Source organism: Mauremys mutica, chromosome 5 (assembly GCF_020497125.1).
Source record: "Mauremys mutica isolate MM-2020 ecotype Southern chromosome 5, ASM2049712v1, whole genome shotgun sequence".
Lineage (NCBI taxonomy): Eukaryota > Metazoa > Chordata > Testudines > Geoemydidae > Mauremys > Mauremys mutica.
This window is the reverse complement of record NC_059076.1, coordinates 100,045,987-100,257,432: the sequence shown is the minus strand read 5'-3', so window position 1 is coordinate 100,257,432 and position 211,446 is coordinate 100,045,987. Positions and strand designations below refer to the sequence as shown.

The window sequence follows — 211,446 nt, the reverse complement described above, 5'->3', positions numbered from 1 at the left end:
CTCTATCTGTCAGAGGCTGTTCCTTTCTTTTTGTTATAGTGCCAAAGGTTAAGATAAACATGTGGAGATGAATGGGTTTGGTCTTGTAAATTATTTCAAGATTCTGCACCAAGGGCTTGAGTTACTGTAGTGCCGGATTGGTAAAGTAATATTCTAGGAGTCTAATTCAAGTATTTAATGCAAACAAGCTGGCTATACTGTCATATTTTGGTGTCTGAACAGGGTAGTAAAGCTGGCATGGAAGGGAAGAGTTTTGTTCCTGGTTGAGTGAAATGTCTAATGTTCATATGTTACACATCCACTCACAGAGGTAAATGTTGTACAAGTTGCTGGTATTTAGCCATAGCTCTTGCCATATGTGCTGTAAAGCACACTTCCAGGGTCACTGCTAATGCACGATGCATCTTCTCACTATTGGAGCCGGTTCTGAAATAAGTCATCTTTTATCCACTGGCTGTACCTATAGAGGATGATGGCATCGTTGTGCAGAGAGGTATAAGGATAAGGGGATACCATGACAACTATTCAAGGAGCAAACAGAATCCGTCCCAGCCATGGTGAAGGAAGAACAAGGGTAACATTTTAAAAAGCACCTCAAATACAGGATCTGAAGTACATTTTCAAAAACAACATAGGTACTTGAGTCTGAAAGGCAGTGGGACTTGAACTTTTGAAAAACGTATCCCAAGCCATTCTCATACAGTGACATCTCTCCCCCATCAGTTCAAGCTAGACCAGTGTGGGTAAACTTACTGGCTTGAGGGCCACAGCAGGGTTCTGAAACTGTATGAAGGGCTGGATAGGGAAGGCTGTGCCTCTCCTGACTGCCCCACTCAGAATCCCTGACCCATCCGCGCCCCCCCCCCCCCCACTGCTTGACCCCTGTCCCGGGATGTGGCCTACAACCCCTAGTTTGCCCACCTCTGAGCTAGACCAATAATTTCCATTTAGGACACCATTTCCAAGCCAAGTACTGGTCCAGGCATTATGGAAGGAAGCCCTTTTTGGGTTTAAGCACTCACTTTGACTTACTTCAGTTTGCTGGAGAAAAAAAGGAGAAAGGAGAAGGATATTCTATTATGCAGCATACTGGAAATTGGCTCTGTCAGAGCACACGGATGCCATAGAACAAAAGAATGGCCATACTGAGTCAGGCCAAAGGTCCATCTAGCCCAGTATCCTGTCTTCCAACAGTGGCCAATGTCAGATGTCCCAGAGGGAATGAACATGTAATCATCAAGTGATCCATCCCCTATCCCTCGCTTCTGGCAACACAGGCTTGGGCCACCATCCCTGTCCATATACATATACTGGTTGTTCCTCACAGATCCACAGCAAACTTAGTCAACAACCTGCTATTGTCATTTGCTGCTGATCTGCTCCACCTTGGCTGCTCTTTGGTTCTCAGAAGGTTATGCCCATCCTCAATGAGAATTACAAGAACAAAAGTGTATTTAATTTACTGAAGTAGGCCACAGCTACACCCTCATTGTCCTAGCTACAAAGTCTCTACTTTGTGTGATCATCAGTATGTTCAAAAACTGTGTATCGAGGTTTATATATAAGATCATAAACTATACTTACTGCTTTTGAATGTAAACTGGAAAACGTAGAAATGTTGAACTTTGCACCTATACAATAGTCATGGCAAAATGATGGCTTATTATAAAGTAGAAATGCAGAAAAAATATCAAACACCTACTGGAGGTTAAGCTGTTGATGAATATAGCTAACAATAGAAAGGATAACACCAAATATCATATGGAAACAAATGTCAATTTTTGAAAAGGACCACATCCTATTATAAAATTCAATGCGTCTACTCTATCAAAGTACTTCAAATATACCCAAAGGTTACTAAAGGAAAGTTACTCACAAGTAATTTTGTTTGCCAGAGTCCTCTCTTCTCCCAGCAGTATGGCTTCACCGACCAGAAGCAAAGCAGCAAAAAAACCATTTACCAAGGCTAATCTATAAACACTGATTCTCCCATTCTAATACAGAATGTGACAGACCCAGACCAGTGGGGTTCAGGAGTCTGGTAGAGGGCAAATATACTGGTCACTGGATGAGTAGTTTTCTGTTCCCTGAGTGACCAGAGCAGGGGCTGCACTAGAGTAATCAGGAACCTGCTAGAACCAGTTAAGGTAGACAGGCTGATTAGAACACCTGCAGCCAATCAAGGCACCTGGGTTTAAAAAGGAGCTCACTTCAGTTTGTGGTGTGTGTGAGAGGAGCTGGGAGCAAGAGGTGCAAGGAGCTGAGAGGGTGTGCTGCTGGAGGACTGAGGAGTACAAGCATTATCAGACACCAGGAGGAAGGTCCTATGGTGAGGATAAAGAAGGTGTTTGGAGGAGGTCATGGGGAAGTAGCCCAGGGAGTTGTCATGCAGCTGTTACGGGAGGCACTATAGACAGCTGCAATCCACAGGGCCCTGGGCTGGAACCCGGAGTAGAGGGCGGGTCCGGGTTCCCCCCAAGCCTCCCAACTCCTGATCAGACACAGGAGTTGACCCAGACTGGGGGTTCCAGCAGAGGGGAAGATCACTGAGGTGTGCAAATCTGCCAATAAGCGCAGGACCCACCAAGGTAGAGGAGGAACTTTGTCACAAGAATAATAGATAAGAGAACAAATGTCAAGCCAAAAGTCTGACGTGGAGGATGGATGAGGACTATGAGAGAATCATTACCAGTGAGTAATCGTCTAGTGTGATACATCGCTCTTCATACATCCTCCCCATTAGCAGTAATTACAGGTAGTGAATGGGGCATGAGCCAGACAAGATGGGCTTACCTTACCTTTGCACTGGGATCACTTCCCTGTCAAACAATGTCAACAAATCAGGATGGATCCAACTGGTAATGCCATATTGAAAGTGTGAAAAGATAATGGGGCTATCAAATTAAGTTTGAGTTCTGTGCCCCAAAGTTGGCCTGCCTCAGGAAATGACATCTAGCAATTTTGGAGGTATTTTTTGGGCCTGGTCATAGACTAATGGGGCACTAATCTAAACTTCTGTGGTCATGGTGGTCTTTGTTACACACTCTGAAGCAAACAAACATAACTTTTTTAAAACTCCAAGTGCAAGAGAGAAAATTTCATAACTGAATCCAGGCAGACACAGTTCCTGTGCTGTAATAGAGACTGGAACAAAGAGTGAAAGAAACAACAGGTTAAATAATATGAAACTCCAATTGCATCGCTGGAATAAAATTCAAGGAGGCATCAACTAACCAACTTTGTCTTGAAAAAAAACCAAAACAAATGACAAAACCAAAACTCCCAGAGGTAAGGGGCATTAGCAGTTCCTGCACTCTACAAGCTCTTGTACCTGCTCTTGGAAAAAATCTATGTTAAGATAACTTACTGTCTCTTGCCAAGTGAGGGTACCTAGAGGTGGGTAGGGTGGTTCCCAGATTCTAGACTACATCCCTGGGACAACGCCTTTGCCCCTGACTAAACCCAACCCCCTCCCCCTGCCTAGTGGAGAGGCAGGAGTTAACCCCTGGAATGGATACTGCCATCAACAACAAAGCAACACCTTTATCAGAGCAGGGGCAAGAAGAGGGCTGATTCCAGGAGAGCCCTAATGGCAGTTATACATACCATAGTACAGTGTACCTAGTGTTCAACTTCTAAATATACAGATGAATGCTCCATGACCTGGGAATCCAACCTCCAGTGTCTCGGTCCTGGACAAAGGTACTTTCCATCTCCACCATAGTCTCCGCTGTGAGCTCAGAGTGATGAGTTCTTGTTGCTGGGTTTGTCTCAGCTTCCCAGTTGTGTGCTGTGGCTCCCATCCATACTGTTCTCTGCCTGTTACTTTTTCTCTTGTAGCACAAAGTGAAACTCCACACAGCCCCAATAGCTTTTTCCAGCCATCATCCCTCTGCCAACTGACTGGCCAAAAGCCAAGCAAGTGGTCACGATCCAAGTCTTTGTTTTGGAGTGACATTCCTCCCTTCCAGTGGGAGTCAGCCTACCATGAGTTGCTTGTCTTTGTTCTGGAGTGACAGTCCTCCTCTCCACTGCAGAACATGCAGTCAATACTGGACCCAATAACAGTGGGAGGTGGGCTGGTGCTAGGAACCTAGGGGGAACACGCCCTCCCCACCTCTAGACAATCAGGGCTTTTCAGGAGGCTCTTCACAGATCCTATCTAAGGTAGTTTGTAGTTTCAGGAGGTTCTACTTGCCCTTGGAAACCAAGGATAGCTCCAACTTGACACATCGTTGCTTTGTGTTCTGGTCTCTGCAAAAGAAGGGAACAAAGAATTACTTGGACATTGGTTTCCAGTCCTCTTTCTCTACTTTTGACTCTTAACAATGTAGGGCTGGAAGGGACCTCGACCACTGCATGGAGGCAGGACAAAGTAAACCTAGACCATCCCAGACAGGTGTTTGTCTAATCTATTCTTAAAAACCTCCAGTGACAGGAATGCTACAACCTCCCTTGGAAGCCTATTCTAGAAGTTAACTACCATTATAGTTAGAAAGTTTTTCTAGCATCTGACCTAAATCTCCCTTGCTGCAGATTAAGCCCATTACTTCTTGTCAGACCTTTAGTGGACATGAACAATTGATCACAATCCTCTTTATAACCACCCTTAATATATTTGAAGACCTATCAGGTCCTCCCTAAGTCTTATTTTCTCAACACTAAACATGCCCTTTTTTAAAAAAAACTTTTCCTCATAGGTCAGATTTTCTAAACCTTTTATCATTTTATTGCTTTCCTCTGGACTCTCCCATTTATTCACATCTTTCTTCATGTCTGGTGCACAAAATTAGACAATATTCCAGTATTGTCAGAGCCCAATAAAGCAGGACAATTACCTCCCATATCTTACATGTGACACTCCTGCTAAAACACCCCAGAATTCTACTAGCCTTTTTTTGCAATGGCATCACTCTGATTCACGTTCAATTTGTGATCTGTTATAACTCCCATATCCTTTTAGCAGTACTACCAGCTAGCCAGTTATTCCTCATTTTGTTGTTGTGCAGATTTTTCCTTCCTCCATGCAAAGTACTACACTTATGTTTATTGAGTACCATCTCGTCCCTTTCAGACCAATTCTCTAATTTGTCAAGGTCATTTTGAATTCTAAACCTGTCTCCTCCTAAGTGGTTGCAACCTTTCGACTCCATTATCCAAGACATTAATGAAAATATTGAATAATACTGGACCCGGGCCCACTACATGCATCCACACCAGTTTGACAGCAAACCATTGATTACTCTTTGAGTACAGTCTTTCAACCAGTTTGCACCCATTTTATAGTAATTTAATCTAGACTGCATTTTCCGGACTGTGTCAAAAGCCTTACTAAAAATCAAGATGTATTATGGTTTCTGCTTCCTCCGATCCACTTGGCCAGTAATCCTGTCAAAGAAGTAAATTAGGTTGGTTTGGCATGATTTGTTCTTGACAAGTCCATGCTGGGTATTACTTATTACCTCGTTACCCTGTAGATTCTCACAAATAGATTGTTTAATAATTTATTCCAGTATCTTTCCAGGTGTTGAAAGTAGGCTGACTGGTCTATAATTCCTCAGTCCTCTCCCCCAACAACTTTTAAAGATAGATACTATGTTTGCCCATCTCCAGTCCTCCATGAGTTCCTGAAGATAACTGCTATCAGTTCCAAGACGGCTTCAGCTAGTCCCATAAGTATTCTAAGATAAATTTCATCAGACCCTATCAACTTGATAAACTGGTTTTATCTGAATACTTTTAACCTCTTCTTTCCCTATTTTGGCTTGCATTCCTTCCCGCTTGTTGTTACCATTAGGGCTGTCAATTAATCGCAGTTAACTCATGCAATTAACTAAAAAAATTAATCGTGATTAATTGCACTGTTAAATTTCAATTGGTATTCTATTGTTTATGAAATATTTTTGGATGATGATCTACATTTTCAAATATATTGATTTCAATTACAACACAGAATACAAAGTGTACAATGCTCATTTTATATTTTTATTGCAAATATTTGCACTGTAAAAACGATAAACAAAAGAAATAGCATTTTTCAATTCCCCTCATACAAGCACTGTAGTGCAATCTCTTTATCATGAAAGTGCAACTTACAAATGTAGAATTATGTACAAAAAAACCCTGCATTCAAAAATAAAACAATGTAAAATTTTTAGCGCCTACAAGCCCAATCAGTCTACTTCCTGTTTAGCCAATCGCTCAGACAAACAAGTTTGTTTACATTTGCAGAACATAATTGCTGCCTGCTTCTTGTTTACAATATTACCTGAAAGTGAGAACAGGCGTTCGCATGGCACTGTTGTAGTCAGTGTTGCCAAGATATTTATGTGCCAGATGTGCTAAAGATTCAGATGTCCCTTGATGCTTCAACCACCATTCCAGAGGACATGCGTTCATGCTGATGACGGGTTCTGCTCGATAACAATCCAAAGCAGTGCAGACCGACACATGTTCATTTTTATCATCATGAGTCAGATGCCACCAGCAGAAGGTTGATTTTCTTTTTTTGGTGGTTTGGATTCTATAGTTTCTGCATCAGAGTGTTGCTCTTTTAAAACTTCTGAAAGCATGCTCCACACCTCATCCCTCTCAGATTTTGGAAGGCATGTCAGATTCTTTAATCTTGGGTCGAGTGCTGTAACTATCTTTAGAAATTTCACATTGGTATCTTCTTTGTATTTTGTCAAATTTGCAGTGAAAGTGTTCTTAAAATGAACAACACGTGAGACTGCTATAACATGAAATATATAGCAGAATGCGGGTAAAACTAAGCAGGAGACATACAATTCTCCCCCAAGGAATTCAGTCACAAATTTAATTAATGCATTTTTTTTAAACGAGCATCATCCGCACGGAAACATGAAGAGACATATGAATCTTTAGCGCATCTGGCATGTAAATATTCATATTCTGTGTTGTAATTGAAATCAATATATTTGAAAATGTAGAAACCATCTAAAATGTAAATAAATGGTATTCTATTATTATTTAACAGCGTGATTAATCACGATTCATTTTTGACAGCCCTAGTTACCATTAATTGTGTTGATTCTCTGGTCACGATTAACCTTTTTAGTGATGGCTGAAGCAAATCAAGCATTGAATACCTCAGCCTGCTTGATGATATCCATTTATTAGCTCTCCTTCCCCTTTAAGTAGCAGTCCTTTCCTTTAGCTTTCTCTTGCTCCTAATGTATTTAAAGGACCTCTTGTTATTGCCTATTATGGCCCTTGATAGCTGTAACTCATTTTGTGCCTTAGCCTTTCTGACTTTGTCTGTATATACTTTGGTTATTCTTTTGTACTCCTCTTTAGCAATGCATCCAAGCTTCCACTTTTTGTAGGTTTCCTTTTTCATTTTCAGGGTATTAAAGAGCTCCTGATGGAGACATACTGGCTTCTTACTTTTCTTCCTGGATTTCCTTTTCACTGGGCTTGTTTTCAGTTGTGCCTTTGTCTCCTTGAGAAATGGCAGAGCTGAAGCACAGACCTGGAGAAAATTGACTGAGACACCTTTCTTGAATCAGACAAGAAGAAAAATAAGAAGAAGCCTCAAGAAGCAAGAATGCACATGGGGCCTCTTTGGAATGGCAATGGAAAAAAGTATCTCAAGTATGGGAATAGCAAAAGAAATTGGCTGCATCCTGCTGTGACAGTCAGCAATCATCTTGGAGAAAGCTTTGGTTATGTCCTTGCAGTGTTCAGGTTCCTCTGAGAGGCTGACAGAAATTATTGCAGATTTTGGCCCTCCTGGGGATACAGCAGGCTATGTCGTCTTCATCTTAAGGCAAAGCTGCAAAGGTAATTCACAGAAATGATAAAATAATTTTTTATTTATTTAAAGGTTTCAGAGTAGTAGCCGTGTTAGTCTGTATCCGCAAAAAGAACAGGAGTACTTGTGGCACCCTAGAGACTAACAAATTTATTGTAGCATAAGCTTTTGTGGGCTACAGCTCACTTCATCGGATGCATGTAGTGGAAAATACAGAAGGAAGATATATATATACACACAGGGAACATGAAACAATGGGTGTTATCATAGACGTTATAAGGAGAGTGATTAGTTAAAGTGAGCTGTTATCAGCAGGAGAGAAAAATAATTGTTTGTAGTGGTAATAAAAATGGCCCATTTCCAGCACTTGACGAGGAGATATAAGGAACTGTAGGGTGGGAAAAATAAGCATAGGGAAATCATTTTACTTTGTGTAATGGCCCATCCACTCCCAGTCTTTATTCAAACCTAATTTAATGGTGTCCAATTTGCAAATTAATTCCAATTCAGCAGTCTCTTGTTGGAATCTGTTTTTAAGTTTTTTTGTTGTAATATTGCGACTGTTAGGTCTGTAATCGAGTGGCCAGGGAGGTTGAAGTGTTCTCCAACTGGTTTTTGAATGTTATAATTCTTGACATCTGATTAGTGTCCATTTATTCTTTTACGTAGAGACTGTCCGGTTTGGTCAATGTACATGGCAGAGGGGCATTGCTGGCACATGATGACATATCACATTGGTAGATGTGCAGATGAACGAGCCTCTGATAGTGTGGCTGATGTGATTAGGTATCCCCTGAATAGATGTGGACAGAGTTGGCAACGGGCGTTGTTGCAAGGATAGGTTCCTGGGTTAGTGTTTTTGTTGTGTGGTGTGTGGTTGCTGGTGAGTATTTGCTTCAGGTTGGGGGGCCGTCTGTAAGCAAGGACTGGCCTGTCTCCCATGATCTGTGAGAGTGATGGATCGTCCTTCAGGATAGGTTGTAGATCCTTGATGCGCTGCAGAGGTTTTAGTTGGGGGCTGTAGGTGACAGCTAGTGGCGTTCTGTTACTTTTTTTTGTTGGGTCTGTCCTGTAGTAGGTGACTTCTGGATACTCTTCTGGCTCTGTCAATCTGTTTCTTCACTTCAGCAGGTGGATGTTGTAGTTGTAAGAATGCTTGATAGAGATCTTGTAGGTGTTTGTCTCTGTCTGAGGGCTTGGAGCAAATGCAATTGTATCATAGAGCTTGGCTGTAGACAATGGATCGAGTAGTGTGGTCTGGATGAAATCTGGAGGCATGTAGGTAAGTATAGCGGTCAGTAGGTTTCCGGTATAGAGTGGTGTATTAGTACTGTAGTGTTCAGGAAGCGGATCTCTTGTGTGGACTGGTCCAGGCTGAGGTTGATGGTGGGGTGGAAATTGTTGAAATCATGATGGAATTCCTCATAGGCTTCTTTTCCATGGGTCCAGATGATCATGTCATCAATGTAGCACAAGTAGAGTAGGGGCGTTAGGGGACGAGAGCTGAGGAAGCATTGTTCTAAGTCAGCCATAAAAATGTTGGCATACTGTAAATGTTGGCAAAGTAAATGTTGGTACCCATAGCAGTGCTGCTGATTTGAAGGTATACATTGTCCCCAAATGTGAAATAGTTATGGGTGAGGACAAAGTTACAAAGTTCAGCCACCAGGTTTGCCGTGACATTATCAGGGATACTGTTCCTGATGGCTTGTAATCCATCTTTGTGTGGAATGTTGGTGTAGAGGGCTTCCACATCCGTAGTGGCTAGGATGGTGTTTTCAGGAAGATAACTAATGGATTGTAGTTTCCTCAGGAAATCAGTGGTGTCTCGAAGATAGCTGGGAGTGCTGGTAGCATAGGGCCTGAGGATGGAGTCTACATAGCCAGACAATCCTGCTGTTAGGGTGCCAATGCTTGAGATGATGGGGCATCCAGGATTTCCAGGTTTATGGATCTTGGGTAGCAGAGAGAACACCCCTGCTCGGAGTTCTAGGGGTGTGTCTGTTCGGATTTGCTCTTGTGCTTTTTCAGGGAGTTTTTTGAGTAGATGGTGTAGTTTCTTTTGGTAACCCTCAGTGGGATCAGAGGGTAATGGCTTGTAGAATGTGGTGTTGGAGAGCTGCTTAGCAGCCTCTTGTTCATATTCTGACCTATTCATGACGACAACAGCACCTCCTTTGTCAGCCTTTTTGATTATGATGTCAGAGTTGTTTCTGAGGCTCTGGATGGCACTGTGTTCTGCATGGCAGAGGTTATGGGGCAGGTGATGCTGTTTTTCCACAATTTCAGCCTGTGCACATCGGCGGAAGCACTCTATATGTAGAAGTCCAGTCTGTTGTTTCGACCTTCAAGAGGAGTCCACCCAGAATCCTTCTTTTTGTAATGTTGGTAGGAGGGTTTCTGTGGGTTAGTACATTGTTCAGAGGTGTTTTGGAAATATTCCTTGAGTCGGAGACGTCAAAAATAGGATTCTAGGTCACCACAGAATTGTATTCTGTTCGTGGGGGTGGAGGGGCAGAAGGAGAGGCCCTGAGATAGGACAGATTCTTCTGCTGGGCTAAGGGTATAGCTGGATAGATTAACAATATTGCTGGGTGGGTTAAAGGAACCACTGCTCTGGCCCCTTGTGGCATGTAGTAGTTTAGATAGTTTAGTGCATCCAAATATAGTAAAAGCATCTTATTGGTTAATAATTTAGACTAGTTATTTAAATCACTGTATTTTAATATGTGCTGCAAAGAGCCAGAGGAGACACATTACAGAGCAACCTGTGGTTCTCAAGCCTCAATCTGAGCATCACTTCTTTAGAAGATGCAGCATACATTTGGGAATCTAATCGGGGAAATATTAGAGGTTTTACTAAGGGTATGTCTACACTACAAGACTATTTCGAATCAACTTAATTCGAATTTGTGGAATTGACCTTATGAAGTCGAAGTTATGTATCCGCACTAAATACACTAGTTCGACTGTGAGAGTCCACAGTAACGGGGCCAGTGTCGACTTTGGAAGCGGTGCACTGTGGGAAGCTATCCCACAGTTCCCGCACTCCCCGCTGCCCATTGGAATCCTGGGATTTCCCCCCAATGCATGCTGGGGGGAAAAATGTGTCGAGGGTGGTTTTGGGTAACTGTCATCATTGAACCGTCAATCATGCCCTCCCTCCCTCCCTGAAAGCGCCTGCGGGCAATCTGTTCGTGCACTTTTCTGCTCAGTGACAGCGCGGGCGCCACAGCACTTTGAGCACGGATCCCGCTGCAGTTATGGCCGTTGTCAACTCCTCGCACCTTATCGTCCACCTCTTCCACAGTCAGCTGCTGAGAAATAGGGCTACTTTTCAATGGTGCTGCGAGCACTGGTGGACCATGGGGGACGTTTTACCAACATCAACGTCGGGTGGCCAGGCAAAGTTCATGACGTGCGTGTTTTCAGGAACTCTGGTCTGTTTAGACGCCTGCAGGAAGGTAGTTTCTTCCCGGACCACAAAATAAGTCTTGGGGATGTGCAGATGCCTATAGTGATCGTCGGGGACCCAGCCTACCCGCTAATGCCCTGGCTCGTGACGCCCTATGCAGGCGCCTTGCACAGCGACAAGGAACTCTTCAAGTACCAGCGAGCAGTGAGCAGCGTGACCTGTGACTGTGCAGTTTCTTTACAGAGAAGCTGAAGCTGCCCGTTTTTTACCAAGTGACTGTTGACTAGCATCTGCAGTTACATACCCCGCCCACCCCGCTTCCCCAACTTCCAACACACGTTTAAAAATAAAATACATGTTCCACTGTAACTTTACAAAGGTTTCTTTATTGATGACTTTGCGTTACAGGGTTGAAACTGAGACACGGACTGTGCTGGGTAGGGTGTGCAGTGATGTAAAGACCGCCTGTAAACTCGAGGAATGACAGGCTCCTGCTCCCAGAGCAGTCTGCAGTGCCGGACTGGATGTTTCAACGGAGCCTGCCATCCCTCCTTTTTGGGACTCTGTGTGTGGGGGCTATGTGGCCTTTTGGCGGGGGAGGACGGATACAGATTCCTCTGCTGCGTGGCTCTGTGGTCCAGGACAGGGACCGTTGCATGAGATCTGTAACCCCCCTCCCCCGCTACAAAGTCACGTACCCCCCCCACCCACACAGAACCTGCAAACCACCTCCCATACCGACCACGGTGCGTACTGACTGCAGTGTGTGTGTGACCTGCTGCTGATCCTGCCCCCATGTCTGTACCCTGGTAAAGGTGATTGTCCTGTCAAATTACCAACCCCCTTCCCCCCCTTCAAACACAGTCTCCTCTAAAATAACATGACGGAAACAGTAATTAACAGAAAAGTATTTTTTATTATCAACTAGACAGTTAGGGGATGAAACTGGGATGGGGGCTTGGGTGAGGCGGGAAGGAAAGGACTTCTCAAAAATTAGGCTATGAGAGCTTTTGGGTACTTGAGCACTCTGCTGGGGTGCAGTGACAGTTTACACGGCCTCTGGCGCCCCTCCTTCTGGTTATTTTGGGTGAGGGGGGTATGGGACTTTCTGGCGGGGGAGGGCGGTTGCAGATACACTGCAGGGGGGCTCTGTCCTCCTGCCGGAGGTCCTGCAGAACATGCACAAGGCGCAGGAGCATGTCCGTTTGCTCTCTCATTAGTCCAAGCAGCGTTTGAGTCGCCTGCTTGTCTTCCTCACGCCACCTCTCCTCCCGTTCGCTGTGTGAGCGCTGGTACAGAGAGAGGGTCTCCCTCCACTGGCTCTGCTGGTCCGCGTCGTCTCGGGAGCACCCCATAAGTTCAGCGAACATCTCGTCCCGTGTCTTTTTATTTCGCCGCCTAATCTTTGCCAGCCTCTGTGAGGGGGTTGCTGTGGCGGCTCTGGAGACAGTCCAAGCTGTGTGATGGGAAAAAGGGAGTGAATTCCTTGCAAAGATAAATTTTTGCGAACAATGAACACAGTCTAGCCTGTCTCTGTGAATTCTGGGTTGAGATCCCAGTGCCTGATGGGGCAAAAACCATTTTCGTGGGTGGTTCTGGGTAAATGTCGTCAGTCATCCCTTCCTCCGGGAAAGCTACAGCAGACAATCATTTCAAGCCCGTTTTCCCTGGATTGCCCTGGCAGATGCCACAGCGTGGAAACCATGGAGCCTGTTTTGCCTTTTGTGCCTGTCACCGTATGTGTACTAGATGCCGCTGACAGAGGCGGTCCAGCAGCGCTACACAGCAGCATGCTTTTGCTTTTGCATGACAGCAGAGATGGTTACCAGCCATATTGTACCATCTACCACACCATAAATTGGTAATAAGATGGGCATGGTTACCAGTCCTTTTGCACTGCACCATTTGCTGCTGTCATAAGTACCCCTGGCTGCTCTTAGCCAGGGGCGCAAAAGCCAAAATTGGGAATGACTCCCTGAGTCAATCCCTCCTTTTTGGTATCTAAAAATAGAATCAGTCCTGCCTAGAATATGGGCAAGTGTACTAGAGAACCACTGTATCAGAGAGCACAGCTGCTCTGTGTCAGATCCTGCATAGATTATGAGCTGTATGCTATTCACAGGGGGTGCTCCTGCAACAAACCCACCTGTTCATTCCATTCTTCCCCAGCCTTCCTGGGCTACCATAGCATTGTCCCCCAACTTGTGTGATGAAGTAATAAAGAATGCAGGAATAAGACACAGTGACTTGTTAGTGAGAAATGAGTGGAAGGCAGCCTCCAGTTGCTATGATAGTCCAGATAGGACATTAAGGAGTGTGGAGGAGAGGAGCCCAGCATCCTGCTGCTAGTCCAGGGGCAATTGAATCTTTTCTTTACACATGAAGCTCAGCCCCCTGTTGCTATGATGACGATGGTTATCAGCCATATTGTACCATCTACCAGGAAAAATTAGGGCCAGGCGCCCTTGATTGACCTTACCGATGCTAGTCAGCATGGTTACCAGTCCTTTTGCACTGCCCCATGTGCCAATAGCCTGATGATGAGGACGGGTACCAGTCATTTTGTACCATCAGCCACCCATGGCAGGGGGGAGCAAGGATGTTGGTGTTGAGTGCTGCACCATCGCGTCTATCTGCAGCATTCAGTAAAGATAGGGTGACATGTAAAAGAGTCAAGAGAGGATTGTTTTCCCTTTCACTTCTGGGGGTGGGTGGGGGGCTGTGTAAATTGCCTAGCTATGCCCTGACCCACCGCGGACACTGTTTTTGACCCTAGAAGCATTTGGAGCTCAGCCAAGAATGCAAATGCTTTTCGGAGACAGCAGGAATTGTGGGATACCTTGCGTCCTCAGTCCCCCCTCCCTCCATGAGCGTCCATTTGATTCTTTGGCTTTCCGTTACGCTCGTCATGCAGCAGTGTGCTGAGTCTCTACTATGCCGTCTGTCCGGAGATTTTTTAAAAATACTTTGGACCAGGCGTAACATTACAGTAATTCCCCTAATTAGATGCAGGAGTCTCCGAGCGAGATCACCCTGAGGACGGTCACTGAAGGAGATAGAGAGCGCATGCTGCGTGAAAGCCAGCACAAACCAGGGCCCTATGCAGCCGTGCTCGGGGAGGCAATGCTCCCTGAGTACCTCATGAAAGCCTGGCGCGGAAAAGTGTGCTACCACGGAGCACCCAATAAGGCAGCTCTCCCCAGGAGCCTCCTGCGGAGGCTTTTAGATTACCTCCAGGAGAGCTTCGTGGAGATCTCCCAGGAGGAGTTCTGTTCTATCCCCATATATAGAGAGACCTCCTTTTCACATACTTCAGATTCCTGTTATATTAAGAATAAAAGTTTACATGGTTAAAGCACTTACCGACTGTTCCTTCCCTTGATTCAGGATCCGGGTTAATGGCCGGGGACGGTTGGTAGGGGATCTCCGTGACGGTGATGAAGAGATCCTGGCTGTAGGGGAAACCAGCGTTGTAAGCGCTGTCGCCTGCCTCGTCCTCCACAAACCCTTCCTCATCTTCCCCGTCCGCGAACATCACCGAGGAACTGGCCGTCGACACTGTCCCATCGTCAGAGTCCATGGTCGCTGGTGGGGCAGTGGTGGCAGGCTCCGTAGCGTCCGTTTGCCGCTTTGATTTTTTTGTTGCCTTGTCTGGGGTCCTTGATTTTCACGCGGCCCTGCGTTGCATCCCGGCTGTATCCTCTGTCTCTCATGGCTTTGGAGACCTTCTCGTAGGTCTTTGCATTCCGTTTTTTGGAGCGCAGCTCCAAAAGCACAGACTCCTCGCCCCACACACCGATCAGATCCAAGAGTTCCCGGTCAGTCTATGCTGGGTCCCTCTTTCTATTCAGAGATTACATGAACTCCTCTGCTGGAGAGCTCTGCATCGCTGCCGGTGCTGCTGAGCTCGCCCCGATGTCCAACCACGAAATGAGATTCTAACTGTCCAGACAGGAAAAGGAATTCAAATTTTCCCGGGACTTTTCCTGTGTGGCTGGTCAGAGCATCCAAGCTCGGACTGCTGTCCAGAGCGTCAACAGAGTGGTGCAGTGTGGGATAGTTCCTGGAGCTAGTAAGTTCGATTTGCATCCACACCTAGCCTAATTCGACATAGCCATGTCGAATTTAGCGCTACTCCCCTCGTCGGGGTGGAGTACCGAATTCGAACTAAAGAGCCCTCTAGGTCGAATTAAATGGCTTCCTGGTGTGGATGGATGCATGCACGGTTAATTTGAATTAACGCTGCTAAATTCGAATTAAAGTCCTAGTGTGGACCAGGCCTAAGAATAAGATAATCAAATAGATCTTTCACAGGCAAGAGTCAAATCTACACCTATATACAGACTAAGGCCTCTGAATCCCCACAGAATGAGAGCCCTAAATTCCCACCAACCCCCATCCGCAAGGCTTTTGAAAGGTCAGTTTTCATTGCAGAAGATCTTGAGGGAAGCAGTGGAATGACATTAAAAAGGCTTCTGTATCCCATGGTCTCAAATGTCCCCTCAGATATAAGGAGCTATAGCTTTGTACAAAAGTTACAAAATCTATTATCAGATATGCCTATCATATTGCCCCTTCTAAAGCACAGACATGTTCAGTAGTACCAGGAGGAACTTGTGCTGAATATCCATTCCACACTTGAAAAAAACAACAAACACTGAGTCCATTCCACCAGCGAAAGAGTAGGAAAGGATTTTATTCCATGTATTTCTGACACCAAAGAAAGGAGATTTAAGACCCTGTCTGGGTTTCAGAGATTTCATTCAGTACTTAGCCAACAAAAAGGTCAAAGTGGGAGCAATTCTGCTTCTTTGGAAGGGAGGTGACTGGCCATTTTTTCTTCTGCATTCTTTAAGGTCTAGGTTCCTGATTGGGTAACAGCATTATTTTTTGCTGTGTCCCTTTTTGTCTGTCATCTGTAGTTTAAAAAATGGTTTGTGATATCAACAGAGAATGTGAGTGAACTTGTTCTTCTATCTGGACAGTTGGCAGAGGAAAGAGTACAACTTGGAAAGGAGTGAAGGTTTTGCATAGCTACAAGTTTCATGAAGCTCCATGTGACACTTTATGCAAGTTATTTAAATGACCTACTTTGCATATTTTCCATATTGCCATATACCAATAAACTATCTTTTTTAAAATTGTGTGGATTAATGCTGTTGAAAGGTGTTGGCATGAGAGCTGCAATGAATGAAGCCCTCTGTTTATCCACAGGACAGCAGCAGGGTAAAGAATGATTACTTACCCAAGAGTAACTGTGGTTCTTAAATATTTGTTGTCTACATGAATTCCAATCCAGGTGTGCATGGCCAGCAATGTCTGCTGGGGCAATACCTGCATCCTAGATGTCTTCACAAATCTTCATCTGAGGTCATAAAGGTGGTATCGGCCTAACTGTCCCTCAGTTCCTTCGCAATACAGAATCCCATTGGAGTAGGACTTGTAGCGGGAAGAAGGTCAGGTTGTGGAACCCATGTGGACAATACATCTTGAAGAACCAGTTATTATTAGGTAACCATTCTTTCTTCTGTGAGTGATTGTCCACATGGATTCTGCTCTTCAGGACTAACAAGCATTGTCTGTCTGCGTGGAGGTGGGTACTAGGAGTCCTACTTAAACAATGATTGCAGGACAGCCTTATTTCAGGAATAGAGACATTCTTCAAACAGGCAGCGGAGGCTGCTTGAGCTCTAGTGGAATGAACTTTAATGTGACTACGTGGAACTAACCGGGCAAACTCCTCCTTACACAGCTGTCCATCGCTGTGAGGACATTGCCTGACCTTTAACCCTTTCAGCAAAGGCCACAAACAGTATAGGTGTGTTCCTCCATTTTTGTACCATTAAGGTAATTTAATAATGCTCTGACTTGCATTGAGTGAGTTTAAAATTTAGCTTCCCTCTGGGGGTGAGTGGAGCTTGAGGCAAAAATGGTAGTTGAATGAATTGGTTCATATGGAACTCAAACAATTCTGGGAAGTAACCTGGGATAAGGCTTGTCCATAAGTGTCCTAATGAAACACTGTTTAAGGCGAACCTGCCATGAGGGACTGAATCTCCCCTACCCTTTGAGCTGATGTTAACAATTACTACAAAGGCAGTCTTCATTGATACATGGTATAGGGAACATGTTACATTGTGATCTTCTCCTTGCACTCTCATTCAGGAGGTATTTGCTCCTAGATTCTCTTGGCTTGTTCACATATAATTCTGATGTGAAAGTTCAACATTAACAGATTTTATGTCTGAACAGTGGATTAACTGTAGCATTGCTAGAACAATTGCCCTGAGCTCCAATCTGTTGCTGCTGTAGGGGGATTTTTGTGATGACCATGGGCCCTGTAAAGATGTTCTAAAATCTCTTGATGATGTTAAAAAATGGTGCTTATCAGGTCCACCCAGGACTCCCAGTTCCACCATGGCAGATTTTTTCCAACTTTTCTTGTTAGAGAGCCTGTCTAATGTCTCTAGATTTCTCTGCAGCAGTTCCTATTAAGAGATCAGGAATTTTTGTATAGGCTTGCAGGGGGTATTTGCACAGCAATCACACCCTGTGGGGTACCCATATAATGAATGAATAACCCATCAAGTCCTGACTCTGGTGATCTCTCTCAGGAGAGGAAGCCTGCCTTTGTAAATTATTTTTACTGCTCCCAGGTGTTATGGGGACTAAACAGGTATGAAGCTGCTTATTTTGTGACTTACTATGAAGCTGTGATTTGATAGTGCGCAGACTAGTTCCTCATTGAACTTGCCTTCTCAGGATGTCATTAGGTATTAGAAACAGCCAAGTCTCCCTTGTCTTGTGGCGTGCCATGAGTATCTTGGGTGGATTCTTGTGATGGTTGTGCTTGAGAAGCAGGTGAGACCAGGAGGAATACCGCTCACTTCTGCCATAAAAATGCTCTGGACCTTTATTGGTCATATCTTTGGGAGAAAATTTCCTCTCCTCAGCTATGAAAGTGTCTTTAATACAGGTTGCTGTGGTAGCATCTTCCTTCAACAACCAGACAGACAGCTTTGTTCCTTTGAAAGGTATAAAACTTAACATATTGCCTATTGAGGTGACTGCTTTACAAAGCACTTAAAACCTCAGGACTGTCACCCAAAGACATATGGCAGAGGAAAACAACAGGGTCAAGAATCAAGACCTGATTACGGATGCTACAGACCAACCACCTGGATTTACCATGCCATTAAGATATGGATCACAACGAACTGCATTAGGACCTCACACAGGTGTTGCAATTACAACATAAAAGGAAAGCGAAGGACAGCCAGATATGCGAATGTGGAGAAGATATCCAAACCCTGGAACATCTAGTGAACTGCTGCCCTCTAAGATCATTCTCCAGAGGGACGGCCTTGATTCATTCTATGTCACTGAAAGCCACAGAGTGGACATCAACCTTTAATATTGCCTTTCAAGTTGCCATATGAAAGAAAAGGACAAATGTCACAAGAGGGTGTACTCTTCAATACCTTGGTGGAAGTTGTGGTCAATAAGTACCACTTACAGAGTTTGACCTCTTCACTTCCCATAGGAATTTCTAAAGAACTATGATTCTACATGTGTTCATGGAAAAAAACATTGAGTCTGCTGGGTGGGAAGTCAGACACAGGAATTTTCCAGTCCCCTTAGAAAATGTGACACACACACTGGTAAACTGCCACTTACTACTCCCCTCTCCTAAAAAAGGTGTGTGAGAAAGAATGAGAAGTAGTTTTCCTTTTGTATTTAAGCTTTACAAAGATATCTGAATTTCCCTTTGTGGGAGAGAGAGGTCCCTTCATCCTCCATCTTTGAAGCTTTTGACTTGGATATCTGCTCCCAATTCTCCAAGATTAGCCTCCTGTCGGTGTCATCCATACTGAATGGGGAGGGAGGCTGAGAAGTGCACTTCTTGAAGTGGAGCTGAGGTATGACCTACTGTTGGCCAGGGAGACGGGAAAGAAAAAGACAGGATTCTAGCTTTCTCCTCTAAGGCAGTCACGAACCACTTGAACACGGAAGCAAGAGAAAGTAAGCTTTTTATTCTTTAGAGATAAGGGGGTAAGTCAAAACTCCCCCAATTATGTCATTGTTGTACTCTGAAGTAAAGAGCTGCAGTCTGTTTCTAGCTGTGTCTCTGTGAATGCCAGTGGTTGGAGCCGAAATAGAAAATTAATTCTTTTTGTGGCTCACTTTGCGTAGAAGACTATCATCCTTCACCAGCATGGGGCACAATACTAGGTTTGAAGGAGGAAGCTGTTGCAGCTTCAATGATTTTGCTCTGAAAGTATTTCTGGCTGCAGCAAAGAAGTGGAAAACCAAGTCCCATCACATTTGGTCCCAGAGATAATAACATGGGATTTTTTATGTTTTAAAATAAATTTCTAAAGGCTCTTCAGGAAAAAAAAATTGCTGGTGTATCTCAAGGAAAAAGACACATAACACTGAGGCTCCCCTCAATAAATCCTCGGCTATAACAGTTAAGATGTCTTCAATAAATACTTGACAAAAGTTCAAGATTAGAGAAAATCAGGAACAAAACTGCAATTGCTTGATCAACAATCAAGTAAACTCAGCTTACTGTGTACAACAGTAAACTCAAAGTTAATTTACAAACATGTTCCCTTGACATACTATTCCAGCACACTGAGTTTGCGAGTGGCTGTATACATTTACACTGAGCAAAAAGAACAGAGAAGTTTAATCATCCATTTTCTAAAATCTCTCAACTTTTCAGACTAATCATTTTGAATTACACATTTATAAAATGTACAGAAAGTTCTGATTCCAAATAACTGTAAAAGGGACACTATCAGAGACTGTAATTTATAACCAAAATATAGGTTTTGTAATTTTTTTTTAAAAAGTGTCCAAAACCTACTAGTTATAGAAATGTTTTAAATTGTAAACAAAAGTCACCCTAAAGAGTTTATATGAACTTTAGAATGAGAACCCGGGTAAAACTGACTAACGTGTCAAAAGTAAACAGTATATATGCCGAAGAGTAGAACAGATTTCTAAAATTCTTTCAGTTTTAGACATCTAAAGTCTGTTGATACAGGATAAATAAATGTTTAACTGTTATATGACTTCTAACTTGACAATGTCCCTTTAATATAATATGTTTATAAAACTCCTTTAATGCCGGAGGTTCTCTAGAAGCCCTAAGATGTAGCTATTGCTCTGTGTGAACACAAACAAAATTTTATCCACCAATGAAGCACTGCCACTCTGGGACTAGAAAAAGATACTAGTTTAACAACATACAGCAACACTTCACCAATTTAGGACAGAAAGCATTCCTCAACCAGTGCATCAATAGCAAATAATATATTGTATACCTAGCTCTTATACTGTGTTTTTTCATCAGTAAATCTCAGAACACTTACAAAAGAAGTAACACTATCCTCATTTTACAAATGAGGAAACTGAGGCACAGAGGTGTGATGCGACTTCCTCAAGGTCACCCAGCAGGCCAATGGCAGAACCAGGAATAGAGCCCAGTTCTCCTGAGTTGCAGTCCAGTGCTTATCCTCTAGGCAAGAAAAATTAATTTACAAAAAAACAGATCAAACAGTCTTTTCAGATGCAAATGTACTACCTACTTGCCAGCACACAGCCTATTTGCTCAAATGCAATGTTACTGTGTACAGATACACAACTAGATTTAGGGGGAATGAAAAAAGGACCACCATATGACACCTAGAAGCGTTTATTTTATGCAACAAACTTAAATATGATCACGTGTACATAAAAGTGTACACTGTATCTATGCTGAACGATGCCAGGAAACATAATATTGATGCAACAGTCTTCTAAAATAAACATTAAAAATGAGCCTGGGCAGGAAGACAAAATGCAAAACAGACTTACTTCCAATCAGCACAATGCTTAAAATTGAGAGCAATCCTAAACATTTCCAACTTTCCTTACAAAGCTGCCGAAGTCCAACTATTTTTAAAAATTGACTTTTTTACATCAATAATAAAAATCTGGTGACAAACATTATAAAATCAAATGCTGGACTGTCTTTACTCCTTTAAAATTTCGAATATTCCAACAGAACTGCTGGAGTAAAAACATTTAAAAGTGATATATGTTTTTATAAAACAAACATCAATATGTACATTTATTGCAAATTATATTAAACTAAAATGGAGGAAAAATTAAAAAATGAAATGTCTACTTGCAAATCAATAATAATTTTAAGTGATTATTTTCCCACTCTGATAAAAATCAGAAAGCAACATTTATAAAATTGCCACCACATGACTTTTCATAGCCGGGAACTGAAATCTGTACATCTTATTTTTGCAGAAAAGTAGGCAGGCGGAAAGAATTATACATAAAACAGTCTCCAAAAGTAAAGCAAAGAAGTATTTCTTGTGATTTTCCTCTACTCTTTCTTGTGAAACATGGGAATAACCTGGCTCTAGGATCACAAATTTTTAATGTCAGTAAAAGGACTTCCTTTGACTTTCATTTAAAAAAAATGCAGCATGAAAATTAATGGAGTAAAACACTTTTAAACTCCAGATATGCAGAAACTGGAACCAAGTGTTAAGCAATTTGCTTAATTATTGACTTTTCATAAAAAAAAGTCTCTGGGGAAATAAGATGCTTTTAGCCTCTTTCTCAAGAGTTTCTGCTTTACATTTCCATTGAGAAGGATTAATTTCATGTAAAAGGGAAGCATAGTTTTCCTTCTGTTTTCAGAGCTGAAAGCTGTGTGTTTTGAAGTAATTTCAGTTGCTGTATAGGAAATTTCAGAATCTTAGTTTTTGCAGAAGCTTGGAGCTTGCCTTTGTTTGGCCTTCATTTCCTCCCTTTTCGAGTAAGCTTTCTTTTTACCTTATATGGGACAAAAGAAAAGAAGAGTTAAATATTTGGGTAAAGAAAATTCAATTACTTCTGAACCATAAAAGCCGCCCTCACCAATGCGTACATTTAAGTTTCTACCATATGCTTGACTCTTCACTTGTGCTTTTAATCTTCCAGCATTATATTGTATCTCCTTCTGAACTAGCTCAGCATAGTTCAATAAGTCTGCATTTCCCTACTGGGTATTTTCATATTTTAACCAAAAGTTGTGCTACAGAAACCTGAATGAAGATAGATATATTCTTTCATTTCCATAACTGAATAGCATTTTCTCTTGTTGAATCAGACTGAATTAATGCAGTAGAATGGGGAGAGTAACTTAAAACAAATGCTTTAAGAATTCAAGCCTACAAAAGACTATCACTGAACTCTTATCTAAAAGCAAGTAACTCAGCAAATACTTTTTCTGATATCCACAAATAATTACTTATAGTCTAAAAAGCTAAAATTTTGTAATATGTCTCACACTCAAAGGTGATTTTTATAGCAGGAAAATGGGATTCCTTGCTTCCCTACTGCACAAACTACAATAAAAATATAAAATAGCCCTGTATAAATCCCTGCTGCACCTTAAGGAAGCCTCCCTCTGCTAGCTCTGTATCCTCATTGTCTTCCTGGCTGCTCTCACAGGCTTTAAAATGATCCATATCATTTGATGAATATTCTGGACTTGATTCTATCTCCAACAGTGAATCTCCATCACTTCCCAGCACCTGGCTTCTGAAAAATGTTAACACTGTTTTGACATTCCTTTAGGAATCATTGAGTTTATACATACTGCATGGCTTATTTAAGTATGTAAAAAATTAAATATCACAGAATTTCAAGGAAAAGTGTAAAATACATATTCTTTTTGACTGCTAATATGACCCTTTGTGGGTTTGGGGGCAATTATCTGTCACTTCAAGCAGGTGTCTCAGTCTTGCTGTGAGATGGGAAGGCTGGGGAAGATCTCATTCTGTCACATAGACTGAATTTAGTTGAAAACTAGAAAACGACAGTCTCGGTGGACAATTCCTTCACGTCCTAGGTTGATGCTGTCACAGACATGGATTTTCTCTATTCTGATGACATCTCATATCAATAATGATCACAATCATGGCCATGTGATTTTGACTGCTTTCAAGATGCAGCCTCTTCCTTATTAAAAATTAATTTCTTGCTCTTTTTTCACTTTTAAATTTTTTAATCTATGATCTCTGCAAGCTCTTTAAAAGAGCTTCTTGTGTAAATTACTAACAGACCTACTCAAATACTTATTTCAGGTTAAGTTGAGGGTTTTTTGAACACATTAACTTACTTAGCATGTTTTTGCAATTTAAAGTTTCTCACATTTAAAACATGTTTGGAGATAGGCATCCAAGGTTGTGCTAAGCCAATTCTTCAAATTTTTTTAATGTTTAGTTCTGGTGTATGAAGTTGTGTTTCAAATGTAAAGACCATTCAGTGAATGCATAAATCAAAGCATGTGTACAGAGAATGAAAAACGGCTGTGCCAAAGTCTAATAGCTGCTTGGTGAATGCACAGTTTCAATTTCTGTTATCCATTTGGTTTTTTATATTTTTAGACGAGTGATTGTTTCAAGAAAGGACATGGATTAAACAAGCAGCAAAACCCAAATGTTTTAAAAAAATATTTCATTCATCAAAGATACAGTGCTTTTAACTTTTGTTAGTCAACTGACCAGAGCAGGGTCTTGACTTAGAGGACATGTATATTTGCATTAGTAAATGGAGTGAAAAATCCCAACTCCAACACTCTTAGCTCTTTGACATAGTGATGCTGTTGATGCCAATGGAAGCACCACATACAAGAAATAATATTGTACAAAAAGAGGATATGGTTTCTGGTCTGATATTCCATATTCAGTGATCTGAACCTTGTTCTCATAGCATACAGATAGGTTTAGTCTTGAGATACACCAGGAAAAAATATACACCTCTACCTCGATATAACACTGTCCTTGGGAGCCAAAAAATCTTACCGCGTTATAGGTGAAACCGTGTTATACTGAACTTGCTTTGATCCGCCGCACCCCCCCCCCTCCCCGGAGCACTGCTTTACCGCGTTATGTCCAAATTCGTGTTATATCGTGTGGCATTATATCGAGGTAGCAGTATACTTCACAATGCTATGTGCTGAGCCATGATGCTGGTTATTAGTAAATGTTTTGCTTAGAGTGTTTAACCATTTGTTGAACACATTACTAAAGCTCAGGATATATCTTGGAGGTAGGAAAGATGCTATTTTTACCTTTGTAGATCAATTTGTCTCTGTGCTGGTGCTGCTTTTTTTGCTATGTCTTGCTGTTTTGGTGCTTTGGCATTACCTGCCTCTAAACCCCCTGAACTCTCTTGACTGACTGCTGCCCTTTTCCTTCCCCTGCCAGATGGTTTATTTGTTTCATCATTTTTTACTGTGGTGCCCTGAGATTCAGACTTTGGTGGACGCCCTCTCCTAGGTTTGGGAGGGGCTGGTGGTCCTGATTCATCTGCTTTTTTTTCTTCTGTTTTTTGATGAATGTTTTCTGATCCAGCTGCCACTGCCGTTCTTTTTTTTCCACGTTCAGTGCTAATGTTTCCTTGTGTAGCCTGATCAGAATGAATCTCCTAGAAAAGAAAAATTCCTATTTAACAAAAACAAGATCCCCAAAAGCCAAGCTGTAACTGTTATCTACCTCAGACAAAAGCATAAATTTCTGAAGCAGATATGCAACAAATCATACAAACACCCACCCAATAGGTAGGCTTGGTTCTAGTGAAAAAACATACCAAAATGGAACTTTTTGGCATAGTTTGCTTGCAATAAATTTAATACATGAAACTTATAATGTATGGTACAGTGCACTTTCTTCCAGTCTCAGAGTAACTTCTTTGTATTTTGAAAGTAACTAAGATCATGGTAGGACTACAACACTCTCACTTCTCACCTTGGCCCTACGAGGCATGCTCCTTCACAGGCTCTTTGCCCATCAATAGGAGATCTACTAGAGGGGCAGTAAGCAATGTCTCTGGTGAAAGACTTTAGTGCAGCAAAAAGGGAGTTTACTTTAGTAGATGGATTTCTGAGCCCAACCTCCAGTAAAGCTGTGATAGTAGTAGTAGTAATAAAATAAAATAAATAAAACCCATTCCAGAACCCACGCTATGACAAAAAAAAAACAAGTTTTGGGGAAGTGAGGGAGATGGAAACTGGGGCATGGGGGGAATCTCCCATCCTCACATGTCTTGCCAAGTTCACTAGGAACAGAGAGCAATGCCTGTGTGCATGTGGGGATGGGAGGTGTTTTTTCTCTTACATAGGGCAGGACTGTGCAGTGGATCCATGGGCAAAGGGGACAGGTGGTGAGTGGCCATCTAATCAGTGACCTCTGGAACAGTTGCCAGCACTTCTCCAGCAAATCTCACATGGAGGAGGAGAGAGGGGTATTCAAGGAGCATACCTAAAATTATGACTGTTAACATCATGGCTCTACCATGGCAACAGACCCAGTGAAATTATTTACATTATTTCCTCTGTACCTTGAAAACTTGTAGTTATTCATATGGATAAAATTACAAGTAGAGCTGAATGGTCCCTGTAGCTGGGGCTATTTTTATCAGATGGCTTATGAATAGAACACACAAGTCTAAACTTCAGATTAGCAAAAATATTGTGATGGTTTTGCATCTCTTTATTTGTTCAGTACAAGTACAATTACAGTACAATTCATTACTCAATACCAGAGACAAAAAGAAAAATTACTCAGAAGCCACCAGAACTTAAAATGGCACCTATAAAAGAACTTCATCACCAAGTTCATAATTCTGCCACCATCTCTTTACTTTCCACTAAGTAATACAGATTATATGTTTTTGTGGATCTGTCACATATTAATATAGCATGTTTACAACTTCTGTAGATGAAATAGTGTATACGGCCCTTGGCAAACTCAAAATGCTATCGGTTAAAAAAAAAAAAGGTTGTTCATCAGGAATGTACCTTAGATGCTTGTAAAATAACCATTATTAAAAGGCTGAACTATTGCTGTTTTAGGAAACAGACTTGGTCTATGGTTCAGCCAATCAGAAATCAGCCATTTAATTATTTTTAAATCAGAGCAACCATCTGGCTGTTTGCTGGGCTGACATTGCTTCCATTTGATATTAATTTGGCATCATGAAGTATCTGTTAGTCTTTACTTTGCTATACAGCAGTGCTTTTCAACCTTTTTTCATTTGCAGACCCCCCAAAATTTTTGAATTGAGGTGCAGATCCCTTTGGAAATCTGCAGACCCCAGGTTGAAAACCACTGCTATAGAGTAATAAAACTCATAAACCCATATATTTCCAAGGGTTTTTAAGACACATGAAAACAGTGCTAATTCCCCTGCCTCCTTTTTTAAAAGAATGAAAAATTAAAAGGTTTTTGTTTAGCTATTTAATAAAATTTATATATAGCATTTATCAATGTGGAACCTGATCATCTCATGTAATTTAAAATACATCCATTAAAACCATTCACCATAAGATAGATGCGGTGTCTGAAACTAGGATTTCTCTCTTGTTAGAAGTTAAGATAGATGCGGTGTCTGAAACTAGGATTTCTCTCTTGTTAGAAGTTCCATTACTACTTTAAAAATGGCTAAACAAACTTCACGGTAAGAGTCTTTTCTACTTTTTCCTGTTGTTTTTTTTTAATAGTCTTATATGAGGCATTTTGGTAGTGCCCGGGAAGAATTTTAATTTTCTATATTTTGGTCATAATGGTTATACATAAGTTGTTCTTGAAAGCTCCCTAAAAATTGCTAAGTAACAATAATTATATATAATTTATATTATATAGGGAAATAATTCAGCATGATTACAAATTATTCAAAATGTACTACCAGAAAGAAAGGGTAGAGATTAAACAGATTCTATAAAATGCACGTATGAAAAAAAAATACACATCTCAGGAACTATTTTTCCACTTAGGCAATATTTTATTCTTAGTGACCTTCAAGCTAGTCACTATTTGTGTAATTTTGGGTAATCCTAGTTAGTTTTCCTTAGCAGTCAAGAGCTACACAACTGGAATATTTTAAGGTCAAGCAATGGAGTACTGGGAATGGAATTCAGGTATTCTTGGCTATAAACCTACTCTTCCCTCCTCACACTTGTGTGTGGATACAGGCTTCCTAGTATATGTTTCTGTAAAATACATTCCTTCAGGTTAGGAAGCTAACTTTCAGTTGGTGTAGATCACCTCAATTAAAAAAATAGACATGTGGACATGGGATCACAAACTGTTTTTAATATTGTGTGCAGTTCTGGTCTCCCATGTTTAAGAAGGATGAATTCAAACTGGAACAGGTACAGAAAAGGGCTACTAGGATGATCCAAAGAATGGAAAACCTGTCTTATGAAAGGAGACTCAAGGAGCTTGGCTTGTTTAGCCTAACCAAAAGAAGGCTGAGGGGAGATATGATTGCTCTTTACAAATATATCAGAGGGATAAATATCAGAGAGGGAGAGGAATTATTTAAGCTTAGGACCAATGTGGACACAAGAACAAATGGATATAATCTGGACACTAGGAGTTTAGACTTGAAATTAGACGAAGGTTTCTAACCTTTAGAGGAGTGAAGTTCTGGAACAGCCTCCCAAGGGGAGTAGTGGGGGCAAAAGACACATCTGGTTTCAAGACTAAGCTTGATAAGTTTATGGAGGGGATGGTATGATGGGATAGCCTAATTTTGGCAATTAATTGATCTTTGATTATTAGCAGGTAAATACGCCCAGTGGTCTGTGATGGGATGTTAGATGGGGTGGGATCTGAGTTACTACAGAGAATTCTTTCCTGGGTGCTGGCTGTTGAATCTTGCCCACATGCTCAGGGTTTAACTGATCACCATATTTGGGGTCGGGAAGGAATTTTCCTCCAGGGCAGATTGGCAGAGGCCCTGGAGGTTTTTCGCATTCCTCTCCAGCGTGGGGCACAGGTCACTTGCTGGAGGATTCTCTGCACCGTGAGGTCTTTAAACCACGATTTGAGGACTTCAATAACTCAGACATAGGTTACAGGAGTGGGTGGGTGAGATTCTGTGGCCTGCGTTGTGCAGGAGGTCAGACTAGATGATTATAATGGTCCCTTCTGACCTTAAAGTCTATGAGTCTATCTTAAAGAAACAAGTTCTCACCAGGGCCAACAGCTTAGAATAAACTTGGTGTTCCCTTGAGCAAGACATCTTGGAATCATGATGAAGCAAATGAGTAAGGGTTGAGATTTCCAAATCCAGCTATATAATTTAGCTACACAACTCCCTGTGATATCAATGGGAGCGGTGTACCTAAATACTGTATAACTTTGAAAATCTCAGACATTTTTTCAAAAAATGGGAACATTTACCTTTTTGAACTGTCATGTCTCCCATATGCCTTGTCCAATTTGTCTCAAACTTTACAGAAAAATTCCACCCTGACAAAAACTTATGATTGTGAAATTTCATAAAGATTGTTTTCAGTTTTGGAGAAGATGCGGGTAGGATGTCATAAATGATCTTTCATGACAGTATCTTCAACCTTGTCTACATAAAGATTAGCCTCCTTGCACAATATGCGCTTGAAATGCCTACTTTCATCTTTACCTAAATAATTACTTAAGAGGTTGGATAAATATGTATTGCATCATAAAATTAGCACTATCCATTCCCTTCTCAATGATTACAAAAATGTAGTACTGACCTTAGATTTTTTTAAAAATTGTATTCTATGAGAGAGGTTTTTTCTTCTTCAAAAAAGCTCAAGGAAATAAAATATTAAAAAAAAATCAAAGTTTAAATACTATTTTGGTTGTGGCACAATCCAGCAGATACAAAGAAATGTAATGCTGGGAGGAATACTCTTTATTTAACTCTTGTGCTGTTGTGCATATTCCTTTCTCCCCTCAACAATCACTAATTGGGTGTTCTAGACTAAGCATCTTTACAACACCCATGACACATCATGTCTAGTGATTTTATTAAACTGAGTGCAATCTTTGACCACATATTTACCAGACCAGACAGATCTATCAAATGTAAATAGTCAAACACACTGGATATAACCTTAACTTAAAACATTAAAACCGTGAACAAACAGAAAAAAAGATGTGAAACGTGAAGGTTCCATTGTACTCCCTTCCACTCCCCCATTGGTATTTCATAAAATAGGAAGAACTCTAGTCCATACTGTTTGACAATACATGCCATCTATCCATTTGTCTGAAAAAATCATTAGTTGTTCTGAAAATGAGCTGTCTTTTTATGGTCTGACAAAGAAAATGAGATAATTACACTGAATGAGATGAGGCATCAATTCTATCAGAGACAATCTAGGAAATACTGGTATATACTAAATGAATTTATATGCTAAATTGACAATATAGCGTTCACTTTTAAAAATATGAAATCTACCTTGTTTTTCACAGGTTCTGTCTTTGCTGGCGTGACTGAAATAATCCTCACTGGATTTTCATCATTTTCGCTGACCCCAGTTTCTGATATATCTGAACTCTGTTCCCTGTTAGAGGAATTAAAAACAAATCATGTATGCAACTATTTTTTTCTTCTTAACAATGCAGACAGGCAGGAGCACAGACTAAAGTAGAAAAAAAATCACTTGCCTGTATGGAAAACATTCTGATAAGGGGAATATAAAAGTGAAGGCAAGTATTAACTTTCATTCAAGTGTGATATCACCAGTTTGGAAGATAGGAAAAAAATCTATTAATCCGAACCAGGAACTTGCACACAGCCGTTCCAGGAGGGGAGATTTTTCACAAAACATACTGTAGTAAGAATATTCAGAGCCATTACTGTGTGTACCCCAGGACCACCCAAATTTTGCCCCAGCTGAGGGACACATTCCAAATTGATATAGAAGCAGTACTACACTTCAATTTTATGAAACAACTGAACCTTTGGTTGTACTCGACTTTCTTTCTTTAACCATTTAGCCTATCAAGTTAATCAACTATGAAACAAGCTAAACTCAACCTTAAAATTTCAAAGTGCAAGCTCTCTCTCTCTTGGACAGATTTTTAAAAATCAATGGAAGTTAGGCACCTCAATACCTTTCAAAATCTGGCCCTATATACTTTAGAAAATAAAGCATTTTCCTGTCACATATTATAAGCAACATTTATTCATACCATTTCGTTTTAGCCTTCTATTAAATTACAGATCAACGTAAATGCACTTAATCAGCAAAAAAGACAGTTACTCACCTTTGTAACTGTTGTTCTTCGAGATGTGTTGCTCATATCCATTCCAATTAGGTGTGCGCGCGCTGTGTGCATGTTCGTCGGAAGATTTTTACCCTAGCAACACTCGGTGGGCCAGCTGGGTCGCCCCCTGGAGTGGCGCCGTTATGGCGCCGGATATATACCCTGCCGACCCAACGGCCCTTCAGTTCCTTCTTGCCGGCTACTCCGACAGAGGGGAAGGAGGGCGGGTTTGGAATGGATATGAGCAACACATCTCGAAGAACAACAGGTGAGTAACAACAAAGGTGAGTAACCGTCTTTTCTTCTTCGAGTGCTTGCTCATATCGATTCCAATTAGGTGATTCCCAAGCCTTACCTAGGTGGTGGGGTCGGAGTGAGATGTTGCAGAATGCAAAACTGCTGAGCCAAATGCTGCATCATCTCTGGACTGTTGAACCAATGCGTAATGTGAGGCAAATGTGTGAATCGATGACCAGGTAGCTGCCCGACATATTTCCTGGATGGGAACATGGGCCAGGAAGGCGGCAGATGAAGCTTGAGCCCTAGTAGAATGGGCGGTGAGGTGGCTAGTCGGAACGTGAGCCAAATCATAGCATGTACGGATGCAGGATGTTACCCAAGATGAAATGCGTTGGGATGAGACTGGTAGGCCTTTCATCCGGTCTGCCACAGCTACAAAGAGCTGAAGTGACCTTCGGAAGGGTTTTGTTCTCTCGATATAAAAGGCGAGAGCTCTGCGAACGTCTAGGGTGTGCAGCTGTTGTTCCTGTCGCGATGGGTGCGGCTTCGGGAAAAAGACTGGGAGGAAGATGTCTTGATTGACATGAAAGGCAGACACCACCTTAGGGAGGAAGGAGGGGTGTGGTCGCAGTTGTACCTTGTCCTTATGGAATACCGTATACGGGGGGTCCGCTATCAAAGCCCGAAGCTCAGATACTCGTCTTGCCGAAGTAATAGCGACGAGGAAGGCTGTCTTCCAGGAAAGGTACAGCAGTGAGGTGGCCAGTGGTTCAAAAGAAGCACCCATAAGCTTGGCTAGCACCAGGTTGAGATCCCAGGTAGGGGTCGGGCGTCTGACTTGAGGGTACAAATGTTCCAGTCCCTTGAGGAACCTTGAAACTATGGGGTGAGAGAAGATTGATTGGCCATTTTCCCCTGGATGGAAGGTGGAGATGGCTGCCAGATGCACCTTTATGGAAGAGAACGCTAGGCCCTGTTCTTTCAGGGACCAGAGGTAGTCCAGGACAGTAGGAACAGACACCTGCCTGGCAACTGGGTTATGCTGAGTGCACCAGCAGGAGAAACGCTTCCACTTGGCCAGATATGTCATCCTAGTGGAAGGCTTCCTACTGCCCAAGAGCACCTGTGGGACCGAGGCAGAGCAACGCAACTCAGACTGGCTCAACCACGCAGCAACCATGCTGTGAGATGAAGAGACTGCAAGTCCAGATGGTGAAGCCTGCCGAAGTCCTGTGTTATGAGATCCGGCCAGAGTGGCAGGGGAATCGGGTCTGCCACTGAGAGGTCAAACAACATTGTGTACCAGTGCTGCCTCGGCCACGCTGGAGCAATCAGGATCAGGTGGGCGCTGTCCCTGCGGAGCTTGAGTAGGACTCTGTGGACGAGTGGAAATGGTGGGAAGGCATAGAGTAGGTGCCTCTTCCACGGAATCAGGAATGCGTCTGAGAGGGAGCCCGGGGAGCGTCCCCGGAAGGAGCAGAACACCTGGCATTTCCTGTTCTCTCGGGAGGCAAAGAGGTCTATGTGGAGAAACCCCCACTTCCGGAAAACAGAATGGATGACGTCCGGACAAATCGATCACTCGTGAGACAGGAAGGATCCGCCAGAGTGTTCTGGACTCCTGGGAGAAAAGACGCTATCAAATCAATCGAGTGGGCTATGCAAAAGTCCCAGAGGTGGAAGGCTTCTTGACAAAGGAGGGAGGAGCGTGCTCCGCCCTGCTTGTTTATGTAAAACATGGCCGTTGTGTTGTCCGTGAACACTGACAGACAACAGACTTGGAGATGGTCTCGAAACACCTGGCATGCTAGACGGACCGCTCTCAGCTCCCGCACATTGATGTGTAAGGCCAGCTCTTGAGGCGACCAGAGGCCTTGAGTGCAAAGCCCCTCGAGGGGGGCACCCCAACCCAGAGATGACGCGTCCGTGGTTAGGGCCATCGAGGGTTGCGGTAGGTGGAATGGCATCCCTGCACAGACTAGAGTGGGGTTTAGCCACCAGGTTAGGGAGCCCAGAACCTTCCAGGGAATAGTGAGCACCGAGTCCAGGCTGTCTCTGCGTGGTTGGTATATTGAAGCAAGCCAGGTTTGAAAGGGATGGAGGCATAGCCTTGCGTGCTTGGTCACGAAGGTGCAGGAGGCCATGTGACCTACTAGGCTGAGGCAAGTGTGCACCGACCTTGTCGGGAAGGTTTGAAGACCTCGAATAATTGAAGCCATTGCTTGAAAACGCGACTGCGGGAGGCAGGCTCTGGCCAGATTGGAGTCCAGAACCACTCCGATGAAGTCTATTCTCTGCGTTGGTGTCAGAGTAGACTTCTCTGTGTTGATCATCAGGCCTAGGCTCCCGAAGAGGTCTTTGACGATGCGTGGGTTCTGCGACACTTGTAACTGGGAAGTCCCTCGAATGAGCCAATCATCGAGATATGGGTAGACGTGTACCCGACGCCGCCGGAGGGAGGTGGCGACTACAGCCATGCATTTTGTGAACACACGCGGAGCTGCAGAAAGGCCAAATGGAAGTACAGTGAACTGAGAGTGTTGATGGTTGACCACAAAACGGAGGTACCGTCTGTGTGGTGGGTAAATTGCGATGTGGAAATATGCGTCCTTCATATCGAGGGCGGCATACCAGTCTCCCGGATCCAGGGATGGGATAATGGTCCCCAGGGTTACCATGCGGAACTTCAGCTTTATCATGAATTTGTTGAGTTCTCGCAGGTCTAGGATCGGTCGTAGACCTCCCTTTGCCTTGGGGATTAGGAAGTACCGGGAATAAAACCCCTTGCCCCTCATGTCTTTTGGCACCGCCTCTATGGCTCCCATGGCTAGGAGCGACTGGACCTCTTGTAAGAGGAATTGCTCGTGAGAGGGGTCCCTGAAGAGGGACGGGGAGGGAGGGTGGGAAGGCGGGGTTGAAACAAACTGGAGGTGGTATCCCACTTCCACCGTGCGCAGGACCCAACGATCTGAAGTTAGCTGGGACCAGGCAGGGAGGAATTTGGAGAAGCGGTTGAAAAAGGGAGGAGAAGGATCCGGTAGAGCAACTGGTGGGCCGCCCTCGGGCGTCCCATCAAAAGTTCTGCTTGGGCCCCGCTGGTTTAGGAGGCACCTGATTTTGACCTCCTTGAGGGCCAGACTGCCTCCGACGATTCCCTCTACCACGCCTTCTGCTAAAGTCCTGACACGGCCTAGGCGGGGCGTAAGGGCGGTGTGGCTGGGGCCGGAAGGTCCTACTTTGGGTCACTGGCGTGTGCATACCCAGCGAGCGCATTATAACGCGATTGTCCTTCAGACTTTGCAATCTGGAGTCAGTCTTATCTGAGAACAGGCCCTGGCCTTCGAAGGGCAAATCCTGAATAGTTTGTTGTAATTCAGAGGGAAGGCCTGATACCTGGAGCCAGGAGATACGCCTCATTGTCACTCCTGATGCCAGAGTTCTGGCTGCAGAGTCCGCTGCATCCAGAGAGGCTTGGAGGGAGGATCTTGCTACCTTTTTACCCTCCTCAAGTAGGACCGTAAATTCTTGATGGGACTCCTGGGGAAGAAGCTCCGTAAACTTCCCCAAGGACACCCACGTGTTAAAGTTATATCTACTTAGGAGGGCTTGTTGGTTTGCCACCCTAAGTTGGAGGCCCCCGGCCGAGTATATTTTGCGGCCTAGGAGGTCCATGCGCCTAGCCTACTTTGACTTAGGAGCCAGGGCTTGCTGGCCATGACACTCTGTTTCGTTCACCAATTGCACCACTAAAGAGCAAGGAGATGGGTGAATGTAGAGATATTCATACCCCTTTGAGGGGACCATATATTTTCTCTCTACTCCCCTTGCTGTAGGTGGAATCGAGGCTGGGGATTGCCAAATGGTGTCCGTATTAGCCTCTATGGTGCGGATAAACGGAAGAGCCACTCTAGTAGGTGCATCAGCCGATAGGATGTCCACGACAGGGTCCTCTATTTCAGGGACCTCCTCCACCTGTAAGTTCATATTCTGAGCCACTCATCTCAAAAGGTCTTGATGGGCCCTGAGATCAATTGGTGGAGGGCCTGAGGAGAATGTTCCCGCCACCGCCTCATCAGGTGGTGGCAAGGAGGAGGAGGAGAGGCCCGGGACCAGGGGGTCCTGTGGGGGCTCCTGTACTTGAGGAGCGTCATCTGCGTCAGGTGGAACCTGGGTGTCTGCAGATGGTATCGGAGCCTCATCTGTGCCGGGGGGGGGGGGGGCCTTACTGTCGCCTCTGGTACCCGGTGTTCTGACGGGGCCGACCGTGGAGCCACCGATGGAGCACCTTGGGCTTGGTGGTATGCCCACGGTGTCCAGAAGGACCAATGATGAGGCCCTTGCTCGTGGCTTTGGCTCTCTGGAAATATATGGCTGGGGACGTCAGAGTCACGCTCCTGAGGATAGGATGCGCTACCAGCCTGCGATGACACCGATATCTCTCTCGATGGCGACGGCGGTGCCGATAGACCCTGGGAGGGCGCCACTGTTCTGGATGCTCGATCCCGGGGCGGTACCGGGGAGTGGTACCGGGAACTATAACGGTACCGCGAGCAAGACTGGGACCTTCTACCGTAGCGGTGCCAGGAGGTCGACCGGGATCTCGAGTCCCTTCGTCCGGAGCGACTGCGGGATACATGGTGCCGAGAGCGATGCCGTGAGTCGGATTGGGACCGGGAGTATCTGGCCGGCGAACGAGATGTCGAACGGTGCTGCGAGTGCGACTGGTACTGCAATGGAGAGCGGTGCCGGGACTGCGAGCGGCGCCGGGAGCGGGAACGGCATGATCGAGAGTGAGACCAAAATCTTGAACGACGTCTCTCTGTTGGACCAAAGGAAGATGGCCTTACTAGGGCCGGTTTCCCGATGGATTGTATGACCTGCACCGGCGGTGCCGGGGGTTGAGGCCGTGTCGACTCCATCATGGCGATGAGCTCCCTTGCCGTGGAGAAGGTCTCCGGTGTAGAAGGGAGGGCAAGCTCAACCACAGCCTGAGCCGGGGAGCTGTCAGGCACCGGACTCAATGGCCCTTGTGGGACCGGAATCGACGATGCTGCGCTCGGTGGAGCCGCAATCGGTGGTGACACAGTCGACGGTGCCGCGGCAGATGACAGTGCCAGACGAACCGTCTTCGAAGAACGCTCTTCTGTGGAGCTGAAGCAGCTGGAGCAATATGTTGCTTCCTGGCTCTCGGGGACAGGGAGCGGTGCGAGCAGATGTCGGTGCCGGGGCTCCTTCTCAGTACCGGAGCAGTCCGGGACCGAAGGGGCACTCCTTACAGAAGCAGTCTGTTGGGCGTTCGGTATCAACGCTGCAGGACTAAGTGCCGACTCCATGAGGAGCTGTTTCAATCGAAAGTCCCGCTCCTTCTTCATCCTTGGTTTAAACGACTTGCAGATGCAGCACTTATCGGTAAAGTGAGATTCCCCTAGGCACTTGAGGCAGGAGTCGTGGGGATCCCCTATTGGCATCGGCTTTTGGCACGCCAAGCACGGTTTGAATCCCGGTGCCTTGGGCATGGGCCCGTACCGGGGTGGAGGAAAGGGGCTAATCCCTGCCATAACGGCGCCACTCCAGGGTTGCTAGGGTAAAAATCTTCCGACGAACGTGCACACAGCGCGCACACCTAATTGGAATCGATATGAGCAAGCATTCAAAGAAGAACTCTTTGTTTTAACTGGGACACTACAGTCATTAAAAGGTGAAGAGAAATTATATTTATTGTTTATTAAGCAACATGATTAATCTTAATTCTTTCATATTAGAAACATGTGGGCTGTAGAATCTAATTACACAATAATGTTCTTGTTAAAAGTTTATTAATATATTTCAGATTGAACACTCTAGCGACTTGTTTTTAATATTTTTCTATCACATGACATCAGAATACATTTGAAATCCATCTGGATCTAAATTGCCTTTATTATAGCTAATGCGCACAGTGTACCCAAGAAAGAAAATTCTCTTAATTTAGTGAGGTTGATAAGTGTTGTCTCGAGGTGCTCAGATTCCATGGTCATGTACATGGTACAAGATCAATTATACAGAGATGCATCTGTAGTTTAGTTGATTGAAAACAGGGCAGGGACTTAGCAGAGTTAGATTCTATTCTTGTCTACGCCACTGACTTGCTGTATGATCCTGCACAGTTCACAATCTCTCAATGTGTCAATTATCCTGGCTATTTTAAAAAAAAGGATCACGAGGGTGCCTATAAAGAACCCTGGGTTATAGGAATAAAAAAAATGCAAAGTATCATTTCCTGATTGTTCAAATTCAGCAAAGTACAATGGCATACAAACAAAATACTCATTTCCCAAACACAGGAGTATATAGTGTTAAATGAAGTAAATAGCTACAAACAAACAAACACACACTGTACCTTGATCTGTTTCCTGCAGGAGAGCTCAGCTCTGAGTTTACACTAATATTGCTTCCAGTCTCTGATCCTGTGCTTCTAATATAAGGTCTCCTTCCAGTTGCAGATAATGGTTTGTTTACTGCACCTAATACACCAGTTGGTTTTGGCTAAAACGGACAGATATTTATTCAAGTTTTTATTAAAGGTATACAAACAAGAATTTTAAAAACACACTAACAAATTTTTAAAATATTTTCTATGGTATAGTGAGGATTAACTTCACAACTATTATACTAAATAACCTCTTCCACTTGCAGCCATAATTCCCATCATAACTAGCAACATGCAATAAAAAGCATTTGTGGGAGGTCTTTCCTAATACAACAGCTGTCATCAATTGCTACGTTCTACTCCACTTGATTTTATAAAAAAAATTATTCAGGGAACTTTGCATATCAGGCATGCAAATGGCCATTGACTGGGGGGCCCCAAAAAACCTTATGAAGGTGGCAGCATTCTGCAACAACTACCCAAACAAAGCAGAAGAAACTCGCAATCTGTAGACGACAAGTTGTGTGCAAATAAATACAAATTTTCCCAACAGAAGGGTAGGATTAGGTTCACTGTCCAAGAAAATGGGAAATCTGAACACTCCTAATTCAGTGTAAGGGAATCTAATGTAAAATACCAATTGCTCTATATCATGTCTTTTGGGGACTTCTGGTGCATGGTTGGTATTTTTGGTTTCGATGGGCCTGATGGTAATGTATTTGTTCAGGGTGCCTAAATAGGAAAAGGAGGTGGTACTTTTCTTTGCACCATATACTCTGTGGGAAGCTAGGGCATTTTCTTTATAGCATCGTTGGCATAAAGCTGCTTCTCCAGTGAGTTTTCAGGTTTCCTTCTAGACCACGTTAAATAAAAATATTCTCTCCATACCGCTCTGGAGTTGAGGGTTAATTTTACAGGAAACCAAGCAGGAAAACCATGTCAAAGATGCTGGGCAGCCATCTGATCAGCAGAACTGTAGCCTCTAGTGGCAGGGAGGCAACTAAACTACTACAACCAGGGCAAAACTGAAAGATAGGATGTTTATTTTTATACTGAGTGCATACATGACCGGTGGCTGAGACAATGGCATGATAACATGCTAATGTCCTGCATAAAAATAGCCTGTTACTAAGCACATGGACCGGTAGTTACACTGCCCTGGAACAAACAGCACACTAAGTTTACTTGAAAGTTAGAGTTATATGTTTTATTATAAAAATAATATACCGTTTATGTATTGTCTGAAATTTGAACTGAGAGAAAGTGAAATAAACTTGAACATTAAAATGTTAGGGCACTGAATAAATGTTAATTTTTTCAGATGTTTGGTACAATAGTTATAGTTAAATAACTTAAGCAACAGAAAATAAACCAGGCCTGCTATTGTGTTTATAGCTGCATTAGTGAGGAAAAATATGTCCCCTATTTAGCAAGAGTTGCTAGCTACAATGCTGTTTCCAGAAGATTCAATTAGATGAATGACTACTATCAAAGAATTGAAGGGCTCAGTTTATACAATCAGTGAAAATTTGTTTCAAATATTAACATTTCAGTAATCAAATTTGAAAGCTATTTAAGCTATAAATGTAGGCAGTGTTTCATAACTATCATGTACACAAATACTATAAAACCATTGTTTTTGACTCTAAGCAAAATGTACAGTAAATTATGTAGTACTCTATAGCTGAATGGAAGAGAGTACAAAGTAGCAAATGCAAATGAAGTTTAAATGTGTGAACTATGCTGGTCTCAAGATCTTTGCATTTTACAAGGTTACAAAATCAAGGCCTCCAAATCTAGTAAATGTCAGAATTAAGCATTTTCAAACTTGCTTCTGTACCCTTGTGTGTACAAATTATGAGGCATCTTGTAATTATATGATAAATTACTATTTTTCCTCCCACAGATTTTTCTCAGTGCACAGGATGGACAATGCAAGGATAGCAAGCCCTGTCCCCTGCTCCCCTCTGAAAATAGTGTCAAATTAAAGGCATTTGCTGAGCCTTCTAGTAAAAGCAATTTACAATTCTCACACCTCTGTATAACTATTAATTAAAATTGCAAACAAACTTGGTAATACACTTTTTGAACTGCTATACTGAGTCTTAGTGATTTCTCTAAAAATGAAAAACCAGAATGCCTATTAATCACTATATATCATGTACAATCAAAGTCATTACAATAAATTAACATACAGTACCTTTCCCGTTAAAAGAAGAACCCTTGTCTCTTCTGTAATGTAATTCCTGTCATTACTGAAGTCCTGTGTGAAAAAAGGATAGTAATTAAATCTGCATTTGTCTTCTCTATTTTAATGTTTTATTTTTATGTCAGTGTGAATGATTTATTTTGTCACATAAGCTGCTATCATCGAACAGTCTTGAGGCCTTTCCAATTTTCAGAAACTATACTTAAGATTTTATATAGCTTCCTAGTGACACATTTAATCTAATAAAGCACAAAAAAAATTTTATTCAGAACTGCACAGTTTGTATTCAGTAGTCACGCACTTCAATTCCAGGTTCCCAATTTTTTGTATTAACTTGAAGGTAAGCAAAAGTGATTTCCCTGTTGTATATGTTGTGTCTAGTGTTATTATTTGTTTCGGAAGACCAAAGAGAAGTGGTTTTTATAAACTGAAACTTGTAATCTTATTTCATTTTGATTGTGAATATATAGGTATCAACCTATTCAATCATAATGCAAATCTATCTATGTATCTACATCAGAGGTGGGCAAACTACGGCCCGTGGGACCGTCCTGCCCGACCCCTGAGCTCCTCGCCTGGGAGGCTAGCCCCGGCCCCTCCCCAGCAGCCTCAGGTCGCTCGCTCCGGCACAATCACAGAATCATAGAATATCAGGGTTGGAAGGGACCTCAGGAGGTCATCTAGTCCAACCCCTGCTCAAAGCAGGACCAATCCCCAACTAAATCATCCAATGCTCGGGGCGGCAGGGCTGTGAGCTCCTGGGGCAGCGCAGTTGCAGAGCCTGGACTGACCTGGTCTCCATGCTGCGTGGTGGTGGCGGTGTGGCTGGCTCCAGCCGGGTGGCACAGCAGTAGCACCGCCAGCCACCGGTGCGCCAGGCAGCGCGGAAAGGAGGCACGGAGTGGGGGGAGGGGGATTGGATAGAGGGCAGGGGAGTTTGGGGTGGTGGTCAGGGGGCGGGGGTCTGGGGGTGGTCAAGGGACAGGGAGCAGGGGTGTGGATGGGGCAGGGGTCCCGGGGGGGTGTCAGGGAACGGGGGGGTTGGATGGGGCAGTAGTCCTGGGAGGTGGGGCAGATAGGAGGTGGGGGTCGGGCCACGATCCCCTCCCCTAACCGGCCCTCCATACAATTTACAAAACCCGATGCAGCCCTCAGGCCCAAAAGTTTGCCCACCCCTGATCTACGTGCTCACTTGGCCTGCATCACTATAATATTTGATACCCCATAATGGTGCAAGTAAACTGCCAAGTTACATCATTTAACTTTTGAAATATCAGCCTCTGGAAGGGGTCTCTGTTTATGATACTGGAAATGTATTCTCTTGCATAACCAGAAATTAAAATCTATCCTGTAGAATTCATTTGGCTCTACTTTAGCAATTTCTTGAGTATGATAGTGTGATATGGGGTTCTACTGGTGACAATGAGGTTACCCAAGGAAATCTTACATCCTAAGAGGTAACTATAACAGGACCGCTTGGAAATAGTGACCATAATACAATAGCATTCAACATCCCTGTGGTGGGAAGAACATCTCAACAGCCCAACATTTAATTTCAAAAGGGGGAACTACGCAAAAATGAGGGGGTTAGTTAAACAAAAGTTAAAAGGTACAGTGACTAAAGTGAAATCCCTGCAAGCTGCATGGACACTTTTTAAAGACACCATAATAGAGGCCCAACTTCAATGTATACCCCAAATTAAAAAACACAGTAAAAGAACCGTGGCTTAATCAACATGTAAAAGAAGCAGTGAGAGATAAGAAGACTTCCTTTAAAAAGTGGAAATCAAATCCTAGTGAGGCAAATAGAAAGGAGCATAAACACTGCCAAATTAAGTGCAAGAGTGTAATAAAAAAAAGCCAAAGAGGAGTTTGAAGAACGGCTAGCCAAAAACTCAAACAGGTAATAGCAAAATGTTTTTTAAGTACATCAGAAGCAGAAAGCCTGCTAAACAACCAGTGGGGCCCCTTGATGATCGAGATACAAAAGGAGTGCTTAAAGATGATAAAGTCATTGCAGAGGAACTAAATGGATTCTTTGCTTCAGTCTTCACGGCTGAGGATGTTAGGGAGATTCCCAAACCTGAGCCGGCTTTTGTAGGTGACAAATCTGAGGAACTGTCACAGACTGAAGTTTCACTAGAGGAGGTTTTGGAATTAATTGATAAACTCAACATTAACAAGTCACCGGGACCAGATGGCATTCACCCAAGAGTTCTGAAAGAACTCAAATGTGAAGCTGCGAAACTATTAACTATGGTTTGTAACCTGTCCTTTAAATCAGCTTCGGTACCCAATGACTGGAAGTTAGCTAATGTAACGCCAATATTTAAAAAGGGCTCTAGAGGTGATCCCGGCAATTACAGACCGGTAAGTCTAACGTTCGGTACCAGGCAAATTAGTCAAAACAATAGTTAAGAATAAAATTGTCAGACACATAGAAAAACAAACTGTTGAGCAATAGTCAACATGGTTTCTGTAAAGGGAAATCGTGTCTTACTAATCTATTACAGTTCTTTGAAGGGGTCAACAAACATGTGGACAAGGGGAATCCGGTGGACATACTATACTTAGATTTCCAGAAAGCCTTTGACAAGGTCCCTCACCAAAGGCTCTTACATAAATTAAGCTGTTATGGGATAAAAGGGAAAGTCCTTTCATGGAGAACTGGTTAAAAGACAGGGAACAAAGGGTAGGAATTAATGGTAAATTCTCAGAATGGAGAGGGGTAAATCCTTGGTGTCCCCCAAGGATCAGTCCTAGGAACAATCCTATTCAACTTGTCCATAAATGATCTGGAGAAAGGGGTAAACAGTGAGGTGGCAAAGTTTGCAGATGATACTAAACTGCTCAAGATGGTTAAGACCAAAGCAGACTATGAAGAACTTCAAAAAGATCTCACAAAACTAAGTGATTGGGCAACAAAATGGCAAATGAAATTTAATGTGGATAAATGTAAAGTAATGTACATTGGAAAAAATAACCCCAACTATACATACAATATGATGGGGGCTAATTTAGCTAAAACGAGTCAGGAAAAAGATCTTGGAGTCATCGTGGATAGTTCTCTGAAGATGTCCACGCAGTGTGCTGAGGCAGTCAAAAAAGCAAACAGGATGTTAGGAATCATTAAAAAGGGGATAGAGAATAAGACTGAGAATATATTATTGCCTTTATATAAATCAATGGTACGCCCACATCTCGAATACTGCGTTCAGATGTGGTCTCCTCATCTCAAAAAAAGATATACTGGCACTAGAAAAGGCTCAGAAAAGGGCAACTAAAATGACTAGGGGTTTGGAGAGGGTCCCATATGAGGAAAGATTAAAGAGGCTAGGACTCTTCAGCTTGGAAAAGAGGAGATTAAGGGGGGGGATATGATAGAGGTATATAAAATCATGAGTGATGTTGAGAAAGTGGATAAGGAGAAGTTATTTACTTATTCCCATAATACAAGAACTAGGGGTCACCAAATGACATTAATAGGCAGCAGGTTTAAAAGAAATAAAAGGAAGTTCTTCTTCACATAGCGCACAGTCAACTTGTGGAACTCCTTACCTGAGGAGGTTGTGAAGGCTAGGACTATAACAGTGTTTAAAAGGGAACTGGATAAATTCATGGTGGTTAAGTCCATTAACGGCTATTAGCCAGGATGGGTAAGGAATGGTGTCCCTAGCCTCTGTTTGTAAGAGGATGGAGATGGATGGCAGGAGAGAGATCACTTGATCATTGCCTGTTAGGTTCACTCCCTCTGGGGCACCTGGCATTGGCCACTGTCGGTAGACAGGATACTGGGCTAGATGGACCTTTGGTCTGACCCGGTACGGCCGTTCTTATGTTCTTATGTAAGAGGCTAAAGATTATATTAAAAGGATTTAAAAAAAAAAGTAAATGCACTATGACAAACAATTATCAGAATTAAATATATGTAGGATGTTTTAAAATGTAATCACTGATCTATCAGTTTTCTCTCTATACTTTTTTGCCAGCTTTGCATTCCATTTCTTTCTCTTCGTGTTTTGGCTTTTTCATTTCTCCTTCCTGGCAGGAGCAAAACTCCTTAATACAATGTCCTGTCAATGTCAGTTAAAACATCAGTATTTTAAATAACTATCACCTGGTAACGAACAACTTTAGCTGCATCTACTCAAGATGGACAGATGGCTTAGCATACAATTTGTGCTATATAAGCAGATACTTTTTATAATAAACAACAAGCTTTTCTCCCAACTCTGTATTTTAGATTATGATATAGCCTTGAAAGTTAAGTCACAAAGTATTTGTATTACTCCTCCCAGAAAATGAATTAACAAAATTACCTTTTCAGGTTGCGTAAAAAATTTGGTTGGCAATACGGGGTCCTTTGGTGAATCTGCATTACATAAAGCACTCTTGCTGTTGATTACACACAGTGCTACATCACATACTGTATAGAGTTTCTGAGGGGAAAAAAAAGAGAAAGTGTGTTTTAGATATTATTTATAATTTTCGTAAGAATAGCAAGAATGTACTCTTAAATTGTATAATCAATGAGCAAAAATAATTCTGTATCAGCTATTAAGAACATATTAATTTACACTTAAAGAATTAACAGCATGCTTCGCTCATCACACCTTGCCCCTCTCTGTAGTTCCCAGTTTATTTTCTATAAAATACTTCTGAATGAATAATGAAAAATACCTTAGACATATAAATGCACATCTGATGGCTGTTGCTCATTCAAACACACCAACAAGTTTCTTACTCCAATGGTAGACAGTCATAGTAGTTATACATGTTAAATTATTTCCCCTAAGAGAAGAAACTGTATAACATCTACATGCAACTAAAAGTTCAGGGCTGTAGTGAAACAATTAACACTGAATAGGAGACAATATTTAACAAATGCAATTTATTCAATTTAGCTGACTGCTGTGCACTGCTAAAATCAACAGTTTTTTTCAAAGCTGGAGATATGTAACATATGTACATTGCTTACAACTAAAGTTCTCTCTAGAGGACAACAAACATTTCTGGTTTTATGCTTTCTAACATTTTGTGTGTCTCGTTGTACATCTGATTGTGAAACCTTTCTGCTCTCAATCACCACTCCCCAAGTGAATCATATTTCTTACTTCATTGGCCTTAGGCTCATCAGGAGACTGAGCATCCCGGGTAAGCTTGATGTTTTCTGCCATCTTTTTCATGAAGGCATGGCTGTTGTTCTCATTCTTTGTCATTAAAACTTCAAGCATGAACCACAGGCACCTAATGAAACACAAGTAACTAAATACCATGTTTGATATTGTGATCTCCATGTGTGGAGCAGGAATAGCAACATCTTTAAAAACATTCTATTAGATCTATCAGCTATAACAGCAGAGTCTTAAGAAACTGTGGTTAAACCTTATACATATATATGTGGGGGAGGGGGGGCACAGGGGTATTTCAGTATAGTTTAAAGTAAACTTGACATTTTAAAATCTGTAAATGGCATATATGTTTTAAATTCTGTGTGTGGTTCATGCTTGAATTTACAGGTCTTTTAATACCACCAACCCAGTTTAGAACACACATATATATATATATTTACAGATCTTAAAATGTCAAGTTAACTTGAAACTACACTGAAATACCTGTGCCACAAAATTAACTAACTATTCTGGATTGACTTTAATGGGCTTTGGATCAAGCCCTGAGTGAACTCTAGACTAAACAAGCATGAAAAATTAATTTTATGGTAATTGTGTGGAAAAGACTCAATCAAGGCCTATATAAAAAGTCCAATTCATTCACTTTCTCCTTACTTAGTTCACTTTCATGAGCTAACCTCACAAAATAAAAAAAAATCAGAGTAAATGAAGGGAAGAAAGAAGATGGATTACTGACAATTTCTCCTTGTTGTATATATCCTTTTATTGCTATCATGCAAAAGAAAGGATATTTAACAGAGAGCTGACGTAACAAGCAAACCAGGTGCACTGGAACTACTGGTGCTGGGGGTCTGGCAGCAACCTGGCTTGAAGTAGTAATAGCAAGCAAATACACGTTTCTCATCATATTCAGGGTTTACAGTTCTATTCAATGGTTTTTAGCACTCTGACTCTAAAAATTGTTCCACCACCCTGAAGATGCTCCCAATAATGGAGACAGATACCAAGACAGATGTCTCACATTTTGGTTGAATCCAGCTGCCTGTTCCATTGTACCACAAACATAGGTACTATTCCACAGAGGTGACAGAGAGACACTGTCAGACAAAGTACCCTAGGGAAAAGTGCACTGATCTGATAGCCAAGAAGCCTTTCACAAGCCTTATTATTGAACAATGCTTCTTACTCTTACACTAGAAGGCAGGCAAGCACCAATGCCTCCCTCAGCAATTTAAAAATAAGTTAACCGAGGGGCTGCACAAGGTAACATCCGGAAGGGATGAAAATAGAACCTAGTTTTATAATATGGTAGACCCAAGTCTCAGCTACATTGCCTTTCAGAATAAACAAGCCAAATTAGAGTGCTTGCCTATCCATCTAGTAACCTCTGCATTAGCCCCTATCCAACACTCCTCTCCCACAGTCATGACTAGAACCCAGAATATATATTTTTTAAAAGTTACCATAGGAATAATTACTTCAGACAGGACAGATTAGGCATTTTAGAACTCACTACTCAAAGAATTAAATTTCAGTGTAAGAGAAATAAAAATTATGAAGATGTGCATTGCAGGAAGTACCAAAAAGTACCAACAACAATAATACAAGTATGTGTTGGGAGGTGAGTGTGAAAGAGACAGAGTGTGTGTGAGAGACATATACACGCACATACACAGACTCTCCCTATTCTTCCTAGACCTACTCTTGAACATTGAGCCTATCTTGCATATTGATAGAATGTGAGTATTCTCTAAACAGTGATACAGTGAGAATGGCTGCCACTAACTGGGAAAGACTCCAATCAAGTGAGGCAGAGTTTACACCCTCATAATTTAAGTAGGTCCCAAGGAAGAAAATGTACCTTCAAAGGGAAGGAGATAGCCTGGGTGACTGATGAGGAGGAGAAAAGAAGAGGTTAGGCGTTTCTGGGGGGAAAAACAAGACAACTAAAAAAAACCAAAAAACACCTTGTTGCTAACCTAATTAACTAACTAAAACTAAGAAAGAGTAAGCTAGCTAAAGAACCAGGCAACACTAGACACTCTCTCTCAGGTTGAAGTGGTTGAGAAGGAACTGAGGGTGATTTGTCTGTCTCAGTCCTATATACCCTCGGTACAGGTATATAGCTAGGACGCATGTGCAGATTAAATGGGCACTGGTACCAAAAGTGTCCAATCCAAGGCACGTGGGGCACATTCCCACCTTAAGTGGAGTACCCATAGGTACTCAAAGAAGAATGGATTTTTTCTTTTTTTTGGAGTGGTCACTTTTTTTGTTCAGACACTCTGAGGAACTGTGTGGGAAGAGAATTCACATAAGCGTGCTCCAAGAGGGAGTCCTAGAAAAGCTTTGTGCACTAAAAATACTCCTCCAAGGGAGTATTAATTTAACAGCCAGTAATTAAAACCTTCACTATTATTCAGGATCTTTGGTGACAAAGTACATTCCAGAAAGTGGGAGTGCTTTCAGCTACTGCCAGAGACAGGCAAGTCGTGGATAAAAAGCAGAGCTTGTGGTAGGACAGTCTTCAGCTGCCTCTGCTTTCTACACAGAGGGGAGTCAGGCAACTCAGAAGTCAAGTTTAGACTGAGGCACCCTACACATGTCTAGGTGAAAGATGCAAAAAAGACTGAAGAGGAAATGGGTGGATTGGGCTATTTATACTAGTCATTTATTGCTTTTTATTATTTCTATAGCACCATATAGTTATACCATGCTGTACAGTAGGTGGTCAGTGCCAGAAAGATAACTGGCCTTTGTCCTAAAGGTCTTAAAGTCTCAAGGCACAAAATGAAAACACAAGGGAAAAGCAAAACGTACCCACAGGGGTGCGGGGAGCAGCCACTAGAGCTGGAATATTTAATGGGATGTGTGCGTTTTGAAAAGTTCCTTGAAGAGAGACAGAGGAAGCATGGTGTATTTCAAAGATACAGGATATATTTCTAAAGAAACAAAAACGCTATTTCAGGTATATGGGATGATGCAGAAGGCACAGAGTAGGAACCAGTGAAAATGATAAATGGGGTCATGAGGTATAACAAATTATGCTAACAATACTAAGATGCAGTCAGCCTGCCTTATTGAAGTACAGCAGGAATCTCAGGGCAATCGGTGATCCTACCATAACATGCTAGTAAGTTACACATAGACACACACAACTGTGTAAGTTAAGGATGAAATAGCATCAATCTCCCAGTGTCATCATTTTTCTCAATTTAAGTGTCAGACACCTAGTAAAATTAATAACAATTTTGTATGTACAATTAAAAAATTGGTATTTAAAAATTATAAATATTTTCATGCACATTACATAGTAACTCTAAAGGTGTCAACTTTTTTGGGAATACTACAAATACTCCTAGGAAACAGAATACTGTGAAATAGAACTGAGAATCAGAACAATCAATGTCCTATTACAAAACATTCAGTTTCTACAAAGCAGAGTTCTTCAAGCAGCATAAAAAGTTATCTACAGTCTGTAACACTGTGCACTGAAGATGGCTGTGTTTGTATCATTTTCCAGGGATTAAATATGTCTGAGTGAGTAGATCTAAAATGATCGATTTCATTTAAAAAATTTAAAACATTTATTAATTTATTATACTTGTGAAGAAACGTCTTTTGCGATTTCAGCTTTCAGAACACAGTGCTGAACAGATAGCTGTTGCTTTCATTCCAAGATCAGTTATTCGCTTCTAAGAAAACAGATCTATAGAATGCCTTTAATGATAGTTCTCCTTCATAAGAGTGATGGCTTCATCTTCAAATTTTCAAACACAGAAAATTTATTCTAGTCTGAACTATTCTGGACTGACTTGACACTTACTCTTTGATATCACGAAGCTGATCAACATCCTGAGGTTTTGTGAAATCTGGATCATGCGCCAGTAAATGAATCATATATGGTACCACATATTCAGGCAGAAGAGATAACAGCTTTTCTGGAATAATAAACATATAAGCAACTTAAATATACATGCAGAAAGAATAAGAATACCAGAATTTCAGTTAATTTGTTTTTATATGAATATGCAATGCTAAGTTTTGATACATCCACATATTAGCTTGCAAGTTTTAATACATCAAGAATACCGTAAAGCTATTTCATCTTATTACAAAAAGAAAAACCAAACAAATCAGAACTTGACAGTTTTATTTTTGTAGACAAAAAAACTGATTTGAACAGATATCTTAATAACTAAAAAGGTAACAACTTGTATTCAAAAATATAAATACTTTATAAAGAGGATAAGGGAACTGCTAGATAAAATAAGTTAATTACATTTGTTGCTCTAGCTCCATAAGAACCAGGAAAAAAAAAATCACTAGGAAAACATACTTTTGTGCAAAATGCTAGACAAGATCATTTACTTAATTTTTTAAAAGCTTCTCATAAAGTTTAGTCTTCAAAGTTTACACTTCGAATACATTTTACCACAGTACTCACCATTAGCCATAGGGTTCTGCTTAATATACTCTCTTCGTATACTGATATTTTTGAGCAAACACTGTCTGGCATGTGCTCTTCTCTCTTTCACAGGGTCTTTGGCACACAAGGCAAAGATTGCCATGTATTCCAATGGGAGCAGTAACTTCACAAGTGCCTTGTGCAGCTTCTGAGCAAATATCTGTCTCACTTGATAACACTCGTCCTGTAGTAGCAAAAACACAAAACAGTACAACTACAAAAATCTTAGTCCCTTAAACATAACAAAAAAATCTAAACCTGGGTAGTAAGGGGACATACTTTAAAAAGATGACTAGACATAATGTGATATTTGAAGTGTTCAGAACTTTTTTTTTTTTTTTTAAAGCTGCACTGCAGAAAGGGAAACATCACATCTTAGCATCAGCAAGAGCTCTGTGGTGAGGATGCGATATAGTCTTGTTAACCATCACTTCATAATTCAAGAGCAGTTACTTACATTAATGACAAGTGCACAGAGCTGGAACTGCTCTGGGGTAATTATTTCATGGTAACAAGGTTCCTGTGCAAGCTTCATTATAGCACTACCAGCAGCCAGTCGAAGACGAGACATATCTGATTTACTATAAAAACATAAAAGAAAAATCATTATATTCAATTTTTTTATGTATATTTTTTCCTTCTTTTACAAAACCACTCAATTAAAAAATTGTGAATAAGAACCTCTGTAACCCAGCTGGGAAGAAATCATATGAAGATGACTCTTTTCTCCTTAAAATATTATTTCAGTTTGATAAGAAGTTCAAAGAATCAATTAGTTTAAGTTTCTTTGATTTTCATGGCATCATCTGCTATACTGACTCCAAAAGGCTGACACTGCAGGTTTCATTTTTATATTATTTTTTCCACTGTGTAATATCTAGTATTTATTATTGATATTTTCCAGGGTTTGGTTTTTTAGTTACTTGTTTGCTGTAACTTTCCAGAAGATTATATGCTCGTAAGTAAAATACTCCTCTTTTCATCCTAGAGCAATATTAGTTGATTATAGAGTTTAACAGTTCTTGCTCACACCTGCTGACAACTTTCACTTCCTTCAATTCTTTTCTTCCCTTGAATAAGAAGAGGAAGCTCTCAACAGAAAGTGGAGACTTGGACTACCATAAAAGGGAAGGAGTTCCCAACAAAATTATCTGGTCACTGGCAGACTGATTGATGGGCTCAGTAAAAATCAAAGAGGTTCGTCTGGATTGGTGGCTCTGAATCCCAGAACCAAATGATCAGATAAAGGTTTTCTATAACATACAACTTTTTCTCATCTAACATTAAATTCTACATTAAAAAGTTATAAATGTCTAGGCATACAATGTTCCAAATGCTCAAATTGTAAGTCTTTGGTTTCCACTTCCAAGTCTTTTACAGAACTGGACTGCAATGATCCAGGGCAAACCTATCATTCTACAAGCTCCTGATGATGACTTAGGTCCTGATCTTGGGGGGAAAAGAAATCATGAAGGTGGATTCCAATCTGCTGAAGTCAATGGGGGTCTGTCAATGTGGATCTCCTGGCAAGATGGGACCTTCTGTAACAGAAACCTCTAGCAACAGTAAAAAGTACACATATGGCTATCCTCTAGGCTGGAGGAAAGATATCACATTTGTAGTTTGTTACTTAGATTTCCAAATTTATGAATTTAAATAGTTTTATCCCATCTAGACTTTTATATAGAGCATGTAATCATGGTATCAGAGAGCCCCTCAAAATTACCATGTACATTGAAATGTATATTTAGGCTTTGAAGTTAACTGAGGGGGTGGAACTAGCATTTTGTTGTTGTTGTCTGTCTGAATATATATTTCTGTAAGGCTGGCTTAACGGAGAAGTAACCATCATAATTAAGATAGAACCCATGCACTGACACCATTTCCTATCTCTGGTAATGACTAGCTGAGTAAACAAGGCACCAGACAACACATCTATAAAACAGGAATCCTAGCTCAAAAGTATGTTGTCAAGATTAATTAATATTTGCAAAGGTCTTTGAGATCCTTTAAAGGAAGGCTTTACATAAGTGCAGAGTATTCTTTAATCAATGTTTCTTCACAATCAAAAGGGCTAATATTTTTTTAAAAAAATGAGAGCTTAGTTACTACAAAAAACCAAAATTACAAAAAATATTCTGGAAGAGTGGAATCTGTAATATTTTTGTTCCAGGGTTTTCCTTCCCTTTCCTCCATTTCTCCATTTATGGTCTATGTGATTGGAGGTGTGAAGTGATCCCATCCTTGGGAACTCCAACAGAAGCTGACGGGGTCTTAAACATGTTAAAACTGATCAATCAATCCTAATAATGGAAAGATGTTCCCAGAGGTCTTTTATTCTTTTTCTAATAAGCATCAAGATGTCTACAGGGTTCCAATTAGATTGCTATTAAATTTAGATTGGGGGTAGCAACACACATACTTTTTATATATATATGCCATTCAGCAACTATAATTATACTCTGACCAGCTGTTTTACATCGCCCCATTATCCTGTTCTCTGCACGCCTTGTAAAATCCTGCCAAAAATCCTTCCTCAGCTATTGAAAAAACCCTAAATTCCTAAAATTCACTGAAATTCTACAACAAAATAGATGGAAGAGTCTGAAAAAGAAAAGAACATAATTTGACCTGATTCTCTTCTGTTCTGTTAAGTCTCCTTCACTGACCAACATAGCTGATAATAACCGGAGTGTTGAATTTGCAGATTTAGACTGGTTGTTCTTCATACCCAAGAGCCAGCGTACCAAAAGTTTAATTGCTTGCACCTATTAAAGATGAACACATGAAAACAAATTGATAATTTTAATAGCAACTAAGGTAAATAAAACACCAGAATCTACTGTAATCAAATTATAATCTGAATAGGCTACTGCTCAGTAAAATGCAGACTTTAAAAAGGAAAAGAATGAAGTAGTAAACTTTTTATTCATCTGGAAAAGTGGATGTAGTTCCTTGCTTGAAAAAGGGTTTTAGAAGCAGGTATTTAAGCAAAGAATGGATAAACGCATGGCATATTGGGATGGGGATGCAGCAAGAAAGAAAAAATGAGCTGAAAGAAGGATATAGAGGGAGAAGACAGACAAGGGGATTGGGATAAGCGAAGAGACTTTGAAGTGGAATAGTAAGAAAGTAGAGATGTTCTGTAGACATTGGGAGAAATTTCCAAAGCCTTGGAGGTGAAGATGAAAAGGTTGAACTTGATACAGAAGTTGAGTGGAAATAAATGAAAAGGTGCAAAATGGTTTCTGGATGATTCCACAGAACATTTGATAACAGCAGCAAAAAAGACAATCCTATAAGAGAACAGAACAAATCAGAGGAATATAGATTATATTTTACTACATGAAAATGGAAAATATCATAGACACAGAGATGGGGTTAGATGTAGGGACTTCCTATACCTCAAAAAAGTCTACCAATAAAAAAAATTGCTATCCATTAACCAGACATTCACCTCTGAAATGGTCATAATTAAAACTACGATTCTGTCAGAGAGCGCATGGATTCCATGACCTTCTGGGACTTCTTTCACAATGGCAGGGCTGGAGCAGCTGTCAGGCCTGGGGCCGCCGGAGCAGTGGTCAGTCCCACGGTTGAAGCAGCAGCAGCGAGCCCTTGCCACAGAAACAGCTGCCAGAGGTCAGCCCCAAGCAGCGCTCCGACTGTTAGTCTCTCTCCCCCTCCCGGGTATTTTTAGTAAAAGTTGACTGGTCATGGGCTTCCATGCATTTTTTTTTTTATTACCCACAACATGTCCCTGACTTTTATTAAAAATACCCATGACAGAATCTTAATCTTAGTCATAATTAGGTATACACTAAATATCCTGTAAAAATGGGTGAAAGGAGTTCATCACACACTGTTTTATGCAGAGATTCAAATTACTAGTTCTTCTGATTCTAAAGGTATCCTGTAAACTGAATCTATAGGCAGACCAAGCTGAAATAACAACAAAGTAAAGCTTAACATTCAGAATACGGAATACCCAGAAGATAGGACAGGACACCTAACTGCACAATTTCCACTGACATTGCAACAGTGTGTATTTCTATGGCCACATAAGCTACAATACTATAAGCAGTTACAAAGTTTTAGTTTTAAGAAGCGTTGTTCTAGCTGTGTCAGTCCCAGGATATTAGAGTGACATGGTGGGTGAGGAAATCTCTTTTTATTGGACCAACTTCTGTTGGTGAGAGAGACAAGCTTTCGAGCTACACAAAGCTCTTCTTCTGGTTTGTGAAAGCACTCTCCATGTGCCTAAGCTTTTCCTCCTCCTCCCAACATGAGACTGTTTCGCCTTCCCTGCTGATGGAAAGCACTGCTGCTAGGGGCAGGTGCTGCCTCCTCGCTCCTGGGCATACCCTCCAGAGGCATCAGGAGAAATGGGGGGAAAGGACGTGACCACGCATCGCCTCTGCCCCTGCGGTCCAATGAAAAACATTTGGCAGTCCGGTCTGCCTATTGACTATCCCTGCCTTAGAATATGTGCTAACTACTTATGCTAAACTATCTGTTTGACCTTGTATTTAGTTGTGACAATCATAGTACCTTTCCCAGACCTGAAGAAGAGCTCTGTGGAGCTTGAAAGCTTGTCTCTCTCTGACCAACGGAAGTTGGTCCAATAAAAGATATGACCTCCCCCACCTTATCTCTCTCAATTTTAGTTTAGCAGAAATTAAGCTATTTAATACGTTTTCAGGCTATTCTAAAAGACAACTGTAACCAAAATTAATTGGTAATATTTCTTTTAACATTCTCTATTGGTAGTGTTTAGAGATGTCAGTGATATGCTATCAAGTAACTAAACTCTTATTTCAAATATTGTGCACATCTTAATACAAAAAAAATATTCACCTTTGCTAGAACTTCTGGGGAAACCTCTTCATCTGGGGACCACAATTTCCCATTTTTCTCACCTGTTGACTACAGATATTTATACAAGTTTAAAGATGGATTCACAAACAAAAATGTAAAAAATTAAATCAAAGATTGTAAAGATTAGATTAACTACCATATGTACCATCTTTTTACATATATCAAATCAACATATTAGACATTTAGGGTATGACTATACTGCAAAGAAAAACACACAGCACCAAGTGTCAGAGACCTGGGCTCATGGGGCTTGAACTGCGGGGCTAAAACGTTCCTGCTCAGGCTGGAGCCCAGGCTCCAAGACCCTCCCCACTTGCTGGGTTTCGGAGTCCAGGCTCCAGACTGAGTGGGAAAGTCTACATTACTATTTTTAGACCCACAGCCTGAACCCTGTGACTCCGAGACTTCGTGCGGCAGGGTTTTTTTGGCAGTGTAGACATATCCTTAGCCCTGGTCTACACTACGAGTTTAAGTCCAATTTAGCAGTGCTAGATCGATTTAACCCTGCACCCGTCCACCCAACAAAGCCATTTTTGTCGACTTAAAGGGCTCTTAAAATCTATTTCTGTACTCCTCCCCGACGAGGGGATTAGTGCTGAAATCAACCCTCCTAGGTCAAATCTGGGGTAGTGTGGATGCAATTCGAAAGTATTGGCCTCCGGGAGCTATCCCAGAGTGCTCCATTGTGACCGCTCTGGACAGCACTCTCAACTCAGATGCACTGGCCAGGTAGACAGAAAAAGCCCCGCAAACTTTTGAACTTCATTTCCTGTTTGGCCAGCGTAGCGAGCTGACCAGCACAGGTGACCATGCAGAGCTCATCAGCACAGGTGACCATGGAGTCCCAGAATCGCAAAAGAGATCCAGCATGGACTGAACGGGAGGTATTGCATCTGATCACTTTATGGGGAGATGAATCCATGCTATCCGAACTCTGTTCCAGAAGACAAAATGCCGGAATATTTGAAAAAATCTCCAAGGGCATGAAAGACAGAGGTTATAACAGGGACCCGCACCAGTGCCGCGTGAAGCCTACCAAAGAACCAGAGAGGCAAACGGCCGCTCCAGGTCAGAGCCCCAGACATGCTGCTTCTATGATGAGCTGCATGCCATTCTAGGGGGTGCCCCTACAGCTACCCCACCCCTGTGCTTCCCTTCTCCCCCACCCCTCCCGGGCTACCCTGGCAGTTATCCTCCCATTTGTGTGATGAATTAATAAAGAATGCATGAATTTGAAACAACGATGCTTTATTGTCTCTGCAAGTGGAGATCAAAGGGGGGAGGGGAGGGCGGTTGGCTTACAGGGAAGTAGAGTGAACCAAGGGGGCAGGTTTTCATCAAGGAGAAACAAACAGAACTTTCACACCGTAGCCTGGCCAATCATGAAACTTTTTCAAAGCTTCTCTGATGCACAGTGCACCCTGCTGTGCTCTTCTAACCGCCCTACTGTCTGGCTGCGCGTAATCAGCAGCCAGGCGATTTTCCTCAACCTCCCACCCCACCATAAACGTCTCCCCCTTACTCTCTCAGATATTGTGGAGCACACAGCAAGCAGTAATAACTATAGGAATATTGGTTTCGCTGAGGTCTAACCGAGTCAGTAAACTGCGCCAGCGAACTTTTAAACGTCCAAAGGCACATTCTATCACTATTATGCACTTGCTCAGCCTAAAGCTGAACTGCTCCTTACTACCGTCCAGGCTTCATGAGCCATGGGAGCAAGGGGTAGGTGAGACCGTGCAGTGCTGCTGACTGGGAGAGCGGCGTGAAGCAGAAGCCTCCAGCTGGCATGATATTCCAGGCAGGACTGAATTTCCATTAGACAAAACTTAAAGAAGAGAATGACCTGGAGTCATTCCCATTTTTGTCCAGGCGTTTCCGACCGACCTCACCGAGGCCGGCCAGGAACACCCATGTCTGCCCAGGCGCCCCCGACCAACCTAACTGAGGTCGGCCAGGAGCACCCATGGGACGACAAAGATGGCTACCAGTCATATTGTACTGTCTGCCGTCCGCAAGGAAAGGCAAGGGGATGCTGCTGTGTAGCACTGCAGTACCGCGTCTGCCAGCAGCACCCAGGAGACATACAGTGACAGTGAGCTGAGCGGGCTCCATGCTTGCCGTGGTACGTTGTCTGCATGGGTAACCCAGGAAAAAAGGCGAGAAACTATTTTTTGCTGTTGCTTTCATGGAGGGATTAAGGGAGGGGGGCCTGACGACATGTACCCAGAACCACCCGCAACAATATTTTTGCCCCATCAGGCATTGGGAGCTCAACCCAGAATTCCAATGGGTGGCAGAGACTGCTGGAACGCACATCGCCAACTTAATCCGCTTTGTGGGGACACACACAATTGGCTGTATCAAATCGATTTCTAAAAAAAATTGACTTCTATTAAATCGACCTAATTTCGTAGTGTAGACATACCCTTAGTGAACATTAAGGGTTCACTGGCCTAATCACAAAAACTTAACAGCTAAATAGCCTGCAGAGACACAATCATAAGAAAAATAGAAAAGTAAGGACTTAAAAAATAAATCTTACCCTATCATTCATGAGGAGATCTTTCACGATGAAATTTGCAACCACAGATTTCATTGGAGAAGCAAACTGGTCTGGAGCTAACATAGAGATGTGGCCCAAAGAGACTAATGGAGTTATAAGTTGCTCTGGAACATCAGCATTCAAACTTCTACTAAGAGGCTGGGGGAAGAAAAATTTCCATTAAAAATGAATGATAAATTGTTGAGTGTGAATGCCTGAACAGCTTAATGAACTAATTTATTTCATTACTGGACTGCGGATTAACTGCACTTGTCTCCCAAATGACATCATTTCATGAAACCAAGACAACTTTTTGTCTATGAAACATTTCCCGCTGTAATTTACAGGATAGTGAAAATAGCTATCTTAATTACAGAATTATAGTGTATGAAATTATACTAGTGATAAAAGATTGGCCTTTTTTTTTTTTTTTTTAAACAACTAACTAGGGACCTGAGGGCTTGTATACAAAGGGACACTCAGGAAAATTAATCTGAATTAACTCTAGATATGAACTGAAAGTGCAGTAGTTAAACCACTGTAAACCCATGTGGACATCCTCATTCAGAATTAAAATGTCCTTATTTCAATTTATCTTTGGTGAGTTAAGCTAAACCAAATTAAGTATATTTCAATTTTGAATGAGAGTGTCCACATGGGTTTAATGCAGCTTAAATAGTCATTAGTTAATTCAGGTTAACTTTCCTGAGTGTCCCTGTATAGACAAGACCTGGTTCTGCATTTCTTGCAACCCAATGGAAGTTTTGTGCGTTACTATGAATGTCAGATCAGCAATAGAATTTTTCATAGCATCCCAAGTGAAATGGCTCAGGCCCAAATTTTCAAATATTGGTACCAGAAGTTGTGTCTAATTAAGTAGCTTCATTTTCTAGAGGACCGAAGATCTCAAAGTAGTAAATAGGAGCTCAGCACTCCTATAAATTAGTCCTCTTGTTTAGATATTACAGTTCATATAGAACACACCTTGTTAGCAAGCTGGACTACACAAGACATAAAATGATTCCATTCTATTCTAACCTATTTAGTAGAACTACTACTCAGACATTGAACATATTAGCTATTTTTAGGATGCATGGCCTTGTGCAGTGGCTAAAGACCAAAAAAAATCAGATAACTCAGCTATATGGAAATTTAATATTTTAAAATTAACTCAGTTACACTGTGAACAGAAGTAACTAGCCTGACCACAATTAGGTGGAGAGCATTAGGAGGCAAAGCTAGAAAACATCTGTGAACAGAGCCTTCTATCAAAGCATAAGTGACATGCATTTCCCTTTCATCATAATAGCTGCCAGAATACTGAGAAGGGATATTTTCTCTGTGTATGCTAGAAGTGTTACTCAGTGTCCAGACAGTGTCACTGGGTGTAGGGGAAGAGCATGTATTTGCACTCTCTCCTAAGTATTACTAGAAACAGCTTAAGCACAGAGTTCCAGCACTAAAGGTTCAATTGAGTCTTTCAGCTCCTGAATTATGCATGGATTCAACGGTAATCAAGATGAAGTTGTTTTCTTAATTGCAACTTTAAAAGTGAAGAGACGCAAATTATTTTAACAAAATTCAATAAAAACATTATACCACATTTGGCAAACATACCTCAAAGATCTGTGCAAGTTGCACTTCTTTATTTGAGAATATGGCATGTATACAGTGGACAGCCTGTTTTGCTTGGTGAGGAGTACCTCTCTTTGCTTTCTGATGCAAAATAGGAATTAATGTCCTGGAAAAATTAAACAATATTTCAAAATAAAATATTTATAACGAACAAATTTGCTGGTTGAACTCTTCACCAATGCAGGTCCCTGATCACAGAATGAAAATCTTCAGCATCAAGCTCTCTTTTGAAAGCTGTTCAGGAAGGATAATAATGAGACAAATGCATGTAAACAACTGACCCTCATCTAGAAATTGAATCATATGTTAAAAAGGAACGTTTATTGTAAAGCACAATATACTTCACCAGTAAATAGATTATTTGCCATTCACTTTTCATTAATAAAGTCCATACATTCTCTACAGAAGCAGAGGTAGCAAGAACAGATTGAAGCAGTGTTCAGAGCTGGAACAATGAAGTCTCAGGTTTGTTTGTTTTTTTCCTTAAAGTAGGAAAACTGGAAGAATGCTAAAGTATGTTAACAATGTGAGCAGAGTATTCCAAGCTGGTGATTTACAGATGTCTGTCTGAATGACTCCCTCTTAACTAGCTACGTCTTCCATGGTAGGTTTAATTACGTGATAGTGCAGGATTCAAATTAATTGTGAGCTCGCCAATATAAATGGGGATTACACCAGATTTCCAAGAAGGATGTATCAGATGGCCGTACTCTCTTGTGATAGTACTGAAATTATCAGTGGTCTTAGAAAAATCATGTTATTTAAATATTGATATAGCGCCATAACTTCATATTGTGCTTTACAGAAAATAGAGACCCTATCTCTGTCACAAAAATTTACAATAGAAATCATATAATCTTTGGAAACAACAGTGAATAGATGAAAAAAGGGACAGACTAGTATTGCAACAAATGAAGTTCTGAAATACATGTTGATTAGAGGTTGGTTGTGTACAGCTAGATAAAAGTAGTGGGCTCTGAGTAAAGATTTTAAAGTGGACAACATGCACTGTCAAAGGGGGGTCATTCCACACAAAGAGCAGCATGAAACCAGGGCACAAAAATGAGTGGGAGAAGGAAACAAAGAGAATATCAAGGTGAGAAGAGTAGGTAGAGCATAAAGCACAATACGAGGAGTAGGGTTGAATCCAGAAAAGGGCCATGCAGTGCCTTGAAAGTGACTCTTGCCATTGTGGCCCCAACCCAATCTTCACAAGCAGGAGCTCTAGGAGAAACCCTAGGCACCCCACACAGCCGAGACTCTGGGGTTAGGGAGCATGCTATTTGCTGATGAGGTGGATTGAAAATGTGTGCATTGTGTGTGTGTTTGGTATGTGGCAAGGGTGACAATGCTGTGGAGGTAAGTAAAGAGTCCTTTGCCTTTTTCTGTAGCCACATGAGAAATAGGATTCTACCCTCTCTGATGAGAATGAGGGACTTGGCAGGGGGTAAGTTAGCTTCACCTTATGTGTGAGTCCAGAGATACAGTTAAGTTGGAACCGACCCTTGCATATCAATCACTCCATTGTACAATGAAGTCCTTTTGGGATCTGCTGAGGTTCCTGACTATGGTGGCACTGGAGTGGTCAAGGCCAATAGTGCCTGGTAACTTTAACATCCACAAAGACAATCAGTCATCTGAAAAACCCAGGATTTCATGGTCACCAAGGAGCTATCCCAGATGGTTCCGGGTACAAATTGTAGTTAGGCATATACTTAGTCTGGTGTTTAGGATTGCAGTGGAGGTGGAGATTCTCGACGTTATCCCCATGTCACAGACTGATCTTTAGCTCGTTTGATTTCGAGTTGGGGTGCACCTCCCTTGTCTGGACTAGGGACCTGTTTTGATAGTCTTCTCTCAGAAACTAGAGCAGGGGTTCTCAAACTGGGGGTCGGGACCCCTCAGGGGTCGTGAGGTTATTACATGGGGAGGTTACGAGCTGTCAGCCTTGACTCGAAACTGCGCTTTGCATCCAGCATTTATAATGGTGTTAAATATATAAAAAAGTGTTTTTAATTTATATTGGGGGGGGGTCGCACTCAGAGGCTTGCTATGTAAAAGGGGTCACTAGTACAAAAGTTTGAGAACTACTGAACTAGAGGGACCTGAGGAGTTCCAAAAGGGTCTGAGGGAGAACTCCTTTCCTCAGACAGACTATTAATAGACTGGTGAATTATTGTAATACTCTGGTCCTCAATCATCAATGAAGTGCCCTCTGGGACTCTTTTCCACAGTTTCTGCCTCACAGGTCACCTTGATTTATAGAGGGCCTGCAACAACCAAAACAAAAGAGAAGATGGCCAGGATGGCAGTGGTGCAAATCTAGACTCAAATCTGACAGACTGCAACAAAGGTTTTTAAAACTCCTATCTTGTGGTTGCGAGAGAGGCAAAGAAATGGTTCTTTGCTTCCACCATGATATCTGCAAAATCTTGTTTAATTTGCTTGGTTAATCTGAGGAATTTTTTGCTCAGTTGATGCATCAAGTATCTCCAGTTGAGGGAATTTCTTCATGTCGGATAAAATTGCTCAAATTCAAGTCATAGCTATCTGCCTCAATGGGAGCACAGCATGTTCTGGAGGTGTCAAACCCTGAGGTCAGGTCTATACTAGGAGCACTTTGTCAGTATAGCTATACTGGTATACTATACTGGCAAAGCATGCCTAGTGTGGATGCAGTTTATGCTGGCAAAACTGCTGGCATACCTTATTTCAGGCCCCCCGCTTTCCCCACTGCAGAATTTGGCGGCTAGATTACGAGACAGTGTTTCCTCCCACAAGCACACAAAACCTATGCCTTATGTCAGGGGTAGGCAACCTATGGCACGTGTGCCGAAGGCGACACACGAGCTGATTTTCAGTGGCATTCACACTGCCCGGGTCCTGGCCACCGGTCTGGGGGCTCTGCATTTTAATTTAATTTTAAATGAAGCTTCTTAAACATTTTGAAAACCTTATTTACTTTACATACAACAATAGTTTAGTTATATATTATAGACTTATAGAGAGAGACCTTCTAAAAATGTTAAAATGTATTACTGGCACATGAAACCTTAAATTAGAGTGAATAAATGAAGACTTGGCACACCACTTCTGAAAGGTTGCCGACCCCTGCCTTATGATCTGCACTGGCTGCCTACTGATTTCCAGATTGATTTTAGGTGTTGGTGTTGATATACAGAGCCCTAAACGGCTTGAAAACTGCTGAAGAAATTGCCTCTCTTTCCCCTCATGTCTCGAGGCAGTTATAGTTAGCAGAAGCACCTGAGATGGAACCCACGACTGACAGACAGCAGGTGTTCTTTGTTGACGAAATGTTTTTTTTTACCCATGAAAGCTTATGCCCAAATAAATTTGTTAGTCTTTAAGGTGCCACTGGATTCCTCATTTTGTTAGAATATCCCATATCTTTGGAAGTGGTTTCCAACTTGGTCCATAATAACCAGAGTTTTTAACCTTCAGGGGGTCATCTTTTCTCCATTTCTCAAAAAAATGGGAGAGGCTGCGTAAAGGAAAGCATTGGGTAGAAATAACGTTGGGGGATTAAATTAAATCTTTATGATATCTTTGTTGTTGCTGGTATTTTAAAATGGTATTTTAAGACTAGATCTTGCTTTTTAAGTGTGTATTTTAAGGAGATTTTTTTAATAATGTATTTATGTTAAACCTACAACAAATACATAAAAATAAAGTGAGGACACGGAGTTTAAATGTGAAAAGAGACAGGGAACCAGTGAAGGGATCAAGGTAGTGGGGTAAAAGGCATACACGTTCACAGCAACAGGAAAGGAAGATTATTTTAGTAGCAACATGGTGAATACGTTAAAGGAAGGGACAGACTTTTAAGTGTTAAAGGCACTACCAGTATGTGAAGAAATACACTCACGATCTTATCTGCGGCAGGTCTGTTTCTATTTTGTGGCCTGTGTTTCTGAAAATCTGAATAGCTGCCTCAGCTACCTTATCATCTTCCATCCTGAGGCACTGCAGGAGAGACTCATATGTCTCTGCAGAGTGGAACGAGGTAGGATGTGTGAAAGACAAAACCTGTAGATACATAGCAAAACCAAAAAATGTTTTTGCACATGCATAATGGATTACCAACAAACAAAATGATTTCCACTTATGTTTCTTTATGAGAAATAACAGTAGCATGTTTATGCCATTTCATATCAGGTGCTTCTTGTAACACATCTTAAGATGCATCTTAAAATACATTAACATTTTGTTTTTCAGGGCTCCCCATCCATTACTTTTTAAAAAAAAAATTCGATTTTTAAATATTTGAACATATTTATTCAAGACATTATTATAGTATTTAGAACTTGCTTTATAGCTCAACCTATGTAAGCAACACTTTCCCCTCATTTTGAGAAATCTCAAAAGCATAATTTCTCCAGAATCTTAGATAATTGGGTAAAAAAAGAATGACCAGGTTTGAGGGATTTTTTTACATATATATATATATATATATATATATATATATATATATATATATATAAATACAATGTACAACTAAAAGACTTATAGTGCCATTTTAATCTAAGTCACAAACATTGAAGCACATCTTGTAAAGGAATTACCCTAGCTAATATTTTTTTTCCAAACCTGCAGGGATTCAAAGCTGGCCACAGGGAGAACAAATAGCTATCACAAGGCAAAACTACTCTAAGAATACAGGAATTCGGAAAACATGTGTTAGGAAGGGGGAAAATAGTCAAATGGATGTCCAACAGGATGCAAGTACTGTATAGTTTTGGATTAATCTGAGCTGGGCTTCCGGGATAAGAACTGCACACTACACACATATACTACAGGACTGGCCCAACAAGGAAAACAACAGAACTTCACTGGCCATCACGTACAGCCCCCAGCTAAAACCTCTCTAGCACATCATCAATGATCTACAACCTATTCTGGAAAACGATCTCACTCTCACAGACCTCTCACTGTCCTCGCTTACAGACAGCCCCCGAACCTGAAGCTCACCAGCAACTACACACCACACCAAAGAAACACTAACCCAGGAACCAATCCCTGTAACAAACCCCGTTGCCTACTCTGGGCTTGGCTACACTTGAGAGTTGCAGCGCTGGGAGTTTGCCGCGCTGGTCATCCAGCTGTGTAGGAACAGCGCTGGTGTGTGGCCACACTCACAGCTACCAGTGCTGGTGTGTGGCCACATTTGCAGCATTTGCAGCGCTGTTGGGAGTGATGCATTATGGACAGCTATCCCAGCGTTCAAGTGGCAGCAACGTGCTTTTCAAAAGAGGGGGGTGGGGTGGGGTGTAGTGTGACAGGGAGCGGGGGAGAGAGAGAGAGAGTGGATTTTTGGAGCCAACACTTTGTGTTAGCTTCCTGCCTTGCAAAATCAGAAAATGTTCCCGACCCCTTACTCTGCAGTTAAGAGTTAAAACAGCCTGCATCCAACGGACTCCCTTTCTCCCCTCTGCTTCTCTGTCAAGCAAACACTCACTCCCTGCCTGCCTCATTCACAGGGGTTATCTCATTTGATTGTTCACAGTCAGGTACAGATTGATCACAGCAAACAGGAGCTGTGTTTGTTTTTTAGATAAGCAGCTGCCAGAGCTCCGAGTTCACAACAAAACAAAGAGAGGCTGCATAACAAAACAAAGAGAGTAATTTAGTTAAAAGCATTCTGGGATATCTGTTAATACCCTGGAGGCCAATAACAGCGCTGGTGTGTGTGCACACTTGATGAGCAGCGCTGGATCACCAGCGCTGCACTCGCTACACCCCAAGCAGACCAGGTGTTCAGCCAGCGCTGCAGCCAGGGTGTTGCAGCGCTGGATGTGCCTTGCAGGTGTGGACAGTTACTAAGTTGCAGCGCTGGAAAGCCTCCACCAGCGCTGCAACTCTCAAGTGTAGCCAAGCCCTCTGTCCCTATATATACTCTAGCGACACCATTAGAGGACCCAACCACGTGAGCCACACCATCAGGGGCTCATTCACCTACACATCTACTAATGTGATATATGCCATCATGTGCCAGCAAGGCCCCTCTGCCATGTACACTGGCCAAACCAGGCAGTCTCTACATAAAAGAATAAATGGACACAAATCAGACATCAGGAATGGTAACACACAAAAGCCAGTAGGAGAACTCTTCAATCTCCTTGGACATGCTATAACAGATTTAAAAGTAGCCATACTTCAACAAAAAGACTTCAAAAACAGACTTCAAAGAGAAACTGCTGAGGTACAATTCATTTGCAAATGTAACACCATTAATTTGGGCTTGAATAGGGACTGGGAGTGGCTGGCTCACTACAAAAGCAATTTTCCCTCTCTTGGTATTGACACCTCCTCATCGATTATGGGAATGGACCACATCCACCCTGATTGAATTGGCCCTGTCAACACTGGTTCTCCACTTGTAAGATAACTCCCTTCTCTTCATGTGTCAGTATATTTATGCCTGCATCTGTAATTTTCACTCCATGTATCTGAAGAAGTGGGGTTTTTTTACCCACTGGACTCGTAGTTGTTTTTACACACATATAGACATCAGATGTGAAGAAATTCTTTGGAAGAGTATCTTACCACAGAGCCAAGAAAGGAAAGGTTACTCACCTTGTAATAAATGGAATTCTTCGAGATTATGTTGTCCCTATGTGCAGTGCACTTCAGGTTGTGCATGTGCTCCACGTGCCCAGGACTCACAACATTCTTCTAGCAGTGTCCATTCGGGCCACGCGAGAGTCCCTGCTTTCATCGTGCTCCACACTGAGTACTGATAGACTGCCGACATTTCAGTTTCTTCTCCCCCCCTATACCCCACAAGGACCCGAGGACACAGGAAAAAGGGGCAGGTAGTGCACTACGCTTAGGAATAATACATCTCAAAGAACTCCAGTCACTACAAGGCGAATAACCTTTGCTTCTTTGAGTGCTTGCCCCTATAACTTACTGCACTTCAGGTGATACACAGGAAGTTTTCCTCCTCCAGAAGTGGTGGGTGTCCAGAGCCCTGTACCATGCAGAACTGCCCTGCCCATGGAGGCCTCTGAGGCAATTTCACCAGTGCATAATGTCTCATGAAAGTATGCACAGAGCTCCAGGTTGCTGCTCTGTAGATGTTAATACAGACTTCCCTAAAGGAGGCTACTGAGGATGACTGGGCTCGCGAGTGCGTTTTCACACTGCCTCCAAAGAGACACTGTTCAATTCATAACAGAGCACTTTGCAGCCCGAGATCCACTTTGACACCTTGTGATGAAAAGGCCTCTTTGTCATCCTCTCTGCAAACAAGAGGAAAAGTCTAGGAGACTTCTGGAATGCCTTTATCCTTTGTAGATAAAAGGCAAGGGCCCTACACACATCCAGACAGCACCACTTCGTCTCTTCTCTCCTGGCATCTGGCTTAGGGTATAATACAGGGAAGTTGGTGCTTTGATTGATGTGAAAGTCTGATACCACCTTACGGACAAACCTCGGGAGCCGTTTCAGGAACAATTTGTCCTTGTGGAAGATAATGTGTATCAATAATCTCCCATGAGCCCCCCTAATTCACCTATGCTCCTGGCTGACATGATTATAATCAGGAATGCTACCTTCATAGAAAGGTGTAGCAAGGAGCAAGATGGCTCAGACAGTACCCCTGTCAAAGTTGAGAAGACCAAATTTAAGTCTCAGGCTGGCATGGGATTCACCATTGGCGGGAAGACCCTAAGTAAGCCCTTCAGGAACCAGGATGTGACTAGATATGAGAAAACAGAGTAGGTGCCCACTGGTGGGTGGAACACACTGATGGTTGCTAGGTGGACCCTAAGGTAGCTGAGAGAGAGCCCCAAGGATTTTAAGGAGAATTGGTAGTTTACCACAACTGGCACCCCAGATCACAGAAGGAAAAGTCCCTATTGACCACATCAGATAGCAAACCTCTTCCATTCTGTGTAAGATGGTAGCATTCTTCCTACTGCTACTCAGTAGGGCCCTAAGCAGGCCTCTCTAGGTTCAAAATCCATCCAAATACTATACTCTCATGTGTAGAGTGGATGAGTTGGGATGGCGAATCCTGCTGTAATCCTGTGCCAAGAGGTCTTGAACCAGGGAAGGCCAGGCTGATAGCTACAACAGTGTGGGTTACCAGAACTGACAGGCCCAACCCAGCCATATGAAAATAACCTGCGCCTTGTCCTGCCCGATCTTCCTTAGTAACTGGGGAAACAAAGGGATCAGGGGAAAAACACATCTCAGGATCCCTGACCATTGCATCAGGAAGGTGTCACTCAGAGAGCCCAGGCTGCAAACGCCACTTCGGAACAGGACTCCTTTCACTTTTAGTTCACAATGGGAGAAACAAGCCTGTGATCACATGACCACAAAGGTCCCACTTGTGCTCTCTGGAGAAAGATCTCCTGAGAGAGTCTGCCAGGGTGTTCTGAAGCCCTCGGAGATGGATGGCAATCAGGGCAATTTGCAGAGGTTTGCACAAGTTCCAGAGGGTGATGGCCTCTGTGCAGATTTGCAGGAAATATACCCCTCCCCTGCTTGCTGATGTAGTAGACTGCCATCATGTTGTAGACAATACCTATAAAAGATATTATCTCACCCACCTTGTCTTTCTGCCATCATGTTGTTTAACAGCACCTGGACTGACTGGCCATGAAGTGAGGGGGCAACAGCTTGCAGGTCAACTCCAGCAAATTGAGGTCAAGCGTAGATTCCCAAGAGGATGTCCCTTGGGCCACCTGCCCCCCTATGTGGGCCCCCCAACATACTACGGATGTGTCTGTGGTCACAATCCTGGTTATGAGCAAGGAAGTGAACAAGGTCCTCTTCCCACCCCACCCACCCATCCACATTTTCCTTGACCACCCACCAGCCCAGGGAGCCCAAGACTCTTTGAGGAATTGAAACTAGAAAGTGGAGGCTGTGTCCGCCCAGAGCATAAACAGACTGTAGCCACACTTGGAGGTATCTGTAAATGGGGTCCCATGACTACTTGCAGGCATATTACCCAACAGGGCCAGGCAAGACCACATGGACATCCTGGGGCTCATTCAGATTTGCTATATAAGCCTGTCGATGGCTAAGAAACTGTTGTCTGGTAGGTATGCCCTTGGTGACACCACATCCAGCCTTGCTCCAATAAACTTTATAGTTTGTGTGAATACCAGGGTGGACTTGTCCAGTTTCACTCTGAGACCCAATCTCTCATACAGGTCCACAAGTTTTAGTTAGGAAGTGAGGGTGTGTCTGGTCATGACAGAACACTGTGTAAAGTGGGTGAGCCATCAGGGCCCCTAGCTCCCCTGTTCTCATGGCAAAAATCATGGCTATGAGGAACAAGAGCTAAAGGGACAAATGAAGGTGGGAAGTCTCCATAGGTTCAAACAGGCGTTTCCTCAGAGCACTGAGCACTAACTTGAGGTCTCATGGTGGAATAGGTTCCTTGACAGGAGGAAAAAGGTTGAACAGACCTTTAATAAACCTTGCAGTGGTAGAGTGAGTCAAGTCTGAAAATCCCTTGATGGAGGGATGAATGGCTGTTAGGGCAGCTAGGTGAACCTTGATTGAGCTCATTGATAATCCTGCAGTTTTTAAACGTAGTGAGTAATTGAGAATGTGTGTGTCAGGCAGGACTTGAGAGGAGGCATAGATCAATGGCTGCTCCAAGCCTGGAAGTGTTTCCACCTCTGTAGAAAAGATTTGCTTGTCAAGGATTTTTTTTACTATTAAGCAGTCCTGTTTGTACCTCTGTGGAGCAATCTTGATGTACACCAGAGAGCCAACTAGCAGGTAGGTCTTAGGTGAAGTGCCCAGAGGCTGGGGTGGGTGATAGATTCCAACTCCTGAATAAGGATATCCACTGTCAGGGCAAGGCAGAAAGGAGGTTATCGAGACCTGGGCACCAGCTCTGGGAACGGCACCTATCTCAGCCACTACAGTGCTATGAGGATGACTACTTATATCTCCCGTTTCAATTTGTTTAGGACTTTAGGCAGTGAAGACATCCAGGGATAAGTGTATAGCAATACATGAGGCCAAGGGAAGACTAGGGCCTCACCAGTTGAGTTGCAGCCGTACTCTTCCCCTTGAACAGAATTGTCCACACTTTGTATTAGATTTATTTGCAACACCGTACGTCTCCAGATCACCCAAAAAAAGACCTATCCTTTGGAATTCCTTATTGTTCAGCTCCTGCAGGTGGAAATGTCTGCTGAGCAAGTCTGCCATTGTGTTCTGAAGTCCTTGAAATAAACCGCTGAGACCTGTATGGGGCGTGATATGTACCAGTTTTACAGTGTTACAGATAAGGACTGGGATCTTGCTCCTCCTTGTTGATTGATATAATATATTGCTGCTCTGCTGTCGAACATTATTCTGATTGGGTGGCCCCTGATGTGGGGTAGAAAGTGCTGATAAGCAGCAAGAACCACTCTCCGCTCTAGTATGTTGATGTGGAGGATCACCTCCTGAGGGATCCATTTGCCTTGAGCTGTGCAGTTCTGAAATTGTGCGCCCAAGCCTATCAGTCTGTAGTGATGATTCTTGTGGGAAGAGCCTGCAAGAACAGAACTCCCTCACATACTTTTTGTGGAACCTTCCACCAACTTAGAGAATCAAGGATCCTTGGATAAACTTTGATAAAGGTTTGATAAACTGTGCTTGTTGGGGGTGTAGATGGTTCTCAGCCAGGCCTGAAGACATTGGAATGTATCTTGCTAAGGGTGTCACAAATGTACAAGCTGCCTTATGGTCCAAGAGTTGCAATCAGGCCCCTGCAGTGGTTGGCAGGCTCTGTTGTACTGTAGAAATGAGATTGGATATTACAGCAAACCTTTCCATAGGTAAGTATCCTCTGGCAGTGGAGGAGTCCAGAGTAGCCCTGATGAAGTCTCCAAGTTGAGTGGACATGAGTGCACACTTTTCTATATTCAGGCAGAGGCCCAGGGAACAGAACAGTGATATGGCTGTGTGGGTTGTTATCTACACCTTGAGAAATGAGTGATCTTTCAGGAGCCAATCATCCAGATATTCCCATCTGGCGAAGATGGGCTGAGACTGCCAAGACGACTTTGGTAAAAGACTCTTAGGGCAGTAAAGAGGCCAAAGGGTAGGATGTGATACTGGCAGCAGTCCTTACCCACCACAAAACGTAGGAAACAACTGTGGAGAGGTGGGTGGCTATATGAAAACAAACATCCTGAAGGTCAAGGGAGACAAACCAATCTCCTGAATCCAGGGAGGGAATTATTGCTGCTAGGGTTATCTTTCTGAACTGTTGAGGGTGGACAAAACTGTTCAAAGTCCCAAGATCTAGAACTGGTTTCCATCCTCCATTTTCATTTGGGAACAAGAAGTACCAGGAACTGAACCCTTTCCTGACAAAGTGCAGTGGAACAGATTCAATTACCCCCAGGCTTGGGAGGGATTCTTACCTCTTGCCTCAAGACACCCTCATGAGAGCAATCCCTAAAAAGGGACAGGGAGAGGGTGGTATGAAGCTCCTCAACTGCATGGCATAACCCATAGACAACTCCAGAATCCATCTGTCTCAGGTGATGAGCGCCCAGGGAGGCAGAAAATGGGAGAGACGATCCCCATAAAGGTGGAGGGGAGATAGGTACAGAGCAGGATCTGGAGCAAGAGAGAGCTCATGATCCTCAACCCACAAGTCAAAAAGGTTGTTTTGAGGATGTTGGTGACTTGGGCCATACTCTGCAGTGACATCCTTTCTTAGCATACTTGAGCTTCTTTTGGGGAAGTTCAGCCAATCAGGTGGACTCGTAGAGGACTGGGTGAGAACATTGCACTGACTGTAATCTACTGTATTTTCTCTCTGATGCAGGTGCTTAGATGCAAAGGTTGTAGTGTCGCCCAGGAGTCCTCAAGTAAATGAAGGTATCAGTCTGTAGCAACATTGAACAATTTGGGTCCCTCAAAGGGGAGGTCCCAGACAGTTTTATACCTCCCCCTGGAGGCCAGAAAGACTGCAGCCAAAAAGCTTGGCGCATTACCACTGCCATAGCCATGGAACATGCAGCTGTACAGGCTGCATCGAGTGAGGCCTAGAGAGATGCTTTGGCAATTGTCTGGGTGTCTGTTATGAGAGCTTGAAATTGTTCCCTCTGGTCCTGCAGCAGATCAGAAAAAATGAGAACTTCACATAGTTTATCAAATAGTATTTTGCCATCACAGCAATTAGTAATTGGCTATTATAAATTACAAGGAGGCCGAGTAGCAGCTCAGAAGATCTAGCTATTTCAGCTCTGTGTCTGATGGTGCTGAACGGGATCAATGTTGCCTCTTTTGCTCATTAACAGCTTCAACCACTGGGATTTAGGTGTTGGGTAGTAGAAAAAATACTCCAAGCAGAATACAGTATTTTTTGTCAGTCCGTTTACACATAGGTAGTATAGTGGTTGAGGACTGATACAGGCTTATTCCATACAGACTGGGGCCAGTAACACATCATTGACAGGCAAGGCAATTTTGCCCTGAGGTGATATATGGAGGATGTCCAACAAGTCATGTTGGAGTTCCTGTATCAACTGTAACAGAATTTGCAAGGTCTTTGCTATCTGTTTTTTAAAGTTTTGAAATTGTCAGTGTAAGATGGTGGAGGAGGCATAACAACTGCATCTGGCAAGGAGGAGGATTTGCGGTAAGGTGGTGTTTCTTCTTCCTCTGCTTGCTCTTGTTCCTCTGCAAGTTACTCCTGTGAAGCTGTTGCTTTTGACACATCCTCTTAAGAGATGAATCCTGTAAAGCTGGTCACCACAAGGGACCCCTGGGTTCCAATAAGCCCACTGAGATGGAAAGAGGAAGGGGGAAGGACCACAGGGTCGTCCTTACCAGAGTTACTGGGTATGTGTCCTGCAGGGGCTTCCTCAGGGTGCACTGCAAGGGAAGGAGGCTGGAATAGTAAAGCAGGGGAGCCTTGTATGGACATCTCAGTCAGATGAGGTGTCACTCCCATGTCCATCCAAGGGGCAAACAGTGCATTACTAGTGGTTGAGTGGGTACCGGAGGTCAAGTCTTGGTTAGATGGTATCAGAGGATATGTTGGAAGTTCCTCTTGGTACCCTCAATGGATTTGTGAGGAACCAGTGACAGTGTTGGTACCAGATAGTACATCAATTGTGGAAGGTAAGTCTGTACTAGTGGGGAGTACCTCTCAGTAACCTGGAGCAACGATGACTCAGGTTTTTCAAGGAGCTGAAGATCCTTATGGCAAAGAAGACTAGATGGTACCAAGGATTCCGAACACTGACCCTCAGGAGTTAGTATGTTGGGTGTTACTGGAGTGCGATCCCTGTACCTGTCTCTGTTGGCAGAGGAAGGTGGTACCGATGACTTTAACCTTAAAAGTCCTTGTGCTTCAGAGGCATTGGGTCTGGTGCCAGCTTTGGTGCCTCCATGGGTTAACAGACAGCTTCTTGGTGCATTGTGTAGTTTCCCTAGTCAGTGCTAGAGTCTCCGTACTGGAAGAGATGGGGACCTTAGCAATAACCTGTGTAGGGATGTGATGTCTCCTGAGTTCCAGACCAAAAGGGTGACTTTCCCCTTCTCTTATCCTGTTCCAGGGAATGGGATCTCTTCTTTATTGATGGTCTGGGAAGTTCTAAGGGGTCAGCAGCAGTGACAGTCCCCAAGGGCTCTATGAGTAACTGAATCAGATGCAGGGGCAGGGGAGAAGGGAATCACTCAGACCCTGGAGTTCTCAGAGAATGTTCCACATCAACAGGAGTTCTAGCCTGTCCTCCCTCAGTTTTTTAGATCTACTTTTAAATCCTGAGCAGATCTTACATTTGGAGGGGATATGAGTCTCTCCCAAGCAGCGGAAACAGCTCGAGTGTCCATCATGCAGGGAAAAGACCTGTGGCAGGTCTGACAAAGTTTGAAGCTTGGGGTCTTGGGTGTAACCCATAACTCAAGGACAGAGAAAAAACAAACGCCCAAATCAACCAAATGAAAGAAGGGAGTAAAGAAGAGGGAATTCCGATACTCACTGCAAAGGAATACAAATATATTAAGCAAGAGAAGTAGCTAGCTAACGGATGTTGTGACACCCCATCTTAAGCCACAGTTGACAGAGAAGGAACTGGAGTGGCAGTGAGTCTACCACTCTCTTTCCCCACCCCCCTTGTATCAAAGCACAGGAATATCCAGGGCACAAGCACAGACCTGTGGACATGGGTGACAAAAATCTCTGATCAAAAGTACACAGTGCACATACATAGAAACATAGGCGTGTAGAACTCGAAGGAACTTCAATAGTCATCTAGTCCAGTCCTCTGCACCCAAGGCAGGACTAAGTAATAACTAGACCATTCCTAACAGGTGCTTGTCTAACCTGTTCTTAAATACCTCCAGTGACAGAGATTCCATAACATCCCATGGTAATATGTTCCAGTGCTTAACTACCCTAACAGTTCGAAAGTTTTTCCTGATGTCCAACCTAAACCTCTCTTGAGGCAATAGAAGCCCATCGCTTCTTGCCCTGAGGTGGAGCACCCAGAGGGATACTACTCGAAAAGAAACACTCTATTCTTGCCCTACACACCTTGGCACTGGCTTATTTCTCAAGTGTTCCTTCAGCTATACACCATGTACCCCTCACTCCACATAAGCTGCATGACTAATTTCCCCATTAGTGTCCATCTCTTTGGGATTTCTTCCAGATGGGTCCCATATGCGTTTATCTGTCATGCTACCACACTCTTCTTCAAGTCCTTCCTCAAAACTTTCTTCTTCCGAAAGAGACCTTTCCCTCCTTAGTCCTCTTCTCAGAGGAAAGATAACACTCAACAACTAAAAACCTTTATGTTGCATTAAGCTGCATTAAGAAATAATCCAAAAGCGTAACTGTACAGGTGCATGCTAAAATTATCTGTTCAGTCACAGTGCTATTGTCACCTACCATTCCCCATATTGTGTTAGATAATGTTAACAGACATTGTACAATCTAAATAGTAGTTAATTATATAACATTATCTGGTCAATATACAAGATGTTGGTTAATACTGTTAATTCCATATTAAGCAATGTACCTACATGTGCAAAGACAATGTAATTGTACAGTCTTATTGTAAATGACCCAAAATATGAATAAATAAAATATTTGTTCCCCTGCCCCCAAACCATATGAATACAGTAAACTTTTCAGTGAAATGTATGAGACAGGCTCTTACCTGCCTTACAAAGTGCCTACAACACTATTGATGTTATATAAATAACTAATGTATTATTACAAAATATTGTGTGCCATAATGTTTTATAATAGCTGAAGTTGGAAAAAGTTGGTAAATATTGCTATCTTATTAAATAGAATGCAAAATCCTTCCTCTCAAAATCACTTTTCAGGTCTAAACCTCTGAATTTCAAAAGACTCCTTCAAAAATGAAATTTATGAGTTTAATGAAGAACAAAATTCTACATTACATCATAACTCATGAATGCTAAATATAGAGCCAATTTGTATAACTTACAGATCTTCTAACACACCATCCAAGAAAATTCAGCAGCAACCTTTTTAGTGTAGAGTTAGGTTTGTGCTTATAAAGTAGTATTGATATTCAAAATTCCTTTTCCTTAAGTCTTTCCCTCCCCCCCCTTAGAGGCACTTTTTGGGGGGTTTAAGATCTTTTGGGGTACTTGGCTCCCTAATGTGAGGGGGAAACCAGAATGTGCCTCCACTCAGTTCCTCTCTTCTGCTTTACTCCCCTCTGCTCATGCTTAGAGGGGAAATTTTGTTTTTGCTACTCTCTGGATAATTTCTTCCCAGTGAGATCTTCCATCTGGCAAGCAGTCCCAGCAGCACAAAGGCTCCAGAAGAGATTACGGAAACTGTAGTTCCAGCAGGAGGCTCCAGCAGGGCCCAGCTGCTGGTTCCAAGATTGTCTCCTCCAGCCAGGATTTTCCTTTATTCTGTTTAGGCATTGGTATCCTGTTCATCACCACTATATTAGTATGCTGCCACTGGTTCCAGCAGCCCCTCCTGCCTAAGCTTCTATATGGAACTATGACACCTGAGATCCTGGGGGAAGTCAGGTCTTACACAGGGTCAAGGGAATGTACTGGGCCCATGTAGGTAACAAGAGGAATGGTAACCAGGCAGGATGCAGAAACACTTGTCTGATTTGAGCTACTGTAGGTGTAGAGCAGAGGTGGGCAAACTACGGCCCGCGGGATCCTCCTGCCTGGCCCCATAGCTCCTGGCCTGGCCCCTCCCCCGCAGCCACAGCTCACTGCACTGCTGGCACAATACTCTGGGTGACGAAGCTGCGAGTTCTTGCTGGGCAGCACAGCGGCAGAGCCGCGGTCTGAGTTGGTACTCTGGGTGGGCGTGGCTGAAGCGCTGCCAGCCACCGGTGCTCCAGGCAGTGCGGTAAGGGGGTAGGGAATGGGGGGGTTGAATAGAGGGCAGGGGAGTTCAGGGGGTGGGGGTGTGGATAGGGGTCGGAGCAGTCAGAAGGCGGGGAGCAGGGAGGTTGAATGGGGGCAGGGCTTCTGGGGGGGAGGGGCAGTCAGGAAGGAGAAAGGGGATTGGATGGGAGAAGCAGAGGGCAGTCAGGGACAGGGGTGGTTGGATGGGACACGGGTCCCGGGAGGCAGTCAGGAATGAGAGGAGGGGTTGGATGGGCAGTGGGGGGCAGTCAGGGGATAGGAAGGGATGAATGGGGCAGGAGTCCCAGAAGGGCTGTCAGGGGACAGGGAACAGAGGGGGTCAGATATGGGGTGGGGGCCGGGCCATGCCTGGTTGTTTGGGGAGGCACAGCTTTCCCTAACCGGACCCCCATACAATTTTGGAAACCCAATGTGGCCCTCAGGCCAAAAGTTTGCCCACCCCTGATGTAGAGTCTGTTTGCATCAACTGGATCCATAGGGACTCCTGGTCACAACCATCAGCTGCAGTTCCTCTGCAGGTAGAAAATCTGAGGCCCCACTACAACTGACTGGTACACTATTTGCTACCTTAATGTAGGGTGCAATTGGAAAACTGTTCAGTGTCTTGTAGGCATTGTAAGTGCTGATGATAACACAGTGACTAACTCCTTTAGCATCTCTAGAAGTCACTGGAGGATGCAACTCTTTTTAATGATGGGAGAATTCAGGAGCAATCACATATAATCTTCATAGTAAACAAATTTTGCTGTAATATTTAGCATTTGCATTATGAAGACTGAAAATAGCTTTTGGGGAGAAAGGTGTGGAATGGGAAAAGTATGTAACAGAGGGGCAGGATTTTCCTGCTGCATCTCCCTTTTAGAAGGCGTTGGGATCTCTGCAGGCTGTTGCCGGTTGCTAACATACCAGATGTAGTTTATTAGATTCTGCTCTAAATATGAAGTAAATGTGAGCTTCCCGCTGTGGTAAGGAAGCTAAGATCTGAGACAGACAGGCCACACTTAGAAAAGGGGATTAGGCTGGAGATTACATAATGGTATTTTTGTATTACTCTTCTTCTTAATAAAACCAAATTCCAAGATGTGGTGACTTTTTGACTGTTTACAAGAAGTGGGTAATGTGTTGAAGCTGTTTGGGGACTCCATTACCATACAGTGTAAAAAAACTAATCTACATTGTTGTAGAATACCTTGAGAAGTTCAAGTCCTGCACGAATAGCAGTATCAGGACTTACACCCTCCTCTTCATCATCAGCTGTCCCCTCTATAGATTTATTCATCAGCTTTACTAGTGCGCTAAAATAAGAAATGTAAAATAAAGATATATTATTAAACTTGATTATCTGCATTAAAAGTGACACCATAGATTATTATGACAAAGAATTTTCAGATTAGCTTCATGTAGTTTTGGCAACTAACTAGATTGGTCAGTTTTAAAATACTTTCACTTCCTGGTTCTCATGGACTAGTAAAAAGATGTTATGCTTATAGGTTCCTGACTTTGCTGGGGAATATTTTATTTAAAAAGCCATTTCAGTTAAATCAAAACAATATGAAAACACATATATAATAGTTTGGTAAATGATCCCACCCTCCCCTCAACACACCTTTTCCCCAAAGCCTTTATTTTGGTGACAAACTGAGCTGGCAGCATTAGCTCAGTTACATAATCAAGCTGCCAGGTAAGTCACAAAAGGAACCCCAAAATTCTCCTCCTCAAACCCACAAAGATAAAGTAATTGATTCAATTATTAGACAGCATTCTGTGTCCAGTGTTAGCTATATGGAAGTTACATATGCCTGTTATCCTCAAATAAGGCCTCCAAATAGTCAAGTTACCAATACCATCTTTTATATTAATGTTTCTACAATTTGCAACACTAAGCCTTAAAAAAAAAAAAAAAGGCAGAAATTCAGTCAAGTTTTCTAGACTGATGGAAATTAAGACAACTATATAAACAATTTTTAAAAATGCAGATAGATACTTCTGTACCAGATGTAAATTAATATGGAAGATAATCCTAGTATTAACATCCACTTTAAAGTCAGTAATGGGTCAATATGATCTTTCAGCCTACCTAATGGCTTCTGAGTCAATGTGCACCGGGGCAATTCTTTCCAAAAGAAATTTGACCATCTCCAGGAAAGGATTTGTTGGCTGCTTGGGATTTGCAAGCTTCCGGGCTATCTCCCGCTACAAAAAGAAATAAGTGTTATATTACAAGCAAATATCATTACACTAATTTTAATTATTTCTTAAGTATTATACATTTTGTATTTGTAGAAATAATGCTGAACAAAAGTCAATTCTTCACAAACTAGCTTCACAGTTCATATAATCATTGAAAAGGATGGGCTGTGGCTACCATGGACTTTTAATGGGCGTGATGTGAGTTAGGCAACTGTGCACTTTTGTAATGCCACATAAGTTTCTATCTGCACCCGTAGGTGCCTAAATACCTTTATAAATCTGACCCAATATCTTTTATGCAAATAACCAATGGCTTAAGCACTTCATCCAACTACCTAAGAAAAAACAGTTAGTTACTGTGGCACTCTATACCTCAAAAAACCACCCTGGAACCCCATATTCACCCGTCATATAATTATGATATATTTCATACAAAGTGTGCCATGTAAGATATCATACGAAAAGTCACAATCTGCTGAAACCCATCATTCTGTCAAAACATGTCTATCATTAGTGTATATGAAATCAGGAGATTTTGTTGTATGATTATTACTGAAATATGTTGCAAGTTTGAGAGTCTTCCAGTGCTAGATCTCCAGCGACCACAAAGGAGGTGATACTTTCTCAGGAAGGCATTAAACAACCCTTAATCAGCAGAGGAGTGGTAAGCAAGGGACTTACAATGTTGTAAAGAGAACTTCACAAACCTTACACAACAGGAGATTGCTCAACTCCATGTAGGGAGACTGGATGTCCTGATTTTATAAGTCCCGATATTCAGAGCATTTTCTTATATAGGTGCCTATTACCTCCCACCCCATCTTGATTTTTCACCGTTGCTATCTTGTCACCCTAACTCTATGACTCAGCAAAGCCCACCAGGACACGTTGAGGCTTATGTTTTCCAGGCACATGAACTGAGGCTATAAAATGGACGACAGTGGCATCATGCTTTTGCCATTCTCCTCCCCTACATAAGATGGGATGCTGGGAAAACAAAGATTTGGACTGAGGATACTGGTCCCAAGCTTAAAGGGGAAGCCTGTGTATTGAGAACTGTAACCTACCTGCAATATCTAGTGGGGTGAGGAAAACTGCTTGATCCAAATATTGCCTAATCTAATAAGGTTTAAGATTTAGACTGTGTGCTTACCTTTTATTTTCTTTGGTAACTATCTCTGACCTTTTGTGCCTTCCACTTATAATAATTTAAAAATCTATCTTTCTGAAGTTAATAACTGTTTGATATTTTACCAAAAACAGTGTGTAACATTTTGAAAACCTTGTTTACTTTAAATACAACAGCAGTTTAGTTATATAATATATAGACTTATAGAGCGAGACCTTCTAAAAAACGTTAAAATGTATTACCGGCATGCGAAACCTTAATTTAAAGTGAATAAATGGAGACTCGGCACACCACTTCTGAAAGGTTGCCGACCCCTGGTCTACAGTTTTAAATGTGCTTTAAAAGTTTCCCCATCTTTAATATATATATGTATGGCATACAGATAACTACAGCTCTCAGAATGTGACTGTTCTGAGCAATGGCATTTCTGTATCGAAAATAAACACCTAGAGCTTGCTGCTGTTTTAAAAAAAAAAAATCAGCAGAGGCCATCTGGCTCTAGACAAGTTGCCAACTTGGCCCTCAGATGGACAAAATTTGGAGAGTCAAAATTTAAATATGGAAAACTTCCACATGATCAACTTCTTGGTCCTATGTACCAAGCTCCTTAAAAATTATAAAAGGACTGTATCTAAGCTTCCTAAAAGTGTAAAAAAATTGCTGCTTCAGCAAAGATGTCAAAGGAACCAGTGGGACTGAGGAAGCTTTCCTCTCTTGATACTCTGTTGTCCTTTATAACAACTAAGCTTTCAAACTGTCTGTGAGTATGTTGGGACTGAAGTGCATACTGAAAGTTTTTCTGTGTATGTTGGTATTGCCACTGACAACAAAAAATGAAGCCTTCCTTTTAAATAAGAGAAACTATTTATACGGGGCATCACCTGTCTTACTACTGAACAAATTAGGACCTCTGAGTGACAAATCCAACACTGCAAACCAATCACAAGAGGTCCAGGCAAATGTTCTTGACTAAAAATGCCTCCGGTAAAAAATAATGGTCAAACCAGCAGACCCAAGAAATGGCATCTGACATCTAATTTATACTCGGACAATTATTTTACATGAAATGATGACAGAGAATAGACACCTTTACAAAAACACATTGCAGAATACACATACAATCTTCAAAGGAATGTTCTTGGAAGCCAAAAAAAATCTATAAGGTAGGTAAGGTTTTATGTTATTCATAAAATGCTTCAGTAGAGTTGGAAGACAAAGTACAGGAGCTCTACATTAAACAAGACTTAAAAGAATTTCACAAAAAGACTATTACAGAAATCATGTTTGACTGCCATCACCCAAAGAAGGAACAACATTAAGTGAATAAATGTACTCTTAGTAACTGAGTTGTTGATTCTAAAGTGTATCTAGGAGCTCACTATGCACGTTTGCTAAAAAGACATTTTATGTAACATGAAACTAAAGTGGTCACATAAAACTACAGTAAGGGTATGTCTGTACTACCTGCCGGATCGGCGGGCAGCTATGGTCGATTTATTGCATCTAGCCTAGATGCGGTAAATTGACCCCCGAGTCCTCTCCCATTAACTCTGGTACTCCACCAGGGTGAGAGGTGCACGCGGAGTCGACGGGCGAGCGTCAGCAGTCGACTCACCAAAGTGAAGACACTGCAGTGAGTAGATCGATCTAAGTACATCGACTTCAGCTACGTGAATAAAGTTGCCTAACTTGGATCAATTCCGCCCCCCAGTGTAGACCAGGCCTAAGTTACTTCGAGAGGCCACCACCTCTGAATGGCTAGTTAAGCCCAAATATGTTACATATAAAATCCAGTTGTTCCATATCCTTACCACACAGACATCTGCCTGTTTACATGAACAAGTAGGGCTGATTAACAACTCGAGCTGAGATCGAAGTTTCTCATCATCCCCAAGAACCTGATTGAATTTCTTCACAAAATCTTGTGCTTTTCCAGGATCTGGAAGGTTTTCTATATTATTAAATAAAATTGAAACATAAGATAAATCTACAACTTGTAACTCAGCACTATTTAATTATTTCAATATTTGTAATCATGCAAACTTCAGGTACACTATAACAACTATTTACAGAACAAATTAACACACTCACTTGCTATGGTCATCAGCTTTCCAAACATGGCACTACTATTTGCTTCCGACTGGGGAAGAGAGGAAAACAAGCATCAGTGATGTTCCCTACAGGTAATATGCTATATTACACACTTCATTTAATCTGTCACTACTTTTGTTGCAGCCTTATCCATTCTAATTTTTTAGAGTAACAGACAAAAAAGAAAGTACAATGATATTAATAACAAGTGTTACACTAAAAAACAGCAAAATTAATATGTAGCATACATTCTGCCTTTTGTAATAAGACAGAACTACAACAAGCCACTGAAACATGATAAACCAAACATAAATTTTCATCTACAGTTTCAGGATACAGCCTATAAGGAGAATTCAAGCAACATCCTATCCTACTAAAATATCATTTGAACTCTGCTTTAACATGAAGAAATTATAATTATTTTGATATTACAGCATTTTCCATTTAAGAATCATAAAACACTTCATAGTGATTTAAGCAAACGGTAGAAACTGACGATAAAATGTTACATGTGACTTTTGGACTCCTTAAGTTTTTAGTTGGTAACAGAAACTCATGATAAATCATGTAGATCCTTATAGGTGAAACAAATACTTACAGAAAGTGATTTTTAAAATATCTGCTTTTTATTTCTACTTAATGAAAGACCAACATTTTGTGAGTGTAAACCAAAACAGCAAAATAACACATTAAGCAAAAAAAATTAGCTCTATGTAAATTAGCTCTAATGACAAAACAGTAAGTTTTTAAAAACCGTACAGTGGGCTGCTTATGCAAGTCCAATAATTCTCGTACATGACTCCTAAGCATATTCTGGCACTTCCACATCTCATTCAGTGCTCTGTGAAGGGGAAGGAAAAAGAATGACAATCACATTCCTTCAAATGCTGTAAGAATGTGCTAGTTTTATTGAGCTAGTAAAGCATATGCTATTATTATTAGCTGAGCTTATATTTTTCACATGTACAACATCTGTCAGACACTAGAAAGGCGTTCTATCAAATGCTACACTAACTGGGGTTACAAGTTTCAAGCATAGTGGACTAGATTTTGTTTCATATATAACAATGTAATCCAGAACATCTCCATTGATTTCAATGGAGTTGCTCAAGATTTATACTGGTGAAATTGAAACCAAAACCTGGTCCATTATCTTTGTCAGAGCTTTCAACTTCCACAAAGCCTTAAAAAACAAACAAACAAAAAACCCACAACAAGGAAACTTCCCAACCTCAAAAACAAACAGCATTCCCTCCCCGCCCCCCCAAAAAAATTAAAATAGAATTAAGTTTGTTTCTTATAAGAGAAATTTTTTTCAAAGAGAATATTTTAGTTAAAAAATATTAAAATCTCTAAAGTAGAAAATTTGCAGCTATGGTTCCTAAGCCCAACCCTAGCTCTGTCCCTCTACCTGAATTAATCCTTTAACCAATGTCCTCCCAAACATTTTTCCCTTCTAAGACAAATCAGTCGCACTATACTACAAAACTTGTCTACAAAAGACAAACTCACATCAGACTCAATCCTCCACTATATCACCCTCAGACTAATATACCAAGATTATAACATTTGGTATCAGTTACGACATACAAGCCAGAGACAACACCATCTCCCTACTGTCCATCCACCTATATCCAATCTGCTTTAGACAAGATATTACAGAATGCCCCATTCTCTCATACACAAAAAAAACCTGAAATAATATTCTCCACATTCACACAGGCCACAGATTTATTTGCATTCTGTTCAACTTACACATTGAATAGACAGAAGTCTCATAATACTAATTACCTATACTGAAAACCTTATAACTCTTTTAAAAGCCATATTGCAGCCCTAAAATTGTTACTAAATTGATGTTTTGAATTTTGTTCAACTACATCTTTCTTGCACATTACTTTCAATTTTGCAACCAGGTAACCAATCTTATTCAAAATAACTGAAGTCAGAGTTTGTTACTCTTGATTTAATGTTTTCAGTGAATTTTACAATGGGATCAAAATACCCCCTAACATCAAGGCATCCTGTTTTATTGTAGTTATCCATCTGGAATCAGCATTTAAAAATATGTGTACTTGAAATACTTTGAAACTATAGTTGCAAACAATATTGGTAATTCATTATTTATTATTGTATTGTTCATCTTGTGATAGCACAGTGCGGGATCTGGATGACAGATGCTGTACAAATACTATGGGGGACATGGTACCTGCACAGAGAAGTTTCCAATCTAAGAAACAGTTAAATAAATAAAAATCAGTTAATTTCACCAGCTATTAATGTCTAAATCCAGAGGAGTTAGAGTTCTCAAATTACTTGACTAACAAGAACCTCAAGTCTTGTCATTACCAATACTTTGACTATGAGCTAGCAATAAAGACTGATCATTTTCTATCAAAAAGCATATGCTGGAAAAGACTCAAAAGAAAGATGTATTTTAAAAGCATCTAAGCAGCCTACTTTTCTACCTCTACTCACTTGACAGCATTTGGATCCAAGCTAGCATATAAATAGTACAAGCATTTCATTCTCTCTTCGGTTTCCAAATTGTGTGGGACAAGATACTGAGCAAAGATTTTCTCTACCAGTAACCTGCAGAAAAGAGAAAAAGTTAAAATAAATTTTTAATACCGTACATTTCCAACGTCATCCATAACATTCAGATTAATTGTAAAACAGAGATCCTGACCTCTTGAGGTCCCTTGTAGCCCTATATTTCTATGATTTTATGCTATACTGGCACTGGAACCTTTTCCAGCCTAAATGAGTAGAAGAAAGTAGTAACTATCTGCCTTCCACAGGTCTCCTTCCTACTGCTATTGGAAAGGTGTGAAAGAAATGCCCAGAAGAACTCTCCCCCATTCCTTCAGAAGCCAAGAAAAATGGGTCTTATTCACCCATGATATTCTCCTTTCTCCCTCTAGATTCTTGTAATAAACTAGTCTCAGGATCTATCCTTGTCACCATTCTCATTTAAAGGGGAACAGGAAGAGTATGCACACCCATAGAGTAAAAAACACAAAAGAAGAATACAATAAGAAGCTGAAGAAAAGGTAGAATTAGCAAAATGTCTCAAAAGGTAAGGATAGTATTTAAGAAACAGAAACATAATGTATTTAAAACTGCTGATATTTATAATAAAAAAACAGAGGACAAACAACACCGAAAGAGATGGAGGTAAGCATACACCAAGATATACTTGAGAAAAAAGAGTGAAGGGAAACAAAGTGGGCAAAGTTAAATTTCTCAACTTTTTTTTAATGGAAACTTTGATTAAAGAACATCACAGTAAAGTAGTTGCAGTTTATATGATTATATGTAAATAAAATACAAAAACATGCACTGCACAACAGATAAGCTTTAATCATACAGTGATATAACTGCATACCAAAAAATACATTAAAAGAACATTTTTAGGGTTGCAAAGTCAAGCTCTAAAATGTTAGGCAGTGACAAAATTAAGGCTGTCTGTGTAACCTTCATTCTGCGTGTGTGTGATGATACACACATGATCACATACTATTTCCCTGTTCCCTCTCCAGTTTTATTCAGTGCACAGGATGGATAGTGCTCAAGGACTGAGACAGCTGTTCAATAACATTTTTTATCCTCATCATTCAGTGTGGCCCTGAGGGTTTTCACAGAAGAGGAACAGAGTCACAGAGGAAATTACCAAAATTTGCATTTACACTAATCCGAGGGTAGGTCTATACTTACCCGCCGGGTCGACGCGTAGAGTTCGACTTCTCGGAGTTCGAACTATCACGTCTAATCTAGACGCGATAGTTCGAACTCTGAACGCGCTCCCGTCGACTCCGGAACTCCACCACCGCGAACGGCGGTGGCGGAGTCGACGGGGGAGCCGCGGACTTCGATCCCGCGGCGTCTGGACAGGTACGCAGTTCGAACTAAGGTAGTTCGACTTCAGCTACGCTATTCGCGTAGCTGAAGTCGCATACCTTAGTTCGACCCCCCCCGCCAGTGTAGACCAGGCCTGAGACACATAGGGCCTGATTTTCAGAGGACATAGCATTTTAATAGTACTCTATAAGCTTAAAGCACTATACAAGCATTAAGTCAAGCCCTGCAACACTAAATTTGAGGGTTGTGGGTAAGTATTCTTACATTCATTTACAGACGGGGAAATTGAAACAAGACAGGCAAAATCATTTACCACACCACCAAACAGCAAGTCAGTGGCAGAGCTAGGATTGGAACTCAGTGCCTTTTCAGCCCCAGCACAGGTTCATCCCACCAAACCACATGGCTCTACTATCAGAGGGGATGAGAATTCACAGCTCTCATTGACTTCAGCACCTCTACAAATCAAGCCCCAATTTTTTTCCAAGTTGGGCACTCAGAAAATAAGCATCATACAACTAGTGGGCACCTGGAAAAATGCTGGTCTAAATGATTTGCCCAGCATCACAAAAGGAATCTATGGCAGGAACAGAAACCTCAGTGGCATTCAACTGCCTTAACCATGAGAAAATTCTGTGACAGACTGACAATATCCTGTATTATCCTGAACAAACCTTACAGAATTAAGAAACTTTACTGAATGAAGTTTAATCTTACTGAATTAGGATTAACACCTTTGGAGCTCATTGCATTGCAAATGCAAATGTTTATGTACTATTGTGAGAGTGTATGGAATTTAGCAGAAAAACAAGATTAATGAAATCAGTGGAAAGTATTAGGAAGTTCAAAGTCTTTTTGGAATAATACGTATAAAGTGGATTTCTTTCGGAAACACACTGAGGTGAGGGAAATGCAAATTCTCTCTCTGAAGCCAACCTTCTGAAGATATACAAACAGTCTCTCTCCCCAGGGTATACTACCTGCCTGCTTCTGGAAACTCCAGTTCAAAGACCCCTGGGAGGCTCTATAAAAAGGGAACTGAATATGTTATGAGGATGCTTGTTCTGAGCTGAAGCTACAAGGATGCCCCTAGGATGAGGTATTAAAAGACTGCATTTGCCAGAGCCCATGTGAGAGTTACATGAACTCCGGTAAGCTTATTAGCATAGGTTTCAGAGTAGCAGCCGTGTTAGTCTGTATCTGCAAAAAGAACAAGAGTACTTGTGGCACCTTAGAGACTAAATGTATTTGAGCATAAGCTTTCGTGGGCTACAGCCCACTTCATCGGATGCATGCAGTGGAAAATACAGTAGGAAGATTATACATACATATACATACATACATACATATACATACATACACACACACACACAAAATACACAGAGAACATGAAACAATGGGTGTTACCATGCACACTCTAACGAGAGTGATCAGTTAAGGTGACATACATCCGACAAAGTGGGTATTCACCCACAAAAGCTCATGCTCCAATACATCTGTTAGTCTATAAGGTGCCACAGGACTCTTTGCTGCTTTTACAGATCCAGACTAACACAGCTACACCTCTGACAGGAAGGTGAGCTATTACCAGCCGGAGAGAAAAAAACTTTTTGTAGTGGTAATCAAAATGGTCCATTTGCAGCAGTTGACAAGAAGGTGTGAGGAACAGTGTGTGTGTGGGGGGGGAATAAATATTAATTTGCAAAATGGACACCATTAAATTAGGCTTGAATAAAGACTGGGAGTGGATGGGCCATTACACAAAGTAAAACTATTTCCCCATATTTATTCCCCCCCTCACACACACACAGTTCCTCACACCTTCTTGTCAACTGCTGCAAATGGACCATTTTGATTACCACTACTGCTGGTAATAGCTCACCTTAACTGATCACTCTCGTTAGAGTGTGTATGGTAACACCCATTGTTTCATGTTCTCTGTGTATATATGTATCTTCCTGATGTATTTTCCCCTGCATGCATCCGATGAAGTGGGCTGTAGCCCATGAAAGCTTATGCTCAAATAAATTTGTTGGTCTCTAAGGTGCCACAAGTACTCCTGTTCTTATTAGCATAGGTTCTTTTCTTGTTTTTAATATGTTTTCTCTGTAATATTCTTTACCTTAAGAATAAGGTAGACGTGCTTAGAAAAAACTGAATAGTAACTTATATCTATAGCAATTACACTGTTATCAGTCTCTGAAGAGAAAGCAAGGAGGTATCTTTGGGCAACCTGTCTGCACTGGGAACAACAAGTGAAGGCACGGGAACTGTTCAACCGGAGAATATCCTGATCAGTAGGCAGAGAGATGCATTTCTCCACCCAAGAGAGGCAACTGCTGTGGAGCTGAAAGCCAAGAGTGGGTGCCCTCGCTGAATCACTGACGGGAAAATACAGGTGCAGTTGCCATGACATGTGACACACACTTTCTCTTCTGTCTGTTCCCTGCCTCATTCATTCTACAATTCTAATTTTTGCAACAAGTGAGGCAAGGGTTCTACAGACAACCACCTCATTCACTAGGCAACACTGATTTATTCCCTGCACACTATCCATCTTGTGCACTGAAGGAGGCATGGGTCCCGTAAAAAAAAAAAAAAGTACCTCATGTAATTAAAGACTGTATTATTATGCATACCTATGAAAGCAGAATTAAGGTTGCACAAGGAATGATGGATTTTAGCAGTCAGTCTTAGCAACCTTCACTGACCAAAACTCCCCCACAAAGAACCAAAAACTGAGTATAGGAGAAACAAAAAGTACCATAGTCTGTTTCTAAGCAGTAGTCAGTCAGTTTAAGAAAGAAAAAGCTAGCCATCATCTCAGATCTAGCTCCAAGTCTACAATTTAGGGCTAGATACAAAAAAACCTGATCATCCTAAATAGCTTAGAGCAAATAATCATTAATCGGGGGTGTTGGAGGGGGGAGTGCTGAATTAATTCCAAATCTATTTGCAACACTTGCAGCACTAATGAGGACATCATTAGTATCTTCTAACAACTTCCTTGGGATAACTGTACACTTTTGTTCTTTAGAATATTTCTTATAGCTATACAATTAAATTTATGAAGGCTTAAGTTGACTCACTTGTCATCAATGCTATTCTGATAATATATGTGCAAAAGTTTATCCTTTATCCAGCTCACTTTCTCTGCAGCATCTTTGCCAGCCTCAGCATGAAGACAATACTTCTTGTATAGCTGGGCAAGTCCCATCATAGCTTCTTTTCTTACTCGCCACTTAAAAGAAAAATATGTTTATTAAATATCTATCACAAACACACACAATATATACTAAATGCAATGAAGTGAGAAAGACAAAGTTAACAGACAGATGCAGTAAACACTCAACTTTAATTCATGGAAGCAAACAGAACAGAACAATGGTTCATTTAGTTAGGTATTACTGTCTCCTACATAATGATCTACATTGGAAGCTTCAGAAGATCAAACTTTTCCTCTCCTTCCACCCCAAAGAAGTTCATGAAGCTGCAATTGTGCAATTTGTACTTTAGGAGAGAATTTCTTCCACGTCTCAGCTAGTCCTGAAGTATGAGAGAATTTATAGTGCTTGTGATAGACTGACAATATCCTGAATTTATTTTTACTGAATTACGTTAAACCTTACTGAACTACGGTTAATACTTTGAGGGCATATTATATTAGAAATGCAAATATTTATGTACTATTGTGAGATTTATAGAAATTCTTTAGCAGAAAGATTAATGCAATCTCTGGAAGATATCGTGAAGTTCAAAGGTCTTTTTGGAGCAATAGGTATAATGAGGATTCCTAGTAAGTGCCTTGCAGTGAGAGGGATGCAAATTCTTCCCTCAGAAGGCAACCTTTTGAATATATGCCCTGAGAGAGAGAGAGAGAGAGAGAGACTGACTCATTGTGTACTAATTGCCTGCATCTGGAAACTCCAGATCAAAGACCCTGAAAGGGGAAACTTAACAGGTTATGAGTACGATTGTTCTTAGCTCAAGCTGTGATAAACTGATAACCACAAGGACTCTCCAGGGTCAGGTTAAAGGACTTATCTTTCCAGAATCCATGTTAGGGCTGGGGTTAATTCTAGTAAGCCTATTACCATATGGGAGCTTGGAGTCTGTTCCTTTGATTTCTCATCCCAAAGCCACTCACTAAAGCTGACTGACCCAAGAGTCTCTTCCTGAGGAAAGGAAAAGTCCCTAGCTGGCCTAGACGTTTGGGCAAATGGGAACTTGAGCCAACTTTCAAAGCCTGTCCCAAAACTTTCCTTCAGTAAGCATCTTCCTAGAGAATTGAGATGAGAAGGCACCATTGAACTTGGAGTCTCTAAGATAAAATGACCTGTTTCAACAGAAGAGGAAAGTGTTTGAACCATTTCTGCAGTGTCCTTTTTACAAGCAGGCTGGGTCTTTAGAAAAAGAGCTCTCATGGAGGACTCTCATAGATCAGAAGCTTTTAGTTCCCCTCTCCTGAAAGCACTAAGACAACTTACACCAATTAAACAGAACAAAGTCAGTACTCTATAAAATCTATACTAGTTGAATAGCTGAATAAAAAGAGTAGCCCAAAAAGAATCAGATGGAAGCAAATGGATGGACGTATGTCAAAAACAAGGGCTTGTCCAAGGGGAATATGAATTGTGGAAAACAAGTATTGTCATCACTACTTATGCAGGAGAATATTTAAATGAGATTTAAATCATGTGTTCAGGCCTCAAAAGATTACTAGATTCAAAATGAGGAGGTAGTCACAAGCAGACATAAAAGAATAAGGCAAATGCTGTACAAAAAAAAATGCTGAGAGCTCACAAAAGTTACATGTCTCCCTAGTCACTTTGAAAGACAACTAAAATACACAGAGTGAAAGCTTTTTAAAAACACCATGTTACACTACTGTTTACCTCAAATAGTTGTGTGTGCTTTGTAGCCATTTCGAGTCAGCTGTCAATTTTTATTTTTCCCAGAATTTAAGTCCATTAAGCTCTTTTCAGAGAGGAATCCCATAAAGAAACTGCATCTAGAGCTGAAATTAGTCTTCACTGACAAGTTTCTGGGAGGGCGCCTGACTCCTTTAGGCCAATCACACTGTCAGACTTCTGGCTAGTGAGGAACTGATGGTGAAATTTGCAATATTCCTGGCAGAATAATGATCTGATTTCCCTGATATATAGCCCCTGCTCAGACACACTGCATGCATTTGAACAATCTGCCTTCTAGTGAGAATTAATTTCGCCACTGCATTCTAATTAACTGCACAAAACTGTAACCCATATTCTCAATGCATAGAAGATTCTGGTTTTGCCATTTTTTTCTTCATCAGTTGTATTTAAAGGTGGAAATTACTGCAATTGAAGTATTATACCTTACCCGTTTATCTAGTGTTCTTTCCCTTACAAAGCCAAGTAGCTGGTCATTGACTAAAGAAAGGTCTCTCTTCCCAGCCGTTATAATTGTAACAATGACATCATGTCGAATAGCTTCTTCTGGGTCATGTGATCTAACCTTCAAGTACTCTGTTACAATAAAAAAAATCAACAACGGTAACCATGAAAAGTATACTCAAGTGCTTTTGTTGCAGATGCACAAGAAATGACAGTTTATTAGGAAAATTAAAACTACACAAACCTCAGTCAAAATGTACAACTATATCATCTACTACACATGAAACTGTATACAGTTAATTCTCAGCCCCAAGATGTTTACAATATAAGTAATACATTTAAAATGTTGTAAATCATTAAGAGTTAGTTTGAGTCAGAAATGACAAAATTCCGAGCTAAGGCTGAAACTCAGCTCACTGTGCCTCAATATTTTAAGATTATGATGTTTGTAACACAGTGTTCTATAATGCCCAGAGGGAGCATTATTTCACAGAAGCATGATCCATCACAACAGACTAAATTAAGGATTTTATTTTAGTCATAGCATAATCTTCTGTCAATTTAAATAGCACCATTAACATCTAAATATAGAAATTACCATCAAAATCCTATCTTTGCCTTAATGCATTAATTTAAAAAATCTTGTAGAAAAGTCCTTTACAGTATTTTTTTGAAAAAAAAAAAATGGATTTGCAACACCATTCTGCAACAGCTATGTGAGAGTTATGGTATATCATACAGATACCAGTTCTTCAAAATACATATCAGAATCTTTAAAACTGTCTATTTAAACAGACTATATTGATTTTATAACTTTATAGTTAGATACCTTTTAACAAGAATTTTTTTTGCCACGTTCACTGTAATGATTACTTCAAAATTGTTACAGGGCCATTGTGTCATCAAATATTTATGGATTACTTGAGTACATCAAATATAGATTCAACCTAGGCCACAACACAGCTCAAATTATGTAGTGTATGTGTGGAACTGGCCAATATCCAATAGAGACGCTAATGAGATCAAACTCATTTACAGTTACAACTTAAACCATATCAGAACCACAGAGTTTCCAAAGGTGAAAAAAGTTAGTATTCCCTAAACTACTAGCCAACCTACTAATTCCTTTAATCCCTTTTTTATAAAATTCTAGAGAAACAGTGAATAGAAATTAAAGGATTTGTTTCCTGCCAATCATAATGCAAACTTAACTACGGAGTCACAACTGACATCTCTCTAATCAGACCACATATAAAGTTGAACAATTTTACCTTGAGACCCCCACTTATATTCTTTTACCTAAAATACTTTGAATACATCTTTCCAATGATTATTAATGAGGCCTGGTCTACATTTAAATCTTAGATCAATGGTGCTCAGGGCTATGGAAAATCCACATTAAGCACCACAGTTATGCTGATCTAGTCCCTGGTGTAAATGAAGCTAGATCAACAGAAGCATTTCTCCATCCAACCTAGTTACCATTGCTCAGGGAGGTGGAGTTCCTACAATAATGAAAATACTTCCACTGCTGTAGTCTTTGTCTACACCACAGGATTAAAGTGGTAAAGCTATGGCACTGTAGCTATGCTACTATAGTTCCTGTAACACGGATATAGCCTGAGAAAAGACCTGCTGAAGAATACAGATGTCTGAACAGCAAAACGTATTCTACTGGCTAAATCGGCACCACTGTGATCGATGCAGCAGAATCGATTTAGTAGGTCTGGTGAAGACATGCTAAGTCAATGGGAGAGCGCTCTCCTGTTAACATCTGTACTCCACCTCCCCAAGTGAGGGAAGCTATGTCAATGGAAGAATGCATCTCATTGACATAGTGCCGTGTAGACACCACTGGAAGTTGCCCTAAATTATGTCGACTTCAGTTATGTAACTTACTCAGAACTATGTTGAACTAGTGTTATTCAGATTGACTTACAGTGTTAGTGTAGACCAACCCATAGTCTGGTGCATCAGTACTAGCAGGTGAAGACAGGCAAAACTAATATTTTCCTGAGTTTCCACAATACTGTGGGCACAAATTGAGTCTTAGCAATAATGCTTTATTCCACATTTCCAAAATATGGGAACCATTTAAAAAAAAGGAAAATATAGACCTATTTGTCCACTTTATAAAAATCTACTCATTCACCTTCAGCAATTACTCAAACATCTGGTTTAAGGGGAAAAAAATCTAATTGTAAGTGTCCTGACTTTCAGTGGTGCTGAGCATTTAGTTCCTACTGAAGTCAGTGGGATCTATTGGTGCTCATCACCACTGAAAATGAGACCGAGCATGCTGAGCACATACCATATGATTATGGTATTAAAAAAAAAAGGCGGGTGGGGCAAAGAGTGCTGAAAAATATGAAAATATGCCAAAGGATGTAACTGGTGTTTGTGTTATGTTCTTCTATCCCTGCTTTCCAACTTTCACAATTTAAAACTGGCTGTAATGCTGGTCTGCAGGAGGAATTTCATCTTTAGATCATGGGTAGGATTTTGTAAATCAATTAAAGCAGAGTTAGGGAAATGCTAAGTACTTCTGAAAATCCCTTTTCACATGCTCAATGGTTAACCTGCTCTGTCAGGGCCAAGATTTCATCAAAATTTGAGATGATTAGGTTAAAACTAATTCTATATAGGAAAATTTCAGTTGGACCATCTTTGTTCTATAAAGCTGGCATCAAAATATACCCAGTGTGAAATGCCTACTTTTAAAAAAACTCTCTCTTGCCCTCTACAAGAAAATCTACCTTAAATGAATGCCTTAGTACTCCCCATCTAGCACAGGCAAGTCCGGTCTTAACATATTTCAGAACCATATTGCTATGTACTTGAAACAATTTCCTCCTCAGCCAAAAATTATTTTAAACTTTAAATTATGCATCTTACCGGTGAGGTCTTTTGCTAAATCCGGATGGTTCATTAAACAATGACTGGCAAATTTCACACTTTCTAATCTCACAGGGACATGGATATCATTAAATCTAGAGGGATGGAAAATGAAGCATGTTAAGTTTTTGGATTATCTTTAAAAATCAATGTTTCTCTTTACATCGTCACATAAGTATGTTGAGAATGTGTTACTGTTACATCAACTGCATAAAAATCATTTTAGAGTACATAATAATACATAAAATAGAATTTGTCTTAATGTCCATTAGGTTTAAAAAAATGTAAAGCTCAAAATGCTTCTTATGGGAAAAAAAGGGGGCAAAAAATATCAGGATAGCTATAATACACTTAAATGGGGCCACGATTACAGCCTTGAAGTGTTGAAAATAAGAATCCTCTAATATAATGTTGCACTTAAAATTGCTATTTACTTTAAAAAACAAAAAGTAGTGGACATGCAAAAGATACAAAAAAAAACCCAACAAAAAACATATACAAATGTCTAGGGAGAGTGAAGTATTGTATAGGAGGTATTTAATAAATAAATTGAAAAGATGCTTTTAGGTATAACTTAATGCACCATCGTAAACAAGGCTCTTATATTTTTGGATCTTTGAACACACAATCCCTGTTTTTAAGGCAATCTCTTGCAACCTAACTTTCAATTATTTTTACAGTTTCATTATTTTTATTTTAAAACATTTTACATGGATCAAAGATTCCCTATTTTAAAACTCTATTTAATGCAAATCATAAGAACATAAGAATGACCATACTGGGTCAGAACAATGGTCCATTACTCCAATATCCTGTCTTCTAGACGTGTCCAATGCCAGATGTTTAAAAGGGAATGAACAGAATAGGTGATCCACCCCCCGTTGTCGAGTCCTAGCATCTGGCACTCAGAGGCTTAGGAACACTCAGAGCACGCAGCTGCCCATCTTGGCTAATAGTCATTAATGGACCTATCCTCCAGAAACTTTTCTAATTCTTTTTTAAACCCAGGTATATTTTTGGCCTTCTCAACATCCCCTGGCAATGAATTCCACAGGTTTACTGTCTGTTGTGTGAAGAAGTACTTCCTTTTGTTTGTTTTAAACTGCTGCCTATTAATTTCACTGGGTGATCCGTTTCTTGTGTTATGTCACTTTCTCCACACCATTCATGATTTTATATAGACCTCTATCATACCCCCTTTTGCCATCTCTTTTCCCAGTCTTTTTAATCTCTCCTCATATGGAAGCTGTTTCACACCCCTTCGCCTGATTATAGCAGAAATGGATGCAGGAGATGATCCAAGACGAAATTCTCTGGACGGACACCAGACAACCCTTCATCCTATCTGCTACAGCAACAAACAACTGAGTCAATTTACGAAATGGCCTGGTCCTTTTGATGTAGAAGGCCAAGAGTCTCCTGATGGCCAGGAAATGCAATCTATGCTCCTCCTCAGACTTTTGAGGTTTTGGACAGGAGACTGGCAAGAATATGTCCTGGCTCATGTGAAACTGGGAAACCACTTTGGGCAGAAAAGCCGGGTGTGGCCACAGCTGGACCTTGTCCTTGAAGAACACTATATACAGCGGTTCTGAGGTGAGCGCCCTAATCTCAGAAACTCTCCATGCAGAAGTTATTGCCACTAACACCACCACCTTCCAGGAGAGTAGAAGAAGAGAATTGGATGCCAAGAGCTTGAAGGGGCCTTGCATGAGCTGCATAAGCACCCAGGTTAAAGTCCCATGGAGGGACAGGATCCCAGGCTCAAGGCTAGTAGCTCCAGACTCTTCAGGAATTGGACCGTCATGCCATGCATGTAGACCGACCTTCCCTGGAACAGAGGGTGAAAGGCCATTACAGCAGCCAAGTGAACCTTAACAGATGAAAGGAACAACCCCTGAAATTTAAGATGCACGAGGAAGTCCAGGATCAGCTGCAGTAAAGCCTGCGCAAGCCTAATCCCTCAGGTCAAAGCCCAGCACGTAAAATTTTCCATTTGGCAAGATAAGTGGCCCTAGTAGAGGGCTTCCTGCTTCCCAGCAAGACCTGCTGGACTCAGGTTGAGCACTCCTGCTCCTCAGAATTCAGCCATGGAGCAACCGAGCTGTCAGGTGCCACACCACCAGGTTTGGGTGCAAGAGCCTGCCCTGATTCTGTGACAGGAGATCTGGCCAGTGGAGCAGCAGCATTGGGGCCGACACAGACAGGTCCGGGAGCATACTGAACCAATGCTGGCGAGGCCAAGCCAGGGTGATGAGTATGACCTTGGCCCTGTCCTGGTTAATCTTCATGAGGACCCTGTGGAACAATGGTACCAGCAGGGAAGTGTACATCAGAGCTCCCACCATGGAAGCAGAAAGGCATCAGACCGGGAATCCCTGTCGAGCCCCTAGAATGAGCAGAACCGGTGACACTTCATGTTCTGGCAAGTCACAAATAGGTCCACCTGGGGAGACCCCCACTTTCACAAAATCTTGACGACCACCTTGGGGTGGAGAGACCACTCATGGCAAGACAAGAAGATCCTGCTGAGGTGATCCACCAGAACTTTCCCGGCTCCGGGGAAGTGTGCTGCCACAAGATGAATGACATGCTGCACACAGAAGTCCCAGAGTTGGAGAGCTTCTTAGCAAAGGGCTGAGAGCCTAGCTCCGCCTTACTTGTTGATATAAAACATCGCGGTGGTGTTTGTTGTCCGTCAGGACATGAACCACTTTGCCTTGCACCTGGGATCAAAAAGCCTGGCAGGTCAGGCAAACCATCCTGAGGACCCTGACAATTAAATGGAGGGAGCAGTTGACCCATTATCAGCGGCCTTGAGTTCTGAGCTCTCCCAGGTGGGCTCTTCATCCAAGGTCCAAGGCATCGGACACCAGAGACAGCGACAGGGACGGGGTCGAAAAGGGAATTCCCTGCAGGATCAGCGCAGGATCCAGCCACCACGCCAGGAATACTCGGATGGAGTCCAGCACCTTGACTACCAGGTCCAGGTTGTGTCTGTCGGGGATGCAGATCAATGCCAACCATCCCTGCAACGGGCGGAGGTGAAGCCAGGTGTGGCAGACCATGTATATGCAGGCCTCCATGTGACCTAACAACTTTAGGCAGGTGCAGGCGGTGGTGAGCAGATGATCCATCGAACGGGAGATTACTTCCAACATGGCTCGGAAATGGGACTCCGGGAAGAATGCCCTTGCCCCTGTGGAGTCAAGAACTACCCTGATGAATTCTATCCATTGCACAGATACGAGGGTTGACTTCTTGTTTACTAACAGGCTTAGGTCACAGCATGTTGCACACACCAGATCACAGCTGCTCTGCACGTGATCCTGTGATCTGCCCTTGATGAGCCAATTGTCGAGATAAGGATAGACCGGGACCCCCAAGCGTCTTAGGTAAGCGGGTAAAGGGGCCATGCATTTTGTAAAGACTCTGGGGGCCAAGGACAGGCCAAAGGGGACTGCCATAAATTGGAAATGGCACTTGCCCACCATGAAGCATAGGAACGCCTGTGTCCTGGGAAAACAGAGATATGGAAACAAGCATCTTTTGGCGTACCAGTCGCCCAGATCTAGGGAGGGGATTGAGGCCAGGGATACCTTGCGAAACTTTGACTTCTTGAGGTATTTGTTGAGTCATCGCAGGTCCAGAATGGGATGTGAGCTCCCTTTTGCCTTCTGGATTAGGAAACAGCGGGAGTAGACCCCTTTTCCCCCTCATTTCCTGAGGAACATCCCCACCTCCACCACCCCCAGCTGCAATAGGTTATCCACCTCCTGAATAAGGAGTTGCTCATGAGAAGAGGACGGGGAAGAGGTGGGGTGGGAGGAAAGGGAGGCCATAAACCAGAAGGTGTAGCCTGATGACACTACATCTACTAACACCCAACAGTCCAAGATGACCCTCGATCAGGCCGAACGGAGGGGGGTGGAGGTGGTTCAGGACAGATCCAGGGAGGTGACAGGTGCGTCGTTCCCGAGTGCACCCCCAAAATGAGCGCTTCTGGTTCCCATGGTGTTTTGCTGGGACAGTCTACGCCAGTGGGCTGGCGGATGAAGAGAGGCAGCAGTTAAACCCTGTGTCCCTTCTCCTCGCAGGCCCCTACCGAGGCTGCCACTGCCTTGGTGGCGGGGGAGGCCTGAACGGCTGCTGTGCAGGCTGAGGAGTATGCATCCCTATTGAACGGAGTATAGCATGGATGTCCTTTAGGCCACGCAGTCTTGCATCCATTTGGTCAGAAAACAGCCCTGTCAAATCGGAGGTCCTGAATAGAGGTCTGCAGCTGCTGGGACAGGCTGGCAGTCCGGAGCCTGGAACTGCGCCGGATGACTGCCACAGAGGCGACCACTCTGGTAGCTGAATTGGCTGTCCAGGCCATCTGGAGGGAGCACTGAGCTACCACGGTACCTTCCTCCACCAGAGCCCCAAATTCCTGGGCCGCCTCCTGGGACACAGAGTCCATAAAGTTAAGGGGAGAATCCCACAAGTTACAATTATAACACCCCAAGAAGACCTGATGGTTCACCACCCGAAACTGGAGTCTGGCCATGGAATAAATCTGGCATCCAAACAGGTCCAATCTCTTGGTCTCTTTATTCTTGGGGTTGGAACTGGCCAGTCCCTGTTGTTCCTTTTCATTGGCTGCCGATATGACTGACGACCACGAGGGTGGGTGAGTGTGTAAGTATTCAAATCTCTTAGCGGGGACAAAATACTTCTTTTCCGCCCTCTTGGAAGTGGGCGGGATGGAAAACAGGGCAATATTTAGGACCCCCTCATGCACCAGGAACATGACCCTTGCTGGGGTGGACGCCAAGAGCAGGTTGAACAATATGCCCTCTGGCTCTGCCATTTCCTCTGCTTTGAGCTCCAAGTTAGTGGCCACCCGGCAGAGCAGTGCCTGATGTTCCTTGAAGTCATCCAGTGGACTAGCCCTGGAGGGCCCCACCACCGCCTCGTCTGGAGAGGAGGAGGATGACTGGACCACCGGGGGAGGGCCTGGGGCATTGTCACTCGCCAGGGAGGGAGGTCTCAGGGTGGACGCTGGTTCCTCCACCACCATGCCCACTGGCACGTCCTGCACCGAGCCTGGTGCCCCCAGTACCAACCTTGCTTTCTCCACTGTGGCGACTGAGGACTGGTGGGATTGGGGCAATGGCATGACAGGTACGCCCCAGGTGTTCCAATAGGGCCATTGTGTCGGCCACTGGCCCTGCTGCCAGGTAGACATCGCCACAGCGGATGCACCCTCTGGAGCCCAGTCGTGCTGCTGCCTAGTCGAGCAGCCAAACTCCCTCTCTGTGCTGGAGAATTCCTCCTCCTCCGATGACCAGGGCAGGGCCATCGAGGCCTAGGTCTGGCGGCTAACTGTCGCCACAGGTGACCGGTGCTGGGAACGGTCCGACCAGTTCCAGGAATAGGGGGAGCAGCGCTGAGCTGGGGAGCATCCTGAAGTCTTGGTGACATTGACCGTTGGCACAAAAACAACTGGTACTGACTGTGGGATGAGCGGTATCTCTTTCTGGGTGAGTCCCTGTGCAAGGGTGGAGACTGGGAGCACAGCGTGAACGACCCGTAATGGCGAACCGGTGACCTGTGCTGATGCGGAGACCAAAGGCATGGCAACACGGGGCTCTGCCTTGGTTCCGGAGACCAACGGTGCTCGCTTGCCTTGTGCAAGGCTCTCATGGCGGGCTTGTCCTCACGGGGAGCCTTAGCAGGTTCCATTCCATCACCGCACACAGCACCAGTTGCGGTGGGAGTGCTTCTTGCTCTCCAGTCACAAGGAGTTGAGAGAGCATCACCTGCACCATCAGCCTGGGTCCCCTACCACTCCTCAGAGTTGGTGGCGGGTCCCTGTGGGAGGGTAGTACTCCCTGGGAGAAAGCCCCAGTGCTGCTCCGGTGCGGGCAGGCAGCCCGAGCAGGGTGCTTTGCCCAATGCCCCTTGATCTGGCTTGCTCAGTGTCATGTCCTCTTCTTAGCCTTCTTCTTAGATACCATCGAAGGGGACCAGTGGCGGGACGGGACCAGTGGCGGGACAGGACCAGTGGCGGGAGCGTGCTGCGCACCGAGGCTGAAGTACTGGGCATTGTATCCATCCAGGCTGGCTCCGAGGCTGGACATAGAGCAGTCTCCAAGAGGACGGCCCTCAAGGGAATTTTGCATTCTCTGGAACGAAAGTTCTTACAGATACAATACTTCTCTTATATATCGGATTCCCCCAGGCACTTTAAACAGCTACCATGTGAATCACTAACAGGCATAGGCCTGTTGCAGTCAGAATAGGGCTTAAAACCGGGAGACTGGGGCAAAGTCCCCACCGAGACCCTAACTGACTAACAACAGTACTTAACAGGTACTTAACTAAACTATCTACAAATAAAACTATTTACAGCTGGAACACACAGTTCAGAGTAGGAGCAAAAGAACGCTGACCACTTGCGAAACAAGGGAAAGAGGTACTCCAACTGTCCACCAAGGAACTGGGAGGGCGTAGGGCCGGCAGCACCTGATATACTGATGCATGAATGCAGCACTCCATAGGGTTCCTCAGCTGTCCCTACAGATTCTGCTTAGGCAAAAGTCTCCGACAACTGTGCATGTGGGCACACACACACCTAGAAGGAATCAAAATGAGCAAACACATGAAGAAGAACAGATGCTTTCAGAGAACTAGCCACAATGATTCCCAGGTCTCTTTCTTGAGTGGTAACAGCTAATTTAGACCCATCATTTTGTATGTATAGTTGGAATTATGTTTTCCAACATGCATTACTTTGCATTTATCAACACTGAATTTCATCTGCCATTTTATTATCCAGTCACCCAGTTTTGTGAAATCCGTTTGTAACTTTTCACAGTCTGCTTTGGACTTAATGATCTTGAGTCATTTTGTAATGTCTGTAAAATTTGCCACCTCACTATTTACCCCTCTTTCCAGATTATCTATGACTATATGTTGAACAGCACTGGTCCCAGTACTGCTCCCTGGAGGACACGGCTATTAACTTCTCTCCATTCTGAAAACTGACCATTTATTCCTATCCTTTGTTTCCTGTCTTTTAACCAGTTACTGATCCAAGAGAGGACCTTCCCTATTATCCTATGACAGCTTAGTATGCTTAAGATCCTTTAGTTAGGGACTTTGCAAAGGCTTTCTGAAAGTTCAAATACAATACGTAACAAATCTTCCCGCCCAAATAAAAAACAAATTAAACTATAGCTTTTGAAAACAGAGAAATGCTGGAAAAAAGTGTTTCTAATTAATAGCACTATTAGGAATACTTCGCAATTGTAAAGAATACAAATTCTGAAGTCGGTCTGTATGTTTTCTCACCGTCCAAGAAAGCATTGCCAAAGAGGACGATTTTGTGTTGCCAGATCAGAATCTTTAGAGCCAAATAGTTTAGCTAGAAGTCGAACAACAGCCAAACGCTCTTCTCCATCATTACTCTAAAAACCAAAAAGAAATAGATAAACCATTAAATCATTAACTGTTCAAATACAGCTATAAAGAAAATTATGACTTCTCATATTTGTACTGGTTACAATACAGAATTCCTCTTTCCCCTCACCCTTCCATCCCCGCACGAGTTACCGTGTTAAAATATTTATTTTAATTAAATAAAATTTCTGATAAATGAAATTTAAAGAGTTGGAGGTTAACAGTGTTAAAATTAGGCACTAATCTGTTTTTCATTGTTAATATCACTTAGTTATTTTGTACTTTATGAAGATTTTAATAATATAGATTATAGTAATGAATTACTGTTATAGGTTTATCATATAGCTGGAATCCAGACATCTCTGAATATGTCCTACACAATGACTATTTATATCAGTGTGAATAATATACTCAGAAAGATCACACTTCAGTAAGGTACTTCAGCACATGCCTAACTTTAAGAATGAGTAATCCTAATTACTTCAAATGGACTGCCTTGCATGGATAAAATTAGGCGTGTGCTTAAGTACCTTCCTGAATCAGGGACAAAAAACAGTAAACAGATAACTGGTAGAGAACATTAAAAAAAATTCAACAAATCTGTAAATTTTTTCTAAAAGTAGTATATTACATTTTTAAGCACTTTAAAAAAAAACCCTGCACTTTTAGACTGGTATTACTCAATAGCAAAATTTGACAGATTATACAGCTCCACTAACACTCTGGAGAGTCTCATCCAGTCAGCTTCAGCCATATGGATGGTAGCCATCATAAAGCAAGCAAGGTGGTTTTCAATTATCTGAAATTGAAATTTGTTTTTCAAGCAAAAAATAAGATTGTATCTTTGCTCCATAATGGTACTCTGATTGTCTTTAACTCCAGTCACATAACATTAGTATCATCAGACAAAAATGACAGTAAACATACTGTTACCTATTAAACCAACATACAAAAGTCATTGGATGGATAGCTGTCCACTTCCAAACAAGTAATCTTTCAGTTAGAAAGAAAAACACACATGCAGTAATTTGTGTACTACATAACTTCGGTAATTTTAAATGTCCTTTTTATAGTCAATGATGTAGATTTTTTTATTTTAAAATGTATTTTAACAAATATAATGTGGGAAAGTTTGAGATATTTATTAAGTTAAATGTTGACATGAAACAGATGTTTATCATCAAAGCGGGAGATATTTAGGCTGCAATTTTCAAAGGGAAGTTAGATACCAAAATCCTATTGAAAATCATTAGAAGCTCACGGCTTATTCTCTGACAATCATTATTTAATGTTTATTTCCAGTTGTACCAACAATGGGGTAGGTGCTTTCCAAACACATAAAAGAAACCACACCACCTACCCTAAGGTGCTCACAATTTCAACACAGACAAATTTTATGTTAACAATTAAAAAAACAGGATGAATAAAGCTATTCCCCAGCTGCTACTCAGGATTTTCATGATAAGTCAGGTAACTTTCTAACCGGTTATAAGACAACAGATAAGTAACTTAGATATACTTATCATGCTACAAAAGTTTTGTTAACATACCATATACTTTATGTCAGTTTTCCCTACCCTTTGTCTACTTATCAGCCCACTTTCTCCACACTCTTTTCCTCCACATAGTAAAGTTAAACTGCAACTTCTTACTGACTACGCTAAATGAAAAGTCCTTGCTCACAAAGAGCAAATTCTCTACCTATCCAGTTAACGGAAAATTTTGCATACTGCTCTTGAAAAAGTCTTCTTATGCTCAGTTAGATAAAACAAAAATAAATTAGTATTAACTAGCTAGACTATTATAGTTGAAAAGCAAGGTTACTTATCTTATAGTAATGAGTTGTTTAAGATGTGCAGTCCTTATCTGTATTCCATTCTGGGTACATATGCGTTCTATGCTCTTAAGGCAGGAAGATTCTTGCTAGCAATATCCTTTGGTCTGTACCTGTGCTCTTCCTCTCCTTGTGCTCCAATCCACGGGCAGAAGGGGTGGTGTGGACCAACCACCTCTCCAGTTCATTCTCTACTGCGAGTCAAGTTTATGATCCGAAGCAGAAGGGGGAAGGAGAGCAGGTAGTGGAATACAGACTGAGATGTGTATTTCCTAACAACTCCAGTTACTACAAGGTAAGTAACCTTTCTTTCTTCTGCTAGTACTGGTCCCTATGTGGATGATTGACAAGCAATACTCATGATGGAGGATAGATGACTGCAGGACCCAAAGGATGCATCAACTGAGGAGTCTTGCACCAGGGCACTGTCTTGTGAAAGTCTGAATAGAACTCCACATAGCTGTTTTATATATGTCAAGGTGAGGCATCTCCTGAAGCAAAGCTACCAAAGTGGCTTTTGCTCTGGAGGAATAGCTTGCTCCTCCACTGTACAGCTATCCGGTAACAGAGCAAGATGCAGCCCAAAATCCACTCGGATAACTCTTGTCCTTTCATGCATTCTGCCAGGACCACAAATGGCCTAGGTGATCTCCTAAAAGCTTTTGTTCTCTGAAGACAGAAAGCCAACACCCAATGCATGTCCATATCTGCTTCTCATTGGTGGTTTGAGGCTCAGGAAAAAACACAAGTAAGCATACAGTCTGATTCATATAGAAGTCCAAGATTACACTGGTGATGAACTTAAGGTGCAGTCTCCATGAAACCTTATCCATACGGAAAATGGTACTTAGTGCATAGGCCACTAGGGCCACAGGTTCACCTAGCCTTCTAGCCAAAGTGATGGCCACCAAGAAGGCTACCTTCATAGATAAATGAGAAAGTAAGCAAGTTGCTAATGCTTCAAATGGTAGCTTAGTTAGAGCTGAAAGGACCAAGTTGAAATCCCATGTCAGAGCAGGTCTAGTTACTGGAGGGAAGGTTCTGAGCAAGCCTTTCAGGGAGCTAAGGGAAAGAACAAAGGTTTTCTAGGTGAATAGTCAGTCTAAAATAGTGGGAATGTCCATCTCCTCTGAAGATATTTGGTGACACTGAGCCCAAATAGAGAATCTTTTCCACTCAGCTAAGTAATACCTTCTGGTGGATTCCTTCCTGTTGTTGTTAAGCATGGCTTTAACAGCTGTTGGATATTTCTGTTATAAGTTTGACACCCATCCACTAAGTCGTGAGTGGCTTCAAATTTGGATGCCTGATCTTGCCCATGCCCATGTCCTGTGTGAGGTGGTCTGAGAAAGACTGGTGGACAGGATGAAAGACAGAGAAGGAGGGGGAACCAGAACTGTCTTGGGCACTTGGGAGTGATGAGGATAATCACTATTTTGTCCTGCTAGGTTTTCCTGAGAATTTGAAGTAAGAACGAGAGTGGGAGAATGGCTTATATCAAATTTCTCATCCCTTGGATTTCTGACTGTGTGTTCCCCTGGAGCAGTACATTGTGCATTTCTAGTTCTGTAATGCAAACAGATTCAAAGATGGAGATATCCCCATTGCAGGAATATGTCTTTCACTACTGAGCTGTGGATCTCCCATTCATGTTCCATGCAGAATTATCTGTTGACACTGGCTATTAGGGTATTCTGTATTCCCAGAAGATGAACTACTAATAAGGTAATCTGATGACAAATACACCAGCTCCACAGGCCACTATGCCAAGTGGCATAGATCTTGATCCCCCTTGCTTGTTTACATATAACACATTTGTCATATTGTCTGACAGCACGTGAATACGTGGGTATGAATGAATAATATTACATCGCTTGCAGGCCTTTCAGACTGCTCTCTGTTTCAGAAGATTTATGCATCCTGGACTTGCATGTTCCCTGAGCTGTGTGTTCATCCAGATGAGCACCACAGCCTACAAGGGAGATATCCATAATTAACGTCTTCTGAGGAGGTGGTGGAGCAAAAGGAACTATACACACCTGTTTCCTGTCCTGCCACTAAACTAGACAGTCTCATACTCTGGGAGGAAACATAAATAATTTGTCCATACTGTGCCTGCTGGCATGTATACCATTTTCTTGTAGACCGTGAAGTCAGAGCCTCCTCAGTGGTATCATATAGATGCAAGAAGTTACGTGACCTGGAGGATAAGGCATGACCGAACCCATGTTTGGGGGCTCTTTCTGAGCTAGTTGATCAGAATGTTCACAGATTGAAACCTGTCCACAGGGAGGTAAGTTTTGCCCATGATCACATCTACAGTCTCTTTAATGAAATCTAATGGCACTAAAATGGACTCTTTTACATTCACGCAGATTCCTAGTGATGTTCAAAGATTGATCAGAGACGAGGTTCATGCACCTCCCAATGAGACTTTCCCAGAAGTCAATAATCTATGTATGGACAGATTATAGAACTGTTGCGCCAGAAGTGTGCTACCATTACTGAAAGCACTTTTAGAAACATTCTAGGTGCTGCTGCCAGACCAAAGGGAAGCACTTTGTACTGATAGTGGTTTGCACCTATTATGGTGTAGGATTATACAAAGAATTAAATTTAGTTTGGCTAAAGAAAATATATGCTTTGCAGTTTGTGTAAAATGTGTTTAGCAGTCACGGAAAGGCCCTGAAAGATGGCATGCTAAACTGAAAACACTGGATTTAATTGAAAAACTGGACCTGCAAGGTAACTGATAAGATAGGAGAAAAATATTTGAGAGGCCCCAATTATATGGAGTGGTTATAAATAGTTTTAGCAAAAAAGGAATTCACAAAGCAATGACTATAGCCTTGTAGAGTCCAATAGATAAGATATAAAAGAGTAAGTTCTTAGATAGTTCAGTGCTAGTGCCTGCTTATCCAAGCTGAAGCCAGTGATGACAGTCCTTCTTTCATATCAGAATAGCCCAATGAACAAAATGTGGGCTCCATCTCAAAGGTGGTGCCGTCAGAATCATCGATGAGGAAATAGCCCGACTGGTAGAGGGAGTAGTAGACTGGCTTCTTTCATAATCTTTGTGGACTGACAGTGTCTGGATTTCCTTTATAAAGACTGATAAAATGGGAGATTCCAGATCTGGTAGGATGGTGATGTCCTCCACAGTGGTACCATGTGGAGTTCTCTCTCTTGTCAATGTTGATGGTATATGGGATGGTCATCTGTCCTTCGCCAGTAATGGAGGTCATATTGGTCTAGGCTCATGCCTCTATTTGCACGTTAACAATGGTGCCGAAGTGGAGATGATCTCAGTCTTTGAAGCCTGTGAGTTGGTGCCATGACCTCAATGAGCTTTCGAGCTTCCCAGCACTGGATGCTAAGAGTCATCTGATCTTGAGGGTGTAGGGCAGTAGTTTTCAACTGGGGGTCCACTGAACCCAGGGGGTCCGCAGACTATGTCTAAGGGGTCCACATGCTCCAGGTGGTGTTTCCTAAATCTAAAGTCCCATGCTTGATGGGTTCAGGGCAGGAAAGAGCAACAGATACTGCATTTAGAGGACATATGAGCTATTTCAAGGCACTGGAGGCACCTTTGGTGGACATCACTAACCGGGGGCAGGAGACACGATTCTTGAAGCCCAGAATCCTGGGCGTAACTGGAGTCCCGTACTGGGAAGGGAGGGATCTCTGGAGGTGGGGAAGAGGGTTGCCCAAAATCTAACTCAGTGGTTCCCAAACTTTTTCATGCCACAATCCCCTTTGGGCTCACCTCTGTTAATGTAACCACCCAGGCTCTGAGAGGTGGCAGATTTGAAAATTAACAGCACAAATGACTATTTTTAGATCATCCCATTACTCCACACAAGGCAATAACAAGATGCTCAATTTATATTAAAAGTTATAAATAGAGTTGCCACCTCCAAGGCACAGAAAAACTGGCCACTGGTCATTCCCTGTTACCCCCACTTAACCCCTTTCAGGTGCTTCCCACCCACCAGCTGCATGCCCCCCAACCCATGAGCCCCTACACCCACTTCCTCCCAGAGGCCTTCTTGAGGGAGAGATAGCCCCCTGGAAGTCACCTAGAGACAGGCGTGCCTGTCCTCTGCCTGCCCCCACCCAACCATGAGCCTCTATACCCATGACTCTCCAACTAGCAGGAGCCTCAGAGCTTGAGGAAGTCTCCTCAAGGTCTGTCCCACCTCTTATACTCTCTAATCAGAGCATGAGGGGAGCAAGAGCACAGGCATGGACCAACAGACACCATTAGCAAGAATCTTCTGGTCTGAGGTGCAATGAGCATTTCACCCACAGTGAAATACACATAGGGACCAACACTTAAAAAAGAACCCCAAATACAAGTACTTATGACATTCACATCAATACCAAGTGAGTTCATCATTATTGTTATTACAGTATATACAGAAGAAAATAATGTGGGTTGTTTTTTTTTAGTTTTTTTTTTTTTAAGAAAGACCTTCAGGTTTTCCATTTTAACAAGTCTGTTCATAATTCTATCTATGGCCTTTATTTGATCAAATTAAAATAACAGCCATATAATGCAAAGTGTAAAAGTGCTGGTGTTCAAGTTATCAACTGAAATAACGAAATAGTTCTTAAATCTGTGGCACCCAATGTCATACTCCTCATTTTCTTGTATTGAATTCAAGAACTTTACTGTATCTTACCTTCAGTTTGAACTCAAGCTGTGGCATGACAGACAGCAATAAGTGAGGATCTATGGCAAACAGCTCTTGTATCAGATCAAATACATGTTCTGACAAGTCACTTACTGAAGACTTTCCCAGTACCAGAACCTGGTTAAAAAACTAAAACACACACAAGCACAAACAAACAAACAAAAATGCTGTTATTCTTTGCAGCCTTTTCCTATTCATGCAAGTATTGAAGTTTTATGTTTTTTAAAAGTATTCTACTGATCGCATACTACATACACTAATTCTAACACAATGGGACCAATAATGCTCCCATTATTAAATCAATAGGCGTTTGCCTGCAATAGTACAGTTTTGGGTCCAGAAAGTCTACAAAAAAAATATCAATATTTGTACTACAATTCAATTTATCTGACTCTCATAATTAATTAATTCATTCATAGCAAATACCTATGATAAAACAAATAACATTCCATAACCTAATAAAACTAAAAATCAATATGCAGCTAAATAATCGATAACTTAAAATTCATGATCATCCATCAAAATTTCATTTAAAAAGATTAAGGAAAGATCTGATGTAGTCGATTTTTTTTCCTTCCTAATTTTCATAGACAAGCATGCAAAAGTACTCTAATGTACTGAAACAAGCCAAAGGACTTTATCAGCATTTAGTCATTCTTAAAGAATTGCATGGGGTTATAGTGTTAACACTCATGAGTTTATTGTGGGTCTTGTGATATTTGGTGTTTTTCTTAAACCCCATCTCCTGGAGTCAGGTCACATAAGAATTTTGTTTTTAAATTTCTAGCCCTCGTGATTGCTTGGGGAGGGGAAGGAAACTTGAACCCTAAGTGCTTAAAAACCAAGACGCAAATAAAAAGAACCCAAATTTTATTATTTTTTAAAACCTCATTTTTTTTAAATTAACTGTTTTAGATTAAACCATAACTAATCAGAAAAAAATAGATATAAATCATTTCATTTCTCTGCCACGGGTTCTACTTCTGTAAAATGGGGCTAATGCTTACATACCTCACAGTGCTGCTACAGGATTAGTCAATATTTGTAAAACACTCAGAAGGGGGGAAAATTAGGATTACCTGGCATCTGGTTTTCCACTAGAATGCTCGGTCGAAAAGCAGCTCCAGTCAGCACTGTTGACCGGGCAATTTAAAGTCCAGTCGGTGGCACAGTGGGGCTAAGGCAGGCTCCTGCTAGCCCTGGCTCTGCGTGGTTCCTTGAAGCAGCTGGCAGGGTGCCCACAGGCTCCACATGCTGCCCTCGCCCTGAGCGCCGAATCTGCAGTTCCCAGCCAATGGGAGCAGTGGAGCCAGCGCTCGGGGCAGGGGAAGCACACAGAGCCTCCCTGGCTGCCCCAACACCTAAGGGTCTGCAGGGACATGGCAGCCACTGCAGGAGCCACCTGAGGTAAACAATGCCTGGAGCCCATGCCCCAACCTCCTGCCCCAGCCCTGAGCCCCCCACCCGCTCGCACCGTGCACTCCCTCCCACACCCCAACCCCTTGCCCCAGCCCAGAGCCCCCTCCTGCACCCCAAACCCTCATCCCCGACCCCACCCCAGAGCCTGCACCCCTAGCTGTAGCCCTCACCCTCCCCCTGCCCCAGCCCAGTGAAAATGAGCAAGTGAGCCAGAGTGAGCGACAGCGAGCAACGAAGGGGCGGGGCAAGGGTGTTCAGTTTTCTGAAATCAGAAAGTCGGCAACCCTAAGGGAAATGCTGCAAGTGCTAATAAAGTACTTCTACTAAGAATAAAAAAAGACTGTCTAAACTGTGTTGCATTTCCCCAGACTTTTTTGAAGCATCAATATCTTAAACATGTACAGCATATTAAAATAAGTAAAGAAGTCACATAGTTTTACACATTTATGCCTAAAACTAGGCACTAAATAAAAAAAATTCAGATTTTCAAAAGGTATGGAGCATTTACAACTGCCTTGATTTAAATATAAGTCTTGGGTGCTTGGTACATATGAAAGTCAGGCCACTTTTTACAATGTGGAGTTAGATGCTTAACTTTAGACCTACCTGCATAAAGTTAAGTGATTTCTTCACTTATTAGGCTTCTAAAAGCGTCAAACTCCTATTTCTTTAACATGGAAATTAATATATAGCAAGTTTTTTTTTTTAAAGATTTACCTTAATTTGAAAATAAGGATAATATTTTGTGTTTGTGTTACAAAATGTACTTATTATAGTACTGACTGCTTCAAACAAACAATTAGTAGGTAACTGGAGTTATATAGAGAGTATATTAACGCATATGTTACATACATTGGCGATACATGGTTCAATAGTCTGGACAGTCCTTTTCAACAAGACTTTTGCAAGATCAAATGCTTGTTTATTAAGATTCTGGAATAAAAAAAAAAGAGAAAAATCAAACTTAAAAGGGATACAGTTTACTTTAAAAGGCATCTTTTAATTTTTTTTCTTTTAACCAAAACCATGAACAAAAATGTTTTTAGAAAGAGGTCTTATAAAACCAACCTACTTATTCTCAAAACTACCAAAGCTCCATAATGTTAATTTAATTACACAGCTCCAGACTTAGAATATGCTAAAAACATTTTGAACACTTCATAATAGAACTTAACTGGAAGCTAAACACCCCTCACTCCTCCATTAAGAACTCACCATACTTAATTGAGTGTAGTTGCCATGCTTAATATTGGATTAATTTTTTTTCCATTTCATGTTCTTCCCACTTTGGTAACTAACAAACACCAAATTAGCCATAAGGTGGAAAACTGTTCTAGCATAAAATCTTAAGGCTGTGTTTTGAGCACTTAATTTTCAAGTGCACACTTGAAGTGAAAATTCACCCTTGTGAAGAGGATCAGCCTTGTACAAGTCTTCTGCAGAGGGATAATTTTCAACCTTGTAAACCTGCTAGGATTTTTCTACAGGGCATGTTCCAAATTATTATAATTCTATAGTCAAAATATTTTCAAATTTAGCAAAGGCACTATACCCCTCAGTTTCCATGATAAGCTGGAATTTTCAAAGTTCACCTTTGAGCTGAGTTTAGGCTTGAAAAATTTTAGGCCCAAAGGAGACTACCTTTCAAAATTTTTAAAAGTGAGTAAAAACTTTTAACCTACCTAGACCCCATACAAAAAGTTTTGTTAACTTAGATGTAAAGGGATACTGTCTATATGAAAATCATTAGTCTGAAAATTGTGACCTGTTACAAAAAACACCTGTAACTGAAAGACTTAGCAAAACACTCTGTTTTACCCCTATTCTTTTACATTTGTTTACTGGGCATTTGAAGTCAGTCCCTCCCTAACTCAAGAAACCCTATAAAAATCAACAGGAGAGACGAAACACCCTTGTATCTGTAAAGATTATTTTTCAATCAAATCGATAGCATCCCTTCAACTGTAAGAACTGGGGGTGGGGGAACATGACGGACAACACACATGCACTCCAATGCACAACCTTACAATGCCTCATTATTTCATAGTTTAGTGACAATCTTAGCATCCCTAGAGATTATACACTAGACAGAGGAAAAGCAATATAAAATTTATTACTCAAAAATTTTACTTTATCAAAAAAAAATTTCTATTATATAGTTACATTACAAACTTAAAAATATATTGATCTGCTACACATTATACAGTTAAAATCATACTGTGTTTTTTCCTATTTTCAGAGTAACTGAATGTACGTGGGCCCAGTGTATACCACGTTAATAGTCAGTGAATCACCATTAATGAGCAGCTTGATGTAAGAGCTCAGTTAAAAAAAAAAGATTAACTACTTTGCACTCTTGAAATGATTTATCACATTTATATTTATTAAGCCTTCTTTACTGATTAAGGAAAAATAAAGCTGGAAGCAATGTAGAAATAACACTATACTTCACACTCAGGTATAAATATATTTTTATCCCATTTTTTCTGCAGTGTTGCCCTATTTAAGTTATTTGCTTTGTAAGTAAGTGAATACTAAATTTTTGAAACAAATAACTGATCTGCAAGTAGAATCTTATATCATGTGAACGAGCCTGTAACACATAGCACAATGGGACATAACACAAAGAAATATAAAATTTCTGCTCTCCGCACATGAGCAGAACTTCCATTAAAATAATAATAGTCTGGCCAATTTCAGTACCCTTATTCTGTAGTAACAGAGAACTATTATTGTTCAGTTGCTTTGCATATATTTTGAAGTATTATAAAATGTTCTGTGCAAGAGAATAAAATACACTTTTTGTGCTAGTTTGCCTCTAATTTACATACCTATGGTCAGACAATTAATATAATCATGTGCAGAATTAGGGAATTCTCTGAAAGCAGAACATAATTACTTCAGTGAAGATCTAGATCAGAGAGAAGAATTTTAAAAATATACTGCAAACTACTGGATAAGCTTCCCCTATCTTCACAAGGCCTTTGATAATGTTTCCTGTGAGGAAAGTTGCACTACTGCCTAAAATATGCAGACTTTCTGACACACAGAGTGTATCTTGTAGCAACATTTATATGAGGTGTGGAAAATTGGCCACGTGACTCAGGAGTATCAAAAGCTAAAAGTATTGTAGAATTTTTTTTTCACAGAACAAATCATGGACAAAAATAAAGTTGGTTTCCTTGCATTGCTTAATAGGTAGATCTATTGCCCATAGACAATTTTATAAATAAAAAGAAAACATTTAAATATCTTCTACAGAATATTAAATTAATGTATGGCATTGACCCCAATTCTACTTTCCAATTTCTCTGAATGCCTTCAGCTTCCATTTCTTTTGACAACATGCAGTTATGATTAATGCATAATTGTGTTTGTAGTCCCAGATTAGATTGAAATTACTTTTAAAATCATTAGGGGGAGAAAAATGAAAGAAATCTGATGTCACTACAGGACAGAATTATGGTTGTTTAGGTGCCCTAACTGTACATTTCTATGTCTAATCATATTTGAATTTAAAATTAATTCTAAATTTCCTGGATTTGTAATGCTTAATTTGGGAATAATTAAAACATTCCAATAATTATTTTTATCCTACATTACTCACACTACTCTTAGCTTTAACTCCATATCCATGTAATTTTTACCTGGAAATTTCCTGGCTTTTTAAAAATTAATAATTTCATACATGAACAGTAAACAACAAACCCAACGAGACTGCTATCATGTATTACTACTACTGATTTGAAAGTATAGACTATCGACCTGAAATAAAGTATTTTATCTTTTAGGATCAGATTCACCAGTATACTCTGTCTACATTACATAACTCTGCACAAGCATTCCAAGCGTACTAGCCTCTCAAGTAAGGTTTTGTACTGCTCTCTTGATGCAAACCAGCTGTGATCAGGCAATTTTTTTTTTAAAGTGTACACCCCAATTTCCCCCTACCTCCCGCTTTCCACATCCTATTCCCCACATCCCCCTGCACCCTTCTCCCAGCTCAATGTAATAGGGGCATTGGCCCCAGAATACATGTGTATCCCAGTGTGCCTGTTTCAAGGCTGGCCTTATAAGAACATAAGAACATAAGAAAGGCCGTACCGGGTCAGACCAAAGGTCCATCTAGCCCAGTATCTGTCTACCGACAGTGGCCAATGCCAGGTGCCCCAGAGGGAGTGAACCTAACAGGCAATGATCAAGTGATCTCTCTCCTGCCATCCATCTCCATCCTCTGACGAACAGAGGCTAGGGACACCATTCTTACCCATTCTGGCTAATAGCCATTTATGGACTTAGCCACCATGAATTTATCCAGTCCCCTTTTAAACATTGTTATAGTCCTAGCCTTCACAACCTCCTCAGGTAAGGAGTTCCACAAGTTGACTGTGCGCTGCATGAAGAAGAACTTCCTTTTATTTGTTTTAAACCTGCTGCCTATTAATTTCATTTGGTGACCCCTAGTTCTTGTATTATGGGAATAAGTAAATAACTTTTCCTTATCCACTTTCTCAACATCACTCATGATTTTATATACCTCTATCATATCCCCCCTTAGTCTTCTCTTTTCCAAGCTGAAGAGTCCTAGCCTCTTTAATCTTTCCTCATATGGGACCCTCTCTAAACCCCTAATCATTTTAATTGCCCTTTTCTGAACCTTTTCTAGTGCTAGAATATCTTTTTTGAGGTGAGGAGACCACATCTGTACACAGTATTCGAGATGTGGGCGTACCATGGATTTATATAAGGGCAATAATATATTCTTAGTCTTATTCTCTATCCCCTTTTTAATGATACCTAACATCCTGTTTGCTTTTTTGACCGCCTCTGCACACTGCATGGACATCTTCAGAGAACTATCCACGATGACGCCAAGATCTTTTTCCTGACTCGTTGTAGCTAAATTAGCCCCCATCATGTTGTATGTATAGTTGGGGTTATTTTTTCCAATGTGCATTACTTTACATTTATCCACATTAAATTTCATTTGCCATTTTGTTGCCCAATCACTTAGTTTTGTGAGATCTTTTTGAAGTTCTTCACAATCTGCTTTGGTCTTAACTATCTTGAGAAGTTTAGTATCATCTGCAAACTTGGCCACCTCACTGTTTACCCCTTTCTCCAGATCATTTATGAATAAATTGAATAGGATTGGTCCTAGGACTGACCCTTGGGGAACACCACTAGTTACCCCTCTCCATTCTGAGACTTTACCATTAATTCCTACCCTTTGTTCCCTGTCCTTTAACCAGTTCTCAATCCATGAAAGGACCTCCCCTTTTATCCCATGACAGCTTAATTTACGTAAGAGCCTTTGGTGAGGGACCTTGTCAAAGGCTTTCTGGAAATCCAAGTACACTATGTCCACCGGATCCCCCTTGTCCACATGTTTGTTGACCCCTTCAAAGAACTCTAATAGATTAGTAACACACGATTTCCCTTTTGAGCAATAGTCAGCATGGTTTCTATAGAGTTTATGTTTTTCTATGTGTCTGACAATTTTATTCTTTACTATTGTTTCAACTAATTTGCCCGGTATCGACGTTAGACTTACCGGTCTGTAATTGCCAGGATCACCCCTAGAGTCCTTTTTAAATATTGGCGTTACATTAGCTAACTTCCAGTCATTGGGTACCGAAGCTGATTTAAAGGACAGGTTACAAACCATAGTTAATAGTTTCGCAACTTCACATTTGAGTTCTTTCAGAACTCTTGGGTGAATGCCATCTGGTCCCGGTGACTTGTTAATGTTGAGTTTATCAATTAATTCCAAAACCTCCTCTAGTGACACTTCAATCTGTGACAGTTCCTCAGATTTGTCACCTACAAAAGCCGGCTCAGGTTTGGGAATCTCCCTAACATCCTCAGCCGTGAAGACTGAAGCAAAGAATCCATTTAGTTTCTCCGCAATGACTTTATCGTCCTTAAGCGCTCCTTTTGTATTTTGATCATCAAGGGGCCCCACTGGTTGTTTAGCAGGCTTCCTGCTTCTGATGTACTTAAAAAACATTTTGTTATTACCTTTGGAGTTTTTGGCTAGCCGTTCTTCAAACTCCTCTTTGGCTTTTCTTATTACACTCTTGCACTTAAGTTGGCAGTGTTTGTGCTCCTTTCTATTTGCCTCACTAGGATTTGACTTCCACTTTTTAAAGGAAGTCTTTTTATCTCTCACTGCTTCTTTTACATGGTTGTTAAGCCACGGTGGCTCTTTTTTAGTTCTTTTACTGTTTTTCTTAATTTGGGGTATACATTGAAGTTGGGCCTCTATTATGGTGTCTTTAAAAAGGGCCCATGCAACTTGCAGGGTGTCTTTAAGAAGGGCCCATGCAACTATGCTCACCTGAACCTCATTTAGTTATCTTCCAGTTGATGGACCTAAGAGTTCAAGTGGAGATCATGTGACTAGATTACAAATTATAAATTCAACCTGGAGATTAGGTAATAGTAAGAGTTCAGAGAGCCTGCTGGAGAGAGGACAGGTTTGTGATAATTCTGCAGAGCTCCCAAGCAGAGGACCTGAGGACTGAGACCTGAAAGACAATAGAAGCCTGCTAGGAGGAGAAGCCTCACCTAAGACACCTGTAGGAAAGTAGGCTAAGAGGGGAAGAACCCTCCGCCGGGAAGGGCTTATATAAAGATTCTGAAGCATCAGAGGGAGGGCTACACAGACACTGAAGGACTGAAAGACAATTGAGCCCAGAGACGAGGCTGGAAAGAACTACTGGAACCATGGAAAAAGGTTGGAAGTCCTGCTGTGAGTTAAATGTTCTGTTAATAAACCAATATCCAGAAGGGAAGAGCTAATGGAAAATCATCCGTTGAGGAGAGTTTGACTGACAACATAAACTAAGGCAAACAGCAGGTCCTGATGCCTGATAAGGTACGCCCTGCTACCATCATTCACTTGCATAACAATCAAAATATGCCACATCTTTTCAATACAAATAAAATATTAAAACATAAGTTTTAAAAATGATAGTGCAGCAAGCCTGCAAGAGATTTGTCTTAGTCTTGGTCTTCCAGTGCACAACTCTTGGGGTAGCATGTAGCCTAAGTCAGTCAGTGGTGAAAACTTTACATATAGTTTAGGAATGACATTAATGGGTTCCCAAAAGGGAGTTTTCAATCCTTTGCTGCAAGACTGTAAAAAAAACAGCTGTGACGGATGGTACAGAATGTCCGAAGACAGGGAAATGTAACAAGACAAAGGAAACAAAACAAATACCATGGTTGTGCTGAAACACATTTTTATATGTTGTCACTGTATTTTACTTTGCAGACCTTGTGTGCAGGAATGAGGTTAATGAGAATGGAGTCCAGGAGCTCTTGAGTTACTCCATCACCCTCCATGATGATAGAACTCATCAAATCCAGCATGTGCATTTGTACCTTCTGGTTGTGACTATTGCTAAAAAGATAAAAAAGGTGATTAAAATTAAACTTTCAGACACCCAAGTGACCAAGAAAATTCATGTGCTAGCAGTATTTTAAAGAATAAATGGATGAACAACTAAGATTGTTCACCTTTCACTGACCCATATTTTCCACATTTATGAACTCTGAATATATTACTTAAATTGGTCTGCCTCAGTCATATAAATCTCAGAACACACACAAAATAAAGATAATTGAATCTGAGCAGGATATTATTATTTCTAGTGTCACCAAGTAATTTAGGCTTTTTAGACAGAGCACATGTATAATGAAATATTATAGATACTGTTTTGCTATTTGCTGCCCACAAAATGTCCTTTTTGAAAACTTGTTCTATTATAATCTATGAGTATTTATTTACATACTGAATGAAGAACTCAGTCTACAGAGACAAAGGTTCAAAAACCAAGGATATTTTGATAATATATATTAAAATATTTCAACTTACTTGATGACTGAAAAAAGAGTCCTAAAAAGCTGAATAAAAATTTCATTGCAATCTTCCAACTCAAAGCAGATGTTGTAAGATTTAACCCAAGCTAAATTCTATAAAAACAAACATAATAATAAAACACTCACAATAATAAAATTACAACCTTTAACTAAGTAACATATGTCTAAATTTTGCTAACTAAAATATAAAAGAAAAGTCACACTATACAACTTAGACTGCAAGCTCTTTGAGACAGGGACTGTCTCTATGTTTGTATTAGAGCCTAGCACAATGGGACCCTATAATACAAATAAAAATAATAAATCATGATGAAAACTAATTAAGGACTGACCCGATTTCATATGTGCAAAAGCAGATTGATACAACTTGTAAAGTCAGCTAGTATAGCCATGCTTGTAGGCTATCCATCTATGCTATCTTCTCTCTCATGGCATGAAGCATTTTTTAATTTAAACTTTACAAAATGGTTTCTACAAAGAGTCATGGCCTGATTGTATGAACAAGAAAGACATAACCATTTTAAAGACATTTTTGTCTTGCAAATAGATTTGTAAATTTGTAAAGCTTAGCCAACATTTATATTCATTTCCCAATGACCAGCATAATCATATTTGCAGTTCAACCTGTGTTTGAAATAATTTCGTAACATGGGAAAAACTGTTGTGCGAATGAAGCCTCGCAAATAACATCTGAAAGAATCAAACCCTTGGTAATTTTTTATGTAAGACCTACGGACATGGCTAATCATGACTAAAAGTCAAAATTTAAAACAAATACACCTCTACCCCGATATAATGCTGTCCTCGGGAGCCAAAATATCTTACTGCGTTATAGGTGAAACTGCATTATATTGAACTTGCTTTGATCCGCCGGAGTGCGCAGCCCCGCCTCGCCGGAGAGCTGCTTTACCACATTATATCTGAATTCATTTTATATCGGGCCGCGTTATATCGGGGTAGAGGTGTAATATTATCCTGCTTCTCAAACTATGGGCAACACTGTGCTCAGCATATAGTTAATAAGTCAAACTGAGCCATAACACAGGAGAAGCAATCATTAAACTTTTACCTGATTCGTGATGATATAATTTCTACAGCATGTCAAAGAATTCCTAAACAGGCTGTCACATACAGGGAAAGTCTGATTACACTTCATAGGGTTATGGGGCAGACATGGTCTATCAAAAGTCCAATAATTATATTACCTCTAATAAGTAAAAGTATCGGTTAAATTGGGGGCTCTTAGTGTCCTCCAAGCCTTTTAACTGTCTTGTAATAAACAAGAATATGTCCTGTAAAACAAAAAGGATAAAATAAAATGTAAAAACATACATAATAATCCTCTGACATAGCTATTATGAGTTCATTCAAATTAATTTCATTGTATGTACTTTATTAACGTCTCTTTAATAAACCTACGTGTCAGTATATTAAAAAACCCAGTAATATAATAAAGTGTGTAATGGATCCTTTGATTGTATGTTCAACTGCAAGAGAATTAGATGGGGAAAAGGGCTTATTTTAAAAGGATATTTTACCTTAAGTTTATCATGGGATGTATATGGCGCTTCTGGAGCATAGATTCGGAATATATCAGCCAAGCAACATGCTACAAGGAGACGCACATCTTTGTTGGGATTCCTGAGGAAGAATTCAGATGCAAGATGCAAAGCTAAAGGGAGATACTGCTGTTTCTCATCTTCTGAGTCCTGGTCCATGTCCATGAAGGTTTTTACTACCATCTAAGAGTTAAAGAAAAGGGGAAAAAAGACTTAATCCACTTTCTATTTTCATTCATAATTGTTAAATAATGCTTTCTAAAAGGAAGCAATACTATCCACAGTTATTTTACTGCCTAATTATTAGCATTAACATAACTTCCTGGTTAGGACACGCTGCAGAATAGACATATGACTTTTAAAGATATTTTGAACTTGATACTGTTAAGTCAACTCTTAAAAAGTCCTCACAAATATGGCCAAAAGCACAGAATAAACCTTAGGCTCAGCAAAAAATTTGTAGCCCAGGCAGGAGAGGCGTGGCTATGGTAGCTCTAAGCCACTTTTTCACTCTCCCAATCCTGCTTCAGTGTAATTTGGGCAGCACTATTTTAAGTCATGCCAGTTGCCTGGAGTTGTCCTATAGGTTGAAGTGCTGTGGCTCCATCTCTGCCCCACTCCCTATGCAAGGGTTAATGAAGAGGGCCCAAGAAGACAACCTTATGTTTGACTTCTGCAAAACCTACAGCAGAATCCTTCCCCAGCCAGATACGAGGCTTTTAGGGTTCCTTTATGCCACTCTGACCCTTTTACTTAGTGTAAATGGGCCAGAGAGGGGATGAGGGTCTCAGCGTTGTGTCTGGGACTATTTACTCAACAGATCTGTAACTTGCATGTATTCAGAGTCATATCTGTTTACGCAGCAAAGAATCCTGTGGCACCTTATAGACTAACAGACGTTTTGCAGCATGAGCTTTCGTGGGTGAATACCCACTTCTTCAGATGCAAGTGGTGGAAATTTCCAGGGGCAGGTTTATATATGCAAGCAAGAAGCAAGCTAGAGATAACGAGGTCAGTTCAATCAGGGAGGATGAGGCCCTGTTCTAGCAGTTGAGTGAAAACCAAGAGAGGAGAAACTGGTTCTGTAGTTGGCAAGCCATTCACAGTCTTTGTTTAATCCTGAGCTGATGGTGTCAAATTTGCAGATGAACTGGAGCTCAGCAGTTTCTCTTTGAAGTCTGGTCCTGAAGTTTTTTTGCTGCAAGACAGCCACCTTAAGGTCTGCTATTGTGTGGCCAGGGAGGTTGAAGTGTTCTCCTACAGGTTTTTGTATATTGCCATTCCTAATATCTGATTTGTGTCCATTTATCCTTTTCCTTAGAGACTGTCCAGTTTGGCCGATGTACATAGCAGAGGGGCACTGCTGGCACATGATGGCATACACCACATTGGTGGACATGCAGGTGAATGAACCGGTGATGGTGTGGCTGATCTGGTTAGGTCCTGTGATGGTGTCGCTGGTGTAGATATGTGGGCAGAGTTGGCATCGAGGTTTGTTGCATGGATTGGTTCCTGAGCTAGAGTTACTATGGTGCAGAGTGCACTTGCTGGTGAGAATATGCTTCAGGTTGGCAGGTTGTCTGTGGGCGAGGACTGGCCTGCCACCCAAGGCCTGTGAAAGTGGCCTTGGGTGGCACTTTCACAGGCCTTGGGTGGCAGGCCAGTCCTCGCCCACAGACAACCTGCCAGGAACCAATCCATGCAACAAACCTCGATGCCAACTCTGCATGGATTGGTTCCTGGCAGGTTGTCTGTGGGCGCGGACTGGCCTGCCACCCAAGGCCTGTGAAAGTGCCACCCAAGGCCACTTGGGTGGCAGGCCAGTCCTCGCCCACAGACAACCTGCCAACCTGAAGCATATTCTCACCAGCAACTGCACTCTGCACCATAGTAACTCTAGCTCAGGAACCAATCCATGCAACAAACCTCGATGCCAACTCTGCCCACATATCTACACCAGCGACACCATCACAGGACCTAACCAGATCAGCCACACCATCACCGGTTCATTCACCTGCATGTCCACCAATGTGGTGTATGCCATCATGTGCCAGCAGTGCCCCTCTGCTATGTACATCGGCCAAACTGGACAGTCTCTAAGGAAAAGGATAAATGGACACAAATCAGATATTAGGAATGGCAATATACAAAAACCTGTAGGAGAACACTTCAACCTCCCTGGCCACACAATAGCAGACCTTAAGGTGGCTGTCTTGCAGCAAAAAAACTTCAGGACCAGACTTCAAAGAGAAACTGCTGAGCTCCAGTTCATCTGCAAATTTGACACCATCAGCTCAGGATTAAACAAAGACTGTGAATGGCTTGCCAACTACAGAACCAGTTTCTCCTCTCTTGGTTTTCACTCAACCGCTAGAACAGGGCCTCATCCTCCCTGATTGAACTGACCTCGTTATCTCTAGCTTGCTTCTTGCTTGCATATATAAACCTGCCCCTGGAAATTTCCACCACTTGCATCTGAAGAAGTGGGTATTCACCCACGAAAGCTCATGCTGCAAAACGTCTGTTAGTCTATAAGGTGCCACAGGATTCTTTGCTGCTTTTACAGATCCAGACTAACACGGCTACCCCTCTGATACATATCTGTTTACGTAAGTGACAAAAATAAATGTGCATTGCTTTTTATTCCTGTTAGCACAACTAGCAGAAACTGAACTAGACACCATTCACTCTTGTGCATTGTCAACAAAATTATTTACTAAATTCCAATTTATTATGCCTGTGCAATCCTACTGAATGCAATGGGGTTGTACAGTTTTAAGTAAAGGCATAGTTTGGAGACAAAGATGTTGCAAAAGGTGTAAACTTTGAGGAAGGATGGGTCAGTGGCTATGACGTTAGTCTAAGACACAGGTTCATTGCTACTCTGCCACAGATGTCCAGTGTGAACTTGGGCAAGTTACAGTTACTCTGTGCCTAAATTCACTATCTGTAAAATGGGGATAACAGTTTTTCCCCACTTCACAATGGTATTGTGAGGATAAACATATTAGAGTGTGAAGCACTTAGATACCACAGTAATAAAGGGCATATAACACAGAAATAAAAATAGAAAGACAGAACCATAGATCCTGAGGATCTAATTTAGGCTACAGGACCTTTATTACTGGTAATGCACAAGAAGGAAAGAACCCCACTTGACTTTCAAAGCCCAGACTGAGTTTGTAGAGCTGACAATTAGAAATACATTTTTGTATTTAACTATATATAATTCTTTTGCAACTATGCCATTTTGAATGATAATGAAGTGGCTCCTCAGTTATTAAATGTGCCATTGCTTAAAAAGGTGATATGAAAATATTGCTGTTTCTTTTTCCTGGAACTGTGGAACCCAGCTTTAAGTGTAGCAGATAAAACAAATTAAAAAAAATAAATCAGTTTGTCTACCAAGCCTCCCTTAATCAGTATTATAATGGAGGCCCTTAATCAGTATTATAATGATTAAGCCTCCTCTAATCTTCACAGAACTACCAGCTAACTTCCCCATCAGCCAGCCCCTACTGCAGGGACTTTTGCAAGTTGTCAAATCTAAAAGGAAACCTAAAATTAGCCAAAAAGAGCTTTATGGTTGACCTCCATGAGAGCGCAAATTCTATTCATCACTTTCAGTTGATGAAAGCTTATGTCTCTTGGCCCGTTTCCATAAATATACTCTGTAACTACCTTCAGAACCATCATTGAGAAGATAAGCAAAACTCCCAACAAAAAAAAACTCCTCACGTCCTATACTGACAACAGTCACTCTGGCATAGCATCACAAATCACTTGTCCTTCCTAGAAGCTGGAATAAAATTTTATTTATACAGATAACACGTAAGTAGCAGCAAGATCTAGTAGGTTAAAGTACAAGAGTACGTGTTTCTGGTCCTGCCTCTGCCACAAATCTGTTGTGATATCTTGGTCAAATTACAAAGAGTGCTTGTCTTCACTTTTCCCTGACCCCACCATTTTTAAAGAGGTAAAAATATGGGTCAATACTAACACAACATGGGGGCAACGTTTTGGAGGGTTTTTTGGGTAAAGTGGTAGGGAGTATTCTGACCCGCTTTCCCTGACAGATACAAGCCCTGGCCCTGCTATATCTGACAAGCTCCTATTTACTCTCCTCCCATGCCTTTCTTCAAGGCCTGTCTACACAGTAGGATGAAATGTATATTTTTAGAATGTATTAGCCAATAGGTTTTAACTACCTTGTTTTAAGACTCTAGGATAGAATGATAAGTTGGATCTTATCCCCTACCTCCAACTTTCTGTGAAGAGTCCTTGGACTCTATCCTGGGTCCCCCTTCTCTTCTCCCTCTACACCTTATCTTTGGATAATCTCATCAAACAACAAAAATTCAGCTAATTTATATATGCTGAAGACTCTCAAATCTCTCTATTCCAGACATGTCTCCTCCTGTCCACACTAAAGTTTCAGCCTGTATCTCTGCCATCCTCATGGATATCTTGCTGTCACTTCAAGCTCAACTTGGCTAAAATAGGTTTCAGAGTAGCAGCCATGTTAGTCTGTATCCGCAAAAAAAACAGGAGTACTTGTGGCACCTTAAAGACTAACAAATTTATTTTAAAGCTCATGCTAAAATAAATTTGTTAGTCTTTAAGGTGCCACAAGTACTCCTGTTTTTTTTGGCTAAAATAGCGCTCTTAATCTTCCCTCCACACACCCCTTACCTGCCACCTCCTTTCTCCATCACTGTGGACAGCACTGCCATCCTGCCTGTCTGTCAGACCATAGCCTGGGCATGGCCTTTGACTTGGATCTTCATATTCAGGCTCTCTCTAAATCTTGTAGCGTCTTTCTGCATAACCTCTCTAAGATATGGACTTTCCTATCCATTCATATAGTTAAAACTCTTGTCCAGTCTCCTCATCTTGTAGTCACTGACTACAACATTCTTCTTTTTCCACTCTGGACAAACAATTTTGTCCCTTCTATCCATTTAGAAGGTTGCTGCAAAGACTATTTTCTTAACCCATCACCTTGGCTAGGTCAGCCCTCCTTCTCTTTGTATGCCATCAGTGACTCCCCTTTTTCTATCACATTGAAGATAAGCTACTTGTCTTCACTTTCAACCCATCACTTCTCATTCAGTATCAAGAAGTCAATCCCCACCTCTGATCAGCCCATGAGGCCAACCTCCATTCCCACCTAGTAATTTTTCTAACCACCACCTTCATGCTTTCTCCATTATACTCCTTCAAATCCCTCCTTAAAACTCGCCCTTTCCATGATGCCTATAAAAAACACTGACAACAGCTAGGCCATTGGTATGCAGAGACCACTGCCAACCATGCTGACCAATACCGTTTCCTTGCTGCCTTGTACTCCCCCATCTATTGTCTCTGGTCCTATACTTAGATTGCAAGCTCTTTGGGACAGAAACCATCTTTTTGTTCTGTGTGTGAAGTGCGTAGCAAAATGAGGTCTTTGTCTATGAATAATGCTGTTAGGCACTACTGTAGTACAAACATATAAACGAGTACTTAATAATATGAGAAAACCCTCTATATTAATTCCAGATCAGAACATCACATACAAAGATAAACAGAATTATCATTCAGAAAGATTTATTTAAATCTGACTATATTCTATTTGATATAATCCAATAAATTAGTCCCATTTCTTTTATACAGGTTTTAAGTTTCAGTAATGCAAAAAACTACCTCGGGGGGGGGGGGGAGAAGGGTGCACTCTATTGCTAAACACCCATTGTGGTTGATGGAGATATTGCATAAAATTATCTGTTTACTCCTTCTTGTTAACCTGTATGGCAGTTCCACTATTACAAATAGAACAATGTTTTCTAACCATGTGATACAGAAGAATAATTAATTTTTAATTGCATTAAGATATTAAATACAACATAAGCTTAGTGACATATGTATCATTTCTAATGAACAGAAGAAAGTCAAGAACCTATACAAATTTCATAAGTTTTGAAAATTTACAGGACTGGGGCCCTGATATTGAGTGTGGTCTTTGGGCACTACATGAACAGCTTGGCTGTATCTTTACATACATCACTGAATACTTTGTAAAATCAGATATTCCACACAGATTATGATAATACAACTATCCACAATATCTGGGATCAGAATTAGGCCATAAAATATCAGACTCTCCAACAGTTCCTTACACAATATTTGTCTTACAGAGACACAGAAAATATTTGGTTTCCCCCAGAGAGGTTCCTTCACATTTAAGACTTGGATCCTGGAAATACTTAATATACCTCTACCCTGATCTAACGCAAACCGATATAACACGAATTCGGATATAACACGGTAAAGCAGCGCTGGGGCGGGGGGGGGACTGCGCACTCCGGTGGATTGAAGCAAGTTCGATATAACGCAGTTTCACCTATAATGCGGTAAGATTTTTTGGCTCCCAAGGACAGCGTTATATCGGGGTAGATAGAGGTGTAGTGGAAATACTGAACTTTATGTATGTCAGTAATCTCATTGAAATTGATAGTTAACCACGTGTAATATTGTCTGCAGACTTACTTCATACTGTATTCACAATACAAAATCTGTGCAAGTCTAAAAACTAGTATAAAATAATAATTTACATGCATAGTCACAGTGACCAGGAGAATCAAGTCTGCCTCAAAAGCAGGGCTTTGGAGCGGAGCCCAGAGCTGGAGCACGGAGCTCTGGAGCAGTGGAGCTGCAGGTTTTTGCCTGGAGCTGGAGTGGAGCCGGAGCACAGCTCCAAAGCCCTGCTCAAAAGCTTGATTAAATCATATGAAGAATCTTTAACAATGGATTTCCTATCTGAAAATTAACTGCTAACAACAGATATAATATGAACTTTGGGTATGAAAGGAATCAGACCAACCTAGAATAATTATTTCATTTTAACAATAGAAAGGGAAACATTTTAAAAATCTAAATAATTTAGTTTCCAAAAAGGTTTTTTAAAATTATTTTTCACACTAAAATATTTAGTGATTAATCGTGTTAATTATTGACACATACAAATCTAATAATGAAGTTTGACAAAGTAACAAAAGCCAAGAAATTCCAAACACAGTTAACACTTAGTTTAACTACGTATGACATACGAGAGAAAAGCACAACAGCTGGAGTGCTTTGAGTCACAAATCTTCAGTGCCATACAATTTTTAATGAACTTAATTTTCTGCAAATTATAAAAGCTTTTCTTTATTTGAGTTATAGGAATTTAGGTTCCATGCTTGCAGGAGATACATTTTAGTCCAATTTCCATTCTAAACATCCTCCACTCCTTTGTTAGTTAAAATTAACATTACCTATTTCCTGTTGGTCTGTAAATTTTCCACACTCAGAGGGAAACTTTTGGGAGTTAAGCAAAATTGATTCAGATATTTTTAAATGGGAAAAATATAATTTTTTCCCCATATCTTCTGATTGAACTGTATAGACAGATATCTATTTGGAAAAACCAGCTACTTTCCAGAGATAATATCTTACCCATCAAAATTAGTTTTTATTCCAGTCCAGAGTTATTACACCATATTAGAGGCTCAAATCTTGGCAAATTTTAATTTTTAAGTCAAAATTAAAGCTGGGGTGAAGAAGGAAGACACTGGGTATAATGTTAAAAACAAGAGGCAAACTGTGTTAGTTGTTTTCACCATATAGAGGTATTACTGTCCACAGTGCAAAGAATAATGATATATTCATGTTTAAAGTACTAACATCACCTATTCCATTCCTGTCAATTAAGCCCATACTTTCAGCATTACTTGCAAGTAAAGTTAAACTGACTACATTAGGAATTATTTAAGCTTAGTACCAATGTGGACACAAGAACAAATGGATATAAACTGGACACTAGGAGTTTAGACTTGAAATTAGACGAAGGTTTCTAACCTTTAGAGGAGTGAAGTTCTGGAACAGCCGCCCAACGGGAGTAGTGGGGGCAAAAGACATATCTGGCTTCAAGACAAAGCTTGATAAGAACATAACATAACATAAGAACATAAGAAAGGCCGTACCGGGTCAGACCAAAGGTCCATCTAGCCCAGTATCTGTCTACCGACAGTGGCCAATGCCAGGTGCCCCTGAGGGAGTGAACCTAAAAGGCAACGATCAAGTGATCTCTCTCCTGCCATCCATCTCCATCCTCTGACGAACAGAGGCTAGGGACACCATTCTTACCCATCCTGGCTAATAGCCATTTATGGACTTAGCCACCATGAATTTATCCAGTCCCCTTTTAAACATTGTTATAGTCCTAGCCTTCACAACCTCCTCAGGTAAGGAGTTCCACAAGTTGACTGTGCGCTGCGTGAAGAAGAACTTCCTTTTATTTGTTTTAAACCTGCTGCCTATTAATTTCATTTGGTGACCCCTAGTTCTTGTATTATGGGAATAAGTAAATAACTTTTCCTTATCCACTTTCTCAACATCACTCCTGATTTTATATACCTCTATCATGTCCCCCCTTAGTCTTCTCTTTTCCAAACTGAAGAGTCCTAGCCTCTTTAATCTTTCCTCATATGGGACCCTCTCTAAACCCCTAATCATTTTAGTTGCTCTTTTCTGAACCTTTTCTAGTGCTAGAATATCTTTTTTGAGGTGAGGAGACCACATCTGTACACAGTATTCGAGATGCGGGCGTACCATGGATTTATATAAGGGCAATAATATATTCTCAGTCTTATTCTCTATCCCCTTTTTAATGATTCCTAACATCCTGTTTGCTTTTTTGACCGCCTCTGCACACTGCGTGGACATCTTCAGAGAACTATCCACGATAACTCCAAGATCTTTTTCCTGACTCGTTGTAGCTAAATTAGCCCCCATCATGTTGTATGTATAGTTGGGGTTATTTTTTCCAATGTGCATTACTTTACATTTATCCACATTAAATTTCATTTGCCATTTTGTTGCCCAATCACTTAGTTTTGTGAGATCTTTTTGAAGTTCTTCACAATCTGCTTTGGTCTTAACTATCTTGAGTAGTTTAGTATCATCTGCAAACTTTGCCACCTCACTGTTTACCCCTTTCTCCAGATCATTTATGAATAAATTGAATAGGATTGGTCCTAGGACTGACCCTTGGGGAACACCACTAGTTACCCCTCTCCATTCTGAGAATTTACCATTAATTCCTACCCTTTGTTCCCTGTCCATTAACCAGTTCTCAATCCATGAAAGGACCTTTCCTTTTATCCCATGACAGCTTAATTTACGTAAGAGCCTTTGGTGAGGGACCTTGTCAAAGGCTTTCTGGAAATCTAAGTACACTATGTCCACCGGATCCCCCTTGTCCACATGTTTGTTGACCCCTTCAAAGAACTCTAATAGATTAGTAAGACACGATTTCCCTTTACAGAAACCATGTTGACTATTGCTCAAGAGTTTATGTTTTTCTATGTGTCTGACAATTTTATTCTTTACTATTGTTTCAACTAATTTGCCCGGTACCGACGTTAGACTTACCGGTCTGTAATTGCCGGGATCACCCCTAGAGCCCTTCTTAAATATTGGCGTTACATTAGCTAACTTCCAGTCATTGGGTACCGAAGCCGATTTAAAGGACAGGTTACAAACCTTAGTTAATAGTTCCGCAACTTCACATTTGAGTTCTTTCAGAACTCTTGGGTGAATGCCATCTGGTCCCGGTGACTTGTTAATGTTGAGTTTATCAATTAATTCCAAAACCTCCTCTAGTGACACTTCAATCTGTGACAGTTCCTCAGATTTGTCACCTACAAAAGCCAGCTCAGGTTTGGGAATCTCCCTAACATCCTCAGCCGTGAAGACTGAAGCAAAGAATCCATTTAGTTTCTCCGCAATGACTTTATCATCTTTAAGCGCTCCTTTTGAATTTTGATCATCAAGGGGCCCCACTGGTTGTTTAGCAGGCTTCCTGCTTCTGATGTACTTAAAAAACATTTTGTTATTACCTTTGGAGTTTTTGGCTAGCCGTTCTTCAAACTCCTCTTTGGCTTTTCTTATTACACTCTTGCACTTAAGTTGGCAGTGTTTGTGCTCCTTTCTATTTGCCTCACTAGGATTTGACTTCCACTTTTTAAAGGAAGTCTTTTTATCTCTCATTGCTTCTTTTACATGGTTGTTAAGCCACGGTGGCTCTTTTTTAGTTCTCTTACTGTTTTTCTTAATTTGGGGTATACATTGAAGTTGGGCCTCTATTATGGTGTCTTTAAAAAGGGCCCACGCAACTTGCAGGGATTTCACTTTAGTCACTGTACCTTTTAACTTTTGTCTAACTAACCCCCTCATTTTTGTATAGTTCCCCCTTTTGAAATTAAAGGCCACAGTGTTGGGCAGTTGAGATGTTCTTCCCCTCACAGGGATGTTGAATGCTATTGTATTATGGTCACTATTTCCAAGCGGTCCTGCTATAGTTACCTCTTGGACCAGCTCCTGTGCTCCACTCAAGATTAAATCTAGAGTCGCCTCTCCCCGTGTGGGTTCCCGTACCAGCTGCTCCATGAAGCAGTCATTTAAAGTATCGAGAAATTTTATCTCGGCATTTCGTCCTGAAGTGAAATGTTCCCAGTCAATATGGGGATAATTGAAATCCCCCACTATTATTGGGTTCTTAATTTTGATAGCCTCTCTAATTTCCCTTAGCATTTCATCATCACTATTACTGTCCTGGTCAGGTGGTCGATAATAGATCCCTACTGTTATATTTTTACTAGAGCATGAAATTTCTATCCATAGAAAGTTTATGGAGGGGATGGTATGATGGGATAGCCTAATTTTGGCAATTAATTGATCTTTGATTATTAGCAGGTAAATACGCCCAGTGGTCTGTGATGGGATGTTAGATGGGGTGGGATCTGAGTTACTACAGAGAATTCTTTCCTGGGTGCTGGTTGGTGAGTCTTGCCCACATGCTCAGGGTTTAACTGATCACCATATTTGGGGTCGGGAAGGAATTTTCCTCCAGGGCAGATTGGCAGAGGCCCTGGAGGTTTTTCGCCTTCCTCTGCAGCGTGGGGCACGGGTCACTTGCTGGAGGATTCTCTGCACCTTGAGGTCTTTAAACCATGATTTGAGGACTTCAATAACTCAGACATAGGGGTTTGTTACAGGAGTGGATGGGTGAGATTCTGTGGCCTGTGTTGTGCAGGAGGTCAGACTAGATGATCATAATGGTCCCTTCTGACCTTAAAGTCTATGAGTCTATAAATATTATTCCCATGTAAGATCTGTACTTGATTTTAATTTATGCTTTTGATTTGATTCAACATGCCATTACTTAGTTACCTTCTAAAATAAAATTGGAAACACCACTTTTAATTGTAGTGGTGTGGTAGCATAACATACCATTTTTACTAGCTCAACTAGATTTCAAGAACCCCAAGTGTAAAACCACGGGTCTTTCTACTACATAAAGTTTCACAGAGTTGAAAAGTAGCAGGAGGTAGCTGTGTTAGTCTGTATCCACAAAAACAACAAGGAGTCCAGTGGCACCTTAAAGACTACGAGATTTAATTGGACTTCTGGTTTTTTACCCATAAAGTTTATGGCCAAATAAATCTATTGTTGACAGAGTTGAAATGCTTCTCCATCTTCATTAAACAACAACTTTTGGAGCAAATATTAATATTGATAAGTGCTTCTGACTGATAATTCCTTTATTATCTATTATTTGTAATCCTATAGGGCCTAAGAGCCCTAGTCATGGACAAAGACCACAACATGTTACATGCTGTACAAACACAGAACAAAATGAGTTTATAATCCAAGTATAAAAACAACAGACAAATTGCTTTGCCTCAACTGGTAACACACCAAGAAGAAGAAAAAACACTGATTGTTAGGACACTCAAAGTAACCTGAATGTCTCAGACCTTAAATAATATTCATTTTTTAGTTTAAAAGTCCAGCGGCATCAGAATAATTCATTAGACATTCCACTGCACATAACAATGCCTACAATATTATAACGAAAATGACGATGTAAATACACAAGAACAAAAGAAGGACCATACTGGGTCAGACCAAAGGTCCATCTAGCCCAGTTTCCTGTCTTCCGACAGTGGCCACTGCCAGGTGCCCCAGACAGAATGAACAGAACAGGTAATCACCAAATGATCCATGCCCTGTCGCCCATTCCCAGCTTCTGGCAAACAGGTTAGGGACACCATCCCTGTCCTTCCTGGCTAATAGCCATTGATTGATCTATCCTCCATGAACTTATCTGGTTCTTTTTTGAACCCTGTTATAGTCTTGGCTTTCACAACATCCTCTGGCAAGGAGTTCCACAGGGTGACTGTACATTGTGTGAAAATAATATTTCCTTTTGTTTGTTTTAACCCCATTGCTGCCTATTAATTTCTTTTGGTGATCCCTAATTCGTGTGTTATGAAAAAGATTAACAACACTTCCTTATTTACTTTCTCCACACCAGTCATGATTTTATGGACCTCAATAATATCCCCTCTTAGTCCTTTCTTTTCCAAGCTGAAAAGTCACAGTCTTATTAATCTCTCCTCATATGGAAGCTGTTTCATACCCCTAATCATTTTTGTTGCCCTTTTCTGAACCTTTTCCAACTCCAATATACCTTTTTTGAGATGGGGTGACCACATCTTCACACAGTATTCAAGATGTGGGCGTACCATGGATTTATATAGAGGCAATATGATACTTTCTATCCTATTATCTATCCCTTTCTTAATAATCCCCAACATTCTGTTCGCTTTTTTGACTGCCGCAGCACACTGAGTGGATGTTTTCAGAGAACTATCCACAATGACTCCAAGATCTCTTTCTTGAGTGGTAACAGCCAATTTAGATCACACCATTTTATATATATAGTTGGGATCATACTTTCCAATGTGAATTATTTTGTATTTATCAACACTGAATTTCATCTGCCATTTTGTTGCTTTTGTAACTTTTCACTGTCTGCTTACGACTTAACTATCTTGAGTAGTTTTGTATCATCCGCAAATTTTGCCACCTCACCTTTTACCCCTTTTCCCAGATCATGTATCAATATATTGAATAGGACTGGTCCCAGTACAGACCCCTGGGGGACATCACTCCTTCTCTACATTCTGAAAACTGACGATTTATCCCTACTCTTTGTTTCCTATATTTTAACCAGTTACCAATCCATGAGAGGACCTTCCCTCTTATCCCATGACAGCTCACTTTGCTTAATAGCCTTTGGTGAGCCACCTTGTCAAAGGCTTTCTGAAAATCTAAGTACACTGTAGCCACTGGATCCCCCTTGTCGATGTGTTTGTTGACCCCCTCAAAGAATTCTAGTAGCTTGGTGAGGCATGATTTCCCTTTACAAAAGCCATGTTGACTTTTCCCCAACAAATTATGTTCATCTATGTCTCTGGCAATTTTGTTCTTTACGATAGTTTTGTTTCAGTTTGCCCGGTACTGAAGTCAGGCTTACCGGCCTGTAATTGCTGGGGATCACCTTTGTAGCCCTTTTAAAAAATTGGCATCACATTAGCTATCCTCCAGTACCTGGATAGACACACAGAGAACAGGTTGAACATTCTTAGTAAATGAATGCAATGTTGCAAAGAGACCAGGTGCTCCAGCTGTCGGATGAAGATATATGGTGGGCTAGGAGGAGTGGAGAAACATACTTTTGCCTTTTGCTAACCTTCTCCTCTTCAAGGAAGTCAGTGGATACACAAACACTTTTTTATTCCCAAACCTCTCCTAGCTGCCCAACCCAAAAAAATGCCTACCCATGCAGTGTTTTGACCCTAAAAAGGCAGAAATGCCAACCACGCCATGACTATTGCTACTGATTTTACATGGAAGTTGCTCAGATACTATAGTTACAGCCTGCAGTATAAAACCCTCAGACAGATGGGGAAACAGTCAGACCCCAGAAATGTTGGAAAGGGAATTTAGTCCATCAAGATGCCCTCTAAACTTCAGAAGCAGGAGAAAACCTATAGTTGAAATGCCAAGCTTGGACATGAGACATTCACAATGGGTCCATTTGTCTCTTTGTCCAATGCTCCTGGGGAAATTCTGCACACCCCCACAAAAAACCAAACAACCACACATCACCACGGTTACTCACCTTCTCGTAAGTGTTCTTCGAGATGTGTTGTTCATGTCCATTCCAATCAGGTCTATAGACGGAAGATTTTCCCATAGCAGCATCCGTCGGGTCGGTCTGGGAGCCCCCTGGAGTCGCGCCTTTATGGCACTCAATATAGATTCCTGCTGACCTGATACGCTCTCAGTTCCTTCTTGCCGGCTACTCCGACAAGGGGTAGGAGGGTGAGTACTGGAATGGACAATCACATCTCAAAGAACCGTTACGAGATGGTAACCGTTTTTCTTCGAGTGCTTGTTCATGTCCATTCCAATTGGGTAACTCACAAGCCCAGGTTCAGGAGGTGAGGTAGGAGTTGTCCACTGACTGGAGCACTGCTCTTCCAAATGCTGCATCATCTCTGTCCTGCTGGGTGATTGCATAGTGCAAATGTGAATGGAGGACCACATCGCCGCTCTGCATATTTCCTGGGTGGGAACTTATGCCAGGAATGCCATTGAAGAGGCCTGAGCTCTGGTGTAGTGCACAGTGATCGAAGGAGCAGGCACCCCTCGTTGTAGCACTCCCAGATGCAAGATGTGATCCACAACGAAATCTGTTGAGAAGAGGGACAGGATGACCTTTCATTCTGTCCGCCGTTGCCACGAATAACTGCACCGAGTTTCAAAAAGGTTTCGTTCTCTCGATGTAGAAGGCTAGCACTCTATGGACATCCAATGAGTGAAGTCTTTGCTCCCTGCTGCTCGAGTGCAGTTTAGGTTAGAATACCAGGAGGAAGATGTCCTGGTTGATGTGAAACTGGGAGAAACCTTCGGAAGGAAAGCCGGGTGAGGTCTGAGCTGGACCTTGTTCTTATGGAACACAGCATAAGGGGGCTCTGAAGTCAGGGCCTTGAGCTTAGACACCCTCCTGGCTGAGGTTATCACTACCAGAAACGCTACCTTGTATGAGAGAGAGAGCAGGGAAGAAGCATGTCGCCAAAGGTTCAAAGAGTGGTCCCGTGAGTCTGGAAAGGACCAGATTGAGGTCCCAAGTTGGGACAGGCTGACAGACATGCGGGTATAGCCTGTCGAGCCCTTTAAGGAAATGGCTGACCATAGGGTTGGCAAAGACTGAGCGGCCCACTGCACCTGGATGAAAGGCAGAGATGGCAGCCAAGTGAATCCTTATTGATGACATGAACAGTCCCTGCTGTTAGAAATGGAGGAGATAGTCTAATATAAGTGGCACAGAGGCGAGTATCGATGATGCTGCACCAACCGGATTGAAAATCTCTTCCACTTAACAAGGTAGGTAGCACTGGGGGAGGGCTTTCTACTGCCCAGGAGAACTTGCCTAATCGAGTCTGAGCAGGAGCATTCCATTGGGTTCAGCCATGGAGCTTCCTAGCAAAGGACAAGGAAGTCCTATCATCCCCCACCCCCAGCCCAGCCAGGACTAGCCACTGAGCCGAGTTAGGAACCACCAGCTGGGACACCCTGAGCTCCCTCCCCCACTCCCCTGCAGTGATTTACCTCTTCATCAGCTGCTCTGGGTGCCCAAAACAATGCACCCATGCTGCTGGGGAGGACTGTGTGACCGCTCTCGCAGCTTCCCTTTGCTTCCTCATCAGAAGTCATTCTTCTGCAGGGAAGCAAAGAAATCTGCAGGGGATATGAATTCTGTGCCCACACAGTGGTGAAGAATTCCCCCAGGAGTAGTCCAAGCATCCTCCTCATAACAATTAGACCTCTGACCTTACTACCATATATAAAATTCCTCAAAGATGTCAAATTAGGAGACTTCTTTATTACTAGAGCCCTGCAAATCTGCAGATATCCGCAGACCATGTTTGGGGATCGCGGATCAGATGAAGATAAAAATTTTGTATCCACAGAGAGCTCTATTTATTACCACTGGATTAAATGTGCTTTTAAAACATTTTGCATTAGGCCTGCATCCCGATCAGGTGCAACTGCTTAGGACAGGTTCCTTTGGGAAAGAAGCACTGACTATCTGTGCTTGACATAGGTAATGTAAGGATTGTTTAGTCTAGTTGGTCTCAACCCGCAGCCCAATCAGCACACATCTGTGGCCCATGTGACATCCTCAGGGCCACACAGGTAGTATTGGATGTGGCCCACCATGGTAAATAGGTTGAGAACCACTGCAATAAATGTACATCCCAATATAATTTTTCAGTATGTACAGGTAATAAAAGTCCCCACCCCAAAAAATTTAGTCTAAGGAATAGCTGCTATAGAGAAACTACAACAAAGACATTTTTGCTTCTGTATAAGAAATAACCATGGAGTGCAGAATTGCTGCAGAATCCCACTCTCCCAAGACACACTGAAAGTGTATCTCAAGAAAACTGTTATGGACATCACAAGCTGAGAGGAGCAAGCCACTTGGTGTCACATCCTCCATCAGGCACGGGCCTGCTTCGAGAAGCGTCTTGCCTTTGAAGCTGAAGACAGAGAAGGCTCCTAGCACACAGCTGTCCCTACTGTGGGCAGATCTGTGGTTCCAGGACTGGACTCCTGAGTCACCTCAGGACCCATATGAAAATCCATGGTAGAGATCATCCTCAAAATCGACGGATTGCCTATGATAAGTCTTCTGTAGACCACTGGCCCTACCAAATTCACTGTCCATTTTGGTCAATTTCAGTCAGAGGATTTTTTTAAATGATCTATTTCATGGTTTCAGATGTTTATATCTGAAATTTCACAGTGTTGCAACAGTGGGGGTCCTGACCCAAGGCTATTGTAAGGGGGTCATGGGATTGCCACCCTTATTTCTATGCTGCTGATGGTAAGGGCACTGCCTTCAGAGCTGGGCAGCCAGAGAGCAGTTACTGCTGACTGGGTGCCCAGTTCTAAAACCAGTGCCACTGTCAGCAGCAGCACAGAAGTGAGGATTGCAGGGTATGGAGAGTGGGTTACCACATGTCCTGGTTTTCTCAGAAGCCTCCCACCTGGTACAGTGGCAGACACCTGGGGCTTCAGGCTCCCGCCTGGGTCAGGGGCTGACAGCCACCCTCACTTCTGTGCTGCCCGTCACAGCTTCCTGCGGCCAGGGGAGTTTCCTGGAAGTGGGCCTGACCCGGCTCTGGGAGCAGCTCCCACAGGAGAAGAAGTTCCATCCCTCCCCAGCCCAGGCCAGGACTAGCAGATAGAGCCCAGCGCATGGTAGGAGCCCCTAGCTCGAGAGCTCCCAGCCCTGCCCCTCCCCTACAATAGCCAGATTTCACAGTCCACAACACGTTTTTCACAGCTGTGAATTTGGTAGGGCCCTATTGATAGCATACAACAAACTCCTATCTGTTGAAATTGTGTTTGTTTCTCTCTCTCTCTCAGGGTTCTGCATTCAGCAGCTCATTCACTACTAGAACTTCCTTCTGTCATGTCTACACTTTTACCTATTGCTGAGGTCTCAGCAAGGACCACACTGTCATGCTTTGGCAGAAAAGGGGCTTGATGTCAAGCCAATGGGGTGGATATCCAACTATTCCTGACATATCAGCTGCTAGGGTGAATACCCTGGGAACATAAGGGACAGCTGCCAGCCCTGCATCAAAGAATGCATCCATGTAGGACTAGTCTTTGACCACCAGGCACTACAAACATTAACATTAGCTTGCTTACTTCTACTTGCCATACAAGGGGAACCACTCATACTTTGACAAAGACTTATAAATCCCAGCACAACTGATGTATATATATTTTAGCCCACATAACAATTGCTCACAGTTGTAACTGGAAAATATTAGCAAACTTTATTTAAATATTTATGAATTAGGAACTACTGAGATGCTCTGAACATACCTGGCTGTATGATGGAGGGCCTCTGTGATACGTTGCCTCTTACAGCCAAGAATTTGTGACTGCCTTAGATTCTCTGGTACATTCAATACAACCATTCAGTGAGCAGATACGCACTGGACAGAGACCTAGTGTTGACTATTGTCAAAGTTCTGATGACTCAATATCTCTCAGTAAGAGTTACCATTTTACCAATAATTTGCATAGTTGCCAAGGATGATGAGAGAATCAGATGCATAATGCACAGTTCTTGAAATCATGAAAAATGCAGAAAAATTTCAGAGTAGTTTTATTACTGTAGGGTAGCAGCTAAAGTTGAGATGAACTTACTGTTTAACAGCCGATACTTCTAAGTGTTCTAACATCCAAATGCATATTCAGATCATCATTAGGCTCTGGAGTATATTGAGTGGTGCAAATTTGGAATACTTTGTTCAAGGGGTTCCTGAGACGCAGCAAGGGGGAGAAAGACCTGTCAGAAAAATTTTCTGTTTTTTATAACCTCTCTATGCACACCGCGGCTCAAATTATGTCACGCACCTTCCCCCTAAAATGATATCATCAGATTGCACTTGATCTAAGCAAGTGTTATGCATCCAGATCCACATTGTGGAAGCAAGATTTTAAAAGTTAGCTAGGGTTGAACCTAGGATCCACATTACAGACAGTGGATTTGCACATGCACTGTAAGACTGCTACACTGTACTATGGGAACCAGCAGTGTGCAGAAGCACAGCTTATCTCAGAAGCACTTGGGTTGCTTAGGGCAACAGGCAATCACAGGACCCAACTCAACTGCGTTCCCTTCAACGGAGCCATCCGCCATGGCAACCGGGACAAGAGCTGCAGGAAGTGCAGCTACACCAGTGAGACCCTGCCTCACGTCTTGTGTGGATGCAAACAGCACTCCGGAGCCTGGTGGCACTGCCACAATGTCATCCAGAACCGGCTGGTGAAAGCCATCCCGCTGTCCCTGGGGAATATCACCATTGACGCCACCATCCCCGGGACAGACAGCAGACTGCGACCCGACATCGTCGTGACGGACGCAGAAAAGAAGGTGGTCCTCATGGTAAACGTTACAGTGCCATTTGAAAACAGGTCACCAGCCTTTCACGAGGCCCAAGCATGGAAGGTGCTGAAGTACACCCTGCTGGCCGAGACCCTGAGAGCTCAGGGCTATGAGGTCCAGATACCCACCCTGATCATGGGAGCCCTGGGCTCGTGCGACCCCTACAACGAGCCAGTACTGAGAGCGTGCAGAGTCTGTCGACACTACGCCCAGCTCATGAGACAGCTCATGGTGTCCGAAACCATCAGGTGGTCCGGAGACATTTATACGGAGCACATCACAGGACACAGTCAATACCACACTGAGTAATCGAGACCGCTGACCAAGGAAATAACCCACTTCCTTCCCTGATGAACCAAGGGATGCACCCCACCCATATACTTATTCGCTACACTGATATTGACTTGGACTCTTAATACATTCCATGGGTGGCGTACCCGAGCCCACTTATCCACTGACGCTCTAAAAACTCCCACACCCCAATCTGGGTCTATGCTGGTTATGTGATATGTATGTAGCTCTTCATCCTTGTAACTGATACCTGTAATCCCTCATAACTGAAGCCGGACCCCAGATGTACAGTACCTTCCCTCTTAACTTATGTATATTTAATTTTAAACATTAACTTTAATAAAAAATTTAAATCTAATGGGTGAGAGTTCAAGTTGGGACATTTCTGTGAAATGCTGTGCACATTCTTACCCTCAGCCTGTACTCTGCTTGGGCTGAGGAGCTGCTTTTGGAAGTTTTTCCACCCAGTGCAGACAAATACAACTTAGATAATGTTTTCACCTCTCAGCCAAAACACTGTTAAGATTAAGTTGAGCTCTCTGTTAAATAATCAAACTGCTGTAAAATCCACGTGCATGCTTCATTTGGGGGGGAGGGATAGCTCAGTGGTTTGAGCATTGGCCTGCTAAACCCAGCGTTGTGAGTTCAATCCTTGAAGGGGCCACTTAGGGATCTGGGGCAAAATCAGTACTTAGTCCTGCTAGTGAAGGCAGGGGGCTGGACTCAATGACCCTTCGGGGTCCCTTCCAGTTCTAGGAGATATACGTATCTCCATTATAAAAAAAAAAAAATCCAAGCAATCAGCTATGCTTTATCAGGGGCTGGGGTAGAATCCATGCTGCACACTTGAGGTCAGGTACTCAAAGGGTACCTCAGATACAGCCCCCACTCATCAAAAGGAGCTGCCCTAAAACACAAGTGCATAGGGAGATTGTTTTGAAAACTGGAATGTGTAAGTTATTCTCCAAGATAAATCTTTGCTTAGGAATGGGTTCACTTTCTTACCAGAGGCCTACTAGCCAGAAGTTGACATGAAAGATGACAGGGTACCTCTGAAGTGCAAAAGCAATGAACTGGTGAGAAGCTAACCTACCCTTATCAAGTTTCCTTGTTGTTAAAACAAAAGGTAGCCTTCCCTTTCTGATACTGTTAGCTACTGAATCAGAAGACTACTTTCCTGCCTGCTGCAACTGTAAGACAGAGCGCGCTCTAATAAGGGTATGTCTACACTATGAAATTAGGTCGATTTAATACAGTCGATTGTGTGTGTCCTCACTAAGCGCATTAAGTCGGCGTTGTGCATCTACAGTACCGAAGCTAGCATCGACTTTCAGAGCCTTGCACTGTGGTAGCTATCTCTCAGTTCCTGCAGTCGCCACCGCCCACTGGAATTCTGGGCTGAGCTCCCAGCTCACTGTCACCGTATGTCTCCTGGGTGCTGCTGGCAGACGCGGTACTGCAGTGCTACACAGCAGCATCCCCTTGCCTTTCCTTGCCGATGGCAGATGGCACCCGGTGTTCTGATGTGGCAGAGCGCAATGGACCTGGATGCGCAGCTTGGGCCTGATGATATGCCCAAGGTGTCCAGAATGCCCACTATTGAGGTCCATGATCCTGAGCCTGGGGCTCGTGGAATATCGCGGCGGGCACATTGGCGTCTTTGTCTTGGGCATACTCACTGTCCGCCTGCGAAGACACGGACAGATGCCAGGACGGCCAGGGAGGAGCTGAAAGACCCTGGTAAAAGCCCCTCTCTCTCTCGCCGTTGGTGATCTCCTCAGCACTGGGGAACGGTACCTGGAGTCATACCGGTGCCGAGAGCGAGACCGGGACCTGCGACCGGTGTGGTGCTGGGAGGTCGACCTGGATCTCGAAGGTCTGCGGCGGGAATGGCTGCAAGAGTCACAGTGCCGGGAGCGGTGCCGAGAGCTGGAGCGGTACCGAGAGTACCGGGCCAGAGGTTGAGATGTCGATCTATACCGCAAGTACGACCGGTACCGAATGGGCGAGCAGTGCCGGGACTGCAAGCGGCATTGGGACCGTGATTGTCGATGAGACCGCAAACGGCGCTGGGACCTGGATCGTGATCGGTGCCAGTCTGCCGAGCCGACTGAAGGAGGCCTCATTATGGCTGGCTTGCCTCTGGAGTGTAATACCCGCACCAGCGGTGCCGGGGGTTGAGGCAGGACAGACTCAGTCATGGCTATAAGGTCCCTAGCTGTGGAGAATGTCTCCGGTGTAGAGGGGACCGTAAGCTCAACCACAGGCCTCAGCGGGGAGCTCTCAGGGACCAGACTCGACGGCCCCCGCGGGACCGGAGTCAACGGTACTGCAGCAGTCAGTGCCGCAGCAGGTGCAGGCGGTAAGAAGGAACTAAGGAGCTGTTGGGTCGGCAGGGTATATATCCGGCGCCATGGTGGCGCCACTCCAGGGGGCGACCCAGCCGACCCACCGGGGGTTGCGAGGGTAAAACACTTCCGACGAACGTGCACGCGGCGCGCGCACACCTAACTGGAATGGATATGAGCAAGCACTCGAAGAAGAACTGTTTGTTTCTCCTTGATGAAAACCTGCCCCCTTGGTTCACTCTACTTCCCTGTAAGCCAACCGCCCTCCCCTCCCCACTCTGATCTCCACTTGCAGCGGCAGTAAAATCACTGTTGTTTCAAATTCATGCATTCTTTATTAATTCGTCACACAAATGGGGGGGAAACTGCCAAGGTAGCCCGGGAGGGGTGGGGGAGAAGGGAAACACAGGGGTGGGGTAGTTGTAGGGGCACCCCCTAGAATGGCATGCAGCTCATCATAGAAGCAGCATGTCTGGGGCTCTGACCTGGAGCGGCCGTTTGCCTCTCTGGTTCTTTGGTAGGCTTCACGTGGCACTGGGGCGGGTCCCTGTTATAACCTCTGTCCTTCATGCCCTTGGAGATTTTTTTAAATATTCCGGCATTTCATCTTTTGGAACGGAGTTCGGATAGTACAGATTTGTCTCCCTATACAGTGATCAGATTCAGTACCTCCCGGTCAGTCCATGCTGGAGCTCTTTTGCGATTCTGGGACTCCATGGTCACCTGTGCTGATCAGCTTGCTACGCTGGCCAAACAGGAAATGAAATTCAAAAGTTCCCGGGCCTTTTCCTGTCTACCTGGCCAGTGCATCTGAGTTGAGAGTGCTGTCCAGAGCGGTCACAATGGAGCACTCTGGGATAGCTTCCGGAGGCCAATACCGTCGAATTGCGTCCACACTACCCCAAATTTGACCCAGCAGGGTCGATTTCAGCACTAATCCCTTCGTTGGGGCGGAGTAGAGAAATCGATTATAAGAGCCCTTTAAGTCGACAAAAATGGCTTTGTTGGGTGGACGGGTGCAGGGTTAAATCGATCTAACACTGCTAAATTCAACCTAAACTCGTAGTGTAGACCAGGGCTCAGAGATCTGACACGGTAATATAACTTTCTCTGGTTCTGAGAAAACTCAAAGGTCCTTGTGTTATCCCCTAAATACACAGAGAAAGGATTGAACAAGAAACTGCAGAATAAAGCTATAATAATTGATTGTAAGTTCTTGGAGCAGGGATAGCCTTTTTGTTCTGCGCTTGTGCAATACCTAGCATACCTGGTCCATGACTAGGGCTCCTAGGCACTTCTGTAATACAAATAATAATAGTAAACCTTCTGAGGAAACCGCACCTGTCTGAACTACTGATCTACTTTGAGCTTTCAACAACACTATTCATCTTACAGAGCAAGTCATCTAATTGGCTATACTACTTTCTCTTTGGTCTAATCTACATAAAGAGCTTTTCTTTGGAGACTTAACTGCTGAGTAGATCAGAACCAAACAAGTCTTAACATTAGTAATTTACACTGCTTTATTAGCTTCACTTTATTAAAAGCATATTATTAGTTGAACTATTTGATTGTTTTACTTGCATTGACCTACTCTAATGAGAATCTCTCCTTTATCTAGAAACCTTGCTGTGATAAACACATTAAGCCTGGTCTACACTACGCGTTTAAACCGGTTTTAGGAGCGTAAAACCGATTTAACGCCACAACCGTCCACACTAGGAGGCACCTTATATCAATTTTAATGGCTCTTTAAACCGGTTTCTGTACTCCTCCCTAACGAGAGGAGTAGCGCTAGTATCGGCATTACCATATCGGATTAGGGTTAGTGTGGCCGCTGATCGACGGTATTGGCCTCCGGGCGGTATCCCACAGTGCACCACTGACCGCTCTGGACAGCAATCTGAACTCGGATGCAGTGGCCAGGTAGACAGGAAAAGCCCCGTGAACTTTTGAATATTTCCTGTTTGCCCAGCGTGGAGCTCCGATCACCACGGGTGGTGATGCAGTTAAAAATCAAAATAAAGAAAGAGCTCCAGCATGGACGATGCGGACGTGATCGCTGTAAGGGCAGGCAAAACTGTTCTATCAGCGCTCCGTTACAGAAGACGAAATTCAAAATCATTTTTTAAATATCTCCAGACAGACGCCATAGCAGGGACTCAGCGCACTGCTGCGTGGCAAGCGTAACGGAAAGCCAAAGAATCAAATGGACGCTCATGGACTGGAGGACTCAAGCTATCCCACAGTTCCTGCAGTCTCTGAAAAGCATTTGCATTCTTGGCTGAGCTCCAAATGCTTCTAGGGTCAAAAACAGTGTCCGCGGTGGGTCAGGGCATAGCTAGGCAATTTACGCACCCCCCCCACCCACCCCCAGAAGTGAAAGGGAAAACAATCCTGTCTTGACTCTTTTACATGTCACCCTATCTTTACTGAATGCTGCAGATAGACGGGATGGTGCAGCACTCAACAACAACATCCTTCCTCCCACCCCGCCATGGGTGGCTGATGGTACAATAGGACTGCTACCCGTCCTCATCATCAGCCTATTGGCACATGGGGCAGTGCAAAAGGACTGGTAACCATACCAACTTGCTTGGGACAGGTCGATCAAGGTCGCCTGGTCCTAATTTTTCCTGGTAGATGGTGCAGTATGGCTGATATCCATCATCGTCATAGCAACAGGGGGCTGAGCTCCATCAGCCCCCACCCTTCACGTGTAAAGAAAAGATTCAAGTGCCCCTGAACTAGCAGAGGGATGCACTCCTTACTGTCCTGTCTGGACTATCATAGCAGCTGGAGGCTGCCTTCACTAACAAGTCACTGTGTCTTATTCCTGCATTCTTTATTACTTCATCACACAAGTGGGGGGACAATGCTACGGTAGCCCATGAAGGCTGGGGGAAGAATGAAATGAACAGGAGGGGTTGTTGCAGGAGCACCCCCTGTGAATAGCATACAGCTCATAATTTCTGCAGGATCTGACACAGAGCAGCTGTGCTCTCTGGTTCTCTGATACAGTGGTTCTCTAGTATACTTGCCCATATTCTAGGCAGGACTGATTCTATTTTTAGATACCAAAAAGGAGGGATTGACTCAGGGAGTCATTCCCAATTTTGGCTTTTGCGCCCCTGGCTAAGAGCAGCCAGGGGCACTTATGACAGCAGCAAATGGAACAGTGCAAAAGGACTGGTAGCCATGATCATCTTATTACCAATTTATGGATTGGTAGATGGTGCAGTATGGCTGATAACCATCTCTGCTGTCATGCAAAAGGAAAAGCATGCTGCTGTGTAGCGCTGCTGAATCGCCTCTGTCAGCGGCATCTAGTACACATACGGTGACAGTCACAAAAGGCAAAACAGGCTCCATGATTGCCATGCTATGGCATCTGCCAGGGCAATCAAGGGAAAAAAGGCACGAAATGCTTGTCTGCCGTTGCTTTCCCAGAGGAAGGAGTGACTGACGACATTTACCCAGAACCACCCGCGACAATGATTTTTGCCCCATCAGGCACTGGGATCTCAACCCGGAAATGCCAAGGGGCGGGGGAGGCTGCGGGAACTATGGGATAGCTACGGGATAGCTACCCACAGTGCAACGCTTCAGAAATCGACGCTAGCCTCGGACCATGGACGCACACCACCGATTTAATGTGTTTAGTGTGGCCGCGCGCACTCGATTTTATAAAATCTGTTTTACAAAACCGGTTTATGCAAATTCGGAATAGTCCCGTAGTGTAGACGTACCCTTAGAGTACATGACTATTTCTTATGCTGAAACAGCATACAAGTGAATGAATGACTCAAGAATTATGTATGACTTTTCTTGATATGTTAATTCTTGATGTTTTAAACTTGTGTTTAACTTTTTAAAAAAGACAAGCAATTACAGACATACCTGAAATAACTGAAAATGGAATGTACAATCTTAATACTGTCATTACATTATGCACAATTAGAACTTCACACACCACAAATACAGAGCATCTCAAATGGAATTCATACAAAGACTTCACTATAACAGAAAAAGCGGTGAAATAACTAATCTCCAGGTTGGATTTTCATAAGAAACAATCAGCAGAATTACTGTTATTTTTTCTACTGTAGATCTGCACACACCCAAATGAGAACAGGTTAGAAGGATAAACTAATGAACATATGCTTTGACTCAAATTGTCTCATATCAGAACCTAAAACAAAATTAAGGAAATATTTGTCATCTAAAGTTTTGATGCAACTTTTCTACAAGGCCATTGCTGACAAAATTTTTTAACGTTAGACAGAGGTCTATGTTAAAATATAGGAATTGGCAAGACATTTGAATGAGTGTCACAGTTAAGGAGCTACAAAGTCAGTTTATAAACTTAACCTAATCACAAGTTTGAATCTGATAGAGAATCTCGGTGATCAAACTGAAAATATTATATTCTAGACTTTCTGAAGATCACTGAATTTAAGGTGATTTCTGAAACAGAACTGCATCCTTCCCAACTAAAGATATGGAATATTTTTTTAAAAGTGTACATTTAACAGAATTTTTTTTTTAATGTACCATATAGATTTGTTTTCTGAAAACACAAAAACAAACTACACTTTCTGGAATAAAAGCACACCATTTAGTTACTGTTTTTATTATTTCTTTGTTGTAGTGGCCAGAATCTCATATCAAGGTTCTGGAACCATCACGCTAGGTATTGTACAAATGAGTAAAACAGATTATCAAGCCCCAGAAATCTCAAAATCTAGGATTATTTGAAGATGCAAGAGGATAAGCAAACAAGTGAGAGAGGGGCACAACAATAGGGACTGATATATTTGCATAAATTAGTATTGGTGGGAAGAGTAGTCACAGATGGACCCAACCTAATCAATACCAGATGACAACAATTCACAGGCACTGCAGCAGAGGAAAGTCATGAACACAACTATGGGGAAATGAGATTCCTGAAGTTCAGGGAAAGCACACTCAGCCCCAAAATTTCAGACAGTGTGTAAGATTTTATTCTATTTTGACTAATGCAATGAACTTTGATAGTGTACTGTATTAAGGATTTTAAAATTCTTGAGAAAGGTTTTGTATGACCGTAACTCCTTCACTATTAAATACAAGTTTGGTAATGCCATGGCTTTTTTCATAAAGCCAAAGTGATACTTTAAAAACAACATGTCTGTTTTGTTTCTAAGCAGGTATTACTGTACTATCCAAGCACCAAAGTTATTACTACAACAGGCAATATAAATATGACATCTGCTTAGTACTCTATTTTATAGGACAGGAAGGAGAATGTTATTATCATCATCATCAAAATAGGAAAACTCTACCAAAGAGACAGTGGTTATATTTTGTTCTGAAGGCAACAAGATTTGAGGTTAAAGATACATAGGTCAAAATCAGCTCTTGCCGAATGGAGTCCAGCATCAGTGGGCCAGCTGCAGAGAAGATTCTGACTCTTGTTCTCAAGTCTCATTCTTGTCAAATGAAAGTTTCTTCTTTCTTGAGAATCACAGCAGTTGCAGACAGATAGTCTTGATCATGTTGAGTGAGGTAGCTTTAGAGAGAGGCTAGACTCAAGTCCACTGAAGACTATGACTATCAGGACCAAGATTTATATTTAAGTTTGAATTCAATGAGAGCCAATACTGCGATGAGAGCACCCAGTTGTGCCCTCATTTTCCTGCCAGCCTAAATTTAGGTCTGTATCTCACCGTAGTGTAAAGAAAGTCAGATGTTGACTAATCACACACTAGCAGGGAGACAGCACAGAACTGGATCAGACCTGAAGTCCCTCTGACAGTGGCCAGCACGAGATTATTTAGAGGCAAGTGCAAGAACTCTGCAATAAGCAGTTGCGGAATAAGAACACAAGAATGGCCACTCCGGGTCCAACCAATGCTCCATTATGCTGTCCTCTCTAACAGTGGCCAGTGCCAGATGCTTCAGAGGGAAAGAACAGAACATGGCAATTTTGAATGATCCAACCCATCGCCAAGTCCCAGTTTCTGGCAATTGGAAGTTTAGGGACACTCAGAACCGATCTCTCCCACCCCAATTAGGTCTCATCCTGCTTTCTAATAATTAGACATTGGCATAGTTCCAAAGCGTAAGGGTTAATATGTTTGTCGCCATTAGGTCAACTGTGGATATTCCAGATATCCATATGAATATTCAATCACTTTTTCAATTTTAAGTTCTCAGCTCCAATAATTTCCTGTGGCAGCGAGTTCCACAATTTAATTACTTGTGTGAAAACTTATCTTCATCTGCTTTGACTTTTCCACCTTTTAATTTCATTAACTTCCCCTTGTTCCTGTGTTATGATACAGTGAGAACAGAAGTTTCTGATCCACCTTCTCTATACCATCACTATTTTATATACTGTCATTACATCCCATCTTACTCATATCCTTTCTAAGCTAACCAATCCTTATCTTTTCAATCTCTCTCCATGTGAGTTTTTCCCATGTCCTTGTCTCTGAACCATTTCTACTTCTGTAATATCCTTTTTGAAGTGGGTCCCCAAGTACTATTACATAGTATTCAGATGAGGCCATACCATTTATTTATATACAGACAGTATAATATACTCTATATTATTCACCATATCATTCCTTATGCAACCTTTGTGTTTGTTTTATTGACTGTAGCTGCACTGAACAGCCTACAATGGTGCCTAGGTCCCTTCCTTGAGTTGATACAGTTAATTTAGAACCTTTAAAGTGTACAAGTTGTTTAAATTTTTCCTCCACTGTGTTACTTTCAGTAAATGCAAACTGACTTTAATTTGCCATTGTGTTGCCCATTCAGCTAGCTTATTTGGCTCTCTCTGGAGTTCCTCACAGTCTTCTCTGTCCCTGACTGAACTAAATAACTTTCTGTCATCTGCAAGTTTTGCTGCCTCATAATTCACCATCCTTTCCAGGTCATTAACAAATATATTAAACACCCCAGTGACCTCCATGAATTCAGCCGTAGATGGGGAGCTTGGCAGGGGCCCTCCCGCCCGGCCAACAGGGGACCCAGGACCTCTGGGACACCAAGGGCAGCAGGGCCCCACGAGTTCCAAGCCACCGGGGGCGCCAGGGGCATCCCAGAGCTCTGAGTCAGGACACCCTGGAACTCCCAGCTCCCACAAGCGGTGGGGGTCCCCAGAGCTCAGAGCAGCCCCTGCGGCTGCCCAACCTCTGCAGGCGGTGTGGGGACCCCGCAGCTGGGCTCCCCATTTTGTCAGGGATATTTTTAGTAAAAAAGTCAGGGACAGATCATGGGCTTCCGTGAATTTTTCTTTATTGCCCGTGAGCTGTCTGTCACTTTTACTAAAAATATCCGTGACAAAATCTTAGCCTTAACCACATATTTTTTAAATAATTTACATTGTATATAGTATGCGTGTGTCAAATAAACTAAGAAACTAAGAAATTTCAGTCATCACTTAACATCCTAAAAGATGGCAGTTTTCTTTGGTTTAGACACACAGGTATTCATGCATATGCAAATACTCATTAGGTACATGCAGCCACAGGAAAAACTGTATTCACAGTTAAGCACACCAGTAAATGTACATACATACTTTTGAAAAAGTCTGGCCCATATGTCCAAATGTATGGAGAAAGACACTGAGAAAGATCTTGCAATGAAGTGTTTAGTTCATGTAGAAAAGTGCTTAATGAGAACAAAAGATTTCATTTAAAAGTCTTTTAAAGAAAATCTTAATCTTGCCCTGCAATAGTAGCATCACTACTTAATGATTCATACCTACAACCAGCTCAGTTTAGATCTGGTCACTCACTGCAGGCTGTTGTCAGATATTACATAATACTGATGACAATATTAGGGCTTTGGATTCCTTGACCATGGTGTTCTCAAGAGGTGCATGCTAGAAAGAGATTGGGGGGAGGGGAGTGTCCATCTGATCAAGAAGAGGAAGAATATCTTTGGATACCAACTCACCAACCTAGTGAGGAGGGCTTTAAACTAGGTTCATAGAATCATAGAATCATAGAATCTCAGGGTTGGAAGGGACCTCAGGAGGTCATCTAGTCCAACCCCCTGCTCAAAGCAGGACCAAACCCAACTAAATCATCCCAGCCAGGGCTTTGTCAAGCCTGACCTTAAAAACCTCTAAGGAAGGAGATTCCACCATCTCCCTAGGTAACCCATTCCAGTTCTTCACCACCCTACTAGTGAAAAAGTTTTTCCTAATATCCAGCCTAAACCTCCCCCTCTGCAACTTGAGACCATTACTCCTTGTTCTGTCATCTGGTACCACTGAGAACAGTCTAGATCCATCCTCTTTGGAACCCCCTTTCAGGTAGTTGAAAGCAGCTATCAAATCCCCCCTCATTCTTCTCTTCTGCAGACTAAACAATCCTAGTTCCCTCAGCCTCTCCTCATAAGTCATGTGCTCCAGCCCCCTAATCATTTTTGTTGCCCTCCGCTGGACTCTCTCCAATTTATCCACATCCTTCTTGTAGTGTGGGGCCCAAAACTGGACACAGTACTCCAAATGAGGCCTCACCAGTGCTGAGTAGAGGGGAATGATCACATCCCTCGATCTGCTGGAAATGCCCCTACTTATACAACCCAAAATGCCATTAGCCTTCTTGGCAACAAGGGCACACTGTTGACTCATATTCAGCTTTTCGTCCACTGTAACCCCCAGGTCCTTTTCTGCAGAACTGCTGCCCAGCCATTCGGTCCCTAGTCTGTAGCAGTGCATGGGATTCTTCCGTCCTAAGTGCAGGACCCTGCACTTGTCCTTGTTGAACCTCATCATATTTCTTTTGGCCCAATCCTCTAATTTGTCTAGGTCCCTCTGTATCCTAGCCCTACCCTCCAGCGTATCAACCACTCCTCCCAGTTTAGTGTCATCTGCAAACTTGCTAAGGGTGCAGTCCACACCATCCTCCAGATCGTTAATGAAGATATTGAACAAAACCGGCCCCAGCACCGACCCTTGGGGCACTCCACTTGATACCGGCTGCCAACTAGACATGGAACCATTGATCACTACCCGTTGAGCCCGACCATCTAGCCAGTTTTCTATCCACCTTACCGTCCATTCATCCAGCCCATACTTCTTTAACTTGCTGGCAAGAATACTGTGGGAGACTGTATCAAAAGCTTTGCTAAAGTCCAGAAATAGTACATCCACTGCTTTCCCCTCATCCACAGAGCCGGTTATCTCATCATAGAAGGCAATTAGGTTAGTCAGGCATGACTTGCCCTTGGTGAATCCATGCTGACTGTTCCTGATCATTTTCCCTTCCTTTAAGTGGTTCAGGATTGATTCCTTGAGGACCTGTTCCATGATTTTTCCAGGGACTGAGGTGAGACTGACTGGCCTGTAGTTCCCTGGATCTTCCTTCTTCCCTTTTTTAAAGATGGGCACTACATTAGCTTTTTTCCAGTCATCCGGGACCTCCCCCGATCGCCATGATTTTTCAAAGATAATGGCCAATGGCTCTGCAATCTCATCGGCCAACTCCTTTAGCACCCTCGGATGCAGCGCATCCGGCCCCATGGACTTGTGCTCGTCCAGCTTTCCTAAATAGCCCCGAACTACTTCTTTCTCCACAGAGAGCTGGTCACCTCTTCCCCATACCGTGCAGCAGAGTGCAGCTGTCTGGGAGCTGACCTTGTCTGTGAAGACAGAGGCAAAAAAAGCATTGAGTACACTAGCTTTCTCCACATCCTCTGTCACTAGGTTCCCTCCCTCATTCAGCAAGGGGCCCACACTTTCCTTGACTTTCTTCCTGTTGCTAACATACCTAAAGAAACCCTTCTTGTTACTCCTAACATCTCCGGCTAGCTGCAACTCCAAGTGTGATTTGGCCTTCCTGATTTCACTCCTGCATGCCTGAACAATACTTTTATACTCATCCCTGGTTATTTGTCCAATCTTCCACTTCTTGTAAGCGGTTCTTTTGTGTTTAAGACGAGCAAGGATTTCACTGTTAAGCCAAGCTGGTCACCTGCCATATTTACTTTTCTTCCTACACATCGGGATGGTTTGTTCCTGCAACCTCAATAAGGTTTATTTGAAATACTGCCAGCTTTCCTCGACTCCTTTCCCCGTCATGTTATTCTCCCAGGGGACCTTGCCCATCAGTTCCCTGAGGGAGTCGAAGTCTGCTTTTCTGAAGTCCAGGGTCTCTGTTCTACTGCTTTCCCTTTTTCCTTGTGTCAGGATCCTGAACTCGACCATCTCATAGTCACTGCCTCCCAGGTTCCCATGCACTATTGCTTACTCTACTATTTCTTCCCTGTTTGTGATACCAACTCACCAACCTAGTGAGGAGGGCTTTAAACTAGGTTCAAAGGGAGCAGGTAATAAAGGCCTAAAGACAGGTATAAAAAGAGGTGACCTTAACAGAGGGTTAAATGTTTGGGGCGGGGGGGGAATGGAAAATTGCAATAGGGTTATAGAAGCACCAATAGGGAAAACATTGGGGGGATTTGCTCTCCACATCTTAGATGTTTATTCCCCATACTCCTTACATTTACATATAAATAGGAAGAACTGGAATATTAATTCATAAGCTAAATTATGACTTAACTGACATCAGTGAAACTTGGTGGGATAAATGTTATGACTGGAATACTGGTATACATGGGTATGGACTGTTCAGGAAGGAAACGGAAGGGAAAGAGGGAAGAGGTGTTGAATTATACATCAAGAATATATACACCTGTTCTGAGGTTCAGAAGGAGATGAGAGACACACCAGTTGAAAGTCTCTGGATGAAGATAAAAGAGGAGAAAAACAGGGACAATGTCACTGTAGGGGTCTAATATAGACCACCAAATCAGGAGGAGGAAGTGGATGAGGCATTTTTAGAACAAATAATAGATATATCCAAAACAAACGACCTTGTAGTAATGGGAAACTTTAACTACCCAGATATCTGTTAAAAAAGTAATATGGTAAAAGATAAATGTCTAAATTCTTGGAATGTATTGAGACAAGTTTTTGTTTCAGAAGGTGGAGAAGTAACAGGAGGCTAGCCATTTTAAATTTAGTTCTTACTAACAGGGTAGAACTGGTTGAGAATCTGAAGATGGAAGTGAATTTGGGTGAAAGTGATCATGAAATGATAGATTTTATGATTCCAAGGAGTGAAAGCAGTAGAATAAAGACAATGGACTTCAAGAAGCAGAATGCAACATACTCAGAGAACTGGTAGATAAAGGTACCATGGGAAGAAAATTTAAGGGATATATGAGTTCAGGAGAGCTGGCAGTTTCTCAGAGAGACAATACGAAAAGCACAACAGCAAGCTATCCCAAGACAACGAAAAGATAGAAAAAATAGTAAGAGGCCAATACAACCCCAATAGGAGTTCTTTAATGACACCACACACACACACACACACGAATCCTACAGAAAGTGCAAACATGGATAAATTCCTAAGAATGAATTCAAAAGAATAGCACAAGAATGTAGAGACAAAATCAGAAAGGTAAAGGCACAAAATGAGTTAACCTAGAAAGGGACATAAAAAGCAACAAGAAGAGGTTCTTTAAATGCATTAAAAGCAAGAGAAAGATGAAGGAAAGGGAGGAGAGGTAGTAACTCATGACATCAAGAAGACTGAGGTGTTTAATACCTATTTTGCTTCAGTTTTCACTAAAAAGGTTAATGGTGACCAGATTCTCAGCACAATTAATAGTAACAAAGGGGAAGGAATGCAAAATAATAGGGAAAAAACAGGCTAAATAATAATATTTAGATAGCTTAGATCAGTGGTCCCCAATCTTTTTTGTCTGGCGGGCGCCAGCCGACGAGCCACGGAGGACTGTGGCGGCGGACGAGCATCTGCCGAAATGCCACTGACAAGCGGCAACATCAATAGGTGTCAAGTATCAGAGAGGTAGCCGTGTTAGTCTGGTTCTGTAAAAGCAGCAAGGAATCCTGTGGCACCTTATAGACTAACAGACGTTTTGCAGCATGAGCTTTCGTGGGTGAATGCCCACTTCGTCGGATGCAAGAGTGGAAATTTCCAGGGGCAGGTAAATATAAGCAAGCTAGAGATAACGAGGTTAGATCAATCAGGGAGGATGAGGTTTTCACACCTCAACTGTTCTAGCAGTTGAGGTGTGAAAACCAAGGGAGGAGAAACTGGTTCTGTAGTTGGCAAGCCATTCACAGTCTTTGTTTAATCCTAAACTGATGGTGTCAAATTTGCAAATGAACTGAAGCTCAGCAGTTTATCTTAGAAGTCTGGTCCTAAAGTTTTTTTTGCTGGAGGATGGCCACCTTAAGATCTGCTATTGTGTGGCCAGGGAGGTTGAAGTGTTCTCCTACAGGTTTTTGCATATTGCCATTCCTAATATCTGATTTGTGTCCATTTATCCTTTTCCTTAGAGACTGTCCAGTTTGGCCGATGTACATAGCAGAAGGACATTGCTGGCATATGATGGCATATATTACATTGGTGGATGTGCAGGTGAATGAACCGGTGATGGTGTGTCTGATCTGGTTAGGTCCTGTGATGGTGTTGCTGTTGTAGATATGTGGGCAGAGTTGGCATCGAGGTTTGTTGAATGGATTGGTTCCTGAGCTAGAGTTACTATGGTGCAGTGTGCAGTTACTGGTGAGAATATGCTTCAGGTTGGCAGGTTGTCTGTGGGCGAGGACTGGTCTGCCACCCAAGGCCTGTGAAAGTGTGGGATCATTGTCCAGGATGGGTTGTAGATCCCTGATGATGCGTTGGAGGGGCTTTAGCTGGGGACTGTATGTGATGGCCAGTGGAGTCCTGTTGGTTTCTTTCTTGGGTTTGTCTTGCAGTAGGAGACTTCTGGGTACACGTCAATAGGTGTCGCTGCCGAAATACCACCAACAAGCAGCGTCATCCAGAGGCGTCGCTGCTGAAATGCCGCCATTCGGTGGCAACGCATCTGGATGACGCTGCTTGTCGGCGGCATTTTGGCGGATGCTCGTCCGCCGGCCAGTACACGGGCACACTTAGATGCCCTGGGGGCACCGCGTTGGGGACCCTTGGCTTAGATGTATTAAAGTCAGCAATGCTTGATGAAATCTACCCTAGGACACTTAAGGAACTAGCTGAAGCAATCATGGAACTGTTAATCATCATCAAGAACTCATCGAGGATGGATGAGGTCTCAGACAATTGGAAAAGGGCAAGCATAATACACATCTTTGAAAAGGGGAACAAAGAGGACCAGGGGAATTATACATTAGACAGCTTAAATTCATTACCTGGAAAGACACTGGAACAAATTATTAAGTGATCAATTTGAAAGCACCTAGAGGATATTAGTGTTGTAAGTAAAAGCCAACATAGATTTGTCAAGAACAAATCATGCCAAACCAACCTAATTTCCTTCCGTGACACTACTAGCCTAGTGAATAGAGGGAAGCTACAGATGTACTATATCTTGATTTTAGTAAGGTTTTTGACACTGTCCCACATGACATTCTCATACGACAGCCAGGGAAATATGGTCTAGAATCTGAACCTACAATAAGGTAGGGGAATGCACAACTGGTTGACTGTACTCAAAGAGCAGTTATCAATAGTTTGCTCGTAAATTGGGAGGACAGATCTAGTGGGGTCCCACAGGAGTCTGTCCTGGATCAAGTGCTATTCAATATATTCATTAATGATTTGGATAATGGAGTGCAGGCTTATAAAATATGTGGACAACACCAAGCTGGGAGAGACTGCTAGCACTTTAAAAGACAGGATTCGAATTCTAAATGACCTTGACAAATTGGAGAACTGATCTGAATTCAACAGGATGAAATTCAATAAAAGAGAAATGCGAAGTACTATACTTAGGAAGGAAAAATCAGATGGACAAATAAAAAATGGGGAGTAACTGCCTAAGTAGTAGTACTGCTGAAAAGGATCTGTAGCTATAATGGATCACAAATTGAATATGAAATCAACATTATAATGCAGGTGCAAAAATGGCTAATATCATTCTGGGATGCATTAACAGAAGTGTTATATATAAGAACGGCCGTACTGGGTCAGACCAAAGGTCCATCTAGCCCAGTATCCTGTCTACCGACAGTGGCCAATGCCAGGTGCCCCAGAGGGAGTGAACCTAACAGGTAATGATCAAGTGATCTCTCTCCTGCCATCCATCTCCACCCTCTGACAAACAGAGGCTAGGGACACCATTCCTTACCCATCCTGGCTAATAGCCATTAATGGACTTAACCTCCATGAATTTATCCAGTTCTCTTTTAAACTCTGTTATAGTCCTAGCCTTCACAATCTCCTCAGGCAAGGAGTTCCACAAGTTGACTGTGTGCAGTGTGAAGAAGAACTTCCTTTTATTTGTTTTAAACCTGCTGCCCATTAATTTCATTTGGTGGCCCCTAGTTCTTATATTATGGGAACAAGTAAATAACTTTTCCTTATTTACTTTCTCCACATCACTCATGATTTTATATACCTCTATCATATCCCCCCTTAGTCTCCTCTTTTCCAAGCTGAAAAGTACTAACCTCTTTAATCTCTCCTCATATGGGACCCGTTCCAACCCCTAATCATTTTAGTTGCCCTTCTCTGAACCTTTTCTAATATCAGACACAGGAGGTAACTATCCTGCTCTACTTGGCACTGGTGAGGCCTCAGCTGGAGTACTGTGTCCAATTCTGGGTAGCACACTTTAAGAAATAAATGGACAAATCTGAGACAGTCCAGAGGAGAGCAACAAAAACAATAAGAGGTTTAGAAAATCTGACCTATGAGGAAAGGTTAAAAAACTGGACATGTTTAGTCGTGAAGAAGGAAGTCTGAGGGGGCAGCTGACAACAGTCTTCATATATGTTAAGGGTGGTTATAAAGAGGATGGTGATCAATCATTCTCCATGTCCACTGAAGGTAGGACAAGAACTAATGGGCTTCATCTGCAACAAGTCAGATTTAGGTTAGATATTAGGAAAAAACTTTCTAACTATAAGGATATTTAAAAATTGGAATAGGCTCTCAAGGGACATTGTGGGATTCCTGTCATGGGAGGTTCTTAAAAACAGGATAGACAAACACTAGCCAAGGATGGCTAGGTGTACTTGAGTCTGCCTCAGGACTTGACGATGTCTCGTGGTCCCTTCCTGCCCTACATTTCTATGACGATTCTAGTCCACTACCCCATCCCCTTTTTATTGTACAGGCTGAACCTCTCTAGTCTGGCACCCTCAGGACCTGACCAGAGAGAATTTGGTGAACCATGGGAGGTCAATACTGTAGCGAGCATGTCTCTTCAATTTTATCTCGCCGAGACAAATAAACAGAACGAAGCTTGCAACGCCACCTAGCCAAGGCTTACTGGTTCTCTTCATAACAAAGTATTAGTGTTGTTACACAATTTTAATGTATTGGCACAAGGAAATAAGTAGATAAAGCATAAAAAACATAAAATAAAAATGCCAAACCATGGTTGTTGCCGGACCAGAGAGTGCCGGACTAGGGAGGTTCAACCTATAGTACTATCTGTCCTGTGATAGACGGGTGGAATTAATTTATATCCAAATACTTTAATATGGAAAAAAACATAGCAACACAGGTGTGTCTCCATATTTTGAGATTGGCCTTCAGGTTTTTCCATTCTGCTTATACTGTATTCAGGGCCTCTCGTCATTGGAAAGTCTTCCCTAAGTCACAAAGTCTTCCCTAAGCTCAGCGAATGGCATGAAGATCTCTGGCTACCAGGAAGGACAGGCAGAATGCACTAATCTTGCTCTGCTAGTTCTGTTTTACTACAAAGGAAACATTCCTGGGATTTCTGCTTAACTGAGCAAGAACCATCACACTTGGATAAGCTGCTATGTCTTACAGAGGAAAATAACCAAACAGACATCTCTCTCAGGTGAGGGTTTAAAATAAATAAATAAATAAATAAATAAATAAAATAAAAATTTCCCTGACCCTCCTAGGTAAGTAGAGAATATGGAGAGAGAGAAAGAACAGTTATCTGTTCTTACCTGAAATTTTCTTTTCTTTCATTAACAGTGTTCACATATCCTTTATTATGAGATTTCAGTATTTGCAATTTAGGGGACAAACTAATTTGTTAATCAGAGGCAGAAGGCATAAACTGGCTGGAGAGCAAAACAATGCAAAATAGTTTCCCCTGCGCTACCTCAATCTTGACATTTGGACTGCATGGTGTTTGTGATGGTAACATAAGGAGGAAATTGAAGAGTTCCTATATGAAGTCTGCCCCATGGAAAGATTTTGAGCACTGTGTGACATAGTTAAATTGACCTAATCCCTAGTGTAGATGCAGCTAGGTTGAGGGAAGAATTCTTCTGTTGACTAACTACTGCCTCTTAGAGAGGTGGATTAGCTATATTGACAGAAAAAAACCCTCTATCAATGTAGGAAATGTCTATACTTCTGCTCTACAATGGTACAGCTGCAGTGCAGATATACCTTTATACACAATACCAGCATTCCATGAAGAGGCATTCAAATCTGAACCAAAGTTTTTCTAGAATTCATGAACGCTTGAGCTGCGACCTTCATTTTCTCTGTCTGTTAAGAGGAAGACCACATTATTTCTGAATATTTATTCAGACTCTAGGTGCATGATCCAATGTAGGGTATCATCTGGCTTCTCCATGATATACTCCTGGGGAATTCTGCTTATCCACAGAAAAATGACTTCTGATGGGGATGCAAAGGGAAGCCGCAGAAGCAGTCATGCGCCCACTCCCTGGCCATGCAGACAGGTCGGTTTGGGCACCCAGAGCAGACAGGTTGGTTTGGGCACCTGGAGGCGTAAATCACCGCCGGGGGAGGGGAGGAAGGGCAGGCCTAGGAAAGGTAATATATTTTATTGGCCCAACTTCTGCTGGTGAGAGAGAGAAGTTTTCAAGCCACAGAGAGTTCTTCTTCAGGTCTGGGAAAGGTACTCAGAGTGACAGAAGTTGGTCCAATAAAAGATATTAGCTAAGCCACCGTGTTTCTTTAATATCCTGGGACCAACACAGCTACAACTACACTGCATACAACAGAGAAGATTTGGTCAGTCATTGATGACACTAGAAGGCCGGCAGTCTTTCAAAACCTGCACAAATTAAGTTTAGCTCTTAAACGGGGGCATCAAATATACAGCCATTGGGCCATTCTGTCCTCCAGAACATTCTCCTCTACCCCACAGCAGCCTACCTGCTTCAGCTCAAAAGGGGCCAGGAGCTCAAGTGAATACAGCCAGAGAAAGAGCTTGTGCCTGACTGGGCACAAGCTACTGAGTCTCTTCCCCCAATCCCCTTTCCTAATAGCACCACACAACCACTCAGAGTTTGGGTATGGCTACACTTACAAATCTGCAGCGCTGGTAGTTGCAGCGCTGGTCGTCCAGCTGTGCAGGGCCAGCGCTGGTGTGTGGCCACACTCACAGCTACCAGCGCTGGTGTGTGGCCACATTTGCAGCATTTGCAGCGCTGTTGGGAGTGATGCATTATGGGCAGCTATCCCAGCATTCAAGTGGCAGCAACGGTGCTTTTCAAAAGAGGGGGGTGGGGTGGGGCGGGGCGTAGTGTGACAGGGAGAGAGAGAGAGAGAGTGGATTTTTGGAGCCAACACTGTGTGTTAGCTTCCTGACTTGAAAAATCAGAACATGTTCCCGATCCCTTACCCTTAACTCTTAACTGCAAACAGCCTGCAGCCAACACGACTCCCTTTCTCCCCTCTGCCCACGCTGTTTCTGTCAAGCCTACACTCACTCCCTGCCTGCCTCATTATCTCATTTGATTGTTCACAGATTGATCACAGCAAACAGGAGCTGTGTTTGTAGATAAACAGCTCCGGGATCAACGGAACTACGGAGCTCGGAGTTCACAACAAAACAAAGAGAGGCTGCATAACAAAACAAAGAGTAATTTATAAAAGCATTCTGGGATACATCCTTATACCCTGGAGGCCAATCACAGCGCTGGTGTGTGGCCACACTTGATGACCAGCGCTGCAGCACCAGCGCTGGAATCCTTATTCCCCATGCTGAGTGAGGTGTACGGCCAGCGCTGCAGCCAGGGAGTTGCAGCGCTGGACGTGCCCTGCAGGTGTGGCCACTTACTAATTGCAGCGCTGGTGGAGGCTTTCCAGCGCTGCAACTCGCCAGTGTAGCCATACCCTTTGGGGGCTTCTTCCTGGCCTCTCCCTTCTTCCTTATCATTGCTGCCCTGAGCCCTGCAACATCCAGCTAAGGGGGAAGGCTACTTTCCAGCCTCTGTTTATAATATTCTCATAGATATTTCTCTCTATCTTCATTATCTTTTCAAACCTCTTGACTATCAACTGATACTGAAATTATTTATACTAATTGGTTTACCAAAAAAAGTACTAAATACTATTTCAAAACACCTTCATAAATATTGAAAGTGAATTTACAAACTTTCCCCCCTGCTTGAACAGCTTCATGAGTCACATTTTAAAAAACCTACATGTACACACATGAGTCCCACGGGACAGACATCATACACATCTTACCCCCACGTGCTACAGTACAACCCAAACACAATATAATATAGGAGACTCCACTTAAAATAGGTGAAATCAGCTGTAATAGATAGGGCTGCGAAAAACATGTCACCAACCGTGAAGTTAGCCCTTCCACATCAAATCTGATCTCCTCATTGCTACTGGGTATGCCAACAATTAAGCATGCCCCTGTCAGATTGTGGAGGGACAGGACTTGCCCTTCCCCTGCAGGGCCGCTCTCGGGAGGTGGGGTGGGTGGGGAGATAAGACCCACCTCCCAGTGCCTCTCTCTGCTGCAGGAAGCTCCACTGCTGGGCAGCAGCCCTAGAGGTTCCTACTGCTGGAGGAGGCTTGTGGAGGTGGGTCCAATCTTCCCTTGCTGCTGGGAACGTCCCAGACAGGGGGCTCCCAGCTGCAAATCCCCACCAGGCTGGGGAGGTACAAGACTTGTCCTTCTCCTGCAGGGCTGCTGGTGGGCAGAGGGGGGAAATAACAGAATTATAGAATATTAGGTTTGGAAGAGACCTCAGGAGATCATCTAGTCCAATCCCATGCTCAAAGCAGGACCAACACCAACTAAATCATCCCAGCCAAGACTTTGTCAAGCTAGGCCTTAAAAACCTATAAGGATGGAGATTCCACCACTTCCCTAGGTAACCCATTCCAGTGCTTCACCACCCTCCTAGTGAAACAGTGTTTCTTAATATCCAATCTAAACCTTCCCCACTGCAACTTGAGACCATTGCTTCTTGTTCTGTCATATGCCACCATTGAGAACAGCCTAGCTCCATCCTCTATGGAACCCTGCTTCAGGTAGTTGAAGGCTGCTATCAAATCCTCGCTCACTCTTCTCTTCTGCAGACTAAATAACCCCAGTTCCCTCAGCCTTTCCTCGTAAGTCATGTGCCCCAGCCCCCTAATCATTTTAGTTGCCCTCCGCTGGACTCTCTCCAATTTGTCCACCTCCCTTCTGTAGTGGAGGGTCCAAAACTGGACACAATGCTCCAGGTGTGCCCTCATCAGTGTCAAATAGAGGGGAATAATCACTTCCCTCAATCTGCTGGCAATGCTCCTACTAATATAGCCCAATATGCCATTGGCCTTCTTGGCAATGAGGGCACACTGGTGACTCATATCCAGCTTCTCGTCCACTCTAATCCCCAGGTCCTTTTCAGATGCACCTCTGGGTACCTTTTGGGTTGTAACTGTGAGGGTCCCAACACTGTGAAATTTCAGATGTAAACATCTGAAAATGTGAAATTGACCAATTTAAAAACCCTCTGGCTGTGAAATTGATCAAAATGGACTATGAATTTGGTAGGGCCCTGGTAATAGAACACTATACTGTATTATACTGATCAGCCACTAGGTGGCGCTGTGTGAAAATGCCTTATTTACACTACACTTAGCCATACCTTGCAGAGCATTAAAGGATCTTACTATGCACAAGAGTACAGGGTGTCAGAAGTACACTAATGCCAGATGTGAACAAACAAAAGGAACAAAGCAACAAAGGTGGAAGACAGAAGAAACAAAGCAACAAAGGTTGTAGGATTATCAACATGTCACTCCTCAATGTCCCACAAAACTTCAGTTTTGACAGACCTTTACAATGGATGACTAGAACCAGTATTTTGCAAGATTCTGAATTGCTAAAAAGCTCCACCAGGAAACTGGAGATATTCAAGTATTGTCTTTAATGTATTCTATAGGGAAGAGGCAGAGTGCATCTTTAAATCCTTTGACTTTACTGAAGACAGTCACAAATATGACTATGAAAGGATTCTGGCTATGTTTGATGCATACTTTACACCTCAGAGAAATGTGGTTTATGAAAGGGCATGTTTTTACCAGTGAATTCAAGAACCGGGGGGAAATGTTTTATAAAAGCTCTGCATGAATCGGCTGAAAACTATGATTTTGGAACTGGCAAACATAAAAATAACCCAATCACCAGCCTGTCTGATAACAGAAAAAATCTTTCAACAGCAGCTACAATTGAAGCCAGACTTAAATCTGGACAGATCTATACAAATATACAAAGCAGTTTGAACTAGTCAAACAGAAGAAGAGGCTGGAGCAACTTGAAAAGCCTGAAACTAGCTTAGAATTTGTAAACAGACACTTGAGTGCTAAAAGTAAGAGTCCTAAAACCCCTGAGGCAAGAAGAGAAAACTCCCGGGCTAAGAGGGACAAATTCCAATCTACATACACAAGATATGGAAAAAGTCCTATCCCAAGAGATGACTATGTCCAGCCAGAGGCACAGTACATGCACAAAATATGGGCATTTTGCAGCTGTTTGCTGCACCAAAACAGTCAGGGAGTTGACTCATTAAGGACAAAGGCAATTGTTCCTGGGAATCTACCACTTGTGATGACAAAAGTCTGTCTGGAGTGTGAAACTGAATATTCATGGAAGACTATTGACTTTCAAATTGACTCAGGAGCTGATGTCACTGTCATCTCAAAAGGTACTTACAATCATCTTCAACTCCTCCCAGAGCTAAAGCAGCAAAGAGTCTTGTGGCACCTTAGAGACTGAACTGCATGGGCCAGCTCATCACAGAAACAACTTGTAAAGACAAAAGCTAGGCATTCAGAGGGTATGTGATCAAAGGACCACAGGCCAACAACTTTCTAGCCATAGTGTGGCAATCATGATAGGCCTAGTGAGAAAGATGGAAAAACTTGATGGAATATTTGGACATTTGAAAGGAGGTCCAGTATAAGTAGCTAAGAGACAATACTGAGCCATCAGCATACATATACCTATCCCATTACTTCTTAAAGTGGAAACTGAGTTAAGAGAATGGAGTAGATTGGAATAATTTAAAAAAAAAAAAAGCACTGAGCCAACAGCAAAATGTGCCCCAATCATGCCAGTTACAAAGAAAAATATGCATCTATGTGGATCTTAAAAGACTTAATGAAACAACTGTAAGAGAAAAATGTGGCCTCCGAACACTGGATGACTTCCTCCCCAAAGTGAAAGGAGCTACAATATTCTCCAAGCTGGATGCCTCAAGCACATGAAAATTCCTTTAACCAAATAAAGTGCTTAACTGACCATATTTATCACATTCCTTGGAAGATTTGGCTTTTGAAAATTACTTATTGGGTACCTGAAATTTAAAAAAAATAAAGAAAAGAAGACAACAGTAGAAATGTTAATGAACACAAATGGAGTTGCAGTTTTTATAGATGTTTTGATACATGGGTCTTTGATGGAAGAACACAACAAAATCCTCCATGAAGTTCTAAGCCTAATCATTGGGTCTGCACTAATCAGTCCTAGCCCTGAGAAAGTAAAAACAAAATTCAAAAACTGAACACAGCAAATAATGTATCAGAAGTGAGCTACAGACTGGGGACAGTAAATTACCTTGGCCAATACATAGGGCTGGTCTACAGTGGGGAGGGGGGTGGGAATCGATCTAAGATACGCAACTTCAGCTATGCTATTCACGTAGCTGAAGTTGAAGTATCTTAGATCGATTTACCTCTCATCCTCACGGCGCTGGATCGACGTCCGCGGCTCCCCCTGTCGACTCCGCTACCGCCATTCACGCTGGTGGAGTTCCGGAGTCGACGGGAGCACTTTCAGGGATCGATATATCGCATCTAGATGAGACGCGATATACCAATCCCCGAGAAAACAATTGCTACCCGCCGATACGGCGGGTAGTCTAGACGTACCCATAGGCTGCCTTTCTACAGTGACGAAACCACTGAATGAACTATTTAAATCCAACACATCTTGTACATAGGGGTTAAATCAAGAAATTGTCTTAAAAAGGTAAAAAATCATAGCTCTAGTTTTCAAGTACTCTGGCATGAACAAACCCCCAGGGTCAAGCTTGGCCTACATGGGGGGGGAGGGATAGCTCAGTGGTTTGAGCATTGGCCTGCTAAACCCAGGGTTGTGAATTCAATCCTTGAGGAGGCCACTTAGGGATCTGGGGCAAAAATTGGTCCTGCTAGTGAAGGCAGGGGGCTGGACTCGATGACCTTTCAAGGTCCCTTCCAGTTCTAGGAGATTGGTATACTGTTGTAACAACATGGCTCTGAGTCAGGGGTGAGCAAACTTTTTGGCCTGAGGGCCACATCTGGGTATAGAAATGGTATGGTTGGCCACGAATACTCACAAAATTGGGGGTTGGGGTGCGGGACTGGGTGAGGACTCTGGGATGGGGCTAGAAATGAGGAATTCAGGGTGTGGAAGGGGGATCTGGACTGGGGAAGGGGGTTGGGGTGCGGGAGGAACGGTGAGGGCTCCAGCTGGGGATGCAGGATCTGGGATGGGGCTGCAGATGCAGGGTTTGGGGTGCAGGAGGGTGCTCCGGGCTGGGAATGAAGGGTTTGGAAAGTGTGAGGGGGATCAGGGCTGGGGCAGTGGGTTAGGGTGTGGAGGGAGTTGAGGGCTCCAGCTGGGGGTGCAGATGACAAGGGGTTTGGGGTGCAGGTGGGTGCTCCGGGCTATGACCAGGGCCAGGGCCAGCTCAGGGGTGCAGGCTCCAGGCGGTACTTACCAGAAGCAGCAGCTCTTACCCCTCTGGCTCTTACATGGAGGCGCAGCCAGGTGGATCAGCGCACTGCCCCATCTGAAGGCACTGCCCTTGCAGCTCCCATTGGCCCTGGTTCTAGCCCTGGCTGCCCCTACACATAGGAGCCAGATGGGGGGACATGCTGCTACTTCCGGGAGCTGCGCTAAAAGCCCCAGACCCTGCTCGCCAGCTGGAGCGCGGAACGTGGCAATCCTCTGACCCTGCTCTCCAGCAGGAGCTCAAGGGGCGAATTAAAAGGTCCAACAGCCCGGACGTACCCCGCAGGCCATAGTTTGTCCACCTCTGCTCCGAGTAGAGGCCCGCTGCATTTTGTTTTCGCACACTCACAGAAGCAGAAAATATGCACCAACTGGCAAGGATACCTAGCAAGCATATGGGCATTTGAGATCTTTTAAAAGTATCTGTGTGGATTGGATTTGGTTATACTGATAACAGAACATAAACCTCTTTTAACCCTGATCAACAGGAAAAAAAAAACCTGGATCAGACACCGCTGGAATGCCAATGTCTACTGCTAAGGTTAATGCAGTTTAACCCAATTGCTAAATACCTTCCTCAAAATATCAAGCAGTAGCAGACACTGTCACAGAGCCCAGCATTCAACTACCTGTGAGCTCGAAGATGACATAATGGCATATGTGGATACATAAAGACTAGTGTCAGAAGAGAGACTACATCAGCTACAAAAAGCAACCTCGACAGACACACAATTTCAAGTAATTTTAAGTTACTTGGGCCCAGCCGCCTAATGTATCTAAAGGACACTAAGGAAGTAACAAGAGACTACTTTGTGGTATGTGGACAATTAAGCAAGTCAAAAAAAAAGTCATGATTAAAAAGCCAACTGCATTCAGAATTCCAAACAAAATGAGAGGAGAAATCCTAAACCTCAACCACAAAGGACACCAAGGATTAACTAAATGCCATGAACTGTCAGCCAGTATGGTGGCTGAGCAACAGCATGGACATAAACAATAAAGTACTACATGTGAACACTTCAGAACTAACAGACCGACACAACACAAGGAAACTTTAATAACAACACCCCTACCAGACAGGCCTTGGAAGAGACTAGCTGCAGATTTATGTGAATTCAGAGTACATCATTACCTGGTCATAATGGACTATTTTTTCCAGGTATACAAAAATAATATACTCAAAAGACATAATATGTTGCAATATTATCATGAAACTGACGTGTATCTTTGCTAATTTCAGTATTCCAAACCACTACTCATGGACAATGGACCACAATTCACTGCAGCAGAATTTATGTCATTCCAAAGAAAATATGATTTTGATCATATTACTAGCATCCCACAGGAGAATGGAGAGGCTGAGAGAGCTGTACAGACAGCAAAGAAAATCCTATAGCATGAACATCCATTCCCTGCTCTTCAGAGTTACAGATCAACAACAAAAGCAATTATTGGATATAGTCCAGCAAAACTCCTAAGGGGAGGACAGCTCAGAACTACTGTTCCAACTCTGGAAAAGAATGTATTCCCAAAATGGCCAGGCATGAAGTAGCCCAGTCATACAAAAAGAGCCTATGAATACTTTTACAACAGACATCACTCAAAGAACTGCTGGGTCTAGAATGTGGTGACCGTGTTTGTGTCAAATTGGATGGAGAAAAACTATGGATCACTCCAGCTGTTAAAAAGAAAAGGAATTCAGCACCAAGATCACATGTGATTGAGATCAAAAGGGGAGAGTTTAACAGAAACCATTGACATCTACAATTTTTTCCACAAAGAACAATCAACCAAGCAAACTCTAGAGATGGTGGGTACAGAACAAGGTGACTCAGATTCTACAGCAACCACAGCCACTTGTTGCAACTAATGGACAGCCAGATGACCAAGTTGTTACATGTTTGGGTTGTGTAATTAGAAAGCTAGTATGATTAAGTCACACTTAACAGATGGGTATACACCGAACTTCAAAGATAGTGTGATAGTGTATATTTTGTAAATGGTAGGAATGTACAAAAAGGGGGAGATATAATGGAATGCTAAACAGTATTATACTGTTCAGCCATTAAGTGGTGCTGTGTGTAAAATACCTTATTTAAGCTAACCTTTGCCATACCTGGAAGAGCATTAAAGGATCTTATAGTGAACACATCTGAAATGTATCTCTCTAAGAAGTAAGCTCTGCAGTCAGGCTATATCTGATACATAAGCCTGACCCGCTAGTAGCAGCCCTGCAACATACATGACATACAAGTAGTACATGACAACACTGAGCAGTTGCTCTGTTTGAGTAAAAGGTCAGAGTCTGAAAATTATTCATAGAAGCAGACAGAATACAGTTAAGATTAGGTGATATGACAAAACACTATATAACTGACAGTTGGCTGTTTAAAATATAACCAATGTCATGCTAAATTTTAAGTGGTGTAACTTAAATTTGGCAATATAGCCACAAAAGTCAGCCCAACCTTGCAGTTCTAAGATCTGTGTTAGGTAAGCACACTCATGTCATCTGCCACACGCAAATAAAATATGCATTTAAAACTTGGTGACACATTTAAGGACACAAATTTTCAATCTTTGTGGCTACGCAGGCACACATTTTGGACCAACACTATCTTTGTTTACCTTCAACAGTAAATAAACGTTAGACATCTTTGCAGCAGCCAACGACTAACATCAGCATAGCCCCAGGAATAGTGTCCATTAGTTAACAGCAGCTGCAGGGCCAATCATACACTGTTTTGAGTGACACTAACAATAAGAATTTAAAACACATGCTTAGGTAACAATGGTAATTAAGATAGTTACAGTCTGGAAGACTTTCAGATACTTAGGCCTGGTCTACACTAGTCTGTTATTTCGGAATTAGCGGAGTTAATTTAAAAAAAAAAAAAAAAGATTCCGTCCACATGACCAAACCGGCTTTTTCAATTTAAAGGGCTCTTTAAATTGATTTCTGTACTCCATCTCGGCAAGTGGAGTAGCGCTTAAATCAAGATCGCAATCCCGGATTAAAGGTATTGTGGACGCAACTCAACATTATTGGCCTCCGGGAGCTATCCCAGAATGCTCCCTTGTGACCACTCTGGACGACACTCTCAACTCCAATGTACTAGCCAGGTGGGCAGGAAAAGCCCCGGAACTTTTGAATTTCATTTCCTGTTTGGTCACCATCAGCACAGGTGACCGTCAGCACAGTCCACCATCACAGGCAACCACACAGAGTCCACCATCACAAGAGATCACACAGTCCCAGATTTGGAGATGAGTTCCGGCATGGTCCAAACGGGAGGTACTGGATCTCATCGCATGTTGGGGAGACAAGTCTGTTATGGCAGAACTAAGTTCCAAAAAAAGGAACGCAAATACGTAGACTAAAGTCTCCAGGGCCATGACGGAAAGAGGCTATTCCAGGGACACAGAGCAGTGTCGTACAAAAATCAAGGAGCTCAGGCAAGCATACCAAAAAGCCAGGGAGGCAAACGGGCACTCTGGGTCACAGCCCCATACATTCCACTTTTACCGTGAGCTCCATGCAATTATGGGGTGTGATGCCACCCACTACCCCACCACTGTTCGTGGACACCTGCAAGAGGGGAGTTGCATGGAGCAAGGAGGAAGAGTCATTGGAGGACACGGAGGACAGTGCACTGGCGGCAAGTGGGTAATCCATTTTCCCCCCAGCCAGGAACTATGCTTAACGCTGGAGCCAATAGCCTCCCCCAACTCCCAGTGCGGGCTCCCAGACCATGACCCTGGAGAAGATACTTCTGGTGAGTGAGAGCCTGATCAGAGCCACGCGGTGGGGGGCAGGGGGGAAACCCAGCCATGCTGGGCTGTTTGCATATAGTTTAAAGGGCTCATCCCTGCTCAGAGCCTCGTGGTGGGTGGGTGGGTTGTTGGGTGAAGTGATCATCCCAGAGAACCCGCAGGCCCTCCTTTATGGCAAACCCACCAGGCATTGCTTGCTATAGGAAAGGGGTCCCAGCAGTTTGAGAACATTGAAATGAACGTAGAAGAAGCAGAACCCCACGTGCCCCTAGGCTGCCTGGAAGCTGAATTCTGTTGCCTGGCTGTGTGTGACGGCTTACTCATAGCAAAGTGTCCCTTTTGTTCTCTGAAATGTATATTTTAAAATACTACCCTCCTGTCATAAACAGATAGTTATGGGTTAAGGTCTCTTTTACCTGTAAAGGGTTAACAAGCTCAGTAACCTGATGAGCACCTGACCAGAGGACCAATCAAGGGACAAGATAATTTCAAATCTCTTGAGGGAAGTCTTTGTCTGTGTTCTTGGTTGGGTCTTTGTTCTCTTTTTGGATCTAAGAGAGGCCAGACATATCTTCAAGTTTTCCTGAAGTATTTTCTTCTATTCAGTATAGTGAGTATTAGAGAGGCGGACTAGCCTTATAATTAATTTTCTACATTTTCAATTGTGTGTTTGCTGGAAAGATATCTTTATTGGAAAGATATCTTTATTTCTGTTTGCTGTTACTTTGATCATTCTGAGAAAGGAGAGGGGGAAGTCTCTCTAGGTTTATAAGCTAGACACTATCTTTTTTATCCTGGTGTTACAGACATAGTGTACTTTCTTTCTTTTAATAAAATCCTTTTCTTTTTAAGAACTTGATTGATTTCTTCCCTTGTTTGGATTTTCAGGGGAAAGGGAGGGGGGAAAAGTGAATCCCTCTTTGTTTGATTCAATGAGTTTGAATCAAAGTATCTCTCCTAAGGACTAGGAGAGGGGAGGGGGGAAGGAGGTGGGGGGGAAATAGGTTATTTCCCTTTGTGTTGAGATTCAAGGAGTTTGGATCTGTGTTCCCCAGGGAAAGTTTGGGGGAAACAGGGAGTGTGCCAGACACTAACAAACTGGCTGGTGGCGGCGTACCAGATCTAAACTAGGATTTTAGTTTAGAGGAGTCCATGCAGGTCCCCATCTTGTGGACGCTAAAGTTCAAAGTGGGGAACAAACCTATGACACCTCCCTTTTTCTCCTCCTGCAGGTGCAAATGTTTCAACGCGGCCCCCCATCTACTCCATCCCAGAGGCTGGTCCAGATTAGAAGGCAGAAAAAACGAACTCGGGAAGACATGTTTGCCGAGCTCATGCAGTCCTCCCGCACTGATAGGGCCCAGCTGAATGCGTGGAGGCAAACAATTGCTAAGTCCCGTAAAGCATTACAGGAACACGAACAGAGGAGGGATGCGCGCGATGAGAGCAGGCAGGACCCTATGGTCAAGCTCATGGGGGAGCAAACTGACATGCTCCGCTGTATGGTGGAGCTAATGCAGGAAAGGCAGGAAGACCAAAGACTGCCGCTGCAGCCCCTGTATAACCGCCCTCCCTCCTCCCCAAGTTCCATAGCCTCCTCACCCAGATGCCCAAGAACACAAAGGGGGAGGCTACAGGGACCCACACACTCAACCCCAGAGGATCGCCCAAGCACCAGAAAGCTGGCATATGCGAACTTTTGATTTGGTTTCTCGACTTGTCCTTCCCTCCTCCTCCATCCCCGTAACCCAACCTTCGCCCCCCGAGTTCGCCTTCTGCTTTCTCTCACTGTGTTGTGCAACAAATAATAAAGAACAGTTTTTTAACAATTTAGACTTTATTTCCTTTCATATATATAGGGGGCAGGTAACTTCAAGAGAAACAAACACAACTGTCACACTGTATCCTGGCCAGTCATGAAACTGGCTTTCAAAGCTTCTCTGATGAGCAGCGCGCCCTGCTGCACTCTTCTAATCACCCTGTTGTCTGGCTGTGCGAAATTGGCAGCCAGGCGAGTTGCCTCAACCTCCCGCCCCGCCATAAACATCTCCCCCTTACTCTCACAGAGATTGTGGAGCACACAACAAGCAGCAATTACAATTGGAATATTGGTTGTGCTGAGATCTAACTGAGTCAGTAAACTGCACTAGCGCACTTTCAAACATCCAAAAGCACATTCTACCACCATTCTGCACTTGCTCAGCCTATAGTTGAACTGCTCCTTACCACTGTCCAGGGTGCCTGCGTACGGCTTCATGAGCCATGGCATTAAGGCGTAGGCTGGGTCCCCAAGGATAACTATAGGCATTTCAACATCCCCAACAGTAATTTTCTGGCCTGGGAAGTAACTCCCTTCCTGCAGCTGTTCAAACAGACCAGAGTTCCTGAAGATGCGAGCGTCATGCACCTTCCCTGGCCATCCCACGTTGATGTCGGTGAAACGTCCCTTGTGATCTACCAGTGCTTGCAGCACCATGGAAAAGTACCCCTTGTGGTTTATGTACTGGCTGTCCCGGTGTGCTGGGGCCAAGATAGGGATATGCATTCTATCGCTCCGCCGCAGTTAGGGAACCCCAGTGCATTAAAGCCATCCACAATGGTCTGCACATTTTCCAGAGTCACTACCCTTGATAGCAGTTGGTTAATGATTGTGTTGGCTACTTGCAACACTGCAGCCCCCGCAATAGATTTGCCCACTCCAAACTGATTCCCGACTGACCGGGCGCTTAACCCACAATTCCAATGGGCGGCAGAGACTGCGGGAACTGTAGGATAGCTACCACAGTGCACCGCTCTGACATTCGATGCTAGCCTCGGTACTGTGGACGCACTCTGACGAATTCACGTGCTTTAGTGGGGACACACAACACTGAATGTATAAAATCACTTCCGAAAATTCGAATAAAATAAGTTTGAATTAATTTCGTACTGTAGACATACCCTAAGAATGTTTACATCGGTTAGAGTCTGGACCAAAGTTTGGTTTCTTTAAATACCAAGGCGGCTTTAGTACACATTGTGAACTAATGGTCTGTTAACTATTTTGTACCTACCACTCATTTAAAAACTAGATTTTACTTTTTTGGTGGAAGGAGAAGCATATGTGGCATTATGGGGATAAAACTACATGGAATGATTCACGATGGTGTTCTGAGGGAGGTTGTTAATGTTGTGGAGTTTCTGGAGGAAATCTGTTGTGTCATGAAGGAAGCTGGCCCTTTGTGTGGTAAGTGGTTTCAGGATAGTTTCTATAAGCCCTGATAACTCCTTCAGTAAGAGTGCCATGGCCAAATATGATGGGTCTATCTGGATTTCCTGATTTGTGTATCTTGGAAAACATGTATAAAGTCCCTGGGGTGGGTTCATGGAGGATAAGGTTGTAGAGTTTCCCCCAAATACCCAGAGAGAACTTGCTAAACTAGCTGTTCCAACTTGTACTCAGAATGTCATAGCTAAGTACATTTTCCAGACCTGAAGAAGAGCTCAGTGTAAGCTCAAAAGATTGTCTCTTTCACCAACAGAAGTTGGCCTCATAAAAGACATTACCTCACCCATCTTCTCTCTCTCTCTAATATCCTGGAACCAATATACCACACCACCACTGCATATCACAGGACTGTTGTGAGGATTACTGTTTATATAGCACTTCGAACACATGAAGTTTTAAGTATATTATGTTTTCCAGATCTTTAATCCACCATGTGTTCTAACTCTTGGAATTTAGTGGTATATCATGGACTTAGGCCCAAATTTTTATTTTAAAATACTTTGAATCTGAGAGGATAAAGTCTTCCAGACTTGAAGGAGATTAGCCGTGTGATTAAGGGATGCTACTAAGACTCAAGAGATCTGGGTTCAATACCTGCTCTGCCACAGATTTCCTGTGTGATCCTTAACTTCTCTGTACCCCACTTTTCCATCTGTAAAATGGGAATAATACTTGTGACAAGTCTCTCTCCCCACCCCAGGTACCATTTGGGACTGAGGTACCACTGAGCCCACCTGATCCATCAGCTTGGGTTCCCTTCACACTGTACTGCTATGCAGCCTGTCAAGCCCTTCCCCAGGCTTCAGACTACACTTTACCAGCACAAATCCAGCTGTAGCAATACACACAGATGCTGAGATCAGCTCTGCATGGGAAGGCTCAGCTTAGGAACTGCCCAGTTACTCAAATGCACACCCCCTTCTGGAGTATAAACCCAAAATTACATCGCCTTGTGCTGCACAGAGATCTGTACAGAGTAAGCTCATGAAATTCGCCCCCTCCCTCAATGTGGAGAGAAATATACACAGCCTTCTACCCCAAGTTATGATTTCCACACACTGGTTTTAGACAAAAACAAGTTTATTACTACAAAAGATAGATTTTAAGTGATTATAAGGGCTAGCAAACAGATGAAAGCTGATTACCTAGCAAATAAAACAAACACGTAATCTAAGCTTAATATACTAAAGAAATTGGATATGTGTAGCAAATTCTCACCCTAAATGTTGTTTTAGGCAGATTGCAGAGATTCCTGAAGGCAAACTGCACTTGCTTGCAGCTTAAAACTCCAATTATTCCTTTCACAGGCTAGACAACCCTCTAGCCTGGGTTCAGCCCTTCTCCTCTAGATCAGTCTTTTTGTTTCTCAGGTGTTTCCAGCAGTCTTCTTTCTTTGACAGGGAGTCAGTGAAGAACGACCCATGATGATGTCACTCCCCTATCTTAAATAGTTTTTGCATATGGTGGGAATCTTTTGTCTCCCAGTTTGTTTCCCACACCCAGTCAGTGGAAAACCACTAGTATTATCACGGAGTCCAGTATCAGGTGACTTGGTCACATGTCCCTGGTGGTCTCCAACTTTTTTATGCCTGTAATCAGTTGGTCGGGGCTCGACCCTCCAGCGGGCAGGAGGGGAGCCACACCGACTCACTTCTTGTCTCCTGCTAGTCTGTAGGAGTGACAGGGAACGACGTTAGGCGGCCCAGACCCTCCGGAGCAGGGGCTGGGCAACAGCAGATCAGGGCTCAGGGCCTTACGCAGGGGCTGGGCAACAGCAGATCAGGGCTCAGGGCCTTACGCAGGAGCTGAGCAAACAGAGGTACAAATAGGCCCAGGCCCTCTGGGGCAGGGGCTGGGCAACGGCAGAACAAATAGGCCCAGGCCCTCTGGGGCAGGGGCTGGGCAACGGCAGTACAAATAGGCCCAGGCCCTCTGGGGCAGGGGCTGGGCAACGGCAGTACAAATAGGCCCAGGCCCTCTGGGGCAGGGGCTGGGCAACGGCAGTACAAATAGGCCCAGGCCCTCTGGGGCAGGGGCTGGGCAACGGCAGTACAAATAGGCCCAGGCCCTAGCTCAGGGCGGGGCAGCAACAAACACAGGGCTCAGATCCTCAGGTAGGGCTGAGCAGCAGTTCAAGTTCGGGGGCTCAGGTCCTCAGTCAGGAGCTGAGCAAACAACCGGTAAGTCCAGACCTTTGGGTCGGGGTGCTGGTGTGAGGGGGAGACTGCCACCCGTGAGAGGGGTGGCAGGGGGGACACAGGCCCACCCACTCCACTGTGTCCCAGCCCGGGGCCCTAGCAGCGGCGTGGATCCGCTGCAGTCAGTGGGGATCCTGGCCGCAACACACTGACATCGGCACTTCAGTGCCTGCAGCCTGACAGGGGTCGGCTACCCCTGGGCTACACTCCATTTCCCCCTCAGGGCCTACCTCGTCGGCCGCACTGGGTTCGGGCCAGTCCGTCTGCATCGGCTCCTCTGGAGCAGGGCTTGGCGGCAGGTCCGGCAGCTCCTCCGGGAAGTCGGGCCAGGCCTGCTCGGGCGGCTCCTCCGGGTAACAGCAGGGCCTGGGGGGCTCCTCGTCGTAGCGGGCGCTAGGCAAGCCTGGGGGCTCCTCGTCGTAGCGGGCGCTAGGCAAGCCTGGGGGCTCCTCCCAGTACCGGCTCCGGGGAGGCTCCGGGGACTCCTCGTCGTAGTGAGCGCGGGGAAGCTCCGGCCAGGCCGGGTAGCTGCCTCGGGCCGAGGAGGGTTCCCAGCCGGGAGCTCCCGCCGGCACATCTGCTCTCGGCGGTGGCTGGCCTCTGACTGAGCTCTGGTGCGCTCCTTTTCTACTTCCTGCCCCGCCCCTTGACTTCCGGGGGGGCGGGGACTGGTGGTGGTAGCTTTGCCCACTGGGGGGGTTGGCAAGGGAGCTCCCTCTGCCGGGCAGGAGGGGAGCCACACCGACTCACTACAATGCCCAAGATCACTTTTCTGAATTTAAGGGCAACCCAGGATCTACCCTGCCCCTTCCCTGATGCCCCGCCCTATGCAAACCATCCCCACACCCTCACAAACTTTCACCGGACTGGGGTAGGGGTTCAGGAGGGAGTGTGGGCTCAGGGCTGGGGCCAAGGGGTTTGCAGTGTGGGAGGCTGAACCTGGGACAGGGGGTTGGGGTGCAGGAAGGGGTGAGGGGTGCAAGCTCTGGGAGGGAGTGCAGGAGGGGATATAGGAGGGGGCTCTGGGCTGGGGTAGTGTTGGAGTGCAAGAATGGGTACAGGGTGCTGACTCTGCAAGGGAGATCAGGGCTGGGGCTTGGGGTGCAGGAAGAGGTATGGGGAGCTGGATCTGGGAGGGGGCTCAGGGCTGGGATGCAGCCTCCCACTGGGCAGCATTTACCTCCAACGGCTCCTGGTCAGCAGCGTATCGTGGCTGCCACTAAGGTAGGCTCCCTGCCTACCCCAGCTCAACGCTGCTCCCGGAAGGGGCCAATGCGCCCCTGCGGTCCCTGGGGTAGGGAGGCAGATTGCTCTGAACGCTGCCCCTCTCTGCAAGCACCATCCCCACAGCTCCCATTAGCCACAGCGCCCCATTCCCGGCCAATGGGAGGTGTGAGGGCGGTGCTTGCAGACAGGAGCAGCACACGGGGCAGACCCCTGGCCCCCCACCCCGGATCCCAGGGGCCGCACTGGCCACTTCTGGGCGCGGTGTGGGGCCGGGGTAGGCAACAGCACCGGAGATCGCAATTGACTGGGAGATCCTCTAGGATCAGTCAGTCAATCGTGATCGACCGGTTGGTGACCACAGCTGAAGAGCCACCACTGCCATGACTCTTTTCAGTGTCCCCAGGAAAGCTTCCCAGGAAGGCTCCCCAGTGAGAGATTAGTATCGTGTAAGAGCTATTGTTCTCCCTAATTGCCCTTCCAGCTAGCCATCTAAATTGAATGCATTCTGTCTAGTGGGCATTCCCCAAGTGTAAACAATTGTAATATATGCATAGATAATATCCTTAACTTTAGATACAAAAATTATATATATGCATACAAGTAGGATAATCATATTCAATAAATCATAACCTTTCCAATGATACCTCACATGCCTTATCTTGTACAAAATACACCATGATTTTGACATACTCATAATAATATTACTATGAAGAATACAGATGCGTAATGCCACACTTCTCTTCTCCCACCATTCTTCTGCCTCGTCTTTTTAGACTGTAAACTCTTCTGGGCAGGGACTGTCTTTTACCATGTGTTTGTAATCTTATACAATGTGGATCTGATCTCAGCTGAAGCCTCTAGGCCAGTGGTCACCAACAGGTTGATAGCGGTCGACTGGTCACTCCTAGAGGATCTCCCAGTCAATCGCGATCTCCGGCAGTGCAATGTGACTGCCGCTAAGGCAGCCTCCCTGCTTACCCCGGCCCCACACCTCTCCTGGAATTGGCCAGTGCGGCCATGGGGGGACAGGGGTCTCCCTGCACACGCTGCTCCTGCCTGCAAGCACTGCTCCCACAGCTCCCATTGGTCTGGAGAGCTGCAGGGACGGTGCTTGCAGAGAGGGTCAACATGCAGAACCACATGTCCCCCACCCTCCCCCAGGGGCCGCAGGGGCGTGTTGGCCCTTTCTGGGAGCGGTGTGGGGCCAGGGTAGGCAGGGAGCCTGCCTTAGCCTTGCTGCGCCTGCCGCAGACCGGGAGCCACAGCCCCAACCCTGAGCCCCCTCCCAGAGCCAGCACCCCAATCCCCTCCTGCACCCCAACCCCCAGCCCCTCCCAGAGCCAGCACCCTATACCCCCTCCTGCACCCAACTCCCTCCTAGAGCTTGCATGCTTCATCCCCTCATGCACCCCAATCCCCTGCCCCAGGCTCAGCCCAGAGCCCCCTCCCACACTGTGAACCCCTCGGCCCCAGCCCAGGGCCCACACTCCCTCCCAAACCACTACCCCAGCCCGGTGAAAGTGACTGAGGGTGGGGGAGAGCAAGCAACGGAGAGAGGTGGGAATGAAGTTAGTAGGGTGGGGCTTTGGAGAAGGGGCAGGGTAGATCCTGGGTTGCCCTTAGATTCAAAAAGTGATCTTGGGCATAAAAAGGTTGGAGACCACCGCTCTAGGCATTATCCCAATACAAAAAAATAATTAACGTTTAATCTTATACAAAGTAAAATACAAATTGGTATGTGCTGGCATAAAAAGTTTCCTAAGCACAAGTTTGGAACAAATACATTAGGAATGTAAGAATTCTAGACCATACCCAAGGTCCATCTAGTCCAGGGGTTCTCAAACTGGGGGTCGGGACCCCTCCAGGGGTCGCGAGCTGTCAGCCTCCACCCTAAACCCAGCTTTGCCTCCAGCATTTATAATGGTATTAAATATATTAAAAAGTGTTTTTCACTTATTGGGGGGGGTCGCACTCAGAGGCTTGGTATGTGAAAGGGGTCACCAGTACAGAAGTCTGAGAACCACTGATCTAGTCCAAACAAAGGTACAAGAACCCAGGAGTAGGCAGATATGAGATATCTGCACCCTTAGGTGCACACGGACACCACATTAGCTCTAATCCTGATCTCAAATAGTTGGTGGTTGGCTTAAGCCGTGAAGCACAAGGTTTAATATCCCTTCCACAAAACTTGTTATAATTTATTATGAAAACTATTGATACTCCATATAAAAGTCCTGTCCCTTTTAGAATCTTGTTAAGACCTTGGCCTCAATGATTTCCTGTGGCAGCAAGCTCCACAGTTTAATTACACACACTATGAATTTCCCACGTTTTAATTTAATCAAATGTCCCCTTGTTCTTATGTTATGAGAAGTTTCCAATCTACCTTCCCTATACCATTCAACCAAGGGGGAGGGACCACTGAGCCCAAGCCACAAATGATTTCTTGGGACAATGAATGAGAAAAAAGGAATAGTTGTGAAGGTCAAAGATTAAAAATCAGAAGGGGATACTGAGCAGAGGACCCCCAAAAGAGCCCACTGCTCCTCTAACGATTTCTAAGAATTTAACCCAGGTTTCCCAAACACCCTAAACATTGGACCATCTTTCCTCTCCCTTTGAAAGTGTGCAGTGAATAAAGCAGTAAGAGAAAAAATGGTCTCATGGTTAAAGCAGTTGAATGCTGCCCTGGAGAACTAGATTCTATCCCTGTGACACAATTCCTACGTAATGCTAGTCAAGTCACTTAAATAAATAAATATATGGAGCTATACATATCTCATAGAACTGGAAGGGACCCTGAAAGGTCATTGAGTCCAGCCCCCTGCCTTCACTAGCAGGACCAAGTACTGATTTTTGCCCCAGATCCCTGGATTTAGCAGGCTAATGCTCAAACCACTGAGCTATCCCTCCCCCCACTTAAAACTAAAAACTTTTCACAGACGGTCATTAATTGTGTGTTCCTTATTTTCTAGGTGCCCAACTTGAGACCCTGGGGACTGATTTCCAGGAGTGCTGAGCACTCACAGCTGTAACTGAAGTCAATAGGAGCTGTACTTTGAACATATTAAGTGATATACACAATGCTTAGTACTTTTAAAAAACAGGTCCTAGGCATCTCAAATTGGGCACCCAAAATAAATTAGCACTTTTGACCTTAATCTGTCCATGCTTCAGTTCCCCATCTGTAAAATGGGGACAGTACATCTCCTCATTTCACAGAGGAGTGTTATGAAGATTAATTCATATGTGTTTGTGAAGCACTCCGATTCCATAGCAGGGAGCACCACAGAAAAGTCCATGAGAAAATTAATAATTCTTTATTCAGAGTAGGCCTTGAATAGTGTCCATTAAATAATGCCTAAGGCAAAGTACTATAAAGGGTTATTGACTAGACTGACCATAAAACTAGGCAAACTACACCAGGGCTGATGCACACATTCGATCATTGGGGACCCTCCTGTTTGAATAAACTTACCCTCTTGTTGCCAGGAGACCACCACAGTAATTCTGGAGATGTGAGTTTGCCATTAGTAGCTGCTGCACTTAGAATAAGAAAATTACTGTGGTCAAAAATGAAGTACTTTATTCCTTTATTTTCCAATGGACCAATAATATTTGGGTGAGTTGGAAGCCTACATAAGGTGAATGCTTTTAGGATTACTAACGTCAGAGAGCTTGCAAAACATACATACAACTCTATCTCAATATAACACGACCCGATATAACAAGAATTCGGATATAACGCAGTAAAGCAGTGCTCGGGGGGGGTGGGGGGGGAGGGCTGCGCACTCCAGTAGATCAAAGCAAATTCAATATAACGCAGTAAGATTTTTTTGGCTCCCGAGGACAGCTTTATATTGAGGTAGAGGTGTACTTGCATTCTGGTTTGCTCTTGTTGTTTTAATAAAAAGAAAGCCAGACCATGATTTCTTATACACTGACTAGTGATCTGTCCTAGTTAATGAGAAACTTGATTGTTACAACTGTAAAACTAACTGAAAGAATTAGACTGAGTAAACTAAAAAAAATAGGAATTTGGCCCTAGGCTTGTGTACCCAATAATAGCTCAAGAACATTTGCAAACTCAGTTTGCCCCTGCAACTTTGTACTTATAGTTGCAGTAATTAAAGTTTTTGAAGCGCTAGAATAATTATCTATGGATCTCTATAATAACCAGGCTACTCTTTTCCTGTAAGCCTCAAATCCTGCAAACAGTAATCCCACCAACCTCAACAAGACTACTCATATGCATAAAGTTAAGGAGAGAACTAAGTGTTTGCAGGATTGGGGCCCTAAGTCATGAAAGTACTGATAAGAACTGGAATTTCAGATATGTTATTGGAAAAACAGCATTATTAAGTACTAGTTGGCTACAATTATCCATGAAGGTACTTAATACAGGTACATTTTTCTCAAAAAGCAAAACACACACAAAAATCTCCAACACATTAATGTCCAATACCAGTTACCAGATTCTCTCCATAGATAACACACCAATTCATACCCTTCAGGTACTCTCAACATGACTACTTCCATATGTTTAGAGACCTTTAGAGAGCCTCTTCCTTTGCTCTAAGCACCCATTCCATAAATTAACAAACATAATATAAAATATATTGTATTATTAAAAGTGATTATTTCCAAGAGCACATTCAAAACAGAACAAAAGCCCTGTTCCAAGGAGCACACAATATAAAACTAGACAAGACAGGCAAACAGGTAAGTGGAAAGGAACTGCTCATCCTATGTTGATACAAGTATCTATCAGCTAATATGTGGATAAATAAAGTCTATCCAAACTCCTCCAGCCATCACAAGCCATGCCCTAACCAAAATCCTGGGGAAAAGCAACTTCCAAATATGCTGCAAATGCTAACTAATCCAGGTACTAAGGGACCAGGTCCCAGAGAAGGCAAGATAGTGAGTTCCAAAATGAAGGAACCATCACAGTAAACACTCTGCCAGCACCTGTCTCCCTTACATGAAGAAAAGTAGTATGTCTAATTAACTGATCACAAAGGAGAGGAAAAAAACTTCAAAATTCTAATCTCATCTCTGTTAGACAGTTACATGGCCTGAGACAAGTCATAATCTCTACAGATCTCCATTGTCACATATAAAATAGGTTAACAAACCTACCTCAAAAAGGATGTTGCAAGGATTTGTTGAAATTTGTACTCTGAATATGTATTCCCTTCTCTCCTCTCCTTCAAAAAAACCTCTACCAATTCCATTAAGTATTCAGTATATAATGCACTTTTACTGTTCTATATTTTTTCTGTACTGTATGGTACCTATTGTGAGCCTCTGACTAAATCCCTTGAGGTAGGGACCTGTTAGGCATTTGGTACATTTTATATAGAGCCACTAGTGTAAACAGTACTGTATAGTACCACCTATGGGTACTATACAGTACTGTTTACACTAATGGCTCTATATAAAAAACAAACAAACACTGTGAAGTGCCTTTCTCCCCACCCCCAAGCCTTGTCACAAACTTAAATTTCCCAAACTGCATAGTGAATGGTGCAAAACTGTGTCTGAGCTGGTCACATTTCATGCTCTCTTTTTACCAAAAAAAATTCAACAGGTAGATAATGGTAAGGAGTGGTACAGAAGATGCATACAGCATAACGACCTCAGACAGTTTTGCACTGCTCATTATGTAAACATTTGCTATAATTTTGACTTAATAATGGCATTTTAAAGTAAGTCTATCATTAAGTTACTAGTGAATAATATTGATGGTAATTATATCAGTTTATATGTAACTACATTAAAGTTTTCCCATGTGACTGATGAAGTTATACAAGAGATTTTTGTTTACATTGCCAAGAATAACCAAGTATGGACTTTGAAAAGACATTTAGAAATGTTAGTGCTAACAGGTCCAAGAACTAATATAGCTGAACTGCTTGGTAACAGCGACCATAACATAATTACATTTGACAACCTTGTAGGGGGGGAAAAATACCATAATAGCACTTAACTTCAAAAAGGGGAACTACAAAAAATGAGGAAGCTAGTTAAAAAGAAATTAAAAGGAACAGTTACAAAAGTGAAACGCCTGCAAGCTGCATGGTACCTATTTAAAAACACCATAATATAGACTCCAACTAAATGTATACCCCAAATAAAAAACAAATAGGAAGATGACCAAAAAAAATGTCACTATGGCTAAACAGCCAAATAAAAGAGGTGGTTAGAGGCAAAGTAGCATCCTTTAAAAACTGGAAGTCAAATCCTACCAAGGAAAATAAAAACGTGCATAAACTCTGGCAAGTCAAGTGTAATTAGGCAGGCCAAAAAGAATTTGAAGAGCAATGAGCAAAAGACACACAAACTAACAGCAAATAATTTTTTTAAAGCAAAACAGAAGCAGAAAGCCTGATGTACAATCAGTGGGGTGCCATTGGATGATCACAGTACTAAAGGAGCACTCAAGGAAGACAAGGTTGTTCCATAGAAGCTAAATGAATTTTCTGCATCAGTCTTCACTGCAAAGGATGTGAGAGAGATCCTCACAACTTGCCATTCTTTTTATGTGGCAAATCTGAGGAACTGTTCCAGATTGAGGTGTCAGTAGAGGAGGCTTTGGAACAAAAGTGATAAATTAAACAGTAATAAAGCACCCAAGAGTTCTGAAGGAACTCAAATATGAAATTCTAGAACCACTAACTCTGGTATATTTAAGCAAGTAACTTATTGCTTAAATCAGCCTCTATATCAGATGACTGGCTGATAACTAATGTGACGCCAACATTTTTAAAAAGCTCCAGAGGCGATCCTGGCAATTACACCCTGCTAAGCCTACCTTTAGTACCACGCAAACTGTTTGAAATGATAGAACAGAACAGAATTATCAGACATGTATATGAACATATGTTGGGGAAGAGTCAACACCGCTTTTATAAAGAGAAATCATGCCTCAGCAATCTATTAGAATTCTTTAATAGTATCAACAAAAGAGTGGACAAGCTGATATAACATACTTGGACTTTCAGAACACCTTTGACAAGATCCAACATCAAAGGCCTTTAAGCAAAGTAAGCAGTCATGACATAAGAGGGAAGGTCTTCTCATAACTGGGTAAAAGATAAGAAACAAAATGTAGGAATAAATGGAGAGAGATAAATAGTTGTGTCCCCCAGGGATCTTTACTATAAGGTGACCAGATGTCCTGATCTTATAGGGACAGTCCCAATAGTTGGGGCTTTTTCTTATATAGGGACCTATTTTTCCCCCACCCCCGGTCCCGATTTTTCACACTTGCTATCTGGTCACCCTACTTTACACTAGGACAGGTGCTGTTCAACAAATTCATAAATTATCTAGAAAAGGGGGTGAACAGTGAGGTGGAAAAGTTTACAGATTATAACTATCTTAAGTGATTCTGTAAGTCCAAAGCTGACTGCGAAGAGTTACAAAGCAATCTCACAAAACTGAGTGACTGGACAACAAAATGGCAGATGAAAGGCAATGTTGATAAGTGTTGATTCTTGCATCCGAAGAAGTGGGTATTCACCCACGAAAGCTCATGCTGCAAAACGTCTGTTAGTCTATAAGGTGCCACAGGATTCTTTGCTGCTTCTACAGAACCAGACTAACACGGCTACCCCTCTGATAAGTGCAAAGTAATGCATATTGGAAAAAATAATCCCAAATCTAAAAGTAAAAATGGTGGGATCTAAATTAGCTGTTACCGCTCAAGAAAACTCTTGAAGCCATAGTGGATACATCTGCTCAATGAGCAACGGCAGTCAAAAAAGCCAACAGAATGTTAGGTACCATTAAAAAGGGACAGATGATAAAACAGTAAATATCATAATGCTACTATATAAATCCATGGTATGCCAACACTTTGAATGCTGCATGCAATTCTGGTCACCTCAAGCCAAAATAGACGCATTAGAACTGGAAAAGGTCCAGCGATAGGCAACAAAAATTACTAGGGATATGCAGCAGCTTCCATATGAGAAGAGATTAAAAAGACTGGGACTTTTCAATTTAGAAAAATGACAACTAAGGAAAGATATGATACAGGGCTATAATCATGAATGGTATGGAGAAAGTGAATAAAGAAGTGTTGTTATATAACCCTTCACATAACACAAGAACCAGGGTTCAACCAATGAAATTAACGGGCAACAGGTTTAAAACAAGCATAAGTAAGCGTTTCTTCGCACAATGCCCAGTCAATCTGTGAATTTATTAGCAGGGGATGTTGTGAAAGCCAAAACTATAACTGAGCTCAAAAAAGTATTAGGTAAGTTCATGAAGGACAATCCATCAGTGGCTATCAGCCAAGATAGTCAGGGATACAATCCTATGCTCTAGATGTCCTTAAACCGCTGCCTGTGAGAAGCTGGGACTGGACAGCAGGGGATCACTTGATAATTGCACTGTTCTATTCATTTCCTCTGAACAATCTGGCATTGACCACTGTCAGAAGACAGGATGCTGGACTAGATGGATCACTGGTCTGACCCAGTATGACCAGTCTTATGTTTTTATTTAACTATGCACAATTTTAAAAACGATTTTAATAAATTAATCTACAACAGAGCCAAATGTGAATTTATAAAACAACTTCCATGCTTAAGTTATCCCAAAGCACTTTACAAAATAAAGAATTAAATACTGATCATGTAGTGACAGTGTAAGTAAACTGACATTTTTATCTGGGATAATTCACTTAACTTTGGAACTTGTTCGTAGAACAGAACGGGATGAAAACCACAATCATATAGCAACTTTTTACAGTGTCTTTAATCAGTAAGAGGCACATCTGGCTTAAAACACAGTTTGTATCCACACAGTACATAGTTAACATATGAATCTTAACTGTCCACCACCTGCTAGCTATCTAGTGTGGCACACTCTTTAGTTTAACCAATTAGGCACACAGTTCTGCAGTATGGACACACCTCCAACCATGGCACTAGCAATTAAAACTAGTTCTCCAATAACCGTGAAATTAAGACATCCAAAATGAACTTTACCCATGTCACAAGGGTACCAATTTATGGGTCTAATCCAATACAAGTTGAAGTCAATGGAATTCATTAAGAGCCTGATTCTATTCCATATGCTTATGCTACCCTTGAGGGCCTTCCTCGCTACATCATCCAGAAGATGCAGGCCGTTTTAGAATTCTCATCACTTTATTTTGCAGGAGATCAGCCTCATTCACAACCCATAATCATAGGCAGAAAGAGGGGGTGGGGGAAGAAACTTTAAACAAACAAAAATACGAGTCCTAGCTGAGAGTGATGCTGTTGATGCAAAATGGGACAGGTTCCCAGAATGACCCAAGCTGCAATAATAAAAAATTAAACATAGTAATAAATTATAAATAAAATAATAATAAAAGCACATTATTACAAGTATTAGGTCTAGATGACAAAATCCAGTTTTGATGGCAGAAAGCTGTACAGACACAAATCAAATAATGGTTTTGTAACCAGTTAAGTTGACTGTGGCTTTCACTGGTTAGACTAGAATCAAAAACTGTGTGGACAGGCCCAAAGATGGCCAAAACACAAAGTTATACTCTAATTTTTCCAAAGAGAGCCATGGCATCTTTAGTTTACTCACAGGCAGCCACCAGAGGCTGGCAGAGACCTCAGCTTCAAGGTATACTGTCAGGTTAATTTATGCCTAAATTGTAAAGGTTTGTTTTTTCAAAACCTACAAACTAACTTTTTAAAACTCCATTAGAAAGAAGTTTATGTTTGTTTTTAAAAGAGCATGCTTTCTTACAGAAAAGGGGAGAAAAACACCCTCTTCCATCTGCTACTGACCAGAAAATTATGCCATATCTCATCTCATAGACTTGGCCACAGTAATCTATATATTCATGACTTCCAGACTTGATATTACAATTATCTAGAAACGGCACTTTACCCATGTTCTCCACACTACACTAGCTCCCCATTCTCTATAGACTCCAATTCAGGATCTCTGTCCTAACATTCAAAGCCCTTTGGAGATAGTTAGCCAGAGCCAGTCTGGAGACATTTCCTCTACAATCATGACCCCCCACAATTATGTTCCACTGGAACAATGAAAAAAATTAACTTTTGGTGAGCCTCATGAGAGATGGAGCTTTCACAAGAGATGGAACCATGCTATGGAACTCACTTATGCACGAGATAACCACAGGCTTTGCCACTTCCAAAATTAAATGCAAAACTTATTTCTTAAATATATTTTTTAAATGTATACAGAGGAACATTTTTTCACATCACCTATAAAACTAATCAAGTTACTTCTTCTAGAGGATTAAAGAGTAATTTGTTAGTTCTGTTTTTCAATACTTGCGAGACACCCAGCTACTACAGTGATGGGAGCCATATAATCAGATTAGACAGTCAGAAACCTTCTAGTACTACATAGTATACCATCCATCCTGAGCATGGACCCAAATCCTAGCTTAAGACTGGGCCAGAGAGTTGAAGATTCAAAAGACCACAATACTACCAATTGAGTGACCCTGATATTTAATCAATACCTTACTTTATCCTCTACTTTCAGCATACATTTAAAAATAATATGCCATGGCACAGAAGTTAACAAGGCAAATTTGAATGTTCTGCATTGGAAAAAAAAAATGATTTAAAGCCATCTGTAAACCTCAGAGTCCACAAAACAAAAAAAAAGGAGAGAAAAATACTTGTGACAATCCCTCTTACTTATGAAAGTTTAACAACTTTGTGACTTTATTTACACTATGGGCTTATCTACATATGAAATTATTCCAGAACAGCTATTTCACTCTAAATCCACATGCTACCTTGATCTGAATTAACCCTCAAGTGTAGACAAGCCCTGAATAGTCTGAACACAAAACTTTATAATCTTTATATAATTCAGAAGCAGTGTGTACACAAAGAAGAATCAGTCTAATCGTGAAACTCTAGAAATGCAGCTTCTACGTTTGTAACATGCTACAAATTAATGACAGGTAACTTTATAATCAATAATAGCCACCTTTCTAAACTACAATTACTTGTGTGTAATATAATCAACTCCCATCACGCCGTGCTTGGACTATGACATATCTTTCAAAACCCTGGAACTCTCAATAATCGTCACACTTAAAAACAAACTTAGCTTCCTGTAATCCATATTTGCAATTCCACTTCTGACCCTTTGTGGGTAGTTTAATTTATTTCATGCCAAATTAAAATATTAGCTTACAAAACACACAAATTAGTACACTGATTCAACCCCTCACCACTTTAGGTGAATATATAAAAGCAGACATGGCAATATGGTACCAAAGTGACAAAAGTAAATCACAGACCTTTGAAAAAGAAATAATACAAATTTTGCCAGGAGGATCTGGAGGTAAGTAATATGCATGTCAACTACATCAAAAAACTCTGGAGCTCCCAAGGCAGAGATGAAAATGTTTGTTTAGTTGGGTAGTGCTTAAAGGGGCAAATGCTGAGAGGTGAGGAGAAGAGACACTTACCTTCAACCGTTTGACCACCTCATCGTTAGTAATTTTGTCTGTTATCTCCTTTACTCCGGGAGGATAGTAGATGATCTTGCCATCGGCAGGAGGTTTTGGCTGGGTAGCAGGAAAGTCCATCCTGGTGCCACTGGTTATAAACTTTCCTTCTCCACAGTCCTCTACCGGCCTCTATCGGTCAGAAAACAAAAGTTCAGCGGAACAGAGACGACTTTCAGCCCTCTTTTTCCATTTCTAAACCTCAATTCACAGAAGGCCCCACTTAATATCATGAGGGCAAAAATCCTGCACCCCAACCCCTTGGGGAGGGCTTCACTGACGCCCCTCACAAAGCCACCTCTCTCCCCCAAACTCCTGCCTTTCCAGCCTCCTCCAGCGCCTCCTTTCAGTGCGGGGCTTCTCCAGCCCAACATTATTAGTTTGCAGCCTCATATTTTACAATGAAATTTTAACCCAGATCAAAGGATGCCCCAAGTTTAAAGCCCATTATTGCCAAAGGGGGGTCGGGGAGGGCCAAATCCTGGCCCCAGCGGGTCTCTGGGGCCGTCACAGAAGCCTCAGAGCTGGGAGACGAGGCCTAAGCAGTTAGGCCTCAAAACTATCAGGAGGCAAAGAGACCAACAGGAGAGGGGGGGGAAGGAAGGAGGTGGCTGGGATCCCAAACAAAACCCCGCTGCCGGCCAGCCAGCCCCGCGCAGCTAAGTGCTGAGCCCCACACCTGGCCCCTACCTCCCCCCCGAGAGGGGGGCAGCCCCCCCGGGAGGGGATCAGGCCACTCTCCACTTTACATTTGTTCCTTCAACTTCAGGTGCCCTCAGCCCCAGGCCCCCTCCCCGCCCCGGAGCCCCTCACCCAACTAGCTCTGCGAAGCCTACAAAGAGCCTCCCTCCCCCAGTGCTGCCGCGGGGCGGGGAGGAGGGAAGCGGGACCCGGAGCCGCCTTTACCTCATGCAGCTCCGGAAGGTGCAGCATTGAGTAGCCTCCGTGCCGGGTGGGTGCTGCAGCTGCTCCGCCACCGCCGGCCGGCCGGCGCCCTGGTTGCTCCCGCTGCCTCCTTGCTCCGCGGTGCGGCGGCGGCGGCTCCTGCCCGGGGAGAGGTGGGGGGAGGAGGCTGCTCGGCGGCGGCAGGAGCGGGGCTGAGAGGGGGCGGCTCAGGCGGAGCGTGCGCCGCGCCGCGGGGACACAGTGCCGCTCTCCGTCCGGCCGGGGAAGAACAGCCCAGGAGGAGGCTCCGCGCTACTCTTCCCCCCACCCCCTCCCCCGGGGCCTGGCCCAGCAGCGCCGCCCAGCCGGGATCCCCGCCCCAGCCTGGCAATAAAGCCCGCGCCCCGGCTCGTCTCTCTCGCGCCTTGTGCCCAGCTCAGGCAGGGCGGCGGCGGGGCAGGCAGTACCGGGCACGACCGCAGCAGCGCTGCCTCCCGCTTGGCGCCAAAACCAGCAGCGGTCCCGAGCCGGCCGGCTGGGGCTGGTCGATCCCGACGAGCCAGGAAGAAGCGGGGGGATGCGAGGACAGCTGGGGGCTTCTCACCACCGTGTCCCCTGCATGGCAGCTTGAGCACGGTCGGGGCCTCAGGCCACTGGCATCAGTCCTCCCCTCGAGCCCAGGGACGAGGGCACGCACCCGGCTCACACCTGGTGTGGCGGGGGTCCTGCCCGCGTCTCCCCCGCGCCCGCTGGCTGGGCAGCTCTTAGGCGAGTGTGACAGGCGGGCGGGCGGCAGGGAACCCCCTGTTCGGGCACTGCCCGCTCCAGCAGGGCTGAGCTGCCCCCGGGGCTTAGGGGGTCACTGCAGGGCGAACTGGGAGCAAAAGAGGAAACCCACGGGAATCCTGCCGAGGCGGGGAGCCCCTCCGCGCGAGTCAGGAAAATCCCTTTGCCTTCTAGCTCTGCTCTGAGCCCCGAGGCCGCGCTGGGCCGCTCACTGCCATCTTCGTCCCTGAACAGGTGCTGCTTGGCTTGCTGGAGTGGGACCAGCGACTTCCCGCGATTCCAGCTGTTTCGTTCCCCAAGGTTCTAGACATTACTCTGGTTATCAGCTTCCCTGGTGTATTAATCCTTTGCCTGTCCCACGTTTGTTCTGTTCTCCTTGCAAGTTGCCCCAGAAAGAAGTGCAGTTAATTTTGCTGAGCTGCATTTTTCTTCTGGTCTCAACTAGCTTTTGAACATTCATGTTTGCTTTTGACTTTAACTTTTCTTGCTGCTGTTTAGTTCTGATCAGTGCAATGATTTTTCCCATGTTTTATTTATTTCCAGTGGCACCCATTGCTTTCTAATCAGAGAAGAAGCCTGTGTCCAAGTAACCCCCAAGCTAAGGATAGACAAGGGAAGTAACAGAGATTGGATAGGAGAAAGGGAACAACTAAGCCTCTGGTTCTTGCTTGCCTGCCATGTTGGATCTGAAGGGATTAAACTAGAAGTCTCAGGTGCCTACGGCCTAGATGGAGCCCTTGGAGAGCCCATGTAGACAATGGGAGATGGGGGGCTTGGGAAGTCTCTGACACTGATTTTTGAGGTCTAGAGCAGATAGATGGCAATGTCCTGTGTCCCAAAGAAGGGTGTCAAACAAGAGGCCTGAACAGGTGTAGTCCTAAAGGCAGAAACACTGACTAGACTCCACCCAGACCAGTTTGGCTTGGAAGCACCCAGACTGCAGCGATTGGGTCCAGTTGTAACAGACTGGTGGCCACACAGTGGGATAGAGGGCCAACTTATAACAAGGTCATCCCAAACAAACCAATACAATGTACTTTGTTTTTACTCAAAGCAAACGTCAGAGGTACCTTTAGAGCTTGCTAGACCATAGCTAATACTGTTGGACACACTGTAGTGGGATACATTCCAGCAGTCAAATTTAACTTATAGTAATAGGATACAAAAATATGGTCACAATTAACTAATGGACATGGAGAAAGATGACTTACGTTTTTTAAAATATTTTTGAGTTCTATATTTCCATTTCTGTTCCTTATACTTTGCTCCCCAAATTAGAGGGGCAAATCAGGCTTACCCATTTTGTTATTTTTGTAGCCAGTGTTGCAAGGTATTTATGTGCCAGATATGCTAAACATTCGTACACCCCTTCATGCTTTGGCCACCATTCCATAGAAAATGCTTCTATGCTGATGATGCTTGTTAAAAAATGCTTTAATTAAATTTGTGACTTAATTAAGTTTGGGAGGAGGGATAGCTCAGTGGTTTGAGCATTGGCTTACTAAATTCAGGGTTGTGAGTTCAATCCTCAAGGGGGCTATTTAGGGATCTGGGACAAAAATCTGTCTGGGGATTAGCCCTGCTTGAGCATCAGTGTAGATTAGATGACCTCCTGGGGTTCTATGACTGAACTCCTTGGGGGAGAATTGTATGTTTCCTGTTCTGTTTTACCCACATTATGCCATATATTTCATGTTATAGCAGTCTTGGATGATGACCCAGCACATTTTCATTTTCACAGCAGATTTGACAGAACACAAAGAAAGTACCAATGTGAGATTTCTAAAAATACCTACAGCACTCAACCCAAGGTTTAAGAATCTGAAGTGCCATCCAAAATCTGAGAGGAACAAGGTGTGGAGCATGCTTTCAGAAGTCTTAAAAGAGCAAAACTCAATTGCAGAAACTACAGAACCCAAACCACCCAAAAAGAAAATCAGCCTTCTGCTGGTAGCATCTGACTCAGATAATGAAAATGAACATATATTGGTCCACTCTGCTTTGGATCATTATCAAGCAGAACCCATCATCAGCATGGATGCATGTCCTCTGGATTGGTGGTTGAAGCTTGAAGAGACATATGAATCTTTAACTCATCTGGCACATAAATATCTTGCAATGCCAGCTACAACAGTGCCATGCAAACATCTGTTCTCACTTTCAGGTGACATTGTAAACAAGAAGTGCGCAGCATTATCTCCTACAAATTGTAACCAAACTTGTTTGTCTGAGCGATTGGCTGTAGTAGTACTGAGTGGACTTGTAGGCTCTAAAGTTTTACATTGTTTTATTTTTGAATGCATAATTCTACATTTGTAAGTTCAACTTTCATGATAAAGAGTTTGCATTACAGTACTTGTATTAGGTTAATTGAAAAATTCTATTTCTTTTGTTTTTTACAATGCAAATATATTTGTAAATAAAAAAGTAAGCATTGTACACTTTGTATTCTATGTTGTAATTAAAATCAATATATTTGAAAATGTAAAAAACATCCAGAAATATTTAAATATGTGGTATTACGGTAATAGCACAATTAATAATGTGATTATTTTTTAATTGTGATTAATCACAATACTTTTAATTGCTTGATAGCCCTAGTTTTTAGCATGTTTTGGTTGATGTAGCATATAATTACATTAACTAATTATAAATAAATAAATAGCACTTTAACTTAGAACACATCTAGTTTCTCACAGTCAAAGAGAAGCTGCAGTTTCTGGGTCAGTGAAGCCAATGGTGTAATTGAAGTCCATTCTCATCTACATTCAGCTTTCATTGAATAGCTTTGAAGCATCCTGTTTTCTGTAAGTAATTTTTTAATTATATTACTGTTTACACTGTGATTTCTTTTGTTAGATATGATTAGAATAGCTTGCACTACACTTAATTTTTCCTTTAAAAAGCTTTTTTAATCTCACAATTTTTTACAAAAGTGCATTAGACCCCAATCCTGTAAACATGACACATTTTATTTTAACCACTACACTAATTCCATTCAATTCAGTGAGATTATTTGTGAGAGTAAAGTTAAGCATATGCATTGCAGCACTGGGGGTTCTTAATCTCTGAGCAGGTTTTTCTTTCCTACAAAGAGTTTTGCTCACCAGTCTTGGGGTAAATGTTATGAACACTGATCATATAGAATTTAATGAGCTGCAGCGCCCAACATGAGTCAGTGGTGCCCGCCCTGCTGTGTGCCATGGAAAGAAATAATTCCCCGATTACTTTTGGCATTCATGGAGCAGCAGCACATGGTGAATTATTGCTATTGGGCTTGGGAAATAAGCACTGAGTGGTTGAATTGCATTGTTATGTAGATATGGGATGATGACCAGTGGCTGCAGAACTTTTGGATGCACAAAGCCACCTTCCTGGAACTCTATGTGGAGCTCGCCTCTGCCCTGTAGTACAAGGACACCAAAATGAACACTGCCTTCTCAGTGGAGAAGTGTGTGGTAGCTTGCAACTCCAGACTGCTACCACTCAGTTGTGAATCAGTTTTGAGTCAGGAAGTATACTGACAGGGTTGTGTTCATGCAAGTGTGCAGGGCTGTTAGTCACATCGTGCTGAGGAGGACTTTGACTCTGGGAAGCATGTCTGAAGTAGTGGATGACTTTACAGCAATAGGATTCCCTAACTGTGGTGGAGTGATAGACAGCACACACATCCCAATTTTGACCCCAGACCAGCTTATGACAGTACATCAATAGAAAGGGATACTTTGTTACAGCAGGTGTTTGTGGATCACAGGGGTCATTTCACAGATAATGCATATATTTTCAGGAACAGGGGCCTGTATAGAAAGTTGCAAGCAGGGACTTTCTTTCTGGACCAGAAAATTCCAAGGGGGATAACGAAATGCCTATAGTGAGAGCAAATGTCCCCTTACTGTATGTCTCATGCAGCCTTACACTGGAAACATTGAAGTGCTCCTTGCTGCTGCCGCCACTAACAGGTGGAGTAGGTGCAGAATGCAGGCACTGTTTTTATGGCAGGTTAGAACTCAATGAGGAAAATATTCCCATAGTTATAGCCTGCTAGATGTGGCATAATATTTGTGAAGGTAAGGGAGAAAGTTTCCCCAGGGTGGAGCATTAAAGTTGAGTGCTTGGCAGCTGATTTTGAGCAGTCAGAAAGCAGGGCTATTAGAGGGGCTCAAAGGGGAGCTAGTCAAATCAGGGAGGCTTTGAAGTAGCATTTTGACAACGAGCCCCAGTAATGTCTTTATGAAATCCATTCAGCCAGGCTTTATTTACTTGCCAACTGGAATGACCCTTCTGATGATTGCTTCCTGAGTGTGGTTTGTAATCTTCAAACATGCCAGTTGCCACTCTGTGAATTTCAGCAGCAACTAGTGTGTGTAGGAGAAAAAGACAATGAATCTATAAGTGCATTTTTATTAAACAGCAATAACCAATACACAGAATTTGATTTCTTCCAAGGGACATGACACTAAAGAGCACTCTTTTACTGGAGGCTCTCATAGCTGGAGTTATCCCAGGTGTCATTAGGGAACCTGTCCAAAGAGGTGGAGAGAAAGGGTCATTGGAGCCAATCTCACGCCTAAGGGTGACCCCTTGCATCCTTGTTTATCTTTGCATGTGTGCTGCTTCAAACTGGGTCCCTATGCTGCTTGCCTGTGTGCCACTTTGGCACAGTAAAGTTTCCTACCGGGGGGGGAGCAGTTCTGCCAAGGAACCTTTGGCAGAGGGTACCTTTAGGAAAGTTTCCTAGAAATCTCTCTGGAGGAATCCCATGAAATCTTAGTGTGCATTAACACTGTTCCACCCCACTGTGTAGCTGCACAGGGGAATGGGAAGCAGATGCAAACACTGCAAGTCTTGTACATTGCTATCTCTTAAACCATTTCTAGCATACTATGAAACAAAGAATAGCTCTACCTCATGTAATGGAGCTGTATCAAATAAAAAATGAATGCTTACTAGAGCTCCCCTTTCCTGCATCATGCACAGCAGAGCCAGAGTGTTAGGACTGGCTTGAACCTACCTGGGTCAAGATGTCCTGGCTTGCCATACTACAAGATGACCATGTTGCCTGTCCCACCTCATTCTCTAACTCAACTTTCTCATCCACCACTTTATCCTTGGGGTTGAGTCTGGTGGCTGCTGTCTCTTGGCAGTGGAGATGGTGATGGTTTCCCTCCCTTGTGTTCTAGCATGCCTGCCTCAGCTCCTTTATCTTTGCACAGCACTGATGCAAGTCCAATTTGTGGCCTTTCTCCAACATGCCACAAGAAATCTGCCCATAGGTACAAAGTTCCTATGGCTGGAGTGGAGCTGGAACTACATGTGCCTCATCTCCCCACAGACCCAACAACTCCAGCATGCTCCAAGCAGAAGAGCATTTGCAGCACAGAGCTGCCATGGTCAGCTGGGAAGATAAGATATGAGCAGTCCACACTGAGCAAACAGGAAGTGGAATTTCAAAAATTCCTTTAAAGCAGGAGGGGCAGATGCCTGTCTGCTACTCTGCAGCCAGGTAGAGTTCAAACTGCTGACCAGAGAGTCAGGATGGACATTGTGGGCAGGGCCGGTGCAACCATTTAGGCGACCTAGGTGGTCGCCTAGGGCGCTAGGATTTGTGGGGGCGGCATTTTCTTCGGCAGCAACCGCAGCAGCCGAATCTTTGGCCGTCCCGGTCACCACTGGCATTTAGGCAGAGGGAGCTGGGGCAGGGGAGGGCCACCTGCAGCAAGTAAGGGGGGGGAGCGTGGCATGCAGCGACCATGTGCTTGGGGAGAAGGCGGGGCAGGGGTGAGCTGCTTCACTTCTCCCGCCTCCCAGGCTTGCAGCGCCAATCAGCTCTGACCCTAGTGAGAAATCTGTCACCAAGGGTGAACAAGTCATAACCACCTTAGGTTGGCTAGCAAGAGACCTCTTGGTATAACTGTAATGCTCTGCTTTATCTATAGCACCAAGTGGCAGAATGGGCAAAGTGAAATGGACAGGGAGGACCTATGTAATCCTCGTGCCACGCTGTTTTTGCAGTTGCTAGTCACACTCAAATAAGGGGTGAGCCAGAGAGAGGGTGGGAGCAAGACAGACAATACACATCGCCATGGGTGCCAGGTTTCTATAACTTTTGCTGGTGCCCAGCGTGGGTCCAAGTCCCGCCCCCCACACAGGAGCAAGGCCATGTCTCTGGGAAGGGCTAGGTGGACAGAGGTAAGGGGGCTGAGGCTGGGGATGTGTGTGGGCAGGGGACCAGGCCTGGCTGGCAGTGGAGCCCCAAACATTGGTGGAGCTGGGCCCAGGTTCCTGAATATTGGTGGAGCATCGGCACTACGGGCCCATATAACTTGCCGCCTATGCACATTGCCATGACAAAAGTAAAGTCTCCAAAATATATACATAATACAACTCTGACTAAATCATATGATCAGATTAATGTAGCCCATTTCTTAAGTTATTTGCAGTAGTATTAATAAATCCACATAGAACTAGGGCTGCAAAGGGGTCAATGCTCAGTCCTGGAGACAAGGACTAAAGTATCCCACCCTGCAAGGTAAACCAAAAAACATGATATGAAGTCAGGGAAGCAGGCTTTAGATAATTGTTCTGACCAAAGGAATAAGATACATTCTTAGAAGGTCAGATGGAACTTGAGTCAGCCACACTAGAGACAGCAGTCAGTTTTGTAAAACAAGTGGCTTCTTTAGGGAAAAAGATGATTATTTGATCTCATGGAATGGGAAACAGCAACCAAGTATTTGAGGAAGAGGAAAGCCTAGTTACGGACTTCCTCTCTAGAACTAACCGCAGACCCTATAAAAAAATTTAGACAGTGGTATTTTGATGACTGTTTTGAGTAAAGGTTTTTCCCCAAACACCTCCTGGAAATGTCCCATTTATGATCACTTGCAATGACACCTGCACAGCACTAAAAAAAGTGTGATATGACCAAATTCAGAGGTAACAGTAGCATTACATGTTAAGCAGGTGAAACAAGTGTATGCTGGTGTAATTTACACAGCATTGTATTGAAGAGAAGCAATTAATAGGAGGCAGTTCAGTGGAGTAGGTGCTCTTGTTTGCAAGTGACACTGATGACCTTCTGCAAATGTACTGACATCTAGCACCACTATTCACATCTCTGAATTTGGCTCCTCAGCTCCAGCATACACTGTAGATTTAGTAGGGTACCTGACACCTATATCATTACCTACAATGCTCTGTACATTGACTCCAAGGCATCAACCTAACCATACATTTGTCTGGCTAAGCAGGTTCTAAAGTACTAAGCTTCCTTTACCTAGATTTGAAGCCATTAATGCACATCAAGAGTCAGGAAGGCATTGTGCCTGCTCAAGGGTTGTATTCAAGCTGAAAAGATCTAAATCACTATCATTGACCAACTGTGTTTACAACATTTGAAATATATATCTTATTGTTACTGAGCACCCTTTGAAGGAGGTCCAAAGATAAATACTAAGGCTGTCAAAAGATTAATTAAACTGTTAATAGAATACAACCTAAATATTTTTGGACATTTTCTACGCTTTCAAGTATATTGATTTCTATTACAACACAGAATACAAAGTGTACAGTGGTCACTTTATTACAAATATTTACATTGTACAAATGATAAAAGAAATAGTATTTCAATTCATCATACAAGATGTGACTGGGAGTTGCAATTTACACAAAACAAGTCTTGGCCTCCCTTCCACCCTCAGAAAAATTTAAAAAATTGATGAAGCACACTTCAAAAAATATCAGGACATACTATTTAATTCTTTTCAATAGGGGTGGGGAGTTGTTCCATTGTTGATGGTTAAAAGGGTTTTGTGGGTAGACCCAAGAGCAACACCAAATAGGATCAGAAGCTTTTCCTCCAGTGTGCATATACTTGCCTGCTGCTCCTACTTCAGTTTTGCTGCTACTGTTGCTAGCAAATAATCCTTTTTCAAAGCCTGGGGAAGAACATGCATGTGACAGACCCCCTGAGCAGTGCATGAGAGTGATGCAACTGGCCAATTAGAAAAAGTCATTTTTCTATTTAGGAAGTTTGCTGTCCAATGCACAAAGTAAACAAACTGGACAAAAAGTGCTGCTCTCATTTTGGTTTTAATCATTTTAGGGACTACAAAAATAGGTTTAAAAAAAGCAAATGTGTGATTATTTTTAGTTTACATCCATGTAATCACTTCTGATTTTAGAAAGTCATTAGCCAATGGACTACTTAAGGTCCTGAAGACCATTAATGTTAGAATTAGACATACAAGAGAAAATGATACTAAAGAAAAGAACTCTAGATGGGGTGACATGTACAAGATGTTTAGTTTCCATAAATTTAATGTTATTCTCTTCAAATTACTGCTCTTCTATGGATCAAATGCAAGGCAAGCAATAAGTTTATTTTTTTGTGCCTGGGAAATGACCAAGTTCAACAAAAATGGCAATACCAGAAAAAATTCCACATTAAGAATTCTTATGCTTTCTACCCCATCCACTTGCTACAATGCAATAATTCCAGTTGTCCATGGATGATTGTACTTACATATTTGTTTCTTCAAACTTGAATGCTGTTTCTTCTGGGGGGGTTTATTTAACCAGAAGTAAAGCAATTCAGAGTTTACTGGCTTATTTGAACCATGCTAAAGCAATTTTTATGCAAGCCTTATCAGCTTTAAAAATAAAGAAATCTATAAGAGATGAGTCCAGATTCAAATTACAACACCTCTTCTCCATCCCAAATTTTATGGGTGGGCTAGATCTGGATTCTGATATGAATCAGAATTTTATGGGTTTGGTTGAGTCTGGATTAAGATCTGGAACTCCCTGTGCAGGCTGCTTGGATTCAGATGTCAATTTTACAGCTCCAGTCTAACTAATTTTTACCTAGTTCCAAATAAAATGGAAGTTGAAGGGTGTCTTATTGCTATGAATTATTCTCTTCAGCTGCACACAGTTCTAAATATTTCCTTAGTGGATATTAAGTGTGAAAGAATGTGGCTCTAGTTCTAGTGACATAGTATAGAGCAGTGGTTTGATCTTTTCATTTGCAGACACCTAAAAAATTTCAACTGGAGGTGCAGGAACCCCTTTGGAAATCTTAGTCTGCAGACCCTGGGGGAAAGCCATTGGTATAGAATGTTTAAAAACAGATGCAATTAGGGTTGTCAACTTTCTAATTGACTAAAACTGAACATCCTTGCCCCACCCCTTCCCTGAGGCCCTGCCACTTTGAGGCCCCACCCCCACTCCCTCCAGCCCCCACTCCCTCCATTGCTTGCTCTCCCCCACCCTCACTCACTTTCACTGGGCTGGGGCAGGAGGTTGGGATGTAGGAAGGGGTGAGGGCTCGAGGGTGGGGCCAGAAATTAGGAGTTCAAGGTGTGGGAGGGGGCTCTGGGAGGGTGTTTGGGTGCAGGAGGGGGTTCCAACCTGGGGCAGGGGGTTCAGGGTGTGGGCTCCAGCCAGGCAGTGCTTACCTTAGGCAGCTCCCAGTTGGCAGTGCAGCAGGGCTAAGGCAGGGTCCTTCTGTGCTACTCATGGAAGCAGCTGCCATGTCTAGCCCCTAGGTGGAGGCACGGCCAGGCAGTTCTCCACACCTGCAGCTCCCATTGGCTGTGGTTCCTGGCCAATGGGAGTTGTGGGGGTAGAACTTGGAAGCTCTACATGCTGCCCCTACTCCCAATTGCACCTGCACCTAGGGGTCACTGGGACATGGTCACTTCTGGGAGCTGCATGGAATCAGGGCAGACAGGGATCCTGCTTTAGCCCTGCTGTGCTGCCAACCAGACTTTTATTGGCCTGGTCAGCTGTTCTGACTAGAGCTGCCAGGGTCCTTCTTGACTAGGCATTCTGATCAAAAACTGGATGCCTGGCAACCCTAGATGCGATGTGTGTGGAGGAGGGATTAAAGACCAAAAGGAAAACCTGTTTAAAAGAGGTTTAACTTTACAGGAGACTAAGGGAGGCCCAGTTCTCTGTTCATCAGTTGCCTCATTAGATATAGGCAGTTCCTCATTTAAATAATTACGCTTGTTTGTGACATCAAATCACATGCAGAAAAATAATTTCCTTTGTAGAAGTGGGGAAAGAGAGTGGAGTTTCTTCCACACCTTAGAATAAGGAAAACAGCATTATCCCTAAAGTTATTCTGTCTGATTTATTATTACTCATTCCCTCCTGCCTGACTTCCTGCTACAACCTTAAACAGTTCCTAAAAATGTGAATTGCTTGAGTTTGGTTAGCAAATACTAATGCATACATGAATATTAGTATTTTAGATGCTAATGTTTCCTAATTGATGTATTTTATAAGCAGTTGGAATGTTTCTTTATAGTGTTCAGAAATTACAATGAGCCTTGCTTTACATAGCCACTTTCTAGAGTGCTTTCATGCACTTGAATACAGAATAGATAATATTTGATGGTTGAGAATTCACACTAACCAGGATGCAGATATAGGTCTGATTATTTTCAGTTCTTAGTCGCATTTTTAATCCTTCAGCTATTGGCAAGCCATAAAATCTTGCAAACTTAAGCTAGGCCTGACCCACTTGATACTTGCATATGAGGTGCAGAGAACACATTGCTGCCAAAGAGTACGATTAGTGTGGACATACCAATTTGAGATAAATAGGTAACCAGTTAACATGAGGCTGTTATTTGTTTGTTAATTAATTGCAAACAATTGATCTGAGGTAAAAAGCTCTAGTGTAGACAAGCCAATAGGGTCCTCATGAGCAAAAGGTGTTTTTCAATCATGTTTGCTTAAGTTACCTTATGATTGAAATATGCTGTTAAAATGCAGGCTGGGGCCAAGGGGTTGGAAGTGTGGAAGAGGGTTCCGGACTGAGCCTGAGGCAGAGGGTTGGGGGGCAGGCTCTGGGAGGGAGTTTGGGTGCAGGCAGGGGTGCCAGGTGCAGGCTCAAGCTGGGAGGCACTTCCCTTGCGTGGCTCCCAGTCAGTGGTGCAATGGGGCTAAGACAGGCAGTTCCTGGCCAATGGGAGCTGTGGGGGTGGTACCTGCAGGTGCAAGGGCAGGGGCAGCACCTGCCTGGAGACCCATGGACAAGGAAGTTTACAGTTTACATGTGTTAGCAGGTCCAGGTAAAGATTAAAGGGAAGCAGAGGGCTGAGCATGTGGGAAAACAGTTAGAATTTCCCCATGTATTAGCTAACAGGTGGTTAAAAAACAAAAACACTTTTCCTTAGTGATGACAAGTGCTCAGACAGGGATTCACTCCATCTTACTTTCGAGTCAGGAGTTAACCAAAGCCACAGCATGGTGCTAGAGCAGTGGTTCCCAAACTTTAACAACCTGCGAACCCCTTTCACTAAAATGTCATGTCTCGTGAACCCTCTGCTAAAAATGAATATTTCTAAGGATTCTCTTTTACCTGAGTATAAATTATAAAAGCAGTAATCTTGGAAATATAAAATTTGTTTTTATGACATGCTTATTGCACACTTAATTATCTATCATTACAGTATTATTACATTATGAAAATGGCAACACTCTTCTAAGATCTCACTTTCGTAGCTTGTGTCACTTTGACTAAGTCTGTTATAAGACAAGGCTCTATGTTTCATCAACGAGCATCAGATATTAAACAATATGAAGGTATTTAAGAAGCCAACTCAAAGAGTTCCTCCTACACAAGCATTCAGGTCTTGAGCAATCCAGGCAGACAACGCACATTACAAAGCTTAAACTTGTTGTTCATAATAATTTAAAAAATACTAGCTGCCTATTTAATTTTAAAAACAGCAAAATATATCCACCTCCCTTTTCATTTCTTATAAGGAGTCTTGAAGTGTAAATCTCAGTGTGATAGATATGCTTGCTTTGATCTGCCTTGCTCTTGGAAGTCCAGGGGCTCCAGGCTGCTGGGCTCGTGCTGCCCAAAGTCCCTAGGGACAGCTCTGTCCACCATTAGAGAATTTTTTCCTGAAAACCCCCTGTAACATTTCATGAACCCCCAGGGATTCACAAACCCCAGTTTGGGAACCACTGTGCTAGAGTCACTGTGTTGTTGGATAGGTTCTCTTTCAGAAGAGGCATAAAACTAGGTTCTTCTGTGGTCATTAGATGGAACTTTTTTCAAGAATAGGAGTGTAAATTCCAGCTTGGATAATTTCATTATGCCTACCTACATTCCCCCTACAATTTCAACTGGATGTTATACTTTTCATTCAGCTATTGTGTGATATTGTTGGATGCTGTTAAACAGCTGCTGCATTTAATTTCAAAGGTAGCCACAGCCAAATGACGTGAAGTGATCCCTTCAGATGTTGTATAGCCATTTATAAAGCATTTTCAGATGGTATAAGTTATGGAAATGCTAGATAATTTCTCTTCTATCATTGGTTCCAAATCCTAAGATGCTTCTAATTATTGTACTGATGCAAATTAAATGAAAGTTATTGCCATAATACAAATATTCTGTCTCAAATCAATTTGCTGCCTAGTATTAATATTTGGGTCTTAAAAAAAGCAGCTCACTGATTATTACAAAGATAGTGGCATCCACCACAAAATCATAACAGATACAATGAAAGTCAGCCAATGTACATATTCAACTGTTTCTCATGTGCAAGGGAGAAACATTAAATTGAATCAGGAGGGGACAAAAGCAGCAAATCCTTCACTTGGACAGGTCAAGATGATTTAATCCTAAAGCTATGTTTTGTTATTTTGTTGGCATCTGTGAAATGGGACATCAGATTACCAGAACCTGCATAGCAGAGTGCATCCAATACTTGAATCAAATTCACCACACACAAAAAAAGTCTAAATTGCCAAAGTACTTTGAATTCAGAAAAAGGAAATTGTGGCAGTGGGGCCTCCTTCTGGCACATAACATTGTCCTTTTCTGCAGGAGGAGAAACATACATTTCTTTACTTCTTTTGGAAAAGAACAGACATTCATGTATTTCACACCTGGAATGTCTCTACCTAAGAACCAGAATTCCCAATGTATATTTATTGCTTTTTTGCCTGAGCAACTAGTCAAAGTTTAGGTACCTGGGGATGGTCAATTTGGGACTAGAAATTGGGAGTAGTAATCAGGTATTTCACTGATGCAGTTAGAATGTACAAAGTCCTATGTCTCTGAATGCAGAAGAAATCAAATTGTAGGAAACAGCTTATTTTGCTCATGGTACCAAAAACACTTTTCAGACAGCACCACTGACCCAAACCCCCACCATCACCACCAATACTTAGCAAGAAGTCCTGGTCTTACATTTAATTGAAGGGTAAATCAATCTCAGTGAGATTTTAATTCACCCCATAACAAGGTTTCACGCTGTTTATAAAGTACAATGCAAATGCAAAATGTTAGAGGATCTAAAAATATTTCCAAAAAAATATACTATACTGCAAAGTGGATTTTACAGATGAGCAAGCTAGGGCATAGATGTGTTAAGGAACTTGCCTGTGGGTCAGTAGCAGTGCCTGCAATACAACTCAGAAGTCCTGATCCCATTGAAGTCAATAGAAATTGTCAGTTTTCTACTTTCACCATTAATCTATGCTTCCTCCCACTTAAATGGTGCAGCAGAACTCAGGCAACAAGATATTAATATGCTATTCAGTATAGGTGTAAAAAAAGTTACACAGGATGAAAACAGCTTCAGCATCCAAGAACCACTAAGGGTATTATATTGCTGTCAATGGCTGTGACAGTTGGCGTGCGGGGGGTCCTTCCTGCATTTGTCTTTTCTAGCAAGTCTAGATAGAAAAATGTGATCAATACTACACAAGTATGGAAGCCAAATATAGGAGTCTGCAGCAGGTTTTCAAGGTACAAGGCTTATGGAGAAAATTAAAAGCACCATGCATTAGACCAAAGCCTGGAAAAGATGGTATCACAGAGGAGTTAAGACAGCACTATGCAACTTTTCCCTGCAGATATTTATTTATATTAGGCTTATAGCTCTTTAAATGAGAAGTGGGTCTATGCTTCAGGAACAATTCAAGTGAAGGGAGGCGAGTTATTTTTCTGAGGAACTGTAAACTAGAAGACTCTGGGAAAGGCATATGAACTGGAGATAAAGGGATCCAAACTGGCCAAGCAAAACATCTTAAACCAGTAAAACCCAATTTTTTAAAACTGGAACAATAGATTTCCCACCCCCATGGTAAATGAAGCCTAAAGTTGGCAGCAGAATGAAAGGATCAGTGAAAAGTGCCAGGATTACAGTATGATCAGACTGAATAAAAGAGGTTGCTGTGCAAGAGCTATATTTAAAGTCTGGTGGGGACTGCACAGGGGGTGTGTCTTTTCTTTAAGGATTGAAAGTTTCAGCATGAAATTAAGACTTTATCCACATCAATAAACTGAAGTGAGATCTTTCGAGAAACTTGGATAATGAATCTAAAGCAAATTACCTTTCCAGAGACAAGGTACAATCTTCAATCAGGTCATAAATTTGGCCTGTGACCAGCTGTCTGGGTAATGTTAGTGTTCATAATATTTCACAAATTGTCAAGGTGTGCACCACTCAGCTAGCACCTTCTCCTGGTCACTCTGAGGATTAGCTCTGGAGGCCAATGCCCCACCTGCTGTTTGCATACCATCACTCCAACTCCCATTCTAGTCTGCAGCTTACTCCAGGACTCACAGCATCTCCTTCATAACTCATACCTCCAGCTAGGTTACTCAGCATTCCCCTTCTGGGGTATAGTCTATCAGCAGTCCTAGGAAGCCTTCACATTCACTGCCTCAGATCTATGCCACCCAGTCCTGCACTCTTCTTCAGGTTTAGTCCAGGGACCCTCAGCTCAGCAGTTCCTCACTGCTCCTTCCCACCTCTCTGGTTCCCTTTCTCTCTTTGGCTGTACTAGCTCCAACAATCCTCCTCCCTCATCTCAGGGAGTGACTGCTGCCTTCATTCAGCCTTTCCCCACAGCCACAGTCTGTAGCCAGACACCTGGCTTTATAGGCCCCTCCTGTTCCTGCACAGATGAGCTTCTCTAATTAGCTGCCTCCACCCAAAAGTTCTCCTGTTTGCAGCCTAACTAGCTGATTGGGCCCACCTGACCCAATTCTGCTCTTCTAGGGTAGTGTGGGGATCTCACCCAATCATACACCCGCCCTCAAGACTGCAACCCAGGGATGGGCAGATATTCTCCTACCCCACATCTGGGCTCTCAGGTCATCCGTTTCTTGTCTTAGGTCCCAGACCTTGTGCTGTAGCCTGTCACATTCCTCCATAGCACTTGGAGGTCCTCCCACTGGAACTCCAGGTCCTGTGTAACCTCCTGCAAGACCTGCTCTGAAGTAAAGAGCTTCTCTGTCAGCTGTTGGACCTCTTCCACCAAGTCATCCAGCACCTTGACACCCAGGATCTGAGTCCCCATTGTTTTGTCATTCATCTCACTACAAGACCCCTCAGGCAGGAAAGTAATTCAGGGATTTTCTCCTCCTCCTCGTTTCACCTCACATTTCTTTACCTGCCTTTTAGACTTCTCCACCATTCTTATGGGCTCCTTACTGGCTTCTGGCTCTCCTTTTCCCTCATGCTTCAGTCCCTTGCCCTTTTCCTGACTCACTTTTTCCCCCTTGTGGGGGCAATAGCTGTTTATATGGCCCTCTTCCCCACACCAAAATCAGGTCTTCCTCTGACCCAATTGCTTATTGTGTGGGATTCTTTGGGCCTTTGTCTCAGTCCTTGCCTCCTGGTAAGGCTCTTTCCTTCTCTCTAAATAGGGGCACTCCCTCTTCAAGTGTCCCCTGCTCCCACAGCCATAGCACCTTTGGGGTTGGGCCTCTGAGTCCCAGAGTGCCTTGTCCATTCCTGGCCCTTCTGACTTCTCCCACTTCCTATCTGTATGATCCTACAGAAGTGTTGCTGTTGACCAGCCATCATCAGATAGTCCTGGAGATATACCAAGGCTTCCCACAGTCTTAACTGGTTTTCAGCTGTCCCCATATGATATGGGCCCACCTCTGTTGCTTTCCTGTTCCTCTCTGTGGGAGTAGCATCCACTCTGGTACGGGATAACTTCTCTCAGCTGCAAAAACCTGTACTGTAGGCATCTCCATCTTCACACCCCTTAGATCAGAGGTGACCACCTTATGTAGTCTTTCACAGTCCCCAGCCCTGAGGGTGACCAACTGCCCATATTCACTTACCACTAGTCTAACACCACCTCCTCCTGAGGACTCTGGGAATTAGCTCTCAAGGCCAACACATCCATGCATGGTTTGCATGCCATTACTTGGTCTCTCCCTCTGGTCTGCAGCTCTGTTCTTGCACCAGGACCCTCAGCATCTCCTTTGTGACTTAGCCATCCAGGTAGGTCACTCAGCATTCCTCTTTTTGGGGTACAAGCCATCAAGTCATAGGTAGTCTTCCCATTCACTGCCCTGGGGCCACTCCCTCAGTAGCTGGTAGGAGGAACCCAGGTCCACCCTCTACTCCAGATTCCAGTCCAGGGACCCTGAGCTCAGCAGTTCTGGGCTTTCTCTCACTGCTCCTTCCCTGGACTACTGCCTACTCCGTGGTTCCCCTTCTCTCATTGGGTGTACCAGCTCCAAAAGCCCACCTTCCTACAGTCTTTCCCACCCTAATTATCTGAGTAGGCCCATCTGGTCCAGGGCTCTTCCAGGGCTAGTGTGGGGAATCTCATCTCACCACACTGATGTTTATTTAATCTAGTTAATCATTCTATATTTAATATGTTGTGAATAAAAATAAAGATCTTTAAAAAATGACACCTAAGTTAGTCTTTGTCTGTCTTACTATCACACCATTTTATCTAAATTGCAGGCCTAGAATATGGTTCAAGTTATTCTTGCAAATAAAAAAATCTATTCTGTTTTAATTCTAGAGCTTCAAAAAGCCATTTTTCACATAGTAGAAGTCACGCATTTCTGTGAGCTCCCATAAAGGGCCATGCATATGGCAATACTAAAATAGAGTGAAAGAGTGGTATTTTGTGCTTTATTGGCTTTATGGCTCAACTTTAATGGTACTAATATGTTAATATAATTAATTATAATAAAAGCTAAAGGGGAGCAACAATTTTTTAGGGTTTTGGTTTTTTTTAGTTTGAAAAGACTAGATTAAGGAACAGATTCTGTTTTGAATTTTCTATATACTGTAGTATCTGCTGCACACCAGAAAAATAAACACTTGTGACAACCAGTACAGATTATGTCCTATATGTTCAGGAGACTCCAGCTAAACACAGGCCAGCTGTAGACAAAAGCAGAGACAAAAGAATGAGACAAACATTTATAATGCATACAAGATGATTACTTTATCGATTTTAAGAAACAGCCTTACCAACACTCAAAAAATAAGGCCTGATCTAATTTAAAAAAAAACAACTTATGGAGTTTTTTTCAACTATCAAGATGCCAATATCCCTCCTATTTAAAGTGTAAACTGTTATAGAGAGCAGGCTGCCCGCACCCAAATTAGTCTTGCATTTTCATGGTGTTGAATACTGTAACGTACAACTGGCAAAGAACCTCATGGTTTCAAGCATAAAGTGCCAGCAGCAACGCCACACTAGCACTCGAGTTTAATCAAGGCAGTAGGCAATATATCAGACTCAAGCATGCTTAAAACCTTATTTCACTTCCTTTTTTTTTTTTTGCAACCTTGAAAAGTAAAGATGCAGGCACTAAACTGGAATTTACATGACCTATTTTTCCATATGTATTATTAACATAATACCAACATCACAGCCATTGAGAGAAGAGGTTGTCTTTTTCCTACTTGCTCAAAATTGAAAAAATAAGGAAGTTTTTATGTACTTATAAGGAACTGTCTCCTGTCACTTGGCACCATGTGTATATTGAGTTCTGATCAGCTTTTCCTCTCCATATTTTTGAGCGTTAAAGTCTCACAGTGGTGAAGATTTTCTTTTGTTTTCTTAATGAGTCATGACAGAGATTGCTTCACTGAACCCTGCAAACATGTTCTGTGGATTGAATGTGTGCAAATATTAGAAATGTTCCACTTGTATATTACATAGCAGATAAATAAAATATATACTGTATGTGCTCAAATACCAAAGTGAAAGGCAAATTAGCATCGCTTAAATCAATCCATACTAGTTCAGGGTTCTTTCTCTGTTTTAAGAGCCTTTTCAGAAATTGTAATATTATTATTTGTATTTTGGTGACACATAAGCATCCTTGTTAAGGATGCACATATTATTTACCTCTCATTTGCTTAGCTCTCCAATACTAGGCACAGAGAGACTTGATACTCACAAGTTATACACAATGTGACTGTGAGTAATCTTCTCTAGTAGTGTTTTTTTTAACCTACTTATAAGTAGTTCATCTTTTTAAAAACTCAAGGTTTTGTTTTGTTTTTCCATACTTGCCTGGTCTTTATTCACATTAAATATAAAAATGAGCCTCAGAGCTCTCATGCAAAAATGTCAGTCCTACTAGCAGAGGGAAACAACAGTTGGTCCTGAATGGGGGTGGGGTTGGGAGGAGGCAAAGGACACTTTCTCTTGCTCTCTTGCTCTTTCCTGTGGTGATAGAAGGAAAATTAGATCCTGACTTTCTGCTTCAGTGCAGAGAGAATCTGTAAAAGACTACCTCTTGCTCTCCTCTTTAAAGAAAAGTGGAGGAGAAATCAGGCTGGGTGAGACCACCTCTTCTGCTTAATTGTATGAAGCACACAGCATAAACACTGATCGGGATGGGAGATATTGTCACATTGTTTGGGACAGTGGGCCCCTTCCTGATTTTCCCTTTCACAATAGAAGAAGACACTTGAAAGTTGCAGCACTGGTGGAGGCTTTCCAGCGCTGCAATTAGTAACTGTCCACACCTGCAAGGCACATCCAGCGCTGCAACTCCCTGGCTGCAGCGCTGGCTGTACACCTGGTCTGGTTGGGGTGTAACGATTGCAGCACTGGTGATCCAGCGCTGCTCATCAAGTGTGGACACACACCAGCACTGTTATTGGCCTCCAGGATATTAGCAGATATCCCAGAATGCTTTTAAAATTACTCTCTTTGTTTTGTTATGCAGCCTCTCTTTGTTTTGTTGTGAACGGGGAGCTCCGGAGCTCCGTTGATCCCGGAGCTGCTTATAACACAGCTCCTGTTTGCTTTGATCAATCTGTACCTGGCTGTGAACAATCAAATGAGATAATGAGGCAGGCAGGGAGTGAGTGTTTGCTTGACAGAGAAACAGCGGGGAGTCCGTTTAGATGCAGGCTGTTTGCAATTAAGAGTTAAGACTAATGGGTCGCGAACATTTTCTGATTTTTCAAGGCAGGAAGCTAAACACACAGTGTTGGCTCCAAAAATCCACTCTCTCTCTCTCTCTCTCTCCCCCCGCTCCCTGTCACACTACAGCCCCACCCTACCCCCCTCTTTTGAAAAGCACGTTGCTGCCACTTGAATGCTGGGATACCTGCCCATAATGCATCACTCCCAACAGTGCTGCAAATGTGGCCACACACCAGCACTGGTAGCTGAGTGTGGCCACACACCAGCGCTGTCCCTACACAGCTGCACAACCAGCGCTGTAACTTTCAAGTGTAGCCAAGCCCTCAGTCTAAGATTTCCTCACTTCTCTTCAGTTGGAAAAAAGAAAATAAGGCCATGGTAAACCACCTCCCTCCAATTCTCTCCCTCAGAGGATATTAAAAGGAAGTGTACTGTATAGTGATAGGGTTGACTATATCTGCAGAAGGAACCCATGTCTCAAAAGTGGGGGAAATTAGCTTATTGAAGAGCTGCCCAAAGGAGGAGGAGGTGGGGTAAAATCCATCTTGATCCCAACTCCAGCTGCTCACCTTCTAATGAGAAGCAGGAAGGAGCCCAGGGCCAGTTTTATCTCCTCAGAACAGGCAACTGAGCTGATAAGGAATCACATAGACCACTGAGTGGCCACAGGTTTCTAGGAAATTCCCTGGGGGCTGTGAGGATCATTGTCTGCATATTTCATGTGTACACTATAAAATTATGCTGACCTAAGTTACATCAGCATACAACCACCACAGTTATTACATTGCATGTGCACGCTTAGCTCCTTGTGTCAGCAATGTGCATACATAGTGCAGTGCACTGTGGGAAGATATTCCACTGTGCAACTCACCACCATCCAGCACAAGGTGTTTTGGGAAGTGCCTTCTGGGGCCAAAACAAGTTGTGCAGGGATAACTGGGAGTCAACTTCCCATAATGCAGTGTACTCCATACCATAATTTCATCTGCACCCGATAATATTTTGTGATTTCTTGTCAAAATCCGCACAAACCCACGCGTCCCTCCTCCCTATCTGCCATCTCTGACGGAAGCATGGAGCCTGCACTACTGTCATGAGTGTTGCAAGCACAGGGAGCAGTATTTGCAGAGTTGCAAGCAGAGCTGTGGGGAACATGACAATTCCTTGGTGGCAAGATTGCTGTGGGACACAGAAAGAAACAATTCAAGGTTGTTGTAGGAACTCACAGAACAGCATGAGGTGCTATAATGCCGGTTCTGGCCCCAAGAAATAAGCACTGACTGGTGGGATCGCATTGTCATGCAGGTTTGAGATGATGAGCAATGGCTACAGAACTTTCGGATGCGCAAGGCCACGTTCCTGGATCTGTGTGCCAAGCTTGCCCTGGCCCTCTAGCACAGGGACACCAAAATGAGAGCTGTACTTATAGTTGGGAAGCAAGTGGCAATTGCACTGTGGAAACTTGCAACATCAGATTTCTACTGGTCAGGCAGGAATCAATTTGGAGTTGGGAAATCTACCGCAGTGGCTCTTGTCATGCAAGTGTGCAGGGCCATTAATCTAATCCAGCTCTGCAGGACTGTGGCACTGGTCAATGTGCAGAACATAGTGGATGGTTTTGTAGCAGTGGGGTTCCCAAACTGCAGATGGGTGATAGATGACACACATATTAGAACATAAGAATGGTCCTACTGGATCAGACCAAAGGTCCATCTAGCCCAGTATCCTGTCTTCCAACAGTGACCAGTGCCAGATGCCCCAGAGGGAATGAACAGAACAGGTAATCATCAAGTGATCCATACCCTGTCACTCATTTCCAGCTTCTGGCAAATGGAGGCTAGGGACACCATTCCTACCCACTCTGGCTAATAGCCATTGATGGACCTATCCTCCATGAATTTATCTAGTTCTTTTTTGAACCCTGTTATGGTCTTGGCCTTCACAAAATCCTCTGGCAAGGAGTTCCACAGGTTGACTGTGCGTTGTGTGAAGAAATACTTCCTTTTCTTTGTTTTAAATCTGCTGCCTATTAATTTAATTTGGTGACCCCGAGTTCTTGTGTTATGAGAAGTAGTAAACAACACTTCATTATCTACTTTCTTCACACCAGTCATGATTTTATAGACCTCAATCATATCTCCCCTTAGCCGTCTCTTTTTCAAGATTAAAAGTCCTAGTCTTATTAATTTCTCCTCATACAGAAGCCGTTCCATACCCCTAATCATTTTTGTTGCCCTTTTCTGAACCTTTTCCAATTCCAATATATATTTTTTGAGATGGGGCAACCACATCTGCACGCAGTATTCAAGATGTGGGCATACCATGGATTTATATAGAGGCAACATGATATTTTCTCTCCTATTATCTATCCCTTTCTTAATTATTCCCAGCATTCTGTTCGCTTTTTTGACTGCCGCAGCACATCGAGTGGATATTTTCAGACAACTACCCACAATGACTCCAAGATCTCTTTCTTGAGTGGTAACATCTAATTTAGACCCCATCATTTTATATGTATAGTTGGGATTACGCTTTCCAATGTGCATTACTTTGCATTTATCAACATTACATTTAATCTGCCATTTTGTTGCCCAGTCACCCAGTTTTGAGAGATTCTTTTGTAGCTTTTTGCAGTCTGCGTGGGTCTTAACTATCTTCAGTAATTTTGTATCATCTGCAAAATTTTGCCACCTCACTGTTCACTCCTTTTTCCAGATCATTTATGAATATGTTGAATAGGACTAGTCCCAGAACAGACCCTTGGGGGACACTACTATTTACCTCTCTCCATTCTGAAAACTGACCATTTATACCTACCCTTTGTTTCCTATTTTTTAACTTTACCAATCCATGAGAGCACCTTCCCTCTTATCCCGTGGCAGCTTACATAAGAGCCTTTGGTGAGGGGCCTTGTCAAAGGCTTTCTGAAAAATCTAAGTACACTATATCCACTGGATCCCCTTGGCCCACATGCTTGTTGACCCCCTCAAAGAATTCTAGTAGATTGGTGAGGCATGATTTCCCTTTACTAAAACCATGTTGACTCTTTCTCAACAAATTATGTTCATCTATATGTCTGACAATATTGTTCTTTATTATAGTTTCAACCAGTTTGCCTGCTACTGAAGTCAGGCTTACAGGCATGTAATTGCTGGGATCACCTCTGGAGCCCTTTTTAAAAATTGGTGTCACATAAGCTATCCTCTAGTCATCTGGTACAGAAGCTGATTTAAATGATAGGTTGCAGAGTACAGTTAGTAGTTCTGCAATTTCACATTTGAGTTCCTTCAGAACTCTTGGGTGAATACCATCTGGTCCTGGTGACTTATTGCTGTTTAGTTTATCAATTTGTTCCAAAACCTCCTCTAATGATACCTCAATCTGGGACAGTTCCTCAGATCTGTCCCCTGAAAAGAATGACTCAGGTTTGGGAATCTTCCTCACATCCTCAGCCGTGAAGACCAATGCAAAGAATTTAGTTTCTCTGCAATGGCCTTATCATCCTTGAGTGCTCCTTTAGCATCTCAATCATCCAGTGGCCCCACTGGTCATTTAGCAGGCTTCCTGCTTCTGATGTACTTAAAAAAATAATTGCTATTACTTTTTGAGTCTTTGGCTAACTGTTCCTCAAATTATTTTTTGGCCTTCCTAATTGTATTTTTACACTTAATTTGCCAGTATTTATGCTCCTTTCTAATTTCCTCACTAGGATTTAACTTCCACTTTTTAAAGGATGCCTTTTTGCCTCTGACTGCTTCTTTTACTTTGTTGTTTAGCCACGGTGGATCTTTTTTGGTTCTCTTACTATGTTTTTTAATTTGGGGTATACATTTAAGTTGAGCCTCTATTATGGTGTCTTTAAAAAGTTTCCACGCAGCTTGTAGAGATTTCACTTTTGGCACTGTACCATTTAATTTCTGTTTAACTAACCTTCTCATTCTTGTGTCGTTCCCCTTTCTGAAATTAAATGCTACAGTGTTGGGTCACTGTGGTGTTTTTCCTGCCACAGGGATATTATATTTAATTATATTATGGTCACTATTACCAAGCGGTCCAGCCAGGGCCAGCTCTAGGTTTTTTGCTGCCCCAAGCAAAAAAAATTTTGGCCCCCTGTCCCAGCCCTGGGCTCCTCCACAGCTAGGTTGATGTAACCTGCCTTGTATCAATCTATCCGTGTAGTGTAGACCAGGCCTAAGACTTGTTACTTCTACCTCAATAACATTTCCAAGATCTGGCCTTTTCTTTTGTCCACATAGCCAAAATTCCCCTTCAGCCCCTTACTCCTCATGACAACTCCAATCTCCCCCCCATCTAGCTCCCTGCAGATCAGCTCAAAACACAGCTACTAAGATCATCTGACCTATCGTGACCACATCACCCACCTTTTTGAGATCTTCCACTGCCTCTCCCTTCTCATCTGCATCAATTACAAACTCCTTGTTGGGCCTTTCAGGCTCTTCATAATTTGATCCCTTTCCTAATTAACTGCTCTAGTATCGCACTGCATTGCACCTTTCCCCCTCCAATCTACCAGTGATGCCAGCCTCCATCACATACTGGTCTACTTCTCTCATAGACACTTCTGGGCTGCTCCTTGTGCATTGAATGCCTTCCCCAAATTAATCTGTAGAGCCATTGTATAGTTCAAGTCCATTCTCCAGACTCACTTCTGCTGGGATGTCTATTGCCAACTGATGATGGCCAGGCAGTTGGCCGTTAGGAACTATTTATATCAATAAATAAGCCCAGTTTATTTATTTTAAAAATATATTTTTATTTCAAACCTGCTAGTTGTTACATGGCTAAAAGATGGAAATACATGTTCATTCACTGTTATCCTCATCCTTTTTTTCTCGCCAATTGTTTGCTACAACCATTTGTGTCTTGTCTTTAGTTAGTGTAATCTCTGTGGGTATGTCTATGTTGCAATCAGGTGCACAACTGCAGCACATGTAGGCCTACCCAAGCTAGCTTTGATAGAGGTAGTTCACTAAAAATAGCAATGAAGTCACGGCAGCATTGGCTAGCTGCTCAAATATGTACCCAAGCTTGTGGGTGGGTTTGTACTTGGGCAGCTGCCCCAGGTGCCACAGCTTCACTGCTATTTTTAACAAACTAGCTTAGATAAGCCTACACCTGCTGCAATCACACCTCCCAATTATAGTTAAGGCTATGTTTTAGTCACGGGTATTTTTAGTAAAAGTCATGGACTGGTCATGGGCAGTAAACAAAAATTCATGGCCTGTGACCTGTCCATGACTTGTTCTATACACCCCTTATTAAAACTTGGGTGCTCTGGGGCAGGGGGCGGCCCAAGGGCACCATGGGTGCTCGGGGGGTGGGAGGGAAGCAGTGGCCTGCGACCCCCAGTGGTGCTGGGGTGAGGGAGAGGGGTGGGCTGGTGGGGCTGACAGGCTCTCTACCCAGCTCCGCGCAGCTCCTGGAAGTGGCTGGCATGTCTCTGAGACCCCTAGGTGGAGGCACGGCCAGGGGGGCTCTGTGTGCTGCCCCCACCTGAGTGCTCACTCCGTGCCTCCTATTGACCAGGCACTGCGGCCAATGGGAGCTGCAGGGGCGGCGCCTCTGGGCAGAGGCAGTGTGTGGAGTCAGACATGCTGGCTGCTTCCGGGGAGCCACCCTCCCCAAGGTAATGCCGTCCAGAGCCCTCACCTCCTCCCACTCCCGAACTCCCTGCCTCAGTCCTGATCCCCCTCCCACACCCACGGTGCTGGTGTGTGTGTGTGTGTGTGTGTGTGTGTGTGTAGTGGCCCAAGACTGCTCCTGCAGTAACCGGTCTGAGGGCTACCCGAACCGCTCAGGCGGCCCGCGGGCCAGCCACTACAGAAGTCACACAGGTCCCGGAAAGTCACAGAATCCGTTAATTCTGAGACCTCTGTGACAGACTCACAGCCTTAATTATAGTGTACGCATACCCTATAAAGGACTGTCTTCATTGAGCCTAACACAACAAGGCCTAATTGTGAGTGAGAACTCAGGGCACTGCTATAATACAAATAACACTAATCTCGTTCATCTCCCTGCTAATGCATGGTTGAATATTTGTTCAGCATTTTAAAAATGTAAATTACTATTTAAGTTTGGGTTGTCACCTCTGAGGTACAAAAAACCGGGACACCCACAATGATAGAATCCATAAAACTGGACAGCTGGCAGTGTGCACTGAGCACCCTTACAGATTTCTAGGGACAGCTACCTCAAAAAAGGAACAGCTGGCACTGTTTACTGAAAACCCTTATAGATTTCCTGAGACAGTTACCTCAGAAAAGGGACAGCTGGCAGTGTGTACTGAACACCCTTACAAAGATTTCCCAGGACAGCTACCTCAAAAAAGGGGTGATCTAGGGAAAACCTGAACAGGTGGCAACCCTAATCCAACTGTTAAGAATTATTACTAACTAGATGAAAATGTTAATATAATTGCAAGCTTCTCAGGACAAGCACTACTCCATATTTTGTTTTACAGCTAGGGTGACCAGATGGGATGAAGAAAATATTGGGACACATGTGGGGGGGAAAGAGTCCTGCCGGCGGAGGGGAAAAAAAAAAAAGCGGAGTCCCACTGGCGGAGCAAAAAAAAACACAACCACCAGAAGTGCGAAATATCGAGACGCGGGACAAACGCCTAAATACTGGGATGTCTGGTCACCCTATTTACAGCACCTAGAACTTTAGGCACTATTGCAATATAAACAATATCAGGTTATTTCTTAAAAATCAGGAAACATAGACAGTTCCTACCTCCATGTTAATTCTGCCTCAGCCACAATGCATAGATACTATTTTTCTATTGTACATGCATACTGTAATGGGTTACCATTTTTCCCCCTCCTAAATACATGCTACAGAACATCCAGTGAGACATAGAATCATAGACTCTTATGATTCTGAAGCCCAAGTGTGGGAATCCCCGGGCCTACGATCACGGCGTTTCCTTCCCCCTCATTCTTTCACATTGCAGAAGGGGATTTTGAGTCACGACACTTATCTCCAATCTCACTACTACCAGGAAAAGGCCAGACAACTGCAAAGCTGCACTGGGGTCTGGACTCTGCGGGGCTGGCAGGGGGAGACTAAGTGAATGACAGTGAGGCTCAGACAGTCAGACCCAGGCTGGAAAGGTGCTCGCTTGTCCATCGTGCCAGTACTCCCACGTCCCCACATTCAGAGGCTCCAGCGTGGATCCTGTCTGTGCCTGGGTTCACCCTGCGGTAGTAGGGTGACCTGATGTCCTGATTTTATATGGCCAGTCCCAATATTTAGGAGTTTTTCTTATATAGGCTCTTATTAACCCCCCTCTCCCTGTTCTGATTTTTCACACTTTCTGGCTGGTCACCCTATGCGGTAGCAGGCGAACCCGGTTGGGTTGCCAGGTGTCCAGTTTTCAACCCAACACCCAGTGGAAAAAAGGACTCTCTCCTCCAGCCCCGTGAAAATGAGCGAGGGAGTAAGGG

At 42.8% G+C, this 211,446-nt stretch overlaps 1 protein-coding gene across 3 annotated transcripts; it reads right to left on the bottom strand.

Annotated features, from left to right (window-relative positions):
• Window positions 1-20,789: 20,789 nt before the first annotated feature.
• On the bottom strand, window positions 20,790-184,201 carry PDS5A (PDS5 cohesin associated factor A). 3 transcript variants are annotated; one of them, XM_045019338.1, is made up of 34 exons: window positions 184,019-184,201; window positions 183,074-183,244; window positions 116,548-116,751; window positions 116,215-116,301; window positions 115,005-115,102; window positions 114,404-114,530; window positions 107,975-108,055; window positions 105,692-105,832; window positions 99,065-99,180; window positions 91,727-91,821; window positions 88,818-88,963; window positions 86,546-86,697; window positions 82,074-82,187; window positions 80,355-80,436; window positions 79,596-79,644; window positions 79,316-79,455; window positions 76,263-76,378; window positions 75,375-75,480; window positions 61,692-61,852; window positions 57,788-57,911; window positions 56,171-56,329; window positions 53,605-53,673; window positions 51,379-51,515; window positions 49,205-49,328; window positions 48,727-48,931; window positions 48,106-48,220; window positions 44,262-44,394; window positions 43,467-43,586; window positions 39,139-39,201; window positions 36,909-37,054; window positions 29,478-29,583; window positions 24,316-24,671; window positions 22,631-22,781; window positions 20,790-22,031 (listed from the first exon to the last, which is right to left on the bottom strand). In XM_045019338.1, the coding sequence occupies exons 1-34, from the start codon at window positions 184,043-184,045 to the stop codon at window positions 21,996-21,998; spliced, it is 4,257 nt and encodes a 1,418-aa protein (XP_044875273.1). In that variant the 5' UTR covers window positions 184,046-184,201; the 3' UTR covers window positions 20,790-21,995. The 3 variants fall into 3 exon arrangements, with proteins under 3 accessions (XP_044875273.1, XP_044875274.1, XP_044875275.1); XM_045019339.1 differs by lacking the exon at window positions 184,019-184,201 and adding an exon at window positions 183,926-183,992 and having other exon boundaries at window positions 20,791-22,031; XM_045019340.1 differs by lacking the exon at window positions 22,631-22,781 and having other exon boundaries at window positions 20,794-22,031; window positions 184,019-184,200.
• Window positions 184,202-211,446: the final 27,245 nt, after the last annotated feature.

What these genes read in the sequence shown, in the direction of transcription:
- PDS5A (XM_045019338.1), bottom strand. Translation starts at nt 184,045, where the DNA reads ATGCTGCACCTTCCGGAGCTGCATGAG. An exon ending in CAGGACTTGAACTTCTCAAG is followed by an intron (nt 61,853 to 75,374) that starts GTATTCTACAAC and finishes ATGTATCTACAG; the next exon opens with GTTTTGTCTTTCACACATCC. An exon ending in GCAGAACCCTATGGCTAATG is followed by an intron (nt 48,221 to 48,726) that starts GTGAGTACTGTG and finishes TTATTATTCCAG; the next exon opens with AAAAGCTGTTATCTCTTCTG.